The sequence below is a fragment of the Monodon monoceros genome, unplaced genomic scaffold (assembly GCF_005190385.1).
Source record: "Monodon monoceros isolate NGI ecotype Baffin Bay Population unplaced genomic scaffold, NGI_Narwhal_1 Super_Scaffold_5, whole genome shotgun sequence".
NCBI lineage: Eukaryota > Metazoa > Chordata > Mammalia > Artiodactyla > Monodontidae > Monodon > Monodon monoceros.
In genome coordinates this window covers 68,285,929-68,574,286 of record NW_021703782.1, presented here as the reverse complement: position 1 = coordinate 68,574,286, position 288,358 = coordinate 68,285,929, and the positions used below count along the sequence as shown (strand labels likewise).

The 288,358-nt window shown below is 38.6% G+C and overlaps 2 protein-coding genes and 1 long non-coding RNA gene across 6 annotated transcripts in view; 2 read left to right on the top strand and 1 right to left on the bottom strand.

The window, feature by feature from the left end:
- The window catches only part of TRPM6 (transient receptor potential cation channel subfamily M member 6), a 201,695-nt gene extending 156,674 nt beyond the window's left edge, over nt 1–45,021 (top strand). For 2 of the 3 annotated variants that reach the window (XM_029202947.1, XM_029202944.1), the window contains 15 exons: nt 1–45; nt 7,522–8,654; nt 8,800–8,912; nt 12,904–13,027; nt 16,143–16,234; nt 17,559–17,617; nt 19,451–19,476; nt 22,413–22,463; nt 24,384–24,449; nt 26,653–26,936; nt 28,793–28,875; nt 29,634–29,839; nt 36,623–36,674; nt 41,184–41,290; nt 43,840–45,021. The exon at nt 1–45 is cut by the window's left edge and continues 88 nt beyond it. In XM_029202947.1, coding sequence (XP_029058780.1) covers nt 1–45; nt 7,522–8,654; nt 8,800–8,912; nt 12,904–13,027; nt 16,143–16,234; nt 17,559–17,617; nt 19,451–19,476; nt 22,413–22,463; nt 24,384–24,449; nt 26,653–26,936; nt 28,793–28,875; nt 29,634–29,839; nt 36,623–36,674; nt 41,184–41,290; nt 43,840–43,973 — 2,575 coding nt within the window. In that variant the 3' untranslated portion in view covers nt 43,974–45,021. Of the gene's footprint in view, nt 46–7,521; nt 8,655–8,799; nt 8,913–12,903; nt 13,028–16,142; nt 16,235–17,558; nt 17,618–19,450; nt 19,477–22,412; nt 22,464–24,383; nt 24,450–26,652; nt 26,937–28,792; nt 28,876–29,633; nt 29,840–36,622; nt 36,675–39,415; nt 39,464–41,183; nt 41,291–43,839 lie in introns of those variants that run through there. The other variant, XM_029202945.1, reaches the window with a different exon arrangement.
- A 33,046-nt stretch (nt 45,022–78,067) lies between these two features.
- On the bottom strand, nt 78,068–259,904 carry RORB (RAR related orphan receptor B). Of its 2 annotated transcripts, none has more exons than XM_029203888.1 (10): nt 259,264–259,904; nt 128,204–128,289; nt 123,855–123,996; nt 115,196–115,597; nt 98,664–98,785; nt 96,904–97,036; nt 94,076–94,183; nt 92,448–92,558; nt 89,377–89,489; nt 78,068–78,995 (listed from the first exon to the last, which is right to left on the bottom strand). In XM_029203888.1, exons 1-10 carry the CDS (start codon nt 259,268–259,270, stop codon nt 78,840–78,842), a joined length of 1,380 nt encoding a protein of 459 aa, XP_029059721.1. In that variant the 5' UTR covers nt 259,271–259,904; the 3' UTR covers nt 78,068–78,839. The 2 variants fall into 2 exon arrangements, with proteins under 2 accessions (XP_029059721.1, XP_029059720.1); XM_029203887.1 differs by lacking the exon at nt 259,264–259,904 and adding an exon at nt 140,682–140,768 and having other exon boundaries at nt 78,259–78,995.
- Nucleotides 89,709–97,720, top strand: LOC114884720. Its single transcript, XR_003790885.1, has 3 exons — nt 89,709–90,248; nt 90,868–90,970; nt 97,475–97,720. It is a non-coding gene; the product is annotated as an uncharacterized LOC114884720 (long non-coding RNA).
- Nucleotides 259,905–288,358: the final 28,454 nt, after the last annotated feature.

Below are 288,358 nucleotides of genomic sequence, written 5' to 3'. Positions count from 1 at the left end.
TCTGAATTGTAGTTGTGAGGAACGAATCCGAGTGACGTCAGAAAGGTACAAGTTATATATGTATTTTCACCCTCTAAACTGCTACCTAAACCTGATTCTTCTAGAATGTCTGAAAAAAGTAGAAAGGTCTACTTTTAAAACCCAGAGGTTTTGATTTTCTAAAATTTCCTCTAGTATCGTATAATATTCATGCAATCAGTGCCCATTTATTGAGCATCTACTATGTTCCAGGCAGTCTTCTAAGTTAGTAAAGATAAATGGTGAATAAGAGAGCAGGGGCCCTTCCTTCATAGCATTCACATTCTAGTGCGTGCATGTGGAGGGGTGGGGGTGGAGTGAAGGACAAAAAAGATATATGTAATTTAATGTTATACGGTAAAAGAACAATGAAGGGGGAAAAAAGTAGTATAAGGGAATAGAGATGGATCATGGTGAAGGGTCTGCTGGAGTTGGGGGTTGGGTTGGACCGCTTTGGGAGCCTGGTGCAGGAAGGTCGCTCTGAGGCAGCTGAGGAGGAGAGACTTCAGGGAGGTGGAATGGAGCAGCAAACGTGGATGCAGGTGAGTCCAGGAGCAGCAGGGTGCTGGTTGCACTGGGAATCATGGAGTCATAGTCTCGGGGTGCCTGACTAGCACTTGTGCAGTGGAGTTGAGGGCAGATTCACTGAAGCGTGTGGAGGGTGAATAGAAGTAGAAGACAGTGATTAGAGGCAGATTTTCTAAGAAGTGTTTCTCTGAAGGGAGGTAAAGAGGGGTATGGGGACATGGTGCGGTTCTTTTGTTTCATGTGGAGATAATGAAAGTAATATATTTGTTACTGGAAAAGATCTACGAGCAAGGGAGAAGCTGCAGGAGCCGGAGGGAGGAGGTGATTTGCTGAGTGAAGTCCTCAGGAAGGGCAGTTAACGGTGGGGGCCAGGAGAGAATATGGAGAGTGCTCCAGAGGATGCAGCCAGGCTGCGGGAATGCAGTTCTCACGGCAGTCATCAGCTGAGGGTGTCTGTGGGTGTGTGTGATTTGGGGGGGCCGTTCAGAGGCTTGAGGAAAGGGGAGGCGTGTTGGAGAAAGTGGACAAATGCAGAAGCTCGTAGGTCAAAGCTGCTGTACATGTGCCACTAATCACAGGTACACAGCACTGGATCAAAATATGGACTGCATGTGATTGTATGCATTTTAAAAATTTAGAAATAATTGACATACTCTATTAGTTTCAAGTATACAACATAATGATTCGATATTTGTATATTGTGAAATGATCACCACAGTGAGTCTCGTTAACGACCATCACCATACAATTTTTTTTCTTGTGATGAAGTGTTCAAGGTCTACTCTCTTAGCAATGTTCAAATGTACAATACAGTATTATTAACTAAGTCCCCGTGATTATATGCATTTTTTAAAACGCAGCATTGCTTTCTTAATTGGAAGAAAATTGGCAGAAGTTAAATGTGTTCTCTTACTTTTGAATACACACGGACCTGACTATAAAATGTTATACCTAATTATGCATATATATTTTCTGATGTCCAAATAGATAGATAGTGAATCCTTAAATATGGCTTTATTTGAAATTGAATCACCTTAAGAACTTTCTAAATGGTCACCTTGGGCATATGACTTATTTCTGAACTTTTAAAATTAATACCATATTTATGTAAATATATTTTAGGTAGCTGATTGAATTTCAGATCAAATTTTAATATTGAGGAAAAAATTGAGTATCAAATAACAATTTGTGAACCCACAACATTCTATTTTACTTAAATAATATCTTTAGGCCAAAACTCTGTGAGCTTCCTTCTTTCCCTTTCCCCTTTCCACACGTTCTGCCTCCTTTGTAGCTATGCTCATTGAGTCCTGCGGACCAGCTTGGTTCTGCTTTGTATATGTACCCAGATAGGAGTTTACAGAGCCGGCATGAAGTCCTGCTTCTAGCTAAGTGTACTTGGGCAAGTTTACTCTGGGCCTTGTTTTCTTCTCTGTAAAATGGACACAAAAATAGACCTACCTTTTAGAGTCGTTGTGAGGATTCCATGGGATAATATAGATGAACTGTGTGGCAGTGTGCTAATGGATAGTAAGGGAGTAGTGAAAGTTATCTATTATTATGTAAAATTAGGCTCCAGTTTTGTAAGTATAATTTCTTCTAAAATACATATTCCCTTCCAAACCTTAAGAAAAGGGATGTAAATAGATAAGATGGGTCAAGATAGGCACCTCCGCCCCCCAGTATTATGTACTGGAACAAGGTCATGGAGAGCCCTTCACTTTACACTATAAACTAAGGAAAAATTTTAGGTGGTCAAACAGATTTACCTTCTAGGTTGTTAGCATATGGATTTGAGGAGTCAGAATTGGAACTAGGGAGACCGCTCGAGAGATTGATACAGCAGACAGATGATACCCAAGGACTAGCCAAATTGGTGGTGGCATTGAAAGAAGTCCATTTGGTCTGCTGTAACAAAATACCGTAGACTGAGTGCCTTATAAGCAGCAGAAAGTTACTGCTCACAGTTCTGGAGGCTGGAAGACTGAGATTAGGGTGCAGGGATGGTCAGGTGAAGGCCCTCTTTGGGATACAAACTTCTCACTGTGTCCTTACATGGTGGAAGGGGCTAAGGAGCTCTGTTGGGGTCTCTTTTATGAAAAGTAGAGTACTGATCCCATTCGTGAGGGCTCCACTGTTATGACCTAATCACCTCCCAAAGGCCCCACCTACTAATACCATCACTGTTGAGGGTTAGGATTTCAACGTGAATTTCAGGTGGGGACACAAACATTTAGGCCATAGCAAAGAGGATAAAGGCATATTTAGAAAGGACAATTCAAGAGGTGAGTTAAGGATTGGCTGTGGCAGTAAGGGAGAGGATGAAGTCCAGGATGACTCATATCTGTAGCAGGGTAATTAGGTGAAAGGTGGCACTAAAAGATAAAGAGTACAAAATGCATGGCAGGGAGGGTGGGGGAAAGCAATGAGGTTTAGATTTTGTTGAGCCTGAGATTCTGGTGGTGCTTTTATCCAGAGATGCCTGGAAGGCTTTACATACGTGAATCTGAAGCCCTAGGGCAAAATTTGAACTGGACAAGGAAATTTGGGAGTCATCTGCCTATTTTAGGAAAATAAAATTATGACAGAGGAAGCGCTCCTGCTCAGGAAGCAAGTGGAGTGAGGAGACTCAGTGGGTTGAGGGTCTCGCCCTGAGAGGTGTCAGCACCTGTATAATGGACCGAGGAAGAGGAACTAATGGAGAAGACTAAAAAGAATTGATCAGAAGAGTATAATGAAAACCAGGAGAAGGTAGTATCAGGAGTCAAGTGAATACAGAATGAAAACTGGAGAACCAGACATTAAAAAAAGTAATTCAATAATAATAATTAGTAATAATAATACTAATAGTAAACTGAGCACCAGTGATCATCATGTGCTATCACATTTATCTTGAATTGTTTCCTTGGGATTTGAGTGGAGAAGGATTAGATGGTAGATGGTTATGTAGCTTCTGAAAAATATTCTAGATGCTTTCAAGGGCTCTAGTATTTGATTATGAAGCCCTAATTTAACTTCAAAACACAGTCGATCAATTTTCCTTCTTGATAGAGCTATCTCACCAGCCCTCTTTTTACATGGTTGTCCTTGTTGAGGTCATTCTGGGGAGCTTGTAAATGAAGTATGGGAGAGAGGGAAGAATATTTTCCAGTGGTAACTCGGCAGTAGTTTGAAGAGGGAGCGAAAGGAAGTTAGGAAGATATTTGCATGTTTGCCTACCTCTGAAGAAGAGATTACCTATATCTTTACAGAGTTAAGTGAATTGTAAAAGTGGAAGGAGAACATATTAAGGCTGTTTCATATCTTACTTTCTCTATTTGGAACGCCAGCTACTTTCTGTCCCTAGTAACGTAAGCCAGTGTTTTTCCTCTCTATGTTCTGTGGAGTAAGATGTTAACTAGGTATTTTTCCATATTAAGCATGTTTGGGCACGTCATATTTGGGAAATACTACATTTAAAAAAAGTTTAAACACTTTATCATAATGGGCATCGCGACTCAGTAGAGTTAGAGTTTGAGCTCTTCCTATAATCATTTTGCCATGAAACCTTACTGAGAAACCTTTGTGAACAACTCCCAGCATGGAAAATGTGGGTGCAATTCATTTACCCCTTCACGGGACTCTAGGACCCCAATAGAACTTTGCCTGGATCCCTGCTGAGTTGCTGAGAGGTGCTGGAGTGCAATGGTTAATGCCATTGAATATGGAGTCACACTCTCTGGCTTTGAAGCCTCACCCTGTCATTGACCATGTGACTGGCCATGTGACATCTTCTCATGAAGGGATAGTAGGGTGGTCATGTGGATTAAATAAAATAATGTAAAATGCCTGGCACATAATGAGTGCTCAGTGAATATTATGATTATCATGATGATTTTGATTATACTTGCTATAATTTCATTTTACAATATCTGGTCCGGAGACCCACAATGAAATAATAACCATACTGGTTTTCCCACCACCCTCAAACCTTGCACAAAGGAACTAAAATTACGAGAATTTCTTTTACATGTCAGAATGACTAAAAGACTAGATTAAATTAATGTAGATGGTGGCTGAGGAATATAATTAAAATATATTTCACAGGGCACTGAGCTTTAGAAAAGAAGTGCCTTTGAAACCAAGAGGACCTGATTTGAGAGTGACCCGGTTATTTGTCTAAGTCTCTATTGTAGCAATGTTACCTGTGCTGTGAATAGTTGCTGGTGTCTATTGTATCCCTTCCACGTGAGTGCTGCTAATGGAACTTAATGAGTCTCCATTACTGCTGTTTGGACTGTACAGTTTTTGAATTAGTTGAAACACTGCACTAGATGGAGAGGCTCTAATTAAGCATATTTGGAAGGGAATATGCATATATTTTGTTCTCTTTTCTTCATCATCCTTGCCAATTCTAGTTTTATAGGTTCCAGAAGATCAAGAAGCCTTTACTAAGGCTCTGCTGAGTTATAGAAGTTGAAGCAAGAAAGAGAGGGTTCCACCCACATAGGTGATAATCAAAATTATACCATCCTCTTTATTCTTTAACTCCTATCTACAAAGCTTCCAGGAAGAAGTGGAAGATTTCTCAATCCATGTGACTTGAGATATATTCTAGAGAGGGGATGTCTAACACTGTTTTGGGAAGTGCTTGCTACAGCTGAGTGCTAAGCTCTTCATGGTATAATTACTGCTTTTCCCAGCCCTCAAATAAGACTGGGGGCAATTTGTTATTTCTGCATACGGTCATGTCAGCCATGAAACTGTTGGTTTCCTCCCTTGCAATTTTTCACTTTATTCCTGTTTATCAAAGATTTTCATTATGGCGAAATTGGAAAGTATACTGCTTCCTCCAAATAAAAGAATGAAACAGGGAGAAAAGAAAGAAAAAAATGTCACAAGCTAGAGTCCACTGTGAAAAATTTGGTCTTTTTCCATTTAGTCTTCCATATATTTTTAGTTAAAATTATACAGGTTTGCATTTTGTCCCCCTACCCACCTTACACATCAAACACATTTCTCCAAGTAATTAAATATTCCTTGTAAACATATTTTAATTTTTACCGTTTCTTGACTTACAAAGTTTTTATCACAAATTTAAAAGTATATAATGCAGAACACAACAGACCTCCACATCCCCACCCCTGCTGTCAGAAATAGACAAAGAAAATGACTATTAACAATGTAAGTATGATTTTTACTGGCTGCTTAATATTCTATCTCACCTGTCTGCATTAGCATAGTAAAATTCCTGCCTCTTTATTTGTCTTGGCTATTTGAACGTTCCAATGTTGCATCCCTGCCAACCTTGAGTCACTAAATCTCTTTTTAAAAATTTGCTAGGTTAAAAAAATGTCACAGTGTAGACGAACTCACTGTTGTCTTATTTTTATTGATAATTTCTCTGCTTACCTAATGAGATTGGATATTTTACCATGTTTCATTATCTTTTGTGAATTATCTATTCATGTCCTTTGGGGTCTTTATATTTGTTTTCCTCAACAATTTGTAAAAACTTTTGACCACTTAGGGGATACAAACACCTCACTGTATTTGTTAGAATAATTTCCTGTTTATTTTTTGTTTTCAAATTTTGTGTTTTATTTTCATGTGTATGAGTTTCATTTTATGTAACCACAAAATATGTATTTTGTAATTTATTTTATTGATTGTTAAGCTTAGATAACTGTATTAATTTCCTAGGGCTGCCATAATAAAGTAAACTGGGTGTTTACTGGGTGTCTTACAACAACAGAAAACTGGGTGTCTTACAACAACAGAAATTTGTTATCTCACAGTTCTGGAGGCTAGAAGTCCGAAATTACGATGTTGGCAGGTCCATGTTTTCTCTGATGGCTCTAGGGAAGAAATCTTTCCTCGCCTCTTCTAGCTTCTGGTGTTTGCTGACACTCCTTGGTGTTCCTTGGCTTGTAGATGCATCACTCCAGTCATAAGGTGGTCTTCTCCCTGTGTATCGTCACACTGTCTTCCCTCTATGTCCAAATTTCCCTTTTTTATAAGGATATGAGTTGTATAGGCTTATGGCACACCTTAATGATCTTATTTTAACTTGATTACCTCTGTAAAGACCCTACTTTCAAATAAAGTCACATTCTAGGAGTACTGGGGGTTAGGATTTCAACATACCTTTTGGGGCGGTGGGGAGGACACAAAACAAAACCTATCCCCATACAGAGGTATTTACAGAGATATATACAGATATATTTTCTTTGTTCTTTCTAATTCTCTAAATGAAATCAATTGTTACATTTAATTTGACTCTACTTGCAATTTACTTTTGTACTTGCATAGCTGAAGGTGCCTTGTGTTGCTTTTACATGAATCCATGGCTAGACATCATAATTTTGGGTTAAAGTATTCAAAGTCATTTAAAAACTTGCCTCGGGCTTTCTCTGAATGTAGGTCTCTTAAAATGGGTTTTGTTTGAAAGTTGGGATGCCTGGTTGTACTGTAGACTTGGAATATTATTCTAAAAGATCTGTAATTTTTTTTCTAATTATGTATTTGATTATTGATTCTGTTCCTATCATTCTAGTTTCTTCCTCAGGATTTCCTTTCTCTACCAAAGTAGCACAGTGCTGGACAATAAGAGATATTAAAATGTTTGTCTTGTAAATTAATGAATATATTAATGAATACAAATGGGCTGATTGATGAGATGATTGAAGGGATAACTAGCAGGAAGCTGGAAATGTGGCTCTGAAATATTGGAGAGAAATAAGGGGTAGAAATACAATTTGTAATTTTCCTTATTAAGGTGATAGTGGGAATTACAGGAGTGGGTGAGGTCACCTGGGATGAGAGTATGTGTTGGATAGAGAAGAAGGCAGGAGACAGACCTAACTTTGGGAAGCGGCTTAGGCTGAGGAGCCACCTAAGGATGGAAGCAGGACAGGAAGAGTAAGGCAAGTTCCCACTTACTGTGTTTATTGGCTTACTGTGCTTATTGGTTTTCTCCCTCCCTTTTTCCCTTAGGGTTACAGAAATGTGCTTCCAACTGAAAGAAATGAATGAAAAGGTATCTTTCATAAGGGACTCCTTATTGTCTTTGGACAGCCAGGTGGGACACCTGCAGGACCTCTCTGCCCTTACAGTGGATACCTTAAAAGTCCTTTCTGCTGTTGACAGCTTACAAGAGGATGAGGCCCTCCTGGCCAACAGAAAGCATTCTACTTGCAGAAAACTTCCCCACAGCTGGAGCAATGTCATCCGTGCAGAGGTTCTAGGCAGCCTGGAGATCTCTGGAAAGAAGAAATACCAGTGTTATAGCATGCCCCCTTCTTTGCTGCGGAGCCTGGCCAGAGGCTGGCATCCCCCACGAGTGCAGACAGGGCCCTTTCTTGAGATTACAGACAGAAAGTTTTCAAATGTAAGAGATGACCAGGAAGAGCAAGAAACAGAAAATAGTGTAGTTGCTTCTGGGGTGTCCCTGAACAGGCAAGCACACCCAAAGTATGGCCAGTTTCTCCTGGTCCCTTCTCATCTAGAGCAAGTTCCTTATTCTGCAGAAACCAACTTGCCTCTGTCCAGACCATCTTTGGAAGCAGGTACAGATGTGCTGGCAACTGAACATGTCACCCAGAGTGCGGTCCCTGTTCATCTGACGTGGCAGACCCCGGTTGTCTCAGCCCAGGGCTCAGTGGTGGAAACCAAGGAGCAGTATGAGTCACTTGCTCAGTTACCAGCCAGACAAGACAAGGAGGAGCAAGTGCTACCCACATTGATTTGCACACCTGCACCCATTAAAGTGACCTCCCTCCCTTCCCACGTCAAGAGCATGCAAACTGGAGGTGGATATGTGAACTGGGCATTTTCAGAAGGCGACGAAACTGGTGTGTTTAGCACCGAGAAACAATGGCAAACCTGCTTGGCCTCCACTTGTAACTGTGACTCCAAACAGAGTGAACAATGTCAGAGGCAGATCCGGGACAGATCCCTATCTGATAACTCAACAAGATTGGCCCAGAGGGATTGCTCAGAGGTGGGACCATGGCTTCAGCAAAACACATCCCTTCGGATCAGTCCCCTTCGTAGAGACAGGCCCTTCATTAGGAGTCAGAGTTTGAGATTGCACAAAGAGGAGAAGTTGAAGATCTGTAAGATTAAAAGTAAGAAGTAAACATATTTATAACCAGTATTAAATTCTTGCATTGCTACCATTCTCATTCTCCCCATTCTGTCAGTCCTTTCTGTGAAACAAAATGGTTCCGCCTACCATCTTACACTTTCTCATGTAAATCATTTCCCTTACAGATCTTTCAAAATCCTCAGAGATAGGACAGTCAAAATGGATCAAAGCAAAAATGCTAACCAAGGATAGGAAATTGTCAAAGAAAAAGAAGAAAACACAAGGACTACAGGTGCCAGTAAGTGTCTTTTGTGTTTTTGGCAACTGAGGTAGTATCCTAACTTAGCTTGGTTTTTCTCTATTCTAAAGTGCCACGTACACAAAATAGCATTGTCCTGGAAGGAATGAAGATGCAAATTTAAGAGTCAGCAAATTGGATTTGCCACAATTCATTCGTCAACTCATATGCTGAAAGACATTTGTGTTATTTTCAGTTTTTGGCTACTCCAAACAAAGCTGTTATGAACATTTGTGTACAAGTCTTTGTGTGGACATATGTTTTAATTTCTCTTTGGTAAATATTTAGGAGTGGAATGCTAGAGTCTTATAGTAAGTATCTGTTTAATTTTAGAAGAAACATACATCCCCACCAGCTTATGAGTAGTAGTTTGAGAGTTCCAGTGGTCCACATCCTCACCAATCCTTAGTATGCTCAGTCTTTTTAATTTTAGCATATTAGTGGGTGTGTAGTGGTATCTCACAGTTGTTTCGTTTGCATTTCCGTAGTGACTAGTGCTGCTAGGTATCTTTTCATGTGCTTATATTCCATCTGTATATCTTTTTTGGTGACATATCCATTCAAATCTTTTGTTCATTTAAAAAATTGGGTTGTGGGACTTCCCTGGTGGTGCAGTGGTTAAGAATCTGCCTGGCAGTGCAGGGGACACGGGTGCGATCCCTGGTCTGGGAAGATCCTGCACGCTGCGGAGCAGCTAAGCCCGTTCACTACAACTACTGAGCTTGTGCTCTAGAGCCCACAAGCCACAACTACTGAGCCTGCGCACACAACTACTGAAGCCTGCGAGCCCTAGAACCCATGCGCTGCAACTACTGAAGGCCATGCGCTCTAGGGCCCACGTGCTGCAAGTACTGAGTCCATGTGCTGCAACTACTGAAGCCCACGTGCCTAGAGCCTGTGCTCTGCAACAAGAAACCACCACAGTGAGAAGCCTGTGCACTGCAACGAAGAGTAGCCCCCGCTCGCAACAGAGAAAGCCCGCGCACAGCAACAAAGACCCAACACAGGCATAAATAAATAAATAAATAAATAAATAAATAAATAAATAAATAAAATTGGGTTGTTTGTCTTGTTAGGTTGCAAGAGTTTTTTTTTTTTTTTAATTTTTATTTCTTATTCTAGATATAAGCCCGTTTTGGGATATATGTTTTGCAAATATTTCCTCTCAGTTGGTGGCTTGCCTTTTATTTTTCATAAATGTCCTTGAAAACATAGGACACTTTTATTTTGATGAAGTCCAATATTTGATTTTTTTCTTTCATGTCTATGCTTTTCATATCATATTTAAGAAATTTTGCCAAACCCAGGATCACTAAAAGTTTCTCTTACGTTTTCTCTTAGGAATTTTATATTTAGGTCTATATTTAGATTAAGTTCTGATTATTTGTTGGTGGTATATAGAAATATAATTTTTAAAATATTGATTTTGGGGCTTCCCTGGTGGCGCAGTGGTTGAGAGTCTGCCTGCCGAAGCAGGGTACATGGGTTCATGACCTGGTCCGGGAAGATCCCACATGCCGCGGAGCAGCTGGGCCTGTGAGCCATGGATGTTGAGCCTGTGTGTCCAGAGCCTGTGCTCCACAACGCGAGAGGCCACAACAGTGAGAGGCCCACGTACCGAGAAAAAAAAAAAAATTGATTTTGTATCCTACAACCTTGCTAAACTTACTTATTTGTTTGAGTAGGGTTTTTTTTTTGTTACTTCTTTAGAATGTTCTATGTAAATGATCATGTTATCTACAAATGAAAATACTATTACTTTTTCCTTTCAAATCAGGATGTATTTTATTCCTTTTTCTTGCCCAGTTACATTGGCTAGTACCTCTAGTACAGTACTGAATAGAAGTGGTGAAAGCAGGTAGCCTTTCCTTGTTTCTTCTCTTTAGGCGGAAAGTATTTAGTCTTTTAGCAGTAAGTATGATGTTAGCTGTAGGATTTTTATGTGGATGTCCTTTATCAGGTTGAAGAATTTGCCTTCTATTCTTACTTTTCTGAGAATTTTTATAATTAATAGATATGACATTTGTCAAATGCTTTTTCTGTGTCAACCTATATGGTCAGATGTTTTTTCATTTTTATTATGTTAATATGATGAATTATATTAATTAATTGTACAATGTTAGAAGTAATGTTTAGAATATTAAATCAGCCTTGCTGGGATGAACCACAACTGGTCATGATGTATTATCTTTTTTAGATGCTGTATTCATTTTGCTAACATCTTGATACAATTTTATTGCATCTTTTTTCTTGAGAAATATTTATCTTTAGATCTCTCTTCTTGTAATATCTTTGTCTGGTTTTGGTATCAGGGTGATGCTGGGCTTATTGACTGAGTTGGGAAGTGTTTCTTCTTCATTTTTCTGGGTGAGTTTGTATAGATATTATTTAAATCTTACTTATTTGGTAGAATCAACAGTGAAACCTTCTTTGTGGGAAAGTTTTAACTACAGATTCAATTTCTGTAATAGATATAGGGCTATTCAGGTTATGTGATTCTTCTTGAGTGTGCTTTGTGTCTTTTGAGGAACCTGTCCATTTAAGGTTTTAAATTTATTGGCATAAAGTTTTTTATAATATTATCTTATTATCCTTTTATTGTCTGAGAGATCTGTAGTGACCTCACTTCTCTCTAATATTTTATATTTGTGTTTTCTCTTTTTGTTTTATGATTAGTCTGGCTACAGGTTTATCTGCTTTATTGATCTTTTCACAGAACCAGCTCTTGGTTCATTGATTTTTCTTTGAATTCTATTTCATTGATTTCTGATCCTTATTATCTTTGTTCTGTTTACCTTGGGTTTAATTAGCTCCTTTTTTGTTTTTGTTTTCTTTGCTAGTTTGTTAAGGTAGAAGCCTTGGTCGTTGATTTGAGACTTTCTTCTTTTCTAGTATAGGCATTTAGTGCTATAAAATTCCTTCTAATCATTGTTCTAGCTATATCCTACAGATTCTGATATGTTATGTTTTCATTTGCATTCAGTAAATCTTTTTGTTTATTGTTAGGAAGCCTTAGATCTGAGTTGACAATTCTGCAGGACTTCACTTTTCATGATCTTAATGCCCTGCTTCATTTTTCTGTTCTACATGTATTTTTCCATATAATAACATGTGTGCATTTTTCAAAGCACCTCAACTCTTTAGAATGAGAAGCAGAAGCAAAAAGATAAATATTGAATCAATTATGTAACATCACCTTTTGGAGGAGAGACTTAGCTTTGATAAAGACTCTTCTTTCAGGGAAAATGCCACGAATTGCTGGGACCCCATAAAATATGAATTTAAATAGAGTTATTTTGGAAATAGTTAAAATGGCCAGAGTTAAACTAGAAATTATAACTGAGCTCAAGTACTATAACTTGCATTTGTTTGTTGTCCTGTAGGTTGTCAATTTATCTCATTTCTTATCTGCCCCTGGGAAGAACATAAGGCAGCCATTATTATTGGCTTTCTATTATTTTAAGGATGAAGGGAATGGAGCTCATAGACATTACATGATTTTCCCAGTTCATATAGCTTCTATGTGACAGAGCTAGAATTCTGACAAGTTCTTTTGGATCCAACCCTTACGTTTTTGTTGTTTTGCTCTCTGCCAGTAGTTCTCAAACTGTGGTCTCCCATCAGCTTTAGCACCACCTGGAAACATACTAGACATACAAATTCTCCCTCCTCCCGAAGACCTACTGAATCACAGATCCTGAGGGTGGGACCCAGTGATCTGTGGTTTAACACAGTCCTGGGTGATTCTGATGCACACTCAAGTTTAAAAACTGCTCCCCACCCTGGTTCTCAATCATGACTGCAGATAGAAAAGGCACATGGATGCTTGGGTCCTGCCAGCATGAGTGATGGAAGTTCAAAGCTTCAAGGTGATTTTAATGTGCAGCCAATGTTAACAACCACTCCTCTTTAACATAGTACCTCTATTAATGTGATTCAAAACGTATTCAGATTAATGTCACTGTGTTCCAACGAGTGTTTTTCTCTCCAGGTCATAACAGTCAACACCTGCTCTCAAAGTGACCAACTAAACCCAGAGCCAGGAGAAAATAAGATCTCAGAAGAACAGAATTGCAGCAAGAACTGGATTCCAGTGTCCAAATTTAGTCAGATAAGTATGTAACAGTCTACACTCTTGAATCCCAAAAAATCTGGTAGTGTTTTCTCAGGGTATGATCTTTAGACCAGTGGCGGTCCCTGCTGTTCTTTCAAGTGGGAGATGAGAGAATGACCACACTCTCTTAGGAAAATAGCTCTTTTCTGCTTTTAGTTTTTATGAAGGGGATGCAATTTCCATTTGTTTAATGGAATAGTTTTCAGAATTTAGAAAAGAAAAATTAAAATTTAGATAGTCTCATATTCAGAGCTGTTGAATCTGGATCAGAGAGTATTCATTTAGTCTGATTTATGGGTGGGGTTGTCTAATTTTACAAATTCTTTAAAGTTCAAGTGACATTGGTATGAGCCTTTACACAGAATTCAGTGGATTGAGTTGTAGTTGGTTATTTACTACTGCTTACATATAGTGTTTGTTCCATTGGCAAATATCCCTTAAGCTTAATCGTAACGATGTTTGTAGAGGATAGAAGACAGATCAATGAGCTAGGAACGAAGACTGTGAGCTAGGCATAGAATGTGAAATAAGCCTGGATATATGAGGGCAGATTATGAATTGAGAGCAATGAACTGAACATTGAACTTCTTGCATTTGATAATAAGAGAACTTTACTCATTTTTAAACAGAGGGGACTATGTGATTAAGGAGTCATAAATATTTTAAATTATTTGAAATACTAAACTTAAGGTACAAATAGATATTGTATTGAAATCTATGTTACTATGCTTCTTTAAAACTTTGTTTGCTCTATGGTCACTGGTTTTCAACCAAGGGGTGATTCTGCCTCCACAACCAACAATGTCTGAAGACGTTGTAAGACTTTTTTGTTGTCACAACTGAAGGAGGGGCAGTTGCTCTTGGCATCATTTTTACATAAATTATTTATGTTTTTTAAAAATATATAAAAGATATGGTTGATATAATATTGTATTATTTTTAGGTGTACAGTGTAATGGTTTGATATATGTATGTGTTGAAAATGATTACCACAATAAGTTAACGTCCATCGTATAGTTACAATTATTTTTTCTTGTGATGAGAACTTTTAAGATCTATTGTCTTAGCAACTTTCAAATATACAATACAGTATTGTTAACTACAGTCACCATGCTGCACATTACCTCCCCAGGTATTTATTTATTTTATAGCTGGAGTTTGTACCTTTTGACCATCTTCACTCATCTCTCTCACCCTCCCATCCCCCAAATTATTTAAGTTCTTTCCAAAAATGTTCAAACTGAGAAAGATGGTTGTGGCAGGAGGGTTCTGGCAAAGAATCTCATTTAAATCTGATGATCAGAAAGGAAGAGAAGGTTTAGGGAGTTAGGCTGACTCCAGGTGCCTGGCTTGAACCACATTCTGGGTTGAGAATTTTAGTTTTTAAAAACTTGTCTGAGTTAAGAATTAATTAAAAAAGAATTAAAAAAAATAAAATTTTGAGGGTGGGGAGGTGCCCTGTCAGGTAGATCTTTCTAAAGACAAAAAGTAAAGTTCTGAGGAAATCAACTATGAAAAGGAAATAATTTTTTAAAAAAAGGAAAGCATAGTTTGTTTAATTTTAATACTGTGCTATCATTGAAATCATATTTATCATAATTTTATGATGTTACAAAAAATATACATGAAATTTTTTGATTTTTCTTTTCCAGTAGGTTTTTTGCATTTCCTGTATACTTTTTTTTTTCAGCATAAAACAGTAGGAAAAAAAATAAATGGTTATTTCTTACATTTAGACAGGAACTCTTTTTTTTTTTCCACATTTTTATTGGAGTATAATTGCTTTACAATGTTGTGTTAGTTTCTGCTGTACAACAAAGTGAATCAGCTATATACCTATATCCTCATATCCCCTCCCTCTTTTGTTTTTTTTTTTTTTTTTTTTACGGTACGCGGGCCTCTCACTGTCGTGGCCTCTCGCGTTGCAGAGCACAGGCTCCGGACGCACAGGCTCAGCAGCCATGGCTCACGGGCCCAGCCGCTCCGCGGCATGTGGGATCCTCCCGGACCGGGGCACGAACCCGTGTCCCCTGCATCGGCAGGCGGACTCCCAACCACTGCGCCACCAGGGAAGCCCTCCCCTCCCTCTTGAGCCTCTCTCTCACCCTCCCTATCCCGCTCCTCTAGGTAGTCACAAAGTATCCAGTTGATCTGCCTGTGCTATGCAGCAGCTTCCCACTAGCCATCCATTTTACATTTGGTAGCGTACATATGTCAATGCTACTCTCTCACTTCATCCCAGCTTCCCCTTCCCCTGCTGTGTCCTCAAGTCTGTTCTCTACATCTGCATCTTTATTCCTGCCCTGCCACTAGGTTCATCAGTACCGTTTTTTTAGATTACATATATATGCGTTAGGGTCAGTTTCGTTCCTTTTCATGGTGGAGTAATATTCCATTGTATATGTGTGCCACATCTTCTTTATCCATTCATCTGCTGATGGACATTTAGGTTGCTTCCATGTCCTTAGCCAGGGACTCTTAATAAGTATTCTCAGAATTAATCCAACCAAATATTTATTAAATTATTATTGGGCACCTGCTATGTGCCAGTGACTCTGTAAGTACCAGATATAAAAAATAACAGTAATGATCCTTGTCAAGATTTTTTTAAGAAAAGGATAAAAATTAAAAACTATTGGCTGGCATTCTTTTCTATCTTTCTTTTGTTTTTGTTTTGTTTTCTTTTTTAAGTAGCCTATTGTAATGCCTGATGCAGTTGTTAAGGAAGAATTCCTAACAATTTGGACCTCAAATTTCATGTATTTTTAATAAAGCATGGATGATAGGGTGCAAGGGAAGGTAAGTGTGCAAAAATTACTAAAGGTGTTTAATAGGAGGGCAGGTTATGGATAACTTAATTCTTTGATAGAGAAGTATAAATTGTTATAAATGTAAAGGTAACTATTGAAGAATAGAAATAGGGTGTATAGCTTTCAGCCACTTGAGTAAAGCTCAAAAAGGACAAAGGAATCTTGGTAAAACTTGCTAAAAAGAGAAAGAAAACCCTATATTCCAATTTAGATGAATGCACGGTGTTCAGATCTTTTATTTGGAACTGTGATTCAAGTGTAACATGTTTTCACGTATTCTCTATTTTTTGCCTTCCTTTTAACAAGGTCTAGAATCTTACATATATCAGAAAATGAAAAGTAGAGAAACTGAACGGCATTCTGTACACGTCAGTGATCATGTAAGGCAGTCTCAAGAGGTAAAAACATTTTATTTGATATTTTAAAAGCTCAGTTTCTCACCCTTTGTCCCCCCACTTTATTCTTTCCTTGTCATTCGCCTTTATGCAGTTTATCCACCTAGTAATTTATCCTGGGTATTTTTATCATGAAATAGAAAGAATTTAGGAATTTTTGAAACTGTTTTCGCATATATAAAAGTTGCCATGTGGAAGAAAATAAGATATTTTCAATACACTTTTAAGAGGTAGAGCTAACATCAACATATAGACTCTACTGGGAGACAGATTTCAGCCTGATTTGAGAAGGAATTTTTAGCAGTTGGAGCTTTCCAAGGATGGAATGGTTTATTTCTCGAAGTAGTAAGTGCCTCACTTAGTGTGGTTAATTAAACAGGCAAAGCAAACATCTTTGCAGATGTGTTGGAGGGGATTTGGACATTGCAGGAAAGGACTTTCAGTGTTTCTCTACCACTGATTTTGCAGTCTGTTTTTCTTAACCATTTGCAAATATGGGCCTGTTTTATTGCCATCCACCATGAGGGAAGCGTGATCTAGTTAGAGTAGCCCCCCAAATCTAATCTTGGTCTTGGTTTGAATATTACCTCTATGACCTTGGGAACTATATGAATGTATACTAACAACCTCAGATGTTCTTGTAGGGATGCAATCTGTGAAAGTAAAATATAAGACTACTTGAAGGTAATTGGAGGCAGGGACCTGTCTGCCTTGTCAAATCCTGGCTCTGTCACTTCCTAGGTTTCAAAGCTGTATACATCAATTAACCTGTGAGTTTCATTACCTGTATCTCTAAAATGGGGTTAATGCCATCCTTACGAGACTGATAGTGGATAACAAAAATAACACCAATGAAAATGCCCAGAGTAATGCTTGGAGTATAGAAATTGAATGAGATATATTCAAGGTAACATTCTAAATAATCATCAACTGAAACAATAATCTGACGATAGGATATAATAATGTAATGGTCAATGTTTCCTGTCAACTTTGACCTTCTTTTCTTCTTTCATGTCATTAACTGATGTTATATGTTCACTCTCATTTTTGTAAAAACCGTTATGTATTACATTTTCTCTTTGATGTCCCCATAAAAGTAATCCTTTCTGTTAAGGTCAGTCATCACACTGAGTTACTCATATATTGTGCTAACATTATGCATCTTTCTAGCTTGAGTCTTGCATGTTTAGTAAGAGAAATATTGAGCCTAGAGGGAAGGAAAAAAAGAACTATACCCTCCAAGGAGTGTGTTCTGCAAATGTATTACTGGAAGCTTGGGGTGGGAGAGAGTTGGGTGAACATGTAATGACCTTTCCCTTCTGCCCAGGATCTAAGCAAAAACTCTTTGTGGAATTCAAGGAGCACCAAGGTCAATAGGAACTCTCAGTGAGTATTTCTAAATGTCTGCCTTTAAGCATCTTTGGCTTTTATTTCTTTTTAACTGGATTGGGAATAAAGGTTTAATTGGGTCAGAAAAGGAGAAAAAAAAAGTGTGTGTCCAATGACAGTATTTTTCTTGTGTTAGCAAGAATGAAAATTATTTATTCTCCTAGTTTCTGGCAACAAGATCTCACCTTAGTGCCTTTTAAGAATATAATGATACATGTACTACTGTAGCAAATTAACCATTTGTCTTTTTTTTTAATTTAATTTAATTTTTGGCTGGTTTGGGTCTTCGTTGCTGCATGCGGGCTTTCTCTAGTTGCAGCGAGCAGGGGCTACTCTTCGTTGTGGTGCATGGGCTTCTCATTGCGGTGGCTTCTCTTGTTGTGGAGCACGGGCTCTAGGCGCACGGGCTTCAGTAGTTGTGGCGCACTGGCTTAGTTGCTCCGTGGCCTGTGAGATCTTCCCAGACCTGGGATCGAACCTGTGTCCCCTGCATTGGCAGGAGGATTCTTAACCACTGCACCACCAGGGAAGTCCCTAACCATTTGTCTTTTTAGTGTCAGAAAAACACACATGAAATAATGAGTATCATATATTTTCTGATAGGTAAGAGTGAAATTTGCATTAAAAAGTAGGAATAAATTTGTCTTGACTGAAAATAAAAAGACTTAGAATGAAGAATAAATAATTTTTTTAGTTTTTTTTTCAAAATTTTCCTTTTAGTTTATAAGATGGATCTTTTTGGTTTCTCCTTAACATCCTAAGTGTTTGTCAAAGCAGTAACAAGTTGAGAAGGATTGAGACAGAGAGAAAGGAAGACAGGGCTAGAGAGAGGAGATAGAGAACTCACCTTTTTATAGACTTGAGGTTCCTCCTAGACTTTTATTTATTCAGAGAAAATTTGAAAACCAACCAAGCAAAGATTATTCTGTTTGTAGTGTTTTATGGACTTTTCCAGTTACGTCATCAAATTAACCATTCTTAGAGTTATAGGAGCAGAATTCAAAAGCATCTGTACTCTACAAAGGGCCCGTTAATGCCAGGCAGAGGGAATATGGCGGTCAGTTTGCAGTCAGCTCTGTTTGAGATGGCCTTTTCTCTGGAGCTCTCAAGGTCTCTCTGTGCAAGCCTGCCTCTAGCCTTAACGTGCACATGAGTTTCTTCTCCCAAAAGTTCTGTAGTTTGTGCTCATGCAGAGTAGTGGGTTATTGCAGATGAAATTAAACAATAACTGTAATTGTACTTGCTTCCCCAAGGACCTTAAATACTAGGCATATTCTTCGAATGTATTTATTCCGACTTGCCCATGGCCACTTGTGCACTTGAGCAGGGCATGTAACAATTTAAAGAGAGCTAATTTCAGCCTGTGAACATTTAGGGGCCATGTGGGCTAATGAAACTGATTTGTTGGCTTGTCCAGAGATATTCACAGACTCTTTTGTAGGCATCTGCTTTGCATAGTTCAGGAAGCCTTTAGTTTAATTGATCCAGAACAACACAAACACAGTTAAATCTTATATATGTTGTGTGATCACATAACTAATTAAAAACAAAAAACAACAACTGCTTTTCAGTTACCTTAGGGCCTACTCAGTAAATTAATTACATGTATATCTGGTGCTCATTCTTCTATGAAAACAATTGTAGGGTTGTAAACTGTTTCTCTAAAGGTAGGGGTCAAATGTAACTGATACTCTTCCTTCAAAGTAATATATACACATGTATATACATATATACTTATAGATTGTATTATTACTGTTTCACACACTTTTCATTTCTTTGATCATTGAAAATTTTGAAGCATTATCTAAACAACTTTAATTTTTCAAACAGGTTGAGAAGTTCAAATGGAGTTAACAGTAAGTTTTTTGTTTTGTTTTTTTTAAATTTATTTTTGGCTACGTTGGGTCTTCGTTGCTGCGCTTGGGCTTTCTCTAGTTGCGGCGAGCAGGGGCTACTATTCATGGCAGTGCATGGGCTTCTCATTGCGGTGGCTTCTCTTGTTGCGGAGCACAGGCTCTAGGCGTGTGGGCTCAGGAGCTGTGGCTCACGGGCTCTAGAGAGCAGGCTCAGTAGTTGTGGCGCACGGACCTAGCTGCTCTGCGGCATGTGGGATCCTCCCGGACCAGGGCTCGAACCCATGTCCCCTGCATTGGCAGGTGGATTCTTAACCACTGCACCACCAGGAAAGCCCAACAGTAAGTTTTTATATTTTTATTTTTTCATCTTATCAGTGGTGGGGTTTACTCTCCTGCTGTCTCAGACTTTTATAGTTCTTGAAATCCTGATTTTTGTTTACTACACAAAGTAGCAAGTTCGGTAGAAAAGTAGAAGGTTGAATGTCTTTCTCCAGATAAATCAGGAGATCTTACCTGATCTTACCTGTTACCTGTTTTTGACTGTGATTTTCTAGTTTTCTCTGTGAGTGAGGGTATAGCCACTGAGCTCATTTAGACTGTTCAACAACTCTTACTGTCATCCTTTATCACATTGCTATTTAAGAACCATTCATAAGATTGTTTGTGGATCTCCTTTCCTATATGTCTTCAGTGGGACTCCATGCCCCAAGTGGCTAAGTGGAACCAAGCCTACTTTGGTGAGACACCTCCCTGGTGAAGCCACTCTCATTAGCTACTTTCAAATTTCATCACAAACTGTACCTTTCCATCTTCCTGACCCCTCAATACAGACTGGGCACCTTCATCACTTATGTGAAACCTTCAGTGCCTTCCCATTACCTATAGGATGGGCTACAAATCCCTTACTCTTTCTCAATGCTCTTGAGAGTCTGGCCCCAGTCCAAATTTCCAGGCTCATGAATGAGCCCTTTTATGCAATATTTCTTCCATGAAGAATGTGACCACCTACCTATTACCCTCTCCACGTGGTGTCCAGAAGGCATTTTCAAATGTGGAACAAAATGTTCCACCTCCCTTCTCTGCCATCTCAGGAAATGACAACTTTATTCTTCCTGTTGCTGAGGCCAAAGTCTTGCAATCCTACTTGACTCCCATTTTCTCACATCCCCACAGCCAACCCATCAGTAAGTCTTTCAAAATATATTGAGAAGCTGATCACTTTGCTACCCCCACATATCACTTTTCACCTCTTCCCTGGCTTACAGGATGGCCTCCAAACTGTTGCTCTATTTCCAGAGAGCAGCTGGAATAACACTTTTAAACTCAAAGTCATATTGAGTCACTCTTCTGTTCAAATGGTGTTCCAGCTCACTCTGTAAAAGCAAAGTCCAAACACCGTCTACAAGGCCCTGTTGATCTGCTCCCCCTCCTTCAACTCTGGCCACTCTCTCCTCAACACAGCAAGTATGGTCCTGCCTCAGGATGTTTGCACTTGCCATTACTTCTGCCTGGAATACTCTTCATTTATCCTTATGACTCACCCCCTCTCTTCCTTCGGGTCTTTGCTCACATTTCACCCTATCAGAGAGGTCTTTCCTAACCAACCTATATAATATAGAAGAGTAATCTCCCTGTCATCCACGATTCCTAACTCTCTCAATATATATATAATATACTATAATACTATATATTTACTTATTTATTTCCTTTTTCCCTTTCCTACAATGTAGGCTTTATCTGTTTTCATTACTGCTCTTTCTGTCGAGGATAGACTAATACCTGGCACATAGTAGGTCAGTAAATATATGCTGAATGAATGTGAACAAGATCTCACAGCTCCTTAAGTGGTGAAGCCAGGATTGAAACTCAGTTTTGTCAGACTCAGATGCCCATACTCTATTTCACATTGTTTGTCTATGAAGATTCCCTAAGCCTCTATGTACACCTCTATTGTATTACTTAGCAAACTGTATTGTGATTATAGTTTACATGTATTTCATATTTGTTTTTCACTAAGGTGGGGGAGCCACATCTTATTCACATCTCTCATGCCTAGCACGACCCTTAGTGGGAGCTAAAAACTTTTTTTTTGTTTTTAATTATTGAATCGAACTTAGAAAGGCACAGTCTTTCTTGATGATCTTACCTTTTACCCAGCACCCCCAAAGGGAGGGAGTTTCTTCCCTTCCTTATCCAGCAACAAGAAGCCAGAGACATCTGTGAAATTGGGCTCCTTATGCCGCTTCCTCTACAAGGTATAAAGTAGTTCCCACCATGAGACTAAAGTTCTCAACTTTAATTTTGGTTTTATGAAGTGGCAAAACTGTTGCAAAGGATTTCTCTTGCGACTTGTAATTTAGGACTTGAGCAGGTAGAAGAGAACCAGTTAAACTTGCAAGGGGTGTTCCCGACACACAGTCCGTCTGTAACCAAACAAATCCCTTGCTCTCACATTCTCTGCCTCCTTCTTTGTTTCTCTTATATTCCTCTTAATGTGTTTTCACCATCTTGTTGTCATTTTAAGTCAGTGAAGTAGTGTGCTAATAACTTGGTATTAATAATGTCTTTATGTGGGTACTGCATCTTGGTAGGGAGCTCAGAGAATTGTGCTTCTGGGATGTCGTGCAATGTGATGGGCAGCCGAGTGTGTTCTGCAACACAGAGGTGTAATTGGTTCAAAGGAAATACATCTTTGAGGCTAATATTACCTGTCTTTCTTCAATTCCCTATATAAATATGTTTGGAGACATTGCATTGATGATTGTCAGGATACCATGCACAATAATGTGGTTAAAGAATATTAGGCAATCTCTTTCGAAAACCGAGAAGCCATTCTGATTAACCCGTTCAATAATAACTTTGAAGGCAATATATTCACAAGCATGTATTTACCTCCAGCCAAGTAATTAAGATGCCAATCTTCTCTGTAATTTCAGAAATCTCAACCTCCTTAAAAAGCCCTCAAGAGTCTCACCATCATTATTCAGGTAGGATGCCTGTGTACATAGACATGTCAACGGAGCTAAACGTCTGTGATTCTGCATTTGGAAACAGAAACACTGGTGAATTTGTGGTGTTGATATGGCTCCAACTTGAAAGGTTGTTGTTTACTCTGATGAGAGGACATTCAGATTTCTTAACTTGGGAAAACAAGGTTTTAGGATTTAAAAAAAAATGTGTGTATTGGTAAGTTCCAAATTGTAAGGAGGAAAGACGACCTTGAGATCTGAAAATTCCTTACGAGGTCAAAAGCCAGAGATCTTTGTATTTTGGACTGGGGAGGAGACAGGCCTGAGACTAGTCCTCTGAGGAAGGGTTTTGCACCCTCACTGGGCCCTCAGTGAGGGTAACCACTCAATGAATGCCAACCCCACAGGGTAAACTCAACAAAGACACCTTAAGGGATGTTATTAAACAAGATGTCAAGGGTCTTGACTCTCTTAAGCAACATCACTTCACAGTGATTCAGTTGTCTTTCTTTCAAAGTGGGAATAATCGTACTTGCCCTTCCTGAGGAAAAATCTGCCAAAGGGCTAGTTGAGAATAAAGAGGGAAACACTTTGAAATGCAAAGCAGTATATCAACCAACTGGACTCGTGCCATTGGGTGGTCTTTTGGGCATCATTGCTCTCAGTATTGGATTAGATAACACATGGGCAAGCTTTTTATATAATCTGAAGCTCAGTACAAGAGTACAAATGTATTGGTGTGATAATTTTCGTTATTATTATATCAAGGTCATGTGCTCAGGGTCCAATAATAGGCTACCTTATCCTGAATTCTCCTCTGTAGTGAATAGTGTTTCTGTGGATTTCAGACTCCACATTCCAGGCTCTTGTAACTGGGTCTTTCAGCTCAGCAGTAATCCGTTATTTTGACTCCAGCTGTCAACTGAAGAAAGCATCTGGTGAGGAACACTGTAACTCACATCGACTCTGATTTGTTAAGATACAGCTCTTGACAGGAAAATGCAGATCACTTGCTTCTAATTAAAACTGGTCTTCAGCTCTCTCTGGGAAAAGAAGATGAACTCTGCAAAATCAACAGTAGATGTCCCCACAGTCCGCTGTGCGTTAGATTTGATCTGGAAAAGAAAAACCAGAAAGACCACAGATTAAAATGCTCTTTAAAAGCAAGTTCCACATCTGAATGGATTAGTATGGTATTTGGTATTCAGGAGAGTGGAGGTAATAGCGCTACCTCAGAACATATTATATAATCTCATATAATCTATTCCTAAGACTGGGATATCCTTCCTGTTTAAGGCATAGTTTATTTTAAATACTGTATTATAGATAATATATATTTTTTAATTTATTTATTTTTGGTTGTGTTGGGTCTTCGTTTCTGTGTGAGGACTTTCTCTAGTTGTGGCGCGCGGGCCTCTCACTGTCGCGGCCTCTCCTGTTGCGGAGCACAGGCCCCAGACGCGCAGGATCAGTAGTTGTGACTCATGGGCCTAGTTGCTCCGCGGCATGTGGGATCTTCCCAGACCAGGACTCGAACCCATGTCCTCTGCATTGGCAGGCAGATTCTCAACCACTGCGCCCCCAGGGAAGCGCCAAGGTTTTTGTTTTTTTTTTGATGTGGACTATTTTTAAAGTCTTTATTGAATTTGTTACAATATTGCTTCTGTTTTCTGTTTTGGTTTTTTGGCCCCGAGGCATGTGGGATCTTAGTTCCCAGACCAGGGATTGAACCTGCACCCCCTGCATTGGAAGGCGAAGTCTTAACCACTGGACTTCCAGGGAAGTCCCTATAGACAATATTTTTGATAAAAGAAAAAATAAAGGGTCTTTGAAATAAAATATTTTAGCATAATACGAGTATATTGATGTGGGGGAGGCTTTCTGTAAATTCAGCCCACTGATGCATACTTAAACTAGTAAATCTGCTTTTGTTTGCAGCCATTGAAAGGAACAATTTAATGAGGCTTTCTCAGACCATACCATTTACACCAATCCAACTGTTTGGTGAGTGCCATTTCTACCTTCTTGAGGTTGTGCCAGGGCAAAGGCATAACATCTGAGTGAATCATAGGAGAAACCATTTTGCATAATTTTAGCTGCAAATTTTCTTTTGCCCATGGTTGCAGTTTAGTTATATTAATTTCCTAAAATGGAAAGTCTTGTTAACTGCCCGGCTGGTATCTAGAGTCAAAATCTGATATACTATGGGGATGGGACCTATAATGAGCAGCAGTTGGGGAAAAAGTAATAATATTACACCTGGCATTCACTGATTTAAGGCTGGAAGTAAGTAGAAAAGAAAAGAACCAACCAACCATACGTAATAAATACAGAAGAAAGCATTAAACGTCAATACAGTAGAAGCTAATAGACATCTAAAGAGAAATGCTTTGTATATCGCTTTTTATTTGTTTGTTTTGTTTGTTTTGTTTCATGTAAACTAATTGCTCTTAACTCAGAGAGCAAATGTAATTTTTAAAGGCTGGAATAGTAAGGAAAAACAAGCTCGCAATAGCCAAGGCTACCGGCGTTTCTCTGTCCTGCCTATTGACAAAATAACAAGGGTCGCCACACTGCCCCAGATCTTGCTTCTCCTCAAACCCTTCACATGGGGACAGATGAGGTGGCTTCTGATCGTCGATGCAAATGCCTTCTCCTTCCACTTGGCTCCATAGCTGGTTTTACAACTCGGTAGCTCTGTTTCAGATCCTCTCGGTAATTAGAACTCTAAAGTGGCATTTATCTGGGCACCAGGAATACATATTTCAAAGCATGTTACTAAGCATTACCTAGACGTATTCTTTGGTAAGCAATTAAATGCAAGAGTGAGCGAATAGATTCTTTTCTTGGTAAACCAGTACAGTGTTTATAAGAAAAGCCATTTGAAGCTGAGGCGTAAGGAGAAAATTAAATACGGGCTGGACAGAAGTTGTATAGAATATGTCACTTCTGTTAGGAAGCATTGCACAATATATTAGTTGGAGTCTAGGTTGAATAAGAATGGCTCCCTGTTCAACAGCCTAAAAGTGGAAGCTGTAGAGCAGTTACAGAACATTTGTGTGTAAAATCTTTGAAGTGGGATTGGGTTTGTCTCCGAGGGTCTACTTCACATTAGCCAGGTTAACATATCTAATCTTTACAACAACCCAATGAAGAGAATGTTATTGTCACTTCCATTTTACTGATGAGGAAAGTGAAGCTTTAAGTAACTTGTCCAAAGGCACAAAGGAAGGAGGGAAAGGTTCTGGGGTGTGACTTTGTTTCTAACTTTAACTGGGTTAAAACATGCGTTCTCAGTGGGGTAATATCACCCCCAAGAGAGCAAAAGCATCTTTTTATTTTTATGTGTAAAGCACATACACACGCACACAGAGTACATAAACATAAACAGTATATCTTTGGTATTACAATGTCAGGGAAGGGGCAATTAGGAAAAAAAGTCTAAATTTTAGCTCCTAAGGGGGATGACAGGGTTAAACTATCTCTTTAAAAGTATGCTAACACATATATATGGAATCTAAACAAAAAAAAAAGAAAAGAAAATGGTCAGAAGAACCTAGGGGCAAGACAGGAATAAAGATGCAGACCTACTAGAGAATGGACTTGAGGACACGGGGAGGGGGAAGGGTAAGCTGGGACAAAGTGAGAGAGTGGCATGGACATATATACACTACCAAACGTAAGATAGATAGCTAGTGGGAAGCAGCCGCATAGCACAGGGAGATCAGCTCGGTGCTTTGTGACCACCTAGAGGGGTGGGATAGGGAGGGTGGGAGGGAGGGAGACGCAAGAGGGAAGAGATATGGGGACACATGTATATGTATAACTGATTTACTTTGTTATAAAGCAGAAACTGACACACCAGTGTAAAGCAATTATACTCTAATAAAGATGTTTAAAAAAAAAGTTCTTGGCTTTAACAGAAGCATAGCCTTGCCACTCTGATTTTATTTTTGTCTAGTTATAATTTATAATAAGAACAACTTAATATTTATGTGACATCTGATGCTTTGTTCATTCTCCCCCTCCCTGTTTACTGGACTGTAACATGGCCAGATGTCTGTACTTGCCTCTGAACAGGTGAAATTCCCATTCCCCTCTGATCCTTTGAGAAACTGAACTGATTCTGAGTTGATATTTAGGACGCCGTTCATGTCACAGACATGGATCTCACTGAACCCCTCCCCTGCACTTCTCTTTGCCTCAGGAGAAGAAATAACTGTCTACAGGCTGGAGGAGAGTTCCCCTTTGAATCTGGATAAAAGCATGTCTTCTTGGTCCCAGCGAGGGAGATCTGCAATGATCCAGGTGTTGTCCCAAGAGGAGATGGATGGTGGCCTCCGCAAAGCCATGAAAGTCATTAGTACCTGGTCTGAGGATGACGTCCTCAAGCCGGGGCACGTTTTCATTGTGAAGTCCTTTCTTCCTGAGGTTGTGCAGGCATGGCGCAAAATCTTCCAGGAGAGTACTGTGCTTCATCTTTGCCTCAGGGTAAGTCAGAGACCCAGAGCCCAGATGGACAGGTGGTCGAAGAAAGGGGATCTGGCTCTATCCTGGTCAAAGGCCATTATGTTTTTGTTTTTTTGGTGAATACTTCCTTTATGTATAATATTCATATATCACAGAACATTGATTAGGAAATGTCAAATACCATTGATATGATTAGGGTAGACATACACACATATTGATGTATATACACACATATATATGTATATGTTTATATACATATGTATGTATATATTCACACACATTCATCTATAAAGCCAACATTTTACCTGATGTGAAAACAGAGGCACACCCATCAAGGTCAGAACAAAGTGAGAATGCCCACCATCTCCACCACTATTCAACACATTACTGGAGGTATTAACCAACTCAATTAGACAAGAGAAAACAAAAGTATAAAAACTGGAACAGAAAAAGAATGAAAACTAACTCTGTTTGCAGATGATATGATAGTAATGCTAGAAAACCTGAAGAACTAGTGATAAAAACAACTCAAGCAATAAAAGAAATCAGGAAGGTGGCAAGGTTAATAAAATTAACACACCAAAATTAATAACTTTCATATAAGCAAATAATAACTAGTAGAAGATATTTTGGAAAAGAAAACCCTGTTTACAATAGCAAGAAATTGAAAATGCTTAGAAATAAGTGGAATGTGAAATATTTAAAATCTATATGAGGAAAAATCACTCCTGAAAGATATAAAACTAAATTTGTACAAAGAGAAAGACAATCCTTAATCTTGATTAGGATGTTCCAACATCATCAAAATATAAGTTCTCTTAAAGTTAATTTATAAATTTAATATTATCCCAATAAAGATTAGCAGATACAAACTACTATATATAAAATAGATAAACAAAGTCCTACTGTATAGCACAGGGAATTATATTCAATATCCTATAATAAGCCATAAAGGAAAAGAATATTAAAAAGGATATATATATGTGTATAATTGAATCTCTTTGCTATACACCTGAAACTAACACAATGTTGTAAATCAACTATACTTCAATTTTTAAAAATCCCAATAAACTCTTTTTTTTTTTTTCTGGAGCTAGACACCTACTTAGAAAGAAAGGGAAAAAATAAAACATACGTACATGTATCTGCTTACTCTCGCAAAAGGAAACATAGGAAGGTTAAACCAGAAAGCAGTGAAATAGATTGCCTAAAGGGGTGTGGAGGTGGAAGGCAGGAGGGAAGAGGAGATTAAGACGGAAAAAACAGGGGAAAGAGGACAATTCTCTGAGTATGCCTTTTTAATTTTTTTAATATCTTTATTGGAGTATAATTGCTATACAATGTTGTGTTAGTTTCTGCTGTACAACAAAGCGAATCAGCTGTACATATACATATATCCCCCATCTCCTCCCTCTTGAGCCTCCCTCCCACCCTCCCTATCCCACCCCTCTAGGTCATCACAAAACATCGAGCTGATCTCCCTGTGCTATGTGGCTGCTTCCCACTAGCTATCTGTTTTACATTTGGTAGTGTCTATATGTCCATGCCACTCTCTCACTTCGTCCCAGCTTCCCCTTCCCCCACTTTGTCCGTAGGTCCGTTCTCTACATCTGCCTCTTTATTCCTGCCCTGCCACTAGGTTCATCAGTACTGTTGTTTTAGATGAAGGCCATTATCTTCAACCCAAAGGATAGCCTATTCTTTTTTGGAGGCGGTGGTATATTGTTATTTTTGGCTTTAGCTCTTGGAGTGCGTAGTGGTGGAAGCTGAATAAGGCTGAAAATCACACTTGGGTGGCCTCTAGTAATTCTGTGATCATTAATTAGTAGGCATCTGACAGCAAACCAATATTTTTATCAATGTTCCCTATTTTGCAGGAAATTCAACAACAAAGAGCTGCTCAAAAACTGATCTATACCTTCAACCAAGTGAAACCACAAACCATTCCCTACACTCCAAGGTGAGGAAATATTTGGCACCCTGGCCCTTCATCTTATGTAGGAATTTCTGTCAATTTCTTCTCACCCCTGTTAGTCACGAGAAATACCAGACCCACGGGGAAGTTCCCCATGACCTTAACTTTGGTTTCTTCCTTACGTAGTTCTCAGAGACAGTAAAAAGAGAATTAGACATCCTAGGTATGTTTTGGCTTAAATTGCTGAATTTATGTGAGTAGAAAAGAGAAGATCAAGCAGAGGCCGTGACTAACCTCTCAATTACGAAAGCAGGCAGATCCCGGGTGTAGTTACTAATGTCCAGAAACATTATGGTAGAAAAACACTTCTATTTTAAGCATAGTTTCTTCTGTTATCTTACAGAAATTAGGAACCTTAAAGGAGTGAACTCTTTTTACTTTCACTTGAGTGTTTCCATACACTTGTATTTATTTAGCGAGACAGATCATAGTTTGGTGCTGAGGACTTACAGTAAAGTTTTACTGTCTCATTTACAAGGAACTTCATAGAGCAAGACAAGAAAAGTTGAATCCAGTACTCTTTATAAAAGAGTTCCTCAGAAAGAAGGGAGGTGGGTAAACGTGGGGAAAACTCCCAATCTTTGCATTCCATTCTTTCAGTAGAAAGGCAAAGGCATGTGCATTGAGGCTGCTGGGACTAGAGTTAGGTCATCTCCCCTGGTGCTCTCTGTTCAGTAATATAAGTCCCACCTTTGCTGCCTTTCGGGGAATCAATGGCCTCTTCCCACCCTCCCTCGCCATAGGTTCCTGGAAGTTTTCTTAATCTACTGCCATTCAGCCAAGCAGTGGTTGACCATTGAGAAGTACATGACTGGGGAGTTCCGGAAGTACAACAACAACAACGGTGATGAAATTGCCCCCAGCAGCACCTTGGAGGAGCTGATGTTGGCTTTCTCTCACTGGACCTATGAGTATACTCGGGGAGAGCTGCTGGTTTTAGATCTGCAAGGTGATTGATAGCTGAGGATTTGATACAACAAGCATGAGGCAAAGTTCAGGAAACAGTGACCAGGGATTGCTTTCTCAATGTCATTGTCACCTACATTTTTTTTTTTTTTTTTGCGGTACGCGGGCCTCTCACTGTTGTGGCCTCTCCCGTTACGGAGCACAGGCTCCGGACGCGCAGGCTCAGCGGCCATGGCTCACGGGCCCAGCCGCTCCGCGGCATGTGGGATCTTCCCGGACCGGGGCACGAACCTGCGTCCCCTGCATCGGCAGGCGGACTCTCAATGACTGCGCCACCAGGGAAGCCCCTGTCACTTACATTTGACCCCAGCTCTTTCTTTACTCAAAGCCATAGTTAAGGCCTTTCAGTGGAGACATTCCTTGGCAGTATGTACCTTTTTTTTTTTTTTTAAACAGGAGATGGTATCTGTTTTCTGAATTTATTTATTGTTTGTGGAACTGTTCTAAGTGGGAGGAGCCAGAGAGGTGTCCCGAGAGATCATGCAAGAACCAGGACGGGTAACGTATGCTCCATCTAGCTTTGAAGGGAGGTGGCACCATTTACTTCAGAGACGTAGTACAGGGATGACCGTGAGCACCTACTGTGCGGTTTCTCACCTATAGATCAAGAGGAAAATATAGGCAGATGATTAGCTGCCCAGAATTCGAAGTCACCTACGATGTTAAACAGGCAACGAGTTTTATACCCAACTTTCCAGTTTTATGACCTTTCTTTGAACTTATGTTCACAATAACACTTAGGCATGCATTTATACACACAGGAAAGTTTAAATTCTGGTCATTTCTCATGATTTTGAGCTCAGTATTTTAGCAGTTTATAGTTTAGCTTGTTCTCTTTGCTGTGTACCTTGATATAAGAGTTCACAAAAGTATAAACTCAGTCTGTGAAAGGCAACTTAGTGCACTCTTATTTAATGGAAGCCTTTGATCAATGCATCTTTCTACTCTCAACACCTCACATGTGACTTATAATCCTGCAGCAGGAAACAGAGTATCTCTAGCAGGCTTTCCTTGCAGGGACAGAACGAAATATGTATTAAGGTCAAAGTTTAGTCCCTGGGCTCACTGACTGGGGCTTTGGTTTTAAATAAGGGATTTAGCCCAGGCACTTTCATAGAAGTTATCTCATTTAATCCCAGAAGCAGCACCTTGAGGTAGATATTATGGGGACTTTAGGCCCAGAAAGTTTAAATAACTTGCCCAAGGTTGCACAGCGGCTTAAGCGGAAGCCAAGATGCAGACTTAAGCTGGTTTGACCATCCATGTTCTTTCCTTTTCACTGTTCTGTCTTTTATTTCTCTATAAGTTTCATAGCCATAGGACATTACCATGTTCTGGTTCATTTAAAATGATAGGGCCTTTTCCTTGTCCTCTCTGACTTTCCCATCTCTCCACACCTGGGATTCTGTGCTGAAAGCCAGGCTTGGAGGATGGAGACAGTCGAGATGAACAGGCAATCCTGGGACATCGTGAGCAATGTACACTAAGACTGCAAACCCATTTTGATTGAAATTTCTGTCACATGCTCAAGGGTGTGTGTATATATATATATACACTTTTCAAACTACACATAAGTCCTTCTGTCCTTTCAGATCTATGCTGTTCACAAGGTGTGAATTATATTTCTAACCCTCAAACACAATATTTCAGGAAGCAATATAAACAAAGTTAAAACAGTCAAGATGATTCAGCTTTTAAACCAGCAAGTACAGTATGATCCATGTAAACCCAGCACACTGATGCCCAAGGCTGCTTTTGTAGCTCATGTTGGGGAAAGGTTGATTGTTTTCATCTATACTTGAGTGTCTGTGCTTTGAGTTTTGGGTAGAGATGTTTAAAAAGTAAAAAACAAACAAAAAAACAAAGAAAAACTTCAAGGAATTAATGATGACTCTTCAGTGTGTTTTTGTTTAATGATGTTTATATTTGGGGATTTTTATGTCTCTTAGTAAATCCAAAGTGACATTAAACAGAACAAACACTGCATTAATAGTCTTGGGGGAAAAAAGGAATTAACTTTATTTTTTTACTGGGCAATTATGTGAATTGCAGAAATAGACCACTCCAAATAAACGATGTGAAAACATTGACCTTCAAAGGAGGGAAGAGTGGACATCATAGAATGAACATGAAGAAATTGAGATACTTATCGGAGAGTTTTGCCAATTGGTTAGCCCTGAATTTATGGAAGAACAAGAATCCTATAATAGTAGTTACAAGCAGTTATATTACTACTGCTACTAGCTAACATTTACTAAATAGTTATTTTGTGTCAGTCACTCCGTTAGAGGCTTATGTGCATTAATATGTTTAATCCAAGCCAGGTTGGAAAGGAAAAATGGGAGAATATAATGTATTCTTAAAATATCATAATAGTTTTCAGTTCAGTTATGTTTTACATTTAATTGATTAGTATTTTTAGTCTTTGGAGCGATGATGTGCGTTGTCTGGGTGGCAGGGAGTGGAGACTGAAAGACGAATTAGCTGCAGTTAGGAGAGGCCCTGTAGTCAGGGTCCTGGGGGCTGACTCCTGGCTCCACCGTGAATTAGCTGCATGACCAGGGGCAACCACCTTGAGTCCCACTTCCCTCATTTGTAATAATAATGGTAAATAATGTTAGGCACTTAACTCAGAGGGCTGTTAAGGGGCTGAAATTAAGCAAGTTCCTGACACAGTGAATGTTAGTTACTGTTGTTAGTATTAGTCTCTGTGTGGCTTGTTAAAATGGAAGTTAATCTTCAGTTGTGGGTAGTCTACTCTTAGCTGTGTGGTCCTGGTGATACTTGAGGGAGATCCCAGCTTTGGCCTCTGTAGAGTGAAGCCCTGATCTGCTTGCTGTGCTTCCTATTGCTTTGAGGGAAAGAAGGAATGAGAAACACCCCGGCAGTTTATTCTTTCAGTTTCTTCTTTTCTTCTCTTTACTTTCTTCCAAGGGAGTGCCAATCATTAACCCAGGAGCTACCACATCAGGCCAGGAAGCTGAACTCTAGGGAGAGGCTTGACTAATCCCTGATCACATGTAATTATACTGTAGTCTTCCAGTCTCCTTCCATTTAAAAATCTGACACGTGAGAGCCTGAATCGTCATCATTATATGTGAAATCCAATATTTAGTTTCCAGCAATAGGAATGAAAAACAATTGTATGTCAAATTACAGTGGTCTGTGGCGTGTTGTTTTTTTTAAGCTCACTATTTTTTTTTCAATTAACTTTTGGAGATATTAATTTTTTATTCAACAAAGCAGTTTCCGGGATAAGTCAGCATTAGCATCAGCATCTGCTGCTACAAGGAAGGTGACTTCTTTCCATCGACGTAGAAGTTCACTGATGCATCTCACGGTGACTGGAATCAGAACGTAGGTCTCTGAGTTTCTCATAAGGGCGTGCTATGTATTGCCTGTACATGGGCATTTACTCTGTTAATGCCAGTAAAGAGATAGCACTGGAATTTTTAGATCTTAAAATGTCTTATTGTCTTTCATGCTTTCCAAATATCTACGTACGTGGGTAGGATGGGCACCTATGTTAAAGTTTGCCAATTGGGTGACTCCTGTATAGCCCGGAGAGGCTGGGGTGGTAGTAGTGGGTGTGGTGGTGCAGCATGATTGGTTCTCTGAACCGCTTTCTTTTTTTAACTCATTGGAATGCCCCTTCTGCCATTCAAGGGTCCCAAAAGATGTTTTTAGTAGTTAAGCTTTGAGCTGTCAGATTGGGTTTAGGGATATAAAGGTTTGTAGAAACTCTTTACCCTCAGTCTTATAGGAGGTTCTCTTCATTAGGAAATAGTACTTTAGGAAAGTGAGATAATCAGAACATGATTTTACCAGTGGTAAGAAAATAGAATTTTACTTCACAAGAGCTCTTGATAGAATAAAGACAATAAAAATAGCAGTTGACATGTTTCAGCTTCTTCTGGATCAGACCTTTTGCTAAGCAGTTTGTATATGCTAGTTCATGTAATCCTCTCAGTAACCGTATAGGATAAGGCCCGTGATTATCCACACTTTCAGGTGATACAGTTGAGACTCAGAGAGATTAAAGAAAGTGTCCAGATTACACAACTAGGGAGTGATGGGGCTGTGAGTGGGACCCAGATCCTTTGACTTCTGCCTATTTAACAGGCTACAAGACTGAAAGTAAATGGGAGCTGATGTAATTTTGATAGACTTTTTTTTCCCCTATAAAACCTCCTATTCCACAATTCTTTAGGTATTGTGCATATTTCAGCTTAAATTTACAGTTTACTCAGACGTCAGCCTAAAGCTTTCATCACTGCTGGGAATTGTATGCATAAAGTCATGTCTGAGCTTAAATGTGTGGAGGATTTGTAGCTTTTAGTCTCTCTATTGGTGGTACATGGGCTGTCTGTTTGTTGTTTATTTACTACATAGTTAAACATAGTTGTTCTGTTTATTTGCTACATGTTTGCTGTATAGTTAGGGTCTTGTTAGGCTGTTCCTTTTTATATCTGTAATGAGAAAAGCATAAAGAGCCCAGCCTATTCATATGACTTTTTCTTTAAAAAGCAAAGCACATTTTGCATACTGCCCCTTGAGCCTGTGTTTCAGACTTATTTTTCCTTTCTCTATTCAAAATCAGTGTACAAAGAGATTCTAAGCCAAGCGTTCTGAAAGGGGCTCTGGGTAGAATTCAGAAGATCTGATGAAAAAACAAATTAAAATTATACCTAGGGGCTTCCCTGGTGGCGCAGTGGTTAGAAATCCGCCTGCCAATGCAGGGGACACGGGTTCGAGCCCAGGTCCGGGAAGATCCCACATGCCGCGGAGAAACTAAGCCCGTGAGCCACAACTACTGAGCCCATGTGCCACAACTACTGCAGCCCGCGTGCCTAGAGCCTGTGCTCTGCAACAAAGAGAAGCCACCGCAGTGAGAAGCCCGCACACCGCAACAAAGAGTAGCCCCCACTCGCCGCAACTAGAGAAAGCCTGTGCACAGCAACGAAGACCCAATGCAGCCAATAAATAAATACATTTATTAAAAAATAAAATTACACCTTTATTTCATTAACCTATAGCTGAAATTCATCATTTCCTTCAGTTATAACGGAGACGACAGATCACAGTGGCATTAGCAGTACCCGTGACTGTTTGCAATAGCAGTTACAGGTATTAACATAGCACATTGCAGTGTTGGCAGATATGTCAAAATACTGGTTGTACTTATTCCTTGTTGGATGTTATAGTGTTATTAGACTTGTGCTTGATCCTGTTATTTAACATACTAATAAAGAAGCACGTGTATTGCAGTACAATTTAAAAAATATTTTGATCACTGTATTTCAGTATCATTGCTTTCCTTTGTAATCTTATGTATTCAAACTATACATTTAAAAACATTATTTTGAGAAGGGGGTACCTTAGCTTCATCAGACTGCCAAAAGGGTCATGACCCAAAAAAGGTTTAAAACCCCCTACTTAAGTTATTTTCCTAAGGAAGTCAGTTTCTCAGGGGAATGGTCTATAAACTATAAGGATTACCTTTTCTTGTGAAAGGTTTAACATATGGTAAAACATACAGAACATAGTAAAAATCTTTCTTTTTTAAAGTAGTGGTTAGAAAATGTGTTGTTTTTTTTTAACAAATAGAAATATACAATAATGTTATACATTTTATTTGATTTTTAAATAAATTTCCCACAAGGTTGGTCTCTTCCAAGGCAAGAGGACCAGTGCTGACTAGAGGACGATCTCAGACATTGTCGGCTTATGCCCACATGGTGCATTCACCTGTCTGACTGGCTCACCTGTGAAATGCTGCCTTTGGAAGTCAGTCTCACCACCATTCGCATTTTATAACAGATTCACTTTGGTGTTGATCCCTGTTTTGATAAATGTTAGTTTTATATGACACGTTATCCTTTTATGCATTGGTGCCATTTTTTAAGAAGTAAAATTTATTGAAGGATCACGTACATTCAGGAAATTACACACAGCATGAGCGTACATCTTAAAGAATTTCCACAACTGAACATGTGTGTGTAACCAGCACCCAGATCAAGCATGTGGGGTGTTTGTATTCTTCTGTTTATAAACGCTATATATATATATATATATATATATATATACATGGCATTTGATATGTGTCGTTGATGGAGCGGAGGTGGTACCTGCAGAACCACACAGCACCTTGCACCTTTCTGAGCACTGATGGACTCCATCTAAGGAGACCACGGGCTAGGGGGAAGGACACACGCTTTGGCTTAGCTTCAATCCTGTTATGACCTCTTGTGGTCTGTACAACCTCTGACAAGCTGCTTAATCTCTTTGAACATCAATGTACTCATTGGTAAAATGAGGCTGTGAGGATGCTAGTACTTTTCTTTCACGATTGCCAAGAATTAGAAAAAATAAAATTAGAAAAAATAAAATTAGAATGTCTAGTATGTACAAGTGGTAAATGAATGATGGATGCTATTATCAGGAACTGTGAACACAACACAAAAACACTTTTTTTGTAGCCTAGTGGTTTATTGCAGCATAATAGAGGGGGTTGCGGGAGACAGGGCATCAACTAAAGTTTTCAAACTTGCCTGGACAATTTAGTAGAGTTAATTCACATAATGTTGAGTTTACTGCAGGGTGGGTATCTAGTTAGTAGTAGAGTTAATTCACATGATGTTGAGTTTACTACAGGGTGGAAAGAAGGTAGGTATAAGAAAGAATTTTAAATTTGGTTATTATTTTCTTGAATTTCTGAGAAAATGAAATTCCCCATTTGGTAAATGAATTTTCTTTTTCTTTGGAGGTGTTGGAGAAAATTTGACAGATCCATCTGTTATAAAACCTGAAGAAAAACAGTAAGTTAATTTATCATTTAGAAAATTGCATTTAACACATTGTACATGGTTTCTTAAAAATAATTTTTAAACATTTCTATATCTTGCCTAGATCCTAGAAAGGTTTTGATGTCCCTTTTATCTATATCTGTATCTATATCTATATCTAAGAATATCTACATCCAAATACAATACAATAAAATACAATAAGATTTAAAATACAATAAGATTTTAAAGAATGCATAGATTAGGAAATAGGGGCAAAAAGAAAATAAGGAAATAAAATAAGATTAAATCTGGAGTTGTTAGTACACAAAAATGGAAACTATGTATAAAGACCAATGCAGTGGGCAGAACTTTCTTGCAAATTTGCCTCTGAGTTTTCTAGTGGCCCAGACAAAAGAGAAATATGGGTAAATTCAGCCTCCTTAGGCTTTGACATGAAAACAATTAATGTCATAGGAGAAGCACAGTTTCCTTTGTTGTCATCACAGTGGAGTCATTGCATCTTATCATGGGCACTGTCTTCCATTACATGCCTATAAAACGAAAGCTGAGGGCATGAAGTGTGGTATTCAGTAACAGCAAATCTATGAGAGGACAAAACGGTGGGGCTTAAATATGGAGCCATCAGATTGTTAATTCAGGACTGAAGTGTAAATTATATAGAAGAATGAGTCATCTGCCTATCCTTTGAATTCCCATGGGCATTTTATCCCATAAGCAGGCTTTTGGGAAGACTTGGCAGTAGAGGAGGTGGTATTCTTCTGTTAAAGGTGGAGTAAAAAGAAGAGATGGTGATGATTAAGGGAGGATCAACATGGCAGATGACAGTGGTTTTCAAACATGAGCTTTCATCATAGTCACCAGGAGAGCTTGTTAAAACACAGATTGCTGCCCCCTACCCCCAGCCTTTGATTACCCCGGTTTCTGATTCAGTGGGTTTGGGATGGGTCCAAATAATGTAACAAGTTCCCAGATGATTCTAATTCTGCTGGCCTAGTGCCCACACTTTGAGAAATGCTAGCATACAAAATTCTAATTTCTTAGTTGTCCTAAGTGTCTATACTTGGCCCCTGGGTTGTAAAACACACACACACACACACACACACACACACACACACACACACATATAATTATGTAAGTGGGCAATTCATATATGATGAAATCTGAAACTTTTACTTCCCTCCTATTGGACGCATATTGTAAATATTCACTGCTTTAATGCTCTGTTCTTTTACTGAACAATTTAATCTAAATATGGTACCATTTGTAGGCGTCTATGCAAAGAGGTATATCTAAAAGTGTATTAGCTACCCTGTGAACTAAGAGAGATAGAGAAGATAAAGGTGAGCCATGTTGCTCCTGTGAATCCAAATCTCATGATATTTGACCATGGAGTTCATGTTGTAACCCTTAGGGTACAGATAAAGGCTTTGTTATTTTTCACTTTAGCAGAGTTGAAGTGTTTTTGGCTAAAAATACATATTATTTCTTCAGCAGCCCAGTGTGCCCAAGGGTTTTTAGTAGGAACCTGTATTACAAGTACTTCCTTTATAATTTGGCAGTGAAAATTTTTTTGCATATAAAATGGATCAAGTTGATGTATACTCTATCATTTATTAAATTTTGACCTTGGTATATATATGTAATATGACCTGAATATTTCCAACTTTTAGGATTCTAAGAAGATTATATTATTCCTCTTGACAGTTGAGTATTTAACTGCATTCTATAGGCCAGTGGGTCTCAATTTCTATTAGGGTCACCTAGGGAACTTAAAAAAAAAAATGCTGCTCAGAATTAGCATCAAGTCAGAATCTCAGAGTATAGGACCCTGATGTCTGTATTTTTCAAAAATTCCCCATGTGATTCTAATGGACAGTCAGGGTTGGGAGCCTCTGTCTTATGTCAAACTTTATTTTTTATGACTTGAGGATGTCATAAACTTTGGAAGCTGATAGATTGGTATCACTGTAGCCTGCCTGGTTTTGTGGGGTCACCTAATTTTGGGTGCAGTTGGTCTTCATGGTGAAGATAATAAGTATTATTTTCTCACAATGTGGTGAATTACATCAATCAGTTCAATGAGCCTCACATTTTGGGATGCCATCTATTTGTTAAACTTTTGCTACGCAAAGCATGGGCCATGAACAAATAGCATTAGCATCACCTGGGAGATTGTTAGAACACAGACTCTCAAGACCCTCCCTAGACTTCCTGAATAGAATCTCAATTTTCATAAGATCTTCAGGTGTTTTGGTATAAATTAAAGTTTGAGAAGCAAGTGCTTTCACATGTTGTTTTATTCGTAACAACAACCTTGGAAGGAAGTGTCTTCAATCCCAGTTCACAAATGAGAAAACTGAAGCTCAGTGGAGATGGCAACTAGCCTATGAGGAGAAGGGGGTCAATGAAAGGGAATGATCCTCTACCAAAAGGAAAGATGTTTTGTGGTGCAAATTCTGATATTGTCTCTAATGCCTTTTGTCTCTTAACTTTCCCCAACCTTTTGCACATGAAGACAAAGTCATCAGACCTGCTCCCCCAAATGCTTTCTGGCCACTTAACTCGGTTCCTCAGGTCACTGACCTTCAGTGGAGGCTGCCTCAGTGTTATTGGTAGTTTGGGATTGCACCTTTGTTTTCACTTACTGCCTTGATGGTTTTGGGCATTTGACAAGTATGAAATGATAATGATGATGATGAGATGTTCTTTAGTAAATCTCTGTGTACATGGCACTAATTAGCATTTCCTTGAAGGTGGAACCAAGCTGTCTCCTGCTCTCCTGTGCTGTGAAAAATCTGGAAAACGGTTGTATATTTTTTCAAACGTTGTTATCTGAGACTGCAAGGCTGTAGGCATGGCGTATGAATGTCCCTACAACCCTTCTTCACTCTCCCCTGCACAGGGAGTGGTCGAATGCCTGATACATACATATTATAGTAATTTTGATTCTTTTGTCTTAACTTTAACAAAGCTCATAGAGGGAAACAATTTTGCTTACAGTTTTTATATGAGAATCAATGTTACATTTCTAAGTTGGGAACTTTCATGCTTTACTGGGGGGAAGGAAATGGCAGCGTGGAATGCAAAGGAGTGAAATATTCCAGTAGGGTCATGCCAGAGAGACGATAAAAGGAATTCTTCAGTTTTAATGACTAAAATAACGCCTTCATTTTTCACTTTATCAGCATCATAGAGTTCCAGTACTAAATATTGCGTGCTTCTATTTCTTTGCCATATTTGGTTTCACCTTATAGAAGTGGTTCCTTACCAGATGGATTGAAAGAGGAATAGTTAACAGAGGCAGCTTATGCAGCCTGGTAAATACCACCAGAGCCGTATTTTGTAAGGGTGATTGAGTGACCAGGAAAGTTAATCCTGGGTGTCTGTTCACGTTGTCTTCCCAAGAGATTTCCTCCACCTACTCGCCTCAGAGCAAAGAGGCAATCTGAGATGAAACTGACATCAGCCCTCATTCTGAGCTTGGCACATCTTCAGAGCAGCTACTGTTATTCTGCCAAAAGGAAGTGGAAATTGAGATAAATGTTTCAATACTCAGATGGAAAAGTCCATTTTTACACCACATCCCTTTTGAAAAACCGCATTCCTTAGAAGCGAAATTTATTGTTTCCTTTTGTGATAGTTTGCTTTTCTTTTTTCTTAAGACGTGGTATTTAAGAGCAGTAATTGAGTTCAGATTTTAAAATGTGCTGTTTCCCACTCTGCATGTCATTAAAATAAAATATTAGCTTTCATAAAGTTTCTTTGGAAGTGTTTCTGGTGTGCTCTATTCCTTGGTGTGTAGAGTGTCAGCCGAAGAATAATGGTTGTGAATGATCAAATAATGGATGAACGTTGATCCTAAAATCTGCTAAGGATCTATTATAATTATAGAGTGTTAAAAATGTGCCTAAAATATACTGATTTACTTCCACAAAATCATCATCTCCTAGTTGTCTTATCTTTTCACAAAGAGCCCAGCTATGGCAGTTTGCAGGGTAGAAGTAGCTATCAAAAGAGCCATGAATACTGGGTTTCGGGTTTTGTCGGGCTTTTGTGTTTGAGGACATTGGTTATTTTCAGAAAAGTATGTGGGTTTGAAACAATGCATATCAATTTTTTCAGAAGGGGTGTTCCAATACCAAGTTTATTTTACTTTATACTTACCTTTCGGGTATTCTAGTAGACCAGTTGGTAATGAATGTCATTCTCTCACCTCATATGCATTAAAAAGGGTCTCACTGTATTTTGTTTTAATGTGGTACATAGAAAATTCACTTTTCTATCAGATTAGCGTGGAAATGAGTTTCACAGTAGGTCTTGGAGTTGGGTACAAAGATTGAAGTGCATTTGAATTTTAAATTTGCAAACCTAACATTGTTGCTTCCCCAAAGTGCTCTGTTCTTTGTTGGCTCCTTCAAGTTTACTGGGTTACTATGGGATACTGTTCGGTATCTCAGAGAATCCTAGTTGAGCTCCTTTTTGTGAGCTGTGATCTAATTGATATTCTGATATTTCCTCTAGATCAAGAGGAATGGTGTTTGGACCAGCCAATTTAGGGGAAGATGCAATTAGAAACTTCATTGCAAAACATCATTGCAACTCCTGCTGCCGGAAGCTCAAACTCCCGGGTATGCCCCCAAACGATTCTATTTTTCTCTAAGTAAATCTCTCATTGAACAACATCCATTGTAACCTGGGATAGAGTAGGAAATCTTAATCACATTTTTATCTCATTCGCAGTTGAGGCCTGACTTTCTGACTGCAAATTTTTCAAGTCTCTAAAGGGATTAAAAGGACAGGGATTTACTTCAGGTTCTGCCAAAATGTGATAAAACAACATTGGGCCCAATACTTGTCACAGTCTCTCCAAGGGAAAAGTTCCTCCTACTTAATTGGGGCAAAATTGGACAGAGGCAGGTCTCTGTTCCCTGCCCCGCCCCCTCCCCTTTGGGTCTTGAGTGGTGCCCACAGAGTTTCTATTCTATTCTTATTTACTCATTGGACACTTGAGAGGGTGTGGCATGGAGGGAAACAACAGCTATCAATTAAAGTAGTGCTTTTCACTATAAAAACCTGCCACTTTCAACATACATCACAAGGTATATTTTAAAAATCTGATTAGATAATATGGCACACTTTCTCTGAAACTAATAGAGTCAGCACAGAAAAATATTTCTAACATAAAAGTAAGCGACTGGAGGTTTGTGTCCCCCAGATTGGCAGCCCCAGCTCTGCTGCATTTTTTCCTTTTATCTCAGAAGGGATGCTTTATGTCTGTCTCAGCTTGCTCACTAATTTTCTAAGGTTGCGCCACACTTGTCCTTAGAATGGAATTTCACGTCTTTTAAGCTGAGTAGCCCTTCCAGCCTTATCATAAATGATCAAAACCTGAATTGGAAATCAGTAATATCCATTGTAACCTGGGATGGAGTAGGTGTAAATTTACAACAAAGAAAGGCACTTTCTAATCTTGTTGGAGTTAGAGGTAGGAGTTGCCCTTGTGGGCACGAGGTAGCAGAAGACTGGGGTGTGGAGCAGATTCCAGTTCCTGTGGGAAATAGCTTATTAGCCAGGGGTGGTGGCGGTGGGGACATCAGACTGGAGCAGTACAGACAGGAGGGGTCTCGATGTCTTCTTGGAGCTGCCCAGGACTCCTTCTCACAAACCACCCAGAAGAACTGGGCAAAGAGATCAGTCCATAGCACATTGGCCAAGCTGCCCACTGGCCTCCTCTGGTCAGAAGGAGCCCAGGAAGGAGAGGGGGCTGGGCTGAGTGGCATCCAGGCCCCCAGGTAAGGGCCCTGTGGGAGGCAGGAGCTGACACATATCTCCATCCCGTGATTGCAGGCTGGAGTCCAGCCCATTAACTCAGCATCCTCAGGCGCTGACCTCTTCCCAGGACTGATTCATTGTTTCCTGGGCAGGGCAGCTTCTCATTCTTGATCAGGGACTGTATCTGGTCAGCCAGGAGAAAGGGGGCCTTGAGGCATAACTCACTGCTTCCATCCAGTTAGCTCTTCCGTATGGTTAAGATTTCCTCCCTCCCTCACTTCCTTTCTTCCTTTCGTTCTTTCCCTACCACGGTGGCTTTTGAGTAATTCAGTAATTCCTCCATTTCTGGACCTAATCCTTGCTTCCTTTCTAAACCTTAGTTAACACATTTAAATGGAGATTAAAAAAATATCCTCATTTACTTGAACATTTGGTAATTTGAATTTTAAAAAGTTTCGCTCGGAAAACAGGATTGGGGTGATTTTTCTTTTTGTTTATGTTTTACTTTTTTTTTCTTTTCTTTTCTTTTTTTTTTTTTTTTAACAGAGGCAGTTCAGGATAGTATAAAAGCATGGGATTCATAGGTTGAGCTCACATCCCAGAAATGCTTTTTGCTAGTTTTGTGACCTTGGCCCTCATTCTCATCTGTAAGCTGGGGATAATAGCACCTATCTCATAAATTTGGCATGAGGGTTGAAGTGATGTAATTACTGTTGGTTAGTATTAAACTATAATATGTATTAGTTTTATGTCCAGATAATCCCCATTTAACATTAAAAAATAATACAAGGAATGCATGTTTAAGGTTAACAAATTTAATCAACACAGCATACAACGGTTTACAAACATTTAAAGGTCACTCTCCTCCATAAGTTTCTCCCCAAGGGTTACCTTTATTAATGATTTCTTTTGATAATTTCCCTGTGAAATTAAAGGAGGAGGCTTCAGGAAGCATAAGATCTGATAATTGGATGAAGTCTTTATAGGTGCAGCCAATCCTGAGGTGCAGCTTTGTTGCAGAAAACTGACCATTGATATCCCGAGTCCACCATTTTGGCTGCACTCTCTGGCTCTGCCATCATTCAACAACTGAAAATGCCGTTTCCAGTTTGGCCTCACTTAACTCTGGACAGGTCATGTCTTATAGGGCACCGTGTATTCAGTCAAGCAACCAAAGCTTGCCTCCCCTGCCCCAATAAACACAGCCTTGGGGAGTTAGAGTCACACATGTGCATGGTGGGGTGTAGTCTGGACATGGTTGAGGGTTTGAGTTTCACATATCAGTGGCCCAAGGGAGCAGAGTCCTCTCTGAGCACTTGGCCTAAAGTCCTGAAGTCCAATCTATCTGTGTGAATATTATGTTCATAAGGATTCTCTATAACTGTCTTAATTGTCTTCCTTGCAGATTTAAAAAGAAATGACTATTCCCCCGGAAGGATAAATTCCGCCTTTGGACTTGAAATCAAAACTGAACCAGCTGAAGAGACTCCAGCAGAGGAAGAGGGTAATAATTCTCCAGAAGACCTTACACGATTGTAAGAAAGGGAGAAGTAAGAAGATGACAGCCCTTGCCCTCCCTTCTATGAACTCTATGGTAACATAGATTGATTGATGTAACACTGGTTATGTCAGAGCCTCTGCCGGGATGGCCTTACCCTGAGGGCCTCCTGGGACATGCCTTCTGAGCCTCATGTCTCCCCAAGGACCTCACTGGTATATGATGAATGGCTTCTCCTAGATATTGACCTGTGTGCAGGGTGCTTTGCGTGTGTTCGTCATCCTCAAGTTGCACAAGAAGACAGATGACTCAGCCAGGAATGCTGCTCTTCATACCTCATTCCTTGTGCAGAATGCTGGGCACTAAAGAACCAGGCAGATAAATTTAATTTATTTTCTTACTATGTGTGCAGACTGTAACCTCCACTACTATTCATCACCTCACCCACATATTGTATTTATGTATATATGTACATTAAAAAGTCACTTGACTCCCTCCTCTCCTTTCCAGCAGCATAGGGCTTTGAAGAGCGACACAAAGGAAAACAACGGAGTAAGGGTGTATTTGCACAGGCTGGAGCACGTTCTGGTACAAACTAACCAGTAAAATGTTAGCATCCTGGTGAAATCTAGATGGGTTTCAATATTGTCAGTGAATCATATGATAACCAGGCATTTCAGGTTTCTCTGGAAGAGAGGAAAGGGAAATCTAAAACAAACGCCCCTGCATCCTTTTTTTTTTTTTTTTAAGGGAACAAGGATATATAAAACTAGAAATTATTAAGAAATGTTTTCCCTTCCCTTACGCTCAGGGACACTATTGGTTAGAGAGTTGACTAAGCCAACCTCTAAAGTATTACTCCCTTTTTCAAAGCTGGGTATATAATGTTACAAGCTAAATTACTTTATGTCAGGTCCTATGAGGAAAGATGGGGTTTTTGAATGAAAACATGTTTCACAGGTAATCGCCTGGTTGAAATACAGAGTTCTGGTGGCTTTAACGAGTGCTGGAGTGTATATTTTAAGTATGGCCTGAGCACATGTAATCGGTTTCAGTGGCCTGAAGAAAGGGTCCCTGGAAGCCACACTGTACAGCAGTGGTCCCAACCCTTTTTGGCACGAGGGACTGGTTTCGTGGAAGACAGGTTTTCTACGGGCCGATTGCGGGGGGTGGGGGATGGGGGGGATGGTTCAGGCAGTAATGCCAGTGATGGCGAGCGGAAGATGAAACTTTGCTCACTTGCTGCTCACTTCTTCCCGTGCGGCCCGGTTCCTGACAGGCCGCAGACCGTTACTGGTCCGTGGCCCCGGGGGTCGGGGACCCCTGCTGTACAGCATATTTGGGGGATCGGTCATCCCTCTTTCGCACTTATCAGGGTCACCCTACCTCAGAACAAGCACAAACTGTTCACACAAGGAGGAGTTGGAGGGCTGGGAATCTTCTCCCCACTCTTCCTGAATCTCCTTTCCTCATTATAAAGCGTTCGAATCTACCAGCAACAGACCTCCTGGATTTGAAATTTTCAACTTATCTTTCTCGTTAGCCCTTACATTAGCTGGCTTGCTTTTTAAATCAACACTCCTGCCTTCTGAGGTTATACTTTGGGGAAATGTTGCCCAGGGATAGGGGGATGGAAAGCCAAGGATTTGATTTGCCAAAGATAGTGTCTGGCTCTTGTGAGATGCGCAAGGGCTGATTTAGAGCCTTTTTACTTTGGTCTTTGGGGTGGTGGGAGGTGGGAAACTTGGGTGATTTCTTGATTGGCAATGAGGATAAAATGTTAATGCTTTTTTCAGAGCTTAACTGCTTTATCCTATTCTGCAAATCAATAAGGGATCTCTTTATGCTCACTTCAGAGCCGTGTTCAACTATTGGAAGGAGGCAATTTGCCTATCCAAGCCAAACTAAAAGCATTAATTCATTGGTCAAATATTTGTTACCTGGAATGGAACTTGAAAAAACACATTTTGATTTTAATTTTCTGTGTTATGATTTTCTCACTCTCTTTTTAAGAAAAATCACCCGAATAACATTTTAAAAAGGTGAACCAGCTGCTGGGCAAAGGTCACTGTGGGATAGCTTGCATGCAGATACCAATGTGACAATCATGACTTTGATTCATGACCACAAATGAATGAATTCATCCATTTGGTTAATTTTATTCAACAGATATTTATTAAGTGCCTTCCCTGTGGTGTGTAAGTAATGAGGGTGCAATGAACATAACATTTCTTTGCCCTCAGAAAGTGTTATATCTCATGTTTCTTTCTTTTTTGGTTGTTGTTACAAGTTTGGATTTCTGGTGAGTGCTAAAAAATTTGACTTCTGGGCAAATGTTGAATCCAGAGATGTATTCCATACCCTATCTGCCAGTGGGCAGTAGGTTCAGACTGGAATAAGAGAATTAGGGCAAATAAAAGGACATAGATGGGGCTGGTTTTAGGAACCACTGAGGAAAAATGGATTGCATAATCCTTGTATGAGCCCTTAGCCAATCTCACAGATGGAAATCTGAACCTGGGGACCAGAGAAGCAGCCAGGTTCCGGGGAGTCCTTCCTGAAGGCATCCTGTGCATGGGTATTCCCCTCCATGGGGCTGTACATTCCTGGAGTGACTTTTGCCCCATGACATCTTAAAACTTCTAACAACTCTGGGGAATGAGATCAGATATAGTTTTGGGTGTTCCTCACCCTGTTATTTTCTGTAGCTTTGCAAAACAAGTACCGGGTGACTAAAACTTCCCTACCAACCATTTAATCAAAAATTGAAAAAAAAAAAATTTTGTTGTTACTGTTTTAGTTGAGATGGATCACTCAGTTTCTAGAAGTCATGACACAGATGCTCCTGCCATGGCTTGTTACCCTTCTCCATCAGTCACCGGCATCTAGCACGAAGTGTGGCACATGATAAGCTTTCAACATTATTTGTTGAAAGAAATAATAAAACCCTCACATGATAATGGATTTCATTCACTAGTTAATAAATCAGATTTGCATTTTTAATCTAGAAGGGAATGATTACCAATTCCTTAAGACCCAACACAATTCTTTTGATCTCTCTCTGTTTTAATTTTCCAGGAAATAGCTTTTAACAACCTACACCTTGTCTGTTGAATTCTCAACCAGTTCTTGCCCTTATCGTTGTGGCGATAATACCAAAGTACTGTCCTTCTTACTGGTGACTATTGAAATGAGATGATAACTTCCCAGAAACTGCCTAGAAATAATCATCACTTTATTACCCTTTGAAAAGAAGATTGATAGAAAAGTCATTTGAAAGATGGTTCATTACCATGCCCTAGTACGATTTCTTTACTCACATCTCTCCAAAGCATGAGAAAGGGAGGATTATTCTCTGAGGTCGGAATTTGAAGGCTGTGTGTTTGCCTCTTTGAAGTCTTGGTATTTAATTTTCTGTAGTCATTTCTTGGGCAATTTTCTAAGAAACTAGTTGAAGCTAATTTATCATAAGTTAAAGTCAAATGACAGAAAAGATTTTTTTCTCCCTTAGCAGCATTTTATTCCACAGAGGTTAGCTTCTGAAGGAAAATGAGACTTAAATAGCATTTCAGATCTCCAGCCACATGGATGGGTACACAGAATAGAAAGGGTTCTGGAAACCACACTGATTTTTTTATTTAGCATAGTTATTATTTTGTGATTTTTCTTCCTGGACCTTGATATACAGGTAATGAAATGCTCTCCTAAAAATAATTAGTTAAGTTGCTTAATTTTTCAAAAAGAAACTTTCAGTCCTCAAGAGATAACAACCCTTGGTCTCTATCATTGGCCGATTTGGTTTAACTTTATATAATTCTTTTAACCTTTGTCTTAAACCCTAACTCTGCAATGAGATGAGGTAACTTGCCTTACCTTTTCAAACAAAGGCAAACGATAATGAGAGAGCATTTATAAGGTCCTTTGAGAATCTTATTTGAAAGGCTTCTCGTGAGCATGGGATCCAGTTCAATAAGTAATAAGGGGTTTTCATTTTTCATATTATGTGACCATTATTTCATGTTTACAGAGGATGCTCAGTGAACTTGTTTCAGTATAAACACAAAAGTGGTTTCTGCTGTTTCTCTCTTTCCAAGGGGAAAAATCTCATTGCCCCCTTTTTGTTTTGAAACTTAATTAAAGTAGTTCAAAATCAGGATGTTCACCATTTTACAGTGTCTCCTACTTATTTTGTTTATTGATGGATTTAGGTTTACACAGCTAACATCTTTTGCCACCTTCTGCCCAAAGAAAGCCTTCCAGGATAGGTAAAGTCCAAATCTGACACCATCATTGGTGATATTTTTAGGAATGAAAAAAGAGCAGGTTTAGAATCTTGATATTTGCAAAGGTTGATGTTTTACAAAAAATTTAATTAATGCTGATTTAGATTTTGTCAGTGTAGTGCTGTTTAATAATAAGAAAATTCTGCCTATGGCTTGCCAGTGTCTTTTAGTAGCTAACTTCCTTTAGAATTCTCGTCTTCCCCTAGTGGTTTTCGTTTGTTTGTTTTCATTTTGAACCTTTAGAAATTCCACCTGCTATATTAGTCAGAAAGTCCTTACAATTGTTATGGTAGAAACCCTTTGGCTAATGACTGTCCAAATGTGGACATAATAATTGCCTTTCACTGGAGGGATTTGGGGGAATCATCATTGGTGTCATGTGATTGCACTTTGGCTTCTAATGAATCTTTTTCTGTTTATCATATTGGTCACCAGCAAGAAGTCACAGAACCTCAGGATGCTTTGGTAACCAAAAGAAATCCTTGGTGTGTCTTATGGGCTGAATCGTGTTGAAATCCTAACCCCCACTACCTCGGAATATGATTGTATTTGGAAATAAGGTATTTACAGAGGTAATTAAGTTTTAATCAGGTCATTAGGGTGGGCCCCGATTCAATATTACTGATATCCTTATAAGAAGAGGAGATTAGGACACAGACACACTGAAAGTGATGATCATGTGAAGACCGAGAGAATGCAGCCACCTCCAAGCCAAGGAGAGAGGCCTCGCAAGAAACCAGACACACTGACATCTTGGACTCCCAGCTTCCAGAACTGGAGGAAAGAAATTTCTCTTGTTTAAGTCACCCAGTCTATGCTGCTTTGTTATGGCAGTCCCAGAAAACTGTTACAGTGTGTTGCCATGGAATTCCCTACTTGCCCCTGGAATTTTGTAGAAAGGGACTTGGGGAGCAGAGATGCTGGCAACAATGGAGAGAAGGAGGAGGAATGACCGTTGGTTGCATGTATCTGCTGTGGGAGAGGACAGAGAATATCACGGATGGTGGCAGGACTGGTGAATTATTTTATTGAGAGAGTAGAGAGTGATGTGTTCTGGAGATCACCTGAGTGTTACAGAGGAAAACAAACATGGGCCGGGCTTCATGACATGGGGTGTTTGCCTACTGCTAAAGGGCTTCTGGGGATTGGAAGAGAGGTATGGTGATGATGTACAGTGCAGTCCTTAGTTTTGTACAACTTCCGTATATATCCTATTTAAGAAATACTCATTGAGCTTTACCATGTGTTATGTCCTGACCCTAAGGTTAGACCTATGAGATAAGATCCATTTCTGTCTTCAAGGCTCTCCAAAACAAATAAGGAGTCTACAGTATACTGATTTGTCATTGCCCAGCAATGATAATGATTATAATGATAACTTTTAAATATTATTATTATTATAGGCAATGTGTGTTGAGCACTCATTATGTTCTAGGCATTGTGCTAAATGCCCATTCCAAAGATTTGAAAAGGCTGCTTATACGTTAGGCAACTTAATTAAATCAGCTACCCAGGGAGGAGCCAGGATTTAAAGATCCATCAAATCAATGACATAGATGGCTAGGCAATACTAACCAGCACACTTAGAATTACTAGAGCGTGAATCCCTATGATGGTTTGAAACACAGATTTGGAAGTCAGACCTAACTTAGGCCACTGGATGAGAAAATCCAAACTGGCATTTGTGGAATGTTACCTTGTGTCCTCTCTGTACATGTCACTGTCAAGGAAATCTTTGCTGCACAGTAAATAGCCATTCATAGAGTGTGAGTCCATGGTAGAGGCACTTCCTCTTGTCATCATCAGAAGGTAAGTGCAAGATGATGAGTGGGTTCTTTTGGGTCTGGCACTGTGTCTACCAATGAATTTTTCTGTTTCCACTTGCATTTCTGTCCTCCTTTTATGTCTTCCTAAAAAATTAGATATTTGTTGGTCAATACAGCAGCTAACTATTTGATAGCATCTAGTGACATTCCAGTTTATCAATTTATAGTGAGAAATAGAATCTATGCAAACGACAAAACCTTTATCAGTCTGACCATCACACTGTGTCCCTGGAGGCCTTGGAAGCTGGATTATAATCAAAGGGTTGCATGAAGTGCGTGGAATCAGAACAGAGTTAGATAAATCACATATTTAATGGTGTCAGGCTAAGACATCCTGTTTCATCCCATCTTCTCCAGAGGTATGGGCCTTCCAGTGGGAGTGGAATACCCAAAGTGTGCAATATTCCAGACTGATTCCAAAGAACTGAAAGTGACCAGCCTTGAGAAATACGGATGATAATGAGAACTATTTTTCTCACGTCTTCCCTCCCTCCCTCTCTTCCTTGCTTCCTTCCATGCTTCCTTGCTTCCTTTCTTCTCTCTTCATTTTCCTTTCTCTGACTTCCTATTTCTGTTACATCTTTTTATACTACACTAGCTGCAAATATGAACCAAGAAACATCATTAATTTTACCTAAGTGAGGTACCTATTTTTCCAGAAATGTAGAATTAGAAAAAAAAAAAGAGAGAGAGAGAACTAAAAGGATAGATGAAAATAATGAGATTTAAAGAGATTGTGTTTCACTCAAAGTTAATATAACGATATTGTCTGAGGAGAGACTAGAACTCAGGCCTTCTAAGTAATCACCATTTTTCTTAATAATGACTGAATTTGAGTTAAGGCAAATAATGTTCTCTTGTTGTATTAAACTTCTCCTCTGTTTTCTTAAAAAATATTCGGATGTTTCTGTGTGTGAATAAGTTTTTAACTAGGAAATCTTTATAAGGCTGTCATATGGGTCAAATAAGATTTACTTGTCTATGCTTTTCAAAGAGGATAATTCATTAGATATCTGATTTTAGAATTCTAGTTGCAAAATGATATTGCAAATTAATGACTAATGATTTTAATATTTCACTTTGCTTATTTGTATGTGTGTATATAATATGTGTGTTTGTATAAGCAGAAAGTAGCTATTTGAATACCAGGCTTGGGCGACTGTTGAGATTTCAGTGAAAAGACTCTGTAAGACTTGGATTTCAATGAGTCTTTCAGATATTTCATTTTATTTAGGATGATTTGTGATTATTTCCTGTTGTCATGAAAGGCCACTTAGGCCTGTGGCATGCCTTGAATTGTCCCAGAAGGGGCTTCATGGAATAGTAGAAAGTTCTCTAAACCCTGAAACCAGGTGGACTTAGGTTTGAACTGAAGCTCTGCCACTGAATAATTTGTTACCTTGGGCAACTTGATTAACCTCTCTCAACCCAGCTTATCGTATGAATATGGTACGATGGTCTGTTAATAGACCGACTTATCTTTCTTCTTGCTATTCTCCATCCCAAGAAAGTAGGTGGATGCCCTTGCCTCAGGACCGTAATGGCTTACTGCATAAGTTGCAGGTCCCAATATGACAGCCTCTCACCAAGACATCTGGAAAATTGATGGGGGCTAGAACTTGGAGCTCGTGAGGCAGAGGAAGCCTACCCTGAGAAGAGAAGAGAGACTCACTCCTGGAGTCAGGGAAGATGATGGTGTTTTGTGTAAGAGGCGTAGGGCTTGTGAAGGGCCAGTTCATGGATATCAGGACTGACTAAGAGCTATGGCCTGAGAAGTCACAGGGAACAATACATGTCCATGCTAGTCATGGATCAAATGGAGCCACCTGCCTGTGAATGGATCCCGTGGGCCTGTGGGCCTGATGGCCAAGGTTAGAAGCCCTTCTCTGTTTTTCAAGCACCCAGTGAACTGCTTTTGTTCTTACACGTTTTGGAATCCCGAAATATGAATGAGACTAACTCTTTTATCCTTTTGCAGAGAGCGGACCTCTCTCTAGATTTAGGAAAATAAGGTAATATGCCATTTCTTGTGCCTAAATGTTGTAGAGCAAATTCATCTGTGTAACCTAATGTGTACCAAGCAGGAGTAGTCTGAGAATTAGAGATAATGTACATGGAACACTTAGTACAGTGTCTGGCACACAATAGTCATGCTGGGAAGTTGTTAATCATTATTATTGAAGATATTCTTATTTTATCGCCAAAACAGTTTCCCACCCAGGATTGGTGGAGCTGGAGATGCTTCTCTCTTTTTAAAAAATAGGCTTTTTTAAATGACCAATTTTAGGTTCACAGCAAAACTGAACAAAAGGTACAGAGATTACCCTTATACTATCTGCCCCCACACATGCATAACCTCCCCCATCTGCTTCTCTTTTCAAACAAAAGGCTAATAGTTCATGACATTGATCCTAGAATGCTAGTATTGAAATGGTTCTGTATTAGGGGAGGCTGGGCAACAACAGTAAATAGGCACAAAAATGTGATGACTTGACACAATAGACATTTATTTCTCACTTAACATTCCAGGACAGACTGTGGCGAGTGGTTGAGTTCTCTGTTCCACACAGTCTTTCTGGGACCCAGGCTGACAAGTGGTTCTATCATCTTTAACAGACGGGCACCAAGGGGAAAATGACGTGAAAGGGAAGAAAATGACATGAAAGGGAAGAGCACATGGGAGGTTTTATGGGTCAGCCCTAGAAGTGGCACACATCCTTTTGTTCACATCCCATCAGCTAGAACTCAGTCACACAGTCCTGCCTACCTGCAAAAGAGGCTAGCAACTGCAGTGTAGCAGTGCGTCCAAGAAAAAGAGAGAAAGGGGTTTGATGGACAGCTAACAAAATGTGTCAAATTGAGGATTATTTATTCTGGTCCAATTTTTCACTTGATTGAGTGTGGCTCTGGAAGGTGGGTGTTCTTTGGTAGGGCTTTGGAGAGTGGGGTTTTTTCTTTCTACAGAAATGTTTAATACAAAGTTCTCCTTGTTTAGGTCATGGAACACTTTTGACTAACACTCCATATCTTCTTGCACCAGGCATCTTCACAGTATCATCAGGTATATTCCTTTTTGTTTTCCTATAATTTACTTATAATGGCAAAATCTACTGGACACAAAAAGTAAAATCTACTTGGAATGAGAGTTGGCTTTATTGAGCACTGTTAGTTTAGTGACAGCTATAAAATATGTCCATTGTGACTTTCCTCTCACTGCTTGACCTCCATCCATTTCCCTTCTCACCGTCCCTCTAAGCGGCATCACGTGAAATCAAAAATTTCTTGCCCTCATTTCTAAATTGCATACAACCAGCTAGCAGGCATATAAGCAGTGAGGTAAGAGTAGAAATTTACATAAGGAGCCTATTAATATACTATACAAATGAGGGTCCTGTGGAGAATGTTAATTAATTTCCTACACTGAATGGCCATGATCACGGTAAATTTTCACTGTGGCAAGAGCTAAGATGGAGGTGGAAAACTTGGATATACATAAGAGATGGGAAATTAACTAAATTTTATGAAGAGAGTTAATTATCATATACTTTTCCCACAAAGTAGAAGAACTTAAGCATTGCTCTGACTTTAAAGCTTGGATTCATAAGCTTGAAAATGATTTTTAAGAGTCATCTTGGACCATTTCTTGAAGGGCAGTGGGTGGGGAATTGAAACATTTTCATGAAACATTTCACTTTATCAAATTTTAAAATTGAGGACATTTTTAGAGTACTATTGTGAAAATTTATGATCTGTTCATTTCTCAGTCCCCTAGAGCCATGGCTGACAGAGCATAGGTGGACTAGACAGAACATGTGATTTTGGGGTAAATCCCCAGTGTCTGCTCCATTACTTTACTGGTTCAGTCATTGATTTATTGACTTAACTAAGACTCACTAAGTGCCTAGTGTTTGCCATGATTAGGAAGGTGGGTACTCACAGGTCTGTGAGAAGGCAGACATGTAAAACAACCTCACTGCACCAGAAGCTAAACTTGGGGCATTTGCAAAATGCTTTTGAATTCCAGTGAAAGAGGGACTCCCTTTCTCAAGAGGGAAGGGAAGGCTTCACAGAGAATGACACAGAGTTTACCTGGTGGAGGGAACAGCAGCTGGGAGAGATGTTTGGGGAATGGTGAATAGTTGTATAGCTAGTCTCTAGGTATTGGGATACCTAGAAACTAGGTACATATTGGGATATAGTAGGAGGTAGCATGAGATAAAGCTGAGAAAGATGGGTAAATTTGATAAAAGCCTTTCATGTAATTTTAGCAAATGAGTTTTATTATGCAGGCTAGGGAAGTTAGGAAATGCTTTGAACATAATCAATTCCGGGTTAATTAATTAATTCAGCAGACATTTATTAATCATCCACTGAGTATAACCTGCTTGGCCTTAGAACTGACTGTGATGTAGACACTGCCCACAGGAACTTAAGAGTTCAGTGAGTGATTACAATCAGTAGAATTGGCTCTAAGGGTTTTTTGGGAAGGGCTCTAACTGTTCATACCTTCCAGATTCACTTCATATCACCAATAATATCATTATTACCTGTGATATGGCTGATGGAAGTTTTCTCAATCTGAAAGGTAAAGGTTCTAGCAGGGAAATAGCACTTTGCTGACCAGATAGAGTTTCTCAAAATGCCATGGGCTCTCGGCCCTCCTCTCATTGGGGTCATCAGACACAGACTCTCTCTAGGAGCTGGAGGCATCTCCTCAGGCTTGCAGTCTAAGCTTTCTTTATCAAGGCAAGACAAGACCAAGAGTTTCCCTAAAGGAGTGAAAAGAGATGCAGTGAACTGTTCTTAATTTTAGCATCACCTTTCCTAACCATGGACATTTCAAAATGTCCTGATACCGTCTTCCAGTAGTTTTTCTTTTTCCTGCCAAAATTAACTGATTGACTATATCAAACATTTGTGGACCATGTGCCCGATCCCTGTGTCTCTGACTCCTGCCCCTGCCAAAGCAATTCCTAAACCATGAGTAAAATTTTAAGTTGTGTATCTCTGACTGATATACCTTTGACTCCAGCAAAGAAAGTATTTCATTGGGTTTTGGTGAATTCGCTGAAAACTCTGTTGCTCTCTGGGCAAGGGACGGTTCTGTTGGTCACGGAGGATGACCCAGAGTTTACCTGGTGAAGGGAACACAGCCATTGCCTACCTGGGAAGGCTGCTGTGGTCCTCTGTTCTGTGAGGAAAAAGGCCAGATAAGGTCAGGCAATACCTACAGCCCTTGTCCAGCTCTTCTGGCACAGAAAGCTTCCATGCCTTCTCATCTTATTTTGGGCCTCACTCAGATGCGGTAACCTCCTGTTGGTCCAGCCAGATCAAGACATTCCCCCCAGTCTCCATCCTGAGCCTCCCAGCCTCAGCTAGGCTCTGAACTCCTGGTCCCAGAGAGCAGGATGGATTAGTGCTCAAGGCTCCCACGCTGACTCTATCAAAGCTTTCCTCCACACATCTCCATTATGTGAATGGCTCTGTTAACCAAACCTATTATCATTCCCCCTTGGTTTTCAAGTTGAGAAAGGGAAAGCAACTTCTTTAATGGCCCACAGATTGATGATTAACATTTTACATGTCCCTGCTGCTAAGTAAAAGAACGGCTTTGTGGACAGTGAAAACGCCTAGGAGAAGGAAGCGGGAGTCAACTTGGTTTATTAAGTTGTGCTGCTTCATTAATCACAATCTTTTTTTATGGCAGTGCTTAAAGGCCCATCCATTGTACTTCTCGGGAATGGGGTAGATCAAAAACAAGTGCTTTTAGTGCACCTTTGACATCTGGCATAGCAGCCGGCTATCTGCGATATTGCTCTCAAGCAGTGTGGGGAACTGCATTTACTGTGACTGTGCTGGCCCTTCTGATTTAAGCTACTGCAGAGGGCAATGAATTACCTTAAAGGAGCTCCAGTGCAGAACTCCAAGTTTTATGCCGGACCCCTGCCAGCTTCCCCACTTTATGAGTATGAACAATCGGACAATTGAACTGATTTGACTTTGCCGCTCCTGGAGTTTCATTGCCTCGAACCTGGGGATGTAATGATGGCAATGCCATGCTAAATGCTGCTCTGACTAGCAGCAGTACCCCTGCCCGTTCAAGTAGGGCACCCATTCTTGTTAGCTGAAAACTGCTCTGATTTGCAGCAAGGGGGAAAATAGATCCTATGCAATCAGATTAACTCAACTCAATGTTATTTTCATTTAACACTGTGGAACCAGGCAGTGTCCCATTTTTTTTTAATGGTAAACTCATTAAAAGGCAGGGTTCTTTTGCAAGGAGTCTTATAGCACTGGTGAGGAAGGCACCTGCCAAGTCCTAATACAGATTGCAGACACACATATTTGTATAAGCTTACATATAAAATACACATATACTCCTACTCCACAGACAGTCTCGAGCTCAGCTAGTATCATCAATATACAAAAGGGCATCTGGTCCCGTCAAAATGACGTGAAATTGAGTTATTCATAATGTTTAAAACTCATGTCAGTACATACTCATTTTAGCTCTTTGTGTGAAACAGAAGACAAGTGCTAAGGTGTAGTTATTGTATACTTTCTGTGTTGGAGGACATATTCACTTTTGGGATTTATTATATGTAAAATAAATTTCCTCTAACATCCTTTGAAAATCGTGTTACTGTATTTGGAAGGACAATCCAATGTTCACTGTAAAAAATTCAAAAAGTGCAGTGAAGAACCCAAAATACATGCCACACACCATCTTACCACTTAGAGATCCCTATTATTAAAACTTTATCCAGACATCTCTCTTTGCAAGTGTACACTGATTGATTGCTTCATTCATTCATTTTGTATCTATAAGCAAATCTGTGTTGTTAAGACAGTATGTGAAGTGTGATCCCATTTATATGAAAGGAAAACACACACACACACACACACACACACACACACACACACACACACTTAAACAAAAACTCCCTGGAGTATCAGTTCCTTATGTCCACATGCTTGTTTGGCATTGACCGGTAGACTTGAAGTCTAGCAGACATCTTAGTTGATTTAATACCTGAGCACCTGATGTCCCCCCAAATCTACTTCTCCCACAATCTCTCCCATCTCAGTTAATGCAGTACAAACTTTTGGTTGCTAAGGCCCCCAGTTTTGGAGCCATCCTTGATTGTTCTTGTTTCTTTCACCCCATATCCAATGTATTCACAAATCCTCTCAGCTCTACCTACAAAATATATTCAGAACAGGATCACATCTCACCATCTTTAGTACCATTGTTGCTCGCCTGGATCATTGCAGTAACCTTCATATTGGTCCTCCTGACTCCTGCATGCAATTTGGATGAAAATCTACATTTTAGGATTGTCATATGCTTTTATGTTTTTCAAAACTATGGTGACAGTGAGGTATTTTGGAAAGAGCAGGTATTTAAATCTAGATAGTCCTTGGTTTGCATTATAGTTGTGATGGCTACTAGCTGTGTGGCCTTAGAAAATTCATTCTTTCTTTCTGAGTCTCTTGGTTTCTTCATCTGTAAAGTGGGCTAATGGCGTCTACATCCTGGGTCTCTCATGCAGATGAAGAGAATTCACACTAAGTAACTAGCAACAGTCTGGTACACAGTATGTGCTCTGTAACTGTTCATTTTCGTGTTTCCTCTCATCCATTCATCTGGGATAATGTCAAACTCCTTCCTGTGGCATATAAGGCCTCTACAGTTGTGACCCATCTTCTTTAAGCTAGACACCTCTACCTCCTCACTAAGTGTCCCATGCTTCAGCTACAGTAAATAGCCAGTCTTTCCCAAACCCACCCTCCTTACCTCCTCCAACAAACACATATTTAAGACACCCAGATGGCCTCCCTGGTGCCTGTCTGCATCTTTCACATTGATAGAAGATTGACGTCATGTATGCAAATCTGACAATATTATTAACGTCATTCTTCCACGGGAGGGTTTCCATGGCACATATAATAATGTCCAAACTTCCAAATGTGGCGTACACGTGCCCTCTACCTCTCCAGATGTAGGTCATGGTATTCTTTGCCTTATATTTCATCTTGCCTTTTGCTGTGCTGCCACTTGTGCTTGGAGTCTTTTTACCCCACTTTCTCTTTGATGACTAAATCTTATTTAGCCTCTTAAAAATGCTAATATTCCTTTATTGATGTATAATTTATGTGTAGTCAAATGCACAAATATTAATCATACAGACTGATAAATTTTGACAAATACATATACACATACAAACATCATCTAGATCATGATAGAGAACATTTCCATCATCCCAGAAAGTTTTCTCATGCTTCTTTCCAGTCATTCTCCAGCCATTACCAAGATACTGATTTCTATAACTGTAGATTATCTTTTGCCTGTTCTTGAATTTTTTATAAATGGAATCACCCTTTTGTGTCTGACTTGTTTTGCTTAACATGTGTTTGAGATTTATCCATGTGATTGTGTGTATAAGGATTTCATTCTTTTTATTACTAGACATGAATGGTGTATGTAGTGGTATCTCATAGTTTTAATTTGTATTTCCCTGGTGCCTAATAATGTTAGATATCTTAGGAAAAAAAGGAAAAAGAAGAAATAGGATAAATTATATTAGAAACTGTCAGAGAGATTCACACATGGTAAAGATAAGCATCGTTTTGTGAAACTTTTTTTCAGTTATTTGTATGAGCATGCACGCGAGAGTGTGTGTGTATTGGTAGCAGTATCACCTGTGAAGAGAGTTTGAAAAGGGTTTGAAAGCAATTGATTTAAACTTCAATTAATGGAGGCGCTCACTGAGCACAGTGAAGGATGGAAAACGAATTGAGGTAGTGGGTGAGCAAACAAAATAAACATCATGACTTTCTTTGGGAAACTTTACCGACTTCCCCAAATAAGACTGAATTAGATGCCTCATCTCTAATTTTATTTTGCTAACGTTTTGTCGTTACTGAATATTTTGACTCATAAGGATTGCACTTCTTTTTATTTGTGTTTTCCCTAAATATCTACTTCCATTCTTCTTCTATTTTTAAGCCCATCTTTGGTGGTGGTGGGGATGTTTTAAAAAACTCAGTTTGTGGTCACTCTTGATGGGGGAATTTAAACTCGTTATATTTATTGCCACAAAAATTTGTTATGTTGAATGATTTCTATAATTTTATATTTTCTTTCTATGTCATTCGATATAGCTGTCTTTTGTTCCTATTTATCTTGAGCCAGAATTTGTTAGCTAGATATTCTTGTATTTCATCTTACATCTTTTTGTTTTTTAACATCTTTATTGGAGTATAATTGCTTTACAATGTTGTGTTAGTTGCTGCTGTATAACAAAGTGAACCAGCTATACATATACATATACATATATCCCCATATCCCCTCCCTCTTGCGTCTCCCTCCCATCCTCCTTATCCCACCCCTCTAGGTGGTCACAAAGCACCGAGCTGATCTCCCTGTGCTATGTGGCTGCTTCCCACTCGCTAGCTATTTTACATTTGATGGTGTATATAGGTCAGTGCAGGGGACGCGGGTTCGTGCCCCAGTCTGGGAGGATCCCACATGCCACGGAGTGGCTGGGCCCATGAGCCATGGCCACTGAGCCTGTGCTCCGCAATGGGAGAGGCCACAACAGTGAGAGGCCTGTGTACCACACACACACAAAAAAAATGTGACCATATGTATGTGGATTTTCCTCTGGGTTTTCTGTCCTGTTCCATTGATATATATTTCTGTTTTTGTGCCACTACCATACTGTCTTGATTACTGTAGCTTTGTAGTATAGTCTGAAGTCCAGGAGCCTGATTCCTCCAGCTCCATTTTTCTTTCTCAAGATTGCTTTGGCTATTCGGGGTCTTTTGTGTTTCCATACAGATTGTGAAAATTTTTGTTCTAGTTCTGTGAAAAATGCCATTGATAGTTGGATCAGGATTGCATTGAATCTGTAGATTGCTTTGGGTAGTATAGTCATTTTCACAATGTTGATTCTTCCAATCCAAGAACATGGTATATCTCTCCATCTGTTTGTATAATCTTTAATTTCTTGCATCAGTGTCTTATAGTTTTCTGCATACAGGTCTTTTGTCTCCTTAGGTAGCAGATGACATGATAGTATACGTAGAGAATCCTAAATACCAGAAAACTACTAGAGCTAATCAATGAATTTGGTAAAGTAGCAGGATACAAAATTAATGAACAGAAATCTCTAATGCTGCATTCCTATACACTAATGATGAAAAATCTGAAAGAGAAATTAAGGAAACACTCCCATTTACTATTGCAACAAAAAGAATAAAATACCTAGGAATAAACATCTTACATCTTTTATCTAGCATTTTCACTTGTCTGGAAGACTCTTTATCTCTCCTTCAATTCTGTAGGACAACTTTGCTGGCTAGAATTTTTTGGTAGGCAGTTTTTCCTTTCAGCACTTTGAATACATCACGCCACTCCCCTTCTGGCTTGCAAAATTTCTGCTGAAAAATATTCTGATAGTCTTATGAGGGGTTCCCTTGTATATAACAAGTTGCTTTTCTTTTGCTGCTTTTGAGATTCCTTGTCTTTAATTTTTAACAATGTAATTACAATGTGTCTCAGAGTGGGTCTCTTTGGATTCATATTATTTGGAACTCTGAGATTCCTGGATCTAGATGTCTGTTTATTTTCCTGAATAAGTTTTCTACTCCTTTCTCTCTTTTCTTTCTGGGTTCCTATAATGTGTATATTGATCAAATTTATGGTCCCATAAATCCTTTAAGCTATCTTCACTCTTTTTTTTTTTTTTCTCTTCTGAGTGGATGAATTTCAATGTCCTGTCTTTGAGTTTCCTGATCCTTTCTTCAGCTTGAACTGTTGTTGAACCCCTCTATTGAATTTTTCAGTTTGATTATTGTATTCTTCAACTCTGTGATTTCTGTTTGGTACTGGGGGTTTTTTTGGCCTTGCTATGTGGCTTGTGGGAATCCTACTTCCCCGACCAGGGATCCAATCCGGGCCCTCAGCAGTTGAAAGTGCGAAGTCCTAACCACTAGATCACCAGGGAATTCCCTCTGTTTGGTACTTTAAAAATATTTTCTCTTCAATGAAATTCTCACTTTGTTCATGTATTGTTCTTCTGACCTCTGAGCATCTTAATGACCATTATTTTGAACTATGTATCAGGTTAACCACTTATCTCTATTTCATTAAGGTCTGTTTCTGGAATTTTATCTTGTTATTTATATTCCTCTCTTTCTTCATTTTCTTCTGTATTTGTTTCTATGCATTACATAAAGCAGCCACCTCTCCCAGTCTTTTTGTTTGTTTTTATTTATTTATTTATTTTTATATAGCAGGTTCTTATTAGTTATTTATTTTATACGTATTGGTGTATACATGTCAATCCCAACCTCCCAGTTCATCCCACCACCACCCACCCCCTGCTTCTCCCCTTGGTGTCCATACGTTTGTTCTCTACATCTGTGTCTCTATTTCTGCCCTGCAAACTGGTTCATCTGTACCATTTTTCTAGGTTCCACATATATGCGTTAATATATGATACTTGTTTTTCTCTTTCTGACTTACTTCACTCTGTATGACGGTCTCTAGGTCCATCCACATCTCTACAAATGACCCAATTTCGTTCCTTTTTATGGCTGAATAACATTCCATTGTACGTATGTACCACATCTTCTTTATCCATTCGTCTGTCGCTGGGCATTTAGGTTGCTTCCATGACCTGGCTATTGTAAATAGTGTTGCAGTGAACATTGGGGTGTTCACTGTGTCTTTTTGAATTATGATTTTCTCTGATTATATGCCCTCTCCCAGTCTTGAAAGAAAGATCTCATGTAGGAGATGAACCTTGTCAATCAGCCTGGCCTGAGCGCTTAGCTGCCTCTCAAAGCTTTGTGAGTGTCCAAGCCACCTTCTTTGTTCTTGGTTCCTCCCAGTAGTTGAGGGTGTGCCAAGACCTGTCAGTGTCCTACGGGGGAGGTTGGCAGTCAGCACCTACATGCAAGTTGATTGGCAGCTGGGCCCTCAGGTAGCATCTGGGAAGTATGAAGTTGAGCACATTCCAGAGAGAAACCGGGAGGTGTTCAGTTTTGCCTGTGCCCTCTGTACTTGGCTTGGGTGTATAGCTGTGTGTGGGGGGTGATTCTGCATCTGTTAAGAACTGCTTCTTTGTTTTCTACCATCCTGTGGGATTCTTAAATGCAAGCCCTGTTGGCTATCAGAGGCAGAAGATCCAGGGGCCCATCTCTTGAATGGCAGCTGCAAAAACTGGAGCACAGGTGTGAGTTCAAGCTCCTTCCAGGAAGATACTGGTGACTTGTGGTGGGCTAGAGGAGAAAGTGGAGGAGGCATCCTCTGGATTCCCTGGTCTCCAGGGAGGATGATGGCCAGCCCCAGTTTTGATGTGGGTATTTTCTCATTTGCCCGATGTGTAGGTGTTGCTCAGCTAGTTTATGGATTTATCTTAGAGGGAATTGCTCCACATGTAACTGTACATTTGGTATGTCCATGGGAGGAAGGGAGTTCAGTAGCCTCCTATACCACCATCTTTGACCAGAACTGCAAGTGATATGTTTTTATGAGTCTTTTCTACTTCACTAGAGGCCAGGGAAGGGGACAGGCAGGACAGGCTGGTGTTCCAGGTGTCTTGGGCCAAGGGGCTGCTTCTGCTGCCCTGAGGCTCCTGCCCTGCCAGCTATCTAACATTTTTAGATGCCTTCCGTGGAAGTTTGATTTGACTCAAAGCTAAACATTCTTTTAAATATTTTATTAGTGGTTACATTAAAGCTCTTTTTAAAGAACATTCTTAAGCCTATATATCTAATCATCATATCAAAATCAAAACAATTAATTTCGATTCTGCTTTATAGGCAATGAGTTTAGTATTTTTGCTTTAAAGATGTATTCTCTGCATTTTAATCATCATTTATTATTTCTCGGGTTCTGCATTGTATCATTTGAAACAAAAACTCTGTTTTTTTAGTGTTAATTTTGTAATAGTAAGTGATTATTTAAATTTATCAGTTAACTTTTGTAATTATGTTTAAAGGTTTATGAAAAGCAGTATAGTTTTTTTAAGGAACCTCCATACTGTTCTCCATAGTGGCTGTATCAATTTACATTCCCACCAACAGTGCAAGAGGGTTCCCTTTTCCCCACACCCTCTCCAGCGTTTATTGTTTCTAGATTTTTTGATGATGGCCATTCTGACCGGTGTGAGATGATATCTCATTGTACTTTTGATTTTCATTTCTCTAATGATTAATGATGTTGAGCATTCTTTCATGTGTTTGTTGGCAATCTGTATATCTTCTTTGGAGAAATGTCTATTTAGGTCTTCTGCCCATTTTTGGATTGCAATGCCACTACTGGGCATATACCCTGAGAAAACCATAATTCAAAAAGAGTCATGTACCAAAATTTTCATTGCAGCTCTATTTACAATAGCCAGGACATGGAAGCAACCTAAGTGTCCATCAACAGATGAATGGATAAAGAAGATGTGGCACATATATACAATGGAATATTACTCAGCCATAAAAAGAAACGAAATTGAGTTATTTGTAGTGAGGTGGATGGACCTAGAGTCTGTCATACAGAGTGAAGTTAAGTCAGAAAGAGAAAAACAAATACCATATGCTAACACATATATATGGAATCTAAGAAAAAACAACAACAACAAAAGATGTCATGAAGAACCTAGGGGTTAGATGGGAATAAAGACACAGACCTACTAGAGAATGGACTTGAGGATATGGGGAGGGGGAAGGGTAAGCTGTGACAAAGTGAGAGAGTGGCATGGACATATATACACTACCAAACGTAAAATAGATAGCTAGTGGGAAGTAGCCACATAGCACAGGGAGATTAGCTAGGTGGTTTGTGACCACCTAGAGGGGTGGGGTACAGAGGGTGGGAGGGAGGGAGACACAAGAGGGAAGTGATATGGGAACATATGTATATGTATAACTGATTCACTTTGTTATAAAGCAGAAACTAACACACCATTGTAAAGCAATTATACTCCAAAAAAGATGTTTAAAAAATAAAAATAAAAAGCAGTGTAGTGTAAAGGCTAAGAGTGTGAAATTTGGAGCCAGAATGCCTGGGTTCAAATTCTGGTGCCACCTCTTGTTGGCTGTACAGTTTTGAGCAGGAAAGTGAACTTCTCTACGTCTCATCTTCCTCACTGGAAATGGGGAATAATAATAGTAGTAACTTCATTTTCACAAAAAGATTTAAATGAACTACTATAAGCACCCAGGAGAGTGCCTAGCATATAGTAAGCACTATTAACTCTTACTGTTTTCTTTTTTTGTGTTTGGCTCATCTTTCATTGTTTTGGTAAACGTCTTAGAAAAGTCTCTTCTTTATCCAGCAAAGGTATATAGATACTATTCTCTTGTAATTTTGCATATTTGAATATGATTTTTTTGCGTCTTCACATAGGAACAAGAAATTGGTGGAGTGTAGGATTCTTGGATAATAAATTTAAAATTTTTTCCCTGAACGCTGGTAAATAGCATTTTATTGTCCTCTAGCACTGATGGTTGCAAAAGTCAATGTAATTTCTGTGTCTCGAAGGTGCATTGTTTTATCTTCTTGGATTAATTAATCAATTCAGTAAATATTTATTGTGCTGATTCTAGGTATAAGATACAGTTCTTTGCTTTATTGGATTATTGTCTTCTCCCCACCCCTACCCCAATTAGGTTGTCAGCTTCATAAGGTTTGGTTCACATGTGTCCCAGTGGTCATTTTGGTCAAACACGAAGCTGAGCAGATGCTTCCTTTGTTGTCTTGGCAAGAGTCTCCAGACTGGGAAATCTGAGGGGCACATTTAATTCCAGCTGAAGGCAGGATTATGAGTTGATGATTTACTGTGAGACCCAAGCTTTACTATAGGCACCATTCAGAATGAGAAGCTTGGGGATTTGCATTCATCAGACGTAAGAACCAGGAGCCAGGAGGTGAATTATAGACCAAAGCTGTTTCACCAGCTGGTGAGACCTTGCAATTCAGTTCCATTGCAGGTAAAGCTGTGCTCATTAACAAAGGGCAGTCAGGTAAGCTAGTATAGAGCTTGCCAGGGCCTTTGCCTACAAGGGCACTACCTCCCCACAAGGCAGGGGGAGGCTTGGAGGAAGTACCCTCTGGTTCCTCCTAGGTTGAGTTCCATGGATCATTTCCCAGTTAGGGACGTGGAGAGCCTCAGAAAGTCTCTTGCTTCATGCTCATCACATGTGTTCAGGTGTCAGAGCTCCTGGGAGTCATGTTGCTCCTTACAGAGAAAGAATACATTATTATCAGATACTAAGATTAGTCATAAAATAATTTAATAAGCAAATTTTCTTTTAAATATTATTTCGTCAGTTATTAAGTTCCAGTATAAACTTACTATTGGGTAGGGCTTTCTTGTTTTATGAGATCTAGATTAAGCACACAATTCCATGCTCCATCTAACATGTAGCTAAAGAAATCTAAGCATCATCTGAATATTTCTGTGAGTTTCTGGGTATTTGAATCCTCAAGGTCCCATAAACCATTTTGAGGTTGACTTTACTGAAAATGAGGAGTCTGTGGGTGGGGGGGGGTCATGGTGGAGGTGGTGGTGCCATATTGTTCACCAAGCAGAAAACAATCTAAAACCATACATTTACCATCCCTGTTCTTAAAATCCTGCCACTGAGACTTTCTCATGGATCCTTTGGCCCATCTGTACCTAAGTTTCATGATCTCATTGGCTCCTTTCTTGGTGTCTTCTCCCCTTGTTTCCCCATATACTTCCTTCCTCTTGGAGAGCCTTCGGAACTTTGAATTCTTCTCCAAAACTTGTAAATCCAAAACTCTTACGTGTCAATAAAATGGAGAGTTTTCTACTTAACAGAAATTGTCTTCCAGAGCAGGTAGTTGCGATTATAATAAATAACATATTTTTTCCTAGTACATCAATGTAGATGAGTGGCAACCAGTCCCAATGTTTAAAAAAGACTTATAAGGAAAACCCAGCTTGTGGATGACCAGTTCTATGAGGGCATAGTCATAGCAACACCGAGTTAAAGATATGCTTTTCAGAAAGCTTTTCAGGCAGGATTCCAGAGCCTTCATAACTAGCCTACTTTTACCCTTTCTCCATTGATCTTTCATCATTGTTCACCATGTACTCAGTCATCGAAGGAGCCAGGCTGGTAAAATATGAGTAAAGAGCAAAACTGGAGAAAACATGTCCTAAAAGGAACAATTTCTCCATATGAGAATGTGGGAATATTATTGCCAGATCTTCTATTTTTTTTAAATGAAAGAATCTGGAGAGTCCAATTTTATATGGAATTTCCTAATTAAGTATAAGCCAAACAAAACATGTCTGAGGGTAATATTTGGAATGCAGCTGCCAGTTGCTCCATATTCTAGCCTTCTCTCTCTCTCTCTCCCCCCCCCTCTCTCTCTTTGTATATGCTTCTTCCACTACTAGAAATACTCTTTATTAGGAAGAACATCTTGTCATCCTTCAGGGCTCATTTCAAATGGCACTGTTTCTCTAAGTTTCCCCATTTTGCTCCCACAGCTATTTCCAAGTAGATTTAATTGCACCCCCTTTACAGGTACCAGAATCCTCTCTCTAAACACCTCTTGTGATGTGTGTCACTGCCTTTGTTTGCTGGTCTGCCACCCTTGCTACACTATGAAAAACCTCAGGGACAGGGACTATGTTAGCCATCTTTTTATCCTTTGGATCTGGTATAATACTTAGCACATAAGTATTAATGTTTGTTGAATGGATGAGGGAAAGAGACGTGATTTTGGGGTGTGCGGCCTGAGCTCAGCTCTCCTTTCTGCTTTCCCTCTCAGATTTTTCTTTTACACTTGATCACAATCCCTTGCCTTTAGAAATTGTTATCCCTGACCTTTGGGGACAAACAGAAAAGTAGCTAATACAATCTTTGTGAAAAACTAATGAAAAAAACTAGTGTGAAAAAATTTACTGGTTGTTTTAAGCAAACATCTGGGCTCTTTCTTTGAAGAGTCTATTTTTAAAATGTGTTTTACTGCACAGTCAATTGAGGGCAGTTGGGCGAGCAGGTGAAGGTGTGAGTGAGGTAAAAGCTGGAAGTTGGATGGAACTGTCTAGATAGCATCTGGGACTCCTCTCTGGAATGGGAATTAGAAAGAGCAATCTGACTGCTACCTTGAACCTGTCCAGATAAGAGCTTTAAATTTTGCTAAGGAATACAAGAATATTTCCCACAGAATGGTGCCATTTAGCTACCTGAGAGTTGAGTCTCCACAAGTTCACATAAAATTACTTTTAAGAATTTAATTCCTAATTTCAGGGAGGAACAGTGCTTTGGAAAGGAGAATTTAGAGAGACCTCCCCTTTTTTATTATCCTGAAACAATTAGTTTTAACTTAAAAAATCAATAAAGATGAAGATTTTCTTTCAGTTGGATGATGTAGAATTAAGATGTGTGCCAAAATGTTATTTGGGGGGAGGGAATTATTTTAATAGCTAATCTTTTTTTATGAATTTTTCTTCCAAAAACTAGAAACACCTAGGGCTCAATGGCTTTAAGCACCAGACACCCCTCCCCTCCCCCCCAAAAAAAAATCAAGTTTCTACACATGTCATGTTTTTATCTAATAATCTGTCTGGTTGTGCACAGGGAATTTCACTGCATAATGAACAAGAATTCCCTGACCAGTGATGTGGATGTGGGATTTGAAGTTTCTGCAGACTGAAGGTCGCCAGAGTTACTATTTATTTGGGGAAAGTCGTTCCCGACTTTGCTTTCCCCGCTAACCTACCCCTAACACTTAATCAGCTCCATCCCACCTTAAAATGTTTTATCTTTCCAAAGGGGAAAGGGCACATGGCATTTTACCTGAACGTGTTAGAGAACTGCAGGGCTTTAGGTTTGTTTGTAAAGTGTGGCAAGGATGGGAAGTACGCAGAAAGAAGTTGTTAACAAATTCTCAGTGATACTACATGGTAGCTTGGTATGGATCATAGCTCCAGTAAAACTTCCCTGCCATTTGGCAAATCCCTTCTGCTGCTACTTGGAGCTATAAAGTGATTATTAATTCTATTCTCCATCCTCCTGGTTAAATATTTTTAGCTGGCTATGAGAACGTGTTGTAAATTCTCTTATTTCATGTTTAATACATAAGTGGGTCATTGGACCCTGGGAGAAGTGCATGGAAGGATGAAGGTATGTTTGGGATTGCAGCCGCATTTGAATCCCAGAATTCCCACTTAATCCATTTACCTCTCAGATGCCTCTTACAGCTTTCTTCAAATGACTTTCTCTCTTCTCTGTGCCCTGTTATTTTCTGATGCTACTTTGACCCCTTTTCTTTGCATTAGGAACAAATTGTGTGACTTGTCTTCATAAATACAGATGTTCGAGGAATACCTTCATTTTCCTGAAATCAATTTAGTGTCATCATCTCATTGAATAGGTGGGAAATTACAAAATATCACTGGAATGCACACTATATAAGAGGAGGAGGTGTGTCTATTTGTGCATTCCTTTTTCTCTAATTGGGAACTGTCAGTAACAAACCTGCTTCACCATACCTGCACCATCATCATCATAGTGGTAGTAGTAGTAGTTGTAATAGTAATAGGAATAATAGTTAAAACCCCTACATTTTAAAACATAAGTGTCTGTAAAAGCCATGTTCTAAATGCAGATATGACTGACATCACTGATATATGCAGGATGATGTGTTATTGGTTGTTCCGATGAGGTTCTTCAAGTGAACAACACTTGTCTTTATGAGCGGATTACATTGTGGGGAATGTCTGGGTAACAGATAATTTTCGATGTGCAAAAAAGAAGCCTGGGAGTGAGGAGTGAACGATGTATCTGTTTTATTTAAGGTGTTGATGTGCCAAAATAGGTCTAGACATACACTTGCTCTGCTTAGTCTTAATGAGCAGAGCTAGCTATAATTGGGGATAAAAGATAAGAGAAGGAAGATTTTTGTCTCACCATTAAGAAATTAATAAAATAATTAACATTGTAAAAAAGAAAACAAAAAACACCAGAATGGGCTATGATGGGTGATAATGAGTTCAAGAGTAGAATTAAATAGAGAATAAGTGACCACCTGTATGAACACCGTGTAATTTTTTTTGTAGCTAGTGTAACAGTTGTCATAAAGTTTATCTTTTCTAGTTATTTGTATTAGTTTTCACCCTTTTGTATACCCATCTTTCTTGGACCTGGAGCATAGACTCTGTAAGGGCAGAGTCTATATCTGTCCCACTTCACAACTGTATTCCCAGTACATAGTGTCTGGCATATATTAGTGGAAATAAGTATCTGTTGATAAATGTTTGTTGCAGTATCTGATAGGAAATCAGATTAGAGATTTTCTTGGACTCCTTTCACATTTGTGTCAGGACTGCTAAGTGTTTCCCAACCTGGTTTCCCTTTCCCACGGGCACGCAAGTGGACTACATTTCCCATAACCTTTACTGTTATGTGGTTCTGTGGGATTAATTCCGACTCATGGAATGTGGGTAGGCCTGGCCCATCCAAACCTACTGTGTAATCCTGCAAGCTCTCTCTTGTTTCCCTCATCTCTGGCCACATGCAAAGTATCCAGTGACTAAGATGACATTTGGCCCACTGTTACGACTGCGGCAACAGGAACACATGGTCACAGATATAATGGGTTCCATCTCTTAAAAAGTAGTACCTTCTCTAAAATTTCTTACTTGTGCAGTGATATAGCTCAAGAATTAATCAGGTCTCCAGATCTCTTCTTTTTGACTGAGACTTTGTCATCTGATGTAACCAGACTGGGAGATTTGAGAGGGACACGGCAAGTCCAGGCTTTTTAGCCACTCAGGCTCCTTCTCTTATTGCTTTTGGTTAAATCTTTGGAGAAAGGAAGGGAAAGAGCATTTTTCCAATGCCCTTTGCCAGTGGGCTACCATTTCCCCTCTCATTTCTTACGGTAAAAAGCATGTCTATATCTGGTGCCTCTGCTGGAGGATGATTTGCTCAAGGGCAAAACCAGTAAGATGACAGGGAATAGATAGTAGGGAAGCTAAAATTACAAAAGGAGAATGGACCCCAATACATAGTTGCCACATTTGTTGAATGCTTGCACTGTGCCATGCCCTACTCCACGAACTTGGGAGATTTAAGATATGTGAGGCATAGCCATCAAGAATTCTGTAGTCTCTCAGAATAATCTTTATTCAACCACTTAAGCTTAGCAAGTTCAAGTTTGGAAAACAGAGAAAACTTTTATAGTATGGTGGCTTGGTAATCTGAGGCACCTTCCTACCAAGATGGCATTAGAGGGTTTGCTTCACTTCTACCTCATCTTTATTTTGGTCAAGGAGCTGCTGCCACTGGAGTATGAGGCTAAACCCTGGCTACTCCTTTGATACCTGAAATGCCTCATGCACATGAGCCTAGTGTGAATTATGTGAACATGTTACCAGTTCTTACTCTTAAATAAAGAAGAGGATCTATGAATGAAACAAGGCTTTGTGCACAAAAAGGGCTTAATTCGTAATTTTGGTAGCACTATCAAAGGTTAATAATTGTCATCTTATATGGTTCAACCTAAATGTAAAAAATGGTAAATTTCATCTTGAGTTTCAGTGCTGCTTAAATCTAGGTTTCTGAAAAAAGTTTAGATGATTTTATAGTAAAGAGTTCTATGACCTTTTGGTGACAATTGACATGAGCCTGGGATAGGTTGTGTTGATGTACTTGATGTCTCTGGTCACTTGAAGACCATCTTAGAGACCAAGGGACACAAGTGGTGCTCTAACAGAAACATCAGTGCAGTTCTGTTTCAGGTCCACAGGGGATCTGGATGTTTTGAGCTGAGAAGTTGCTTGAAATGTATGTACTGCAAGGGTTTCTACTGGTTCCAAAGACTAAAGTTGGGAGAGACTCTACAGAAAGCTTTCTGATGCTCATCCTGTCATATGGGCCAGTGGTTTTAGTTTTAAAATCATTAAATCTTGCTTTAAACTACTTTTCTTAGAACATCTCAGCTCTAGGGACCCCAACCTGCAACAACTACCAAGCACCTGAAAAATTGCCATCACCTCTTAGAACTTTTTTTAAAAACATCACTGTGAGTCTGTGATTATCTTCAGTTGCTTCTGACTACAGCTCAAATAAGACTCAGACCATTCATATGTTGGTGAGCATTGATTTTGGTGTTGGAGCAGCTTGGTGATGATTTGTTTTAAAAAAAGGCAGATCTAGAGACTTAATCATGAACTATTATCTGAAAACTTTCATGTATTTCAAACCTGCTGTAACTTTTACTTCAACAGCAGAGGAGCTGCTTATGATCCTGCTAGCAGGGGCTTTGTTTTGTGGAAGTCCTAGGAAAGGAGGGCTATTAGCTTTATTTTACTTATTATCTTTGAGAGTGTTGCTCTCATTTTAATTGCAACTTGGTAAGCTCTTTGGCTAGAATGAAGCCTGGGTCTTTTCTCAGTGAGCATTTCTAACTCAGGCCAAGTCCATGAGGACACAAGAATTTCCAGAAAAAAATTACCCAGTATTTACTAGAAAAAGGGCAACTCTGTAAGTTGGAACCCACGGAATAATGTTTTCAAAGCCAAATCTATCTTCTTCACAGCCTCCTTGTTTCCTGTGTAAGAAAAAGAAAACGAGGCAAGACTTTTTCTTTTCCTTCTTTTAATTTTGTTCAGCATTAAAGGAGGGAACTTCATAAACATTGATTGTCATTTACAGAAAACATTCAGAAATCATGTGTGCATTATCAGGGAATGCTAACAGTATTCAACTAATAATTTACAGGACATAAAATAAGGACAAAAACCTATTACATTCTAAAGTAATATAAAACTCTGTTTTTAATTGTTAGGGAGTGCTGTTTTATTCTAGCATATTTATAATAAAAAAAACTCAATGCTTACTTCCTAAATGACTCAGGCTGCAGTTTTACTCACGTACACAGAAATTAGGCCTTACATGTTAAACAAGGAGAGAGAGATCAGAAAATTGTAGATTTTAAAACTATATATGTCACTGGGTTTATTTGTAGTTTGCCTTTTGCCTCTATAGGCCAATAATAATACATGTAATAATGTAATTAAGCTCCAGAAAAATCAAAGACTATAGGAGGCATTATTCCTTTAAAAAAGAATAATTATTATGCTTTTTAGAGTGCATACTTTTATTTTACATACGTCTGGCAATGCACCTGGTGCGCGTTGCCAGCAATGACGTGCATGCTAGTAAGAGACACAAGCTGCACATTCAAGGTGCAGTAGTGGTCGGTAGGTACAGCTAAGCCCCAAACAGCACATGGTTTCAACGCTGGAGGATGCAGCGCTGCTCTCCACTTTACACGCATAAGCTGGAGCTAAGGTAAAAACATTAAATCTCTGAATGTTGGAAGTATATGAAAATCATTTCTCTCAACCCTAAAAGCAAGGAATCATTGTCAGGGATTTCAAAAATACTGGAAAGTCTCATTTAAATCTAGATATCTTTTTTTTAAATTATAAATTGGTCATCATAAAATACTAGCCTTTTAAACTCGTATTTGGGATGCAGGAAAAGCATCAGGTTCATCAGACTTGCTCCTGCCTGTGTTGTTACAGCTCATGACACCTTCAATTCTCCTCCCTCTCAGTCTCTTCCCAACCCTCCCCCAGGTTCTTGACAACATTTATTTGGTAAAGGTCAGTTATGGCTTCAGCGAATGAGTGGTCTGACCTTGGGGTTATTAATACGAAATAAATGTGTACAAAAATATTTTGTTCATCAGAAAGCAGAGTTTGTTTTCCTTAAGCTATTCCATGCAGAAAGGATATGGACTAAGCCATTTGCTACGAGGAAAGAGGACTTAGGCAACGTTTTTTTTTAAACTTTCCTTTTTCATGTTGTCTAGTTCGGATAGAGTTTGCAGGTCTTAGGCCATTCTTTGGAGCAGATTTAATTGACAGCCCTGTCCCTTTATCAGCTGTCTTATAAAAAGAAGTGTACACTTAACACCAATGACCAGTCAAGATGCTTAAACTGTTACAACCAGTTTCTGAGAAGTACGTAACACGCAGAAAGGAAGCAAGTACATATTCGCTCTTTGTTGGTTTTTCCCCCTCTAAAAAAATTGTTACAAAGTCTTATGCTTAAACAGAGACATAGAAAAATCAGTGTATTCACTGTCTCTTGTTATTTACAGAAAAAATTACAGAGACAGCATACATTGTATTAGACCTTCCACAAGCATATATTAAAAGTAATTACATTTGAAAAAATATTTTTATTTTTCCTCTACATTTCTACAATACATACTCAGTTTTCTATAGGTGTAGTTTTCATTCCTGTGTGTGTGTGTTAATCAGATGAAGCAGACAGTACTGTGCTTGGAGATGGGATCTGGAGCTTCTCAGACATACCTAGTGTGTGTCTGCATCTGGTCGTGACCCAGGCGGGCAAATGCCCTCCAGCCGCTGCCCAAAGAGCATGGTTTAATAGAAGGATCATGCTGCCCAGCAGGGATGCACATTCCCTGGCTTCCCTCAGCTGGGCTTATTCAATGCCGGTAAACTTGTGCTTTATTTTTGGCCATAAGAACAATCACTGAGCTGCTCTGTCTGATCCACTGGAGGTTGTGCTTACAGTCATGCAGGAGGCAAAGATTACTATGGCCGGTTCACTTTGGAGGAATTTCAGCAGCTTGGGAAAAAAGTGCACCAACAGACAACCCCCATCCACTGCAAAGGGGTCCATGGTCCCGCACTTCATAACAATGGAGGACTATGCTATTGTGATTATTGAATGAATTCTTTAGCTACAACCAAGGGAAAAGTAAGAACTCGTAGATAATGAAGCCACACATCTAAAGAAACACACTGAGACTCAAAAGCATAAAAATTGTGCATTGGACTTTCAGAAGAAAAGTGGCAAGAAATCTGACCACCTGGCTCTATGAAGCTGGGAGTTTGGGCAAAACGGAAGTGTCTTTTATAAGCCATCATTAAATTATTTTCATTTTTAGACTGTTTGCCATTTTTAAAGCTGACCTCTTACTATATATTCTAGCAGTGATAGTCAAATATGAAAACGAAATTGAGAATCAGAAGAGCAAGATCTCCTGACCCCTAACCCCCGACTGATATCATCCAGAGTTGTATCTGGACAGACTTGCTCCAGCCAAACAGGCCCCTAGACTGGATTTTGCTTTAAACCAGGGGTTGCAAATCGTGGACCGCCTTCTGCCCAGAGACATATTTGTTTGGTCTGCACTAAGCTCTGAATCAACTGACATTTACAACTCAAGAGACTGCATAAGATTTAGAAACTTTAGCAATACTTCAGCTTTAACTGACTGTTGGATGCCCCTTTTCATTGGGGCATTTCCTTGCTAGCTTGCCACCGGTCTGCTAGTGGCAAGCTCATTTGCATCAACTCCCTGGCCCTTTTAGACTTTGGAATTTTTAACCTTTGCTTTAAATGAACATGTACCTCTGGTGTCCTGAGACACTCCCCTACTACCAACCCCAAATGGTTGTCAACTCTTGTCTAAAGACCCACGTGGTTTCCCATATCAGGTTGCTGCTTGCACTAGTAGTTGGGAACAGAAAATCAAATACCACTTCACCTAAAGCAGATGGTGAGCCTTTCTCTCTGTTTAGAGGGACTTTGTACAAAGTTTGACTACAGATGCACACTTCAAAGTTATTGCTGTTCTCTTGAATGGTGGTTCTGTCTGGGCACAGACATCCTTGCCTGAATTTCCTGTCAATCGTCATAACCCACTGGAAACTAAAGTTTACAGAGAAAAAAGAATCGTGAAAAAGTTATTTCTTCTAATTTCCAATAGCAGTAGAATTCTTCCTTGCTTCTATAATAAATGGAAACAAAGAACATGGAACAAAACTGACATCATTTGCAGCTGACTGATGTTTTTGAAAAAAGCTGTTAAGTTGCGTCCTTGGGACACAAGAATTGCTTTTGCAGTCAAGTCTGGTACCCATGGGACTGTAGAAAGTGAGCCTGAGTTGACTATCCATGTGCGAGGTTTCCTCCAAGCAGTTGAGCTTGACTGCTATGAAGTTATGTGTTGAACAGGCAGCTACGATAGGAAATGAACTGATGCCTCCCTGGCACCTACTGTTAATATCCAGAGTCTCTTAGATTCTATCAGAGAAGTCTACCCAAGAGACCACTATATTCTCTGTTTTCACCTACTCAGTGGTCCTTTAGTCCAGAGCCCTGAAGACACTATTAAAACAAGGGAAATCCAGAAAGGGTATGTTTGTCGAATACATCTCCACCCTCAGCTTTCAGTCTTTGGGGATAAAAGAGCTGCAGAAAAAGGAATACAAAGAGGACCTGAGTCATGGAGAGTTGGGGCAGATGTGAGATGTTAAGCCAGATGTGGAATCCCTTATTCTCCTATATTGCCTCCAAAATTTGCCTTTCTTTTTACAGACCACAGGTCACCTCCGTTGTCAGGTTCATCGAATGCTACTGAGATGGCTTGCTCAGGACTTGTATAGGAAGCTTGGGTTCTCTGGGAGATACATATTCCTATAGATGGGGAAGCTGGATCATTTGGCTCTCAGCAGATTTTAGAAAATGAGACTAAATTATTCCTACTCATGAGCAACTTTTCAGCAAGTCCAAATAGTGAAAGTAAATTCAGCTTACAACATGAAGTTACTGCTCGTTGGTCTGAAAGCCTTGTCAGAGAGGTTCTCTCACTGGCATATTTAATTTATGCCATTTACATTTTGTTGTCATTTTCCTGTTTTTTTTTTTTCCTTCCTTCTTGGTGTACTTTTTTTTTCTTCTTTTTTTTTTTTTTTAAAAAAAACAAAACATCCCTGAGTGAATACAGTGCAACATCTGCATCGAGCAGTGATTGTCATTTACGAAGTTTGAAGTGAAAAGTACAGATCCTGGGTCCTTTCTTCCAGTGCACATTTTATCATGAATGTGTTGCAACCACTCATGAGTCTTCATGGGGCAGGGACAAAGACTGCGTGTGGTAAAGAAAGTTGTTCTTAACTGAAATTTCAAAATACCTTGAGATGCAGTCACAGGAGATGTTCAAAGGGCAGCTTTTAAAGGTGCTTTGTTACCACTGAAAACATGACTTGGCTCTCTTTCAAGGGACAGATTTGGCAACTGTGGCGAAAAATGGAAATCTCTTTTCTCAACTGTTTCCACTATTTTGTTCTGGTTCAGTTGCTAGCTGTTTCCTGTCCCCTAGCTTCAAAAGGTTCATGCCGTCCCAGTGAAATGCTTGCACTAGTGGAAACGACACAAATTCAAATCCAGTACCTCCTGAGGCAAATGTGGGGAACAATCTTTTTCCTATATCACCCATGGGACAGGGGAGGAGAAATTCTCAGCCACTTCATCAATTGAGCCAATTTAAATCCTCTAAGGTAAACTGGAGGAAACAAATGGTTCCCTTTGCAACTGAGCAGGAATTACAGGCTGACAATTGGAAACACTAAGCCAACAGAACAATGAAAACAAAGTTTGACATAAGTTCAAAGCTCAAAGGGAAACACCAAGTAGACACATTAAGCATCGCCTATCACAAGCCAATCATAAAACATACATTGCATTTGGAAACGGTTTGGTTTAATTGAGTGCCTTCCATTACCCTGTTTTCCTAGCAATCAGTAAAGTAATCTTTCCATTAGAAGGAAATATGACTCTTGGAATTAATTCTTTATACAAAGAGCTAGCAGGAGTGACATTTACACCAAAAAGAATTGAGTCCCTGTAGCAGCATAATAAGCAGTCTACAGCTGTCTTCTTAGACACTGAAGGTAATTTGGTTCAATGTAGTTAAATTAATTGAATATAATGGTAGTTGAGAAAGAGATTCATTATTTTAAAGCCTTTCTGTTTTTCCCTATTGGTTAGGAATTCATCAATCATGATGTGGGCAAAGACTCTGTTTTCTAAAAGCAAAGACTAACACTACTGTTTGATCATCAGTTTGCAGTTGTGTGGCATCATGGAGATGGCTCTCAACCATCTAACTTCAGGAAAGCATAAGAGATAAAAAAAAAAAAAATCAAAGTTTCCACTGATGGAAACTTCACAAAGCAGGTGTGCATTTGTGTGTGTGTGTGTTGGACAAGGAGAAAAGGGCAGGTCTTCATGAGTTGATGGCCAGGCTACACTTATAGGAGATCATAATTTTCATTGTCTTATACACTAAGCTCTTCTCTAGCTCCCTTTTAAAAAATCTTATTTTGGATCAAATGAGACCAAAGGCATAAGGCCTCCAGAACACAGGCAGAACAAACTCCCTGGAATTTATGCTTTTCTGGTGATCGCTTTGATTGGTCAGCAAGTGGAGAAGTGAGGAAGTACTAGGAAATCCAAATTGTCTAATCGTGATCTCATCTCTTGCATTCTGTACTTTTAAAAGTTGCTAAAAAAATAATCCCCGGCTAGATGGATGATGCAATTTCAAACAGCACAGGAAACAGTTTTGGCTTTGAGGTGTATTAGTTCTGTAGAATAACCCAGATCTTTTATTCTAATCTATCAAGGTTTTGCTATATTTTTATAATACAGCATTTTGGAGTTGAAAAAATTAGAGACCCCAGACTAGAGGGACGTAGAAAGTCCTGCCTCCCCCTTTATTGCTGCATTTTCTAACAAACTTATTCAAGAGAATGAACATAAAGAACTACTTCTTTACTTTGTATATTCTCTTTCTTCCTCTTCTTTGAAAAAAAAAAAATGGTTAGAGAGAAAAATGTTTACATGAAATGGCATTAGGACCCTGGGCTCTGACCTACTCTTTTCCTCTAATTTTATTAGCAAAAATTGCTGGTGGTCATAATCTACAGACTGTATTTCTCTGTTAAAGATACAAAAAGCACCAAAATGAAGGTTCTTTCACAACTTGAAATCCAAAGAAAAAAAAACTGTTTTATGTGTCCTGGTGGAAATATCTATTGTTTGGTCAAAAAAGCCCTGGACTCCACAATGTTATCTGTGGCCTAATTCTTAAAACAGGAAAATGGCTCCAAATACTTATTTTTTTTTTCCAATATGTACCATCTTGACAAGGCTTTGATGTCATTGATCGAAACAGAGTTTTTATACAGAGGTCATGCATTATATTTATTCCTTTGTAGACATTTCTGAATTGGTACCATTCTGCTATTAACTATAGATGAAAACTCTGGCTGGGAAAACAAAATCCTGATTGTCTAACATAAAGGTAACATATAACACAAGGTAAATAACATAATAGTGCCTGACTGAACCTCCTTTGCTAGTAGGTATGGTATTTTAAGCCACAGTGCATGTGCATGTATAAGTAATAGTCATATATAATATTCTCAGATATTATATACTCATTACATACATGCACAGTGCTTTCCAAGACAGCTACAAATTTATACATGCATCAACTATCTAAAAACATAGAAATCGTTAAGCCTATTAAGTGGAATTTTCTTAAATTATATTTGAACAATCAACAGGAAAAGTAATCATGTAAAGTACTGCTCTGTTCTCGTATATATCTACAATAAAATTCTATAAACAGTTGTCTCCCCAAACATACCTGAATAAAATTAAAAAAAAGATAACACCCAGTGTCCTATATTTGTATATTTATGGTCATTTCAAAAACAAACAAACAAATAAAAGAGCCCCACTCAGGTGCATATTTACATTCTTCAAACTGTAGCGGTGAAAAATAATTGTATTAAGTGCAGGACATTCCTAATGTTGCAGTAGTGACATTTTCCTTAAGTCTTCATGAACACATTGCTTTTGTCTTAATGGTGCTGCATTCCATGACTATGAGACAGTTCGCTCGTCACCTTCACTTGCAGACGGTGGCACAGTCAGGATTAAAGAGCTCCTTGTATAACGGAGGAAAGAGTGTATTCACTATGTCTGGATGCGATTGCTTAAATACCTGCAGTTTCTCCCCGTGCAAGTTGCAAACTGCCGTGATGGTTGGTATCTTGGCTATTAACTGCAGAGTGGAGAGACAGGGAAGGAGACAAAGGGGGAAGCTCATTAGTGCTCTGTCTCCTGAATCAGTGTCCTTCCTGGCCTCAGATGAAGGGAACTGGCTTTGGAAAAAGATGTTCAAAAAGAAAGAAGGCTCACTTTCAGCTTCTCCTTTAGAACAAAACAAAACAAAACACCTCCCTCCCTGACTCTCTAACGAGAAAATAAAGAGAAGGAAAGAAAGCAGGACCAAGCTTCCTAATTCACTGTTCTTATATAAAGTAGGTATGGGAGGTAGTTTAGTTTAATCGTTAGGAGGGGTGCTCTCTCGGCAGGCTGACTGAGTCGGAATCCTGGTTCTAAAATAGCTAAATGGCCGTGTGGCTGTGCCATCCTCTATGTCTCAGTTTTCTCATTTGTAAAATGGGCTTACTCATAGCACGTACTTCATTGCGTTGTTGTGTAAACTGAGTGAGGAAATTTGTATGAAAGTGTTAAGAATACTGTAGGCATGAAATACAATTGTTAGCTAATATTATTATCTATCATTTCCCATAGATTTTTTATGATGTGAATATCAGAATTTTTAGTTTTGGAAGGTGACAGTGTTAGGAAGGTGTAACCTAAATCATATGAGGTGTAATTCACAACGATGTGGACGGCTTTTCTGTCAAGGTCACTAGCTTGCCGGTAGCTCTCTAATCCTTTCCCACCGTAATGAGTAAAATGAAACCTATATTTAGTCAAGGGAGAATTTGGGAAGTCACTGGCACTCAGCTTCCTTAAGGAGGTGTTTCAAAAACTCATGGGAGAATATCCACTTATAATTGTTAGGTTTTGATATATAAGTATCATGTAGAATGTAATTTTTTGAGTTTAAATACCCAGAACACAGTGTTTTAATAATTTAAAATATCCACAGTTTGTTAAATGCTATTAGGTCTTAGGTTCTGAACAATTCTAGCTTTTGACACACTTATAATTTTGGAACACTTAGAATCCATCATTTAGTGTCAAAATTGCTTAAAACCAAATGTCATTGTGATCAAATTACTGTGGGAATAAGAAATGTTCTCATATAGATAATACTTTTACAAACGATAAGCTTGATAGTTCATACAGCTGACCAAGGGTACACTTGAAAGTGATGATAAAATTAAGTAAAACCCATCTAATCACCAATTAGGCTCACTGTGCTCCCTACCCTATTCAATAATAAGAAACCATTTCAGCCTTTGAAGTAAAGGAGGAAATAGATAATTAGTTACTTTGTGGCTTTTCAAAATCAGAAATTTCCACTCTTTTATTAACTTTCCTTTTAACAACTAATGACTATATAACCACACTATAAGCAACTTCAAAAATAGCATAAGGATTAGACTTGTTGACATATTCATTAAAGGGATCTAGAACACATAAGTCTGGGGTTCAGACTTTCTAGTTCCACTGCTATTTAATGATAGGGATAGAAATGAAAACAAAATCATGAAATCTTTATAGAATGGATGTTAAATTTTAGACTGAGAATCAAGACTTTCTCTCCAACATTATGAGGTATTTAAACTGGTAGCAGACACTTCTACTAGACACCAGAATTCACAAAACAGTACTGTTGTTGCTTATAAACTATGGGAGAAGACAGATGAATAAAGTGACCACACAGTCGAAAGCAGACCGAAAAACTGGTGAGTGCCATGGAGGAATGATGCTAGGGCAAGTGGTAGATAACAGAATGCTCTGACTGCTTCAAGGCAGGCACTTCTGAGAAAGGACCATTTCAGCTGGGCTCTGAAGGGAGAGGGAGAGCTAACTAGACGCTGGGGCTGGGGGTACATAATATGTTCCAGGATCATCGGTGCTATTAGAACTGAAGGAAGTTCATTGTCGCTGGAGCCGTGGGTGAGCATGTTCAAGGATAAAGCTGGGCAGGCTGCTTGGTCACATTACGCTAGGTCTCATAGTCTCTGCTAAGGTCTTTCGTAGGGTTTTGAGAAAAATTATCAGAATCCCATTCTGAAAGATTCTCTTTGAGTCCAGGGTGGAAAGCCGTGTCTTTTCTATATTTTCATAGGTAAAGAGTGTACAAGTGTCCACTTTAACTAGAGTCCCTTGGGAAATTACTCAAGCTTTCTTAACCAGCTGGTTCGCACAGAAGGAGACTGCAACAATCTCGGAACACTTCTTGCACATTACAGTTCTCCCTGAAATAGCTACTGAGTGCAGAGACTTTGAAAGCGTCCTGTAATCATTGGCAGTTGAACTGATGGTGTGTGGAGCCTAAAACACCCAGACGCAGCTCTGTAATGCTTGTCAGTCTTTGGAGTGCACAGAACTATTGGAGTGCTTCCTAAAAATGCAGATTACGGGATCCCCTCCTAGGGATTCTGTTTCACGAAATCTAGGTGTGGGGCTCAGATTTCATGTTGGAAACAAATATCCTGAGGATGCGGGTGCACTGGGTCCATAGAACAGACTTTGAGAAACACTGTTTAAGAGGTTCGAATCTCATAAATTTACAACTGTTTTTCAAAGTAAATTCTTTGATGAGTAAATTCTTTATCATATTAGAAATAGTCCCGGTAACGGGGTGTCAAGTTAGCTTCTTTTCAGGAGGCCGATAAAAAAGTTATCATAGGCTTCCCTGGTGGCGCAGTGGTTGAAAGTCCGCCTGCTGATGCAGGGGACACGGGTTTGTGCCCCGGTCTGGGAAGATCCCACATGCCGCGGAGCGGCTGGGCCCGTGAGCCATGGCCACTGAGCCTGCGCGTATCATATCAAGAGAGGGAAGGTTTCATTTGCTTGGTTCTGTTAGTTTGGTGAGAGACAAATAATGAAATTTCCTGAGTTCCCTATGAGACACAAATACTATATAAAGAGAATTAGTCTAGTGATAAAAATATGGGCTTTCAAGCCTGTCTGGGTCTGACTCCCAGACTTGCTATTTACAGCTGTGTGATCTTGGGCAAGTCACTTAACCTCTCAGCTTCCTTATCTGTCATATGTCAATTATGATAGTCCCTATCTCAGAGGGTTGTTGTAAGGGTTAAATGAGTCAACACTATCTATGGAGTGCCTGGCCCATCCTGGCAATATCTGTGTTAGATGTCATGTGTCATTCCCACATAATGCTTCCCTCAAGGAGAGAAACAGTCAAGGTCCTGCTTGTTCAGCCAAATAACATGGAGGGCAAGAAACCAGCTTAGCCGCTAACCAAGCACCCAAAATTGAGTCTCTGTGTATTGTGGGTTAATGCATGGGGAAAATCAGCCATTTACTTTTATTGAAATGAAAAGCAACATCATTATCGATTTTCATTTTCTTGTAACAATTAAAGTAAGTTGCTCATTTAGTAAACTGTGATTCATAAAGTAGAATTCTATGTATTACAATTCTTAAAGCAGTTTTCTGCTCCTTTAGAGAATGGGTGGTCGAAAAATTAAATGTATGAGGATGGCCAAAATCATTCCATAGTTCATTTATTGGAAATATTTAACCACGGGTTTGGTTTGGGAAAGTAAATATGGACTCCTGCTTCCTTCCTTCCCAAAACTAGGTTTAAGGAAGTCTGGTTCAGGATCTAGTTCCCTCTTTTAGGGGATTTCAGTCCTGTCCCTGTTGCTCATCTGTAGAATGGGTTGAATGGTGACAAATGCTTTTTCTTATAGAGCATTGGGACCACTTGAGCAAAGAACACCGAAAAAGACAGAAGAGCTTCGCCAACCTCTGTGCTCTCAGGAGGGGCTGATTTCAAGGCATCCAATTAGCTGTGGGAATAGAAGTGCTGACAGGGGCATCCAGCACTCTGGAGGCACCATGGGCCAGGAGGCCATGAGGAAGCAGCGGCAGCACTTGTCAGAGCCCAGAAGGGCCTCTTGGAGGAAGCATCAGGCAGTCACTTACTGCTCATTAATATTATGTACTGCAGGTGGAGGACCCCCAGGTCAAAGGGAGCTCACCTCAGCAGCAGTTAATGGCTCAACAACTTTTTAAACAGCTGGGGTGGTGATCCAGAAGCACTTGGAGATGGAGTGGGTAGTCGATTTCAAATCATCATGAAATTTCTTCATGTTTAAATAATCTCCATAGCAGGAGTAGACAGACGGTCTATAAAAAGGCATTTTCACACTCATCTCTCTCTTATGATAAGCATTTCTTGCAAGAAGGAAGCTTTAGCTTATACCTACAGGGGTCTTACAAGACTAAAAAGCAGCTGTTGGAGAAGAGATAATAATCCTATGCTTCTTTCCAGAGGGTGGTTTTATGAGAAAATCCACAATTTTATAGCTGGTACATTTGATGTTGGAAGAATGGAACATGCAGAGGTGAAAACTAAGGATTGTGTTCATGTGGGCTTCCAGGCCATCAAGATGCCCTCCAACCTGAAGCAGGAAGTGAACAATGGCTTGATCAAAGTGGAAGAAACTTCAGAAGCACTGATAGAGACAGGACACATTAAGTGAGGTTACATACATCTATTTCTCTTGTCCACTCACTTCTTTGTTTGTTTTTGGCTGTGCGGCATGCGGGATTTTAGCTCCCCGACCAGGGGTCGAACCCGTGACCCCTGCAGTGGAAGCACAGAGTCCTAACCACTGGACCGCCAGGAAATTCCCCACTCACTTCTTTTTTGGGTTTTTGTTCAGCTAAACCTAGACACTTGGCCTAGATTTCTAATACTGAATTGGAGATATCTGTTCAGGTCACAGCCCTCTCTCACCATCTTTACTCCATGCTGGCATCCACGCTGTATGGCATGTTTTCTCAGGGAATGGCTGACTAAAGTGGAAGTGGACATTTGGTTTAACTGGGGTTGGAATTTGGAATCAGACGGGGAGCCAGCAAGTTACTTTCTAAATGTAGCATAAACTATGAGTGACCTAAGGAGCTAAGAGCTACCCATATTTCAGGGAAGCAGAGAAAACTGGTGTTCAGAGAGGGAGAAGAATAAAGTAGATACATAAAGAGAGATAAACTTGTGAGATGGAGAATTCTGAAGGCTTCCTAATTCCTTGTCCTAGTGTTTCCTGAATGGGGGCTGAATTTTTTACCTTAGATGAGATTTCTCTCCATTAGTTTATTTTATTATTTTCTTTTTGCTTTACCTGGTGTGAGTTGGTTCCTGTTATGTGTAACCCAAGAGTCCTAGCTAATACATCGACTTGCAACTTGATGAGTGAGGAGAAACATCAAAACCTCTCTTCTTATTATAGACCATTAGTCCGATGGACAACCCTTGAAATTTCTGGGTGTTGGACCTGTAGTGTATGCCAGCAAACTATAAATGGCTAAAATGGATTGCAATAATCTGGTCTCTCACAGGAATCCCGCAAGGAAACTGCTTGCTAAAGGGCCAAGACCATGTGTTATTTGCCTTTCCCTTCTTTGCATCTGGCATACAGTACATACTCAATATACATGTAGGTTGAAGTAGAAAACTATTCCATGAGAAAGCTATGTTTCTTGAGTATCGATTTGGAATTTAAACACTTGGATGATCTATTGAACCGTTTTTTATGATTTTGACTCTTGCATTATTTTACAGTGTATATACCATGTGAGGAAACCTGAGCAGGGCTCCGGGAGTGCCAAGTTTTACAAGGGCAGTGGTTACACGGGTATGTTAACTTTGTGATGATTCACTGAACTAAACACGATTTAAGAACTTCCAGCATGTATGTTATACTTTAAGAAAGTATAGAAAATTTAAATATAAAACAAATTCCTAACCAAATATGAAGGGGAACAAGGAGGCTCAGACCACATGGCCACATCATCTGAACTAGGACCCCTTAAGTCCTGACTGGACAGACTGTGTTGTTTAAGATTAAACTGATGAATCCCTAGCCCCACCTACTAGGAATTCTAATGTGACACCTAGTGTCCTGAACGAAGAATAAGCAGGCTTCAGGCATAAACATCCCATCATTAATCATGACACAGTCTCTTTAGATTTCAGTGAGCAAACAATGAAAATCAATGTAAATGACCCTTGGCAGTTTTCACTAATCTCTCAATCAGTGCTTGTGCTCCATAGACCCTATCTATGAGTCAACATGGCTGGTTTTTTTTTTTTTTTCCTAAATCTGTATCTTAATAGCACTAGTAAAGTGAGAGTGACCAGGAGTGATTTCTTTCAGGTAATATTTCAATTATTAACGTGTAAAATAGGCCTGTGTAAGCCTTCCCTCTTCTAAGCTTTTTTTTTTTTTGGCGTTATGCGGGCCCCTCACTGCTGTGGCCCCTCCCGTTGCGGAGCACAGGCTCCGGACGCGCCAGGCTCAGCGGCCATGGCTCACGAGCCCAGCTGCTCCGCGGCATGTGGGATCTTCCCGGACCAGGGCACAAACCCATGTGCCCTGCATCGGCAGGCGGACTCTCAACCACTGCGCCACCAGGGAAGCCCCCTCTTCTAAGCTTTTATTTAGTAACCTGGTACTGTTACAGTAGAAAGACAAATTCCCCTTGTTGATGATGCGGTTTTGTTATTGTTATGCTAGAAACGGAAAGCCTGATGGGAATGCTGACCCCTGGATGCAGGCTTTATAAACAGTGTATGCTTCACAGCTTTGGGATTGGAATATCACCCTAAATTCAATTACCATAGAACTAATTGAATCTGCAAGACTTGTAGAAATCCGTCTATTTATTCACTTAGAGTAGCGGCAGAACATCTAAAGAGTCCTTAAAACTGTTGCACGGGACAGAGCAATGGAAGGCAGAAGACATCAGAAGGAACCTTTGTTTTTCTCTTTTAGAGTCAAAGAATATTATACTGAAGGGAACTTAACGACCAGCCAGTCCCACCCTCCTCATTTCAGAGACAAGAAAACTGAAGCCCAGAAAACAGATGGGCTGCCTCCCCCAGTCATATGGCTTAAAAATATATATGTATACATGCATATACATATACACATACATTCTATACATATTACATGTATATGTATTTTTTTCCACGAGCTTTAGTGAAAGTGACCAGTGTGACCTCATTTCTTCACTTCTCAAATCCAGGATCCAGCCAAATCTAACTATTATTCATAGCCTGCGTATACCTTATACTTTCTTACGTCTATATCATTGCCCCCATCTCTTGGAATGTCATACTCCACCTCCCTAAACCCCTAACTTCCATCTTTTGAAATAGTTACCATTCATCAGTTGATTAGCTCAAATATACCCATTTCTTGGATAAACATTTCCCTGCCGAAACAAAATTTCTTCTGTCCACAGCAACTACAACAGCACTTACATACTATCTGTGATGAACCATGCAGCTTGCTTATAGTTGATCTCATTTAGTCCTTAAAATAACCATGTGACATTGATACTATCTTTTATCACATTTTACAAATGAGGAAACTGAGGCACAGAGAGGTTAAGTCCCTTGTCCAAGGTGACTAAGCGGCCAGTGGTTCTGATGGTTTATTATAAATATGCTACATGTTATTATTATGGTCATGAGGAGAGGAAACTAGACTCTTTAATAGGGTTTTTGTTGTTTTTTTTTTTACCCCAAACAAACAAACAAACTGATTAACATATAGGGGTTGAGACCTTCCTTCTAGTTAATGGATAAGAATTCCTGAATTTCAAATCTTCCCTAGGTCCAGGTTTGGTCAAAAGTATAAGGCATTGCTATTTGAACTTTTAATTTCAGGAAGTGGGCATGCAGAAAGTGTATGGGAGACAGTTTTTTTAGGATGAAATCTAATGACTATGTCTGAACCCTGCACCTCACCTAAGTCTGCTCCACCTGTTCAGGGTGAAACTGGTCGGTGGCATAAACAGTCTTTGCACACTGCACAGAAGGCAGATCTACCCCACCTACTGGGGATGTAACCTGAACCGCTGGACTTGAATACAACAGTTGGGTATGTGCACATTTTTCTAGAGATAAGTTTCATGATGTTTGCCAGATTCCCCAGAGGGGTCACTGTTTTAGAGGTGTTGTAGAGGCAGAAGAGCTCCATGACGATGAAGGAAAAGAAGAAATTTCTGAAAAGATGAGAAGAATCTGTGGGAGGGTAGAATAGTTTTTCTTAGGTTTAAATAAAGCTATTTATTCCTTCTGGGGAGTGTGGGTTTGATGAGAGGGTGTCCCTATATGTCAATGGCACCATTGTCCTTAAAGTATTAAAGCAGTCAGAACTCAGGAGACTTGTCTCACCCTCTTCCCTTCCCCAGGACACAACAGTTGAATCTGAGACTTAGACAAATGGAGTGACTTATGCAAAACCACACGGTCCAGAGCTGGGATAAATGAGAATCCAGTTCTCATTCCTTTTCATGGTCCCTCCACATTAGTTCACAGAACATCCTATCAAAATGATGACTGTTACAGCGAAGGGTCCCCACAAAAACTCAATATCCACACTTGATCAGTGGAAGCAATGCTTTGTCATCTGGCTCCAGTGAATTTTATGTAAGAAATAATCCTCTCTAATGCTTTCTCTGATTCCCAGCTTTGCAACATTCTCTTTCTATAAGAAAAGAATTGAATGGATGTTAACTAGACTTACTGTGGTGTTCATTTCACAATATATACAAATATTGAATCATTATGCTGTACACCTAAGGCTAATATAATGTTGTATGTTAATTATACTTAAAAAAACCTTAAAATAATTGTATACTTTTCCCACTAAGGATGGAGAAAAGAGAGTTAAGCTGACTTCACTTGGTGTTTTAATTTTTTTTCTTGCTATTAAATATCTTTCATCTTCAATTTCTCTGTCTCCTTTTACCCCAAATACCTCAGACTACCACCAGGATACCAGGTGGTAGAAAATGGTATAAGCATGAGGGTTGCTCTCTTGGGAAGTAATAATCACCATGTCACAGTGTGTTAGAATTTATGCAGTGGAAATATTTCATTTGAACCTACACATCTCTATAGCAGTAAGAAATTATGATCTTCATTTTAGAGATGATGAAACCACGGTTTTCTGACAAGAAGATGATCCCCTTAAGCAGAATAGCAACAACTTTTGTCTAACTCTGGATTTTATTAAGTTCTTAATTTTAGGGTGGTAAATATGGGGACCAAAGTCTTTGGGATATCCCAAATGCAGGAAATATCCTCCCTGCCCACATTAACTAACCAGATGTATTTATGCATATATGCTATGGAGCCATTACAGAGACAGATGCGTATATCCACATTACTGTCTTTTCTGCCCAGTGTATCTGAAGTTTTGCTTGTATGTAGAAGTTTTGCTCTTACCTGGGAGAAAACTGAGGTGTGAAGAGCAGGAGATTTGTCCTTGCCCACATGATAAGTGAAAAGTTGCACCAAAAAGAACTATCACTCTACAGTGTAGAAATGTTCTTCCTAGTGATGTGTTAATTTTAACAAAATGTTACCATAATGAAGCAGCATATTTAACTCATGGAGGTTTTTTATAGCAGTACTCTGTATGTGCAAAGTAAAATCTGATAGTATCTCTAACAGAGTCTTCCCCCCTTTTTTAAAATAAAGAACTTCAAGAGCAGAGTGGGAGGGTTTTAATGATAAAAATATAAAGAGTAGGATTCCTATCATCTTTAACTAAGGATAGGCTCCATTTCCTAGTTGTTTAACCTCTAAAAAAATTCCAATTCTTAAGAAATTTAAGATACTTTAGAATCTAAAATAACACTGAATATCATTAGAAAATTCCTTTATCCTCTTCTGATCATTTTACTTTGGTAAACAACTTTTCTCAGTATTCTTCTTAAAGATCACTATTTTTAATTAAGTTGAATCACAAAATGGATAGCATGGTACATGCATTTTGCCCCTGAGATACTTGATTTTGAAAGAATCCTAGAGTAGAGTTGAAGAGATTAGAGTAGAAGGGAAATTTACAAGACATCAGTCTAATCTTTGATTCTGGGTAGGACTGTCATTTACAACATACCTGAAAGGAAACCAGGCAGTATCTATAAGAATACGACCAATGATTAGGGACCTCACTCCTTCACACAGTGGTCTACCCTCTGTTCCCCAATTCTCATCACTTTATAGTTCTTCCTCATTTTGAATAAAAATCTACCCATTCTTTTGCCTGGACCTGACTCCCAAGTGACACAAAGTCTCCTCTTTCTTCATATATGATTTTTGAGGACTTGTTTCCTTGCTTCAGGCTTTTGTTCTTCCAAACAAAAGATTTGTCTTTGATTTGTCCTTTGATTTGTCTTCCTCTACCTGTGGTTCAGATCCATTCGTATCGTCCTTCCCTACGAAAGTCATTGTCCTTTCAATCTATTATAATTTCCCAGTCTCCCTTTTAAAATGTGCGCCTCAAAATTTATGCAACCTTTGGTAATCTTCAGAAATTGCTGCTGCTGAGAAATGTCCCCTGCTTTATGACTAGGCCTCTTCAGCTCACCGGGCTCTTTCAGTGACATTGGGTCTGAGGACCTACCTTTGCCAAGGTCTCATCATCCAGGTGATTCTTCTGAATCACATGTTGAAGTGCAAAATAAATTTTTTCCTGAAGCTTCTGGACCTTCCTTGGTTCTATCAGCCAGGCTCGGTCTGACAAAGGGAAAGAATGGGTAAGGAGCGGACAGAACGTAAGCTTTGTTGTATTTCACCTACATACATATAAGTGCTGAGTACCAGACCCATTTCAAATTAGTTCCAAATTGCTTCTGAAGACATGTCATTATTTTTCTAAAACAAATATTTTATAAGCAATTCTATGATGACAGTAATGTATAATACATTGACATACAGAATCAGGGTGGAGGTAAAGACACAATGGTTCAGAGAAACTCCATGTGTCTTATTGTCTGTGACAATTTACATCTCTTACTCTTTCTCTGGACATACGCTTAGATTTTCTTTCAAAGTTTACGTTAATGATTTGTGAAGAAATGAATTATAGAAGTGAAGAAAACCTATTGTAAAGGAGTGTTTTTGGAATTCAGAATCTCCCTTCCCTTTTATAAGCTAAGTTATAATTTATATAGCATCAACATGAATCAATTAAAAAATTTAATCCTGAGTCCTCTTTTTCTATATTGAATTTAATAGATAGGATAATCCCTCCTTTCCTTTAGCCTTTCCCACTTTCCTTTCTTTTTTCTTTCCTCCCTCCCTCCCTCTCTTTTGTTCCCTGCTTCCGTCCTTCCTTTCTTCCTAGACGCTTTATACCATGGTGACAAAATTCAGCCCAGTGTCAACGCCTAAGGTTGAAACTTCAATGAAGAGACACCTAGAGTCTCCAAATTCTGAACAAATACTCATGGAAAAGAACTTGGACATGATCCTTCTGAACACAGTTCAGGTCAGGTGAGAAACTCGATTCTGTAATCCTAGACAGGGCCAGGACAAGTCTAGCCAACAGTTAAGCAAACCCTTACGTAAGTGAGCACAAAAACCTTCAGTGACAATTGTCAATCAGAATACATTAAGTTCCCCTGCCTCTCCCTTCCCTAAACTATCTGGAGCTGAATAGACAGTAACTATTATGGCAAGAACTTGGGCGGAAGGGTGGGGTCTGGCATGCGATGGAGCCTACACAGGCTGGAATACTGTCTTTCCTCCCTTTTTGAATATGGCACTAGGCCAGGGTGGCAAACAAGGTATCTTGGAGTTGCAGAAGCCTCTGAGTGTGGGTCTGTGACCGGGGCTGGAAGATTCCCCACTGGGTAGAATAAGCTAAATAACATGCTTCCAAACTCCGTGGAGTTTGATGGCTTTAGCATTTCTTCCTAGAAAAAGGCTCATAGTTCAGCTGATTTCTAACTCATAAGCAGCAGGCTTGCCTTCCAACTGGGGCAGTTATCTTCATGGATTGTTTAGATTTGATATGCCATGTCTTAAATATTTGCTGCTGGGAATTTACTGACTTGTCACACGCATACCTACGAGGACAGTGACTTTTGTAATGCTTCCTTTGATTAAGCAGGAACCAGAGTGAAACCAGCTCCCTCATCATGGACTCAAAGGCTTAGAACTGATCTTCACCTGAACTATAATCAATGGGAGCAATCAAATGCAATGAGAAAACGGTAGGAGGAAGATTATTTGGCAAGTGGTTGCTACCAGAAATAAATATTGCTTGTCACTTCTTCCATTTATCTTTGTGTTGCCAAGTCTGGGAAACTTTCTAGGGTTTAAAAAAAAAAAAAGAAAAGAAAAAGGAAAAAGCCTGGAGGAACAGCTTGATTTTAGACAGAGCCACAAAAGAAACTGTTAGTAATGATATGCCAGTTGATAACTAATTTCCATTTTTGATAAAGTAGTTAAATAAAAAACAGAAGCAGATTTAAAAAATCCCCATAAAATAAGTAAATAAAGCCTAACAGATACAAAGTGTAAAGGCCGTATTATGGGTAGACATAGCTAGAGTGACATGTCAACAGGGCCCATCACAGGGAAGATTAATTTCTTCCAGCCTCACTGAAAAATATGTTAGGTATAAGAAAAGATCAAGTCTCTAGAGATAAACGGGTTATAGAAGGAATGAGTCTCTTGACCATAAAAATGACCAGGAATGTGTCTTTCTTTTCATAGAGAACTGTCAATAAAACTGCTATTCCTTGACCCCAAATCTAACTGAACAGATGACTGAATGAGCAACTCTGACTTTTCATTCTGGTTGAGCCATGCATTTATTAGGATTCCATACATTTTCAAGCCAGCATATACTTTTAAAAAGAATTTTAATGGCTATAGTGCTATTTGATCTATAAATGTCATACCATACCTTCTTTGAAAACTATTTGCTGTTTACTGCATTTCAGAGCTAGATGAGGTGTTTATTATTATGAAGCTCAACCCTCTTACTTTACAGGTGAGGAAACTGAGGCTCTGAGGGGTCAAGTGTTTAAGGTCACACACATACCTGGTGACAGAGCCTGTCCTAGAATGTCTACCACCACATCGGAGATTCTTCCTTTACCAGTCTTTAGTAAGAGCCATTTTTTTCCTCTGCTGTCCTTACCTCCTTTTAAAGCTTCTAATATTGCATAAAAAAAGAAGAGGCATTTGCCTGAAGTGAGAACGCCAACATTAATTTGGATAGAAAAACCGACGAAAGAGATATTTAAAGAGGAGAAAATGTATGTTTTACTTTTTTTTAGTCTCTATGCTGGCTTGTTCATTCAGGTATATTTCTACTAAGTCTCGCCTAACTGGACATTTTTGTCTATGTCCTTTATTCTTAAAATCAAAATAGAACTTAGTTATAACTCAGGCCATTATTTGTCTTCATTTATCTGTTAAGAAATGATCATGCTTTTCTGAATCTGGAGTCACCCTTACCACACATCCTACTCTTGCATTTGGGACAAAACTGATATTTAAATTAACCTGAGGCTACTTTTCTTTGAATTGTCCAAAAATATCACAAGCTTGCTAAAGAAAATATAGTTCTTTTAAAGTTTCTTCAGAGCACCTTGGCTTAGGTAGATGCAATTCATGTTAAAGATAGCAAAACAGTTTTTTTTTTTTTTTTAAAAAGGTAAGGACCTCAGACCTCCCTACCTGGAGATATCAGAACAGCAGATGAGAACAAAGCAATCTCTTCTTCAGTCAGCTGCAAGGAACACAAATTCTTTGCAAAGTCAAATGCTTCATTCACTAGGTCATCAGAACCTATAAAAGAAGGCAAATTAAATGAAAATACTTGAACAGAATGGGACAATAGTAAGAAAAGTCCCATGATCAAGAAGTTATTCAAGGATTTGCATACTAGGCACACAGAAAAAATATCTCTAAGTTCCTGACCATAACAAATGATTTAGTGGTAATTATAGAATGAGAAAATTGGGCAACATCTTGACCAGGTAATGAAAGTCAACATTACCAATGAGGGGCAGATAGAAATGGTTTGCACCCATTGTAATACCCAACTGGGAATATATAACCCCAATCTAATCTTGTAAGTTTGAAATTAGCTCCAACTAAAAAATTTTAAATTAGTGATTTGGGGATCCTTTAGCACAGACATAGCATTCATAGAAAACCTAAAACATGTATAATGGGCCATGGGCTGTCAGTCTTAGTGGCACTTATAGGATGTCACTGGCAATGTAGGATGTCCAGGGGCCTCAAGCTAAGCGAATGGAGATGAAGTGACTTTCAATTTGGTAATTTCCTGGAAATTCGATTGAGAAGCAAACATTCATTTATGTTTACCTTCTAATGAATGACTCGCAGGTCAGTTGCTTAGCCATTGTGAATTCTGGCAAAATAATGCTTCATCCCTACACGGATCCTTGGTAAATGTTTATTTTATGAAGCTGGAAATATACCCAAGTTGCTTGCCAAGGTTTTCCCTCCTTTCTTGAAAATCTAGCCTTGGAGATGCCATGGATGTATATCAGCTGCGGGAGGGAAACACTGCCGGCCCCGATGGATTTGCCATTGGCTACCATATCAACTGACAGCACAAAAGGTGAAAGGGCAGTGGCCTTCTTTGATGTCCGTGGGCAGGATATGGAACAAATGGCACTGTCAATTGTTAAAACCTTTCCTGGCACCAGCCCATCTTTGCTAACGTTCTTATCCATGCCGTGCACTGATGACTGGATGTGAATGACACACTTGCAGAGACTGGCTCTGTCCTGCCCTCCCACAAGAATGGTCTGGGGATCATTTTGGGCTGGTTGGCAGCCACGCTATCTGTGCTCCCAGAACTTCATGAATTAACAGGGAGAAAGTCACTACCCTGGGTTCGAAACAAATGAAAGAGCTCATCTTTTAAGCATCCTAACTAATGATTATAAATTTGCATGAGACACGTAAGAGGTCACCCATGGACCACCAGTGGTCTACATAACATTCTTTGTGAAGCAGTAAGCTAGAAGGTAAAAGAAAAGCTGATCCTACAAAGAATGCCTAGAATGCATCCCAGTTCTTTACAATCAGTTTTTGTTGATTTCTGAATGAAGCATGTTCGTGTCAACAGGGTCCACGTTTCTTTCCTTCCTTTTACATTTGGAGGCACAACTGTAAAATCAGAGGAGTTAGGTGAAACACTGGAGGCTCCCCTAGTCCAGCCCTTATTGAATAATGAGATACTAAGTCATGTTAGAGAATCAAGGCATTTCTTTTAGTGGAGAAACTGGTGGTAGTTAATAGAATTGTGTCATCATCAAAGGTGAACTCACCTAAGGCCTTGAACATTTGCATTCCTCCATATTTTCCTTCAAACAGAACAGTGTTGTTTAATGGGTTGAAGGCACGGCACATTCTCACTAAAACCACTTCCAAGCAACCTATGAGAAAAAAATTTCAAATGTGTATATATATATAAAGAGGTTACTACTGCATATAGGTCAAGAGACTTTAAAAAACTTTAAAACACACACATAGACACATAGACACACACATTCAGAAACACCTCAAGATTCCTTCCCAAGTAAAAAAGAACTATGTTAGAAATAAAGCTCTCTTGAAGTCTATGTGAGGGATTAAAGATAAAATACACTTTAAAGGTGACTAAAATGAAGGGCAAAAACATTTTCTTCAGAAGCATACATTTTCCCCCCTGTTTTTGACTGATAATGAAGTTAGTTTCAACTCTTGAATTCACCGGTGATCATAAGTGGCCCAGAAAGGAGATTTGCAGCAGGCAAGTTCAGTCTGTTAACTTTTGTAGAAGTTTTGCTGTTGGGGAAACCTGTTCTCTGCTTCAGTTTTTAACACACTCCGTGTATATTTCTGCATACGATGACTTCAATAGGGACACCTTCAGGATGTTTCTTGAGGGTACCATTTATGTCCTGGTATCTTTGAAATGAGGGTTTCTTGGTCAAATAAGTTTTGGCAAAAGGCTGAACATTATCCACTCCAGGGAGTTATAAGCAACATTCACAGGTCAAAGGCTGTTGAAGTCCCAACATGAAGGAGTTTGTTCAACCCTGATGGACCTAACATTTCTGAGTTCTCTGTTAGCCCAGTGGTGCCAGGACCTTCGTCTGCAGCCATAGGCAACTGTGGTTATTGTATTCACTGTTATATCTCCATCACCTAGAAGAGTCCCTGGCACATAGTGGGTGCTTAATAAATATTTATTAAATGAATTAGTTCACTACCTTTGTTTTGCCCTCTGAACATTTACTGACATCCTGAGCAAGTACTGCAAAGTTTCTCCACATTTTGGAGAAATGGGCTTTTGCCCCACAGTGTGTTGGAAGATGACACCCAGGCTCAGAAGTCAGAAATTTGCATGAGAACATCATATAGATGGTTTGGCTACACCCATGTTGTACCCAACTGTACCCCTGGTGCCTTTCTTAATGCTGCCATGTATATTTATGTCTGTGTTTTATTTCTTTGTTCTGCTGATGTATCTGCTTTCCCTCATATGTCACCTTAGCATAGAGGCTTACGCATAAGAAGGAATCTGCAAATATTAATTGAAATAATGCTTTTCTGAGAAAAACAATAATAGGTACCATTTATTCACTATCTACAATATGGAAGGCACGTCCCTTGACCCCTTACATTCTTCTACATTCCATGTCTCCTACCCTTAAACCCAGGTGGGCCTACATGACTGCCTTGACTAACAGGTGCAGTGGAAGTAACCCTATGGGACTTCTGAAGCTAAGTCAGAAAAATGCTACACACTTCTGCCTTGCTCTCTTGAAATGCTAACTTTCGAAACCTAGCCACCATGCTGTGAGAACGTCCAAGCAGTCTGTGCAGGGTAGGAACTGAGGCCCCCCTGAGCCCAAAGCCTTGTCTGAACTCCGGGCTGTCAACCAGCACGAACTGCCAGCCGTGAACACGAGCCAGTGCACAAGTGGGTCCTCCTGCCCGCAGTCAGGCTGCCTCAGGGAACACCACAAGCCGTCCCTTGCTAAGCCCTGCTCAACCTGTAGCTTTGGAAGCAAAATAAATGATTATCGTTGTGTGAACTAAGTTTTGGGATTGTTTTTATCCAGCAACTAATACAGCAGGTTCATGTTTGAGTCAAGATTTGCACCAACCTTAATCATTTGGTAACGAAGCAGCAGCAACTTAGAATAATTCTTTTGTTTGGCTCAAGTTCAAAAGGCAGCTTTTCTCCACACCTCTTTTTGTACAGTAGAGACTAACACAACATTGTAAAGCAACTATACTCCAGTAAAAATTAATTAAAAAAAAATAAGCCAGCTTTGCCAGATACTGGCTACGTGGTATTGAACACAGCCCTTCACTTCCCTGAATCTTTGCTTCCTCTTCTATACGATGGAAATAATTACTGAGCACACGAGATTAAAAGAGATGTCACAGGTAAACATAAACATATATATATATATGTTATTGCATATATATAAATTATGTTATTATTATTTGCTATAGCCCAGGACCATGAAGGTTCACATGAACACCATAGTGGTTCTTATTTTCTATTTTCAAAGGGGGCCAAAAAAGACAAATACATTTTTTTTCCTGTTTGGATAATGGCAGCTGCAAAGTCAATCATGTGCAAAGTTTCCTGAGTTGCTTCCTAAGTGACAGTGTGTGTGTGTCAGAGAGTGTGAGGGAGAAGTGGGAGGAAGGATTAGAGCAGAGTGAGTTTCTCCCGGTGTATTCTGGCTGCAGGCTATCCTCATTAAAATGACTGGAAATGACCACAGAGGCAGAGCTCAGCTAGCCTGGATTTTTTTCCCCCCCAACAGAAGGCAAGTAGTACATTTTAGAGCCAGCTCAGCAATTCAGCCACCTTGACACCCTAATTACTAGCACTGCCTGTCAAGCTGGGTATCTCAACCTCCACAATTAATAGCTCCACTTTCAATAAGCAAAATTGTATTTGACTTCAAAGGGGAACTGAATGACTATCAGGGCATTTTTATTATTGAGAGTTTCCTTTGGGAGTTGGCTGACAGCGTGGGTGGTAAAAATGAGCTACACGTTGGATGGAGGATTTTCTAGAACTATCAGCAAGCTAAGGGTCAACCACCTCCGGGTCTAAAATAGGCCCCCCATGAATTTTCTTGCTTACCTGACTTCAGAAGTAGGATTTGATCATTTTGACAGAGTTCCATGAAGCCTGTTATTCGCTTTGCAAACTCTACCACATATTGGATGGCGTGAGTGATCTGGATGGCACATTGCTGCCACAGTGCTTCCCTGGACTTCAAGAGAGAAAACACAGAATGTACATGGAGCAAAGAACAACTTGGAGACTCAGTGAAATACTCAAGGTTGCCCTAACTGGCGCTTACCTGTCACTTGGGGTCCATGGTAGGAATTTACCCACCTTTAGAAGAGAGGCAATATTTTCTAAGATATTGCTTTGACCTCTTTGAACCTTGATACACCACAATTATCAAAGTAATGAGGCTAAAATAATGGAAATATTGCAATAGTACAAAAAGATAGGCATTTATAGTTTCTTTATTATTTTGCCTCCTCCTCACCTAAACAAACTCAAGCTCTTTAGTCTATTTTGTAAAGTCAAACTCTTACACTGAGGAATAGCAATTTCATTCACAGGCTTCCAAAAAATTATTTCCACGTGTACCTGACAGACACTAAGTCTGTAATATTTTTATGTTGTGTTCTTTTCCCAGAACTTATGGAGACTGCTTTTTGGTACAAAAAAAATTCAAGGGGGCTTCCCTGGTGGCGCAGTGGTTGAGAGTCCGCCTGCCGATGCAGGGGACGCGGGTTCGTGCCCCGGTCCAGGAAGATCAGACATGCCGCGGAGCGGCTGGGGCCGTGAGCCATGGCCGCCGAGCCTGCGCATCCGGAGCCTGCGCGTCCGGAGCCTGTGCTCCGCAACGGGAGAGGCCACAGCAGTGAGAGGCCTGTGTACCGCAAAAAAAAAAAAAAAAAAAAAAAAATTCAAGGGAAAAGACATCAAATCAAATCACTATCTTAAGTAATATAGAACTCCGGAAATGTATTTTGATCCTTGGGTTATTTTCTTTGGAATGGGAAACATAAATCCAAGTTATGTGTTAATTCTGTTTTTTATTGACCATAACAATACCTATGCTTTTGTCTCCTTATTTATATAAAAGTGGTAAGATTTAATTATTCCACTGGAGAAAAATCAGTATGTTGTAGTCATATATTTATATATAGACACATTTATATATTTTATTAAAATTTCATTTACCAGTAGGTTTTGTGATTATGGATCTCAATCCTGTAGAAAATTAATGTGAGTCAAAACAACAACAACAAAAACAGCAACAAATTTCTTCTCTTAAAACCTTCTCTAATGGACACAAAAATAATCAAAATAATAATAATAACAGTAAAAATGTAGGGTGAGTTGTCCCTTTTTCCTCTGGTCCTTTTTAAACATGTAGGGCAAGAAGAAACATTCAGAATGCTTTGTTGCATATCTTTGTAGTGTAAGTTTGCAGCTATTATTCCTGCTATGACTTTTTCAATTGCTCCTATTCCTTGCCTGGCTGCAAGAAACCGCTATGAGATGTCCTAAAATCACCTGATGTGGGCACAGTCTCCCCAGTCACTCAAATAGGGCAGTGGTTTTCAATCGGGGTCGTTTTGCCCCCCCAGGGAACATTTGGCAACATCTGGAGACATTTGGGTTGTCACAACTACGGGTGAGGGGATGCTACTGGCACCTAGTGGGTAGAGACCAAGGATGATGCTAAACATCCTACAATGTGCAGGACAATCCTTACAGCAAAGAATTGTCCAGTCTGAAATGTCAACAGTGCAGAGGTTGAAAAAGCCAGAAACAGAGAAATCACAGAAAAACTTTCCTGTAGTTTCCCAGAGTACCTTGCTTTGATACGCTTTAATTTCTTCATATGTGTGGATCTGCCATGCCAGCTGGTGTAGCTCCTCCATGGTGTATTGACATGTCTCCAGATGGGACTTAATGATGTTCTGTGCAATTCGATCTATGAGAAAGAATATCAGTTTGAGGGTTTGTGAATAAAATCCCACTCTGCAGAAAGAAACCTGCTGTTAATGTGTTTCCTGTAGGAATGCCTTTTGTAGATACTCCAATTGTATGAGCATGTCTTTAACATTACTATCTATTTAAAAATCTCCAGACAAACTCTTTACTGCTTTTTTTCACTTTTCAGTCTTTTTATCAAAATTAACTGCCTTTTCCTCCTCATTTTGGTCACAAAACTGGGGTCTTAAAGTTGTAAAGTGTTCAAATAGATATTTATTTTTAAAATAAATACAAATTACCATGTACCATGTTTCTTGATTTTTGGCCTGAAAGTCCACTCACAGTCTTGTAACACTTGTCACACTGTAACAGTCAGTGTAAACTCCAAAAACTTTAAAATATTTGGAAAATCACTAGATCCCCAGTGTTTATCTCAGAAAGGAGGAATTGAAATATAAATGTTTTGCTTATATTTTAAAAAGGGAGGATTAAACAATAATCTAAAAAAATAGTTTTCTATAGAGGAAAGAGAAGAGAATGGGGGCACAGGGATAGAAGCCAGACTTCTCTGATGGTATTATTTTTGTAGATGTTACTTTGGAACCACGTAGATATCTTCCATAAATAATGTGAGAGGGAGATGAAATGATATGGACTCATGAGGTGATAATTTTGAAGCTGGGTCATGAGGGCCCTTATATTCTTCTTTCAAATTTTTCATAAGATAAAATTTTTCCCTGAAAAAGTTAAAAAAGTGGAAATGGTTTTATTCATAAAAAAAGTATAAATACAATCAATTTTGGGGGGCCATTTATTCCAAATGGGTTGTATTTAGTATTGTATCTTAAATATCGATTATTTTGGGTTTCGAGGTATGGAAGTTGAGTAATAGAACCAGACATAAGAGCTCTCCTTAACAACCTGCAGGGAGTCCCCCGAAGTTGGATAGAGCTGGCAGAAGGTCCCCTCATAATCCCCCCTCTGCTATTTGAACATGTGAAGGTGACATCTTGGAATTCTGTACTTAGGAATTCTGTAAGTGGGATATGAGTAGAATGAAGATGACCAAATTTTCTGCCTGGTAACTGTTCTTGGCTCATATAGAAATGGAGTTTTTCTTGTGTTTCAGGTGGTGCCATTTTAAATGCAATTTCTGTTCTTTCTAAATAGCAATATTTCATTTCTCCAGGATAATTCTCAAAGCAGTACTCAGGTACCGTTTTCTTTTTTTACCTTGCTAAGCTTCTGATATATATGGAGTGAAATAAATTGAGTTTTAGTAACATAGAGAATAAAAAATGTAAGCTTAAGCTTCTAATGCACCTTCGAAATAAAAAAATCTCGTATATCCATTGCCTGGAACATTATAAACACTGAGTAAATGGTAGTCACGATTGTCATTATTAGGACATTCTACATAGTTTTTCATCAGGGAAGGAATCTGACCACCCAGTGGAGCTGAAACGGAGCTATTTAATTTTGGAATCAGTGCTACTGAAGGAAGATATTTCGATATTTATTAAAGTTGTTCAATCAGAACTATAAACTGATGGATGTAGAAGATGCTACAAAATGCTAACTTATGATTATGGCTATGCTCTATTGGATTCAGCATTGAGCATTTCTAGACTTTCATTGCTTATCATGCTATAAAAATCCTTTCTTTAAAAAATCCTATATTCAAAAATTTATTGAACGTCCTCCTATGTTGTAAAAAAGGGCAGGAAATATTCTATACATCATATTAAAATAGATTGGTATGTCATGGTTCATCATTTTTCAATTTCATTTGGGCAGTCTAATTACTTAGACTCTTAAAAGAACATATCTATTCCTCAGTAGGTATATAATGAAAACATAAGATTTTTATGGCTCTATAGTTTTCAAACATTTATCTTCTTGGTGTAGTCTGTTTTCATTTTCAAAGATATACCGATTTGTCAGTAATTTACAGGCTTCAGGGTTTATAAGCAAAATTATAATTGCACTCAAAATTGCACTATGAAAAACTTTTTATCTGTTCCTTTACAATATCTCCTGAGAATTGCTGGCCAAGGTTTAAGAATTCCCTGGCCTTCTGCCACCAAAGTTTAGGGTTCTTTGGGGTATGAGGAGTGGGCATAATAAACATGTGGGCAGATTAAGCAAAATTGAAAGTTAAATCCACATGGATGCTTTAGGACTCTGCTCAGATGGCCATTCCTCGAGAAGGTTTCCCTGCTTCCCAGTGTCCCACGTAGAAGGGCCAGCTGCCATTACACTTTAATTCCACCCCCCAGCTGAACCTTTATTCCAGTCAGACTCCCACTGTGCTTATTTGAATGGATGTTTCTATACCCTTCAAGATTGTGAGTTCTTCAAGAGATGGACTGCAGAACCCAGCACAGTGCCTTCATATATTCATTCACATGTTCACAAATACTTTTTGAGAAGCTATTATATACCAAGTTAAGGTACAGAGTTTAAAAAAGGACATTTTCTTTTTTTAACAGGATCTTATAATAATATCATGTCATATCATGACGTAACAAATGCCCTGAGTTATTGTGGAAGCCCAAAGAAGAAAGTAACTAACTCAGTCAGAGGGAGGCAGAAAACTATCCACAGAGAAGATACCTGTTGACCTGGGCCTGAGCAGGAATTTGTCACATGAAGAGAAAGACAGACATCAGGTGGAGGGGATAATGGAAAGGCACAGAGAGAAAACTAGCTCTGAGCTAGATAACTGCTGACATTAAACTGTACATCTTTACAATCCTTACCTTTTACAAACAATTTCCCTTTGAGGAAAAAAGTGAGATTCAGAAAGAGTGAGTGACTTTAGACCCATTTTTACAGAGCTAACAAATGGCGTTGAAATCAGCTCTGTCTTTCCCAGCAAAAAGTCTGTAGTGTTTGCAATACAGAGTGCATTGAAGAGATGGGGACAAAGAGACTAGGGATAGACACTGTGACTGGAGATGGAACAGCTGCATAAGCATGGCCATGGAGTTTGGATTTTACCTTGTAGGCGATTAAGAGCTAGTGGAAGCCGTGAAGCAGGAGAGTGACATGGTCAGTTTTTTGTTTTAAAAGGGTGATACTGGCCATGGCAAAGAAGATGAGATGGCATTAAGGAGTAAGTGAGATTAATCAGGCTGTTGTGAAAAATACAGACAAGATATGAGGAGCTTCTAGAACAGGTGAGAATGACAGAGTCAGAGTGGAGGGGCTAGATTCAGGACAATTCTAAAGGAGGATGCATAGGACCAGCAGGGTGTGTGTGTGTGTGTGTGTGTGTGTGTGTGTGTGTGTGTGTGTGTGTGTGTGTGTGTGTGTGTGTGTGTGTGTGTGTGTGTGTGTGTGTGAATTAAATATAGTAGGTACTCAGCCAATGTTGAGTTAGTAAAGATAATGTTGAAAATATCCATCCATCCATTCGTCCCCTCGTTTTCTGCTTTATTTGACAAAGGATTTTAGAAAGCTAAGACTGACCCTTTGTTTGATGATCTTAAAGCCTAAGCACTCATGATGGCTTTAACATTAAACATGGGCAATTATTTCCCATACCCTTGTGGTGAGAAGTAAAAGGCAAATCTCTTTTTGACATAAGACATATATCAATGAAAGCTAAGACACAGCCGCAGCAGTAGCAGGAGCGATCCTTCTCCACTTCCTTTCACGGGTCTGCAGTGCAAAGGTGAGCCACGTGCAAAAACCGGCTTGACCCTCTCAAGGCTCAGGCCGGGGGTGGGGGTGGGGTCAATAAACCACACGGTAAAGCTAGACTTGGTCCCCCTCGGGAGCGAGGCCTGAAGGCTCATTCTGTCGATTAGAAAGATGCATGAACATCAGAGGAGATGGTCTGCTTGGACTGAGAGTCTGCAGTTGTGAAAAGGGGAGAAGGATTTAAAAAGAAGGGACAAAAGGGAGAGACAATGAATACAGTATGCAGAGTTCCTGCTGGGAGCCAAAGGAACTTTCAAGAGTCCTTGCCTGGAAAAATAGAAAAGGTAATAGTAAACGCTGTCATCTCTAGGGACCAACCACATGAGAAAGTCCAGACAAAAAGACTGAGGTAAAAGAGCAGGGGATCTGGAATCTTTCTGGGCAATCGCACACCCTTCATCCGTTTCCCTGATTTGGATTGCTGTTGCTTCTCAGAGCCCAGTTTCGGATCCTTTAACCAGCTTGGGCTGCAGAAAGCACATGTTGAAGAAGGAGTCAGCATGCACTGTGCTGGGATAATGGGTGCAACAGAAATATGACTGAATAATGACTGAATGATGGGAGATTCTACCACCTTCAGAGGTGACGCCCATGGACTCTACACTCTCCTTTTCCTGAGACCAGGGATGAGGCTAGAGATTTCTTAAGTGGACCTGAAAATGCAGCTGTTATCTTCTCAGTAGTTAAGATTCCGTATGTATCAGTGAGACAGAGCTTTGTCCATTTCACTAAGAGTATGTGGGCTGTTTGATAGTTAATAAAACAACAACAAGGAATGAGAAGAACAATTTTATATGCTCAGTCCAGTCATTCCTTTTCAGTCATGATGAGGGGAAATGTAAACACTGATGCTGGCAAGGGAAAACTGGGTGTGTAATTATAGGTTAAGAGTAAGTCCATGATCCTCATTTTCTACTTGTTAATTTCATGAAAAATATCCTGCTCTCACTTTGTCTTGCATCTCTTTTTTTCCCCATAAAATTGCTGTTTTATTTTTAGACTTTGACCCTTATACTATTCTTGAAGGAAGGCTTATTGGAGCCCAAGACTTATAACTAATTAATAGAATTTGTAACTTCATGTATTAAGTAACTTTATGAGATAGAAATGACAACATGTGATTCAAATGAAAGAATAATCCTAGAAATCTTTAAAATAATTGATATAGAGATATGTTTTCGGCATAGGTTGTGGTGATGGTTTCATGAGTGTATACTTATCTCCAAACCCATTAAGTTGTAGACATTAAATACAGACAGATTTTTGTATGTCGATTATATCTCAATAAAGAGGTTTAAAAAATAATTGATATAGGCAAATATACTTTATCATTTTTGATGAAAAATATTGAAAAATATTGTTAAAATTGTTACACTTCCCTAGAAGCTTTAGGGGTGGTCTTAAATCCACTTATGACAGGCAATAAGAAGAGAGAAATTAAATTTTTAAAGGGAAAACTAGAATAAAATTGATGGTAATTCTCAATAGTGTGTGCAAAAATTGTAGAACCCTGGGGCTGGAACTAACCTCCTTCCTTCATTTCCAAATGGACTGTATCTAAATAATTCCAGAAATTAGTTGGGTCTCCTGTCTCTCTCTGCAACTTTGGCTCCCTCCCCACACTGTGATTCATCAATCATCACTGTGATCTGTGGAATAAATCAAAGAAGCAGGAAGGAAGTCCCTCCTTAAGGTATTTACAGGTGGTTGAGATGTGCATGATATGTGTAAATATTAATAATATTTTGTGTAAATTAATTGTGTAAAAATAATATTTTGAAGTAATATTAAAGAAATATATGAAAAATAAATTTTGTTAAGTATTAATTCATATAGAAAAGCAAAGTCTGGAAAGAAGTCATCTAAATTGCCTAGTACTATGTAGAAAAAGGCTACATCTGCTTATTTTGGTGAAAAGTAAGTAAACTGACAAGTAAGGTGACAATTTCTTGTTTATAACTGTAATGTTATAAAATGTGGACCAGCTTGCAGCTACTAAAATAGCAAGTGACCTTCTGCAGCTCTGATTTCAACCACTCAGCGGGTTTTTTCCACCAAAGGGGCTTATTTTAGCTCTCACTAGACATTTCAGCAAATGGCGCTCTCCAAAGGCTACAGTGTCTCAGACACGGATTGCACGGGTGGTTTCATTAGAATCCCACATCCTGGGAGCGGGGAAAGTTGAGTATATCTTTAAAAACTGCTGCTTTCAGTGTTATTACCAAGAGCACCCGTGGCCCAACTGTATCAAGGCGAGAAAGCTGAGACTCAAAGCTATATATAGCACTAGAGGGGGCTGCATCTGAAGTCCCTAATTCTTTCTCCTCCCCCTCCTTTTTTTTTTTTTTTCTTCACGAGAAAGGACGGTTTCTTCTTGGTGAACTATACCCCCTATTCATTTTCCTCCATAAGGGATTTTTTTTTTTAAACTTGGAAGTATTCTTCTTATAATACTATATCTCAGCCTCAATCAAAATGATTAATGAATTTTTAATTTATCACTTGCCTTAAGGATCTAGAGAACTGCTCAATTCTCTGTTTAGTTTATACTACTAGTGTGAAAGGGAAATTCTTAGGGGATTCGCTTTGAATTAATGGCAGGATATCTCTATGGACTTGCTCAAGGCAAGTTTTAAGTGCCTGCATTAGGTTTTCAGAATATCAAGATTCCTCAGAATCCACACTCTGAGGCAGTAACTCTAATACATTAGAACAATTGGTTTAAAGGTGAAACATTTAACCAAGCGTGCATTTTGTCTTTTTGACAACACACTATCAGTTTTATACGTTTTTGGTCCTTAAATAGAACAAGTCTGCTGGTTAGTGTGTAACAGATGACTGTCAGAGAGGACAATGTTACTTTCGAGACCTTTCTGATTTCTCTAATCTCTATTTAGAGATGATGATTTTGGGGGCATAAATAGAATTGTGCTACCAGCATAAAAACATCAATATTTAAGCTTAAAACAGCCATCTATTAGTTATCCATAGCCTCAATAGGGAGGTAATATTTTCAGCATTTAAGTTCTTCAAATTTTTTAAAAAAGAATTTAGGGGCATAAATAACCCATAACTTATTTGTTGGCTCAGTTTCAATGTCCAACCACTCATTACTCTTTTACCAGTGAATTAGGAAAGCTTCTGGTGTCCTTTTCAAACAAATTCTATTGCCAATTATTACATCAGAGAATGGCATAACTGAGTTTTACTTCATGTAGATCTGAACCAAAATGTTGTTAAAGTGCTTCAGAAAAATATATTAACAAAATATAAGATTGTTACTAACTATAAAAATGATGAAAATGTGATAAAACACAATAAAATATGAACACAGAGAAAAACAGTGAAAAAAATCAGATTAATACTACAAGTAATAATATCTGGGAAAGGACTGAATGAACAGATTAATAAATAAAATGGTTAAAATTTTATCAAATTTCAGGAAGTTCAGGTGAGAGTACTGTAATAGGAAGTAAGAAAACTGAAACTAAAGCAGAAAGAAAAACTGAAAGAATCCATAGGGCATTTGTATTTAAGCAGAGTATATCCAAAGGAAAAAACATCATACACAGCAAAACAAATTAACTATCTACGAGGGTGCCTTCTTAATAATTTAATAATGGAAAGCTGTCTTGGATCACAAGTGTTTTGTTTCATTGCAATAGTGCATGTCTAGTTTTGGGGAAATTACAATTCCCTTTCTTCAAACTAGCTAAGAAAATTAAGAATATAGTATAAAAACATTACCTTTTGAAGCTAACTTTCATAGTAAAAGACCTCCTACACAGAACAATCAGAAAAGATCGACATACTTCAACGCCCTAGAATTGGTGAGTTTTAAGGAAAGCAGCTTGTAGGGTGGAGGAAGCCAATATGAATCCATTGAGCCTTTTATTTCACGCCCTTTGGGAAGTCACTTAACATTTTAAAGTCTTAGTTTCTTTGGGTTTGATTTTCTATCCATAGAAAGATTTGGCAGCAGTGATATTTTCTAAGGGCTGTGTAAAAGCATGGCGACTTGAGTCTAAGGGGCTAAATAGGAATTTCTCTTTCTTTTGACTCACAAGGGAGAAGTCTTGCAGAGTTACAGAAGGTGGGAGTACAGTTCACAGTCTTAAAAGTACTTGAAGTGTCTTAGAACAAACAAAAACAAGATAATCTAGAGCCCATGAAAATATTTCCCTACTCTCTTTTAAGAAGTACACCTCCTTGGGCTTCCCTGGTGGCGCAGTGGTTGAGAGTCCGCCTGCCGATGCAGGGGACAGGGGTTCGTGCCCCGGTCGGGGAAGATCCCACATGCCGTGGAGCTGCTGGGGCCGTGAGCCATGGCCGCTGAGCCTGCGCGTCCGGAGCCTGTGCTCCGTAACGGGAGAGGCCACAACAGTGAGAGGCCCGCGTACCGCAAAAAATAAATAAATAAATAAAATAAAATAAAAAGTACACCTCCACACATTACTCAAAGGACACTTAGCGGGTCACAGATGATGAAAACCTAATTACGGAAATTGCTCACGGCCATCATTAGGACTGACCTTTACTATTTGGATTTTGTTGACATATGGATTGACTGTTAATTTAAACAGAAGCAATCCCTCCCCAACCTTACCCCCCTTTGGAAATGTAGCCAATATAATTCTGACCTTTAGGAAGAACTAATTCAGGAGAAATCTTTGGAGGCAATTTTTACATTTTCAAACATTTAATCTAAATTTTTAAAAGTAATGATTGCTTAAATAATACCTTTAATTGACTAATGCTTTAAAATAAGTGTTTTCTAAATAGTCTAGCACCAAATGTTCCTGGAGCAAACCTGTCTGAAAACCAAACAGCAGTTCCACAATAGTCTGCATAAATAGGGCTCAGATTTAAATAATAAATTTCTTCTCAGTAGTAAGGGTATATCGTCATATATCCTTATCTATAGCTTACATCCTAAAATAAAATAAACAAAAAGTCTTGCCAGCTAGAAACATTTCCAACAGGTTTCCCCACATTTGTAAATATCACAGAAATAAATCCTGTACTGGTTGGCAGAGAGAGCCTGTTAAGTTGGTTGTATACCATGGTAATGAAAACCAAAGTGTATCAAGCTCCATCAACGTGGCCATCAATTGACATTTCTGTGTCCCATAGCCTATGTGGCATTTTAACCCCACCCAGCTCTTCCCAAAATAGGTGCTTGAAAATGTGGCTAAAGCAGTACCTATTCACCCCAGGCAGGGGAAAAGTGATTCAGAGCTCTTTCTAAGAGTTAAGTGTCAAGCTTGCAATGCGGGAAATACTAGTCAACAGTGGGGCTGTTTCAGAGATTGTCTTATAAGCATAAACATTCCTTCCTTCAATAAGTCATAGGTAGAACCTCATGAAATCTCCTTCCCTCTTCCTTACTGCAGAATATTTCATGTCTACTATGGCTTTTGAAACTGAGTGCATAAATTGGAATTGGTTTTCCAATAGCTTCCCAATAGCAGTTTTTTTTTTTTTTTTTGGTTGGTGGATTTTAGAATCTTCTTAGGAAGTTCTGAATTCTGAGTCAAAAATTAATCCCAAACTAGTATCTCCAGGGGAAGTCTACTGAGGAAGATCAGTTTTGCATAATTTCAACTCAAAATAGAAAAGGTGATTTAAAAGATTTACCTAATCCAGTGAATGCTAGCACATAAGGAAAGCTGTACTGACAGAGGTACAAGCATATAGTGGTTAATCTGCATACAGGTACTATAAATAGATATGCAGGTTTATAAGTACTTCAGCTGAGCATATATGTGTGTATTACTTATAGTGTAAATCATGTTTATATATGTTTAGAGCCTTGCTGGTCACAAAGTACTTTTGTATACATTATGCCATTTATTCCAGTTGTGGAGAATCATTGCACTGAGCACGACAGTAGAGTGACTACAACATATTACTAGGTGAGTTAAGACATCTTTTTCAGGTTGTTAAAGGATATCTAGAAAGATACAGATTTGAATGACTCTAGGGAAGAACTATAGTGTCCTCTGTCCCAGGATGCTCCAGAATAATTCATGGCCATGGACTAGTTAATACTATAGTTGTGACCATGGTAAAGATCTTTTTTTTTTTTTGAGATAGACGACAGGATTCTGGAAATAAGCAGCCTCTTGGGATGTAGTCTATGGAAAGCAGAGAACAAGGGAGTATGAAAATTTCAGAGGAGTCAAGTAAATCCCTCTCAAGTGATCAAGGTGATGTGGGTAGGCCTGGGGCTCAGTCAAGACCATATCTTTATTGTTTTGTCCCCCTTTTTCTTTCAAGAGGGGTTTGGGGAGGTGGTCAGGTTGAAGTGGGCCAGAGAGGACAGGTCGATTTGCCCTGAAGTATCCATACAGCGGCTCACTCTTTACTTTGTACATGAACTAGGGATGGTTTGAGATTGGCCACCAGCCTCTCATTGATCAGCTCCTGGCTGTCCTTGATGTTCATTTTTTTTTTTTTTTAGGAGTGTGGATGAAGAGAAGAGGCTGGTGCACACTTCTGATGTGACTGTGGTTATTAACTTTATAGTTGACAGGTCATTCCACCCCATGGAAATTCCCGAGTGTGGTCCTACTCCTTGAGACAGCTGTTTCGGCATCGGTCAGGATTGCCTAGTTGCCTCTAAGTCCCCTCCCCTCCTCTCCACTACCCTACCCTTCTCCTTGGGAAGTGGCTGGAACAAAGGGAATATTTGTGCACATGGCCAAAGCTCCCACCAGGAGTTGGGAGAACCATAATCCTTCAAAGTCACTGAGCCCATCTGCCTTATTTTTCAGATGAAGAGACAGAGCTCCAGAAAGCTGAACTAATTTTGAACAAGTTCACATGGCTAGTATGTGAACTCGCCATCAGGAGTCCCAATTTCAATGTCCCTTCCCTAAACTGCCTGCATAGGACCTGTGTTTGGGTGAAGGTGACAGGGGTGTCAGATGACAATGGAAGTTCACAAGATGTCTTCCCTCAAGGCAAGAAAGAAAGAACTAAGACACTGGATTTCCATGTCCCTTACTGCTTGAATGCTTTTTCTCATTAGTTTAGTCTACTTTCGTTCATTTTAATGACTTACTAGGTACTTGCTCCTAAATTGAATGCCTACCTGTATTTGATAAAGGTGCCACCAGAGGACATAGGAAATACATAGCTGGAGTTAAATTCTATTCTCTGTACCATTTCTGAATGAGTAGTTGAATATGCTTAATAGGTTTAGGCAGTTGTAAAATATTTACCTGTAAAAGCCTATATCATTGAAGCTGCTGTCTTATGACCATAGCACCTGCTTGGGGTTCTTAAAAAAATAACAACTGAAACACCAGCAACTTTTACAGAATTTCCCCCAATAAAACATCACTAGAAATACCTTCTATGTGTCCATGTAGCTTTGATGAAAAAAATAGTACATTACAGGGATTAGGTCACCTTTAGGCCAATCCCTTTTTGTAATCTCCTCTATTAATACTCAGCTTCTGTAATAGATGAATTTGCTTAAAAAAAAAAGAGGTTTATTTCTATTTTTGATGTTTAAAATTCCAGGCTCCATAAATAGACCACAAAAGGAATATGAAAGTAAATCTACATTGAAGATTACACAGGAGGGATCAATGAATTCATTGATTTCATTGTCTTTATCTGGAGAGAAAATTACTGAACAGCAAACTCAGATAATGTTTGTAAAAGGCAATCTATCCCCTTAGCACTGAAACTAATTTGATGGATTTTTTCCCTGTTTTTAAAAGCATGTTGTTTGGCTGTTTGAATTGTCTTGTTGTCTGGTACCTCATGGATACACTGTCAATCATCTTTGAGCTTAAATGAGCTTTCATTAAGAGTATTAGTCCTGCAGAATCCTCCAACCCATCTGAGGGCTATAGTGGGGGAGCAAAAACACGACCTTCCATTTTCTCTCTCTGCTTCTTTGCCAATCTTCCTATAGCCAGCTTCCTTTCCCTGCCACCAACCACTGCAAAATTTTATTTGCAAAGATATAACACCTCCACCATGCCAGCTTGAAGTAAAATTCCTGCTAAACCCAGTTAAACCTGATGCCAAATATTAATTTGCAGCTTACTTTTGCCCTTCTCTTATTTTATGGTGTTTTGTCCTATGGGATTTTGAGAAACCCAAGCATATTATTCTGGAAATGTTTCATGCTTTCCTCCTTGCTTACCCACATTTTCTTTTCAAGTCCCAAGACTATGGGAATAAAACATTCCTGAAAAGAGCTGTGGCACAGAGTAAGCAATACCCCCCATCTTCTTCACCTGCAGGAGAGTTTGTGGTATCGTCATGCTCGGGATTTAGAATACATGGCGTTGAACTGCAGTTATTTATTTTCGTGCCTGCCTCCTAGACGGTGAGGACAGGAACCGTGTTCTCCTTGCCTTGAGTGCCTGGCACACACTACCAAACGTAAAATAGCCAGCTAGTGGGAAGCAGCCGCATAGCACAGGGAGGTCAGCTCGGTGCTTTGTGACTACCTAGAGGGGTGGGATAGGGAGGGTGGGAGGGAGACGCAAGAGGGAGGAGATATGGGGATATATGTATACGTATAGCTGATTCACTTTGTTACAAAGCAGAAACTAACACACCATTGTAAAGCAATTATACTCCAATAAACATGTTAAAAAAAAAAAAAAGAATATGCTTTTGAAAGAATGCCTGGAAGTGTAGAGTAGCAGAATGAGCTACATAAGAACTTAAGCTTTACCACATAACTAACTCTATGCCTGGGAAAATCACTCCCTCTTCCTGACCCTTAATTTCTTCATCTGCGCAATGGGATGATTTCTTCACTTCTCACCTGAAGGCACTGGTAGGAGGCTTAAATTGGCTAATGTGCATGAAGGCATTTTCTGTTTCTGTCTATCCATAAGGTATTATTATTAGGGTTCCTGAACCTAGAAGTCTGTAGTTCCTTTGGTGCACTTTTAGAAAGACAATGGTTTTTCAGGAGGAATATTCCTGACTCATAACAATCAACTAATTGACTTTTTGGGATCTGCATGCTGTTGCTAGTATTGTTTTATGGTTCTTAAACATGCATTTTTATTAAAATTTCAAAACTGTATTCTGTATGGGCTAATCCAAAAACTGTGTTTTTTTTTTAATCTGCTTTTACAATGGCCCAATCAGAATCATGACCTGGTTGTACAATTTCATTGTTCCCTCAGAAACGAGAGGAAGCAGATCAGTACTTCTAGCAGCCAAGAGTGATGTTAAAAAATTCTCTCGTGTGATATAGCCTCAATTCACGCAGTCAGAATGTGGCTAAAATCACATTTTCTTTTTTAGACGGTTTTATTTTATTTTTTGGTCACACAGTGTGGCTTGCGGGATCTTAGTTCCCTGACCAGGGATTGAACCTGGGCTCTGGCAGAGAAAGCACCAAGTGCTAACCACTGACTGCCAGGGAATTCCCCACATTTTCTATATTTGTCAGCACAGGCTTCTTTCTATGACAACTTGTCACCCGCCAGATTAGTATAGATCCTTGTTAATCAACTCAAGTCAAAATGTCAGCGTGCACCCTCTCTAAGCTCCTTTGTAGCGCCCAGTAGGACGTCAGGTAGGCAGCAAACACCAAGCAAGTCTTGTTGTGGGAATGCCATTAACTTGGGAGGGGCTCCCTTTGTTTGATGGGAAGAAAGATAGTTAAAATAGTTTTTAACTATTTTAACTAATATAGTTTTGATGTTACTTTGACCTGGGTTCACATGCTTACTTTGCTTTTAACAAGTTTTATAACTTCTGAGCCTCAATGTTTTCATCTGTAAAATGGATATACGAATAATTACATAACAGGCATAATAGGGTTGTTATAAGAGTTGAATATTGCTAGGCACCATTAGGGGCTCAATAACAGGTAATTAGGTAATGACCAAGAATGTTATTAAGTAATAATGAGATTAATACCATTATAAGATCAATTATATTGATAATAATAATAATGATGAGGCTTATGCATGACAGAAGCTGTTCTAAGAATTTTCAAATATTAACTCATTTACTCCACACACACAGGTAGGGATTATTATTATCTCAGGTTTACAACTGAGACTCAGGTTGGGTAAACTGCCTGAGGGAAAAGGAACAATGAGGTTTTGAATTCAGGCAGTCTGACTCCAGAACCAAAGTTCTTAACTGCTGTACTACACCACTGATGCCCTCCTGCCCAATTAGACTGTTATGGACTCAGTGCTTTAGTGAAATGAGTGGCAGTTTTTTGGATCGTGCAGGAAAGCATAGTGCATCACATTGTTGTGGCTCTTATAAGTACCTCCATTCGACACTCGAAGGAGTTTGTGTCCACTAGATGGCATTGCCGTTTTAACGAAATGGGAACCAAGGCAATACCTAGGCTCAGGAGCCTGCTAAATTTGAGAGCACTAGGAGAACAACCTAATTGCATCCCTAAAAGTCTGATGGAAGAAATCTCGAAAATTTAAGGCAGATCTAGAGATCTCTAAAGACTAATAGTATCTTGAAATAAGTAAGAAAAATAAATGCTGGTTCATTTTGGGGTCAGTGTCTGTGTAGAAAATCTGGATGAATTTGGAGTTTCTCTAGTTCATAGAGGAATAGACTCAAGGCCAGGAGGAGAATGACCTGGGTAGGGTTACTTGAACTTCCTGTTTCTGGCTGTAGTCTTCTCTCTGTAATACCTCCTACTGATTCTAAATCACAAAGAAATTGTGATTTCTGCATTCTTAGAAGTCTTTCCTTTTTGGGTATGGATCAGATCATCCAACAATTGTTTTTGTTGCAGTATGTTTTAAACGTGTTCCCAATCAATAGCAAACTCAGGAACTTAGATACTAAGTAGGATAAAAGCAAAAAATGGTGCCTATTTCCTTTTCCTTTTAACATGTCCTTTTGGAAAGACCTAGTGACTCCACTTAAACAGATTGTCCCCTATTGATTGACAATGCAGTTTGTGAATATTAAGCCCATAGCAAGTAGCAGGATAATGGATAAGCACAAGGACTCCAGAATCAGACAGCCTGGAATGGAAGTTGCCTCTATCATTTAGTAACCAAAGGACCCTGGGCAGGTCATGAGACATCTCTGAGCCTCTGTCTCCACATCTGTAAAATGGGAGTGATAGTCTTACTTATCATATAAGATGCTTGTGAAAATTAAATGTGTGTGAAGTGCCTGCGACACAGTCACAGGTTAAGGAGAGCAACATAATGAATATTTTTGTTATTAGAGCTGATGTGTAGTTTTCTACGTCTCTCAGTTGTGGATGTCGTCACAGGTGCTATGTCAACCACTTCTTTACTCCCTGCCACAGGCTGAATTGCTAAGAGAGAAAAATAGCGTTTCAGGTTTTATAACTGTGTCACGTCACTTCTTCCTCAACCAGATGGTAGAAGTAGCCAAGATACATATGGCGTGTCCTTCGTTATGTGTTCACATCAACTTTATTTAAAACACTCGTAGGCTTTAGGCTCCTACTCACAGTTTAGACAGAGAAGGTGATTGAACACGTGGTGGGCAAGTGAGAACAGCTCAGAGTTACTGAGCACTTGCGGAGTGCCAAACATGGCTCTGTTTTACAAGTATTGACTCATTTAATTCTTACAACAACGGTGTGATCTGTGAGCTAACATTTTTTGAGAAAAAAAAAACCCCAAAAAACAAGATGAGCAAACCAGGATTGAGAGACTTGCTTCAGCTCAAATAACAGGCGACGGATCCAGGATTTGAATTCAGGTAGCCTGGTTCTTAACCACTCTTTTCTGCCACCTCTCAGGGCAAGATGGCAGTCTCAAAGACTCCCGAGCTCCACACCGCTTTCCCTGTGCACTAAGTACTGCGTGAAGCCTGCTGTAGCCACTGCCTGCTAGCTCCTCCGGGCTACTGTTAACACACAGCTCTGTTACCCAGGAGGGTAATGTGTTAAACCTACATCCATATTTTTATGGCAATTAGTTAATAAAATCAACTGATTAGACGGTTAACAGACTCCTAAGCCTAACAGGGTAAAACAAAGCGGCGACAGGTCAGAAGAGAGAGTGCACTCTTGAAGACCACTCCTTAAGAAGGATGTTGCAGAAGCAGGAGGGTCTGCAACCGAAGCAACTGTGCCTGGGACTTGCCCTGCTCAGAGGGGCTTATTTGTTGCCCTTCTGTAATATTCCAGACTACACTTATTTTATTGCCAGTAATTCAGACTCTATTCCCACGTAGAATTCTTGAATTCAGATTTACAAGAGGCTTAGAGGTCTTCTGGTCTACCCCTCTGCCTTTACACAGAAGGAAACTGAGGTTTGTCCCCAGTTATCTTAGATGGAGAGTTGGAGCCCTGTTCATTCAGTTACTACATACTGCTTCTATATCCCTTAGCTATTTCACTTTTAATAGCATCACTTTGAACACTTGCGGAAATTTTCTTGTTTATACCAATAACATTTTTCCTTCAGTGATGAACCCAAATTCAACAGATAGCATCTGTTCCTTACAGATAACATCTTTCTATTTATGATTTTTTTCTTTCTTCCTTTGCTTGAAATAAACTTTTATGGGCCATGGGAACAGTGACAGTTATTAGACTATATTTTAAAATCAATTAGTTTCCTCACTAGAAGCCATAAATGCAAGTAATTCAACTTAGACCTAAGAAAATGATCTTACTAAACAGGACCAAGGCGATTTCAAAGTAGAATTTCCAAAAATGAGCCATAAGGAGATTTCCACTTACCGATTTCAGTCATGGTTATCCCTGGTGCTAACTGCCCGTTGTTGAAAGAACTATAGGTAAACAAGTTGGGTACGGATGTGAGGTCATAGATAGGTTCTTGCTTTATCTGTTTGATTCCAGTCACGTCAAGTCCTGACTGATCAGGGGACGGCTGGCCGGAATCCACGTTGTAATAACCCTCGGACTTGGGCAGGTCCATGACGTGTCCGTTGGCGTAAGTGCCACTGGCCTCGTTGCTCAGGTTGCTGAGGCCATTGCTGATGCTGCTGCTGTACACCCTGGCGAGGGCTTCCGCCTCCCCACTCTGCTGCTGCCGCTGCTCCTGCAGCCGCTGCTGGTGCTTCTGCACCTCAGCATACAGGCTGTCCCTCTGCTTCTTGGACATCCTCCCAAACTTCACAGCTGGGTGGGAGACAAAAGCAGAAAACAGCACTTGAGGTTCTCACTCGCATTAACCACCTCAAGTCCAAGGGCTCATGGATGGCTGTCCCCTCAACATAAAATGCACCAAGTCCCAGTACCAAAGCCCAAGAGTCCATTCGCTTGCACTCCACATTTGATAAAAGGTTATATTCACGGGTGTCTGTACTGGTTTATGTGCATAGTGAGAACTAAATCTAAGCTAGGAAGAAAGGTACAAACTTATAGATGTATTTCTCATTGACACGAAGTTAGAAGGCATATTTCCTCGTTCTTTCTTACTTGCGGGGAAAAAAAAGAATTCACGAAAACCCAAAACTACCACATAGTACCTATTCAAATGTAGACCAACACTCATTATTAGCTTCCCTCCTGAGCATTACAGTTTCTAGATTGCCAGATAGGACCCTACTATTTCACTATTTTCTAAACAGCACGTTGGGTAAGACCAAGGATGTGAAGCAGGGTGAGAAACACAATTTCAAGGAAACCACATCATTTGCCTTCGATTGGATTTGGGGATCAAATGAAAACAATCTTTGGAAAATAGCAATTTTGTGAATACGATACCCAGCAAGTGAGACAACGGTAACCCTTCCTTTCTTATTCTACCGTCCCCAAGTTTTATACTGCCCCTCTCTTCTGGAAAAATCCTTAACCATCCTGAGGAAGAAGGAGAAAGAGGCTCTGTCAGTGGTCACAGAGTAGTACAAAGATGCTTTGATCTGAATTCATTGTTTCTTATAGAGCTTAACCTCCTGAACTGTTGTGGATCGAGACATTTTTCCTCACATGCTGTCAACTCCCGTTTAAGGCTGTGAACATCCGGAGTCGAGGGGCCACCTTATCTGAATCATCAAGCATGATGTCGTTCGGCTCATGTTAATGGTAGGGACTATGGTAAACTTAGAGGTTCCCTTTTGAGATTCTGCTTTCTTTTCTTTTGTGACACTGTTCCCGTCACTGGCTGGTGGTGGGAGCTCAGAGAATGTGGGAAGAAGAGAATGGAGAGTAGAAATAGGTCCAATTTCTGGATTCAGTCAGTAGAGTTGATGAGAATAACTTCTGAGAATGACTAAATGGTGAAGTGCTTAAGAACTCTCCAGCACCAAGGGGCCACAGAAGAGACTCCTGTTGTGAAACAGCTGCCGTTTTACCCCCCAATATTCCTCCAATATTCATTTTCTCTTTCCAGTGGTTATAGAGCTACCAAAGTTTATCTGAGCATAGGCTGTTCGGAATGGAGACCACATTTCCCAACCTCCCTCACTGCCAGGTGTGTCTCTGTGATGAAGTTCTGGATAACAGGGAGTAAATGGAAGCGCTGCATGCAGGTGTGTCCTGAGGCTCGCCATTCTCCTCCTTTCTGCCTGCTGGATTGTGGATGTGAGGGATGGATTTAGAGCAGCCCAAACTCTTCCTATCTCCTTAATCTTGGAAAACCTGTGTTCTGGCTTTCTGACACTGCCTAAGTAGGAAAACCAAGTGGCAATTATCCACTAATTTTTCTGAATAAAGACAAGTAATCGGGTTAATCCAGACCAAACTCCCCATGCCACCTCAGTTGTCATTTTTATAGGTATTTTTTTAATGATTTTGTTCCTCTATTTCTTTCTTTTTTTTTTTTTTAACATCTTTATTGGAGTATAATTACTTTACAAGGGTGTGTCAGTTTCTGCTTTATAACAAAGTGAATCAGCTATACATATACATATATACCCATATCTCTTCCCTCTTGCGTCTCCCTCCTGCCCTCCCTATCCCACCCCTCTAGGTGGACACAAAGCACCGAGCTGATCTCCCTGTGCTATGTGGCTATGGATAAAGAAGATGTGGCACATATATAGAATGGAATATAACTCAGCTATAAAAAGAAATGAAATTGAGTTATTTGTAGTGAGGTGGATGGACCTAGAGTCTGTCATACAGAGTGAAGTAAGTCAGAAAGAGAAAAACAAATACCTATGCTAACACATATGTATGGAATTTATAGGGTTTTGAATCACTGTGTTTAACTTTGTAGAGACAGGGCATTAAATTCTGTTTCTCAGAGACAAATATATTTGCTTCCTAACTGTAGTGGTATTTTCAGCTTGTCCATGGACAGAATTCTGTAGTTGCTTTTAGAGAAAGCTTTCTATCTTTATCGTTCCAAATAATTTACTCTATATCATTCTCTAGGGGGAAAAAAACCCTTTTAGTATACGAAAAGAATAAATCATGGTAAGTTTTGATTCAGAAAAAACTTTTTCCCCCCAAGAAATGTCACATGCTTCTCCATTCGCTCACCCCCTGTCCTTTGCATTCCTGTAGATTCGGAACAGCTCTTTGTGACAGAGATAGAGAGGTGAATCCAAAATTTATGTCTACTGCTGTAGGTTAAGATTTTTGTTTTGGCTGGAGTAGACCTACTTTCTGACTTACTTTAGTAGAATAGTTTTGCATTTATTCATTTAAAATTTATAGGGAGAAAAAATTAAGAACGAGGAACTCTTCTGACATGGAGACAGAAATGTAGTGGCTCTTTTTAAACCTTTTTCCAAACCTAAACCTTGCTTTAGATTTCTATACACTTTAGGTGAAATACACATTGTAGTAGGTTGACTGCGTTAGTAACCCTGATGCTTCTTGCCTATTTGCCTGCTCTACCCCATGTAAATTTGCAGTGCCCTTTCATTCTGTGCAGGCATCCTGCTCCATCCCCTTGCCTCAGGGTCATATGATCTGCTCTGGAGCAATGGGATATTGACATATGTGACACAAACGGAGGCTTAAAAAGTGCTTGTGTGATTGAGTGCCCCACCATGAAAAGGACATGCCTACACTAGTTTGCTGAAGGATAAGATATGTGAAACAGAGCAGAACCATCTCAGGCAAGGCCAACTACAAACAGGAGAGCTGTAGAACTGACCTGTAGCTGACAGCAGATACGGAAACGAGCCCAGTCAAGACCCTATACTGAACAATTTTAGGTTCAGAATTCTGCTGTTAACCATAAGACCTCACAATCAAAGCTAACAGTGTCAAATAAGTATGCTGCCAAGCTCTTTGCCCTGTAAACACCCGAAAACCCACTCAATGGTGAATAGTTATGCCTCTTCCAAAAAAAATTGACTTATCAAGTCACTGAGCAATTTAAATATTTTCAAAGAAAAAACTTAAAGCTCCACAACATTTTGGAATTATCAGGCTTCATCCTAAATCAAGGACTTTGCCGACAATGACTATAATACTATTTTAGAATCAATTTTCCATTCATTTCAGAAACACCGATGAGCCAGTGTTTCAGTTTTATGCCCCTTCCTGTAATAAAAGTGGTGACATATTTGGGAAAAAATTATAGTACTTGGCAAAATAAAGTTACTGAACTTTCCTGATATAAAAATAATTTCTTGTCATTATTTGTAAATACATTTATTGTATTCATGGGCCTATGTTTTCAATTTCATTTGTTTATTATACAGCAGGTTCTTATTACTTATCTATTTTACACATATTAGTGTATATATGTCAATCCCAATCTCCCAATTCATCCCACCCCCCACCCCCGCTTTCCCCCCCTTGGTGTCCACACGTTTGTTCTCTACATCTGTGTCTCTATTTCTACCTTGCAAACCGGTTCATCTGTACCATTTTTCTAGATTCCACATATATGCGTTAATATATGATAGTTGTTTTTCTCTTTCTGACTTAACTTCACTCTGTATGACAGTCTCTAGGTCCATCCACGTCTCTACAAATGACTTCATGGGCCTATTTTAACAAAGGCTATATTTCTATTATATTTTCAAGTATTTGCATTCTTCTTACCACTACCCATTAATCAGAATGGCACATAGTTTACGTGTTTGACCCTCTCAAACTTGAATTATTCTGTTAATGAGATTCACTTGAGTATGGAGACAGCCTCTTGTTAAACTGCTAGCTCTCAAAGAAACTAGCACAATTTGTATACATTGCAAGTGCTTTATAAATATTCAGTGATGATAGTATTTGCTCATGGTATGCTCTCAACCCTCATTTTGATCCCACACTAGCAAAGAACCATTTTACGCAAAAGTATTGGAAATCTTTTCATATCTATTTGAATTGTGGGATTCTAAATGGAATGGAAGTTTTTGGAGTAACTATACAACAAAGATGATGCTTCTTCAAAGATTTCTGCTTCCTACCACATGACAACTAGACACATGTTTTTGGTATCAAGAGGAACCCCCTTGTAGAACTATCATCTATGACTTTCCATAGGCCTTTTGGAAATTATTTTATCTTACTATCTTTGGCTGTGAAATGCTTTATGTTTATATCTCACTACTTATCAAGGAAACTAGTCTTAATTTAACTTTAAAATTTCAAGGCTATGCCTTTTTATAGTGCTTTAAGATTTGTAGAAAAAAATCGGATTCAGTCTACCCAACCCTATTCATAATTTTAAAACATTCTCTCTTCCCCTTCACTTATCCAACAGAACTTCCTGTGATTATGGAATGTTCCCTGCACTTTCCAATATGGTAGCCACAAGGCACATGTGGCTTTGAGCACTTGAAATATAGCTAGTGTGACTGAAGAACTAAACTTTAAATTTTATTTAATTGTAATAAATCTAAACTTAAATTTAAATAGCAACACGTGGATACCATACTGGACCATGCCATTCTGGATAACAAGAAGCTAAATCTGTGACACCTGCCCGTGTAGGGCAGCTTCCATTTTTTCATAGAGGCATGTCACTTAGGAGGACACATACTTCATTATTGCAAGGTGAGTATAATGCTTTTTCTTTGGGGTGCAATATCTTCCTATTGATGCCAAAATATTTTCTGTTTTTTTTTTTTTGGTAGTGCTAATACACCTCACACTGAAGATTCCGGCAACAAACATTTGTGAAGGGTCCAGTTAAAAAAAAGAAATAAATACAATGGTGGAGAAGATTCAGTGCACATACGTATGCCATCACTTCACACACACGTATACATGCAATACCTTCACCTTTTTATACACATAAACACATGTGTATGAATTCCAAGTGGATTTGACTTTTGATTCTTTGCCAATGCTAAATTCGAACAAATTTGTTACTGCTGAGTTTGTTGTCTACTCATTCTCTCCCATGACTAATACGCCACTATAGAAGCTGAAATTCAGGAGAGAATGAAAGTCCAGCGGAGTCAACAGTTATATCAAGCCATCTACTAGCAGTCATATTGTTTTAGTGACCAGGTATGGTGAAGTAAATATTCTTGGAGCCAGGCATAACTGACAGAAAACAAATGCAAATATTAAAACGAAGATGCTACTTTATGTCTGAGGGAAGCTGGGTGGTGTGTATATAGAAGTTAGGTGTGAGGGCATCTTACCTTGGCTACTGGTACTACTGCTAAAGCACTTTGAAAATATCTGCTTCGTCAGTAGAAGGTAGGTACAATAAATTAGTGGCAGGACACATACTACCTCTTACTCTGGAGCCCTTACTAGACATAGCTAGTTAACCATAACCTCAGGGCTTCATAATCCTTTGATACCACATACTAGGCATTACTTATCAATAGGAGATAAAACCTGTTTAGCTTCCCAGGTATTACTGTGACTTATTTAGTTTAAAGTACCCTATATATTCAAGGCTTATAACAAACTTCCTCTATATAAACAGTAAAGAAGAATTTGTTTTCCCATCGACAGAATCATGTTTTTCTTCTGCTGAAGCCTCTTCTCCTCATTCCCAGCTACTACTATCACACCTGAGCATTTCTCCTCGCCATTAATCTGACACAAGCCATGCTTAGGGGGCATTTTGAAAGATATCCCTGGAAGCCTCAAGATTGCCTCTGGACCTAAAATTAAGATGGATCATTATCCTTAATCCTCAGCATCCTTAGATACTATCTTGCTTTTTCTTGCACAGAAGTTTATGCTGTAGTAAATTTCTTCCCCCTTGAGAATAGACTGCGGCTCTATCCATAAACGATCCCCACGTCCCCACCCCCGCCCCTACAATATATTTCTTTTATGTCATGCGATTCAGACAACCTCTTAGATTTTGTGGGCTGACGTCACTGAATCTGCCTTGGACCATATGCCCATCCCTTGCTCATGATTCTGTTCACCAGCACAGACCCACATGATCTCTCTTTCCAAATAGATACTTCCTTTTATTGTAGGAAGAAGCAACAAAGGCAAATACTCAATGGCTTAGTCTCTCTGTAGAATTATTAATGAAACTTTTCAGATACTGTCAATTATTATGCTGACTCCATATTACAGAAATGAAGTGCAAAATTATCAACTCGAATTCCCACAGAACTTCACTAAAGAAATTCTGAAAACCATTTAACCTCCACCCTCCACTTTCTTCACTTTAGTTATGTGCAAGTACACAGGGCTACAAATTTACCCTACAAGTAAATGTATGTGATTAGCAAATCTAGAAAAACAAAACAAACAAAATCAGCTAATATATAGAAAAGTTTTGGAAACCTACATCTTGTAGCTTTAGAAGCTACCTATAAACTGGAAGGCTCAACGTCAGATTCTTTTTATTTTGGGGGTTAAATATATCTCATTGGTATACTTTTGTGCAAGACAAGTTTATGTGGGTTGGAAATTAGAGAAATGGTAAACAAAAATTCAAGATGCAACTATCTGGAGAACGCAAGCTAAGAAGTAAACAGTGTATATGTTTAGATCCCATCTATGCAGAGTTAAATTTATCCAAATGACTAAAAGGCCCACATTTAATTCAATAACTCATAAAATCCCTTTATACCAAGAGATAGTGCATGCCAATTATCTATATTTCTTTAAAATCTAGAAGTATTTCTTTTTTTCTTTCTTTTTTGGTCCACACTGCCTTGAACTTCATTCCAGGGAGTGTGACCAGAGACACAGAATCCACAGTGATTCACGTAAAGAGAATGAGTATCAGGGGCTTTGTCTGTGTCTCAGGCTCTAGGTAAAAGAGAATTCCATGATTCATTCAACAAACACTTAGGTGCCTGCTTTTAACCAGACCCTGAGGGTACAGTGGCAACAAGACAGAAATGGCCCCAGGACACAGGGCTGCTCATAACCCAGTACAGGAGTGCTACGGCCAACGTCAGTGGGGAAAGACTTCGTTTAGATGAAAACTTAAAAATGGACACAAAGCTAGATGAAATTCTTTGTGTGAGTTTATTTGTCCTCTTTCATTAATCTAAGAAGTTCAGTTGGGGTGCCAAGCCACCCATTTGGATTGGGCGTGAAGGTGGAGTACACACTTGAGTCTATTCTGAAAATGACACCATCTACAGAACCCTTCTAAGACGTGCAGCTCTGCTACAGCCTTTCTGATCTTCATCATGCCTCTGAATAGTCCACATCCATTAATGGAGCTTCTGGGCTTCCTACAGAAGCAAGGTCTGTTCCTTAGCATCTCCACATACCAAGCAACTTGTGCACCAGTCAGACTTACCCAGTGACCAAGTGGTCCAGGTCTGCCTGGGACTTTCCAGTTTTAGCTCAGAAAATCTCACATCCCAGGAAGTCCCTCATTCACAGGCAAACTTGGACAAGTGGTAACCTTTAGATCTAGGACTACGTGGCTTTCACCTAACCTAGTTAGCACAGGTTGCTCCGTGAGCTACAGAAAAGCCTTTCCTTTCTTCCTATGTTATAGGCAATACTATATATTTATTTGCTCTTACTTTTCCTCTTAATACACTGCCAGCAAGTGGTTTTCTTTTCTTCTTATCCCTTTGTCTAGAATTCTTCCAGCAGCTTAAACAGACTCCAGCAAAGCATCCATTTGATGCATCCATAAGATTCAAGCCATTTCTGTTTAATCATGTCACTGCCCTAGAGTGACATATACGTGTTAGCCTGTATATTATTTATACTTTCTGGCTCTGAAATTGTTTTTAATGGAAAATTCTTTTTCAGTTATCCAGCCTTGTAATTAAATAATTTTGAATGAAAAAAAGAAAAGCATACATTTGAAAGCCTTCTTTTTTCTTTTACATCTTTACTGGAGTATAATTGCTTTACAATGCTGTGTTAGTTTCTGCTCTATAACAAAGTGAATCAGCTATATGTATACATATATCCTCATATCTCCTCCCTCTTGCATCTCCCTCCCGCCCTCCCTATCCCACCCCTCTAGGTGGTCACAAAGCACTGAGCTGATCTCCCCGTGCTATGCGGCTGCTTCCCACTAGCTCTCTGTTTTGAAAGCCTTTAAGTAAGAAGTAGGAAGGCGAAGCCTTACCATCTCTCGACATTCCTAGGGCAAGACACTTCTGCAGTCGGCAGTGTTGGCAACGGTTTCTGTTGGTTCTGTCAATTAAACAGTTTCTCTGCCTCGGGCAGGAGTAAGAGGCATTGTTCTGCTGGCTCCTTCTAAAGAATCCCTAGAGGGAGAAAGAGAATGGGAGGGAGATATATTTATAAGAAGCGGCCATTAACAGAGATGATAGCTACATTTTCTACAGTGAACGTCGTTAACTGAGTTCACTTTTTAAACTTCTTTGGCTACCTCTCCTTGGACTGCTTACAGATGTTTCTACTGGGGAAAATTTGGACTCTCTGTAGAGATATGAAGGTATCATCCATTCATTCATTCATTCATTCAATCAATGTGTACTAAAGACATCCGTGCTGTTTTATGCACAGTAAAAGAGAGTTCCTGCCCCCAGAGAGCAGTGGGAAGGGAGTGGCAGAAGGGAGTGTCACGTAGGACAGAACTTCATGGGGACAATAACACAGGAGTGTGTCAAGTGCTGTGGGAGTGAGGATCTCTGGGTACTGAGTAGTGTGGGTTCAATATGCGCCACTATCTTCCTAGTTTCTAAGATGCATTTTTATCCATTTGGAAATTTTTTGTATTTGGCCAGAATGTATCTGGAAGGTTGTTTTTCTAAGCAGTGATGTACCTTAGAGTCAACCACATCTTTGAATAAAGGAAATATGGTATAAAAACTGCTCAGCAGAAAACAGACAATAAGTAAAAGCTGAATGAATGCTCTCTGCTTGGACTCAGGCTGTAGCGATCTAGGAGGTCTTCATGCAAGTACATTTAGGTCCTTCTGGTACAAAACGAACTGCCTTGGACCATACATCACCCTTATAACTAAACCCACAGCTAAGTCTATTATTTTTTTAATTCTTTGGATACCACCCACCTTAGTTCTCTTACCAAAAATCCTACTGGGGTAAATAAACATTTTCTCCAGAGATATGAAAGTATCCTTCACCCATTCATTCACCTATTTAATTAGTTTCCCTCATCACTCCTTGTCCTTGAATTACAATAAAGCAAAAGTGCAAAGTGCTACAAACAAAGCAGTGATCTACAAATAGATTTACCAAGAGAAATTTTAGGAAAAGATATCTTGTACTATCATCTCTCGGAAGGAGGAAGCCTAGAAAATGTCCAGGGTGGTCATGCAATGCCCATCTCGCTGAGAGGCCTGGAAGAGGTCACTTGACTTCTGTCAAACAGTTTCCTCAACTATCAATGGGAGGATAGTGCAGGGCTGGGACTAGGGTGAGACTGGTGAGGCAATCACCTTGGTCACACATTTAAGGGTTGCCAAAAGATGTGGTACTCAGGATAAACATTTTAACACTGATTTTACATGTTACAAATCAACATTAATGCAAACTCCCCAAAAGTTTACATAAAAACAGAATTAAAATTATCAATTTTCCTTTTGCCTCAGGCTTCCATATGGCTTGGCAAGGCACTGTAACAGAGAGCTTGGCCAACCTTATGAAAAGCCTCAGGAAAGGATGAGTGGCCAAGTACCTCCTTAGAGAGGAGTGCCAATTGGTTTTGTGGTTGTAATCCTCAAGCCATTCAACAAGAGCTAGTTTTGCCCCCACAGATCCATGCGTATTATTTATTTAATGAACCAGTGGTGGCAAAATAAGATATCCAATTGGCCAGTTTGCATGAACTCATGGAGCCCTTAAACAAGAGATCACATCTAAGCCCCCAGAGGTTGAAATTATGTACTTCATATACTGTGAAAGCTGTCAGAAGGCATAACCTCAGCTCATCAGTCTTGATTGAAGATGACTTGGAATTTACATTTTACAAAAGAATTGTGTGGTTTTTACCTATGAATACTCTTAAGTGCCACTTAGCAAAGGAGTTGACAGAAGAGACTTTTTTGAAGTCACAGCTACAGCCCTAATTTAAGGCCAATTTGACATTAATTGTGAGACATTTCTTGCTTATCTGTTGCTCATTACTGCAAATGAGGTTTCTGGCATGAAAAAGAGATTTCGTTTTAAATTTTTATTGGATGAAAAGAAACCTGAATAAGTGCACAAGCGGAAATGATGTTATTTAAAATAGGTGGTTTATGTGGATCTGAAAACAGTATTATGAAAATTCAGAGGTTGATACTAAATGTGCTGACATTGATATCTTATTCTGAGCAGAATTTCTTGAGTTTGCTATTTGGAGAAAAATGTAGCATATTTACAAATGTGGGTTTTTCCATGAAATAAAAAAAAGTTGTGTGGTGTACAGTATCATTTTGACTAAAACCTCAGAATATGCTTCAAAATGACAGCATAAGTTCTTTGATCCTAGATTCCCTCTTTAAATAGAAAAGATGACAGGAGCCTAAATACTCGTTCTTGGCTATTGACCTGTTGGAATATATTTGTTCAGTAGTTAAATCTTTTTTGGAAATCACTGCTTAAAATGTCTAGTTCCTTAACATGACCATAGCCTCATATTTTGAAAGCAGACATTTTCTAAATACAGCTTTATACAATGAAACACAAAACATTTCCACTTTGACATTGAGCTACAAAACATTTTTTCATGGGTACTGTGTAAACTAGACCAGAGCTCTTAAAATTGCATAATAAACCAACACGGTGGAAGTGATTTCACTGGAGATGTGTCTGCTTCCAAAATTATTAGTATTTAGGGGAATTCCCTGATGGTCCAGTTGTTAAGACTCTGTGTTTCCACTGCAGGGGGCATGGGTTCAATCCCCGGTTGGGGGAATAAATCCTGCACGCCACGTGGCATGGCCAAAAAAATAAGTTAAGAAAAAGATAACAAAATTATTAGTGTTTATGAAGAAAACTGTTTGTCTATCTGCCCAGAGGAAGTAATAACTTATTCTAGAAGGGTAAAAAACCGCTGATTCGTAATTTTGCTTTAATGTGTCTTGTGATAAGTTGAAAAAATTGCATTAAGGTGAATAACATGCAATTCTTAAGTATAGGTCTGCAGAAGAACAGAATACAAGGCACATCTCATGATGTTCAAAGATGGATTACTGCTAATCACCTCTAAAGCCAGTCAGTATGTTGAGGGGTTAGGACATTTCATGTTACTCTGTCCCCTCTGCATCCCTCCCCTACTTTATTCTCATTTAGTCCTTTTTCTTTTCTTCCCTCCAGTTACAATTCCAGGAATCATAATTTTTGAGACTATTATGAAGACACTGCCAATTTTTCACATAGCATGACTATTTGAGTTACAGTACGTTTTGTTTCATTTATATCTGAATGTCTTATAAGATTAAAGTTGGTTGTTAGAATTTTTGATTGTGCCGCATCTCCTTCAGTTTACTGACCTTAAATTAATGATTCACTCTGCTTGCATCTTTGATCAAAAATATAATTGCTTTTGCCAATAACTTTGCCAGTCTTTCACTTTCCCCTCCTGGACTACGGCTGCATTTCATTTGTTCTGGTTACATACTGCCCTTTAAAATTGCAGAACTGTTTTCATTTCTCCCTTGATATTTAGTCTCTCACCCTTTCTTTCCTTCTAAGGATTAAATTTAAACATTTACTCTTAAGTTTCAAACTTCTCTTATTTCAGATTAAGTCTATGTTAACTGCTACTCCTCCAGCTTTGTGTTTTAAAAATCACCTTGCTCATAGGAATTAGTTTGTCTTTGGAAGAACTGGTTGGATTTGTTGTGGAGGAGAACACTAGACTGAGAATGAAAAACAGAGAAAGAAACACGCTTTTGGCCATGTTCTCTCACTAACTAGATTAGTGACATTGGCCATATGACATAACCTTGTTTAGCCCTCAGGACCTCATTGATGAAGTTGGGGCAGATGAGTTTTAACTGATTAGAGATTATCTGCTCCACTTTGAACATTCCATGCTTCCAGTTTTCTTTTATTTTTCTGGAACATGAGAATAAAGGATGGTCACATGCATATTGCAACTGCTATCTCGACGGCTTTCTCAAGCAGATAAATAAATACATGGCCATTAGCTTATAATCTTTATTTTAACCTTTCATATTGATATAAACGTGATGTGGACACAAAACTGTTAAAACAGCAAATCAGTATTTATATCTCTGTAAATGTGAATAACTGAAGCTTTTAAATGTTAATCCGTTTTGAAGCACCTGCTAATGAGTTAGACAATGACAAAAATGTAAAAGGCCAAAGAACAGAAAATCAGCCCACCCACCCACCAAGCAAGAATTCCTGAGTGTCGGCAGCAGGCACAAGAATCCTTCAGCAGGCCTTTCAAAAGGTGTCACCTCTTGCACTGTGAAGTACACAGATGCCTGAGGCAAACGCGGATGCTGTTGGCAGTACTGAGTTAAAGTCCCATACCTTGCAGCCTTCACACGTGATGACTCCGTAGTGGATCCCAGAGGATTTATCGCCACAAATTTTGCATGGTATCACTTCAATTTGTGCTGAAAGGGGAAAACAGACATTTTTGAGCTTACGGAGTTGTTTTCTTTTCGCCCTCCGATCTCCCTTCCCACCTCTCCCCGCCATGGCTCAGTGTTTGAAGACACTAGGATGGGGGTGGGGCTGTGAGATCACCCATTTCTATTTGAACGGCCCCCAGCTGCTTCTTCTAAGTAAAGGGCATCCATGTACCATTGTTTGTTTTGTTTTCCTCAAACTAAAAAATATAACCAGGGACCAGAAGCTTTCTAAACTTTTGCTTTCACTGTTTTCTCCTTTTTTTGAACTTGACCTTCATGTAGTGTGACTTAAAAAATCCCTTGAACCTGTGGCTTTGGTTTTCTTATTTTGCACTTCAAACATTAAGTCACTGAGAATGATCACATTGCCTTATTTCAATATTATTTTACATAAGTAAATAAGGGAAACTGGAAGGGGCGGAGGTGACTTTATACATTAAGTGGTTGGATGATTACTTGTGAAAATGCCAATGATGAATCAGTTCAATATTTATTAAGCATCTATATATCCACTAAAATAATAAAGGTTGTTGACACAAGATAAGATATACTAATGACACTAATAATTTAATCAATAAAACAAAATGAATACATGGCGATATCAGGGGAAAAAATAATAAAGCATATGGGTACTATTACTTCAATAGGAACTGAAATAATTTCATTGGAGATGAAGACATTCTGATTTTGAAGGTTGTGTAGGAAGTACAAGGCAAAAGGCATTTCTGCAAGCAGAATGGAATGAAGGAGGCCGCGAATGATTGTGGCTTGTGATCACTGAGACAAGCAACTTGGTTCTAATGGAAACTTGGGCCATATGGTTGGATAGAGGGAATGATGTCAGATTATCAAGCTCTTGGGAGTTAGGCAGAGGAATTTTCACCTGACATCACTGGCCATAAGGAATCAAAGAAGTGAATGAAGAAATGATGAAAATGATGGTTTGGGTACTTTAGAAAGGTGAGTTTGGCAGGTTAACCAGACACAAATGGAAGACTAACTAAAAGACTATTCCTAACCTGGGTGTTAGGAGCTGAAGGCGTGAATTACATCGGTGGCAGGATAAATGGACAGGAAGAAGCAAACAGAAAGACAGCTCAATGGAAGAAGTGAGAAGATAGAAGAAAGAAAGGATACAGAGGTGGAAATTGATGAAGAATCAAAGGTGACTTCTAGCTTCCTAGCCTTGGGTGTAAGATTAAATAGTAGGTTTGACATACATGGTTGGTTGGTAAGCTAATTCCTTTGTGGAATATGGCGAGGCACGGGATTTCCATTTTGCATGTGTGCAATTTGGTGTCACGTCTTGTAGACACCCGTGTATAGAATCTCTTGGAATGATGATTTTAAGCCATAAGCTTTGAGGTTATGGATGAATCCATGATATAAACTTTATTTAGAATGTAGTAATTCCTACGTCACTGATAGTATTCTCAGTGTTGTTAAAATTATACACAGTAGGAAGATCTGCTATTCCTTCTCCCAATTTAAAATAATTATGCAAAATATGCTTCAAAATGCTTTATACATCAATCTGCCACTTGGATGCTTTTCTACAGTTTCTCACGCTTGAATATACAAAACAAATAAATGCAAGACATAACCCTCTTTTTATTGTTTTCATTAAAAAAATAATACTTAGCTTTAGGGGAGCACATTAAATTTTGTTTAAATTAAATATTTTGCAGTAAGTTCAAATCATCTTTATAAGCAAAAAATTCAGTTATGCCCCTATTTTTCATATGAGAAAACTGAGGATACAGGTGGTTAATGACGCCTTTGAGGTGACTCGGGAAATGATGACGGGAAATTAGCTGATTTTCCTGAGATTTCATTCAGTAACCGTTTCTCTGCTTCTCACAAAGATAAAATACAAATACAATTTTGAATTCCTATATTATTCCAATAGCACCAGTTAAAGAGATAATGATAAAAATATCAGGAGAAGAGACAAATTCAACTAAAATACTTATTAGACTAAGTGTTTCTATTTGCTTCTGATTTTATATATGAACTAGGATTTGTCTTCAAAATTGTGGGATATGAAAAAAATGTGAGATTTGATGTCACTCTATTCTGTTCTGTCCCCCTGGATTCTAGTACCTAACCTGTTAATGATTGGGCCCATGACCAAGAAAAAAATCTCTGATCTTGTCTTCTGGTTTGTAAACCTTAGCTGACAAACTTCATAGAGGTGTGAGGATTAAATGAGATATTTTATGTGGAAGTACCCTGCAAAGAGTAAAGAGCTACAAAATGTCAATCTTCATCATCACCATCAAAAACATCACTATTTCTGATGTTTTTGGACAAAAAATATGACAAGACAAGCCACATTATTATTCCTTTATTAAAAAAATCTAATCATTAAAAAACCCAAACAAACGGCACTATAAGCTTTTTGTACCAGGTTTTGTCTTTTTTTTTTTTTTTTCCAGTGTAACCTTTCCAACTGTGGATTTTTTACAATGATTGCAAAATTGACTAAAAATCCCAGGTATCCATTGTACAGTTGTTAGGTTTATATGATATTAAGTCAGAGGTGCTCTTTGCATAAATTACTCCCCAGGGAGTAACTTACACATGGGGAGAATCTGCTTCAATAAGTTCTTAATTATAAAATGATCTAAGTCTAAAGGAAATGAAAATAGAGGTAATTTGCCCCCTGGGGTGTGAGAAGATGTTCTGGAAAGCCACAAAGGTTATCTTACACAACTTCGGAAATACAAATGGGATAAGAAATGATTCGATAGAGCATCTGCATATTTATACATATTTATAATTCTAGCTCAACATGTAATCCTGAAGAACCATAAACATTTTAACGGTATCTTTAAAGAGAAAGAAGTCACTTAAAAGTGTGTATGTGTAAGCCTGTTGTGTGGGAAGGGGTTATCAGTTTGGAAAATCTATGACCATTTTTACCTACTATGGCAGAATAGATCATCTGAGGTTTATTGTAGGTGAATATAAATTTAAATAATTTAAAGTACGAACCCTTTTCCTTTTCTCTCATTTAAAATAAACTGCTTCTGAGCTACAGATTCACAGTTCACACTATGTATTTTATAAAGCACATCTTCAAGGCAGGGTATTTCAGACACTAATTACGACAACACATCACATTATTGCTCCAACGTTTGCCATTTCTAAATGTCTTGCCATTACACCAGTCATTGTTTCCTGTGCGATTGTCTTTCGGTGACTGTAGATCTAGAGACAAGCTATTTATTGTGGTTTCAAACTGAACATCTAGGGAGGATTTGGTGGCTTGGACCTCACCAGCTGTGACAATGAAGGTGATAGAGGCTGAGGAGGGAGTTCAACTTCCATACTTTTGCTGGACTCATAGATTAATTCAACAATAGCCTCTGTGAGACGAATTTAAATGGGCTGCAGTGCCCTGAGAGATGGCTTGAGATGTGCTCAGTGAGCATTTACCCCTAAAGGTTTTCAATTTCTTATATCGTCCTTTCTCTTACATTTTTCTATTGGTAAGCCTTTGTGGAGACTGTAGTTAATTTTTATTTACCAATTAAATCTTTTTGTTTATAAAAGCAATCATATATTGTTTATTTGGAAATGATATTCTTATAGCATCAAAGAGTGTCAGGGAAGATTTAAAATAATTTGATGTTTTACTTCATATTAGAATAATTCATGAAGCACAACTAACTTAATATCCCCTGATTTGTCAGGCAGGTCCTATTCAACGATTGCAGAGTAGTAATCCAAATTTGTCTCCCTCTTTGAAGATGGCAGTTCTCACCCTGGAGTACTCCTGAAGGCCCTTCCTTGCTGAGGGGCCCTTAACACAGCATCACACAAAGCCACCATGCTTTTCATTCTCCCTGCTTCTCAAAATATACACATCTTTAGTTCTACTCCTTCAGAAGCCCCAGCTGTGACACCAGGTATCAAGGTTAAATAAACTAATCCGGGCTAATGCGTTAAATAGAAAATGAATCACTTTGATTCATCAAAATACCTTAACTGTTAAAAGCATCCGTAAGGAATGGTAGTAATAATGGACCTTTTACGTACTTTCTGGTTGGTGGAAACATTTTTTACTGTGTGAGCTCCTATGGCTCTCCTTTCTTGACATTCCAACTCTTATACCTCAACCCGGCCATTTTTATATTCTGGCCATTTTAAATCCATTGAGGACAGAGTCCAGGTAATACTTGTTTTAAAATATTTTCTATGGAGCCTGAAAGAGAATTCTTATAACTCCTTAAAGCAATAGTCCTAATTTTTTTCTCTTTCAGTAAAACCAAAAGATTTGACACTCCCTTTTATGAAAGAGGCTTTAAGTAATACTGATTTTCCATATTTGGGGTGAGGAGAAGAAATCAAAATCTCAAGACTGGAGTGGATATGTATTTTGAAAAAGGCCCCCTGGTGATCCTGATATGATAAAAGGCTCCCATTGAGAATTAAATGAATCAAATTATTAACAAGGAATTCTCTGTAGCACGTAAGCCACCTGCAAAGGAAATAAGATCCTGGGATAAGGCCAGAATCTGAAAATACTAAGGAGTGACCAGTAGTTCTCTCTATATTTCCTGGCTTTTGTTTGGGGGCTATACTTGCAGCATCTTTTGTTTTCTTAAGGGAAATATGAAGCATCTACCCATAACCAGGATAACTCCCATTCCTGGACACTGGGTTTGCCTGCCAGTTCCTCCTTCCCAGAATTTTAGTTATGCTAAAAGTGGGCAGTGCGGGAAGAACTCTTAATGTCTGAGTGAAGCACAATTTGCATATGTAAAAGTTTCCAATACAGATGACTATTTTGGTTAAAAATCTTTTTGCAGATGGTCTCAGTAGCCCAAGTTGTATCTCCTACATAGATTGTATCTCATGTATCATTTGTGGCAAATCTGAATTAAAATCCCTGTTTGTACTCTTTTCCTCTCTCATTGGCAGATTAAGTTATCTACCTCTATTAGGTACAAAACTTTATGATATCACATAGCAACAGCCCCAAAAGATGAAGCAGGTATTCCTGAAATCTGGTTCCACTGTAACTTTGATTTATCAGAAAATAGCTCCAAGATTGGGGTGGGATGAAAGTGTGGAAAAATGAGACCCTCAGGAAAAAAGTAAAAGTCTTTGAGCCTTTGCCCTTGTACCATGTTATGTGGTTAATTTGAAAAGATTCCAGATATTGGATCAGGTTTGTGTTCTCGTTTATCTCATCAGGGCACAGAGTATCTTAATCCCAGCATCCTGCTTAAATACCAAATATAGTGCATGAAATTCAGTGTAATCTAATTCCTACTGGAATGCCCTCACATCTATCAGTATTTGGGGTCACTCTTTCTTCTCAAGCTCTTCTCTGTAGTATTCAGGGTGGTGGTCTGTGTGAACTTTCCGTTCTATTCAGTTGATAGACAGCTTCTGAATGATCTAAAGATACCACTTATTTTTATATCACTATAATTCCCTACACTGTATATCATTGGAAACTACAGTAAGAAAAAAAAATTACTATCATAAGAGAATGGCAAAAAATGATTTTTTCCAAAGGCATAATTTGTAGGATTATCATGAAGGGAGTTGATTTATCTTTTGCATATTAGCATTTACCCCTAAAGAGTTGCTTGCTTACTCTGACTCCCCAGAAGAGTGAAACAACAGAGAATGAGACCAACAAAGACCAACAGAGAACAATGACAGAAATTAGTATTGTCATTAGTAGCATTACTGATAATAAGTTAAATATCCCCCTTGGAAGCAAAGCAAATCACTTTTGTAAGTCGTGGTGGTTTTAAACTCATAATTTTTGAATTAATTCCCATTAAGTACATCTTGTCCTGTCAAAGTGTTAATTATAATGAGATAATGTGTGTGTAGGACCTGACATCATTCAGGTTGAAAGCAGTTAATGTCTCCCATGACCGCTCACAGTGTGGTCTGTAGACCAGTTGCATCGGCAGGACCTGTGAGCATGTTAGAAATGCAGACTATCAAGACTTGCCCAAGCCAACTGCATCAGAATTTGCTTTGTAACAAGCTCCCAGGGCAGTATTCAAATTTGATAAGAAATGTTCTATGATGTCCAGGTAATTACAGTTTTAGCTACTATGAGAATTGATGGAATTTTAAATTTCGCTGGCATTACGGGAAATAAAAAACTTTACAGGATTCTGGAAAAGCAGATTCTGCTATTGTATTTTAGGCATTTCTCTTTTGTTCAAAAGGCAGTAAGACAATTGAAGGGTTAGTTATAAAAAAACTCTGGTCATTAATTGCCAAGGCAGAAGAAAGAGAAGCCAGGGTATTCCCAGAAACATCTTGCGTTACTGTAATGAACATCCAGTGTACCGGTTTCCTTTGCAGATTTAATGGTTGTCAGCTGTGCCTACATCTTCTTCATGTTACAACACTGCATGGCAGTGTGTCCCCCCTCTTCTGTGGACTCCCTCTTGGGGTTCTGGATGCTAGCTCACTCTCTGGATCCTCAGTGTGAAAAAGCCTCTCTTGAGAAGATTAAAAAACAGTTTTTCTGTTTTAGAAATGGAATTGCACCAAGTTTTTTTCTTTTGTTAAATCTAAGAAGGTCAAACAGTGTTTGAAACAGAAGTGAACTCATTTCAGCTAGCCATGGTAATTCTGGAAATGAAACATTTGGAATGCTGCCCCATCTCACGGAAGCCGATTAGTTAACATAGAGTTCAATAGTCATGATGGATACTCATCACATTCCTCTCCTCTATCATAGTGCTGTCTTGAGATCTGCTACTCAAAGTGTGGTCCCTGACCAGCAGCACTGACATGGCTTGGGTGCTTGATAGAAATGTGGGCACTTAGGTCCTACCCGAGACCAACATAATCAGAACCTGCACTGTAAGAGAACCTCTGTGATGCAGAGTAAAATTTGAGAAGTTCTGGAAGAGAGAAAGGGAAGACCTTCTACAATTTAACTCTCAGGGTATCTGCCCTCAAGCTCCAACTCTCTGTGAAGACAACTTTGTATAAGAAAAAAAGACATGCATCCTCTTTGATAGCTAATTCTTCCAGTTATAAAAAGAAGAAAACAGCAGTCTTGTGCTGCAGTGAAAAAACTTGTCTCTCTTTAGTTCCTTAATTTGTTTCTGAACCCCTTTCTCTAGTCTCCATTTAGCTGAAAACTTCAATAGGAAATTCAAGTTTATGCAGCACCACCTTCACCGAAGGAGGGCAGGGATGGAGAAACTCCACACACCAGGTCACACAGATGATCCAGAGTGACCAGGCAGAGTTAATTCTCTGGAGAAAAAATCAAAAAAGCAAAAAAGCCTCTTTTTAGAAGATGAAAGAATACAGCTTTTCTATGTTAAAAATCTAATTGCATTAAGAGAATGAAGAGACAAGTCACAGACTGAGAGAAAATATTGTAAAACACATATCTGATAAAGCACTTCTATGCAAAATATTCAAAGAGCTCTTAGACTTCAAAAACTGGGCAAAAGATCAAAACTGACACCTCACCAGAGAAGATATACGGACAGAAAATAAGTATATGAAAAGATGCTCAATGTCATATTATATTAGGGAATTTACAAATTAAAACAACACACTTGTTAGAATGACTGAAATCTAAAAAAAACTGACAATACCAAATGCTGGCGAGGATGCAGAACAAAGGGAATTCGTTGCTGGTGGGAATGCAAAATAGTACAGCCCCTTTGGAAGACAGTTTAGCAGTTTCTTACACAGCCACATGGTGTTACCATATGACTCGGCAATTGTGCTGCTACGTATTTACCAAGTGAGCTGAAAACTTATGTCTACACAAAAACCTGCAAATGGATGTTTATGGCAAGTTTATTCATAATCACCCCAAACTGGAAACAAACAAGACATCCTTCAATAAGTGAGTGGCTAAACCAACTATGGCACATCCAGACAATGGGATATTATTCAGTGCTGAAAAGAAATGGGCTATCAAGCCATGACAAGATATGGAGGAACCTTATATATATGTTGCTAAGTGAAAGAAGACAGTCTGAACAGTCTACACACGGTATGATTCCAACTATAGCGCAGTCTGGAAACGGCAAAACTCTGGAGTCAGTAAAAAAAAAAACAAAACAGTGGTTGTCCCAGGTTTGGGGGATAAATAGGTGAAACACAGAGAATTGTTAGGGTAGTGAAACTGTGCTGTATGATGCTGTAATGATGGATACATGTCTATGCATTTGTCGAAACTCATAGAAATCCACAGAGCAGTACCACACAAAGAGTGAACCTTAATGTAAACTATGGACTATAGTAAATAATAATGTGTCAGTATCGGTTCACTAATTAATTGGTTCATTAATATATCACACTAATGCAAGCTATTAATAATAGAGGAAATTGTATGTGAGAGGGTGGGTGGATATATGGAACTCTGCTCAATTATTCTGTAAATCTAACACTGTACTAAAAATTCTATTAACTATTAGAAATAATTGAATTACTCAAAGTGCTTCTTTTGATGGAGGTAGTGAAAATCCTCTGAGACAGCCCCAGCAAAGGCAATTGAGCAAGCATTTGTTTCTTTTAGGCCACAGATATATGCAAAACCAAGTTTCTGTCTCCAAAGTGAATACAATGATTGTACAACCCCACACAGGTATACATAACGTCGACACAGGGCAGACTGAGATGAATGCTAAACTAAACCTGGAAGAAGTACATTGATTTCAACTAGGGAAAGCTGGCAAGATTTGATGGATGAGGTGGCTTTTGAGCTGGGTCTTAGAAAGTAAACAGGGTAGTTAATGGGGTTAAATGAAAAATAGTAGCAGAATTCTTTTACAGTTATCAAACAATCATGCTTTTATCTGTAGTCACATATGTCATATTGAACCATATGAATTTGCCACTCTTTTGTGCAAGGAGATAGTCAACGTTGGTGATTCAACCCAGTTTCACTGTTCACTGTGCTCTAAGAAGTGGTTCCTATATTACATTCTTTTCAAGAATACTTGAAAAGGCCAATTAACAGGGACATGGTTGAGAAATATAAAAATAAAGCCACTAAATTATATATTTGAAGGTAAACAATTCAAAGGTTGAAACAGGAAAACTAATTAACACCCCCCCATCCCCCATACACACCAAGAAAACCCTAAGCAACTGAAGTGTGGGGTGGAAAGGACACAGTACTATTTCTCACTCTTTCCATTGATAGATGTGGTAGAGACCATTCCTGAAGTTCTCAGAAGTTTTTCAGAGAACTTGAAAATAAGAAAAAAAAAAAAGTCTCTTCCTGCTTAGTGGTAAAGAAAGACCAAATCTCTTGAAGTGTGTTAAAAAAGAGACAAACCAAGACTACAGGGGCAAAGGTGAGGACATAGTCTAAAATACAGTGATCAGAATCCAATTTCAATGCCTTCGTTCTTGAAAAGAGAAACCTTGTGAAAAAAATGTGGCATCTCATCTTTGCATGAGATACTTGGTGGATTCTTGTCCCACATGAGGACAACGTCCATATAAGATCAGAATGTTGGCACCATATTAACATTTTTCTTCCTAATGTAATAAGAGCTTGATTTAACTGGCTCATAATGTCCTACAGTCTGCTTGGATGGTCAAAAACTGAACAGTATTATAGTTTATCCCTCTTACATATTTACAAACACTAGTGTTTTTTTTTTTTAAAAAAAACATGCCCTTAGCCATGGATGCAGCAAATAACTACATAAACAAACTTTAGAACATAGGTGAGATATTTACACCAGTTTTGTGTGTGTCAGAGAGAGAGAGAGAGAGAGAGAGAGAGAGAGAGAATGAAATGGAAAGAGAACAGTCACTACCATTAGCCCCAAAGACTTTCTTTGCCATCAGAGGGTTGACGGAGGGAAAAATTCATTTGAATGGGCACTCCAACATGACATGAGGGATCTTTCACTTATGGGAGAACACCTGGATACCAGGATCATTCTATAAGAACTCAGATTTTAGGAACTCATTTTTTGGGTTAACTGCAAGAGATTTGATTTTGTTTTTAACATAGACAATGCTACAATAGAAAAATATATTGTAAGTTTCTGCATTGAGAATTACAGTTCTATATCATTTATGTTCTAGCAAACTTGCAACTCAGTCTCCATTGTTTCTGAATTGAATTTTGAAAAGAAATTATAGCATTGAAAAAACAATCGTAATTTTTATTTCATCTCTAGAGACAAGAACAAGTTCAGAGGTTGGAGAGAGACACGTTTGGGTTTAGTTCATCCTTACATAGACAGCCTTTTTCAAAAAAGGAGACACTTAGAATTTAAACGAATGTATTCTCACCTGTATGCAGCACCAGAAATTATTTTAGGGGTAAAATAACTTGGGATGTCACTCCAGTAAGCCCCTTCTTATAACTTCACCCTATTCCAAACATCACACAGGCCCTATATCAAGGTAGGCAAAGGCTTAGCCACTCAACAAATATAGAATTATGAGTGCCTAGCTCCCTTGAAGACTAAAGTGCCTTTCTGCTGATACTGCACACTTTCCCTAAAGAGATTACCAGCATAATCCTAAATATTATAGGACCCAAGCTATCTTATTTTTGAGCTCATCAGATCCATCATGCTGCACGTAATCCCTAACAGCTTTATTCAGTGTTTACGTAAGCTGGTGAGGGAGTTCTGTGAACAACGATGACCAGGTACTAAGAACAGATACCCTGATTTTCAAATTTCATTTTCACAAGTTTCATTTGAACTGTTTTTCTACAAGCAGCAAATTCATAATCATTGCTTGATAGTTTATAACAACACTTGCATGGAGATGTTTATGGCTGCTCCATTCGTTAGCTGTGTTTCTTATACATGAATTTCTACCAAAGGCATTTTGATGCTACCAGGTGGTCTAAATTGGTAGGAAAAAGTGGAGCTTTTCTGAGTATTTTCTTTAGAGGCTTGAATTACTTCAAAGCAGCAGAAATATTTATTTTGGGGGAACTAATAGAGGAAAAAGACTGGTGAAAACCAGTTGCTAAGCACAACACTAAAATTTCTACCGTAGTAACTTGAAAAAAAGCTGCAGCTTTAATCTGGAATATTCCTTTTAATTCCACTAAAATTTAAGAGGAAAGTAAAATATCTGGTTGTCTTTAAAATGTAAAGGCACATTTGTTCATACAGTTCATTTAAAAAATGAGGTGTGTGTGTGTATGCGCACACACACGTATAAGCTCCTAAAATTAAAGTGTTCTATGTAACTTTACAATAGAAGACAAATTCATGTTTGTTTGTTTTTTTTTAACACCAAATCAAGGGAGAAAGGAACATTTAAGTTTACCTGTCAGCCTGTGCTAATTGTAATTCAGACCCAAAGAGGATTAAGTACATAGACATTAATACGTCCAGTGTTATTAATTTCTAAACAACAATACAACAATATCCTGAGTAAATCTGTCAATAGGAAGGATAAATCGTTGTTTAAAGATTCCATTGATGTCAGAACTGCAATCTGCTGGTAATGGCTTATTTCATGAATAAAGTCTTTAAATATATATATTCTGGAATCAGTGAATAATTGCCTTGAAACAATAGCTACTCTTTTCTAAAAATACAGGCACTAGGAAGCTCTAGCATTGTGGAAAAATGTACTTCTGAGTTAATATAATATTTTAGGAGTTTTAATTTGCTTAGTAACTTTTTTTGAACAATTTTTAGGCTTATATGATTTGAAACGAACAATTACATCAATTTACATGTTAATATTTCCAACTGTTGTTCTAGTACTAACAAAAAAAATGGCAACAAATCATGTACCATCTTGACCTGAAATATTTTTAAAGTGAATGCTCAAAAATCTCTCTATGCTATGAGATAATGTGTGTTTAGGGAACTATGTACTACTTTACTGACAAAAAATTTAGAAGAATAACTCAAACATAATTCACCTGTTAATAATCATTCAACCAAATAGAATTTTTTTTGAAAAACAGATTTCTTACATATGAGAAAGTACCTGCCATAATATATTGATAAACCAATTTAAAAAAAAAATTAAAATATTAGAAAAGTAAAATGATCTTAACAATAGTAATGACAATGGCTAAAATCAAAGCGACAAAATTGTGACATGGATGTTCACACTGTTAACCTCATGTTAGTGTAATGGGCAGATGACCACATGAATTCAGTCTCAAAACTTATGTGTTTGGTAATTTGCTCTAGGATATAATAATATTTATATATAAATATGTTCTCCAGTGTAAAATAAAGCCTGAGTGACTTATTTATTACATACATGCTCAAGTCAGAAAATATTTTATTGTTCCCGCACTTAGCCATCACTTTATTTTGCCGAGAGCTTATAAACGCTTACTGTCTTGCCTGAAGGATAGTTCGTACAGCTAAGTGTCAGAAGAAAGAAGAAAATGCAAAACTCACCAGTGGCCTCAGCTTTGGTTTTGAGCTCATCCTCACACATTTTCACGTAGCAATTAAAAGTCTAATCGAAAAATATTGCACTTTTCATTAGAGGTCTAACGCGACTGTCCCTATGTTACCCTACAATGAGAATCCCAACAGACTGCATTAATGAGATTAAATGAAAGAGGAGTTAAAGCCATCACCTGTTCCGTTTCATTAAGTGAGGGTGAAGGACTGCCCAGGCGAGGAAGGCAGGAGGGAGAACACTGGTTTTTCTTTTCTTTCTTTTTTTTTTTTTTTGCGGTACGCGGGCCTCTCACTGTTGTGGCCTCTCGCGTTGCGGAGCACAGGCTCCAGACGCGCAGGCTCAGCGGCCATGGCTCACGGGTCCAGCTGCTCCGCGGCATGTGGGATCTTCCCGGACCAGGGCACGAACCCGTGTCCCCTGCATCGGCAGGCGGACTCTCAACCACTGCGCCACCAGGGAAGCCCTGGTTTTTCTTTTTGATACAAAGGAATGCAGCACTTGCTAGATCACAATCAGCAGTTTTAAAACGTCATTTTCTCCCACCAGAAGTGTATAGATACCTACAATTTCTGCACTTCACTTCTCCTTTGTTTTCATCCCTTTGGAAACAGATCCAATAGGCATATGCCACGTAGCTGAAGTTATTTCTGATTATCAAAGTATAACATAAATTTCCGTCATATTAACTTGCTCCAATTGTTTTGGACCCTCCAGTTGTTTGGGAGGAAGGATGGCATAAAGGTATTCCATATTTCTGTTTTCCCAGATATCGCATTGTAGTTGTCTATGCCCATGAGTATTTTACAGGCAGAGAAAATATACACCCCTTACAGCAGAGGTGGCAACAAAGCCTGGGAACCAGTTTGGGGACTTCATTCTCCCAGCATGCCTCAGTACTCCCACTTGTAAAATAAGAACGATAAAGACACAGACAGAATTTCTTTATACTTTTTATTTTTTATTTTTTTAACTTTTCTTTTTGGCTGCGCATGGGCTTTCTCTAGTTGTGGCGAGCGGGCTCTAGGTGCACAGGCTTCAGTAGCTGCAGCATGCAGGCTCAGTAGTTGCGGCACGCAGGACCTAGAGTCCGTGGGCTTCCATAGTTGTGGTGCATGGGCTCAGTAGTTGTGGCTTGCGGGCTCTAGAGCACAGGCTCAGTAGTTGTAGCGCACGGGCTTAGTTGCTCCGCGGCATGTGGGATCTTCCCGGACCAGGGATCGAACCCGTGTTCCCTGCATTGGCAGGAGGATTCTTAATGACTGCGCCACCAGGGAAGTCCCCAGACAGAATTTCTGATCTTCAAGCCTTGTCACAAGGAAGGATAAATATATGAGTTTGTAAAAATTGCTTTGACTTCCACAGAAAAGTGCATGATCTTTACTTGAGAGCAATATGCTCACATGAGTGTCAGCTTTATGTAACTTCCACTTAGAGTTAGTAAATTGTTTCAGTGATGAATCTCAAACCTTTCTTCACCCCTCACCTCCCCCTACCACTTTCGACAGCTCTCATTTTTTTTCCCTAATCACTTGTCACAAATGGTTTCTTGATCTCCTTCCCTTCTGTTCCTCTTTTCATTTAAGTATCTTGGCTTTTTCCTGGCCCATACTGTATGGGAAGAAAGGCAAGGGGTGGAGAGGTGCTTAGAGGAGGCTGGGTAAACCCCTTAAATATTATTGTCAGTATAGTAGAGCTGAGCCCAGTGGTTCTCAGCTCTGGATGCCCACTGGAATGATCTGGAGAATTAAAAAATATTGAGGCCTAGAGATTTCTCTCTTACTTCCCGTTGATTTGTTTAGAGCAGGGCCAAGGCATGTGGAGTTTTTAAACGTTGCCAACATGATTCCAATGGGCAGCTGGGACTGAAGACCCCTGAAATGTTTCTCAGAATCACCAGAGCCATAGATTCCTGACCCCCACCAACTACTGAGTCAGAATCTTCTGAGGAGAGCTTGAAGTGAGAAGCTAGAGTAATAAGCACTCAGGTATTTGCTATAATTAGATAAATTTGGGAAAAACTCAAGGACAGAAGCTTGGAGTTTGAATTAGATTTGAATTAGAACACCTGGTTTGGGATTCTTGGGTAAGTTACTAAACTTTCTCTGTGCCTCAGGTTACATATCTCTAACATAAGATCATAACGTCTGCCCACTTGAGTTGTATAAGGAGGAAATGTGAAATCCCTTAGCACCGTGTCTGGTACATATTGGAAATTCAGCAAATATACTTGAAAATGAATCTTCTTGTCTTTGCTTATCTCCGAGACATGCATTTTGGCTGTTGACTCTGGTTATTATTTGTTCATTTAGCCAATACACATTAATTAATTAATAATTAATATTATTTGTACTAGACACTGGGAAACAAATAAGATGGAGTTCGCACTCCAGTGTGTATTTAAAACCTATGAATTTAGCGTCTTCCCTGGCGGTCCAGTGGTTAAGACTCCGCGCTCCCAGTGGAGCAGGCACGGGTTTGATCCCCGGTGGGAAACTAAGATCCCACATGCCACACGGTGTGGCCAAAAAAAAAAAAAGAGAAAGGAAAGAACAACAACAAAAAACAACCTTGGATTTAATCCTATTTAAATTCTTCCATTATAATTGTCATTTTCTATATAATAGCAGGAATAATACTTTTAGAAGACCTGTTGGTAATGAGGATAGGTAAGAAAGCTATTTAAAACCATTTTTTTTAAAGTCAGAAAGTAAACAGACTTGGGGGATACCAAATGTTTCATGTGTTACCATTTGAATGGGGAGGCTGAATTGTTCTCTGTGAACTACTTAAAGGTTAGTAAACGCTACCTTGCGTGGAACGAAATTTACAGGCACAATTCGTATGATGCTGGAAGCCACATCCTGGGTTAGAAACTTATACCTCCTCATGCCTCCTGAGCCTTGAAAAAAAATCCAGCTCCTGCTCTGGCGAGCCAGGAAATTGGTACCAAAGAACGCTGAAACAGACTCAATGGCACCTTGATGCACAGAGCATGCCCGTGCCCCACAAACAAAGGGCAGGATTGGAGACAGAAGCATGTGCACGAGGGGGGAATCCAGCCTGAATATGGGGTGTATGGTCAGGAAGGAAAGGAAGAAATGGTTGGAATTTACCTAGAGTTATAGTGTTATCACAACGCTCTCCTTATCAAAAACTTTCCAGCCCTCCAGGGTCCACAAGACAAACCCATTCTCCTCTTTGGTCTGGCTTTTTGCAGCCTGGGTCAGCCCTGTCTTCAGGTACTTACCCTATGATCCAGGGCCAAATCCATCCATCTACCTTGAAAGTCGGCCCCAAATTCCTCACTTCTCTGCCTTTTCCATGATGCTCCTCTCTCCTCCTCGACCCTGCTGAGGGCCTCTCTCTACTGTGCTCCAACTACCCACATCTGACCTATTCTTGAAGACTCAGCTCAATGCCCATCACCTCTGCAAAGCATCCCCTGCCCACTCCAATCATGGTGATTACCCTAGGCTCCTGTGTCTCTGCCGCTCATTTGGTCCTGGTGTTCTTCATTAATCCTGTTTATATGTTCACCTTTCACCTTGACTGTAAGCTCCTTAGGGATAAAACCCTCTCTTTGTGTTTCTCTCAACGTCTCGTAGAGATTCAATAAAATGTATGGAGTCGGTTAGTGGGTGAGTGTATTGCTGCTGACTGACTGTGGCACTGGGGGACCAGATATAATTCTCACCGCCTACTCCCACCATTGCCTTTAACTCATGTTTCACTTTGATAGCTCATCTTTGGGGCATGTTGACTTATTTGCTTGCTGCTACTTAGCAGAGATGAAAGCAGGTTAAGAAAAAAATCTCTTACCTCTTTTTGCCCTTTATTTAATCATAATTGGTTCTTAGTGTAGGAACAAGGAGGTTGGACCAAAAAACTTCTCTTGATTTCCTGTTCTCCTCTAATCTGCTACCTTTCCCTTCATCCCCTATGTCAGGCATTTAATTACCACTTTGGAGTTTTCTCCCATTGGTTTAGGTCCCTTCTTTGTCCTGTTTGGATTTCTTTTTCTCTGGTTAGGAGTATTATCACTGGAGGCAAGAGGGTGTTGATCTCTCCCCCTGGATGGCTCTCCCTTCACCCCACTCCACTGTAGGCAGCAACTATTATACACTTGTCATACCAATGTGGTACTTAGACTGTCCCTGGTATGAAAAGACATTAAGCTAGTGGGACAGAAAAGTACTTTAAAAAAAAATCCCCTAAGATTCAGGGGAAAAATGAGAGATGAAGCTTCTTAAACAAAAGATGTGTCATAAAAGAGAGAGAGCTTGATTTTATAAAAAACTGTCCCTCTTTAGCACTGGCGTTCTCAAATTAGTTCCCCAGAACATCAGGATTAGCAGCATCACCTGGGAACTTGTTAGAAATGCAAATTCTCAGACCCCACCCAAGACGTATTGACTCAGAACCTCTGATGTGGGTGTGTGGGAGGGGGTCCAGCCATCTGTGTCCTCACGGCCCTACAGGTGGCTCTGATCACACTCGTGTTTCAGAGCCACTGGTTTACAGCGTGGGTTTTCCAATCAGGAGGAGCTAGAGTTAACTGGCAGCTCTGTCACACACTGGTGGTGTGCTCTGGACAGGTTATTTAATATTCTGATGCCTCAGTTTCATCATTTGTAAAAATGGCCATAAGAACATCTACCTGATAGAAGTATTGAAGAATTTAAAGTATGCTAATTCCTGTAAAGTATTCAGCTCTGTCCTAGGCACAAAATAAGCACTCAGTGACTGTGGGCCATTACTGTATTACTTTAGTGGAGACTAGAAAGTGTTCCATACTTTAAATATCTCTGCTATTTTTCTTTATACGTTTCTCAAAACAACTTGGCTGCATGTTAAAAATCATTTGAGGAACTTTAAAAAAAATCTGATTCCCAGGAGATTTACTGCAGACCAATTTAGTAGGAAGTTTTGGATGTGAGACGAGACATTTTTATTTTATAGAAGATGCCAAGATAATTTTGATGTAATTTAGATAACATAATGCTGTTATATATTAAAATCAACATTGCCATGAAAAAGTGGTGTAAGATTAAATACAGGTAAGAATTAATCATCAGTAATGTCAGATGTCATATTCATTATTTCCATGACTCTGCCCCAATTCAATGGCAGAAAAGTACAAAGAAATGCTGAAGGTAGGTCCTACAGCAGGGTTCCCAACCTTGCCATTATTGACATTTGGGGCTGGATAATTTCTTTTTCTGGGAGCTGTTCTGTGCACTGTAAACATCCTTGGCCTCTATCCGCTAGAAGCCAGTATCACCCTATAGCTGTGACAACCAGAAAGGCTTCCAAGTATTGCCAACTATCTCCTGGGGACAAAATAGCCCCCAGTTGACAACTGTAGTTGTTTTAGAGTTTCAGTGTCTGGATACAAATCTAGGCTTTACTATTTAACAGCTATCTGATTAGAGCAAGGTATTTAACCCCTCTGAGTCTCGGTTTACACTCCTGCGAAATGGAGGTAATAATAGTATCCACCTCGTGAGTTCTGTTATGCTGTTTGAAAAAGAAAAGAGAAAATGCATAGAAAGCACCGAGAACAGTATCTGAAGCATGGTAAATGCTATGGACTGAATGTTCGTGTCTTCCCAAATTCATATGTTGAGATCCTGTCTCTCAATATGATGGTATTAAGAGGTGGGGTCTTTGGGGGTGATTAAGTTATGAGGATGGAGCCCTCATCAATGGGATTAGTGCCATTATAAAAAATTCCCAGAGAGTTCTTTCACTCTCTTTTCACCATGTGAGGATACTATGGGAAGTTGGCAGTCTGGAACATGGAAGAGGGAACCCAATCTGATCTTAGACTTCCAGCTTCTAGAACTTCTAGAGAAACAAATTTCCGTTGTTTATCATCCACCTGGTCAATCAGTCTATGGTACTTTGTTACAGCAGCTGAACAGAGTAAAACAATACATATTCAGTAAGTATCAGCTATCATGTGTATATATATATAGTCTTATCTTGATTCCAAACCACTCGGAAAACTCTTCTGCTAAAGTCTTTGCATAGAATTTGTGTATCCATTCATCAGTTTATCCTCTGAGTAATGAATCAGAATGACTAAATACTCATATACATCTTAGGGTCTACAGTGGGTGTAGAGGCAGAGGAGCAGGGTGTGTCGGAATCATCAGAACAGGGTTCTATTTCCACCCTTTTCTAGTGATGCACTTTTAGGGAGTGGCTTAATCTCTCAGCACCACTGTTTCCTCATTTATAAAGCAGGGAAAATAATTACTATTTCATGTATTTGTTGTAAAAATTATATTAGATAACATATGGGAGAGCATATAAGCCAGCATCTTGGTATACAGAAGGCACTTAATAAACATTTAATTCCCTTAAAATCACAGCTGGTGAGAGCATAGTAGGAAGCAAGGTGGAATCCCTATCTTCATGGCTGTGGACTTTGAATGGCATCATTTTATCTAAATTCATGAGCAGTGAAAAGGGTTTCTCCAGTCATGTTAACATTTTGTTCTGTAAAAATTGCATTTGCTTCAGGTTTCTGAGGGGTACTTAGTAAAATTAAATATATATTTTAATCTTTAATTTTGGTTTTTTTTTTTGGCCTTGCTGTGGCATGTAGGATCTTGTTTCCCCAAACAGGGATCGAACCCGCACCCCCTGCAGTGGAAGCACGGAGTCTTAACCACTGGACTGCCAGGAAAGTCCCTAAATATATATTTTCATTTAGTCAAAACTATACATTCTTCAGAAGGCTGAACGAATTAATCTACTGATGGTTTTGTAAATGCATCATTTATGCTATTGCTCAACAGCAAAATTGTAAACATCCTTGGCCTCTACCCATTAGATGCCACCATCACCCCCTAATTGTGACAACCAAAAAGGTTTCCAGATATTGTCAAATATTCCCTGGGGGATACTTATCTTGTATAATCCATTTAAGAAACTTTAGCCATTTAATATTGGTGCAGTACAGAGTAGTAATTAGTGCCTTAATCAGTAGCTAAATTATTCTGCTAACTAAGCTTGCAAACATTTTAACTTTGGTTCAAACCCATATTATAAAAACCATTTACATTTCCAAGCATTTTCTCCTCAGTGCTCTTACTTATTTTCCATTCAAGGGAAGGTTATATAGACAATATAACCTTGAGACTAGCAATACTCTTATTGGATGACATTAGTAATAGAACCCCAAATTCAAATGGCAGAAATCCTGAGCCCTGGTTGCACATTTACTAATACATTCCTAAGCTTCCTTCCAACACATCAGGTTTTAAACGTTAAGAAAATTAAAACCAAAACTTCCCAGTATCAAGTAAAATTAGATTCCTTTCATTACATGGTTATTATATTGACAAAATATGTAAGGTAGACTCTGGGGAACAAGTAATTATATTCATTAAAAATGCGGAATATTTTTCAAAAGACTTTATATTTTTAAATTAGTTTTAAGTTTACAACAAAATTGAGAGGAAGCTAGAAATTTTCCATATACAGCCTGCTCACACATATGTGTAGCCTCTCCCATTATCAACACCACTCACCAGAATGGTACATTTTTTTTTTTTTTTAACAAGGATGAACCTATATTGACACACCACAATCACCCAAAGTCCATAGTTTACGTTAGGGTTCACTCTTCGTGTCGTATGTTCTATAGGTTTGCACAAATGCGTAATGACAGGTACTTATCATTATAATCTCATACAGAATATTTTCACTGCCCTAAAATCCTCTGTGCTCTGTGTATTCATCTCCCACACTTCCACTTCTCTCAGCAACCACTAATCTTTTTATTGTCTCCATTATCTTGCCTTTAATATTTTTTACATTAAGCAAACAATATCTAGTTCAATAGAAATCAAAGCTATTTAAGAGGTGAGATCTGAACATTAGGAAAGGCTGAAATCCAATTCCTTCTTGAATCTTGATGTTCGTTTATTCAGCAAATATGTTTGTTGAGTGCACAAACTATTCTAGTAACTTAGTTAAATACCTTACTTTATGGAACTTCCAGTACGAAAGCTCACTACGCAGGAAGAGTAAGAGATTTCCCTCGTTCTCATTTAGCATCTGTTTGGTTACATTCAATGATGGGAGGTTCAGCACTTTGCAAGACAGCCAATTTCACTATTGCATTCTCCTCCTGATCAATCGATTATGATTTCCTCCATATCTGTGGTATGCCCACAAGCCTTGCTGAAATAAAAATAGGATGTCTGTGTTGTTCCATTGGAGTTATCAGTATATTATACACTATCAAAAAGTGCTATGAGGTTAGTTTGTCACTGTTTATTATCTGATGTGCACAAGATGACTGCCAGTGACACAACCTTACCTCCCTGGTCCCATGACTCTAGTCTATAATTTGTTCTAAGGTCTTGCTGTTAGAAATATGCATATATATATTTATATACATACGTATATTTATCTAGTATATTTATCTAGTATAAATACTTGTCTATATATAATTTATATTTCTCTGCCTGCTTTTCAATGTGGGGTATTTTACTTATTTCTAATCTTCTGGAAGCTTTCCAGTTCACCAGGAATCATCAAAGAAGAAACACATCTGTTATCTGCAATATATCATTCATCTGGACACTTTCGCAATTACTTAAAGTGGCAAGCTTCACCTTGTACCCCCTATTCAGTGGTGAACTTCAATTCTGCCTTAATGACTCTTGTTCTACCTTATGGTATGAAAGTATTTCTCCTGAGTGGTGGAAGCACCAGTCTTAAAAATATGCAAAGAAATCGATACCATAAGAATGTTTCCCAAGGTATCTTAACTTGGAAGTTTACTTCCGATAAGCTCCCTCATAAGCCTATATATGATGAAGACTACTGTTATCTGGTGCCATGGGAGACAGCAGTAATTTTGCATGGTGCTGAATATGCAACACCACATGATGAACTTTGATTGTTTTAATCCAGGGCACAAGGCTATAGGATGCTGCACCTGAGACCCACATCACTCTATACTCCCACGTGAGCTTCACCCATGCTAGCTCAGAGTCTTCTAGCAAAACCATTCCCACCACTCAAAAGTTTTGTCTTCCTCCATTGTGGTCATCAAGTAAAAAGAATAATTTCTTCCTTTTATAACCATCAGTGATTTTTAACCCTAGATCTCTAGGTTCTGTCATTCATTGCTATGACTTAGACTCTATTCTGTACACAGGCACCAACAACATATACCAATTTACATAAGAACCAGGCAATTCTGTCAGAAAGAATTCACATATAGTCATTAATGCTAATCCAACTCAGTTTTGCTCCAAAGTCAGCAACAGAGTTGAGTTTCTCATCTTGTATCTTCTAAGGCACATCTTTACCAAGAGACAACTTAACTACCAGAGACAGTCAATTAACTTAAAAATGTGGAAAGTCAAAAATGGTAGCATTATCTCTGTGTGCAGTCCAAGTTTGCATTAGTAGAAAGAAATTTGTCCCTGACGTATCTTACAAGGTTCTTTTCCCTCACTCACCCTGGGACATCTTACGGCACCGTATAGCCAACCAAAATCATGAATATTTTACTGCACAGAGTGAGAAACAAATGAAGAATGTAAAACCACATATACAGATCATGCAGCCAAACTAAGTGTGGATTTAGCATCCTTGAAGAACAAAAATCTTTCATTTCTAACTCAAAATTGAAAACAGGCGTTTACTCTGATCAAAAGTTAAAAGCAGAGAAGCAACCAAAGTAAACGCAACAAGCCATTCATTGTTTTCATTTTTGGGATCCTCCAGGGTCCATAGAATTAAACAGTTATAACAGCTAGCACGGATTGAGAACTTCATGTGTGCCAGGCACCACGTTAAGAGCTTTCAATACATCATTTATTGATCACAACAACTCTGGGAGGTAGGTGTTAATATTCTCGAGTTAACTGGTTAAGAAACGGAGGCACAACTGGGAGGAGGAATGGAACCTCGCAGTGGTGGCCTCAGTAAGAGCAGCATCGGCATCATCTCTGACTTCCCTGTCCTTGTTAGATATTCAAATTCTCTGGCCCACCTCAGATCTACTGAGGTGTGGTCCAGAGACTCTGAGAGTGAACATTATACCAATCTGTGTTTTAAGAAGCCCTCCAGGGCTTCCCTGGTGGCGCAGTGGTTGAGAGTCCGCCTGCCGATGCAGGGGACACGGGTTCGTGCCCCGGTCCGGGAGGATCCCACATGCCGCGGAGCAGCTGGGCCCGTGAGCCATGGCCGCTGAGCCTGCGCGTCTGGAGAGGCCCGCGTACCGCCAAAAAAAAAAAAAAAAAAAGCCCTCCAGTTGATTCTAATGACTGCTAAAGCCTGAGAATAAAGGCTTAGATCACCTAGTTTAATAATGGTGGATCCACATCTGTTTTGGCATTTAAGCCCATCCTCTAAATGACATACACATTATGTAGGCTTGTTCACAATGGTGAGTGATACTTAGGAGCACTTCAAGAAAGCCGTGCTTTTTACTGTCATATTAAGTTTTGCTTGTTTTGTCTATTTGAAGAAGTCCTGAAGGCCTATGTTTCCAGACCTGGTAGTTTCAGCACACGATCACTGCAAATCAGTGATGAACTGCATATTACACAAGCCTTTCCCTCTCATTTCTAAGGAGCTGACTGACACTGGGTTATCTCCTTGCTAGGGGCATTCCGGTGATCGCCATGGTGGACATACCGCCTATACCGTGGAAAATAGAGCATGTCACTGTTGTTGGGATTAAATTTCCTTAGAATGTTTTTTAGGGGTGAGACTTGGTCCACAGGAGGTCACTGACCAGTAGTACCATAAGATTTTGGTTCTAAAGCCTATCTACAATCCTCTTAATCCTCATGACATTTGATTACCTGTGATAAATCTGTGTGTCTGAATGAGAAAAGAACTGTCACTGATTTTCTCTTTCTGCCTTTTCATCATGACATTAGGCTGGGTTGGCATTTCATCATTACTATTTTTACTCAGTATCATTAGTACTTTTGCTGTGCTTCATGCTGACTGTTACTTCAGGAGTGAATGAAAGATTTAAACTCCAGTCTCCCTGAAGAAAGAAAAAAGGAACAAAGAGAAATGCATGTTTATGATGATCTCTCCCTTTGCTTCCTAGGATTAAAGGGTTACTGTATAAAACTTGGAGGTTTACCCTATTTTGTCAGAACAAAGGGTAAAATACTGAATGTGGATACAATTTAGCGAATGTAGTAGCATCTGCCCTTCCATCTTATTTATATTTTGTTTTTTTATCCTTAATACTTATCAGGTGTTCAAACTGCTATCTTAAGCACTGTTAAGTGGTAAATTAAAGTTATTTTCAAACTGCTTGAAAAGCATTATCAAAATATTGCTGCTATGGAGGTCAACAAAACCCGGGGAATTTTCAGTAATAAATGTCATATCAAAGACTTAAAACACTTCTTTTGTTACCCTATTTGAGCAATTTTTTTTTCTTGGGCTGAGATAAAATTGCCAAGTAGAAATAATTGCTACTTCGCACCACCACACTTACTAATAGATAATAACTGGATGATCTGAAGGAATCAACATTGAATTATTGTCGTATGGTTGAAAATTAAGAACTGTATCCCATGGGCTGAAGAAGTTTTCAGATGAGTATGGTATGAATGCTGCGGGAATATTTCAATAAATAAAGGACAATAATATATATCTTTGACTCTGTGACAGAAATGCGTAGAGACTGAATAACCCAATTTGTCTATGCCCTTGCAGCTAATGGGTCCAAGAATAGTTAATGCTTGGAATCTAAAAATTATCTTTTGTTTGCTAAAGGCAGTTGATGGGTGATGTGTTGGAGTAGCAGCCGCCTTGGGTAGGTTTCAGAAAAGTGCTTATTCTGATTTTCTGAAGAGAGATGAAATGACTTTGCTGAGAAGTTTATATTGCTTAGGGTATGAAAAAGACAGAATGATTAGGATACATTAAAACAGGAAAGGATTCAAATAATATTTACTCACAAAATGAATCAATGTGAAAATGAAAACACAGCTAATCATTGGATGTGTCCTGCCTTACTGGAGATTCTAGATCATAAGTTCAGAAAATAACAATAGGGCATTTTTTAAGAAAGGATCTTATGTAAATTATAGGAATATGAGAAAAACAAAATAACATTTTGTTCTTAAGCTCCCACTCCACGTATAGGAAAATAATACCAGCATGCTCTGCAGTTCATATGCAAACGAATAAACTCTTTGCAGTGGAATGAATGTTTGTGTCTCCCTAAAATTCATATGTTGAAATCCTAACCCCTGATGTGATAGTATTAGGAGGTGGGGTCTTCAGGAGGTAATTAGGTCTTGAGAGTGGAGCCCTCCTGAGTGAGATTAGTGCCCTTATAAGAAGAGACCAGAGGGCTAGCTAGCTCTTTTTTTCTACCCCGTGAAGATACAGTGAGAAGCTGGCAGTCCGCAGCCCAGAAGAGCACCCTCACCCAATAATGCTGGTGCCTTGATCTCAAAGTCCCAGCCTCGAGAACTGTGAGAAATAAATTTCTGTTGTTTTTAAACCACTCAGGGTATGGTATTTTGTTATAGTAGCCCAAATGGACTAGGACACTCCTCTCTCCCCTTCCATTTAGCATAATGGTTGAAACAGCAGTACTCAACGTTTTTTTATTGTAGCACACATCAGCAAGGCAAAGACCTCGCAGTGCTCTCACCTGACCTGTTCCCACTTTCTAGTGGATTTCCAATTATCTGTGTGATTACATATTGTGATGGTTGATTTCATGTGTCAACTTCCCTGGGCTAAAAGATGCCCAGACAGCCGGTAAAACATTGTGTCTGAGTGTGTTTTTGAGGGTGTTTCTGGAAGATTAGCATTTGATTTAGTAGACTAAGTAAATAGGATATGCTATCACCAATGTGAGCAGGAATCATCCAATCTGTTGGGAGCCTGAATAGAACAAAAGGCAAGTAAGGGCAAATACCCTCTCTCTTCTTGAGCTGGGACATTCATCTTCTCCCACCTCTCACAGCAGAGCTCTTGGTTTTTAGGCTTTGGATTCCAGGACTTACACCACTGGCCCTCCAGTTCTCAGGCCTTCGGCCTCAGAGTGGGAGTTATGCCATTGACTGCCCTGGTTCTCCGGCCTTTGGCCTTGGACTGAATTATACCACAGGCTTGCCTGATTCTCCAGCTTACAGATGGCACACTGTGGGACTTCTCAGACTCCATGACAGTGTGAGCCAATTCCTATAATAAATCTCCTCTTTATATATCCAATTGGTCCTGTGTCTCTGGAGAACCCTGACTAATATACATAAAGTAGCAAATTTACCATCTGATCTTAGTCTGAAATCTTATGAAAATATAGAATAATAAACTAGAGCCATCTGTAAACTACATAATAACATGTTAATTTTAGTTGCTGAATATCAACACTTTAATAACTCCTTGTAACCCACCAAGTAAGTTACTAGCGAACTTTGTCCTTAGTCTTATGTAAAAATGAAACTGTGTGGAATTGTCATTTGCCTATTACAAGCACTGTAAAAAAGGGCATGTCATGTTTATTTCAAGGCTGATCTGGAGGAATTGATGGCCCTCTCAGTGGACTGAGCATCACACTTTGAGAAATACTGGTTTGTGGCATGGGCTTTAGACCTGTACTCATGCTCTAGTCCACTTAAGAGATGCATACTTGGTCAAGATGATACACCTGTCTGCATCTAAGTTTCCCCATATATCAAACGAGTGTGATGATTCCTCATAGTGTTGCTGAAAGAATAAAATGAAATTCCGTTGTATGGTAATTGGCCCATGCTTGGCACATAAAAAGTGGTCAGCAAATGGTGGTCATTATGAAGCATGACAACTGCCTATCGCATAGCTGAGGTTGCTGCCCCTGAGCCAGAAAAGAGCCACAAACCCAGGCATGCTGTGTACCTGCATTGTCCTCATTACTAGAGGTTGAGAGTCCTCCCAGAGACCCACATATATGTTTTGGGGCTCAGTACTGAAACTCTTATGACTTGGCACATATGTCAAGAAGAGCTGTCCCACAGAGCATGCATTCTTACTTGCACAAGGGACCTCATCTCCCAAGCTAGTTCTCACTTATTCCCTATGATTCTGTGACAGGGGAAATTACACCTACCAATTAATTCAGCAATAAATTCTTATCAAATGCACACTCACTGCCCGGGCCACTGCTCATTTACACTCATAGTTATCCAGCTAACAAGTTGCCTGTTATTTCGGGAGATCATTATAAACATTGTCATTTTTATACTAATTATAACAGCAATAATAATCATAAATAATAATACTTTATATGACACATTTTTATGTACATTACCATGCACAGTTTAAAATTTGAAAATGTTCACCATTTATAAATGAAACCAATTTACATAGTGAAGAATTTCTTAATAAAACAGAAGGAAAGGTATTAAATAACCAGATACAAGGAAAGGAATTGCTGGCTAAACACTGGGGTTTTTCAGGGAAAAAAAAAAAGGTGCTATGTAATTCAAGCATCATTAATTTTTTTTCCACCCTGCATGTCTGGTTCAGTTCAGAAAAAATGGCTTAGAGACATAACAGTCTGCTAGTAAGGTCAGTCGCAAAGGATAGACCACCACTTGGCATGATCTGTATCCTGTCATCATTAGTGCTTTAGAACCAAATGCTGCATCAAACCTTTCTTAAGCACCACTCCACAAATTCTCTTCGCACCACAAGAACTTCCACCTGTGCTGTTTTTATTTAATATAATATGCAGTGCCAAAAGGCATCATTCATACATCTTTAAAAAATAGCCTTTGAAACAATACAAAATTCATTCATTTAGGCAGCTCTTTGAAAAATTATTGAGTGCTTAATATGTGCTGGATCCAGAAACTCGATAAATAGTTTATATAACAAGTTTTACATTTTATGATTTTTATCTGAGGAAAAAGTACAAAATCTCAACCAAAAAGCCATAGTGTAAGACATTTTAGTCTGTCTGGGGGGACAGTGGGTGAAGGCTGCTCTCCAGGGCTTGTGAAGCTTCCTCTAAGCACATGGAGGGTAGTGGTGCTGATGGAGGGCCAGGATGGAAGTTGGATGCCCTGTGATGGGCTAGCTGGACCTCTGGCCTCAGCATGATAGAGAGCGGGAATAGTTGGTGCTGGGGTGGCCAGCAGACAGTTCTGCTGACCATGAGCTAAGTTCAAGATCTAGTCTTGCTTTTAAGACGAGAATATGGTTCTTCCTTGTCACTGTGCCAAGACTGGAGGGTTACTTTGCTTGTTCTGCACATTTATACCAGAAGTATAGTATTCTAGTGGCTATAGTCTAGGCTGAGAGAGAAGAAAACTAATTCATTCCCATTCACCCACCAAACTATAACAGGTTATTAGGAGTTTGGAGGGAAAGTGCCTGCATAACTACAATTCCTTTCTTCTTTTGCTCTTAATCAGAATGTTTCTAAAGACAGGTGGGCAAATAGGATTGCTAGCAATGTCACATGGTATTAAGACCTTCTTCTACAATGAAAATTTTGGAAATCTCATAGGAAGCTTTATTGTAAGAACTGAGATACTTGGAGTTGAGTGCTACTTTCTTTTAAAGGTACAAATTTAGTATGAGTGCCCTCAAGGGAAAACAAACATTTTATCCACATATGTTAGAACTTGTATATGTATAAAATATCTCTGGCATGATAAACAAGAAACTGGTAATATAATACTGTTTATCTCTAAGGAGATGATTAGAGGTGAGAAGGGGACATTTAACTGAATACTTTTTGAACCATTAAAGTATTGTATATGTATTATTCAAATATTCTCTATGCAAAATTAAATTAAATTTTTAAAAAAAGTTGTTAAAATTTTCCCAAAGAAACATTACTTTTAGCGGATATGTAACACTTCCTCAAGTGGTTTGCCTTAATATATTCAATTTCATCATAAGTGTATATTTAAGTTGTTTCTAACATTCTTTTCTCTATTATAAAATGCACATCTGTTTACTTCTCTTAGATTCCTACAAAAGATATAGCTAAGAAAAAGGGTGTAATTATTTTAAAGGTTCTTCGAGACACTGACATGTTATGAGCATGCCTATCTCATTATACTCTTTCTGACACTGATTATTATTATTTTCTCAAAATAGCAAAAGCTAAGTAAAAAATGGCCTCTTGATACCTCTATGTTATAATACAATAACATACTTAAACCACATTGGCTTCTACCTGCCACTTAACATGAATTTTTAGCCCTTATTTGTTTTGTATCTGCAGAATGAAAATTACCAAAAGCATTACTCTAAGAAAATTATAATTTTGAAGGGAAATCTGCTCAACCCTAGGTAGAAATAGTCTTTAGGGTTTCCCGTGATTTTGGTAAAATCTGCACTATTTTAATTCTGTACTGGATGGACGATAGAGTTACGGTCAATGCAGAAGATATTTTATATAAAATAGGATTTGTACTTCAATATAAGACTTCAGGCTTCCCTAGTGGTGCAGTGGTTAAGAATCCACCTGCCAATGCAGGGGACACGGGTTCAAGCCCTGGTTCGGGAAGATCCCATATGCTGCAGAGCAGCTAAGCCCGTGTGCCACAACTACCGAGCCTGCGCTCTAGAGCCCATGAGCCACAACTGCTGAGCCTGCATGCCACAACTACTGAAGCCCACGCACCTAGAGCCCATGCTCTGCAACAAAAGAAGCCACCGCAATGAGAAGCCCGCGAACTGCAATGCAGAGTAGTCCCCGCTCGCAGCAACTAGAGAAAGCCCGTACGCAGCAACGAAGACCCAACACAGCCAATAAATAAATAAATAAATACATAAATTTATATTAAAAATGATTTCAATTTATTAATGTTTCTAGTTCTGAAATTCATCTTGAAAATCTTTTACTATCTTGATATCTGACTCTATTTCAGTAAGAAAACTGTACCAAAGCCAGCATAAGACCCTCAACTCGGTTCACTTCATATTGCACCAAATGACAGGTCTGGGACCAGCGGTGGCTCAGAGGATTACCTGAAATGGTGACTACAGATGACAGGCCATGTGGCCCATTAGTGATCCGAGGGATACCCACTGCCCTCAGAAGGGACTTTGTGAAGGTTTCTACATCCTAAGTTTCAGCACTGTGGCCAAAGCATCTCAGTGGTGAAATTAAGGTTTCCTTTTATTCACTTTGAATATGACCTTCACCTATAGATGAACAGACAGTTGTTCTCATAATTTGACTAAAGACAACAAGTCTGAAACTATCTCATTTCTGATCTGCCCTGAATCTGAAATTTCCCCTTTGATCATTTACTCCTTTAAGACATTGCTATCTTTAAGGAATTACTTTTAAGAATAAAACCATCTCTAGGGGACCACTGCTCTTCTGAATGTGAGTTAGTTGTTCAGAGGTCAGAAGTTTAGCAAGCTGTAATAAGTGAAGGAGACATGGGATGCGTAAGTTTTAATGGAGAAGGGGAGAGGGATATGTCTAGAGCTGCCCTGAGTGCCATTACTGGAAAGCAGTCTTTTTGAAGCAGTGGCAAAGTGTTGGCTATCTTAGGAGATGACATAAGACCAGGCAGAAGATGGCAGGATAAGAAGGGAAGTTAGAAATTTGCTAAAGAAAATGCTCAACGCCTCCACAATTTGTCTGGGGCTGGTCCTTGTCCTTAGCTGGTTCAAAACAGTTCTATAGCTAGCTGTTTCTAAAATAGCTTGGGTTTCTGGGGTGTTTGAAGTTTACCCCATGGTCTGGCTCAGTCGTTAGGACCCAAGATGAAGATCGGATATGATGCAGAGCCAGAGCATGGAGACAGAGTCCTGGCTCTGCTACAACTCAGCCTAATGACCTTGGGCATGTCACTGAATCTTAATCCTCAGCATAGTTAGTTATAGTACTTATAAAACAATTGGCAGTGAATTGTTACTTAAGTGAAATCATATATTTTAAAGTGTATTAAAAATGCTAAAATCCTCTGGAACTACAGAATGAGTATTATTGTTAGTTTCACTATTATTATTAATAATTTGCTAAGATTTTGCAAACTTCAGGGGCAGAGGGAAAGAGATGGAAGATAGGTTCATAATGTTAGACAATGGGTTGTTTTTATTTTTTATTTCAATTGTGGTGACATATACATAACATATTATTTTTAATAAATTTATTGATTTATTTTTGGCTGCATTGGGTCTGTGTTGCTGCACACGGGCTTTCTCTAGTTGTGGTGAGTGAGGGCTACTCTTCGTTGCGGTGCACGGGCTTTTCAATGCACTGCGGTGGCTTCTCTTGTTGTGGAGCATGGGCTCTAGGCATGCAGGCTTCAGTAGTTGTGGCACGCGGGCTCAGTAGTTGTGGCTCATGGGCTCTAGAGCACAGGCTCAGTAGTTGTGATGCACGGGCTTAGTTGCTCCGTGGCATGTGGGATCTTCCCGGACCAGGGATCGAACTCATGTCCCCTGCACTGGCAGGCGGATTCTTACCCACTGTGCCACCAGGGAAGTCCCAATAACATATTATTTTTAAGTGTAAAATTCTGTGGCATTAAGTACATTTACCTTGTTCTGGAACCATCACCACCATTCATCTCTAGAACTTTTTCTTTTTCCCACACTGAAGCTCTGTACCCATTAAACACTAACTCCCCATTCCTCCCTCCCTCTAGTCTCTGGAAATCATTCTCTTTATCTCCATAAATTTTACCCAGCAATCCCACTACTGGTGATATACCCTGAGAAAACCATAATTCAAAAAGAGACATGTATTACAATGTTCATTGCAACACTATTTACAATAGCCAGGACATGGAACCAACCTAAATGTCCATCGACAGATGAATGGATAAAGAAGATATGGCACGTATATACAATAGAATATTACTCAGCCATAAAAAGAAATGAAATTGAGTTATTTGTAGTGAGGTAGATGGACCTAGAGTCTGTCAGACAGAGTGAAGTAAGTCAGAAAGAGAAAAACAAATACCCTATGCTAACACATATATGTGGAATCTAAAAAAAATAAATAAATGGTACTGATGAACCTAGTGGCAGGGCAGGAATAAAGACGTAGACATAGAGAATGGACTTGAGGGCACGGTGGGGAAGGGGGAAGCTGGGGCGAAGTGAGAGGAGCATCGACATATATACACTACCGAACGTAAAATAGATAGCTAGTGGGAAGCAGCCGCATAGCACAGGGAGACCAGCTTGGGGCTTTGCGATGACCTAGAGGGGTGGGATAGGGAGGGTGGGAGGGAGGCTCAAGAGGGAGGGGATATGCGGATATATGTATGCATATGGCTGATTTGCTTTGTTGTACAACAGAAACTAACACAGTATTGTGAAGCAATTAGACTCCAATAAAGATCTATTTAAAACAATTGACAACCTTATACAAGTAGAATCATACACCATTTGTCCTTTTGTGACTGGCTTATTTCACTCAGCAAAACGTTTTCAAGATCCATTCATGCTGTAGCATGTGTCAGAATTTCCTTCTTTTTTTATTTTTATTTTTTTCTGTATGCGGGCCTCTCACTGTTGTGGTCTCTCCCATTGTGGAGCACAGGCTCCGGACGTGCAGGCTCAGCGGCCATGGCTCACGGGTCCAGCCGCTCCGCGGCCTGTGGGATCCTCCCGGACCGGGGCACGAACCCGTGTCCCCTGCATCGGCAGGCGGACTCTCAATCACTGCGCCACCAGGGAAGCCCTCCTTCTTTTTTTAAAGTTGAATATATTCCACTGTATGTATATACCACACTTTGTTTATCCATTCATCCATAGATGGACACTTGCATTGTTTCCACATTTTGGCTACTGTGAATAATGCTACAATGAACATGGGGTATATTGTTTTAATTTTTAAAAATTTCATTTGTACATGGCAAAAGCAAATCCATGTTTTTGACCTTGGAGGCCATTTAATAAATAGTTGGCATTTCAATTCATGGCATTTTTGTGTCTGATAGAAAGGATGCTTAGAGTTGGGAGGGAGGCCAGCGCTTTGCTATATACAACAAAAACAAGCCTGTTCTCACTTGGTTTTGCAGGGATATGTTGAAGAAGTGCAGCCCAGTTAGAAAGTATATCGTATTGGTATGCGGGCCTGACATGTAGTCCTCTGTGGCTTAAGGAGATTCAATCATCATCTTTTTCTCTGAACTGCAGATGGAGAGTGGGCTGTCATTGCATTCAAAGGGAGATATTTGGCAGGTTTGCCCAATGTTGGAGGACAAGCAGAGAAGAAAGATTATCTCCTAGCAGTTAGTCTTCCAAGAACCACAGATTTTGGAGCCTTACAGGGCTTTCGGAGATCACTAACCTACCACACTCTCCTCTAACCCAGGATCCCAATTGATTGATAGGCAATTAATAGTCCAGGAGACTGAAGTTAAGTTCTAAATCAGCACAGTCCAGTAAAAATATAATGCAGACCACACGTGTGACTTAACGTTTTTCTAGTAGCCCCATTGAAAAAGTAACAAGAAACAGGTGAAAACTACTTCAATAAATGTTGTATTTAACCTAATACGTCCCCAATATTATCATACGTAATCAACATAAAAATTACTAATGAGATAGTTAACCTTTTTATCCATAGTAAATCTTTGAACGCCTACGTGTCAATTTGGATGTCAAATTTTCAATGGTTCAAGTAAAATATAGTCCTGCCAAAACTATATAGCTGTGATTAATGGAAAAATATTTTACACTGCTTTAATATTTAAACTTAAATTATAATGAATAAAAATTAAATATTCTGTTTGTTAGGTTCGTAATTCTAGTGCTTACCAGCCACATGCAGTGGCTACTGTATTGGACAGTGCAGTTCTAGGTAATACTTTTCCATTATAGAATCAGGCTTGATATTTGTAGTTCTGTAATTAACCTGGTACCTGGCATATAGGAGGTACTCAGTAAATGTGTGTTGACTAAACTGAGACAGATTTGAGTACTCTAATTTATTAGTCAAGTACATTTTGCATGCCAGTTACCCTCCTGGTATTACTCCTACTTCTTTTTTTTTTTGCGGTACGCGGGCCTCTCACTGTTGTGGCCTCTCACGTTGCGGAGCACAGGCTCCGGACGTGCAGGCTCAGCGGCCATGGCTCACGGGCCCAGCCGCTCCGTGGCATGTGGGATCTTCCCGGACCAGGGCACGAACCCGTGTCCCCCGCATCGGCAGGCGGACTCTCAACCACTGCGCCACCAAGGAAGCCCTACTCCTACTTCTTATAGACCAGTGGTTTTCAAAAGTGTGGACCCATGACTGGAGCATCTGTCATCACCTGGAACTTGTTAGAAATGCAAATCTGAGGGACCCTTCGTAGATCTATTGAGTCAGAAACCCTGGGGGTAAGGCCCAGCAAACTGCATTTTAACAAGCTCTCCAAGTGATTCTGACGCATGCTGAAGTTTGAAAACTAACGCTATGGGGTCTAAAGGAATCCCATTTTCCTCAGCTTTTCCTTGGGTTGGGGGGGATGCTAAGAGGGCAAGAGTTTCTAATTTTACTTTGTGACCGCCTGGAGGGGTGGGATAGGGAGGGTGGGAGGAAGGGAGATGCAAGAGGGAAGAGATATGGGAACATATGAATATGTATAACTGATTCACTTTGTTATAAAGCAGAAACTAACACACCATTGTAAAGCAATTATACCCCAATAAACATGTTTTAAAAAAAAAGAGTTTCTAATTTTATAGTGCTGTCCAGTAGAACGTTCTGTGACAATGGAAATATTCTATATCCGTACCGTACAATATGGGCTTGAAATGTGATTAATGCAAATAAGGAATTAAGTTTTAAATTCTCTTTAGTTACCTTACCTTTAAATGCACACAGCCACATGTGGTTATCTCACACGCCTCTCTTACAAACAGGCATGGGGCTCTGTAACTGTGCAGGGACTGTTGATCCGACTCTGGAGCGAGCTCAGTGTTAACCTGGAGGTAGAATCTGATAGGCGACAGTCCTGTCTTCTCCAGGGCTACTCTCTCAGAACAGAGAGGAGACGGATTCACTGAACCGCTGTGTGCTTTAAGCCCAGGATTAGGGTAATTGAAACAACCTGTAGCCTACTGCCTGCTCAAGACCCAGGGACTTACTTTTCCAGGTCAGAAGTAGAACCATGAATTCTGACAAGCAGGCCATGACACACAATAATCATATTTTGCAATTAACAACTGCACAAGCTGTTCTCTTGCTTTGGCCCCTGAGTTATCATTACTGACAGTCTATTAATTTTTTTAATGGTGCAGGCTATCTGGCTGTGCTTATCGTGACCTTTTTGGTTTGTTAGTTCTCTTTTCTGAAAAATGCTTTCTGGAACTGACAAATGTCTCTACTTTTGTCCTGGATCCTTTCTCTTTCCACAGTTCTTGAGCAAATTACTATGATTTCCTTGTACTTTAAAAGTACAGAGGTTTTCCATAATGACACAGAGAAAAAGAAAATGACTGGGTTTCAAGGTACGAGGTGGAAAAACTCAGTGTCATGACTCGTATTACGTAATATGAGAGTGGATAAGAAGAAAAGTGACTTGCATTTTTTGTTCTGGTCATTACACCTTACTTAAAGCAACTCAGAACCCATGTTTCCCTGGACATGAATCATCTTTGATCATGTGATTGAAATGGGCTCTGTGGAGGTGGGATGTGGCACCTGATGAAATTTACCTGGCAAAACAGAGGGACAGCACAGCCCAGTGGTCCCCATCAGAACATGCTTTGTAATTTAGGTGCACCAAGAACGTAAGTGTGACCTTAAAACAACCCCAGGTGCTAAACCTGATCCCCATCTGCTTACTCTTCCCATAGAGAGGAGACTTACTTTGTACGTAGTTGTAAATGCTAGGACTTTATATAATGACCATGCCATTTTTATTTGTAAGTGGAACCAAAAAACAACATATTATGCACAGAGGGTACCACATAAACTGGTAAACTGGCAAAAAAAAATTCTGACTTTGATGAAAGGAAAGTGGTATAAAGCTGTTTTCAATATGTCTACCTGAAACCTTTCCAAACAATATTCCCTCTCTACCTCATCCATCTAACGCTTTAATTGACAGACAGTAAAGTCTGCTGGGAAAATAATGGTCTCTTAAATACCTGAGAATGAAAAGCAAATTAAGTTAGCACAGTGTAAAAGGCAAGTAATTACATAATGTCAATCCCGTTTTATACTGTTTAATCTTAAACAGCATATAAAGAAAGAGTATGTTTAGAAGAGAAAAAATAAAACTACCTCTTTAGATGACTAATGCCCTGCTTATTTTGGTGAGCAATGAATGGGCTTCAGGGCAGCTTTTTCAAATGAGAGGCTGCCTGCACCCAAGGCTTCTCTTTCTCCAGCCTGTCCTCATTTGCACCAACCCATGACAGGGTGACCATCAGTATGAGCCAGGGATTGTTTTTTGGTTCACAGGTGTGTTTCTAAATAGGAAAACAGCCTGACTACATATGGAACAGAACAGAGTCCCAGAGAACCTTGTGTTGCTGGGAGAATGACCCAGCTGGTGAAGGTTCCTCAGCCTCTGGCTGTACCCAAGGCTGGCTTTGTGGCTTTAGGCTGGTTTTTATTCTTAGTACCTGGGTTTTATCAGCTACCAAAAAGGAACAGTCTCAGAGACTGGTGTGTAGAATAACCAATAGCAATGACAGGGAAGCCTCATAAATAAAAGGGCAGGACATCCTGGTATTGAGAAGGATGAAGGGAAGCTGAGAGGCTAAGTGGCACTTGGGGGATCGATGGACCAGTTTCCCTCAATCTCCAAGTCCTCCATCCCTCTCTCCCTTTCTTCCTTATTTCTTTTCTTCCTTCCTCCCTCCCTGTTTCTTGCCTTTTCTTCCTTTCTTTCCAAATGGAAATGCTAGTATTTTGTACATATGTGTGTGTATGTGTGCATGTTCGTGTTCTTTGCAAAAACTTCACAGAATGCAGAGACGTAAAGAAGAAAGTAAAGATGCAAGTAATTCTATTTCGCAGAGAAAAAACACTATTAAATACTTAGTGCATTTTTTATGGACTTTTTCCTGACATTTTCCCAGTTCTCTGTTTCTCTAGTATGTGGGTATAACAACATGATATTATATGTGTGTGTGTGTGTATATATATATATTTGTATTAAATACACCAAATCAATATACATACTATGTGTTGATTGTATATATAATTTCCATGATACTTTACACTCAGAGGGCTTCCCTGGTGGTGCAGTGGTTGAGAGTCTGCCTGCCAATGCAGAGGACACAGGTTCGATCCCTGGTCCGGGAAGATCCCACATGCTGCGGAGTGGCTGGGCCCGTGAGCCATGGCCGCTGAGCCTGCACGTCCGGAGCCTGTGCTCCGCAACGGGAGAGGCCACAACAGTGAGAGGCCTGCGTACCGCAAAAAATATATATATATATACACTCAGATATCCCTATTTTTTTTCTGTGAGAATTAATAGTTTCATATTTTGTTCACCTCAAGTAGATTTTCCCCTAGATTATCTCTATTTTTGAATATTCCTTAAGGAGCAGACAAATAAGGGTCATGGTCCTTTTGTTTGTAGATTCTTGGCGGCTTAATTGAAATAACACTCAAGAACTTAGAAATAAGGGTTGAAATATCAGAAGAGTGTGCTGACAGCTCTGGATCCTCAGATGTGACGGGCAAATGCTATGTGATGTACACAAATGTACAACTGGTGTAAAAGTCTCATTCATGCAAAAGGTAGAGAGTGGAAATTAGGGTCCATCAGACACAATGTTCCTTACTTCAATGTATTGTTATTACACCAAGTAAATTTTATCCTTTTAAAAACATACTAAAGCCTCACATATCCAGAATTTTATAGCTTGAGCCTTTGCAAATTCCCCTAAAGTGCTGGGTTACTCTTTCAAGCACCATGATTTTTCTACTGGAGACTCTTTGCATGGAGAACTTTCTAAAATATGTTACATAATTTTCATTTTCCTTTCTTTCTTTTTTTTTTCCTGCCGTGCCGCACGTCTTGTGGGATCTTAGTTCCCCAACCAGGGATTAAACCCAGGCCCTCGGCAGTGAGAGCGTGGAGTCCTAACCACTGAACCGCCAGGGAATTTCCTTCATTTTTCTTTAAAATAGTGTTCTGAACATGATGTAACTTTCTGTGAAGACTCAGCTTCCTTTTAAGGGTCCATTGCACTGGTGGAACATTTCAAGGCCCAGGTCTTACAAGGTGCATGGAAATGTTGTATCTACACAAAAATGGCTCCAGAGGGCTGTGCTTTCTGAGCTCTGTGTCTTCTATTTAATACGTCTCTATTGCTCTTTTGGCTGGATCAGTGCATTTTCCTGTAGGAACAGCATTGACTGCCCTGTCCCTTCACTCCTTCTGTGGAGGACTTGGAAATCAGATAAACAAACTTGCTGGAATTGTGTGTACAGTAGAATAAAATAGATAAATAAAAATAGGCTCAGAATTAGGCTTATCCTGGTTCTACATGGAAGAATTATGAGCTTTAGTAATAAACTTGGTCACCTATTTTGATTATTTGGAGGTTCTTTTAATTAAAAAAAATTGAGTCATAGTTATGTGCCTAAAACATGCAATCTATAAACATGTGTTGGATTGGATTAAGCTAAATTTCTGATGTATATCAGGGAAAATGACATTGCCAGATAGTTGAGTTATGGATGGACAAAGGGCTATACTTGGTCACTGTAAGAAGCTGGGTGGACCTTTAAAGGTACCAGAGATAGAAAACTGCTGTGACTGTCGTCAGTTCAAGAAACAGCCTATAGACACAAGGGAAACCTTCCTCAGGTTCAGCAAGCACCTCACAGACTTGTCACTACAGCATCCCCCAGTTTCCTCTCTCTCTTCACCCCTGAATTGTGTATTTTGGAACATCCTTGATAGTCTTGCAGTGCCTCCCGTCATCCCTTGCAGGTTTCGAGACATGTTCCTGACCATTACTATCCAGCCTTGGTCTGGTTTCTCAGATTACAAACAGGTAGTATCTTCTTTCCCCCTTGGGGCCCTCCCCTTTCACACTTTCACTAGCCCTTAAGTCACCTATCCCTAGGAAATTTGTTCAGGCAATGAGTAGTGAAAGAAGAACGTTTTCTAGACACCCTTGGTTGTTTCTTACTCTCCAATTCTACAAATTCTACTGTAATGTCACAGGGATACTCCAAAGATCCTGGGGGTTGGAGGTGGCTACAGTGTGGGGACCTCCTAGGACAGGGCTTCCTAAGCTGTAATGTTCACACAAATCACGTTTTAAAATGCAGATTCTGGTTCAGTAGGTCTGGGATGGGGCTTGAGAGTCTGCATTTCTAATCACTTCTACTCTAGGTACTATACTCTCTCTAGCAAGAAAATGAATCCTCGCCCTATCATTCCTCAAGTTTTGCATTCCTACTCTTTATTTTCCAGGGATGTGTGAACGCTGAAGCAGGAGATGGAAGGGTCCAGGGAAAGTGAATATATGGCTATGGTCACTTTCTGAACTATCAAAATCTGGGCCATTGTAGATAGTAATCCACTTCTTATTTTCCAAAACCAAACAGAAGACAAACCTAAAAAATGATACACTGTCAAAAGAAAAAAATCGACTATCATCTTACATCTCACACACACACACACACACACACACACACACACACACACACACCCTCTCTAAGCATTAGAAATGATGAGAAATGTATTTGCTTAAATACAGGAGTTAGGGTCTCTTCTACATTAATAAATGAAATGTACTTAATCTATCTACTGGAATTCTGTGATGTAAACAATTTAATATGAATACATTTGGCTTCCAGCTGTCAGTGAATTTTGGTAAATCCAGCTTTGAGAAAAACATGCTTTATATGAAAAACACTTTAAAATTCCATGAGAGCAGCTATTTATTATCTCAACCATCACACTTTTGGGCAGTAAAATGAATAATCAGACTAGCCGTCAAGAATTTATGATCTAAGTCCATTTAGTATCAGCAATCCACATTAAATTAGAATTTTAGGGCTTGATTTTACATTATTTGCCATAAACCTGAAGTTTCATTTTCTTTGTAACTAGAGTGTGTATAATTTTTGTGTTCTCTTAAAACATTTTTAAAGCTAAGGGACTTCTTCATCTTAAAGAGAAAATTAATAAGAAGGGCGTGGGGACTTCCCTGGTGGTCCAGTGGTCAAGACTCCATGCTCCCAATGCAGGGGGCCCAGGTTCGATCCTTGGTCAGGGAACTAGATCCCACATGCATGCCGCAACAAAGGAGCCCGCCTGTCGCAACTAAGGAGCTGGCGAGTTGCCACTAAGGAGCCCGCCTGCCGCAACTAAGACCTGGCACAACCAAATAAAATAAAATAAATAAATAAATATTAAAACAAAAAGAAGGGCATGACGTTTTGTCTGTTCAATAAACATTGACACACAATGGAAAGCCATTTATTCACATGCCTACAATATCATGGTCCCAGCTGAAGATTGGGACCATTTTTTTTATGGTAGATATTTTTTTTTATTGGAGTATATTTGCTTTACAATATTGTGTTAGTTTACACTGTACAGCAAGGTGAATCAGCTATACGTATACATATATCCCCCTTTTTGGATTTCCTTCTCATTTAGCTCACCAAAGAGCATTGAGTAGAGTTCCCTGTGCTATACAGTAGGTTCTCATTAGTTATCTATTTTACACACAGTATCAATAGCGTATATATGTCAATCCCAATCTCCCGATTCATCCTCCCCACCTTTCCCTTTTGGTATCCATACGTTTGTTCTCTACGTCTGTGTCTCTTATTTATGCTTTGTAAATAAGATCGTCCCAGGTGAAGATTGGGCCATTTTTTAAAGGCAATATAAGGGTAGTTGAATTTTAGAAGTTCAGTCTACATTAAAGTCCATTTTACCAGAACTGGATACAGCTAGAAATTTCAGTGCTTTCTAGTGTTTGGTGGAAGGTGTCTTAATTGTTTCCCTGTTTCACTGCCATTCAGTTGGCTTTGGAATTTCCTTTAAAATACCCAAATCTTGGGCTTCCCTGGTGGCGCAGTGGTTGAGAGTCCGTCTGCTGATGCAGGGGACGCGGGTTCGTGCCCCGGTCCGGGAAGGTCCCACATGCCGCAGAGCGGCTGGGCCCGTGAGCCGTGGCCGCTGAGCCTGCGCGTCCGGAGCCTGTGCTCCGCAACGTGAGAGGCCACAACAGTGAGAGGCCCGCGTACCGCAAAAAATAAAATAAAATAAAATAAAATACCCAAATCTCTCCAAATAGGAAGCTTTCTAAAGTGAAATTACAAGTAACTCCTGAAGAGCAATACTGTACTCTCCAAAATATCCTTTGGTGTCTTGTGAGGGACAGAATACAGAGCTGGATGGGCCAGAGGTCTCACACAACATGACAGCAAACCACAGACAGAGCTTACTGTGTGCCAACTCAGTATGATTAGCATTTACAGGTGAGGAGATAGAAGATTATGGAGGCTAAGAAAATTTCCCAGAGTCACGTAACATGTAAGTGGTAGAATCAGGACTTGAACTAAGATCTAGCTGAGGTTCAAGCATTACAACTCCTAGACTAGTAGCAAATACTGTTATACGTAACTGATAAAATAATTAATATTACATTTTAGAAGGACTCGTAATTGATCCAAAAGTAATCAGTTGTCAACAAACGTAGTTGAGTGCCTACTATGTGCCAGAGAGAAACCTAGGCGCTGAGGATAGAGTGGTGAATAAAAGAGATGTTTGTTCCAGTCCAGCAGGGACTCCTAGTACTAGGACTCCTTAGTACTCTTAGAACTAGTACTAGTGCTAGTACTACTACTTCTACTACTATCACTGCTACCACTACTTGGAGCTTACCGTGTCCCAGGCAGGATCTTAAGTGCTCTCACTTTATTGCCTCGTTGAGGCAGGTAATACTGTCAGCTTCAAGTTACAGATGAGGAAGCCGAGGTACAGAAATATTAGGTAACTTGCCCAAGATCAAGTAAGTGGAGGAGGTGGAATTTGAATCTAGGCAGTCTGACACCGAAGTCCATGTTCTTAGCCACCATAGAAACCCAATCGTTATAATGAATGAATGAAGAGCAAGTGTGCAAAATACAGCCAAGAAGAACAGGGAGTGCATACCTGGAGACCCACTCTGGTCTGTGGGCTAGAAAATACTTGCAGAGAGTGCCCGCTCAGCAGGTCCCTGAGAGAGGAGAGAGTGGGATATGTAGGAGGGCGTGTGAGAAGCCCCTCTGATGCCCTTGTCCTATGGCTTCTTCTTTTCCTTTAAAATTTGGTTTCATGGATGTGGAGATATAGAAGGAAAGCATGGGAAAGAAAACTAATATTTACTGAGTAGTAGGCACTTTGCTAGATGCAGTCCATACAACAAATGATTTTTAATTCTCACAAATGTCCTGTGTGATAGGTCTTGACACCATTTTAAGAATAAAGAAATTGAGGCTCACAAAGTGATTGTCCAAAGTCCCATAGCCAGTAAGTGACAAAATGAGGTTTTGTTTGTTTTTTTTTTTTTTGCGGTACGCAGGCCTCTCACTGTTGTGGCCTCTCCCGTTGTGGAGCACAGGCTCCGGACGTGCAGGCTCAGCGGCCATGGCTCACGGGCCCAGCCGCTTCACGGCATGTGGGATCTTCCCGGACCGGGGCACGAACCCGTGTCCCCTGCATCGGCAGGTGGACTCTCAACCGCTGTGCCACCAGGGAAGCCCCAAATTAGGTTTTGAATCCAGTCCTCATCTGGGCTTTATTACTGAGTGTGGGACCCTGTTTGAAGAGAAAATTATAAGTCATGGGGTAAGAGGGGACCTGTGTAGTTATGTTCCAGTAATGGAAGAAACAGTAGAGAGACACAAAAACCCAGTTAAAATTAGGATCACAAATTCATCTGACTACTAAAATCCCCCACTTCCTTAATTTCAATTTCTGCCCTTCCTGTCTATTTGCAAAATTACTAAATCCTTATATTGAATCTAACTGTGGACAAATGATTCCAAGGAATATTCTGACCTCAAACATGGATAATTTTTAAAAGGGATGTTTTTTTAAGATGCTCTATAATGAGATGTCCAATGAGTCCTGCCTGAACTACTCTGTGAATGTTAACACTGTATTTCATTTTAAAGAAAAATTATATGTAGAATAATTCATTTGCCAAGCAGGCACATAATGCCTTCATTTCATTCTGGGTTCCTTGTTTAGAAAAAAAAAATCTCATCTAATGGTCAGTGCCAAATCCAAAGGAAAACAAGAAGAAATAAGAAACGTTAACAGTGAAAGCAGGCCAGAGAAATATACAACTGTTTTCCTCAGAGGATTAAAAGATATCTTGCTTTGAATCACTCTGTACCCATACAACAAGGTAATACATGTACTTTAGCTGACTAAACAAGATTCCATTGATAGCTTAAAAGCTCTGAGTGTTCTTATGTAATGAATATACTATTTCATGTACTAATGGCCCAAAAAGAATGAGAAATGTTTTTTATCTTTCCTTCAGAAGAAAAGTTAACTGAATGATGAATTAAGAGTATAATACCCTTGTTCTAAATCAAAGAATGTCCAACCATAATGAATGATGATCTATAATAATATTACATTGTTTATAATGCACTCATTAGGATTAGAGGTGAACTCATTTCCACCACTAGCCTTGGATCTTAAAAGAATTATTTTATGTGTAGATAAAAAGTGGGTATTGAGTTCTTTTGAGGTAAATATCAAAATTTATTAACATGAGTTTGCCAAGGTCAATATTTTCCTTATAGAGCAATATATCTATATGTTTACTGAAGCATGGCATCAATTTTTGTACTGTTATACATATCTGGATGCCTTACAGTTGTAGAATATCAGAGTCAGGAGGAAGCTTAGCCCAAATCCCTCATTTTCCAGGTGAAGAAATTGACTCTTACTGAAAGGGAGGAATTTGTCCTAATTATCTCACTCACCCCACATCATGCTGGTGAAAAAGCATGCCTACTTAGATCTAGTCCCATATTTTTGTCACTGTATCCTCCTGCTTTCCTTGAATATTTTGAAAGTTGTCTTCTAAATCCAAAGAAGCCTTATTTTCAATAAAATTTCTACGAGCAACATAGAATCCTGTAACTTAAGAGCCCTGCGTGAAAGGGGAGAAATGATAAGAACTAGTGACAACTTATGCAGAATTATACTAGAATAATTTTTCAAAAGAAAAGGCCCAGTGATTGAACAGAATTATAATGTTAGCAGCAATGGTACCCAAAGTTTCACATCTCTCTATATCCACACATTTGGGGAGTGTCTCCCACAATGACTCTAGTCTTGCCCATGTCACTTGCTTTGGCCAATGGGACAAGAGCAAATCTGACAGAAGCAGAGGCTTGACATGTGTTGGGACTTGCTCTCTATTGCTGAATTTTCGAACCCTAAGACCACAGGTGAAGGAGCCCGGGCTAGCCTATACTGGAGGAAGAGTCATGACAGCTGAGGCCCCTTTGACCGCCCATCTTCCCAAATGCCAGACATGTAAGGCTCTCCAGAACCAGTCATTCCCAGTTGAATTGTCAGCTGACTTTAGAGATCAGCTAAACTGGCTCAGACAAAAACAACCACCCAGCTGACCCACGGAATGGGCAGTAAGGCTAACTGACATACTCAGTTATCTATTATGATGGAGTTAAAGCATATATGACTGAAAAGCACAGAAAGCAACAATAACACATAAAGTAGGCAAGTGGCTCATTCCAAGTTCATCCATGTAGTCTGGCAATTCTTGAATCATTCCAAAAATGAAAACCATTCAAATTCTCTCATTTTCAGAGGTGATAGAAGTTCTCATATAACAGTAACTTTTAATATAGAATTTGGTCTATCCCACTGGGAAGTGGTCAGGAGAGAGCTGATATGAGTTTTATCTGATTTGGGCATTAAAGCTCTGACCAGTGTAAACCCAAATCCTGAAACCACCCATTCAGAGCACCGTGAATCAACCGAGGCTAAACTCCTTCAACGATTTGATCTTTATTAATTTAAAAGTATTCCTATCATTTATCACACCACTGTCAGCTTAGATGAAGTTGTTGATAAGTTTATTGATGGGGAATGCGAAACCCAAAGTTAAACAATCTGCTCCTCAAGGTATTAGCAGCTAATGTTGGTACAAAGAAAATGGACACATTGGTTAGAAGCCCACTGGATGCTAGATAAGACTTTTAATACAGAGCAATAGATAAAGAAACAGAATAATGCATCTTCACTGACGTAGGTAGGAGAGGGTTATGTTGTTAATTCCATGATTAATCCAAAGTTAAAAATTTTGTTTATTCTGACCAATCTCCTGTGTGACGTTAGGACACATTATTAGAGTTTCTCTCACAATCTCTGCTCTAAATTTGAGTACGTCGCAGAACATAAATAAAAACGTTTGCCAGATGCAGATAAAAGATTCCAAATTTGTCCATGTGGAGTGGTATAACACAGAAGCAGGAATAATTATTTCTAAAATAAAATATTAGGAAAATGCAAACGTATCACACAAACACACACACTCATACACATACAATTTTATTTTCCCTGAATCACTAATACAAATAAAAATAAGTGAAATATATTTCTCTACAATATAAATTATCTTGTTAGTTCTAGAATTTCATATGCCATTGGCATCTGTGTATCACTGACACTTTGGTAAATTACAGACCTCTTCCGTGGTAATATCCTCTGTGAAAAAGTGTGCTGTGTCTGTAGGGCGGGGAGGGAATGAGGATTTTTAGGGCAGTGAAAATACTCTGTATGGCATTATAGTGATGAATACATGTCATTATACATTTGTCCAAACTCATAGAGTGTACAACACCAAGAGTGAACCCTAAGGTAATCTATGGACTTTGGGTGATTATGATGTGTCAATGTAGGTTCTTCCTTGGTAAAACATGTAACATTCTGGGGAGTGATGCTGGTAACGGGGGAGGCTAGGCATGTGTGTGGGAAGAGGGTGTTTGGGAAATCTCTGTACCTTCCTTTCAATTTTATTATAAACCTAAAAGTGTTCTAAAAATAGTTTTTTTTTAAATAAAGAGTAATGTGTAGATTTTTTTTTTGAAAGTCGAGTGCTCACAAACTTCCATAGAGTGATAATATGCACAAACCTAAAAGTATTAGTTGAAAGCTGAACGTGAATAGCTTCTTAAGGGGGTGGGGCTGGAAGAAGAAAGCACTAACTGACGGTATAGTACTCATGAGGCGATTCTTCATAGTCTCATGGTTAGGACAAGCAAAGGGTAGTCTATAGCTGTCAGCGGCATTCCCTCTAACACTTAGAGTTCAGAGAGAGCAAAGAGGCTTACCAACATTACTGAAAGGCAAGAGATCTTCAGTGTGATGAACCCCAAATGCTTTATGATCTGGTTGAAAAAATCCTAGAGCAGACACTTGCTTATAGTCTTTATAAAAGCTCTGTATAGAATATGGTTATTCAACCTTTGGAGAATGCCATTCACTTTTGTATTTTCATATATTACTCTTTTGGTTCCTGGTATTTTTTGAGATTAGGCTAAGGAGAGTGGTTTCCAAAATCTGGAATAAAAAGACATGCTTAGGGTAGGCAGGTTTTCAGATCCATCCTAAGTTGTACTTTTGGAATCTGTTGATAGGGAGGATTCACAGCTACAATGCACTGAATAAAGCATCTACATTTATCTGTACAAGATAATATTTATTCAGTCTTCAGGTAACACTTTGTGCATATACAGGTTGGGTGACTGCCATTCTTACCCTGAGGATCTCTGATTGGGCCATTGCATTAGTACTGAGATTGAAAGGGGAATAGGAACCTAGTCCACCAGAGCCCTGGGTGTATCGTCATTTTCAACATGAAACACTTTATGTATGGCTGTTTCATATGCAACAACCTAGCTTCATATCCATTGATAGCCAGTCCCAGTGAAAGCAGCTTTCTGGCGATCTCACTTTGAAGACAGCCCCCAGGCTAATTCTGCTTCTGCTTCCCTTTTGCTTAAACCTCCATTATTTTGAAGGTCTGTGACAACAGTCACTGAAGAGAGAATTAGAACTGCTGCAGAGCACGTGTCTCCATTACCAAGGAACAATGACTTTAAACAGAATAAACTAATGTCTAGCTGAGCGTGTCCTTAATGGCTTCTGTCCTCTGTGATACTGAGCTGACATGAAGAACAGTAGACTCTTGAATCAATAGACAACCTTTCCAATGCAATGAATGGCACCGTGAAAGTCCCAGGCTGCTCTCTTTAGATCCTAGCACACTATGCTTCCCGGAGAAATAATAAGAAATCAACATTTAAGTGAGTGCTTACTATATGCCAGTCATTGTACCAAGTAAGTCATTGTTTCATTTATTATCTCATTGAATCCTCACAATAACCCTTGAAGTGGTTATATTTCCCTAAACCTATTTTGCATGAGGACTCTGAGGCATAGAGAAGAGAAATATCTTGCCTAAGATCACATAGCCAGTACAACCCCAGGCAGACTGACTCCAGAGAAACTCTCCACCACTCCATCATACTGTCTATAGGGCTGCTGAAATGACACAGCAGTATTTTTTTAAAAGTAAGACAAAACTTATATAAATAGTAAGATTGCACAGAAGATGGGAATAAACTTCTGTATGATTCACTACACTGAGCCTACCAGTAATAGCTCATTTAATGCTATTAGTGGTTTATAACTCTTCGCCTGCCCAGCCAGAGTCTCAAGGTTGGAGAGAGTATTTATGGCCATCGAGACTGGCACAAAGAGGGACAGCACAAGCTAAGTCCTCCAAAACGCCTCCTCACCATCATAAGAGTCCTCACAGGTAAGTTTCAATTTGAATCAGCTCTCCACAAAGACAACATTTGCAATGCCATCAAACTTGAGCAGTGCCATCAAAGTTCTCAACCCGTTTCCTAGTGAGTTTATTTTCTGGCTGGGCAAATGCTAAATTCTGCCTCACTGAAGGAAGTGACATCTTTAACTTGTAGACTGCTCACCAGAACTAACATAGAACATATTTCGATTCGGCCATCAGAGTCTCAAAAAGCAGAGAGGTTTAGAGCTAAACAGTATTTGCTCCTTAGATGTTATACCTCAGCCATAGGCCAGTGTCCTCACATCCAGGAAGGATGAAGCTGGTTTGTGGTTTGAATTGCTTGTCTTCTGTAACTGACAGATCATTAACCTGGGGGTAAATTTTGGAATTCTATTTGACTAGACAAAACAATTATTTGGCAGATAAGTGATTATCTGTAGAATTAGTAAATCGAATAAAATAGATAATAAATATTTGGAAATATAAGCAATTCCAGGACTCTGTACAGAAAACATGAATAGATCCACAGAGACTGTCAGGATGTTCGGGGAAGACAGTTGGGGCATGTGCAGCTTTGGGAATTGCCTGCATGGGTGCAAGCTAGTTCTTTAGTCCATAAGCTGCTTTATTAGCCATCTACTGAGGCAACAGTAAATTTCTAAAGAGAAACATTGGCACGAGCCCTAGATGCACATCTATGGATTGGAAAGTAGGTTTGTGTCTGTTCTTGAAGTGGTAAGCCTTGCAGACTTTTGGGGAAAGAGGATGGGTAGAGGGAGCTAGAGATGCATTCTCTACCCCTCATTTGTGCACATTAGGGCCCAGCCATGTGTCACACAGCTGCTTATGCATGAATAGAGCCCTTAGGACATACAAACCCAGGCAGAGATATAAGCAAGAGAGCCATAGTAGTACAAGGTCTTGAGTCTTCTCTTGAAGATATAGCAGCTCTCATTTTTCTATAATTTCAAAGCAAATGTTGACACCTACTAAATGAGTGGTTCTTTCTTTTTTTCCCCCAAAGATGAACTACTCAGGTCCTACAACTGTTTATACTGTATTGTGTATATAAGGACCTCAGGAGATTACAAGCTCAAGTACCGTCTGAGGCTTGGGTAGGTAACACACATGGTTAAAGGGAGATGAGCACAAGACAGTAGGGCGTGGTGGGGACTGTGGTGAACTAGTAAGCACATGCTCTGTCCAAAGGAGCAGCTGCTGCTGACTGTTGCTGGGTAGGACTATAGACACAAGAGGCAACCCAGGATTCTGTGTGATACCTTCTAATTTTTGAATGTTGGTAACTGATTCAGGTTTTTTAAAACCACTATAGGGGTGAAACAAAACAATATTGTTGGGGGTATCTGTCAAGCAGGCTGCCAATTTGTAACCTTTGTAGGGTTCTCTTCAATTTAATAATTTGCTCACATTTTCAAGCGGCACTGGCATTCCTTACCTGCCATTATTAGGGCATGGGCTCTGAGCCATTTTTCTAATATCAGTGACAACTTCCACTGGTCCATTTACCCTTTTGGCTAAGTTCTTTTTTGTACACATAACAAAACCCAGCTGGAAACTGATTTTAGAAAACAAGTAGGGAGTAAATTAACCCAGATGGCTAACAGGCTCACAATTTTAACCCTAAATCCTGGTCGTATTAATGTCATGGCCTAACAACCTAAGCAAACCAGTCATAAACTTTTCCCATTCTACTTAAAATGTAATGCTATTTTGGGTGTTACTTCTTCGGACGGAATGCTATATTTCATCCGTGCTGGGAAGTTCAAGGGGAGATATAAATAGACACTGAATAGATGATAGAATATTTATATTGTCACCACAAATCCAAGGAATCTGATTTTTTTCTTTGAACTGATTGCTATGGGTGAGAATTCTTTGTTTCACTTCATGAGTACAGACTTTAAGAACTAAAATAACAATGCTATTTTTTAAAATGTAAAATAACAATCTACACATGTGTAAAGTGTATAGCAGGCGTCTTTGAGTCTTTAAAGCTTTAGAGAAATACTGGCATAAAATATATAATCAAATAGTCCATCAGAGGAATGTCCCATGTTCTAATGCGTACCAGTAGCCATGAATTCAGTATCAAATGATGTTTGTCTCTCAGGGGCATCACTTCATTCAGAGAATTTCGCTGCGAGTTACACAGACAGGGGCCTTTGAATAGATGAATAGAGATGCACTTTAAGGGAAAGTGGGGGCTTCCCTGGTGGCGCAGTGGTTGAGAGTCTGCCTGCCGATGCAGGGGACACGGGTTCGTGCCCCGGTCCGGGAAGATCCCGCATGCCGTGGAGCGGCTGGGCCCGTGAGCCATGGCCGCTGAGCCTGCGTGTCCGGAGCCTGTGCTCCACAATGGGAGAGGCCACAACAGTGAGAGGCCCGCGTACCGCAAAAAAAAAAAAAAAAAAAGGGAGAGTGGAATATTTGAAGAGTAGTATGTGAGCTCATATTGTATTGTTAATGCCTCTTGCTCCTTTGCACTTTGGCTTGAGGTCTGCAAACTTTTCCCTTTCAAGTAGATGGAGATATTTCTTGTCATTCTGGTGACGTTGTAAAGGCAATCAATTTATTGCCGGCAAACCTCACTTGCTAATAGGAACCTTCCTTTGATCTTAAGTTCCTGGGATAAGAGATAAGAAAACAAAACAAATCTGGTTTCCCTAGTAAATCACCTCTTCTCAGCTCTATCTTGAAACTAGTCTTAGTTTTATTAATCAGCTGATGGAGTGGAGCACATAGAAAATGTTTGTTTACAGCTCAAGAAAGAGTGGACCTCCTGGATCCTATTGCATTGTCCCCGCCTTTGGCCATGATCCATTTTTTTTTTGATTGAAGTATAGTTGATTTATATGGCATGGTAACATTTTAAATGTCTGAGACTGCATAAGCCTTTACTCTGGATCTTTAAGAAGGAATGAGCTGAAGTTCTTAAGATGCTGGTGAATTTTCATGAGGGAAGACAGAAGCTAATAATACATCCTTACTTCCACTTAGGGGCCCAGAGGAGTTATGTAGGTTCTCTGGGGTTCTGTGCTACCAAGGTCAGGGACTTGAGCCTTTAGGCTAGAGGGAAGGAGTGAGATGTTCAGCTACCTGAACATCTGGCTCCTTTCCACAGCCTGATGGAGCAAAACTTCATTCACATCTGGAGAGTCAATGGAGTATTTGATTCTGAAAGAGCCATGACTTTCCCTACTTATCTGTGGACTTACTAAAGGAATTTTCCTCTCTACTAATTTTGCTGTCATAGAAGTTCCCATTATGCAGTCAAAGTAACTGAGGCATGATTTATTTCAGTGACTTCCCCAAGGTAATGTGATATCATTATAAATCACTGGTACCTAGAGTGTTCTTGCCACCTTCCTGAGCTGATTCTGGGAACCGTCTGGGACCAGCAGTTTCCTTGGCTCCCCAGAGGATATAACCAGCTGCTTGATTTACCATCCTTGATGGATACATTTTGGTGGCTTTAATTCCTTTCTTGGAAAAATAGTATATTCCTTAAAAATTATTATAGAATTCTTTTGGAGGAGCAGCAGTAACAGGTAAGACAAGTGACATTCCCTTTCTAATCTCCCCATAGCCACCATGCATTAGACTTCAGTGCTGGTTTTACACTGTTTTCTAGGCAATAATTCTTGGAAAGATGATTCTGGATCCCAACCAAGGGGCAAGATCAGTGAAATAAGTCAGAAAAAGACAAATACCGTATGATCTCACTTACATATGGAATCTAAAAAAGCCGAGCTCATAGGAGCAGAGTAGAATGGTGGCTGTCAGTGGCTGGGGAGTTGGAGACATGCAGGAGATGTTGCTCAAAGGGTACAAACTTCTAGTTCTAAGATGCATAAGTTCTGGGGATGTAATGCACAGCGTGATGGCTATAATTAATAATACTGTATCGTATACTCGAAAGTTGCTAACAGAATAGATCTTAAACAGTCTCACCATAACAACAACAAAATAGTAATTATGTGAGGTAAAGGATGTGTTAACTAACCTTATTGTAATAATTTTACAATTTATATGTGTACGAAATCACCACACTGTACACCTTAAACCTGCACAATGGTATGTGTCACTTATATCTCAAAACTGGGAGGAAAAAGGAGCAAGATCACCAGAATAATTTCACTTTTTTGAATATTCATGCAAATCTTGGCAACACGTGACACTGGCTTAGCAAATTAGCATAGAAAAACTTCACGTGTATTTCATGCATTTTTTGGAGACTCTTTTGTGTCACAGGGAAGTTTATCTTAAATTGATGATTTCCTTATCCCTTCGGTTACACTCTTGTTGAGGCTTACTACATCTGTGCCATTTCCAAATTTCACTTCCTAAATAAAAGCCTTTTAAGGTTATTCTGAAATGCCTTCCAATGTTCCACGGGCAAATGAGTCTACCCAAAGGGACTGCCAACGGACAGAAGCGAGCCAGGGCTGACTGACACAAGTTGAAATCAAAATCTAGCATTTTCAAATTCTTACAGGTGGTGTCTTATAAAATACTCTTTTCCACTTCAGTGAATGTGACATGTTAGGAAAAGTGCTTCTCAAGTTCAGGATTGCAATTTACATTCTCAGGCAAACGAATCTACTTTTCTATCTCCCATTTACCATCAACATTCTAATCTTGTGCCTTAATTCAACTCTTGTACATGGCCACATTATAGCTTTTAATAAGAAAAGAAGTGGCCCACCCCTCAGAGTTCAGTTAGCTGTGCTGTGATTTAGGGAGGGAAGCCCTTGGAAATTCAACCCTTTAACAATGCTAAAAGATGCTGGCAGCAGCCTAAAACAGACAAACCAAAGGAAGAAAGAAACTAGAGAAGAAAAAAGGTAAAGAATACTCTGCCATGTGTAAATCATTATTTTAATGTTTAAATAAATAAACAGTAGTTTTGCTAGTGCTCAACATTTTACAGCTATTTAGTTTTAAGTTCCATGCTTGATTTGCTAAAAGTCAAAATTGAAAATTCCTTATAAAACTAAAGTATTATGTACTAAATGTAAATTGTTGTTTCTTAATCTAGTGAGGAAATAGTGGAATAAACATTAGAAAAATTACAAAAAGATAACTTGATCAGCTAAAAATATTCATATTCTATATAACATGTATATATTTATATAAAGAAAATGAACACAGTGTATAAACTGGCTTGTTGGGAAGAGGTATTCATCTTCTCATATATATAAAATCAAGGTCAGGGATTGCTCTGTTTTCACATGCAGATAATCACTGACTGCTGAGCTGAAGCTGGGCAGGGCAGGCAGAAGGAAAGGGAGGAGGACATGCTCAAACACAACATCAACTGGCCCGGGACCTGACTGGCGATCAGAACTTGTGCAAATGAGTTAGGTGGCCTTATAGGAAAGAGAGAACCCCAGTTGTGATTTTAACCATAATACTGTTCACATGGAAATAGTGTAGAAGGACTAAGGGCTTGTCCCATTTCAGCTAAGTCAATGGTATATGGCATTAATATGGTATCTTTAAGAGAATCTACTACTTTAAGTAAACTTTTAATATTCAAAATTAAATCTTTTTACTGCACTTTATGGCACAAACAATTTTAAGAATCCATTCGCAAGACACCTGTATCACCTGATTCTCATAACCGGCTTACTTCCCGGTGTCCTTCATGCCCTGGACCTGAACATACTTCACTGAACCACATAATGTGGCGAAAGGATCATCCCCAAAGAATACGTTCAGTTTGGGTCTTAATTGTACTCTCTGTAAACTGTTACTGTTCTCTTTCTCTTGTGAGCATCTGATGGCCTATTTATAACCTACACTTTTCCTGTTTTTCCTAGAACCCCTATTTTTATCTTATGATCTTGGTGGTCACGGGAATCAAAGCTAAACATTTAGAAAGAGAATTGCTCTTGGCTGACCCCTACTGGCCTAGACTTTCAGTACAGAAAAAACAACAAGTGTATTTTTAAAAAATGCCCCCGGAAGGAAGGCAGAGTATTTGGTTCCAATTTTATCTTCATCACTTGTAGATGTATTGATCTTAAACAAGCCATATATCCTCCCAGGTCCTGAATTTCCTTATCTGTATGATGGGAGAGTGGGTATGGATTAATACCTTCTCTGGCCAGGCCAGATAATATTTTGGGATTTCTAAGATTCTTTGGAGTCTGGGGAGCTGTGGAGCCATCCTCAAGGAGGGTTACTAGGTTCCCTTTAGTCCAGGGACCAAATTGAAGAGGAATAAATTATTTCCTGTCGCTATAAATTAATTAATCAGCTACCAAGTGACAGGCACTTGATGCAGGTTCTCATTCAGTTCTCACAGCAAACCTACAGTGTTATGACTCTCATTTTACAGAGTTGGAAACTGGCGACCAGCAAGGCTAAATAACTGGAAAGTAGGAGAGCTGGAACTTAAACCAGGTTGTCTGGTTAATGAGTCTGCTCAATTTCACTTCGTATCCAGAACGGGTTATCACCCTCTAATAACTTCCCCTGAGGAAGTGTTTGCTCTTGGTTCTCTAAAACAGAAACAAACTACTCTGCCTATTGACTTGCATGTTCACGTGAAGACTCACGCCCTGTGAAGCCTGCTATTACTCTATAAAGCAAATGTAGGATGAGGAGAAAAAAAAAAACCCAGGAGGTTTCCTAAAAGCAGGCTGATGGTCACCCTGCATCTAAGCTCCCGATTCTAATTTAAGGCAGTAATAATTTTGAAGGCAAGGGAAAAGACACAAATCCATTTAAAAAGGAGATGGGACTCTTCTACAGAACCATTGTGACATTAGTGAAGAAACTAAATCCAGTTGATGGAGTCAATTGTACAGGAAAAAAAACTGAAGAACACAGAAACAAACCAGCAAAATTCAATTATTTCAGTACGTAACATACACAGACCACAGAGACACACATACACGTAGCCTTTCTTGTAACATGTATGCACCAGAAACGTCTGTGGCACTAGCCTGGGAGGTGGTACGATGTGGTTGATAAGAGCATAGATTCTGCACCTAGACCACCTGGACACAGAAACTGACTTCTCGCATTATAGGCTATGTGACCAGAGACGATCACATTAGTGAGACTAATCACATAGCTTTAGTGTGCCTCAGTTTCCCCAGGGGTTGGTTATGAGTATTAAGACATATAAAGCACTTGCTAGTACAAGGCATGTAGTAAGCACTAGTTAAATGTTAGCTATTATTATTATATACGAATGTTCTTATTAAAAGGCTTTTGGAACCCTACCAGTATGAAACTAAAAACAGGCTTTCAAAAAAACATTTCCTCAGCCTGTCAATTGCTTCCACTGGCAGGTTCAAAAAAATAGACACTGATTAAAATTTTCAATTTAAAGTGAAGCTACACAGACAGATGGGCAGTTTTCCAAAACGAAATCCAGAGGTTTCCTTGCTAGACTTAAAAAAATATGTTTGTATTATAATATGGTGACACATACAAGGACAATTCCATTTTCTCCCTCCTACTGAGCTTTCTTTTGTCCACTATGAAATCTTGAATTCCCTGTAAGTCCCTTTCTGCTTAAGCTTGGCTAATGCTCTGGTCTGCCACTGTTGCCCTTATCCCCACTTCTATGATGTTTCCATACTTCAGGGCGGGCCACAGACTGGCTGTCATACAACTGGGAATTCCTGTGAGGCTCGCCAAGTTAATGGTGATTAGCTGTTACAGACAGGAGCCGAGACCGGTGTAGATGGTCCCAAACAATGGAGTCTAACATGCATCCACAAGAGCTTTCATCTTGAGAACATAACCTCTTGGGAGATATAACCAGAAGTCTCAAGGTAATTGCATTTTACTGGAATCAAACTTAACAAGTATTTTATAATTAAAGATCATGCTGGTTTCCTTTACTATCACCTGCAACTTAATCACATACTTGAAGCTTCCCACAAATCGTGAGGCTGTTTAATATTTATCAAACATCCACAATTACCTTTACATTTTGTTTCTCTGGAAACACACTCCTTTGGTTTCGCTTTTAGGGACCTTGAAGTAGACCATTATTTCATTAAGAATGGAGGCAGAGAAATCATATTATTATTAATAACACAAGCTTACATTTCACAGTGTCTTTTCATTTACAAAGTGCTTTCACATACATTATCTCATTTGATTCTCACAAAAGTCTGTGTCCAATTTGTCCTTCCTACTCTGTGGAATATAATATTCCCTATACCGTTCTGAAGGGAGACTGCTCTTTATGCCTCCCCCTTCTGACTTTTAATGTGTGCAAAACTTCAGGCTGCACATCCCAAATTTTAAGAGAGGAAACTGTGTAACTTTTTTTCTGTGTCAACTGCCTTGTGAGCTGGGGCAGTCAGATCTTTAAAACCTGGGCCTTTTGGAACAGTTAGCCTATTCCTGGGTGAATGTCCAGACATGTACAACGGGTTTGGAAGCCTGGAACAGTGAATAAAGTTACCATTGATGGCACATTTTGCAAGCCATCTGTAAGAGCACAGACTTTGGTGTCAGGCAGATGGATTCAAATCATCCTGGCTCTACTACTTATGATACTACCCTGTGGACTTTGAAAAAGTTTCTCACCTTCTCTGGTTAAGGCAGTAGCAGTGCTAAGCAAGTGCCATGTGAATATACAATCCGTTCAAGGTAAAGGAGTGTGCCTGCTAAGAAAACAGCCCGACAAGTCCTTCAACTGCCTCTTCCAGGGGGACGTGTCCACTGAGAAATTCTAGAACTGCCACTGAGCCTCGGGATCGTTAGTAAAATGAGGGGAATAATACCTATTTTACAGGGTAATTTTAAAGAGCGAACAAGGTGATTGTTTTAGAGTAGAGGCATAAAGAAGGTGATCTTGCAGTTGTTATTAAGAGAGAGGCACTTCTGCACCAGTCCAGATATTTGAGGTGTCCACACCATTTTCCATAGGGTTCAGTCAACTTCCACAAGGATCAGGACACAGAGTAATTTGAATTTGTTTCAGTTCTTTACTTGGTATTCCTTCTGAACAAATACTCCTTTGCCCCCCAACTCGTGCCAGGCTTCAGTCCTGGATGAGCTTAATACTAAGCGTGATTGGCACCAGTATATGAGGGGAATTCTCCCTAACATGAAAACTCCTTTCTAGAGCACTGCTCCCTATCTTTTTCTTTGTTTATAATCCCAAAAGTCACTAGAATTGGAAGATTTCTTCTTTTCTTGATAATGTCAGAATCACCTCACTGTAGGCTTGGATTCTCAACTGTATGGCTACTTTGGGGCTTTTTTGTGGTGTTTCCAAGTTCCAGTTTTACATGATAAGTTTATCTATCAGTGTAGACGATCCAGGAAGGCTTAAGCTTTTGCCCAATTCTGACTTTGTAAGGCTTTGTTCTTTTACAATAATCTGGTTGCACTATCACGTGGACCATGCTATATGCCTAAAGACTAAACAAACATGGATGTTCTCACCAGAGACCATGCTTTATTGTATTTCCTTTTTGGAGCTCTTTAATGCTACTTTATGCAGTTGTTATTAACAGTATATTTAAATGAATAGAAAAAACGATATTAGCAGAAAATATCTATGAGATAAAAGGGAGAAGATAATTTGAGGTTAAACATTCAAGGAAACCACCTTGAAGTATTAAAATGAGATAACAATACGGCAGGATATTGGCTTCTTCTCTCATAAACTCATTCTCTACATTAAGATCATACTTTATTTATTCAACATTGTGTTTACAGAGGACTCCTAAACCTGGCTCAATGCTAGGACCGTTTGCTGATAGCAAAGCAGGAGGTGTATACCGCCTGCCCCCTTCTGGGGGAGGGGAGGTGTATACCGCCTGCCCCCTTCTGGGGGAGGGGGTACGTATGAAATGAGCTTGCCAGACGATCAGGGAAGAAACAATGGGGAGGCAGTCAATCAAAGCCATGGCTATCTAGAATGGACATCGTCTTCGTCTTGCTGGGGTGGTGCAGGTATCATAATGGCTCCTCTGTTCCTTTAAAATGCTGCTCAGATAATGGCCTGGCCTCCCACGCATTCCGAGAGGGTGCCTCTAGCTTTACTGAAACCCTATCCTGACCACAGACCTTATTTCCCCTTGCAGCTTTGATACCCTGTCCAGCCAACTTATCCTCTAGGGACGCAGTCGCTGTTTCTTTCGATTCGCGCCACAGTGGTTTTCGAAATTGCTTTGAGAGCACCTGAGGACAGATGTCCCCCTGCCCTCCCTAACCCTTCCCTCTCATCACACACAGATAGTGTCAGGGGGTTCATTAGTGAAGTTCTCTAACATTCATCTATGGAGACAAGCTGACAGTTAGCTGTGGTGCTGAAAAGCCACCAAAAGGAGTTGGAAACTCGACTGTAACCTGGAAAATTTTTGCCAAGTGCTTTGTCCTTGCTACTTTCTGAGGTGGTGTGAGTCATTAGCAAGCCCATGCTAATTGAATTTGATTTAATGTCAACACTGTCACAGTCACATACAGTGCACCAATAAAATCCCAACCCTGTTTGCTGCAATCATTAGGCCCAGTTTTTCTCACAACAAAAGCTCAGCCTTTGGTTGAAGGTTGTCACATGAAGCTCAGAGAATACAGTGTTTTCCTGGCCTTCCGTGGAATAAATTCAAGCGCGGAAGTCATCATTTAGAGTGGAACCAAAATTGAATGGGAAAATCCACTTGTACAAATGACACTCACAAGTGGCTGACTGGCCCCTCGTCGGTGTCTGACGTGGGACCCCTTTAAAACAGTTACAGATCACGCTTGAATTCTTTACAAGATGTACCAGTTAATTAAATGTCCAAAATGGCACTACATACTCTCTTCAAAAAAGTAAGACCAATAGAGTTAAGCTGTGGAAAAAGCACATTTAAAAACTTGCCAATCTTTTCAGCAACCGAAATACATGTGAAACTTTCGTTACATTTATTTCACGTTATATGTTTTACAGGTTGGGAAAATGGGGCTTCTGACTGAATTACCAAAATAATTTAATACCAGAGAGGTGAGATCTTGGTAACCTACAATCAAAAGTTTCTGAAGCGTGAAAATTACTCCTTCGAATTCAGCTACAATTTGCTAATTTTTGAATAGTCATTTGATAAGCAGTTTCCTCACATTCTAGAAGTTCTTGTCCTTTGTGCCACGTACATGAATGGGAAAATTGAGAATGTATTTTAGAAAGTGGCACTGGAACTTTTTTGAACTTAACATTGTCATGTCACACCTGGATGAGAAAACATATGAGGTAATTAAGTGAAACCTACTGAGAAAAAAGAGGATTTCAGCTGAATTTAGCTAATTAGTCCCAAGATTGGCCCCAAGTGCAGAAGGAAAAATATTCCAAGGGGTTTTTCCTTACTGGTTTTAATTTAGCTCCGGGCAATGGCAGTGTGATTCTGTTGGTTTTGTATCTCATTGCCCTCAAGATCACCCTTTTTTCCTCCTGTGACCTGCGCTTAAAGGGTGATACCATCGCCTCATCAATTGCCAATGCCACTAGTTCAATAACCGGCTATCACTGTAGGGCATCTTTCTTGATGAGCAGCAACTACACGTCTTGGCTCTCTCCAAAAATAGCCTGCATTGCAGTCCCTGGCACATCCTAGATTTCCTCAGTCATCTAGGCTCAGGAAAAAGACTTTTCATCCCTGTGCTTTCTTTAAGACACTTTTGTAGTCAACTAAAGATTGCATTTCCCGCGACTTTGGTCTTGAGACACAACTGACATTAACACTTTCTTTAATACCGGCGCTCATCACTCCCATTTTCCTTTAAAACCGGCGACAATCACCTGTATAAGTAAATATTATCTGTGCTTCCCCATCCCGTTGAATTTAGCGGCTTGAATTTTAAAAAGAGAGAGAGAGAGAGAGAGAGAAAGGGAGTTTTTCATTTAGGATCGTATAGCACAATAAGAGTTCCTCCAGGGAACCTGCTTTCATTGAACCCTGGCAAAAGTTGCAAATTGATACCTCTGATGGAGATATGGTAGAACTTAGAGATCCTTCCCCAGGTAGGGAGAGAAGGATCCCCAGAGGGCTCTGTATTGTGCAACATACTGGTAGGTGGGAACCAGGTAAGAGCCACAGGTGGGAGGGAGAGGTACAGAGCTGGGGACGACTGTGAATGTTGACTAAAGGAACCATCACTTCTTAGCTCTGCTGGAGGAAGATGGCTCAGTGAGTACTTACTACACCTGTGCGACAGAGGGCTGGGCTTCAGCCTTGCCCTTCCTCCAGGAGAACAGAGGGCTACAACAATGTCTGCAACCTCCCTCCCGTTGCATCAAACTACAGGAGCATGACACTGAAAGGTAGAGACCAGCACTCTCATTTAAGGAATTTTTAAGTTCAAAGTTTAAACTAAAATCACTTTTTTTCCATTATGAACTGAAAAGGGAATTATGACAAAACACTTCTAAACTTTGGGAGATGATAGGTGCTCTACACAAACAATAATATTCAATTAAAATATCATAGGTAATTTAAGCAAAAAAAGATACAAATTTAGTTTTCTAATGCTTTTAATAATGGTGGCATTTTTTTCAAGTAAAAATGTGAGACAGTGAATAAAGAATTCTACCCTTTTTTTAAGAGAACAACTATTCCTCCACTCTAGTAATTAAAAATGTCAGTTTTTTTTTAATGGAAAGGAGCAAATGCCGTAGTAAAGAAATACTGCCCCAGTGTACTCTGCACGTGGTACTGTAACTCATCAGTTCTCACAATTATTTGCATACCACGTTATTCTAAAAGAAGTGCATAATCTAAGAGACAGATTATTAGTCATGATATAGGTGAAGTACTTTGTTTCAAATTTCATTTAGGCTATATATATTTAAAGTCTTTTATTTTGCTGAAAAGTAGTTTTTTCCAGCTCTACTGAAGTTTAACTGATGAATAAAATTGTAAAGTGTACAACATGAAATTTGCTAAGTAATTTAACTGTTTTTAGGAAATTCTAATTTTGCTGTCGATACCAAGATCAACCACACGATGTCACCAGTAACTACAGTACTGTACTGACTTGCCTTGGGGAAGAACTTTAATGCATGCATTTCCCTATAGGTTAAATTATTTTCTATTTTGTTCATGAATTTTCTTTCTATCCATCAATCTAAAAAAATTTATTATTACTTTATTATTATATTATTATTTATTATTCATTTATACCTACAGTATGATTTCCAGCATGTACACATTTCTAAGTTTATTTTTAAAATATTAGTAAAAAATTTAAAATATTCTTTCCAAAGATCCATTTACTTATTAACCTTCACATATGTTATGGTGATGTAATTCGAAGGGAGAATAAGAGTTAAGCAAAGAATATATATTGAACACTATTTATTAACACTTTGGTGAGTTACAGAAATAGGCACATTTACAACACACACACAATACATGGGCTATGTATAGTACACTGTAGACCCAATTAATACTGCCTTCTATAAATCTGTTATGTGAAAGTTAGAAAGGATAGGATACTCTTGCCCCTCAAAATTGTACCAGTCATATTTAATGTTTATTACATAAATACTCTTTTTTGGCAAAACACCAGGTTAAAAGTGTTTTAAATGTTAAAACAACATTTAAAACAACATAAAATAACATTTCACCTCTGTTCATGAAGACAAGTCAGTCTTTTTTACCTCCAGTTCTTTTCACAAACGTATTCTGAATATACGAGGTTAAAAAAATAAACATATTGTGTTGGTAAGACCAACTTTTTCCTTGAAATACTTTATCATAATATTATGATTAATTATGCAAATATGCTGGAGGCTTTTTTATGGGCATATCAGCCAAATTCAAATACATTAATGATGACAAATACATATTCATTTCCACATTCAGCACATATAGGCCTGTATGCAGAATTCTATTAATTTAACAAATAATGGCATGTAATGACACATTAAGAAGTGAGAAAGTGTGGAGCAAAGCTATTTGACAGAAGCTCATGTAGAAATTCTTTTTATTAGAAATAACCCTAATTTCTAAGGAATTATATTTATTTTGTTGATTATTTGCTATGTCATTACCAAAAAATATTCCAGGGAAGAAAGGATTTTAGTGTATAAGATTGACATAGTATTTATTATTACCTAAAAAATACCAACTGAAGTTTTATATTATTGGAATGTATACGCCGCTGCCTTTTAAGGTGTGGGGGAGAGGGAGGGAGAATAAAAAAAGATAATCAAATACTTTAATGAGATCTGAGAAAGGAATAAAAATTTCAAATGTTTCCAAATATTTGGCAGAGAAGACATATAGCTGAATTTTTGATCAAATATGCTGGAGGTTTGGCTTTATTTATATGCATCCAAAAAAAGAGAAATATGCATTTGTATTATAGTTGTCAAAGAGCTATATTTGTGCAAAATGTAGTATATAGTTTTCTTTTTTATCTGTTTCCTGAGGTATTTAAAAATTATTTATAAACAAAAATGTCAACATTTCTTAATTTTGTACATCATTTTTGAGGCCTGCAGGTTGTTTCCAGGATGAGTGGAGGCTCACAAAAACAGCACACGTTTTACCATTGAGGTAAAGTATCTGTGGTGACTGGTCTCTCCATGCTATTTCAATGCAACACATCAAATTTATGAAATAATCTTATCCCCAGACACCATAAGCTATAGGTAGTTATTGCCTTTTTTTTTTCTGTGCAATAAACACTCTCCAATTGGCCCTATTTTTAAAACTATCATAATAAACTGCAGCAAAATCAGCACCAAAATTTCTAATAAACCTTGACTATGACTACTCCATATACACATTCCTAACACCTTCGAATACAGTCCTTTTAACAACAAAGTAAAAAAATTAATTTCATATACTTATAAAAACTAAGAAAAATAAATATGAACTTTATAAGCCAATGCTTGAAATAATGGCAAATATGTCATTGTATTCATTAATAAAACCAAGAAAAACTGGACAATAATAATAATTTCACTTTATTGTGGTCCATTAAATTTCTTTCCACTTGTGTGTTGTGACTGAAGTAGATTTATGTGTGCTTTATTCATACAATAACATCTCAGTAGTTTATATTCATTCTAAGAATGTCTTCAGCTAACAAAAATCTTTAACATTGGTACATCCAATAGAATGTCTCTAGCTGGGGGTATATCTCTGATGTGTTCTTAGAAGAGTATTTCTTTTTTTCACTATTTGGTAAAAGATGAGGGGTTTTCATAGCTGGAGAACTGCAATACTATAAATATCCAGAGGAAACTGCAAATTATTTACATATATATTTAGATCTAGAAATATGATTTTAGATATAGATTTTAGGTGTTCATGCACTCTAGGTGAAAATGCTAATTCAAATCACTCTAACATTTTAAACACAACTTTCCAGTTGCTGTTTTTTTTTTTAAATAAGTGATTGCTACTCATAGTCATATTTATTTTGCTAATTTTTACCATTATTAAGTGATGTCTCTCTAGCCCCAATGTAATGACCTAAAAACAAAATCACAATAATTTTGTTGGGTTCCTATTTGCAGAAAATTTACATAAATACATGCTACAGGCCAATATGGAAACAGAATACTTTTCGCCTGAATCAAGCAGCTTTGGGCAGTGCTGTCCAGTGCTGAATTTTATTTTATTTTGTTTTATTCAGCAAAACTGCAGACTTTTAATATGTGAAAAGTGTCATATGAGTTTGGAATAGCTGGACTCTATTTGGAGTATTGAGAGCAAGAAGAAATGGAAAATACTTAATGGAAATTATGTGTTAGATTATTAAACAGGAGAATTTGTACCTTTAAAGTATAGATTTATGGTTAATGAACGCATAGAAAGCTTCTGCGTTGTTAAGACCCTGGGTTGTAAAAATAAAATTACACTAAGCTTAAAAGCTTTATGACAAGTCATCTGACAGTTCTTGATATTTGTTCTGTAATTGGCCAAAATGTGTTTTCTTTCATGACACTCCATTCCAAAAGAAGCACAGATACTTGCAATACGTTTGAATAAAAGCACCCATTCACTCAAGGACAGGGATATGCTGTTTCAGAGTATTGAAAATAGGACTGCTGAGTCTTTATATTTTATGAGAGGTGTTGTTTTCTTTAAGACTGGCAGCAAACTTTCAGAAAGAGGGGGAGTTATGGTACTGAATTAAATTGGATATGTGTCACTGCTTTGGAAAAGATGGTACACATCAAAACTATTTTCTGTGGAGACCTTCATCATCATTTACCCCCCACATTTCTCATGTTCCTGTTCCTGAGAGCCAACATATTAGGGAAATCTACTTTTCATTCCTTGCTATTACCTGCTCTGACTTCTTCCCCTTTTAACCTCTTGGTTATGACAGCTCAGTTACTAAGAAAATGTTAGGGTCCAATTCAATTTTGTTTCAGACTAATCTCTGCTTTGGAACCTACCCAGCTTTCCTGGGACTTGAGGGTCTCCTCAAATAAAGGAAATCCCTTGTCCCAAATGAGGCAGGTAAGTAACAGCTTTTGGAAAACCAAAAGTAACCCACAGACTCACCCCTTCAAGCAGAAACTTCTGGATTATTTTGGGTTCCACATAGAAAGATAATTCATATCAAGTGACAACATCAATATGGATGAATTACTGAAATACTAATGACTTCTCTGATTTCATTGGGGTTGTTAACCTTATATCTTCCCCACTTCCTCCAGTTAACTTAGGAAGCCTTAAAGACTTATAGAAGATGAAGATTTGAGGGGGGGTTACAAGGAACGATGGTAGAGATATAAAACTGTTGATAGTATAGAGAAGATAACAAAACTAATATTACTAATAAAATAATGGAAAATGACGTAAAATGTTCTTAAAACATGACAAGGAATGCACATGCCTAGCAACAGCTGTATGAAGTAGGATTATTTTGAGATTCTAACTTAAAAAGCTTAGATTTCATAAAGGTGGGAAAAGTTGAAGAGTCATAAAAGCTTTTGATGAAAGACATTAATGAAGAGAATATTTTGGTTAATGCATTTCCCTGGTCTTGAATTTTACCATTTCCTCACTCTTCAATGTTTGAAGTGATAGGGGTTGGTAAAGGACAGAAAAGAAGGGATGCAGATTTACCCCTGGGTAGGATACTACTCCACCTTCCTCAACAGATAAATACACAGATGGCTACGGTCTTTCATTAATGCTTATCAGTGCTTGAGAGCAAGATTACGACACATGAAGTATTTTTACAGAACTTTTTTAACAGGGAATTTTAGGATTGGAGATCATCAGAACATTTTATTCAAAGAGCACTTGTTAGTAATCAGGGAACTTTCATTCAAATTAAGCAATTCTGATATTCGTGTAAGAGAACATCATGTAGGGACTGTGACTTATGTCTAAGTATAAAGGATAAAACTAGGAGACCTCCCAGATAGAATGTCTGTAGGTCAATCATATATAACCCAAAAGAGGCTTATTTGGCCAACATGCAAGCAGAGAAGCTCAAATGCAAATTGTGAAAGGGCTTCCCTGGTGGCGCAGTGATTAAGAATCAGCCTGCCAATGCAGGGGACACGGGTTCGAGCCCTGGTCCTGGAAGATCCCACATGCCGCCGAGCAACTAAGCCTGTGCGCCACAACTACTGAGCCTGCGCTCTAGAACCTGTGAGCCACAACTACCGAAGCCTGCACCTAGAGCCTGTGCTCTGCAACAAGAGAACGCACCGCAACGAGAAGCCCGTGCACCGCAACTAGAGAAAGCCCGCGTGCAGCAATGAAGACCCAACGCAGCCAAAAATAAAATAAATTTATATTAAAAAAAACACTGCAACAAAATATTTGAGTTTTCAACAATGAGAATAAATTTTAAAAATATGAAAAAGACGATGCTTTTTAAGGAGTCATGTTTAAAGATATTAAGACAAGTTTTCACATGCCACTTATTGAAGAAATGTAATCTTCATCTTACTTGACTTCACATTCTCTAAATTTAACTGTTTAGAAGTCATGTGAATGCCCACAAAGTGGAGTGTCTTAAAATAAACAAAATCACACTGATCTCGGAGATACAGATTGCTTATGATGACGTCTGATGCTGATATCAGCCTGCTAAAGTGAAAACTGGGCAATGAACAGTGACCAAATTCATCATTTATGTGATTTTAATCAACACTTTGATTTTGTTGTGGATATGTCTCAACAATTCATTCGTCTCCCACCCAAGGTTGCTAAATGTTAAACCAAAGAAGGAACAGTTAAGGGAAACCTGTTGGTTTTCTCGAGTACTTCTCAAGCAGTAATTTTATTTGTACAACTTTTTTTTTTTTTTTTTTTTCGGTACGCGGGCCTCTCACTGTTGTGGCCTCTCCTGTTGTGGAGCACAGGCTCTGGAGGCGCAGGCCCAGCGGCCATGGCTCACGGGCCCAGCCGCTCCGCGGCACGTGGGATCTTCCCGGACCGGGGCACGAACCTGTGTCTCCTGCATCGGCAGGCGGACTCCCAACCACTGTGCCACCAGGGAAGCCCTATACAACTTCTTGAATAAATGGATTTTGCAGGGGAAGCTCTCTTCTGAGTGAATATATTGTAGTGTCTTTGCAAATGGTGGGTGTTTTCAGCTGAGAGTTATGCTGATATCTGGTATTTATGTCATTAGGTCCTGGATACCTGATTCAAGTAACACAAAATAGGAACCACTATGGAAAGAGATTTATCAGTAACAGGAAATTTTAAAGAGTTGTTTTATTTTCTTGCCCTGTATCTGGTAAGTGCCCATTACATTAAAGATACATGCTTTATGAGAATCACCACTGCTTGAAGATGCTAGTGAACCAATGTTAACACACTGAGAAGATCTAAGTAGAAAGATGTCCTGAATGTTTGCTGCCAGCCAGAAAGCCACCAATCCAAGCCTAAGCTCCTGGTATCTTTACACTCTTAAAAAAAAAAAGGTGGGCTTCCGTGGTGGTGCAGTGGTTGCGAGTCCGCCTGCCGATGCAAGGGACACGGGGTCGTGCCCCGGTCCGGGAAGATCCCACGTGCCGCGGAGCGGCTGGGCCCGTAAGCCATGGCCGCTGAGCCTGCGCGTCCGGAGCCTGTGCTCCGCAACGGGAGAGGCCACAACAGTGAGAGGCCCGGGTACCACAAAAAAAAAAAAAAAAAAAAAAAAGGCACTAGAACTGAGATTGAGGTCCTTTTAATCGCCACATATCGGTGCTTTGTCTCACCCAATTTTTAAAAATCTTCTTTCCATTTCTAAGTCCTCCTATTGAGTCCTGGTGGATGCTATTTTTTAAAGAGAAATGATACATAAAAACCATGTTTACATTCATTCTATCTGCCTTTCACCAACCAAATATCTACTGACTGTTAAAAGAACTGTAGTCAACTATACAAAGTAATGACAACAGAAATGCAAAATGGCAAGGAAAACAGAGAAAACAAGAGACAAACCAATCTAAAAGAGTTCAGTTCTTTTCAGTAGTATCCCTAAATGAGAGAAAATGGTGGGCTTGCAAGTTATAGCTATTTATGATTTGTGCAACTCAGAAGTAGTAATATGGTAGATGCGAGAAAGACACACTACATGAGAAAATGGTTTCTTTGGAAAACAATTCTAATAAAGAGGCACAGGCAATGTCACTGAACACGAGGCATAAACACAGATTATTATGCTTCATTTATTTTGCTCTAAGTTAACTAATTGCGGCTAACTTCATAGCCCTACACCTATCATATAGCATGATAATCACCTTTGCAACTACACCGTGAAGGAGAGGGACAGATGCTAGGATGCTGACTTTACAGAGACTCAGAGGGGCTAAGCATTTGGCCTGAGATGACACGGCCAGAAAGAGGTTATGCTAGCAATTGAGTACAGGTTTTCTGATTCATAGATTAGAATTCTTTGTATTTTATTGCACAGAACATGATGCATTGTAGCTTTATGGTCTGTGTTGATTATGAGGAAGAATGAGAAATAGGAGTTTTAAATTCTGGAGTGGCTATTCTCTATTTGCCTATCAGATCCATTTCTCTGCTTGTCTTTGCCTTGTTTGGGACACAGCAGGGCTGGCATTTATGAACTACATCACCAGTCTTCCTCATCTTCTGTCTTCTCCTTGTATTCAGCCATTGGGAGGCACCTTGCTCTGGCACGGCTTTGGCAGTGTCTCTCTTCCTCTACGATGACTGCTTTTCTCAAGTGCCTCCCACTCCACTCCAATCCCCACAAGTTCTAGCCGTAGCTCATAAAAGACTCCCCCAGGGGCATAACCACTTCCTCTCTTGCTAGTTGTAAATGCCTCTGAACCCCTTGCTGGTTTCGTTAACCCTGCCCTTGCCTGTGTACATTGTCTCTTCATTACTTCAAGACACATCACTGTCAAAAATGCATGACTTCAATCTAATCATGAGGAAACATCTGACAAAACCAAATTGAGGGACCTTCTACGAAATAGCTGGCCTTTACACTTCAAAATGTCAATGCCGCGAAAGAAAAAAATAGCAGATTGGGGGAAATATTCACGATTAAAGGAGACTAAAGAGACATGACAACTAAATGCACTGTGTGAGATCCTGGATGGGACTCCAGAGGAGATTTTTATTTTTTTTTGCCATAAGAACATTACTGGGAAAATAGGTGAAATATAAATAAGGTCTGTGCATTAGGTTATGGTAATCTATCATCGTTAATTTCTTGATTTTGATGAGTTTACTGTGGTTATATGAGATAATGTACTTATTGTTAGTAAATGCACATTGAAATATTTAGGGAAGTAGAGGAACATTATGTTTTCACCTGACTTTCAAATGGAATAGGGAAAATCAGTAATGCATATGTATATATATACATATATATATATACACAGAGAGAGAGAGAGAGAGAGAAAAAGAGAGAGAGAGAGAGAGAGGATAGAAAAGCAAATGTGATGAAGTGTTCATTGGGAAATCTGGATGAAGTGTACATTAGGAGTATTTTGTACTATTCTTGCAACTTTTCTGTAAATCAGAATTTTTTTCAAAATAAAAAATAACTTTTAAAATCAGGTTTCATTTCAAGAATTCTAGCTGAGTGTACATTCTCATTCCTTCCAGGACCCTCACTGATAAGGATTCTAATTTCCATGTTAACTGCTGTCTACTGAGAAATGATGATCCCACCATTCAACCTTTCATTGCTTCAGAGCCACATGAGCATCATGGTGAAGGGGTGGTGAGAAGAAAAGATGGCCACCTAGCTCATCAGGTCTAAGAGGGGGTAAACCAGCAGGAGAGTGGTCGAGTTACTTCCCAAAGCATTCAGAGCCCTATCTCTGCTCTCAGATAGGATTCACAAACAAATGGAAGTCTCAAAATTTCTTGATATTCATGGCATAAAGTGTATCATGTGATGTCACGTATTACGCACATAAAAATTTATTCACACACACACATAAAAGATTGCAGGGGTCACAGCACAGCATAATGAAGTCTTTCGCTTAAGTTCCTACTCCACTGGATCTAACTCTGAGATACCAAGAGTAATATTTTAGCAAATCCTTATAGATAAGATATGGAGTCATATCTAACATATAATTGGGTGTACAACAGGATTGCAGATTAGAATATGAAACAGTTTGGGTACAGTAGGTTTCACTGGCTCAAGGATAGCACAGTCAAGATTACTAGTGATTTGGAAGACATCGCCTTAAGCAAATGATCCAGGAGAATATAAGCAGCAATATGACATATTGACATCATGCACCAGCCTCTGGTATAATAAACTGATGATGACACAATATCACTTTTGTGATATTCTGGCCAAAAATGCATATCATCAATCTATTGATGAAGAAGCATCAGTAAACCCAAGTTGAGTGACATTCTACATAATACCTGACCAGCAATCATCAAAAGTGTTAAGGTCACAAACGACAAGAAAGACTAAGAGACTATCACAGAATAGAAGCACATCAACAAGATGAAATGTGGGATTCTGGATAGGATCCTGCAAGAGAAAAAGGACAATAGAGGAAAAGTCTGTGAAATTTGAATAAGGTCTGTAATGTAGTTAATAGTATTGTATCAATGTTAATTTCCTGGTTTTGATCACAATACTGTACTTATATAAATTGTTAACATTAGAGGAAGTTGGGTAAAGGGTGTATGTGAACTTTCTGTATTATTTTTGCACCTTTCTGTAAGTCTAAAATGATTTCAAAATAGAAAAGAAAATAGTACCAGGAATTCATTCTTCTTAATAAAACTATTACAATTCTATCTTGAGTGTTTCCAATTTTGTGCACAAACATGGCACGTTAAGTCTAAAATATTATTTTATACCAGACATAAAAGGTTTCAGATTTTAAACTCATACTCATTTAGTTGGTTGTTACAGACAGAAGTCAAAGCATGATTCTTTAGGCTCATAGTATTCATGTGAAAATAAGATATTTACTTTTAGTACCTCTCAAGGGAATGTGGTACTTTATTCACTGTTTCACCTGATATTTCATTCCTCTTTTTGATTGCCATTTAGAACAAGAGATAGAAAGACATACAATGCTGGGAGGGGTAATTTGAGCAAAAATAGTCTATTTCTCACATTTCTGGAAAAGACTCAATGAAGGCATCCCAGGCAGTTGGAGATTTCCACTTCCGTAATTTGATTCTAGTGTTTCTTCTTCTGATTCCATCCGTCGGAAGTATGTAGAAGAGCATGGTTTATTCTCTTATACAAGAATGGAAAGGAAATTGCATCTATTGTAGGCAACATCATCTCTAATTTGACTCAGGGGCTGATGTATAATAGCTTCATATATCTGCTCCACAGGTTGAAAGCTAAGACCGTTGCCTCATACTGGATTTCAGGCCTAATCCTGATAACAGATGTATTTTCAGACAGCATCATGGCAAACGGTGCACATTTCCATGGCTCTGAGAGGATCATGTAAGAGAAACTGAAGACTGCATGTAGGAAGGAATCATTTATGTGTGTTACTTTTGATTTTTAGTGGGGCAAGTAATTTAAAAATTATAGGTGAGTTTTGGTAATCATTGATACCATCTTAGCAATATTGAAACATATTTAGGTTAAATTCACATATTATTAGACACATTTCAAAAATATGACCAAGATCTTTTGAATCTACTTTAAGATTTACATATATATATATACATATATATATATATATATTCTTAAATCTATGAATAAACAATCCTAATCATAATTTCCCCCCTAATATTTTCAGTTCAATAAACTGCTTTGGAGTTGACTGTGATCAAGGCATAGCAATTGTTAATATTGTTAATATGTGGAGCCACAGTGTTTTTTGACATGCTTTGTATAGGATAACATTCTTATGTTGCTAGAAAATTTAAGGGATTGTGTCACAATCCTTTACACTGTACCTTGGATTCTGAGTGCTTTCATTACCATACTCACAAGTACACAATAGATTAACAATATCTTGCACTTGAAGTTGGTAGAATTTGAACTTGGTAGACTAGCCTGTAAGGGAAATAGCCAAAGGATACTTCTAGAGATAGATTTTTACTCTTAAATGACACACCATGAGGTTCCCATATGTCAGTGAAGAATAGTGAATAGAAATGGGTGAACTATAGAGGAAACGAATGCTCCAATTCTCTTAACATTTTTCAAATACTTTTGCTATAATTTTCTTTGAGATACGTGAATTTCGAGAAGGATTCACTCCATAGGACAATCCAATATTAATACATTCAAATGGGATTTTGTGAATGGTTTGCAGTGTGGTTGTATGTAATTTACATGGAATTCTTAAATCTTTCCTTAGTGTCCCTGAAAGACCCAACTTAGCCGCTTTCTGTACAATCTTGAACAATGCCTCTAAAGAAGCAGGTCTTGGTTTCCTCATAAACAAGGTAAGATAATAGTATTACAACCACTTTATGGAAATGTTATGAATATTTCAATATTGCTATCAAGGTGCATTAATCTCTTTAGTGGGAAAATGACACAGAAAACCAGAATATTACTATTATTATCCCATCTAGCCTGAGCAAACTTTAGCCCAAAGGTCCTGTCTTTGTATATATAACTCCAATCTGAAAGATCTAGATTTGTTTTTAAATTTTAACAACTTTCTACTCTATCAATAATGTGCAAAGTCAAAGGTGAAACTGTGGCTATACTAAAAATAAAAAAAAATAACTCACAGAGAGAAAAGGAGCCAAGGAAAGATGGTGGCCAAGGATATTGGGAATGGGTTTCATGGGCCACAGGTAGGTGGGCTGGCACCCAGTGACTCCACACAATACCAGCATCATTTTCACATTCTGGCAGGAGCAGCTTTGAAGTGTCTGCCTATCATTAATTTCTGCACCTTGGATCTGGGGAACCCATGTCTGAAGACTTATGCTGTCTCTTTCAGGGTTTTAGAAGCTACTACTTGGTGTTCTGGTATAGAAGGTAAATAAAATGGTTTGTTCAAAATATACAGATATACAGAAAATATGGTTTATAGAGATCCTGTGTCTTGTGTTTTTCAACATAGTAGTAATTTCATATATTCTGACCCACTAGCCCATGGTGGTTATCAAATCCCATGCCCTGAATTTGGAAAATATGACTACCAAATATTACATTTTAAAGTTGACAACCATGCTCCAATTCAAGAAGGTGAAGTCTTAATTAAATGGGTCAGTCACACTCTCCCCAAAATTTTCTTTTAATAATTGTTACTAATAATGACCACTTACATGTGTCTGCTTTTAGTGAACTTCCTCCAAGGGGACAGCAGACAAGTGCTCAGATCCTTTCTGGAGCTAAAGTCTCAGAATAACTGGCAAGTAACAAGTCTTTGTTTTCTAGTGGAGTACAGTTGACACATAGCATTATATTAGTTTCAGGTGCATAACACAATGCATAACATAACTGGAAGTTTGTACCTTTTGACCCCTTTCACCCATTTTGCCTGCCTCCACACCCTACCTCTGGCCACCATCACTCTGTCCGCTGTACCTATGAGTTTGTTTTTTTGTCTGTTTGTTTCATTTTGCTTTAGATTCCACATATAAGTGAGATCATATGGTATTTGTCTGTCTCTATCTTTCTAGAGCTCAACTCCCTGGATAACTGGCAAGTACCAGTCTTAAGCCTTACGTAAAACTACATTACAACTCAAACTTGCACAGCTCCTGAAGAGAAGTGTGGCTTGCAGATTCTAGTTACTTTTCAGCACTACGTTCTTACCTACTTCAATTGTATTGCCATGGTATTTTCACAGTCTATCTCCCTCAGTAGACTGGGAACCCTGGAGGTCATGTATGCCTATCCATTTACTCCATACGAGAGTGTACTGAGGGAGGGAATGAAGGCAGCTTATGATAAAAAGTGAATCTTCTTATCCATGCTGAATAGCACTTCCCAGCTCTCACAGTCACCTGCCCCTGCTTAGGCTCAACTGGATATCCTTTGAATCTGTATGTAGGCACACAAACTGGATGCAGCTACCTGAGGAGCGGCCACAAAAGAAAAGGTAGCTTTGTGGGATGTTATAATTCAAAGGGAATATAACATTAATCAAGATGTCCACATTATATGAAAAATAAACTAGTTAAAAATAGCAATTATGTAAATATTAAGAAAAATATGTGCCCCTTGATAAAAGAGTAGAAGCATGTCTGATCATCTGCCAACAATGGTTTGCTCTGGAGGGTGAAACTAGGTGAAGATAGGTCATTTTTATTTTGTTTGAGTTTTAATATTTTTAAAACTTTGTATAATGGTTATCACATATTAAGTTCTAGAAACTTAAAGTTTATAGGAAAGTATAACATGGACCAATAAATGTTCCTAATATGAGTAATCTGAAAGATATCAAGCACGGTGTTTTCTTCTTGTTGATAAATCGACACCAAAACTAAAAATACGAAGCAAGAGCGAATTCTGGTCTCTATGCGTCTGTGTTGCAATTTGTACACTAAAGCTACTTGAGTCGTGAGGGATGTCACAAAGAGTTCTCTTGCATTACCATAATTAAGGACAAAGTTCTAGAAGGCTGTCTTAACAATGATAGTGGGACCTTCTATCAAAGCACAATCCTTTCCTTAGTACAAATCACATATATCGGGTGTATTCATATATCTGAAAACATTAGTGTATATTAGATGGGATGTTTTCAACGGCAAGTTACAGAAACCTTGTCTTAAATTGGCTGAAACAGTTAAAAATTTAACTAAGTCACTTAAAACATCCAAAGGCAGGCCAAGTGCAAGGCACAATACCATTAGGATTGAGGCTGTTCTCTTGGCATTGGCCTCCTCTGTGTGGAAGGCTTGTTTCTCAAGTTGGTGATCCGAATGGTTTCAAGATGGCTGCCAGCAGCAACTGGGGCCACGTGCCTCCTTACTCATGTCTGGGGAAGGACAAGAGAACCTCTCCCCCATGTATGGGATAAAAGTCCTTCCTATCAGTTTATTTGGGCCAGTAATGATGTTAGAGAGTGCCCTGTGATGATTGGCTTAAGCCTAGTTTCTGGGGCCAAACTCGGGCAAAGGGGAGGGGTTTGTTTGATTGATTTAGACTCTGGATGCGAATAAGATCAACTATGCTTGAGTCTTCTGTACTAATGGGGTAAGAGTTTGTCCCTAGGGGGGAAAAAAGGAGAGTAGGCCGGGGTTCTAGCAGACAGAAGAAAAGGGGGCAATGGGTAGGTAAGGAACAGTATCTGCTACATGGTAGTATAGTCATGGTAGAAAAAAAAAATCAAGATATGAGTCAGAACTCCCCAAAATCCATTCCAGGTTTTGGCATTAACAAACCATCTGACTGGAAGAAAGTCACAGAATTTCTGGGTTTCAGCTACTGTAGCAATAGCAATCTGTTGCAAAAATATTTCTACGGCCCCATTCAGCTCCATTATCAGATTGTTACTCATTCTGATTCCCTCCCTTCCCCCATCCTGGCCGCATGCTCTCCACCACACAAAGCACCCACTACAGCATATAGGTAAATACTTTTAACGGAATGACTTTCCTGGTGATTTTTTTTCCATTTATCTCATGGCAGATCAGCCAATTGCTATGACCCAGCAAAGCAAAACAGTGTGTGGTGCAATTATCTGGGAAATATAAGACCATCTATGCCATCAGATAATGCAGGGAAGGGTGGGCTTTGTTTCCTGAACAACCTGCCTGGTCACCGTGATGTTCCCCAAATCCTCAAATAAATGGACAGGCCTCCACTTTTCTTAGGCTACATAACTCCAGCTCTTTGTGAATCAGGATCAAACTCCTTGCTGTGGAGATAAGATCATTTATGCCACATTTTAAAAGCAAGAGTTCCTTTTGAAAGGCTCATTTTACTCTTTTAGTGCTATATGACACTCTTTTAATAACCCAGAGGGTCCTAAGACCTACAGCAGAGGCCCTTGTGTTTCTACAATAGCATATACCAATAAAATAAGTATAAGATATAAGTGAATTGAATTCATATAATGCTTCTGTCTTCCCACAAATAGTTTCAGGAACTTACAGAAATCATTTCAACAAAAGCCTTCACATTGATGACTCTACATATATGTTTAAATTTCTAAGAATAATTAGTTTTTATCTGTATAAAAATTACAAGGGCAGAAAGTAATAAGACCACCAATTTGTAATGGAAAACCTGATCTCAATGAAAGTGAATTAAAAACTTGCAAATACACACAAATAGAGAGCCATTGACATTTTATGACTCAACTAATAAAAAAAAAATCACCGAATACATTAAAAAAATGCAAACACACAATGCCTAAATTGTGGAATCAGGTGTAAGAGCTTGTGTGGTGACTTCTCTTGAGAAATTTCTGCTGGGCTTACAGATGCTAATACCTTCTTATTTTCCCACGCTGACATCATATGCAAACTACCATGTCAAGAACACATTTGCAGAATACATAAGTAGTGGAATGAAACATTATTAGTTCTTATTTGCAGTTGCTGCCAACCCCTGAGTCCAAGCTCTAATTGGAATTACAGTGAATTTGAAAGCTGTGTCCACTCCAGGACCTGAATAACATACACAGAGCTGCCATCCAAGATCCAAATTCTTTCAAAATACATACTTCTAGAAACTCAAAATTAAATAACAACCCCCTGCTTCATGACTTGACAGACACAGAGTTTTAAAGAAATTTTAACAGTTGTGAGTTCGTCTTTGCTAAATCATGTGTGGATCTTTTTAAGCAATAACAGATTTAAAATGGAAACGTATAATATACTTGTATTTATTAAGGTTTTATTTCTCTTCGATCAAAAGTAATTTTTAAAAAGCCGTTGGTTTCTGGATTCGTCTCCATGAGCAAGCTCCCACTTTAAACGTTTCCTGATTACTGGCTGCTTCTCAGGCTAATAAAAGCCGCTAAATCACTGCTAGGACAAAGGTCCCCACTGTGGTGTATAAAAAAGAAGATTTACAGTCATATGCTATGCTGAACAGCCTTGTCAGGGCAACACAGTGCCCTGCGTCTGTGACAGGCTAAAACAAACCACACGCCAGATCTGATTTCAAACTTACATAAGAGGCCAGCGAGGCTGTAGCCTCAGTGCTTAGGAGAATAAACTGGATTGGGAAGAGGCCATGAGGGAGGATGAGTGGGGACCAAGCTGTACAATTAGCATGTGCCTAGTTTTAATGACTGATTTCCTCAGATAGCCAATTCCCAATGTCAATTTGCTCCTTTGCCCACTTTTCTGTGAAACTCCGTCTTTGCTCACCTCTTTTGCACACAGACACACTCGCTATCACACCTGCCACAAACACCACCCGACCACTGGGGTAACTGTATCGTATTTGGCTATATTAACGACTATAGAAAGGAGATGCCAGGTAAAGTTCTAGGATGACAAGATCTCTTTTTAGTGGGGACTGAATTCGTAATACCATCTTACTAGCAAAGAAAGCAGGGGGTACACTGCTATGGCCTTGTGCTACCAAATAGTCACTGGTCATCTGAATTTTCAGGCTAGTATTTCAACTATCTTTCCACTTCTACTGGGACCTTTGTATTAATTCATTCCTCAACAAACAAACAAACAGAAAGCTTGTATTGAAGCTATGATCAGATAAATGCTTGTGAAAACAGAGAGTGGATTACTATTCTTTTTTTTTTTTTTTAAAGTTATTCAAATTGCATCTGGAAGAGGCTGGACTTCAGGTAGCTCTACACTCCCTTCTAAGGTTTAGCCGAGGCTAAACAGGGCTGGCTGTGCCTGCTCATTATTTATGCAGCTTCCAAACAACAAATGCCTGCAACTGTCCAAAAAGAAATGAAAGAGCCCAGGTGCTTCAGTGAAACATACCTTTCCCTGATGTAGGATAGGAGGACACACACAAAAAGCAATGACGATTGGGCCCAACCTGAGCTTCTTGGGTTGCAACTGTAGAGAAAGGAAGGAAGTCCAGTTCAAAATGCAAATGCACCGCACGAGGCGTCAGGAGGCCCAGGTTCTAGTGCTGGTTTAGATGCTAACAAGCTGGGTCATCTCGAGCAAATCACTTAACTTCTCTGGTTCTCACTTGCCTCACTTTTGCAATAAAGAATTTGATCCAGATCAGCAGTTCTCAAACTTAAGCACAGGTCAAGATGGATAACCTACAGGTCTTACATTAAGCACAAATTGCTGGGCCTTATCTCCAAGGTTTCTGATTCAGCAAGTCTCGGGGTGGGGGGGGTGTGCCTGGGAATTTGCATTTCTAACAATTTCCCAGGTGATGCCAATGTTTTGGGACAGAGAACCACTCTTGAGAACTACTGAACTAGATGATTCCAAAGGATCTGCAAGTTCTGAAGGGCTGCACATCATTTTACGGTAGCTCTAAGCAGTTGCATGTTGTTTGTGCCTGGGTCAAGAGAACTAAGGAGTGGTCATAACTCAGCCTCCTGTGCTTTTAGTAGAAAATCACAAGATTCCAGTTTTCATTGAAATCATTTGCTTGATAATTAAAACAGAAGGTGATGACAAGTGTCCCCTTGAAAGTGCAAGATGAATGTTTTAAAAAAATTGGCAATGTATCTATCATAGCTGTACAAATTGACTTGCAAAGACACAGCTGGAAACTCGTTTGTTGATAAATTCATGTTGATAGACTCTGTGCTCTCTCTTTTTATCTATTTCTTGCATTTAAAATCATGTCTGTTACAGACATTTCAACATAGTGATTATAGTTAATAATACTGCATTATATACTTAGAAGTTGCTAAGAGAGTAGATCTTAAATATTCTCACCATGGAAAAATAGTGATTAAGTGATGTGATGCAGGTGCTAGCTAGTGCTATAGTGGTAATCATTTTATGACACAGAAGTGTATCAAATCAACATGTTGATTTGTATGATGTTGCACAATTGTGCACAAACTTGCCCAGTGTCAATTATATCTCAATAAAGCTGGAAAAGATAAAGATAATAAAATAATAATAAAATAAAATCATGTTCGGTACATAAATTTGATAATCACTGTTGAATGGGACTCTAGTTCTTGGTAAATAAGTGCTGGTCTGTGTAGTTGCTGGTAAATCATATGACGTTAATTCTGGTTCTAGATCTCTTATTGACAAAATGTGACCATAGAGAAGTCATTTCACTACTCTGGGTCTCAAAATTCTCATCTGTCAAATAAGAACATTCTTGCCTAGAATGAACAATATTTGTTTATGATTCTGGATTTCCACATATGTAAGTACATGAAATGTAGATCTGTTTCAGAACCGAAATATAAATGAAAAAAGAGACAAACTACGTAAGTTCCATCTGGTAGCTGTAGATTCAGGGATAAAAAAATAATTGTTTAAGCCATTTTCTCTCACCAGGGCTACCCAAAATTGCTTCTGCTTCTGCTCCCTACCCCTCTGTAAAATCCTCCAACAGCTTCTTGCTTCTCTCAGAATAAAGTCCAAATTCCGTATTCAGGTTCCTACCCTTCACCAACTCCATCTGCTTTAGATCGTGTTCCCATGGCTTCCTAAACTCTACGGTGACCTTCTTTCCGATCCTTGAACTTGCCAAGTTGGTTTCCTCCTCAGGGCCTTTGTACCAACAGCACCTTCTGTCTGAAATGCTCTCTGGGTTGAGTCCTTCCTTTGATTCAGATCTTTGGAGAGACTGTCCATGACTGCACAATCATATCATCTCACGTCAACTGTACAGCACTTGTTACTGGCTATTTTTCTTGTTGGATATTTATATCTTCATTATCTGTGTCTGTAACCATCTCCTCTGGAAAATGTAAGTTCTGTGATGGTGGGAATCCTCTCTCTATAATGGTCACCCTCTCCTTAGTGCCTAGCGGGGTGCATGGTGCATGACAGATGCTCAATATATTCATGGATAAATGATATTAGAAACATGATATAGGAGAAATTCTTTTGCTCTGTATAGAAACGTGAGCCTACATTAACCTAGCTAAACATGTGTATTGAATATACTACCTGCTAGGCACTTTTCTAAGTGCCTTATTTATTAATACATCATCATATTTCACATTTTACAAATGAGGAAATTGAAGCAGAGAGAAGTTAACTGACTTGCTTAAAGTCAGAAAGCCAGTAAGTACATGGTCAGGATTCAGACCCAGGTTGTCTGTTTTCAGAATAAGTACTCTTAACCATTACGATATGGGTAGTAAGATGAGGCTCTTAAGATAAGTTCCTCCCTCACCGCCCCCCCCTCAAATCCATGCCAAATGACTAACCCATTTATGCTTAATCACTTCCACTGATGAGATTCTCACTACTTCAGAATCAGCCCATACTGAAAGCACTGATTTCTGCCTTATTCTGTGATCCCAAATTTCTCCCAATGTTTCCTCCAGCCCTTGGTCCCAGTTCTACTGCTTGAGGCCTATAGAACAAGCTTAATCTCTCTTCCACATGGCAATCCTTCAAGTTTTGGAAGCTACTTAGCATTGCCTCCACAAATCTTTTTTTTGCTAATCTGACCATCCCTTGTTCTTTCAATGGCCTCCTGCATAGTGGGACTTTGGCCCTTTTACTACACTGGTTGCTCTTCTAGTTTATATCCTCTAAAAATTTGGTCCCAGCATTGAATACACTATTTTCCTTATGGTCTGGTCAACATAAAAGAGTGAACGAAGTTTCTCCATCATTATTAATAATTCCATTAATGAATGTTATTAACAGAATTTATAAATGGAGATAAACAGAAAAAATAATTTCATTGATAGCCAAAACACTTAGTGATTCCAACTTTTATTTGAAAATTTTAATTCACTTGAAATTTCTATTTTGTAATGTGGCAAATTCTCTTTTCTTTATTGTGTAACTTTGTGTTAAGACTATACTTTAGTTTTTAAGTAAAATTAATTTCTCAAGCAAGTTAGTCATTGAAAAGTGGCTCACATGACAAGATTTCCTCTTCTAAAATAGTGTTGCCTCAAACTATGGGTCACTATTCTATCAGAGGGTTGTAAAATCTTCTCGGTGGATCATATGTTTTGTCTCAAGTTAAAAACTTGTTATGAGGAATGTCAAAAATATAGAATAGTGGACAAAAATAACATAATGAACCAACATGTGCATACCACCCAGCTTCAACAATTATCATTTTATGGCCAATCTCATCTCATTTTATACCTCACCTAATCTCTCTCCTCCTGAATTACTGTGAAACAAATTCCATGCATCATATAATTTCATCTAAAAATAAGAAAATATAAGCACTCTTTATTTATACAACTACAAAGTTATTATCAAATCTAAAAATAAATGCCCCAGTGTCATCACAGTCATTAGTCAAATTTCCAATGTTCTCACAAATATATTCTCTGTACAACCAACATTTAAAAAATTGAAAATAAAATATCAGAGTACAGCACACATAGTAAAGGTAAGCACTATTTTATGACACTTCAGTTTCATCTGTTTGCATAGTTGTGTGTGTGTGTGTGTGTGTGTATACTGGGTCATGAGGAAAAATTTTTTAAGAGTTGGTCCTGGTCAAAAAAGTTTAAAAAGGCAGCTCTAGATATGTAGCAACATTATTTACCAATATGCTAAAATCTCTTACTGAGCATAGTTCTTACACATGCTTATCTTGCAGGAATGAGCCCTGGACTCTGCTGTTCACTTGCTTTGTAATTGTGGACAAATTGTTGCACATTAGTTACCTCATCTGGAAAATAAGTGGGTGGAACTAGCTCAAGTTTTCCAAATTGTGATGCTCAGAACAATGGCTCCACTGGGTGTAGTATAAAGGTTTGGAAAATGCCATATACCATTCCCTCAACTTGAAGATTCATAACGCATATTAGCATTTAAGAAGACCCACAAGAACAGAATCCTATTCTTTTAATATTTAAACCTGTTTTTTTCTCAGGACTTTTTTTTTTTTTCCATGACACTAATCAATGTCCTTGGGTTACCTAGTAAAGCCCCTTCCGGTTCTAATGTTCTACATAATTCTGTTGCCTAACCTTATGTGATACTGAAAAGTTAATGTTCCTATACAGGAAAGGCATTGCTTTCATTGGAGAAAGATACCTGTGAAGAAAACAAACTGCATAGCCCTGAACTTGGTTGTGAGATTTATACCTCAAAGAGACAATTGCTTTCTTCCAGAGTTGCACCACGGATTATCCTGTGGATTGAGACAGTAATCAGGGCTTGGGGACATCCAACTGATGATGATTGTTGCTGTGTGCCCTGGAGCGTCCAACAGACAGCCTGCCCACACTGCCATGCTGTCGCTGCTCCCAGAGTCTGCTGCTAACTCCAATTGTCAGGCTTGTGCTTCATCCAAAGTTTGTTCTGTAACAACCCTGTCAGGTTTACTGCATCCAGGCTGGCTTGTTTGCCTGCTCTGGCTTCCCAGAGATTCCATTCTGGAAAACAGTACTTTAATGTGCCTTTAACAGTATTCTATCTTCCTAGGCTACAACTGGGCCACCCCGTGGCCAGTCTGTACTTCAAGAAACAGAAAAAGAGAAAAAGTTTAATTTTAAATGTATTTTGAATAACAGCCAAGTTCTGCGCACGACAAACTCTTCGGTAGTTCTATCAAATCAATTAAAAAATATTCATGTTGTGAAAAGCACTCCACAGTAAACTTTTGAAAATCAAACAACAGGTAACCACTAACACTTTTTTTCAGGACAAACTTTTTGTGTTGCAATTCCTCTGAGAGATATTTATATACACCATGGATACTCCTAAGAGTAAACCAAACTAAATTATCTACTCTAAGTCTCTAATTACATTGTATACTTTTAGATGTGGAAAGTTTCAACAATGTGAAAATAAATTTAATTTGCCTCAGTGGGCATGCTTTATCTCTAGATCAGCATTGTACAACAGAATTGTATACAAGCCACGCATGTAATTCAAATTTTTCTAGTAGTCACATTTAAAAAAAAGGAGAAGGAAACAGGTGAAATTTGAATAATATATTTAATTTCACCCAACATAGCCAAAATAGCATCATTTTAACATGCAAGCAATGTGAAATTTATTAATGAATTTATTTATGAGATAATTTACATTTTTGGGGTAGTCTTCAAAATCCATGTGCATCTTAGACGTGTAGAACATGTCAATTTGTACCAGCCACATTTAAGTGCTCAACAGCCACGTGTGGGAGTGGCTGCCATGTTGGACAGTGCAGCTCTAAATGTTCATAGAAGAGATAACGTCTAACAGGTATTTATTCTTTAGGCTGCCCTTTAGATTTTGCTGTTTATGACCAGCATATGGGATTGCCCTGACAATTGCTTTCTTCCAGAGTAGTTATATAAGAAGAGAAGAGAAAACAATTTGAAGTGACAGCCTTTTCTATCAAATGCACTATCAAGTGGTAATTGAAAGGTGGAAGGGACCAAAGTTAGCATTGCCCAATTAAGAGGAAACTGCAGAGAGCTAGAAATAAAAACTACTTCTCTTCCATTAGAAACTAGTAGAAAAGTAGTTCTCAACCCTGGCTAGGCAAAAAGACCACTGGTGGAGCTTTCAAAATTTACAGTTACCCAAGCCCTACCCCTGATCTGGAGTGGTTAGGGCTGGAAAAGGGTATATTTCTCAAAAGTGAGTTCTGTTCTTTACTGCCATCTAGATGGGTCATTCTAAGTACTTTTCTTTTTATCATGTTTTAAAAGCATATATTTTTTTTCTACTTGGAAAAAATACTCAAGATCAAAAACAAATTCTACCTTTAAAACATCAAAGGAATTAACAGTGGGAAGATATAAAATATTTCAAAATACTTAAGAAAATATTGATAACTGTGTTTTTTGAATTGGCGGTTATATAACAAATCGGTGAAATTACTTAGTGTGGCCAGAAGGGAAGGGTACTAGAAACAGCACATGCTCTTACAGTGGAGGATCAGACAAACAGTCTTAAAGGATGCGGATGAGAATGTGAACATGCACAACTTCAAAAGTCTTTAAATACTGAAGCCATTTAGTCCAGTATTCCCATTTTGGTGTAGTCAAAGATTTAAAGAATTTGAGATTTAAATAAAGGACTGATGTAGCACTATAAACAACAGATTTTATTTGAAAGAACATGAATATTTAATAATGGTGCAATTACTAAACAAATATGATGTCTCTATTATCCATAGTACGGGCTATGATGCAAGTTTACGAAAAATAACTAAGATCATGGAAAAAATCCTTAGAATATTTTAAATGGAAAAGTAGGATAGTGAATAGGATACTAAATTTGTTTACAGTATAATCTCAAGTTTAAAAAAACAAAGTATATAACATATGCATAGAAAAGAAGGCTGGAAGAAATTGCACCAATATAAAATTCACCAAGGTGTTCATTAATTTTTGTTAATTTTTTCTTCGAATGTTTCTGCATTGTCCACATTCTCTGCAATGACTAGGTATTACTTTTAAAGTTGACATTACTTTCAGGGTAGCTGCCACGTGCCGCTCCAGGGAGCAGGGGGCCACAGTGTCAATGGCAGCCCCAGAGTGGTGCAGTGCGCCGTTTGTATAGCTGTAAGCAGCAGCTCAGATTATGTTGTAAATCCACTTATTCTAAAAAAAATAAAGTGCAAAATAGGAAACACTAAAAAGAATTAATCTGGACAAAAAATACTGAATTCCGTGGGATAAAGGAAATCTTTTCTAACCAGAAAGCTCATTTCCAGTATATGGTTTCCCTGTGTTATCCTGGAATTACATATTTTTTACACTTCTCAGCCAACAGAAATTGCTGTTTCAGTGAAGCTGAAGTTGTGAAAATACTTTCTAGATATAAAAAGACAAAACTAACCTGTTATCTTCATAAAGGTAATACCATTTAGTGCAAAAAGTAACGTCTGGGAGTAGAGGAGGTGATGGCAAGAAAAGTCACAATAACAACAGCTAACTCATACACAACAGCTGATTGCCCCCTCCTCCAACCCTCTCTACCATGGTCATCCCATTATTGTTAATGCTATTGCCCTGGGTGTTCACGCTAAGTAAATAAGGAGTCATCCTTGCCTGATCTCTCACAGCCTACATGCAATCCACCAGCAATTCTCTTGGTTCTTTCTTTAAAAAGTATATTGGACACTCAACATTAAAAAAAAATTAAGCCATTTTCAAAGCTACATTTTTGGTCCAAGTCACTCTACTTTGTAACCTGGATTATTAAACTAGCCTGCTAGCTGGTCCCCCTGCTTCCTTACTTGCCTTCTTTCAGCCTATTCTCAGCATCCAGAGGGATGCTTTTAAAATGTAGGTCAGATCATATCAACTCTCTGCACCACCCTGGAATGGATTCCCATTTTACACAAGATAAAACTAAGTCCTGTACAATGGTGTACAAAGTCCTATGTAATCCTGGATTATAGGAATCACTGCCTCTCCTCCCCCTATTAATTCTTCGACCTTATCTCCTTGCTCACTGCTGTTCATTTAACACATCAGGTGTTCTCTCACCTCAGGGCTTTTGCTATTCTTTCTGCTGGGATGTTTTTCAGCAGATATCCACATCCCTCGCTCCCTCACCAACTGGAGATCTTGGCACAAATTTCACCATTTCAGTGAGGCCTCCCTGACCATCCTATTTAAAATCACAAGCCTCTAGGGTCTACTATGAGAATTTCCCACATCAGCTGTGACAAACCTTTTCTAATCTTGGTTCTTCCCTCCTAATCTTATCTCCTTCACTGTCAGCAGAGGATCTTTTGTCCTTTGTTAACTGACAGGTTTGTGTTTAAAAAATGATTAAAGAAGACAATTTAGGTGATACAAACAAACTTTACTTAATACTTCATGAAGCGGATGGTTTCCATTTGGTCTCCATTTGCAAGATGGGGCAGAAGGCAGGAGGCTTTTATAGGATAAAGAACAAGGAAGAGAAAAATAGAAAATATCTGATTGGCTGAGGCCTCAGAGTCAACCTCGTTTGGGGTGAGAAGGAAGAAGGAACTAAGTATAGAGCCCAGAGTGTTTGGGATTAGCTGACTGGATATACTGAGTTTTTGGTTAAGGCAAACATTTACAGGGTCATGAAAGTTATCAGGGTTTTGGATTGCTGACCTGGTACCCCTGGCATGAGCGGGCTCCATCTTGGGTCTAGAAATTTATTTCAACATTTGTAATTATTAAAGCTTAGCTAACCTATCTTCTTGCCTCTGTTACCTCTAAATCTTAATATGCCTCACCTACCCTTCTTCTTTCTATTCTTCTTTCTTCCAAGGAAGATAAAAACTTCTTATTTAAAGCCATGCTCTATGCCCATGCTCAAATTCCATCTCTTCCTCCCTTCCTCTGGGCCATGTCTCACAGGGATCTCCTCTCATACGTATTTTCTTATGGTTTTCATCCTTTCTACCAACATACACACATACATAGATCTCTCCTCTTAAAATAAACCAAGACTATCCAACAAATTTTAATCCTGATATTCTTCTTTGCTTACTCTCATTGTCAAAATTCTCAGAACATAGCCTTTTCCTCTATTTTTATCACCACTAATTCACTCATAAGAGATTTAGGTCCAATCCTAAACCATCTGAATCTGAATCTGAATCTCTAGGTGTGGGTTCTGATTACATGCATTAAACGAAAACAACAACCACCATCAACAAATCCACAGGTGATTCAAATGCACAGCTGGGCTGAGAACCACTGTCTCAGCTCCTAGCGGTTTGTCTGTTGTGTCTCAGAATACTTTCCCTCCAGGCTTGTCAGTGATTAACCTTCTAATCACTAAAGGCAGTAGTTTTTTCTCAGCTCTCTTCTTCCCTGAAACTTGCATCAATTTATGATGCCACTGATTATGCCCTCTTTCTAACCACTCCCCCACTTTTTTTTCACTTGCTTCTGTGACAGACCACTACACTATTTCTTTTCTTTCTTGCTGCATCCTTTGTTAGCACCTCTTCCTCCTGCCTCCTAAATGAAGACAATCCTGCACGGTTCCTACCTCGGCCTTCATCTCCTATCTCACTATATCCTTTATCAGAAATAGCTGCTTCAGCAACTTCAACAATGACTGCCCTGAATATGATTCCTCAGACTCGCATAGCTCGCCTTCTAGGTGTAAACCCAACTTTCTACCATTTTCTCACTGTAACATCAAATCTACCATATCTAAAATCAAACCCATTGTTGTTCTCCATAGTCCCAGTTTGAAACTTATAAGTCATTTTTAAACTCCAATAATCAGAGGCCAAAGGCCACATTTTCTCCTTCTGCCATGTCTTTGTGTCTTTTTTTTTCCTATAAGTAGGAAAATTCTCATTACTACCATTCTCCTAGATTAATACAACAACCTGTAAATATCTTTCTGTTCCTAGTTCCTCTCTCTTTTTTTTAATGTCTTTACATTCTCTTAGATGAATATGTCTGAAACAAAATATTGAATCTGCCATCTCCCTGATTTAAAGCTCTACCGATAATCTATTTATCATTGGTTCATGCTAATGATAATATACATATAACCCCTGAAAAAAAATGATTTTCAGGTAAAATACAAGTAACTAAATTCTAATTTCCATATTGCAGGTTGTTTATTCTCACGTTCATTGTAAATCTCCAAAAAGGATGTATGAAGTGTTTCAAAACACTTGAGCTGGGAACTTTCTTCTCTTTAGAGGAACTGCCCAGCTTAACCAGACTATTTTTCTACAACTTCTCATCCACCTTCTCATCTCTCTGCCTTTACCCTAGCTTGTTCCTCTTCTTAAGGGTACTTTACCTCTTTCTCTGATTTTCAAAGGGTTTTCTCAGACATTATCATTTTACAAAACCTCTCCTGATCACCTAAATTGGAGAATTGGATTTGTCTATCTATTGGAACAGAGAATGACTTAGTCATGATCATGTTAGATATATTGACTGTGAACATTGACTTGGGTTGTTTCAAAGAGTCCACTGGGCTAGATTCCCTTTTTGTATAAAATAATGGAGAGATTGGATGGGTGCAAAAGTCACTACAGTATTACTCCTAGTAGAAGGAGAAGAGGAGAATTCACATTTTGTGGAGTACATCACAATTTCCAAAGAATTTTTAGTACATTTCCACATTTAAGTGTCACAATCTCCTGTACGGCTAATCCCAGTTTCAAGATGAAGTGAATAAGTTTCTGAGGGGTGAAATGCTGCCCACCCTCCACTCTCCCCATTGCATACAACTAGTTAGTGGCCATGCTGAATGCAACTTCTAAAGATCTGTTTTCAAAGTTTATATTTATTCCTCTGAATGATGGGGAACTTGCTGTGACGTCTGCCATCCTTCTGCAGACTGGGGTGGACTCAGCTGATGGAGCTGGCTGGGTGGGGGGAGCCTTCCACCCTCGGGACCCCTGTGCACATTGAAGAGAGAGGCATCTCTGTACCTGTTCCTGCCAAGATGTGCATGGTAAAAAAAACCCAGGGGAGGGCTGATGGTGATATGGCCCCAAGTCAAGGACTTCCATGAGCTACTGTATTGCATGAGAGCTTGTTGAGGCAGAGGCTGGAGGGAGCAGAGTAAGCACGGAGGGAGGTGGGAGAAGAGGCTTGGGCCCTGAAGATGAGTGGTAATTTACCCCAGAACTAGGCCTCAAAGTCAGGACCACTCCCACAGTGTCTGTATTTATTTACTTATTTAGACCCACAGTATGCAAATTAGAAAATTATAATGCAATCAAGGGAGCACATCTCTTCCCCCATCTTTCGCTTTAACAATTTACAGGACTGAAACTGAAGAACAGTCTTTATGTGTGTCTGTGTGTGTATGTGTGAAGAAAAAAGGGCTTGCTGTACAGGTGTGGGCCTTTTCAGCCTCCCTCACGTGACCAGATAGCAATCAACATCAATAGCTGTGTCCTCAAATCAGAAGGATAATGATAGAGAATGGAGCAAATAGAGGCACCGAGGTAAATGGCAAGCCTGAGAGTGTTTGGAGGAGGCGGGGGCAGAGGCCTAGTAATGAAGACAAAATAAGAAAAGTGAAAAGGTATTGTGTCCGCTGACAGTACATTTCACTGGCTCTTCTCCACCAAAGAGAGACACTAGCACAATATCCTGAAAGATTCCATCCAATTTAAGCCCTAGGTCAAGGGATTGGCAACAAAATCCTCTAGCAGTTTGAGTCTAGCTTCAAGGTGCTCTATTCAATTGCAAGCTCACATCACATCCTAGTTTATACATATAGATGAAACTAGGCTTCATATTATATGCATTTAGCTGAGACTGTGTTTCTCAGTAATTTCCTTTCATGCTCTGATGAAGTGATATTAATTTTCTTTGCATTACTACAAAGGAAAACATCTCCCAACTCTCTTTTAAAGATCATTGATAGAGGATTATATTAGCTTTTTAAAAAATTAATTAATTAATTTTTTAACATCTTTATTGAAGTATAATTGCTTTACAAGCGATTAGGGAGACACTATCTACAGACTCGATTTGTTTTTATTTGAACATATATACATTATTTCAACAGTTCCAACTCCTTTGGCTTGCTCTTCCATCAATGTAAGGTTTTTATTTTTTAATTAAAATTCCTTGGACTTCTGAATCAATATATTTTTTATCTCTACAAGTTTTTTTTTTCAAATATGCTCAGTCTTATTTATTTTCTCTCATTGATTACTCACATATTATATATCACTTTTTATTTTCTGAAATATAGTTAACACACTGATTTTATATTTTGGATCTTATAATTCCGATATCTGAAGTCTCCGTGAATATAGTTTTTCTGTCTAGTGTTTCTGTCAGGGTATCTTATTTCCTTCAGCGTTTTGGTTATTTTTGATTTTTAACTTACATTCCTTAGAACTTTGTGTGAATTCTTTGAGGTCTGGACTGAAGTTTCATTTTCCAGAGAGGATTTCATTTGCTTCTATTAGGTACCTGAGGGTACTACTAATTATTTAAAATACATTTTTGGATTAGATTGGGTTTCCCTTCAACCCCCATGTAAGCAGTATAAATTTGGGCTGCAAATCCACACGAGGACTATTTTATGGTTATTAATTCTCAAGAAAGATATTTTTGCCTCTAATGTCAAGGTTGAGGCATTCCTGGCTCTTCCTAATTTTATGTGGGGGTCTCATTAGACTCCCCATTTGGGGAAGGTCCTAAGATCATGATACTGTCTTTTGAACTCCCCACCTACCCCCTTAGAGGCATCAAAATGGAAGCCTATGAAGGGTGGCAAATGGCTTGGGGATGAAAGACAACTTACATGCTTCCTTCCCTCTCTTGTTCTTGATTAGGTATGTTTGTAAGTTTATTGAAGGGAAAGCATATTTTTCCACACAAAACTTTATATTTAAACTTCAAAAATCTCTCTGACAATTTAAACACACTCCAAAATTATAACAACCCCTTTCCTAGAACACCTCCAAAATGATATATTTGTGAGGTTGTTCATTGAGCATTGTTTGTAAAAGCAAAAGACTGGAAGCATCTCAAATGATCAATGAAGGAATAACTGAACCAAGTATGGTACATCTATTCAATGGAATACTATGCAGCTGTAAAAACGAACAGATAAGTGATCTGGTAGTATAGAGAAAGTTCTCTGTACTAATCACAAAATACCTTAAGATATATTAAGTGAAAAAAAGCTAAGTTACAAAATAGTGTATATTACATTCTACCTTTTGTACAGTAAAGGAGGAAATTACTAATATATTTTCTTATTTGCTGTATGTATTGACTTATTTACTTAACAAACATGCACCTAACACTTTCATTTGTCAGGAACTCTTCTAGGTATTTTTAAGAATATCAAACCAATTCATCCTCATTTAAGACCCTTTAGGCAGATACTACTAACCCCACTTTTGCAGATGAAGAAATGGAAACATAGAGAGGTTAAATAACATGCCCAATATCACATAGCTAGGAAATAGAAGGGTACACAATAGCCGCAGATGATAAGCTGGAGGAGGCAGGATGGGGCACAGTGGGAACAGGCACGGCAGAGGTAGGATAAAGAGGTCTCAGTGGGTATCCTCTTACATTTTTTTCAAACTGTGTTGATGAATTATATATTCAAACAAACAATGATATAATTTTTAAAAGTATCCAACATTTTTAGTTGTTTACAGTGGAAGGTATTTAGTTGCCATATTGCTGGAAGAAGAAGTTCCAAGGGTAGTTTGTAAATTCTTTTTATTCCAGCCTTCCCTTTCTGACACCCAGATGAAAAAAATCTTCGTATTTAAATAAAACACTCTTTCCTTTACCATTTTATTTTTTTTAAGATTTTTCTTTTTTTTTGATGTGGATCGTTTTTAAAGTCTTTATTGAATTTGTTACAATATTGCCTCTGTTTTATGTTTTGTTTTTTTGGCCGAGAGGCACGTGGGATCTTAGATCCCTGACCAGGGATCGAACCTGCATCCCCTGCATTGGAAGGGGAAGTCTTAACCACTGGACCACCAGGGAAGTCCCTCCTTTACCGTTTTAAATTAGAAAACGATGATTGCTTTTGTGTCTGGGAGATGATTTAAGGGCTGAAACAAGAAGCAAAGTTACTTTGTTTTTGTTAAAAACTTTTTTTTTTTTTGAGGGGTCGGGTGGATAGATGATCTGATTATTTAACCAGAAAACTTAAGATTTTTCTGGCATTGTGCTTGAAATGGTATATTATTTTAACCCACACATGGAATTCATGGTGAAAGGTGGCTCCATCCCACTACCCCTGGTTTCCTTTACCCTGCTTTATTTTATTCCTTTACCCTGCTTTATTTTAGTTCATTGCATTTATCAATAAACGCCATTTGTATTATTTTTGTTGTCATGTTTATTTGTTCACGGTCTGTCTCCCTTACTGAACTAATGAATAACATGCTTTGCGAGAGTGAGGACCTTGACTGGCTTATTGATGCTGTAGCCCAGTACACTTAGAAACAGTGGCTCCCTTTCAATAAATATTTATTGAAGTTATTAATAGAAAGTCCCAGTTTAAGCTCTCTATATAAATATATACATTCAAAGTAAGCAGGGTTTTGTTTTGTTTTTTGTTTTTACATTGTTTTCTGTTTATTTTATTCTCATCCAAACCACAACCAATCTTGGAATGCTGCGCATTCGTTTTCATGGCATTATGGAGTTAGTTTCTCTAAGGACATTGCATTTCAAGGGGTGTTACAAAGAGAAACCAGCAACCTCTAAATGAAATCTAATGCAAAACTAGAACTTTAAGAATCAATGGATGTGGGCTTCCCTGGTGGCGCAGTGGTTGAGAGTCCGCCTCCCGATGCAGGGGACACGGGTTCGTGCCCCGGTCCGGGAAGATCCCACATGCCGCGGAGCGGCTGGGCCCGTGAGCCATGGCCACTGAGCCTGCGCGTCCGGAGCCTGTGGTCCGCAACGGGAGAGGCCACAGCAGGGAGAGGCCCATGTACCGCAAAAAAAAAAAAAAAAAAAAAAAGAATAAATGTATGTGGTTATCTGTGATGTTTGCTTAAATTTTTCTGCTGTAGGTCTTAATTGATTGCGTGCTTTCATAGATACTGACAACATATGAAACGTATTCCTGGATACCATTCTACAGAATTTGTTGTACAATTTGACTTGATCTTTCTCATCTCACAGGAAAAGTAATTTTAGTTCAGTATTTACTTTTATATTTCTATATAATCATGAGTCGGGGACGAGAGTGTAGCTCAGAATTTTATTTTTGTGTTTTATTGCAATACAATCCATTAGTAAAGACAGTTCAGGAATAAAAACAATAGCAGCCACCATCATCTTCGTTGAGGTGGTTATTATTATCTCTGCTTTATAGATTAAGGAGTTGGGGATCAGGGTTGGGTAAATTGTCCAAGGTCATCAGTCAAGCTGGGATTCAAACGCAGTTTGACTGACTCCAAAGTCCATACTCTTAATCACAACTGGATTACTTCCCTTTTCCTATTTAACTTTTCCTTTTAACCCTGCTTATTTTTTATGTTTGCATCCTTGTCTTCTATTGTAAGCTACTCAAAAATTATTTTATTAAGTACATTGCACATAATAAATACATACATACATTTATAAGTGCCTCCGAAAGTCCTATTTTATTTGCATACTAATTGAATAATTAATTATTAATAAATAATTGAAGTACACAGTATTTATAATAGTATTGCTGAAGCCAAACACTAACAGAGGAAGCACTTTCACAATAAATTATACCAAATAGATGGTCTCTTGAAAGTGTTTTCCCTGCTTTCCAAATCCTAGAGTTTTGTTTTCTTTTATTCATCTTTAATTTTTTAATTGAGAGGGTGAACACTGGGCAAATGCAGATAAATTTCTCCAGTGATAACATTTCTTTTCATTAATTAAAATTATCCAAGTGTTCTTCTTGAGAACAAGAATATTGTGTGTTTCACTAGTTAACAAAAATCTTATTATTTCCATGTCTGTACTGCTAAAACTCATCAAATGACTTTTAAAACTTCAAATGGCATGAAACTAGTCAGCAGTGAAGGTCTTTGAAAATGTTTCATTTTGAGCTAATGAATAAAATGCTTACTTTTGAAGAAGGATGAATAAAGTTAAAATGTCATTCTTGTTTTTAAGAAAACAAACACCTGCTTGAAGATTTCTTATATTTAACCAGAGTCAAGGGTTTCATGTGGAGGAAACAAATTAGCCTTTTCGAGTTTCAGGAGACTCTATGGGGACATTCTTTTGCGTAGACAAAAGTAAGAGGAAAAAAAATAAACCCTTTAAGAACTAGAAAGCCATGTGCAGAAAAAAGTCTGTGATTTCAGAGGCTTAAAACATTAATGCTTCATTTGCCTCTGTTTACTACATAAGTAAGAGAATGTACAGTCTTTATTCTTCATATCCCCTAAGCAAAAACAGACTTTTGTGCCAGGAAGCATGCGGAAGAGGTAATGATGAAGGAGGCATTGCGGTGTTCTAGAAAACAATAGAATAGATTAGGAGAATAAAGATCTGCATTCTTCTTTCACCTCTGTTCCTAACTGGTTCTATAGCTTAAGTCATTTAACCTCCTGGGGCTCAGTTTCCTTATTTGTAAAATGGGTCTTTTACCTGTCTTGTATCTCCCAATGCTTCTGGGAATCAATTCAAATAAGTAAACTGTATGTACAAAGGATAGAAGTTCAATATCAATATAACAGAGAATTCTTCCTTATGTGGGTCATGGGGATGTTCACACATTTTAGGAAAGCTTAAAAATTCTTCTTTTTCTATGCAAGTTAAAAGCTTTTTGAATGGCAGATATTAAACTGCCACCTTTATCACTGTCTTACCAGGTGACCTTGGGCTAGTTAGTGAGCTGATATTTCCTCTTTGTAGTTTTTACATCTTAAGAATTTCAGGTTTTTTTTCTTTTTCATGCTATGGGAACAATTTTATAAATGACTCCAGCTACACAATCCGTTTTTGGAATCTTGAAGTTACTGATGTAGTCTTATTACTACTGCAGGATGATCAGAGTGAGCAACTGGATTGAAATGACAGTCAACTGGATTTGCTACAGAAAGTGAGAGAAAGGGAGATTTTGAGTTGTTTACAATCTTAACTGACCAAACATTTGAACAAATCGTATTTTAATGTACCCCAAAGAGGTGAAGGATTTCAGGTTATGTATTTTCAAGAACTTAGATGAACTCAAAGCATTAGTCTGCTAACATAGTGTCCTCTCTGTATATTATCCTATAGAAATATGTCAGAGTTAAAATAATTTCCCTAATCGCCTCTTCCTCTTTTACCTCCTCTTACTTTTCTCCCCCTCCTCCTTCATCATCATCACCATCATCAAATACTGAATTCCTACTCAGTTTCAATGTAGTGTCTTAGTTCCTTTTAAGCACAGTAACTATAACAGCTGACTCCCCCCTTTTTCTAAACCTAAAGACAAGGTGTTATTTTAACCATCTAAACTGGAATAAACCTGAATAAGGTCTTGTCTTCTCTTAGTGGAAGTAAATTTAATGGAAGAATTTAATACTTTATGTAAGCAGAGAAATTTGTTATATTTTATGAGACTGTGCAGTAAATTTATTTTTTAGACATAGTTTTCTTTTTTTGCTTCCTTTTGAGATAATCAACAACAATCCTAAAATCTTACAGTATTTATTTATCAAGTCATTTGTTTTTAGATTTAGTTGCTTATAAATGACTAATGTTAAAATACATTTAATCCGTGCACCTCCTATCTATAAATTCCAACATACACACATTATTAATAGATTTCTTTTATTAGCAAGTTACTGCCTTCTGAATTTGGACAGCTCAGGAGAATGATTTCCACCTCATCCTTTGAAACATTTCCGACACAGCCAGGCATTTAATTTTGCGAATATGTTTACCATAAAACAACAAAGGGCATTTCTCTAAAATCCATGTAAATACGAAAGCCACTTTTCAAAGTTCATTAGTGGAGAGATAAAAGTAGGAGGTTTTGATTTCATGAGAGTAAACAGAAGCCTCTGGTGAGTACATTTCACTGGAAATAGGAGGGCAAAGACTGGAAATTTTATCCCAAGATTTTTTCATCTGTCATCCTAACCACAGCACTGGAATCCCAGCAACATGAACACAGATCCTCATTAGCCAGAGGCTCCCTTGATTTAGCCACTCTGAGTAACTTAGAAACAGGTGGGAAAAGAAATCTGGGTAGTCTTCAGCCAACAGACAATGTAAATCCCTCTTCTGCAGCACAAAGATTTGTTTTTTCATCTCCTTTCTCTATGTATTTTAATAAAGTGAAGAGAACAATATGTCTGTTTTTGTAAGATGTACACACACGCACACATACTTCTATGTTGCTTTGGGAAAGACTGCCGTTTTTGTGTAAAATAACTGCATGTTTCACCTTGTTCTCCAGGGCTCCGAATTGCCAATCTTGTGATGCACTGTCGCAACTTATGCGTGACTGACTGGTTACAGAGCCTGCTGATCTATATGGAGAGGTGAGAATTTGTCACCGTGTATAAGCAGAAAGATCAGTCAGATACAGTGATAGATCTGTTCTTTGCCTGGATTCGTCTGCTGCTATATTAGGGTAGCTCGGCAGCTGCCAAATCCAATTGTGAGCCTGGTTTTGTGGTTGAAAAAACCGAAAAAGAAGAAATGATGTCCTGACATAGCCACCATGGGGTACAGTAACAGCAGAGTGAAAATATTATTGTCATCATTACATCAAAATCTTCTCTGACTCCATATTCACCCCAGGGGGTGCAGCAGCTACTTCAGCATCTTTTCTCAGGCACCACAGGGAGAGTTCATATAGTGGGGCTTTGGGGTTCAAGTTAGCATCTGGGGTAGAAGTGGGTGGACAGGGCCACACAGAACTCATTCTGACTTTTTCCAGGCCTGCTAATTAGAATTAGCATTTGTGATTAAAAATTAAGCCAGCACTCTGGTGCCAAGGGCAAAATATGGTCAAATGACCCTTACACAAGCTGTAATAGTGTGCTATGAAAATATGACAGATTTTGCAAAACTCATTAATGATGTTAAAGACAATGTGCTCATTAGATTGGAGGGTATAAAATGTGCACAGTAGCTTATCTGCCTTTGTGTTCATTCACTCAGCTGTGTTCATTACTATTCATGTGGATTAAAGAGAGGAAAAAGAAATAAGATCAAAGAAATAACATCAAGCCATTCTCAATCATATTTAACTGGTGCCCTTTGACAATCAACCTCTATTCAGCATTCCAAATCTGAGGGAAACTTCTTTCTTAGAATGCTCTTCACTCCCTAAGAGAGTGCTCAAAGGCATGTTGTTTATTCTTTATCCCTTTATGAACCTGGCCATTTTAACAACAGGGGAAGAAAACAGCAAACACAGGAAAGGAATACTTATGAAATAGAAGGAGGAACTTCAACAGGAAAGTCACATTTAAATTCAGTCTGCAGGAGAACACCCAGAGGAGAAATGAATAATTTTGTCAACAGATCAGTAATGAGGGTGCCATAGTTGCCACTGACTTTTTGGATGGATTGGTGTTCTATCCACTACAGGACAAAACAATGAGTCAATGGCAAAGCATCCATCTTTAATGGGCACTCTGCCAAACTCATTGGGCAACATTTTTTTTCAAGAATGTTATCACCTTCTAATTTTTTTAGTAAGAAAACAAAAATCAGTATTCTTAAAAGTCTGAAAGTTTGGCCGCAATGCACACATCAAAATTTTTTAAAACATTTCTCCAAGTTCCTCCTAATTGAAGAATCATAACCACTGTAGCTCATGGATATAATAACAAAGCCAATCTTGTAAGAGCTGGTGCCATTACCTTCCCGACTGACGTTCAGCCCTGCAATCAATTTAAATAAGCTTGACAGGCCCATGCAGATTAAATGAATTGTTTGAAAGTTAGGGGGTGGATTTTTTTAAAAAAATAAAACAACAAAATAATAAGGACCAGAGCTTGTTAACCCTTGGAGAACTGTGCTGTGATGAAAACAGGGATGCTGAAAGGACTCCACTAACATCTTATTGCCATTAGCACTATTCCAGGTGGAGGTGTTGCTGTCACAGTCACTGTTAGTAATTTTTCAGGACATTTTACAGAACATTTCAAAAGTGCAGATCTCATCATATTCCCAGAGTGTGAACAGCTGAATAAGGACTCCTGTAGAACGATAAAGAAGAGTCCTGCAAAATTTTGCATAAATATGAGGAAAACCACAAGAACAAGATTTTGACAACGACTGGATCCTATCAGAGGAAAGCATCTATCATTTTGCCTCACGGGGAAATTGCATTTGTGAGATAATTCTATAAAGTTGATTAGAAAGACTCTGAACAACATGTGTGCAGAGCAGAGGTACCAAACTCAAATGGCTAGGCAGGTAGTGCAATAAGTGAGGCAAGTGCAGAGGGCCCCAGGAATAGAGTGAACGTCCATCTAAGGAGGGAAGCCACTCCTCCGTTCCAGTGGTCACCCTGTGAGAATGGTGGCCCAGAGCTCCTGACTTTTTAAAAGAGAAACTGGACACCTGGATTTTTCAGAAGTTTCCTGTTTTTAAAATAAGGACAGTTTATTCAAAATGTGCCCAAACCATAAACTAACAACAACAACAAACACCCAGTGAGATTCATCACACCAGCTGCCATTTGTATTTATGGAGTTTGTTATCATGCTATCCATGTTTATTGAGAGTCTCCTGAATATAAAGTTCAGTATTGATGCTCTGAAGGACACTGTATATCTTGAAGGCAAGAATTTTACTCTTAAAGAGTATGATGTGTACCTGGGGAACCAAGTAATGAAAGCAGCCCTCCAACAGTCCTAGAAAAGTACAGTATAACATTGCACTCTTCCTTCTAATTAGTAATAATGAGTTCATTAGACTTTTTGAGGAGTAAAGACCGAGAGGAGTGAATGAGACTGGAGAGAGAAAATAAAAACTAAGCTCAGAGTGATGTTTTGGGCAGAATATCAGACATGATCACCGAAAAAAAGGGAAAAAATGGGGGAGGGAGAAGAACTGGTTAGATTTTTGAGTGATCCTCACAGATATACATTTCTAGCTAATGTGACTGCTGTTGAAATAGGATTGCATTTACATTTGTTCATTTCCCTTATGTGCAGAAAAGCACAGGAAAGAATTACAGAAATATTCAGGTTTTTATTCTTAGAAACTAATATTGACTGTAGAGGTCATGGATAGCTGATCAAGGATAGGTAAGGCTGAAAGAAAATTTCTGATTGCAAACAATTCTGCAGCATTATATGTTCTTTTATTTTTATTCAGTGTGACAGTGTGTCAGCTTAGATGAAAAGGAACACTGAAGGTTTTTCATGGGCTTCAAACATCACATAGCATTAATTCCGATGAAAAACTTTCAAGACATGACTTTAAATGGCAATAATTTTGACACCGTGAATTTCAAGACGAATTCATCACCCCTTCCATATAAACTGCACCCCATGTGCAAGAGGACTTAGCAGTTTTTATAAAAAATTCCCATGCAAGGTTTATCATGTTTACATTCAAATTTTAGTGGGGAAGGGTGGAGAGAGAAAAGCATTTCTGAGTTATATTTATTTATCTTTCAAAAAAAGATACCATAAAAGATGTAGGGCTTGTTATTTCTTTTGTATATTAAAGAAGCCAAATAACAATGAAACTTGATCGTCATTCTATTTAAAGAAGGCAATTATGCAGTGGTTATACATATCTGTAGCTCAGATGTCTCAACCTAAGATGTCTGAGCCCTATATACTGATCTCATGACAGAACTGCATTTCACAGGAGGATAAAAATGGCATAAAACTACAATCTTGGTATTTCTGAAATGGGAACGCCATTCACTCAGGGAGAGACATTCAGTCTCCCCAGTACCTTCAGATCTTCACTTTATATTTGGATGTAATACGTAGGCAACTGGTAGCTTTGGGGACACTTTTGATTTGGCTGTGCATATGGCCCTAGTCTGAAGGTGGAGTCCTGCACCTATTAGAACTGGCAGCTTCAGGGTTATGGCTACATCTCAAAAAGCAGAAAGCTTGAAACTAGCATTTAACCTTGATCAGTCATTGTCACTTAAGTAATCGGTGAAATCCCAGTGTTGAGGCTGTCAGTTTATACCTTCAACAAAGTGTGAGCTCATTTACGATGACTGACAACTCTGATTCAAAGTAAACGTCCTGCCCAGCAAAGTGTTCCCATGTACTGGGAGTCTCTTCATGAGATAAATAGTGTCTTTAAGGGAGCGCTATTTTTATATTGCAGGAGAAATGTTGAGATTAACAGTAGAATAGTCTAGCACCTTATGAAACAACAAAGAAAAAGGAAAGGTTATAAATAAATTGACTTCTGGGTTAAGAATCACATTTAATAAATGGGGATGATAAGAAGGAAGGTGTCATTTAAAAATGTCTCAAGTATTCACTGGGAAATGAACAATTAGTCCATATTAGAAATAAAGCCATCTTGAGACCAGGAAGAAGGGCTGACGGCCTTAACGTCTTCCTACAGGGAGGAGTGAGATAAAGGAAAATGAATGATTTCAGGCCACAAGCCATCGGTGTTTCTGTCTGACTGTGATTGCCAGCATAAATAGCATGGTTTGACAATTTCTCCTCTGCTTGGTCCAGCGTCCCTGGATCTACATGATAAGAAAGAACAAATTTCCTCTTCAGGTGGCCATATGGCCAATTTTACCTGCAGAAAGCTATGAGATTTCATAGCAGCATCCACAACTTGGTTGGTGTTACCTTTAAAGATATGGGGTTCACTTTAATTGTTGGGGCTTTAGTTGGCTTCAAATTCAGGCTATATCTGGTGTGACAGTTTTGATTTTGCTAAACCCAAAGTAAAGATGGAGAATTTACAGTCAACTCTCAAAAGGAGTGAATAGAATCATGTTTTTTTCCCCAACTACTAAAATCTAATGAAGATAAGATTTTACTTCTATTTGGAAAATATTTTGGTTATGTGTATGACCTTTCATCATACTTGGGCTGGAATTTGGATATATCTTAGAGATTTGTAGAAACAGAAAGGGAAGATCAGTTTTCAGAAGAAACATGGAGTGCCTATAAGTTTGGGGTGAGAGACAGAATATTTACACTAAACTGTTGCCTAAGCATGCCATGAGTCTCATACACTTTCATTTGATACAGCTCTGAAGTGTTACTAAATTAAGATATACCAGTTTAATAATGAATCCTCATATTTAAAATAGAAACTAGGGAGTTAGCTTTCATTCCTCTAGGTAATCATGCTCTTTTACATACTGAAATGTAATAATAAAACTTACAGTATCTAACATTGAGTGCTCACTATGTACTAGGCACTATTCAAAACACTAAAAAATACTTCGTATTAGCTCTTTTAAATGCGTTTACTACTTTAATTCTCACAATAAGGCACTGAGCCAGGTGATATTATTATGCCCATTTTAAAGATGAGAAGTTGAGGCAAAGAAAGGCTTAACCGTCAAGGATTTAAATATTGGAGAAATATGCAGGGATTCTACAAGGAGCAGAGACAAAAGAGAGGTTTTGTTTTTTATGGTTAACCACTAAACTGTTAAATGTGATCTTAGTGTTATATTTTTTCTAGCTTTGTATTACCTATTCTCAGCTTATTTATTCCTTATTTATCTCTTTATTCTTCTGTTCAATCCTCTTGCCACTACAAACTACCCTTCTTTCCTTTTTTCCTCATTTTTCCAATAAGAAAAATCAACTTTCAGAAGTCCTTGGGTTACAATATTTCTTCCTTTTATGAAGAAAATAAATATTATCATGTAAAAGTCCATGATTTCAAATTCTATGACAGCATGAAGAATTTTTTCTTAATTATGAAATATATGATACTTGCAAAAATACTTCCTCCATTTCTTAACCATCTTCATGGATAGAAAACATGGCAATTCCCCTGGAAAAAGTAGTCACGTAAAGAGAATTCAGTCAACACTTTGATGAAAGAAGCTTCATGAATTTGAATACTGCTGATCTAAATCCTAGCTCCAACACACTAAGTAGGTAACCTTGGGAATGTTATTTAACTTCTCTTAGACTCATAGCCTCACCTAAAACATGGCAGTAATAACTGTATCCACTTCATCTGATTGTTGTGAGGATGAAAGGAGATAAATGTAAATCTCCTAGCAGAATGCCTGGGATAGAGTAGGCACACCACAAATGTTAGTATTCTCACCAGTGCAACAAAACCTAGAACAAAGCACACAGAACTAGTACCTAGTAGCTCTTAGATCAATGTGAATGCAGCATTACCTATGAAGAAGAAAATAATTTTAGTGATACTACATAAGAAGAACATATTACATTCAGAAGAAATAATTTTCAGTTTGTCCCTAAAAGGTATTGAAAGCCTAATTATACCCTCAGAGTATAAAACTGCTTCAGGTGTATCCACAGCCAATCCCTGTCTTGCTCTCTCATTTGTTCACAGTTTACAGGTGGAAAGAGTAACAAGACATTGGCCTGGCACACTAAATCCTGCACTGAAACATCTAGGGCTGCGGCTTCCCCACTACCAGACACACATCTGTGCAAGGTGAGATTAGGAGACACTTGAGACATTGATGCCTGAGGCCTGCATTACTAACCATAATAAACATTTTTCTTTTTTCAGTAAAACAAATATGAAGGGAGCAGCTGCACTAGGAGAATAGGATTTTCACAGTTACTTCTAGTAATAACTGTGCTTTAAAAGTGTTCTCAACACTTGGACAATAAGGGACAGAGCCCACTCCCTTTATGTAGATTACAGTTTTACTCAAGCAGGGTAATTTCCTGCTCACCTTTTCCTTCAAGGTCTCTCTGTTACTTGCCCCAACAGAAAAATGATCTCTTGTTTTATGTCACTGAAGTTTAGGGAAAAGGAAGTGACAGATTTGGAGTGTCTTTTAAAAGCAGATAGATAGTTTAAAAATATATTATAGCAAACTATATTTATGGTCATCTGTTGATAGTCTACATAGATCTCAGTCTTGGAAGAGTAGCTCTGAAACTCCATTTGGAAATCATGTGAAATTACGTCATCACTCACAACATGGTGTTAACAGCTATCTATCTTCAAGTGCATGAAGTCGACCAGTTACCCTATAAACATGCTGCTGGGGAGATATACACACAGAGAAATATTTTGGAAGAGTGAAAATATTCTTAGTCAAAGTCTGGCCTCGTTTGCAGTGACAAAATGGATTTGAAGGACAATTTCTAAACTCGTAAAAAATGCACATGATACGTTGTGCATTTGTATGAGTAGACTTGAACTCAGGCCTTGGAAATCTTAGACAAAGCTTGAGATTCTGCGGGCTCTGTTCTCTCTTCTGCAAAACCAGGGGGGAGGGGGTTGAACTAAATGACTGAGTTTGTGAATTCTAAAATCATTCTTGGCAATAATAAATGTGGCTATACTTTCATTATATAGACAGAAAAATAGTGATTCTCTGCAATTTCTTATGCTAGCACCTCTATCTCTCTTCCTTGCTTTATTTTTCTTTGTAGAAATTACTACCATCACAAATACTATAGATTTTACTTTAAAAAATTGTCTGTCTCTCTCTTCTGGAATGTAGGTTTCATTAGGGCAGGGATTTTTGCTCTCTTTTGTTCACTGCTGTATTCCCAGATCTTGGAACAATGACTGGCACATAATAGATGCTTAGTAAATACTTATGAAATGAATGAGTCTTACAACTGTTCATAATTTAGCACCTTGTTTTTCATAGTAGCATACTGTAATCAAAGTTACTCCTTGCCTTCTATCTAAAAAATGCTTGAGAATAAATTTCTAATTTAAAATTTGAATAATACTCAAAGTCCTTTCATACTGTATTACTAGCAACAAATAATGGTCAACTGCTATGCTTACGGTTTCTAGGTCCAAACTCTCCTGAGTTTTATGGTTAGCTTTAATTAATTAGAGTGTCTTTTCCAAATTGTGTTTTGTGAATAGCTGTAAATATGTCAACATGGAAATGGAATTTAGATCTTTAATCCCAGTCTTCCATTCAGTGAGGCTTACGTTTTTAAACTGCCTGGAAAGTCAGCCATTCCAAGCTCTGCTTGAGCGTGTCAATGAACGAGCCCAACACAACTCTCTTAGACCATTATTCCTTATTACGAACGGAAATTTGCTTTCTAGGCACTTCAGCTCATCAGCCCTGGTTCTACCAGAGTGTCACAGAATGTCTCCTCTCTAACATTTAATCTTTACTGTCTTTGTCTTTTATTTGAGGGTGGGGGTTGATTGGTATTTGTTGTTGTTTACTGTCCAGTTTGATTTTGGGGTTTTAAAGCATACATTTCTGAAATAAATATTCTGAAATATATATATTTGCCTGCTTTTTCTTCTGATCAGTCATGAATCTCCCATCTTCGTCCTAAGTGTCTCTTTTTTATTATAGCAATTCTGAAATTAATTATAATTACATAATTTAAAAAACAGAAATCATGGCAGCAAGACCACAGATCATAGCTGCCACCTCATTGCACATCTAAGAAAATATACCTTCCCCAAATTTCTGGCACAGACTTTAATTTTTGATAATCATCAGGAAACATGTATTGGATGTCTCACATGTGCATCCTCAGCTGTATGAAAAAGTCATGAGAAATTCTGAGAAACAAGTGTTGGAAGAAAAGGACCCATGGAATTGTGGCAGCCTTGGTCTGCAGAGGTGAGAAAGCAGATGCACCATGCAGAAGAAACTGGAGCTCCCTGCAGGGATCACCATGGCAGACTGTCCAACTGAGTCTGAATAAGTCTTTATGCTTTTTCTCTTTGGTTGCTTGAACTGAGAAATTAAAAGTAAGGTCTTTGTTTTCCTAAGGAGAAAGTGTGTGAGTTAACTAAAGTAATGAGTTGCAAGCCATAGTGAAGAATCATTTGGGGTCTTTGGTAAAGTGGATTGTTGTCAAGATACTGGGCCCCTAAGTTAGAGATTCTGATTCAGTAATCTGCACTTTAAATGAATTCCCTGGTAGTTCTGATGCAACCCAGGAGCTGAACACAACTGGAGTGAGTCCAAGAATTAGGCAAGTCTATGATAGTCCATTTTGGTTTTCTTATTGTGAAAATGAGTAGGTGTGAAGTTGTAAATTAGATAGGAGCAAACTCTACTTTTTCTTAAAGTCACTGTACCACATCTTGTATTTTCTTACTAGTTCTTTTGCAAATATTTTTCTTTTACTTTTGAAAATTCAGTGATCAACTACAATTTGTTTGCAGTTATTTTCTCAATGTCTCTCAGCCCTAGGTCTGTACTGGAATCACCTGGGATACCTTTAGTAAGAGATTCTAATTTCGTTGCAGATTTCAAGAAGCAAAGGTGATCATTCATCAGGAAGCTGCTAGAATGGGGACGGAAAGCAAAACAGTAGAATTCTATATTTATTATGAAAGCTGAAAACAAGTATTCTTCAAATTTGCTCACCTTGCCATGGGAACATACGAACTGAAATCAGGGTTCCCACATACCTGCTCACTTGCTGTGTTGAGAGTGAACATTCTAATGTGTGGGTATGGTATCCTCTTTTCCTTTTAAGAGGGACCCAGGAAGAAAATCCAGGCTGGTTTAATAAGATGTGAAATGCAAGATAGGAAGCTAAAGATTATTTGACCAATTATAAAGATAAATCTCTAGCCTTCTCTAAGAAAGAATAAAAATAAAATTCTATCACCCTATTAGCCGACTTTATTAACTAGAGTATACAGCTGTTTGGTTTCCTACTGATTTCTAAAAAGCGATCTCAGAAACACGACTTCTCCCTGCCTTGATGTTAAAATTCCTTTCATATGGCATGCAAGCCTTTAGCTAGTAATGAAAAAATCAATATAACCTCCAACTCTTGATAACTTCTACATTTTACTTACAAAGGATTTAATCAGTCACAGCAGGGATTATGGCACATAAGTACACTCTTTTTTCTCCACTCAGTGGACAAAAATGAAATATTGCTTGTTTTCTGAAAATCATGAGTTTATCTTTTGTGTTTATTTACCAGCATTTGGGATGTAGATCACTAAGTACACTCAGCTTCAAGTGAAATTAAATATAACTTAGTGAGTAATTTTTGAAAACCTTGTATACCTTTAGCTTTGCGCTACAGCAAATCCAAGGTAAAAAGTAATAATTTCTCTTTCTAAAAGTCTTCTTTATTATATGTAATCAGGACCAAAGATATATTTTCCGAGAAAAAATATTTTTGAGAGATCATTAGGTTTCTAGATGTGATCTTTTCAGGATATATAATACTATTTTTTTCTTTTCCACTGTTTGAATGTAAGATAAAGACAAATATTATAATTTTTTGAATTTGGCTTTCCATATTTGAGCTATGATGGTTGATCCAAGCTTCGATTACCAGACAAGGGAAGAATCAGTAGTGGTTAAAAGAAAGTATTTCCATTATGCAAGTAGAGATGAGACCACAGGAGTTGTTTGAGCAAACAGTAGAATAAATATTGAAACATCTTCTCCTATAAATTAGTTGAACGTTTTCATGCATGTATTCAAATCACCAGCTGATCTTACAGGAAGGAAATAAAAAGGTCAGCAAAAAACAAAGTTAATTAGTTTTTCATCAGAAGTCAAGACCTTTAAATTTCCTTCAAGATCTCTTAAGACTTAGTATCTAGGAGATGATAATGATATAGTTGTGGTATCAATTATTTCTAGCAAGTGTTTCCCCAATTTCGTTATCCACCACATCTAGTCAAACTCAATCCCTTTTCAGACATTGCTCTTGCTTGGGGTGAGTCTTAACTCTTCCTCCCTCTGAAGGAATCCCATCTTTCTTCAGGCCTTTCCAGACTCAAGGCAGATTAAGTTCCTTCCCCTATGACCTCTTAGCCCCATGTGTAAAACCTCACCATGGCATACCCACTGCAGTGTAATTACTGGCTGGCCGTATCTCTGACTCTCTGCATATAACATGATCTTTACTTTATTCCTCTTTCTCCCTGATAATCTAGCACAGGTCTTGGCATGTAATATTTGCTAAAAAATTTGTGGTCGACCCAATGAATGAAATCATGACAATAATTTCCATGCTGTCAATTGAAAACTCTGGTGTGTAGTACCATTGAGTTATTCTCAAGAGTTTTTCTTAGCTCAGGAATTAAAGACTGAGTATAAACCCAAGCAGCCTCAGTTACATAATCAACTCATCAAAATTTTCTGCCACACTAATACTGATTGTAGAAGGAAGATTCAACAGGAAACAAAAGATTACTTATTATTATTAAAAGAACTAAGTTTAAAAAGTGTTTGGTTTAACAGTCTCCTAGAAAGAGTCCAGTTGGAAAGCTAGTTTGGAAAACGTCACAGGTGATTTTTTGTTTTAACTTTTGATTATGGGGCACTAACAATAAGGCTGAAGATTTTATTTTGAGCACTCTGGCTAGAGTTTTCTAGTTGTGAAAGGTTTATATATGTAAAACAACACAGATGTGTGACAAACATACTTTGCATCTGACCCAGTTTATGAAAGTATGAGAGGGAGATATTGAGATCGTTTCTCCCTTAGTCCAATAGCACTTGTGATAAACTTTTGCCAAAGGTAGAGGTAGAAAAGACGAAAAGGACTATGACAAAAGAGAGAAAAGGTATCAATCCCAAGGGGGCAAGCTATGAGATGATGAAAAAACTGAGAAATGACAGGGAGCAAAAAGATATAAATATGTAAGAGAATGCAAAGGGAAAACGTAAGACTTTAGCAAATTAAAAGATTATTATAGAGAAGAAAATTTGAGAGAATCAAAGCTAACAACCTGAGTCAAACCTCAAGAAGTATCTACCAAATGCTTACTGCTTGTTAAACACCTGAACTTAAATGGTATCATCCCTACCCTATAAATCAGCATGATGTGCTAGGTTAATAAGGATTAGAGATAGAGCTGAAAGCCAGAAAAGAGGTACTCACATGAATTTTGCATTCTCCCTTTTTTTTAGGTTAATAGTGATTTTCAGTGAAGCCCCTATTCATCAAAACATTTCCCTCCATTCTTTCGTTTATTATCTGGGTACAGTGGAAAGCCAAACAATGACTTCAGCTTACAGGTTGTTCCTTGTGAAGAATAGCCTACACAGATTTTGATTTATGTCGCTTCTCTTTTTGGTAACCAGTTTAAAGAACTGGATATCAGCACCATCCTCTAGGGAAGCAAGTCACAGACAATGCACTGCATTAAATGATTTATCTTAGCAAAATCAAAGAATTAGGCTTTATCCTTACTGAGGCAAACACCTGTCCACTGCTGTATTACCAGCTTGTGATCAGCCCTTGAGTTAATAATGTGAAATAAATTTCTCAGCCTTTATTTGGCCTATGTACAGATAACTCAGAAAATAATGCAATAAAATCACTGTACAGAATCAGTTTGCTCAGTATTTCCTAGAGAGAATGTGAATTCTAAGTTCTATTTTTTAATGCTCGTAAAATTTTGATGTCATTTACTTTGGACCTAAAAATACTTCATCTCAATTATTATATTAATGATGTATCAAGTAACAGGCTCAGTTGAAATCAACATGCCCAGTGGAAATCAATAAGTTCAGCACAATGTAATTCTCGAAAGATTATCCATTTTTTAGAGAGCTGAAAATGTAAAATTGAAATTGAAGGCAAGCTGCTAAAATTCAGCAACTATAAATGTTCTCTGAAAAGAAAGTTATCTGTCCATCCATCCATCCATCCGTCTACCCATTTACCCATCTTCTGCTTTGTGGCAAAATGGTCTTAAGTGACTGCTCAATAAATTTTTATTGAATGTATCAGTGGTGTGACAACAGAAAACAAAAGCCAGACAGGAATAGAATCAAGGTCTGTTGCAGCCAGGAGCAGGAATTGGGAGATATAGGAGGTAATACACAAGAAGCATATTTATGAAAGATTGGAGCATTGCAGCAATGTCGCTTTACCATCCTTATAATTTCATAGTAAACCATCCAAAGGGGGTTAACTGTACTTTAATACTATTACAGATAGGGAAACGAGGTACAGTTCCATTTCCTAGGTGCATTTATTCAACATTTGTGTCAGATACTATATTCTGCAATAGGGATAAAACGGTGAAAAATCAGCCTTGTGACAATCCAAGATTAGGGATAAACTGTAGAAACCTGGCTCTCTTGGCTTACCCATGTTACTGGCTCAATAATTGGATGACATGATCATGAGGTTTCAGGAGATTCCTATGAAAAATTTCTAAAATAGACTATTGAAACCTGTGCTATTTAGTATGACAATATTGTCCATTAGTGAAACTTCAATTTGCTGTGAAGATTTCTTTTAAAGTTTCTGAAAAGGCTCACTTTTGTGTGTGTTTGGCATTTTTTTTGGAGTAAATTTTAAAATCTGAATTTAATTTTGCACAGCAGAGTAAATTATGACCCCCTGATTTATCCAACAGAAGGCCATGGGCTAATCCTTTTGGATTACAGTAAAGGAAAAGGAACACTTTAGTTAATTATAGAATGAGTTTGCATGATTTATCATCCCTAGATCTGTTATGGAAAACTTTCAAGGGATTCAATATACATGTGGTTATTTTTCTGGATGATACTGTTGTTGTTACAGCTGGACTTTACCATCTGAATCATCTTGGGCTTATGATCAGACCCCTAAATGAAACATTATTTTGAATAAATCATCTTCCCAGAATAAAAATAGGAGTTTCAGCTCAACCTTGGTGATTAATGCAGTGGTACAATCAAGTTTTTGTTAATGGCAGAATTTAGAAGCTGGGAAGTTTTTATGTTGATGTATTTTTCTAGCTGGTAGGAAATGCCACTTCATATGCAGTTGCCCAGTAAACTAAATATATGTTAGTCACATACAGGTCATTGCTTCCATTTAACACCTCAACCTGGTTAATTAAGCTGTTAAAGCACAGAATTTACCATATATTTTGTATTCATATACAACAAGCCTAAATGGTGTGGTGCTATAGTTAGTAAATAGACTAAAGAATGTGAAAGACTCTAGGGTCAGTGATCATGCTTTAGCTTGTCATCAGACAAGACGCAAGATCAACAGAACAGAGAGGTTCATAGTATGCAGAAAAGCAAGCCAGCCCTAGAAATATGAGCAACATATTAAATGGAATGTAGCTAGTTAGGACCAACTTTTTAAAGTGCAAATATTGTGTATGATTGCTGTCTGTCAGGTAATAATAATACTGCTAATTAAGTACCTGCTAGATTTGATATTTATTGACTCATTTAATTCTTGTTCCTAATCCAATCCAATAGAAGACTGAGTAGGTCTCAGTCTTCTGTTGGACAGGTGAGGAAATTGAGACTCAGAGGGGCAGAAAAATAATCCCAGTTGACTGGGAAAATAAGTAGGGCAGAAAGACTCTTAATTTCAAAGCTCAATGTTTACAATTTTTCTTTTTCTTTTTAAAATCAGTCTGCCTTCCAGTACTACACTGCTACAGCCATCCACAAAAGTAATTTGGGCTCTTTGCACTAATAACTTTATGTTTGTGCAGCAAAATTGCTTGTGAACGACAATTTATTAGACTCTGTGGCTGTAGTGGATGAGAAGGAATAACAATGTCTAGGTTCTGGTCTGATCCTCCCACTGATTGCCTGGTTAAGCGGCTGACTTTTTTTTTTCTACAGCATTGGAAAAAATGTCTTTCTTCATCTTCTGTGAAATGCTTAAGGGCAGGCTTTTTTTCCCCTCTCTCCCTCTTTCTAAGTCTCTGTGTGCTATGTGTGGCAGTTAATAATAAGTAGGCCTTTCGCTGTTGAAGGATAAGAAATAGGGTGCTATTGTACCTGCGTCTCAGAGGTATTTTAATTGATATGTAGTTAACAAAGGATGTGATGATGCTTTTGGAAATTTCTGAGAAACGTGAATCAAAAAATGATCAACGGGACAAACAGGCACAGCTTGTCGGGCATGTTTTTAATTTGCATTTATGTAACTTTCCTATTTCTGGGCATCCCTGTGAGGACACATTTAAAAAATTAAAAAGGAAAATTTACTTTTCCAAAATGTTTGCTGACCTTCACAGCACAGAAACCAATGAAGCCGAGCTTCCGAGACGGCGGACTGTGGGGAATCGTAAAGATGATTCGGGCAGCACACTGTTCCACGGGAGGCGCTCAGGCTTTCCACGAACAGAAAAGTCTAAGTCAGCATTTACTTAGAAAATTTCTTTTTAAAGAGTTACAGAGGCAGTCCAGAAGTATCAATATTCCCTGTACAAACTCATATCTTTGTTCTGTTCTCTTGCTCTTGTGCCGTCTCTCTCTTTTTGAATTTTCTATAAAAGCTAAATTAGGTCTCAAGGGTTCTGCACCACTAAGCAAGGATCTCTTCTAGTCCATTGTGATGGAAGTAAATGTACTCAGGAGGGAGATGTACTTGAAGGAAAGGCTAAAGTATCTCCCTTCATTGAATTCCCCCTTCTCCCACACAAGCTACCCACCCTGACTTCTCTAAATACTTCCCGCATGCGTGCACACACACACACACACGCACATGCACACACTCCAACTAGCCCTCAGCAAAACTGTGCAGTAGGTAGGATATTTATCTTAATTCAGCACAACTTTTCTGTGCTCACCCCATCTTGACTCCATCTAGAGGGGATGGAGAGATCGTTCAAGTTTTCAGGCCCTTGAGGTCTTTCCTTAAATCCCTATGAAAACCCATTCTTAGAAAAGGATTTGGTAAACTCATTTACCAGGATACCAGTGTTCTTGAGGCTAAATTTCTCAGTGGTATACACCTTATAATAGACTTCAAGAACAATCAGACTCTTCTTTTGTTATTTGTGACCCTTACCATACTGAATATTGTTATTACTGGTACAGTGTAAGATATGGGACCATGTAAAAATTCACTATAATTCTAATTAGCTGGAGACCAGGCATAGGATAGGAGACAGATCTGTTGGATTTCAGAATCACAAAGAACATCCCAATTCAGGATTCTGGATCACATGGTCCTGAAGTGGAATCCCATCATGCATACCTCATATGTGTTTGGTTTAGGGAAGGTTACTTAATCTATAAAAGCCCCTGATCCCTCAAGAAATAAAACAACTGAGAACCAACAATGATAACAATGTAACAAGGTATTATCCATGGATTTTAAAAGCTGGAGGGACCCTGGAGACACTCTTATTTAGACATGAGGAGGCAGGGCCCAAGAAGTGACTTACCAAGGGTGCACAGTCAGGGGCAGCAAACTGCCTCCTGGATAAATTCTAGAACTCTTTGCAAAAACTGAATCCCCAGAAGACAGGCTGTCTTTTGTGAGACAGCAAATTGTCATTGTGTTGGATACTGCTTGCACGTGGGTGTGAGCCATACGTTCTCAAATTAAGACAGGTTGCTTCACAGCTAGGTGCGGTGTATGATTATTGGTGGCCATTTAAAAAATGCATGTTTACAGTAGAAAGACATGTTTTCAAGTGATTTTGAACGATCATCCTCTCATTCCCAATGTTCTGGTAATGGTGCTGAGGAGAGACGTTTTGATACTGTGTAAGAGGAAGATGAACCAGATCACTTCCCCAGACCATTCACCTCGCTTTGGGTTGGCTAGGGTCAGGGGGGCATCTGAAGGTTGTGCACCCTAAGAAGGGCCTCTGAGACAGACAAGACAGACCAAGAGAAGGAAATCAGCTTGCAGCATCCTGTGGCCATAAGTGAGTGAGGGGGAGAAGGGAGAGCACAGCTGTTAAAACCTGGATTCAAATCCCACTCTTCCAGGTGCTAACTGGGTGACCTTGTTATTTAACCTCTCTATGCTCCATTTTCTTCACCTGTGAAATGAGGATTAAAAACTACTACTAATTTCAAGGACTTATTCTGATGAGCAAGTGAGGTAATTAGTATAAAGTGCTCACAACAGTTCCTGGCACATAGTAAAGGATCAGTAAGAATTGGCTATGATTATGATGATGAAGAAGAAATATAGATAAATGCCAGGGGAACATGAGCCTTATAACACACTTATAATACATGTTACACAATCACATACCTTAAAATAATGGTTTGGAAACTGCCCACTGTTTTTATGAGTACTAGGCTAACTTTTTTTTTTTTTTTTTTTGCAATTAAAAATGTCCAGAAAGAAAATATTTTTTTTCCAGATTCAAATATAAGTTCATCAAATGCCTTTCAAACATTACAGCTTATATCTATATCTATACATGTATGTATAAAACCTTGCATTCAGAAATAAGTTCTGCCTGAAAAAGCAGGTTTTGGACTGCTAACAAGGTGCTAATATCTGTACCATAACACGGTACTTTTCTGCCAACTGACTCAGTTTGTATTTAATTAGACCATAAGATGTTGGGCTGAGTATAGTACAAGTTACATAAGTTTCACAATTTAGATCTCTTGATGTCAGTAACTTCCAGTATGGCAGAAAACACCACTGAAATTATGACTCCCCTAATGGGAATCTTAAAAACGAAATGATGAGTACAAGCATTCATTTGTTTTAAGATGAAATAATGGAGAATTTGAGTTTTTTATTTTTTTAAGATTGTACATACATTTTGCAGGCATGTATTTGAAAGTAGATTCAGATGCAATTTTTCAGGAGTTTTTTTCTAATGGAAAGCACAATTTTTGCTGGGAAGAAGAGGAAAGATCCAACAATTTTAGATACTTGGTGGGATCTTTAAAGGTTGCATGTTAAGTATAACAAAATATCGGACTGCTCCCATTTAAAAAGTGGTGAGCTCCTTCATAAAGCCCCCCAAGAACAGATCAACCCTCCACGGCTATGAAAAAAGCACCATAGATATAATAACATTCAGTAAGATGGTATGTGGGGAAACATTGCAGTTTGTATCTGGTAATTGTTGTGTCTGTAAGTTTTTCAATGAGATCGTGCTAAACAAATATAAATAAACGTAAGGAAAAAACCCCATCAAACCATCATAACAATCTTTGAGTTTCTTCTCTGCAACTGGATGCAATGCTGTGCTCAGTTAATGTTTTGAAATCATGTTCACCAGGTGTATTAGGACCTCTTAGGTGAGAGTGAGGAAACTGACTATGAGGCAGGTTTTAGGGGGGCAACTGAGATATTAGCTAAGCCTGCTGACCCTGGCATATGCCAGACCAAGTCTCCAGACAGCCTCTCTGCTTTTTGCTTGACTTCTCTTTTTCTCCAGTGACCCCTGAATCATCAAAAGATACATTTGAAACAAGGATTCGTCACAGACTTGGGTTTTCCAAATGTTTAAACATGGATCCGCAACATTCTCAACTCATCTTAGTACAACAAAACTCTTCATTTGGTATTTCAGCATCTCTCAATTCTTTCCTCTATCTAACCAAATCTCTACTTCCTAATGAAAACTCTCTGGGAAGCCTGCTGTACTTGAAAAATTATACATATGCTATAGATGTTGATCTGAGATTCTCTGAGCCTCAGCTTTCTCATTTGCAAAACAGACATAACAGCACTTCACTATTTTGGTGACAATAAAAATTCAAGATAATAATAAACCACTCAATGAGGACTAAATACCAAGGCACTATGCTAAGTACTTTATAATGTTAACTTATGTAATTCAACCCTTACAATAACCCCAAGAGGTAGGTATTCATCTTCATTTTACAAAATAATGTGAGGCTCAGAGAAGTTAAGTAACTTGCCCAAGGCCACACAGTAAGTAGTAGAGGTTGGACTGGAACCTGATTGTCCCACTTTAATGCCTGGGATTGTAAATTGCACCCTGTGAGGTCAAGGACCTAAGGCAGCATCTGACACATAGTGAGAGTAGAGTAAATGTTAGTTTCTTCTCTTACACTGTTTCATTTGGGGTGGTAGACACACACAATTTGTGCCTTACAATTCTATCCCCAAGCTTTAGTCTACTCTGTCCTTATACCGGAAAAGCTTCTTGTGATTCCTTACTGATAAAATTCTATGCAATTTGAAGGTTCTGTTCAGTGACTTCCCATAAAGTTCATCCTAATCACTGTAACACTGACCTCACTTCTGAACTCATCTGGCTTTCACCTGTTACAGGGGTCCTTTGGCAATGCCATACTGTTGTATTCTTAGTTAACAACTCACATCTGCCCTTTTGAAACCTCAGGGGTTCACTTCTCAAGAAAAGAGACATCATTTTGCAGTGGTTAAGAACACAGGCTCAGGAGGTAGCCCGCTTGGGTCTGAATCTCAGTTTTGCCATTTACTAGATGTGTGACTTGGGCAAATACTTAGCCTTTCTATAGCTCAGTTTCCTCACCTATCAAAAGAGCCAAATAATAAACACTATTTTATTATAAAGTTGCTGTGAGGATTAACTAAGTTAATATTTGTTAGGAATTAGACAGGAACATGACACATAATAAGTGCTACATAGTATTTATTTTTTAAATAAATACACTTTCTTCATTGGATTGCCTCCAACAATTACATAATTCTCAGAATATACTAGATATGCAAAATATTGGTTTGTCAGTTAGTTAATTGGTCATTTTTTGAGTTACCTTTCCTCATCCATAATTAATTTGAAGTTTCAATTACCTGTTATTCATGGATAAAGTATTGAGTTTGGAGTTGGGGATTCAAAGATGCCTGACACCAAGGGGTTAAAATATAGAGAAAATAAATATATAAGGTGTTATACTTAAATATTAATTGATGATTCAATTTGGCAATGTGTATAAATAATGTACTACAGACTCATTCTATTAAAATGTGGCCAAGCTGCCTGGTACTGCATTGTATTTCAGCATATTTTTAATATACTATTATCTCCTTAAGGCTTGAATACTTTCACTCATTTAATCAACATTTATTGGATGTCAGATTTTGTGCTGGGTGATGGGAATACTAAGTTCAATAAGACATGGATCCTGTCCTCAGGGACTTGAGTCCAGAGTTGGGGTCAGCAAAACAACTGTCCACGAAAATCTAGCCCACCACCTGTTTTTGTAAATAAAGTTTCATTGGAACACAGCCACGATCATCCATTTATATACTGACTATGGCTGCTTTTGTGCCTCAATGTCAAAGATGAATAGTTGTGACAGAGATTGTGTGGGCCATGAAGTCTAAAATATTTACTATCTGGGGCTTTAAAGAAAAACTTTTCAGACCCCTGGTCTAGTAGAATGCACTGAAGTACCCCTTTTTTGAATAGGCTATTCTTTCTATCTCATGGTCATTGATTTTGAGGTTAGTGGTCATCCAGAACTTCTACAGAAAACTGGCACTTCAGAAACTTGGGTGGAATAAATAGTTGGTTACTGTCCAAAGACTCTCAGATATGATTGTGCCTAGTTATTTAAGAAAAAGTTAATGGAGAACAGGTTATTGTTCTTGGTTCATCTTAGAGTTTGAAACAGTTGTTGCCTAGGTACTCAATCTAATGAAGTTTCTAAGCAATTATGATACCAGGTTAATATGGACCTGAAAAAAAGCATGGCAGAGCACCATAGACTAGGAATCATAGGGTCTGGAGCATTCCCCTTCACCCTAGAATTACTATAAAAGTAGACTATATAGTACATACTATATCACTGCAAGGGATGTAATTTCTGAGTCGTTTTAGATTTTATATTTTAAAATGAAACTGATGAATTGCTCTTTAAATATATTAATGGAATCTAATAAATCTCAAAATGTTTTGATATCTGTATCATACATTTGAAAAGAAAATCATAAATAAGCTCTTCCTAGAAATTTTTCAATACATATTTTTCTTCTTAAATTCACACTTTCATTTCACTCTCCCCACAGAATTTTATTCTAATGTCAAAATTTTCATATTTGAAAATGTTTTATTAATCACCTGGTAATACTCCTCTGTAACAACAACACACACAAAATATATATATATATGTTTAAATTTCACATTTTTCCTCTATGAACACAAGTTCTGAGTTTTAACTTTCCTTCTGGATTGATTTACTGTTATCATTGTCGCTAAATCACAGTCAATAAAAATTACACAATTATATTACAAATTTTATATTTACTAAACATAAAATTAAATATTTAAAGGAAATTCATCTCTTAATAAGCCAGATGAGGCTTTTTTTCCCTTCCAATTATTTCTGGTAATTATGCTTGTCTATTATTTACTACTAGAATGTAATGGGGTTTAGAATCACTTCTATTCCTATTTTTGTTTCTAGAAATATGTGTTGAAAACGTATTCACATAAATATGTAGGTGGAAGTGGAAAAAATATTGCCAAAGCAGTTTAATCACTTATTTAAACTCCTGAAATCTATGCCTCAAATCACATAGCATTCTATCATCAAAAACTATCTTTAATGATCTATAACTGACAATTTAGTTAAGTCTTCCTTCAATTTTGTTGGAAGTAAAGAAGTAGAAACTACCTGACTTGTAAAAGGATGTTTTGCCCTTTCATTAGAATTATTCATTTTCTCAGCATCAAAATCAAACTTTCAAGTTGTTCCTTTGTTGTAGTGCAATACAAGTTTTGCCATCTTGGGAACCATGCACATAATACAATTTGAAATGAGTGAGAGCTCAGTCTTTCTTTTGTGGAATGGAAGTGAGATCACTGTGAAAGCAGAGGAAGAAAAGAGGAGCCAGCTTTCTCAGAGGATACAGTAGGAAAACTGAGGATCTTTAAAGTGATTCCAGTTAGAAAGCCTTCATGTGTTTCTCAATCAGCTCTATGGACATTTTGGCAGAATAATTCTTTGTTTTGGGGAGCTGTCCAGTACATTGTAGAATGTTTAGCAGCGTTCCTGACCTTTACCTACTGGAGGCCAGTAGCACCTCTTCAATTGTGACAACGAAAAACAGCCAAATATCTCCTGGGGGCAAAATTTCCACCTGTTTTGAACCACTGACCCAGGGGGATGAGTACACATGAAATGAGACTACCTTAGCAGGGTATATCATACTTGAATTCTGCCCTACAAGTACCAATGAGTTCCCAACAGTCTTAAAGGCAAATGGAGATTCTTCATCTATCTCTGAACATAGGAATATTTTTAAAATCTTCCCACAGCCCCACCAGTAGGTATGAATTCATCCTCCAGTGCTTATATTTTGAGACTTGAGTATATCTGTGTTGGTGTTCTTTAACATCTCTAGGGATTACAAAGCTCACCAGTGTTGTCAGGAGATAAATATGGGTTAGTTTAATGAAGGTAAAATGAAGGCAAGTTGATTAATTTTTCAATATGAGTATCCTGATCTTTCCTTCAACATTTAAAGTAATATATCTCTCACATTAATATGAGCCTTCAGAGACAAAAAAAGCAATGTTATACTATTCTTTATAAGAATTTAATAAGGCAGAACCCTTTGTTTCCCAATGATGGAGAATGGTTTTTAACTGCATATTATTATTATTATTTCCAGTACTTATTGTAAATTACAGCATATGGCTTTCAAGAAGACTAGACTCTAAGCTCTTCAGATGAAGGGACTGAATTCTAATCACCCTTGTATCTTCAACACTTAGGAGAGTGCCTGGTGCATAATAGGCCCTTGATAAATGTCTGGTGATGAATGAGTGAATAGTTGTACAAGTATTAAATAAGTTAATTTTCTCAGTGAGCCATTAAACTTTCAACCTTAACCCTATTATCATACGAGCTGACCTCAGGCAAATGCATGAGCTAAAATACAATGACTCGTAGATAAAGGACAGCCTTACTGCTATGCCAGAGTAACTGAGCATTCACTGTGACACTTATCTACAGACTAATCTACAGAGAATGTGTGGAAGTTTTTGAAAGTCCAGAAAAAGCAATAAGAAAATAATTACCTGATAATATCAAAAGGTAACTTTGGACATTTTAATACATTTGCTTTAATTTCTTTTTTATGCATTTTATATGATTTGGATCATATAGTATATGCAATTTTGCATTTTAACTTTTTATTTGTATTTAGGTTCAGTGATATCAGGGATGATGTCTTTCTTGCTCACCATGTTATCCCTAGAACCTAAAACACATTGTCGAATACATACAAACATTTAATACTAGTGAAGTATATTAAACACGGTGACTACATACTAGTATAAGAATAAGTACATACTAAATGAAAGTGTGCTGGTAAAGAGCATTACAACAGAAGTTTCCCTATATTGTTGAAAATATCATAATGAGGCTATAACAAATCTTTAGGTACAAGACTTTAGGAATAAATTATTTTGACACTTTATTTCCTTTGGGAAAATTCCCAGAAAGTGAATTACTGGGCCAAAGAGTATGATCATTTTAAGGGTTTAGGCTCAATGACTGTACCAATATAAACACCCACTATAGAATATGAGGGTGTCCAATTCATCACACCCTCTACAATTTGACAGGTGAAGATGCCACTAATATTGTTTTAATTCTTTAATAAGTGAAGTTGAGCTCTTTCTTTCCAATTGTTTGTTAGCCATTTATATTTCTTCTTTTTATAAAACAATTGTTTATGTTTTGTGGGGCTGTTTTTAAGGTGTTGAAACTGCATTTTTAAACTGTTAAAAAAGCACTCTGGTTTTGGGTTTTCTTTGGCTTAGCTACCAGGGCACATTCTTATTTATACCTGTCCTGCATTATCTCACAAGATGCTTTGTGCATCACCCAGACAGTGTCTACAGAAACTCGCTGAGAACTATAGAGCACTCAACACAGGCAAGACAGTATTATAAATTTTACCTGCGATTACATTTGTAAAGAGATGAGACTGCATCTGTCAGCTCCTCCCAGGTTTACAGAATTCCCTTTAAAAATGTTTTCAGAATATTCCTTAAGAGCAGTTACAGTGCAAAGACTGACGGAACTAATGAGTATAGAGAAATATTCCACTATTTCTAAAAGAGCAAGCACAGAAAGTATTTTACATGAGGTAAAACAAAGAGAATCACTTGAGATAAGCCTACAGTTTTTTCCAGTGTGATGTTATCAAACATACTAGATACTAGATGCAAGATGAAGACAACCCAGTGCAGACTCTGATGCAGTCCATTTTCTTTCTAATAGTATCTGTGGTCAAATTTAGTCGAGTTGTGGGAATCAGGACCATTATATAATAAGATCAATTTGAGTCCCGGAGAATAAACGGCAGGGTAGGGTTGGTGTTTCAAGCTATGTTTGTACAGCACAGCTTACACAAAAGAGGTCTGAAAAATCAGTAACAGTGGACTAATAAATATGCTTTTAAAGAAATGTGAATGAGCTTAATGTGAAAGCATAAAAATTAATCATATAAATGATAGCTCAATGTAAGGGATACTATGTTTCAGCCAAAATGCAAAACACATTAAATTGCAATATTGTTGCAGAGGAGCAGAACTCTACATTTATTCAGAATGAATGTCAAATTTAATTTTTTTTTTCTTTATATTGCTGGGCACAATTACACATGGCACTCTCTTAATGTTGTCAAGGTTTTTTCCTTAAGAAAATATTTCATGCTTGTACAAGACAGAGTTGGATAGGATGATAACAGGGCTTTGATATAAATGGTGTGCTGCTGAGACTTTCAATTCCAGCCAATCAATCAGACAAAATTAATTAAACTCAGATAAATGGTGGTATGCTTGGCTATTCAACCCATTACTGTGTTTGAAATGCTTATGGCCAAAGATAGATAACCCTCCTCTTTTTTTTTTTTTTTTTTTTTGCGGTATGCGGGCCTCTCACTGTTGTGGCCTCTCCCGTTGCGGAGCCGGGGCATGTGGGATCCTCCAGGATCGGGGCACGAACCCGTGTCCCCTGCATCGGCAGGCGGACTCTCAACCACTGCGCCCCAGGGAAGCCCAATAACCCTCCTCTTAACAAACATAAAAACCAGAGGAGAGAACTGACAAGCTGAGGGACAAATGAGTGAATTAACAAACTATTAGGCAAGTGCATGTTGATTATTGAATAAAGAGGAATTTCATATTTAGACATAAACAGTCTTTAGAGCTACCCATAAAGTTGTTTCTTTCCTTAAATTAGAGGCAGTTAGGTTAGGATCTTAGTGGAGGAAACATCTATAAATATGTAATTTCACTAAAAATATGAAATCTCTGTCAATTTATGAAATTTAAATTTCATAAATTTAAATTTATGAAATTAAATTTCAGAATCTTCAAGGCAGTAATTATGTTCACAAAAATTTTTACTATATATACTTTGACTTTGCTATTATTTTTACTGGACAGTTTCCATTCAGAATCTGTAGATGTTTCCATAATACTTATTTTAATTTTTCCTGAGATTGGTAAATGTCATGATCATTATTTTAGGAGTGAAAACTGTGGAGAACTACGGCTTGTCCAAGAGGATCCTCTGACTAGATGAAATATATAGTTTTACTATATTAATATGTATTCTTTATATGGCCAAAACACTCATGAGAGTTTGGGTACCAAGTTTTATCTTGAGGGCCAATACTGGTCAAATGGTAGTACAAGTTGCATCTGGACTTAGCAAGTATTAATGCCATAATTGATGAGCGATGTCGGCTGTGGGTACAGGGATGGTAAAAAATAGTACAGCACAGCCTAAGAGAGAAAGCACAGAGTAATGAAAATAGAACTGGACTCAGAGGCAAAAGCCCTTGATTGAAGTCAAACTCTGGTCTCAACTTCTTTTAACAAATAATTATGGACAAATCATATATTTTCACATTTAGAAAAAGGGGTATAATCAACACTGGACATTTCAGAAATTCAAATGAAACAAAGATTATCTAAGGAATTCTTTAGGAATTTTGTAAGAAAACCACTTTTGTTGTGCCTGAGACTGTTATCTTAGAGGGCATTGCTTCTTATACATTGTAAGTACTCAATAATCAGGATTTGTTGAATCATATTTAAACCTGATCCACTATTGGGAGTGTCACCAAAACTCGGTCATATTTTCTTATACTTTTTGGTCATTGTATTATGATAAAAGAAAGTCTATCTCTGACTCTAAATCAACACTCATGTCAACCATGTTAGGTAACTTTTCAGAAATCATTAATGAAATTTCGGTGGAAAAAATTTCAGAATTAATTTATTTCAATACAAAACAACACTTTCTAAAACCAATCAAATAAACTTTAATTTATTGTGACATGGGTGGCAACCAGAAATGACTTTTAGTGATATTAGTTAACAGAACAAAATAAAACAAAAACACAATTGGAAGGGTAGTAAGGCTACCTTATTAGCATTCTTATTATTGATATTTCTGAGCTGTCTTTGGAAAGATACTCCAAAAGCCCTGTTCCTTTGGTACTTAGCTTTTTTTTTTTTTCAGATAACAGGAATGAAAATATACATGCAAGGGTGAAAGTGCTTAGGATTGCCTTTTTAAAGTAGTCAGGTTTTAAAAGAAAAAAACCAGAATATTGGGCCATTTGTTTTAAATTTAATTTTAGAGCAAACTGATGAATAGTATAGGACCCTAAAAATTTCTAAATGAATTTATCCAAAATATTAAAACAATTACTATCAAGAAGCACTGCACCTTAATGATACGATGTATTTTTCCTGAACAAATGTTCCTCTTTTCAAATCAGACTGTGTGGCATTTGCTCATATTCAACAACTGTGGAAATTTGGAACAAGGTTTCTTCTTAAAAAGAAAAAAAGTCTAATCCCTTTGCTATGTGCCAGGAACAACTTATGTACAAGTTAACAGGAAATGCTGTATGTAATAATTTTATTATTTGACCCAACAATGATAAGGATAGCCAATCACTCATTAGAAACTGAACATGCCTGAGTTCTTTAAGCTTGCACATTACTGTTTGATTCTGGAATCTAGCAGCCAGCAGCTGCTGGATGGTAAACTATGACTGGAGTGTTCATTCTGGCTCAAGCTCTATAATGAAACTTTTACTTGGGCAACTTGGAATATGGGTTTTTATGCTAATCCAGTGTTACGGAACCCATATGAAGCACTTGTGCGATCCATTCCTTGGACACGTGAAATTAAACATATTTTAAATGTGGTTTGATAAATAGTTTCAATTATTTTCATTTCACTATTCAGGCAAATAAAAATAGTGCTACTGTTTGAATTTCATATCCTCAGAATCAATTATAGGCAAGAACACATTCTGATCCTATTTAACAAGACAGTCTTTAAATAGCCTTTTTAAGGGAAAGATCAAATAGTGGTTTAGTGTTTACTTAATAAACATATTTCCATAAAAGCCAGAGTAAAAAAATCTAGATTCATATTACATATGGCATTCAAGTAAACCACTGTTCTCCAAAGGTTCAATCTATATTTACCACCAAGAAAAGCACACTGGCCCAGGCATAACATGAAGTGGGTATATGTGTCCATTGTCATATAACATACGATGCCAGAGATGAGCACCAGAGGAACCACAGTAAGAAGTGAGGGAGGCAGATATAAGCTAAAATGTTCTTGGTTTTCAGAGTTCTCTAAAGGCTGCTTTTTCTTGATGTTGATTTTTGTGTTTTAACTAACTGCAGTTTCTGACCAATCTGATCATATCACTGTCCTTTTACACAACTGTCCTTTTATTACCACCTAAACTTACAGAAATTTGTTTTTAAGCTCAGATAAATGGTGTGACCCATCACATGACAGGCAAGATTTTATTCCAGAGTTAGGAATGGAATCACAGATTGTAATATCATTTCAATGCCATTTTTCAGAAAAATAACTCCCATTTCATACTTCTACTTGATACTAATCTTAGTTTTGTTTTTCTTTTGTTTTGTATTATATTCACCTTTTGAAATAGAAAGCACTGTCAACAAGTATACTTTTCAGTTTAACCTGATAACCTAACTCGGTCTGAAGCTGAGTACTGTATTGTGATGTCTAAATATAACGGTACAGATAAATTAAAATATTTTAAATATAAAAAAAAAAGAAGCGAGGGAGGGAGTATCCAGAAAACCAGTTGCCTTATTTAATAACTGTTCAGTCAAAGCTCCTAAAAGTTAGAGGGGCCGTTCTGTGCCCTCTCTTCCAACCTTTCACCTTTTTGGAAAAGCCTCAAAAAATGGGGTCAGTCAGCCACTTCTTGAATTCTTCCAGTTCCATGAAGTAAATAGATTAAGTACAGTAGCCATTATGTTATCAGGATATGTTGCAACAACAAAAAAGTACCATTCCTTAGTCTAATAAATTCCAATTGATAATCTGTACTTTAAAAAATTATCTATTTTTCAAGACTGAAAATGTATGACTATGTGGTCTTGCTCACTGTGTAGAAATTTGAAGATGAGGTTTATGCTAATGCGGAGGGTTATGATCAAGAGTGGCAATTTGGCTGCCTGGAAGTCTCAAATGGTGACATTCACCTTTGTGAATTCTCCCCAGTCTAGGGTCCGGTTTTCAGTTTTGTAGGCTCAGAAACTTGATCTCACCAGTGTTTCAGAGTAGATTAGACCTTAGTACGAGGATTCAAGTTAACTAAGCTCACAAGAGCTAATGTATAAGACCAGAAAGTCAAATTATCACTTCAAAGTGAAGAGCCTACTTGTGAATTGCAGTAGATACTTTTTTAAGCTTCATCAGTGATTTACCTATAGATAGATAGTGCTAGGACGGACATGGCCAATAGTTGTTTCTCACACTCACATTTCTGTTACTGCCTAGGAGTCCAGGATTTCTCCATCTTTAAATATGCTTAAGGGAGAGAATAACTCAAAAGTCAGCAAGACTATTATCTGTTGATTTTATAGTTTAATTTTCAGAGTTCAATCTTACATCCAAGTTCTTGAAATGGAAAAGTTTGAGGAATATCACTATTGCCCTCAGATACTGCCGACATGCCCTATTACTTCAATGGATTTTATTCTTCCTGATATCTAGTAATCTAAGATACTCTCTAGAGTAGATATCACTATTTTCAGGTAATGCCTTAAATGTTAAAGAAAATGAAGCTCAATATATATCAGCCATGTCCTTATTCCTTATTTTACAAAGATAAGAATTTCTCTTATAAAAACAAATGTATAAGAACATTGTATTTTTTTCCTAGTGATTCTTTTTTTGCAAGTTACATTCTTCCTCACTCTGATATTTGTCTAATTCTGTACATTTTCTTTTTGTAATTTAAGAATTACTTTAGAGTTTTCTTTTTTAAATTGTCACTTGTAAATTATTTTACTAGTAAGAGTTTTATTTGGGAACAATACTACTAGTTATTCTACATCAGGATATGATCTTTTTGGAACAGTTCTACTTCCATAAACTAAATTTCACCTAGCACCTACTATAAAAGGCAAGTGTGAAATACAAGAAACAATAATTTAATAAACCTCATTTATGATGAATAAATTAACCAAAAGACAGATTTCTATGCATCCTTAGAGGCCCATCTCAAACATCACTTCCCCTGTGAGAGCTACTCTGATGTTCTGATAGCATCCCTACTGTATTCTGTTCTGCTCTCACTTTGATCATAGCTTTGACCTCACCAGTTGTCTAATGTTTTATCAACTTGGGCATCCTTAGGGCTCAGTTTTGCGCCTCACTTTGACTAGATGCTCAATAAATCATGGATAAATGAATGTGAGTCACATACATTTCTATTAGTATATACGTGGCTGCAGAAGATGAAATCTTTGTGTCTGTCCCTTTTAAAATTAAAACTGAAAATTGAAATATTCAGGAAGATGGTCTTGTTCCCATTCTTGAGAGGATATCTTAATTTGGACTCCTAGAAATGAGATGATCAATGAGGTTGACAAAGTTTTCAGAACAGGGGAGAATCAAGCTTGGCTGGTTCCAAATAGGGAGAGAAATTTGTATTTAAAAATGATATTTAAAAAAACTAGTCAGAAGATTAAAATAAAATAATATTCTACTTTTTATTGCAGCCAGTAATACTCATTTATTCCATGCTAAGTAATGATTAAAAATGCCAAGGCCTTTTAAAAAAGCTTTTGCTGTTTCTTTTTTAAAGGATAACTTGGTGCCCAAATTCAGCGAGGACCTTTTGTACTTCTAATTCAATATTAGAATACTGTATATCTGCTATTGTCCCACGATTACAATATAATCCTAATAAAATGCAGGTAATGGTGTAACAGTCTTTAAAGAAGGACGGTTTATTGGACAGTCATATGAAAATTTTTAAAAATATAATTTAAAATTGACTTGTCACAACATTCACTGGGAAAAAAGCTTTACTATGAAATAAAAATCTATGTAAGTTTTCTTTAAGCATTCCAAATCTTTCATATGTCCCACGGTACCAGGATATTGGGTTTACATGAGTACAAAGCAATAAGCAGGATAGTAACAAAAAACATAATTCGGTAATCAACCAGATTATTTGTCCCCACCTCTGTCTATTTTTTTTTTTTTTGCTGATGTCTGTAATTCCTCTGAATTTGAGAAATATAACCCAGGGCCACATGATATGAAAACTAATCACACACAAAAAGTGACACCAATAAATACCCTTTTTAGTTAAGTCATTTACAAAGTCAGCATACCCACCCAGTTAATAAAATTTCACATGCAGAGGTGAACACGCTTAAGTCAAAGCAAATTACCTATGTTCTTTTATAAGAACAGGTTTTTGAACGAGTTTTTAGGTTCATGTTTTGGCAAAGGTAACATGTTTATTTTGACCTCTGTAGGAACATGCCTAAGCCAAGAACATCCCAATTGAATTTTAAAACAAAGTTTACCATAACGTTGTAATAATTATCATAAAGTAAATTCTATTTCTAATAGTTATAAAATAAGGACTAACCAAGAAAAATGCATATTACATTTAGTAGAAAACACTATGCCTTTAAAGAGTTATTTTTAAATGTTTTAAATGCTTGCTATGCAAGGTATTACACAATGTAGATAAAATATACTTTGAATATTATTTTTAACTCCCCAGATAACCATTAATGAAATCACACTTATTATTTGTTGCAGACAACAAATCTAGGACTTGAAATATTGATGGCCACATAGATATATTTTAAAGGTGAAGAGAGGAAGCCAAAATTCTAAGTGCTTTGCAATGCATAATAATTTTGTTTGTGACGCTATGATCTCAATATTTCCTTTCATAAGAACCCACTCCCCACTGCCATTAGTTAACCACATGGTTATTATATTTAGCTTGATTCTGTATAAATGCCGTTATAACACCTGTGGTTTCCCTCATTAAGAACTGAAATGGATGGGGTCAGGGGTTGAAAGGGCAGCATATGCGCTATGAAAGAACTAGTTAACATAGCCTATTATATTGGCGCACTGGTAAATCTCATTTCTATTCATCAGATGATTAGTTCAATCAATATTTATTCCTCTATGCTCCCTTTGTCTTTTGCTACAAAGGAGACATCCTTCAAATTCATGGCATAAGCCTTGTTATCTATGAATTTGTTGCCTAATTTGAGAGGGAATATTTTATTTACTTGGCAGTCCTAAATTCTTTGATTTCTTTTCCCTCTAATTATCATTAGGTAGTATAATGGAGTTTTGTGTAGATTATTTATAAATATTAAGAGTTTTTTTGTTTGTTTGTTTTAATGTGACTAAAGTACCACATGTATTCATTTATTCTTTTTGAAGGCTCTGGAAAGTTGCTTCTGTTTCTCTATATATGTTTGAATTTGGAAGTGTGGATTGAGAAAGCAAAGATAAGAATGATTTTCTCTCTCACATATTCATTCTTCTTCTCTGAGTGGGTGGTTATAGGCACATACATATACATATTGTGTATCAGTGTGTATCAACAGACGCCTCCAAAGACTGCTATTATCTGCTAGGGATTCTGTTAAGTCACAGATTCTAGTCAAAGTAAGATAAATATTTGCACGAAGCTGTAATTGGAAGATGATTACAACGTTACAGAAATAATACTTTATGTGTAGAGTGCTCATTTTATCAAAGGTCATTATGCACTACATTACAAAAGATTTATTTCATTTGTCTACTTAATTTCTGTTCTTTATGTAAGAATGGTTGGAATAGTAAAACTATATCTAGAATTTAAAAAACCTTATATTAATTATTAAGCAAAATTTCCACTCCTAATATTTACTTTTCTGTATATTTTAACATCACAATAAAATACTTTGTTAATGTCAATTACATAAAATTAATGGCAATATAATTTAAGGCCTGTTTTTGTCTTTATGGAAGAGACACAGAAGTGATTTAGTCTTAAGAAATTCTCATCATAATACTAGAATGATAAAAAAATATATAATTTAAGTCATCTCAATCACTAATAAATTTGCACTAATAACGTATGTGTTCATAATTTTTGATATGTTTTAATCGGGCTAAAATTTGATGGTTTTAACTTTGGCAATAATTTTCCTGTATCTTCATATACCTGTAAGGCTTAGATTTCTCCAAGGTACAGTGGCACTAATGTTACGGTTCACAATTTAAAACCTCACTTTATTTACAAATTCGCAGAACACCAGCAGACCCTCATATAAAGAATTTTAAAATTTAATAATTTACTAGAATATTTTTAACTCTGTATTAATTGAATGCTATAATATGTACTTTAAATAAGAGGTATGTTATTCATAGCAGTGAAAAAATCTAGTCAATGCCTTGTGATTCACACTTTTATTTCTTAACACTATTGTATCAAAAAGTATAAAAACTACATAAAGCTGAAAAAAAGTTTTACTTGTCTTTTTATCTAGGAAAACTGCCTGTATTGAATCATTTAAAAATCCTAGTGACAATTCTGCATATGCTACTTTTAGGGGGGAAAAAAAAAGTAGGAATTGTTACACAGCTGGAATGCCATGTTCACGAAGACCAACCCTGAAACTTAATACTTCCTTCATGCTGGAAAATTTTTGCTGCTGTAAAATTAGGTTTCATGAGTATGAAACATGTAAATTTAAAATACAGTGTATTTGTATTGCATACACACATGAATAGTTGCTTTTATGGTTGTAAATAGTTTAGTGTCTAACAAATTGTTACCAAATTAACTAAATGTGGACATTTCTTTTGATTGAATATAAAATAAATGTGTTAGTTATGTTAAACTTCACATAAACCCCTTTAATAATGATGCAAGACATCCTTTAAGATTTTTCTAAACAGTACAGCAAATTATACTGCTGTTGATGGAAAATCCAGGACTTGTGAGTTTTAAATGAACGCTACAAAGGAGTTTTAATCTTGTATCCCCCATGTTTATGAAGCCTGCTGCTCAAAGTTCTCCCTTTCTATTTCCACCCTGGTTTCCCAATTCCTGATGATCTGAAAATATAGAAAAGTTAAAAGCCTTAATGGTACTAATATGTATACCGGAAGTCCAGGATGTCACGCCCTTCTGTGTTAAAATACTTGTTACAAATTCCCTCAAGATGTTGAGCGTGGGGGAGGAGAGAGTCCCAAGATGTAACCACCTAAGAAAAACAATTTTCTGGCTATATATTTTTTCAACAATACTTGAAATATAGCTTTAGGATTTTTCTTTGAACTGTTTGAATGTTTACTTTTCTTGGATTATAAAGACAGCTTACTGATAATTACTTAATGAACAATTACTAATGACTACTGACAGAGAGGTCCTTCCACAAATGTTTTTTAGTTGTGGGAGGTGGAATGTTGGTTAGAAATATTTAATTGGAATTTTTGGAAGAAATTAAGATTGAGAACAGGTTCAGGAAATTTAAAGGCCTGGCCGTCAGGACGTTCAGAGCTCCAGACTTCCCAAGGTTTGCCATACCTCTGAGAGCAAGCCGCTTCTTTTCTAAAGTTAGCAGTTCATAAAAATTAGCTACCTGAAAATAATAGATGAAAACCGGACTTTAGAAAAGCCAAGCCCCATCCTTGTTTACAGCAAGGATAAAACCAGATTTCTAATCCGCCGGAGCCACAATCACCTATTGATTGCGACGACATCTGTGCCCCTGTTTTTGGAAGCAGGGTTTTCTGCGGAGGCAGGGTGAAAAATCCGACCATTTCGGTGCTCCTGTGTAATAAACAGCTAGCAGGCTTCCCAGGAAGGAGTCATGAAATCCACACCTCGGCTCACTTGTTTCTCACCTATGGACGGATCCAATTAAAAGTCCTCCCTTCCGCATTCATAAGTTATCCTTTTCAATAATGCAATCTACGAAGTAGCATCTCTAGACCTCATGTGGTAGGTACTCTGTAGCAGACAAAGGGTGAAAGGCTTTGTGCGCCACCAAATACACCCTTCTCCGCCCCAGGCCAGCCCCGACTAAGCCGTAGCGCTGGGGACCGACTCAGTGCAGCCGTGGGGTAGGACAATGACCTAAGGATCAGAGCCTCTTAACCCCTTTCTCACCCCAGAGCTTCCCTCGGGATAAAGTCTCTTAACTATCCTAGACCTGGCGGGGGCGGGGTGGAGGCCGGCGGTCGGGGGTGGGTTTACTGTGTTGGTCCCCAGGGCGACCACTCGATCCTGGACCAACTTTGCATTGTGCCAAGTGCCCTGACCCAGTAGAGTTGCCAAATGCAAACCGTGGAGCCGAGGCTGAATAACAGACTGGGACCACCCGGGGATGGGGGACGTGTTTGTGTGCGCGCGCGTGTGTGCGTGCGCGCGTGTGTGGTGTAGGGGGAAAGGGAGTGGGCGCACTGTAAAGCTGAGTTCAAAAACTGCCCCCTCCCCCGATATAGACTGCTTAGTAGCCCAGGCACAAGAGAAAGTTGATTCGTTTCCGCTCTCACTTCTCAAGTTCACACTCAAGTTCAACCCCTGACTCTCATAAGACGTCTGAGCAGCCTGGACCTTTTCTCCATCCTTATACAATCACCTCTGATGACGCGGAAGGGCACGGTCTGTAGGAAACGCGCAGAGATGGCAGAGGAGGGACAGTAAAGGGTCAAGAACGGAGAGCCCAGGAGGTAGAGAGGACTCCACCACCTTTTAAGGTTGATTTTTCTCCAGAGCGTTCCCCCGGGCCCCCTGAAAGCTGTCTTAAGTTAGAACCCTCTGGGGCTGTGGGGTGAGTTGGCGGGGGCGGGGGGGGGGAGTAAGCTTCCATTTCTTTCTCAAGGTAAGAGGCAGCACCTGGCGTCAAGCTTCTCGAGTCCCCGAAGTGGGCGCCTTGGCGAATCTGGACTGTCGCTGGCAAACTGCTCCTTCAGGAGCAGTGCGATCAAGCTACAACCCACTCTTGTCCCACACTCGTCTGTTTTCTACAATTTAAGGGGAGAGTGAGTGGCTTTTGGCCCCAGGCCCTAGTGCCGGGTTGGAACTGACGTGGCGCATGGTTTCAGACCTTCAGAACGTAAGAACTCAGCCACGGGAGGAATATTGATTGGAAAGGGAGAAGTAGGAGTTGGACGAACTGGCTACCCCAGAGAGGAGCAAGGGAAACTGAAAGGAGAGGATGGTGGTGAGACGGGACAGAAAAACAAAAACAAAGACTAGGGCGTCCTTAACTTAAAGGTTCTGCACTCGCCAATTACCCAAGTATAGTTTCCTGAAAGAATCTGGGCAGTGGAGCACGTGACCAATCCCCCAACCGGGACACTAAACTGGAACCAGCTCGCACTCACGGGGCCCCCACTACCAGTATGCGGGTCAATCAAGACCATTTCACCAGGACGTCTCTGTCCCTTAGCTTCAGCTACCTCCCTCCCACCCACCTCCATGGACGGCCTCTCTGTTCCTCTTCCCCCTTCCCTTTCTTGCCACGTCCCAGCGCCTAGCTGGCTAACCCAGTCTCTGCTCTAGCGTCCAGGCTCGGGATTCACTTCGAGCGGAGCAGGGGGAACATGCCCGATACCGCATCCCGACGCTCCTCAAGAGGTACTGGGAATGTGGATGGGAGGTGAACACAGCCGAGTGGAAGGCGATGAGTGTTTGCAGCCCAACTCTCCCAAGTTCTTCTTGGCCAGTCCACCTGTCACGCGGGCTCGGGGATGTAGGAAGGTCCGGAGCTGGCCGTTTCCACCTTTCTGTTGCCAGGACCCAGAGGGACAGAGGAGGAGGAGAGGAGAGCCCCCGCCCCCGCCCCACCGCAAGAAACGCAGAATGGCTAGAAAGAAACACTGGGGAGTGTGAGGCGGCGGGTGCTCCGAGGCTCGCACTTATCCCCATGGCACGCGGGCACCCGGCCCGCTCTCCGAGAGAAGAGTGAAGTTGTGGCCAAGCAGACAGTGGAGGAAAGCGGCTCTGGGCACAGCGCGCAGGAAATGTGAAGGTCCTGGCACCGCAGGGGAGGAGACGGATCAAGTGATTCCCTAAAGCAGGCCAGGCCATCCGCCCGGGCAACCCAAAGTGCAGCCGGAACAAGTGTGTTGCCCCTGTCCCCGGCGCGTCACCCCACCGCCGCCAGTTAGCCCAGGGGACCTGCCACCGCAGTCGCCGCTGGGGGTCCTGGCCCGAAGGTTCACCCAGCACTACCTCCCGCAGCGGCCCTTTGACAAAGGAGCCTTCCCCGCCGCGGGTAGCGCGGGCTTTTATCCTCTGGAACTTTCTCCGCACAACTTTTTCAGGGTGGCGCTCGTCCCTGGGCCGCGCGGGCTCGGGCACGCGGACCTGGCCAGGGCGCAGCTCCGGCGCGAGGTACGCGCGCAGGGGACGAACCCGGAATGTGTCTAGTCCCACGACACCGTCCCCTCTGCCTACCACTCCCACGAAGGGACACTGTCCGCTGACCTGGACGCCGGTGGGCCTCGTAACCTGAAGAGTGTGTGTACCCGCCTGGCCACCTGCCCGTGAGCCCCGCGCGCCTAACCCGGGCTGGCGACCGCCGCGCGCCCTGCGCTTCTAGCGGCTTCTGCCCAGAGGCATACTTCTCCCGGCTCTCCCTCCAACCGGCGTTCGCATCCGCACCCGAGAGTGACACCCCAAAATGGTACAGTACAACTCAAGGACTGGGAAGAAGCAACTAGCGTCGTCCCCCTCTCCAAAAAGCGCCCTCCCGTGTCCCTCCAGAACTCCTGAGAGGCATCAACACCTTCCCACAACTTTCTACGCCCAGGCCATTTGCAGCCCAACTGCGAACACGAACTCAGTAACTGCGCCCCGCCAACCTCTTTCCTCTTCGGCTGGGTGCGCTCCCCTCCCCCATCGCCCATCTGGCTGGAGTTGGCCGGACCGGGGAGACACGGTGCCTGCGGGCTCGCTTACCTCGCATGGTGTAGCCGCTCTCCCGCTCCGCGTAGTCATGAAGCTGCTCCCAGCCCGAACCCCGGAGAGCCCAAAAATCCCGCTCAGCACGAGTGAGGAAGGTAGTCGGCGAAGAGCTGCTCTGCCGAGAAAACCATCCCTTTACGTGGACGCCGTGGCCGGAGGGTGACGTTTGCTGCCGCCGCTGCTATGTTAACAGTTTTGATGATGGTGGTGGTGACTGTTTTGATGGTTGTTTGGTTGTTTGTTTGTTTTCAGGAGGGGTGAAAAAAATGTGCTGGCTGGCTGGTGCCTGGGTTTTGTTTTGCTTTTTTCTTTTTTCTTTCTCTCCAATGTACTTGCTTTTTAAAAATGCCACCGCCTCCGGCTCAGAAGGTTTCTTTTGTGATCACTTGGACTGAGGAGGAGGAGGAAGGGCAGCAGCAGGAGGAGGAGTTGGTGGTGGTTTTGTTAGTTACAAAGAAGAGGGAGAAGGAGCAAGGGGAAAAAAAGGAAACAGAAAGAAGAGGAAGAAAGGCGGTGTGGATGGCAGAGCATGTGCGTTTTCACATGACATCTGTGCCTGTTAGCGGATCCACAATGTGAATTTTCACTGTTCAGTTACAGGGAGGAAGGGAGCGAGAGAGAAAGAGAGAGGAGAGAGATGGAGAGAGAGAGCCGAGAAGGGGCTTATAGGCGAGGGCGGGTTTGGCTGGGACTTCCAGGCCCCGCCTCCTGTCAGCGCCGCCGCCAATCAGCGCCTGGCAGTTCTTGGAGGGGCTGGGACCACGGGGGACAGGCTTGAAGGCGAAGGGCGGGGGATTAGGACACTGGAGCCGAAGGCGGCCGGGGCTGGAACTGGGCATTAGAGACTGTCCGAACTGGGCGGAGGAGGAGGAGGAGAGGGACCGGTAGAGTCGGGCAGATCTGCAGGTGACATTCACTTCCCATTCCAGGAGGAGGGAGGGGGCACTGACGAGTCCTTGGAAGGGAGGGACGCGGGGCTCTCCGGGTCCCTGGTTGCTTCCCTCTCTCGCAAAACCTGCGGGCCCCGAATAGTTAGTTGTGAATTTATGTCAGCTCTCCGCAGAGTCCATTTTCGGAGAACTTCGCGTGGCTGGCGGGGCTTTCCCCGGGCGGGACGCTTCAGTTTTAGTGGCAGAATAATGCAAATCAACTTTCATCACTTTGAGCACAACTAAAATGCCGTCCCATGCAAGTAGCCGTCCTCTTCCTTTAAAACCATCTTTTAGATGCTTCCTGCCCCAGTCCTAAAAACAAAATAAACAAAACAATGAGATCTCTTTTGCTTTTAAAAATTATTTTACAAAGTTTTAATGCTTTCTTTTATCGAAGAAATTGATTTTATCAACATTTGGAGTTGCTAATAAACTGGCGTTGGGCCATACGACTCAGTGATAACAGCCCCAATGGCAGTGTGGCTACCTTAGTGATGCAAGGTAAAGGGCTGGCTGAGGCTACAAGGTATGATTGTGTGGTGCTATTGATGAAGTAAGTTTCAGGGCTTTAGCGGGGAGGAACTGTTTATTCTAGTTGCTACTAGAAGACATTTGTCTATTTAGAGGGGTCTGGCACTTAAACGTAGGTAGTTATTGTATTCCTGAGGTGAAAATTGTCATCTATGACCGTTTATTTGTATTGTGATAAAAATCTAAGGCATACATCAAAACTGTTCCTTTTCAAGTTTCCTCCTCTCATTGGACATACTACATAGATGATCACATTTACTTCCCATAGGGAACTTTGTAAATACTTTAACTGGTCACCCTAACAGACAGAGAGGTGAAAAATTTTGCCTAATCTACTCAGTCTTAAGGCATTGAGGCTTCTACTCTATAGCATACCTGTTGGCAGAGCAGGCCTCATCACTGTTTAGATACCTGAATAATTTGATTTTTATTGGTATTTATTTATATTACGTCATGTAACACAAAGTGCAATGTAGAATTGGCAATTATTTAGTTAATTAGATCACCCTACGCTGCCAAGTAGTCCCCCACAACCCCGATTAAATAAAAATGGATTACTTTCTGAATCTTCACTAGTGTTAAATTGACTTAGCCTTGTTGTATGCACTTCCATTTGCAAGCCAATGTGTAATTTAGGAAAATTTTAGTATTAAGAGTGAAAGTTGATTGAGTCTTTAATGAAATGAAATGAACAAAAGGAGGTTACTTTTCAGAATAGTTATTCCCTTATAAATATCTTTCCCCTAGATTTTGTAATTGACACAGTAGTTAACCTTTTAAGATAATATTTAAGCCTCCCTAGTTTTATCATTTTAATCAAGTAAAATATATTCATAACTACATTAAAGCTGAACTAAGTTATGCCTAATTTAGTTGCTTCATTAAAAATAACTGAATATAAAATAGTCAAGAAACAAATTGTGACTACATCATTTTAATTTTATGTGTTTCAAGCAGAGACACAGGAATATTGAAAATTCCAAAGCCTTTGTAAACATTATAATTATTATTGCTGTCATTATTTTAGATTTCTATGTCTCATTAAAGAGGAATTTCAAAGTTCAAGAATTTTAACTCTTTCATCTAGTCCTAAATTTCTAAACATTTACTGAACACTGAAATTTCCTTTTACTGCTATAATATCTGTAATTATTTTAAAAGATAGTCAAAATATATATTAAAAGTACTTTTTTCTCCTTCTACATATTTTTATATATCCTTTGCTTTGTGGGTTTAACCAAGCATACTTTTGCTTAGAACTATATCACATATTTATTAATCTCTCCTGAACACTTTTGAAAAAACTGTTAATTTGAAATAAAGACAATTATGTTACATTATTTTTTCAAAACTGTATGTATATTACATATATGGTCGTGCAAAGTATCTATTTTAGAGTGGAATAAATGTTGATCATCGGTTATAATGTGATGATCTGGGACATTTTGGATCTTCCTAAAAATTAAAAAACCTAGTCTTGAGTGTTTCTATTAACTTTCAAATTATTTCAACTGAATGGAACCTATTTATGTAAAATAAATATTCAGGATTTAAATTAAAGAAATCAGCATTTTTCAAGAAGTCACGAAATACTTATCTATAATCTTATGTTTCTGTAACCCATCTGCCAGCAAATATCCATATTTCAAGTGGCATAATAATAATATATTAATATAATATCCTTGATCACGTGAAGCTCAGTGTCAGTAATTTTATTTGAATAATTATGGAACTGTCTGGTTTCCTATAAGCTTGAAACTCTGCTTTTGGCTCTGGGCCTGAAGGATGTTCTTAGTTGACAGCTAAATTTTGATAAGTTTAAATGATAATCAGTAAGTCACATAGACTGTATTCAGTCTCAAGAATTGATATAGTTTCACTCAGGCTTGCCTGCTTACCTGCTTTCCCCACATATCACTACCCCTAAGGTTAGGCTGTATGCCCATGGAGTAATAATGACGAGAAATATCCTGACAGACCCAAAGGTTTAATATGAGCCAACCACTTAGGGTGACCGTGGCATTTAGGATTACACTATTTCAATCCTAAAATGCTTGGAACAAAATAGGAAGGAATGGTTCATTATATTCTGAGCTGGTCAGTCTATATATAGAGACTATTTTATTTTTGTTTTTTTAAAGGTTTATTATTTATTTATTTTTGGCTGCATCGGGTCTTAGCTGTGGCATGCAGGCTTCTCTCTAGTTGTGCCGTGCAGGTTTTCTCTTCTCTAGTTGTGGCACGCGGGCTCCAGGGCGCGTGGGCTCTCTAGTTGAGGCGTGAGTTCAGGAATTGTGGAGTGAGGGCTTAGTTCCCCCGCAGCATGTGGGATTTTAGTTCTCTGACAAGGGATAGAAGCCGCATCCCCTGCATTGTAAAGCGGATTCTTTACCACTGGACCACCAGGGAAGTTCCAAAACTCTTTTAAATAACTCTGAATCTTGGGGGGATATTGGCAACACTGATATTTAGAATGACTTAAAGATTGGGTGTTTTTAGCCCAGTTTAGAGAAGCTGTGTGGCTGTGAAAGTTGAAAGAGAGGTATAAAGCTGCCTTTAAATGTTGGAAAAGCCAGAAAAATATAAGAATTTTTAACGTTTGAACCTATTAAAAATGGAAAAGGTGAAGTACTGAGTTCCCTGTTGCTGAAGGAATCTGAGAAAAGACTGAATGAAAGACTGGTAAAGATGCTCAAGTATACAGACTTTTCTACTAGGCTGAAAGTTGTCCTGATTACCTCCAGTTTGTTCTGTAACTCTAGGTGTATTCACAGGTAGGCAGCAACCTCTGCCCCAGTAGCTGCAGCAGAGTTATGCTTCCCACTGAGAAGGTAGGCTCCTTGAGAGCAGGGGCCAGAATTTCCCTAAGGTTTGTAAGCGCTCCTGGTATTTTATAGGCGCTTGGTAATTACTGGTTGAATGAATCCTTTCTACTCTTTGTCCACTGGATGTGAACCAGAAATGTAGCAAAGACCTGAATAAGATCTCTTCTTTCTCAGTCTCTAGTGAATAGGAGAGAGAGAAGAAGAGGGAGAGAGGGGAAAGGTGAGAGATTTTTTTTTTTTCATTTTAAATTCTCCTAATTTGGGGAAGAAAAAAAACGATGTTTGAGTTTGGTTACATAATCATAAAAGCAAACAAAATCTAGTTATTTTCATATTTATTACTATTTTCAATTTTATTCCTAGATGGAGAGTCTTCATAATCTTTCAGTACTTTAAATTTTGCTTCATTTTTAAGTATGGATGCAAATTCAACAAGTTTTCAGAATGAAAAAAAAAAGAGCAAATATTAAAAATGTTTAGCTGGTTCTTTTCACAATAAATTGGAAAAAGTATTAAGGACCAAAACAAAATGAACCCCAATACGTGGGGTAAGAGGTAAGTTTAAAAAGGGACCAATATACAGGTCAGGTAAAAAAGCTAATATTTTTGGATGAGTCTCATGATCTATCAGGCTATCTAATTTCTATTTCTTTTTTTTTTTTTTTTTTTTGCGGTACGCGGGCCTCTCACCGTTGTGGCCTCTCCCGTTGCGGAGCTCAAGCTCCGGACGCGCAGGCTCAGCGGCCATAGCTCACGGGCCCAGCCGCTCCATGGCATGTGGGATCTTCCCGGACCGGGGCACGAACCCGCGTCCCCAGCATTGGCAGATGGACTCTCAACCACTGCGCCACCAGGGAAGCCCTACTCTAACATTTTACTAGTGGTTAACTGCAGGAATTTGAGAGAGAATGGGGATTATAACATTTTGTGTCATACATTTTGTACTGTGATTTATTTACAAGAAGCAGATAATACTCTGTGTGTGTGTGTGTGTGTGTGTGTGTGTGTGTGTGTAATGAAGAAGTTTTTTCAAGAGGACCAGAGGGGGGAAAAAGATGAGTACACGGAACTTCCTTTACCAAACTTGCTCTAAAGTCATTCCAATGAAAGAATATTTTGGCACAGAAACAGATACATAATGGAGCGTTATCAGAGCACGCAGAAATTGATTTAAGACTATGAGGACTTCATATAGAAACCAAGGTAGAATTTCAGTTCAGATTGAAAAATATGATGCATTTTAATGTGATGGATAATGCCAGATTTCTCAGATCATATACAAAAATACATTTCAAATGAATTAAAGATTTAAATGACATATATAAGCAAATACATAAAATAACAGAATTATATTTTTGTATATACTTATATAATGTTTTGTATGGGGCAAACTTTTCTAAATTAGGAAACTCAGCTGTTATAAGGAAAAAATTAGATGTTTTTTCCTATACACAAATTAAGAAAATGAGTAATTTAAATGACAAAAGACCCCCAAAACAAAGTGAAAATACATACAATAGGCTGGAAAGAATATTGCTGCACAAATGATTAATAGTCTTTATAAACAAATGTATAGAAACTTACAAATGGATATGAATTAGACAAAAAACTCAAAACTGGAGTTGATAGAGAATAAAGGGAAGCTGCTTAGCGGATTTTTTTTAACTTGATTTTCTTTGCTACAGGTGAACAATTTCTCTTTCATGTTTATATCTCAGTGCTGTTAGAAAGTCTGTTTCCAGATCACTTGACCATATTTAAAATGTCTTGTGTGTTTATTATGAATTAAAATGCAAATATAATATGTTATATAACTTCACCTTAGCTGCTGATGCACTGCAAAATTCATCTTCAATTTGCTACTACTCTCTATATTCCTGCTTTATCAATCCAAGCCACTGTCCCTCTCCTACCTAGATGGGTACCATGTTCTCAGAATTTGTCTCTTTACCTCCATTTGTGCCCCTTAATCCATCAATTTTCCATCTGGCATCTAGAGAGGACTTTTAAAAATGTAACTCAAACAATCAATATTCCCTTGGTAAGACGTTTTAGTGTCTTCCAATTGCATTTAGGAAATAACCCATACTTCTTTCTTTGGTTTAGAAAGAGGGTACATACATACATATTCTGGTTTGCCATGGCATCCTGCATAATTATCAGAAGTGCCCCCTTTCATTCTCAAAAGTGTTCCAGTCTGAGCAATATAAAATATAGTTACCCTAATCATAAAGCTCTGCTGGCTTAAAGGTTACATTCTCAGAGAAATCCTCCTTCATCGTATCACTTAAAAGAGCCCTCACTGATAATTCTTTATCAGAGCATCTCTTTGTGGTCTTCATAGCACATAGCAAATTTATGATTATTTCCTTTTCTTCTCTTATTATTATCTAATGAAGGAAGTACATTAATTTATATTTAATATTATTATTAGCCCCATGAAGCAGGGACTAAATCTCTGCTGTTTTTGTATTAGGTCATCAGGGCCTAGCACGTGCCTGACACCTAGCACATGCTTAAACGTTTGTTCAATGAACCGATCCTTAGACTAATTATTGGGATTTTTTTTTCAGGTTTTAATTTAAAATTTATTATAATGGGGTATGTGCAAAAGGAGGGAGTGAAGGGTGGGGAACATGCAGGGACACAGGAACACGATGACATGGCCAGGGCCACAACTTCTGTCGTGGGGGTAGGGATGAAAAGAAAAGGCCAGGGCTGGAGCTGGGGTGGAAGAGGGAAGGGGGAGACACTGTGGCTGCATTCCCCCCACCCCCAGGAAGCATGTCTAGTCCCTGAATCTCCCCCATTTACCCTGGCCTCCTAAGATACCATCTCTTGTCCTGCCTCTGGCCCTAGTGGCTCCTTCTTTTGCTCCCTTTGACTTGTTTTCCTCTGACAGATTCTCAAGCAGGATGATGTTTAGGGCCTGATCCCAAACCACCCCACCTTATGAAGGTACAACCTTTTCCTTCCCTGTTTCTGCCCCTTCTCAGATCTCACCTTTCCCCCTCTCTGGGACAGAATCTTTGATATCCCTCCTTCCTCTCCTCCCTCTCCCTGGAAAGAGAAATTTAAAAAGGACCAACTCCCCAGCAATGTAAATAATACTTTTTTTTTTTCTCTTTGAAAACTTGTTTGTTTCACACATTTGCTGTGATGCCTCCATGTTGCATTATGGCTGCATTTTAAAAATGCATGGAATATTAAGTTTTTCTTTTCAAGAAAATTGACATATATAGTGATGATTAAGGGTATCAATTCTGGAGTAAAATAAAACAACAATAAAAATAAACAAAAATTGTTTTCTGTTCCCAGATCTGCTGTTTTCAGTGTAAGTTGGTATTAACCTGCCTGAAACTCACTTGAAAGAAAAATATATAATAGGCCTATAAACAAACTCAAAAGAATAAAATGGGATATATTAACATAATGCTTCTCACATCATAATCATGCAAAAATCATCAACTACTGATACTTTTAAAAAAAATTTCCTTGTAGAAAAATTATTTCGTGAATTAGCAACAGTATATTTTTCAGTTCAGGTCAATTAGATTTTGTTTGCCCATAACACTTCCCAGCTATTTCTGAACAATCAATGAATGCACAAAATATAAACTAATTTAATATTTACCACATTATTTGTTATTTTCAATTTGATACTTCCCAACTGCTTTATGATACCTTTTTTTTCTCCTTCCTTATTTTGAATTAATAAATTCTGGAACATTTCATTTATTTTTCCTCTATTGGCATGCTTATTACACATCCTTTCACTATTCTTTTAGTAACTCCCACAAAGTGTAAACATGTGTTCTTGTATCATTAGAATGAATATAAGTTAGTTCTCTTACCACACTCCAGTCAATGCTGAGACTTTTGGACACTGAACTCTATTAACTGTCCTCAACCCTCCAGGTGCCATTAGTTATTATTGTCATGTATTTTAATTCTACATATATTTTAATACTCTTAAAATACTATTGTTATTTTGTATAGTCAGTATCCTTTCAGATTTGCCCCAAATTTAGCATACATAATTTTTTCCTGCATTGCTGTGTTTCCCTTTGGGATAATTTTCCTTCTGCCCGAAGAACTACTTTTAGCATGCCCTTTCATGTAGGCTGCTTGATGAATGTGCTTAGTCTTTGATGATCCAGAAATTTCTATGTTGCTTCACATTTGAAAGATATTTTCACTGGTTGCCAAATTTTTTTTCACACCATATTCATATCATTCCATTGTCTTCTGTCTTACATCTTTTCTGTTGAAGAGTTAGTTCTCAATCACATGGTTATTCCTTGAAAAACAATGTACCCTTCTTTTTGGATACTTTTGTGATTTTCTCTGTCTTTGGTTTTCAGCTTTTTTACTGTGATGTATGTAGGTGCGGTTTTCTTTTCAATACCCCAACTGGAGTTTGCAGCATCTCCTGAATCTATGGCTTGATATCTTTCATCAACTGGAAATTTTTTGACATTTATTCTTAAATATTGTTCTTGCCTCCTTCTGAAGGGAGATGATGCTATACATTTGTTAGAACTTTTTGTTGCATCCCATATGTCCTTTTCACTCTTAAATGTATTTTTCTATTCTTTTTGCCCTTCAGGCTTCCATTAGGGTATTTTATACTTACCTAACTTCTAGTTCACTAATTCTTTCCTCAGCTATATCTGGTCTTCACGTTTGTTGTTAAACCTATCTACTGAGTTCTTTGTTTCAGTAATTGTATTTTTTTCAGTCCTTGAGTTTCTATTTGGTTCTTTTTTATAGGTTCCTGTTATCTGGTAAAGTCCTGCATCTTGTCATCTGTTTTCCTGAAATATGAATATATAGTTACTTTAAAGTCCATGTCTGATAATTCCAGTATCTGGGTCATCTGTTAGCTTTATATATTGTTATTTACTCTCCAGAATTTTAAAATTGAAATTCTGGACACAGTCTGTAATTATACAGTTTCTGGGCAGTCTAAATGCTACTTTTTATGGTGGTATTTATCTTTCTCTGTTTCAGGAAAGGTTAGAATGGACAAAGAAAACAGAAGTGATGATAATTTTGAAGACTTGAGTTTGAAAAAAAATTTTGTTGAAAGGCATGTACACAGACCAAATGACTCAGGGCATTTTCCATTAAGATTAAAGAACTTCCTGTGTGTTTCCACTTCCCAAATATCAAAATTGTTACTGATATATTGCTGCATGTTTACAATATCACTAAAAACACTACTCTGTTTACAACTTACTCACCAAAGTCATACCATTTCTCAATACAAAATGCTGTTTTTAATCTCTTCTATTGCTCAAAGGAGTAGACGGGAATCTGCATTTTGCTTTTTAAGACATGAGATCTCATCCTTGGTACTTACTACCACATTTCTTTCCTTGAAATAAAGAATATGCAGCTAACTACAGCTACTTTAGGGACCAAGGTTACAATCACCACGCCCCTCCCTTAAAATGAATCCACATACATGCCATGGGATCTCCCAGTTTGAATGTCTGGCAGACCTGGGGCCTGACAGCATTCTGATAAATGATGCACATACATAATTTGAAAATCTAAAGTGCATGGCAGAGATCAGGAGATGTTTGTGTTAATGAAAGCATGATTTTCTGGATCAAAGCAGACAAGGGAGGCCTAATTCTCTCAGATGAGGAGGGCTGCAGAATCTGTTTAGTGAATGAAAAGAGAGGTTGATGCAAGATGAGCTCTTTAAATAAGGGCAAAGTACTTTATCAATCCAAACCAATTTTCGAAAAGTCCATCCTCCTCTCTGGAGGGATACTGGGAGTAAAGGCATGAAATCAATATGCTTTTTAAAAACTCGAGGAAAGTATATCTTAATTCCCAAGCGGTACGCTTACAACCTCAGTCAGCTGGTATGAAAATCTGGAAAAAAAATCTTTCTGTTTTATTTGAATGTAAATTTTGTTCACATCAACAGTCAGGACTTAGAGGAGAGAGAGGGAAAAATATATGAGTGTGAGATAGAAGGTGAAAATAAAGTGTGAGAAAAGAAATGAGAATTCAGTGATAAAAAAGTTTTGAGAGAATGGGGGAAGGTATACATGTGTCTTTAATAAAGTGATAACTAATAGTTATTCTGTATTTAGTGGGACATATTTCAGATTAGTCAGTCTGTGAAAAATAAGGAAAAGTTGGGCTGGAATAAAGATGGAGAACAGAAAAGGAAGAAGAAGGGAGGAAAGAATGGGAGGAGGGCAAGGGCAGTGGAAACTTTCATTGTTTGTTTGGCTGTGCTTATTGGCTTCTGTGAAGGGAAACTGATTACTTAGGACTGGAGTTGATTGCCTGGTTTCCTGAGGAGTAGTACCTGGGTTTTTGTTTGTTTGTTTGTATTTTGGCGATTCAGTACCAAAAATTTCCTCGCGATGGCACCCCTAAGTTACCAGTCCCTATCTTTGACCACTTTGATCTACCGTGGGAAAAGGGAGTGATGGGCTTTTCTGCTTACGTTTATATGCAACATGTAAATATGAAACTAATATTACAGGGCAATGTTCACAATCCCCCCAAAAAAGTTCCACAAAGGACTTTGTTTTTCTTTACTGCAAACTAAAACATAGCCATTAATTAAGTTGTTTTATGAGCTTTTTTTTTTTAGGTTTTGGTAAAGTTAATATTGTTCATTTGGAAATTACTTAAACTTAATAATAAAATTAGTACTATGAGACAGCTACTATCTTAAAAAAAGACAAAAAAAATTTCAAACACCAGTGAGTTTACAGAACTTATGAAACATTCAAGTGAAACTTTTTTTTTTCATTTGACAGGTTTGTTACCGCTCAGAGTGTAGTAGAAATAGAAAAAAAAAGTTGTTTTTTAGAAGAATTAATTTTTGCTGGTCACAAGTCTCAAAGCTCTATGTAATCAAGGTAGAGCAAAAAAGTATGGCATTGAACATAATTGGTTATGTCATATTTTAACACATGTGCAGGTGTGTCCCCAGAGAAGGCTAGGATGATTTCATGTATTTAAACTCAAGGTAAGTTGATAAACAGTTGTAGGTATTTGCTTAGAACTCTTGTATCTGCTATCTTTGTTTCTGGGTATACTGGAAGGATATAAATGAAATGGTAAGTGGAGGGGTTCAGGGCAACAAGCTATGTGTTCTTCTCCCCACTCCAAGGAGTGGGTTGCATTCATTTCCTGTCCCAACAGATTTAGAAATGGAAGAACAAGTGTCCAGCAGAGGGTGCAGTGCTGGAGTCAGGAGGGCTGGACCTGGTTTAGCAACCACCTTAAACCTACTGGTTAGATGGAGACAGAGAATCTGACTACACTGCGGTGATGATAATATTTAAAAGGTGCCAGCACCTTCCCTTACCTAGGGAGCTAACTGCAGACCACCAAATAAATACTTTAACTTCAAGCCCACTGAGCTCAAAATTAACTATACAAAACCAACCATACTCATCTGCCTTAACAGTTGTTATTTAATTAATTTTTAAAATTAAAGTAGAGCATGTATGAATGAAGAGCTATCAGGGAAATATCAATAAGATATTAATTCTTCATAATTGCCTTCAATCAAGGGTAGTTTATTACCTTATATCTCATATTTCTCACATGTTACCTGTCTCTAGAGTCAATTTTTTTTTTCCCTGATTCATTCTATGTTTGTTTCCTTTAAATGCTGCAATAGCTAGATCTTTAGCAACCTGCCTGCACATTGATATTTTTGCCTTGGTAGGCTACCTCTTGTGGGCAATAATAGATCCTTACATTAGCTCTCAGAAAGATCTACAGTCTCCAAAGAAGAATTTTTTTCCCCTAAAGGACTAAAGAACTTGGCAATGACAAAAGGATAGTAAATGGAAACATTAAGATACCTAAGGAAAAGGCAAAAAGGTTTTGATCCTGTGGACTTTGATGAGTGGGCAATCTCAGTGCCTGTAAGGATCCTGGACTTGATAGAAAAATGTGGATCATGTAGTCACAAATGAATGAGATGAAACTCTAGGGAGGAAAAAAGGAATTATTTTTAAAAAGCAGACATTATGGGCTTCCCTGGTGGCGCAGTGGTTGAGAGTCCGCCTGCCGATGCAGGGTTCACGGGTTCGTGCCCCGGCCCGGGAGGATCCCACATGCCGCGGAGCGGCTGGGCCCGTGAGCTATGGCCGCTGAGCCTGCGCGTCCGGAGCCTGTGCTCCGCAACGGGAGAGGCCACAACAGTGAGAGGCCCGAGTACGGAAAAAAAAAAAAAAAAAAAAAAAAAAAGCAGACATTATGAAGCCATTACTATATTTACAGGTTTTTTCATTCATTTAAAAATTCAATGAATATAGATTTAAGTAAAATCTGCCATTTCATTCACCAATGTATTTCAACAGAGATCAAACCTTGAGTAAATTCTATTACAAAGACAATAAAAATTGCTAAAATTCAAATGTTTACTTAACTAGGAATGTTTCTATAAAATATTCTAAGATATACATAAGCCTGCAAAATCATTGCTCTATATAATTTTGCTTTTAAATTTATAAGAATATTACAAAAATACTTTAAAATCAAAAAATTAAGCCAACTAAATAAAAAACAAAACTTGAATTTACTGAAAAGATGATTTCATGAACCACATTAAAATTATTGTTTTTAACAGACTATTTTTTATAGCAGTTTTAGGTTTACAGACAAATGAGCAGATAGTACAGAGTTCTCATATGTCTCTCTTCCCCCATTCTCATAACAGTTTCTCCTTTTAATAATATCTTGCATTTGTGTGGTAATTTTTTCTACAACTAATGAACCAATATTAATACATTATTATGAGCTAAAATCCATAGTTTACATTAGGGTTCCTCTTTGTGTTGTACACTCTATGGGTTTTAACAAATGTGTAATTACATGTATTCATTATTACAGAGCAGTTGCACTATCCTAAAAATCATACAGAATAGTTTCATTATCCTAAAAATCCCCTGGGCACCACCTATTCATTTCTCTCTCCCTTTCCCCCCACTCTGAATCCATGGCAACCACTGACCACTTTACTTTGAGAATTTGAAGAAATGTCCACAGCCACTCCAACCTTCAGCAACCACCACCCCGATCAGTCAGCAGGCATCAACATCGAGGCAAGACCCACCACCAGCAAAAAGATTATTATGATGTGCTGAAGGCTCAGACGATGGTCTGCATTTTTTAGCAATAAAGTATTTTTAAATTAAGGTATATACATTTTTTCCTAGACATAATGCTATTGCACATGTAGACTACAGAAAAGTATAAATGTAAGTTTTATATGCATTGGGAAACCAAAAACTTCATGTGACTCACTTGATCACAATATTCACTTTATTGCAGTGGTCAGGAACCGAACCTGCAGTATCTCCAAGGTATGCTGGATGTGAAAGCTCCCGATATTCAATTATGATGAGTCTTAATCTGTTTCTTGACACAACTCCTCTCACCCATTCCTCCCTGTTCATGGTTTACTGAAATTCTAATTGTCAAGGAAAGGCTATTCTGTGGTATATCAGCGTGACCAGGATTCTGTGGGTTGTAAGTATCACTCAAACACTCAAGAAAATAGCACTAGTTTGAGAAAAACAGAATTTAGTAGCTTATGGCCAGAATGAGTACAGTTGGGTTTAGGACCTCACATAATATCATTTCCATCTTTCAAATCTGCCTTATTATATGTTAACTTCCTTTTCAGGTACCCAGGAGGTGGTAAAGATAGTCACCAGATATTCTTGCCTATGTTCTACCACCTGAGCAAACTCAATGCAAATAGAGTATCTCTTCTAACAGTTTAGCAAAAGTCCCAGATCTGACACCAGCCGGCTTGGCTTGCATCATGTTCCCAACCTTGAATCAGTGATGTGGGTCTGGAGTAGGTCCTTGTAGAACTTCAAGGGGGTGAAGGAATTGTGGAATTACCACTGGAATTATGTGGGAGGAGAATTTCACCAAATGAAAACTGGGTTTGGCAGGCAAAATAGCACAAGCATATGTATATTATACATTCCTGTAGGGACTCCTTTTGCAGCCCTTTCTAAGGGACAATGCAGAACAGAAGGACAGTAAAACAATCTCAGCTATTTCCATTTGCTCTCCCCTGAGAGGAGGAAGAACTCCTGAACCAACTGCGGCTGCCACATGATTTATAGGGGAGCCACCCTTGTGGACAGAGAGTAGCTGTCACAGCCTGGTCCAATTCCACCTCATTTCCCTGAATTTCCACTTGGAACTCTATATAAGTAAGGATGGTGTTTATAAATCAAAGAAAGACCATTAACTGTGGATGAATTAAATAGGGAGGGTTTTTTTTGGTTTTTGTTTGTTTCACATTATAAGAATGCCAGAGGTAAGCCAGCCAGTACAGTGTCTCCATGATTCCATCAGGAACATAGGTGTCTTTTATCTGTTCCCAGGAATTATAGGATACTATATAGTTTTTGTCCTCATGCTTTTTCCCTGGGGACCTCAAGATATTTTTTCTACCTCCTACATTACATCAGGAACAAGTGGAAAGAAGAGGGCAAAAGGTGCATGCCAGCCCACTGTCCTCTCTGAGAGAGAGAAAAGGGGCCCTTGGCAGGGAGGAACTGGCCTGGCGCTATCAATGGGCCTTGGTGTTGCTAGGAGCTGGCCTGGCACTCACAGCTAGGCCTTGGCAACCAAAGGCACAGCACTAGAGATACCAGAATTATAGACAGGGTTGAAGAGAAAAGAAGTGAAAATAAAACCTCTGACTATTCACAAGTTGGGCTAGACGTGACCTTCCTCCACAGTGTACTACCCAAGTGGACCACTGTAAATATGGCTGAAAAAATTAAATTAACTCTGTCTGGATTATGTAAATAGTCTCAGAGAAAGCAAACTGAGAGAGCAAATGGCAAAACTGTGAAATACAGTTATATTTGCAAACATGAGAACCTAGTTTTGACATTTTCTTAAATAACCAAGATTTATTCTTTAAAAATCTAAATAACACAAGTGATACATAAACACATATGCATTATGAAAAATTCAAATAATTTAAAGTGTAGAGGGTAAAAATTACAACCCCCTTTCCCTTCCTCCACAATCCTCTCCTTTCACCAGCAGGAACCACTGCTAAAATATTAGTGCATTTATTAGAAAACACTTCACTTTACATTTATACTCATAAATTTTAGACGTGAGATCAAGATGGCACAGTAAGAGGACGTGGCGCTCACCTCTCCCATGAACACATCAAAAATACATCTACGTATGGAACAATTCTCATGGAAAACCAACTGGAAACTGGCAGAAGGATTCCTGTACAACCAAGGCTGTAAGAAAGTTACATACGTAATCGAGGAGGAAGGGAAGAAAAGCGATCAGGTTGGGACCTGTGCCCCGGGACGGGAATCAGAGGAAAAGAGAAATTACACAAGTGAGCACTCGACCTGGGCAGTAAGTGGGTTGAGCCACAGAGTGGGCATCCCAGTCCTGGGGTCCTAGGTGGAGGGGATAAGCACCCTTGGCTGCTTGGAGAACTGCTGGGACAGACAGAAAAGCTAGAGAAGCCTAGACTCCACTCATGAGGTGTACTCGGGTGCTGGCTTGCCACCAGGCAGGGCAGAGAGAGTCCTGCCCTAATGGCTGCTGCCTTGTTGTGTTCCCCATCCCTAGCCGAGCAAACACGCTGGCCCTGCTCACTCTATGCCACAGCCTGGCACTGGACATGGGGCAGCCAGCACCTGAGAAAAGACTTAATCTAGGGACAGAGGCAACCCAGGGGCCCAGGGTGTAGCCCAGGTGGAGCAGTGGCAACCATTGTTGGCGCTGACTCAAACAGCATCACAGAAGCAGCCCAGACTTCTGATGGCAGCACAGCTGCTGGAATTCCCACAACTCCCTCACTGTGCTCCCCAGGCCCAGCTAATTGAACACTCCAGCCCTGCCTACTCCATGCCACAGCCTAGCACTAGATCTGGGTGAAGATGCAACCATGGGCTGCTTCTGAGTGGAGCCACAGACACCTACATAGGCGGAGCATCAGATCTGTGTAAGCGCAGGAGTCCCGCTTGCTTCAGCACTCCCCTCCTTTGAGGCAAAGATCCCAGAGCAGGGAGGAGGAAAAACACACACTTAAAGAGAACAGACCCAGCTTGAGCCCATCCCTGGAGCCTGAGAGGGTGGTGACGGCCACTGAGCGGAGAGGAAGTCACGCCTCACACCCTGTGCAGGCTTTAGCCCTTCCATTACGAGCCACACCACTTACCAGGGTGATAGCTGCCAGCACACCTTGAAGAAGGATGTGTCTGGCATCCACATCAAATCCGGCTCTTCCATTGAAGGCACTGGGCACGCACGGTCTGCATAGTGATGCTCCCACATAAGAACACTCCTTCAAGACCACAGTAGATAACCGTTTCAAACAAATTCATAGAGACAGAGAAAGTTAAGTGAAATAAAAAGGCAGAGGAACTACTCTCAATTGAAAGAGCAAAAGAAAACCCCTGAGAAAATAATGAAACAGAAACACCAATCTACCAGATAAAGACTTCAAAACATTGGTAATAAAAATGCTAACCGAATTAGGGAAGAGAATTGATCCAAACACAAATCAGTTTAACAAGGAACTAGAAAATATAAAGAAGATCGAATCAAAAATACATAATTCAATATCTGAGATAAAAATCACTCTAGAAGCAATGAACAGCAGACTGTGACACAGAAGAATGCATACGTGACCTGGAAGATAGTATAATGGAAATCACCCAATCAGAACAGCAGACAGAAAGACTAAAGAAAAAAATATATATATATGAATGCAATGTACAAGATCTCTTGGATAACATCAAACATGCCACCATTCACATTATAGGGGTTCTGGAAGGAGAAGAGAGAGAAGGGTATCAAAAACGTATTTTAAGAAACTATGGCTAAAAACTTCCCAGACCTAAAGAAGGAAACAGATATCCAGGTACAGGAGCACAGAGGGTTCCAAACAAGATGAACCCAAACGATCCCACACCAAGACATATCATAATTAAAATGGCAAAAGTTAAAAATAAAGAGAAAATTCTAAAGGCAGCAAGAGAAAAACAGAGTCTTATACAAGGGAATCTCCATAAGGTTATCAGCTGATTTGTTTGCAGAAACTTTGCAGGCCATAAGAGAGTGGTATGATCTATTCAAAGTTCTGAAAGGGGAAAATCTGCAACCTAGGATACTCTACCCAGCAAGATAATCATTTAGAATAGAAGGAGAGAGAAAGAATTTCTCAGACAAGCAAAAACTAAAATAATTCATCAATACTAAACCTACCCTATAAGAAATGTTAAAGGATCTTCTCTAAATGGAAAAGAAGTAAGAATATACAGGAAAGGGAAAATCCCAACAGGAAAACCAAATATATAGTAAGGATTGACGATAACTTAATTAAGATCACTTAGATTAAAAGACAAAAAATTTAAAAGTAACTATAACTACAATAAACAGTAAAGGGATAAGCATGACGATGTAATATATGACATCAAAAACAAAATGTGGGGGAGGGGAGTAAAAAATGCAGATCTTTTAGAATGTGTTAGAACTTAAACAACTATCAGTTTAAATCAAGTTGATATTATTAGGGGTCAACATATATGAATCCCATGGTAACCACAAATCAAAAACCTGCATTAGATACACAACCAAACATAAAAAAGGAACTCAAGCACATTACAAAAGAAAATCATCAAACCACAATGGGAGAAACAAAAAGAAAAAGAAATAAACAGAGAAGAACTACAAAAACAACCGGAAAACAAGTAATAAAATGTCAATGAGTACATACTTATTAAAAGTCACTTTAAATGTCAGTGGACTAAATGTTCCATTCAAAAGACATAGGGTGACTGATTGGTCAATATGCTGCCTACAAGAAACTCACTTCGGGGCTAAAGACACATGCAGATTGAAAGTGAGGGGATGGAAAAAGATATTTCATGCAAATGGAAAAAAGAAAGTGGAGATAGCAATACTCATGTCAGACAAAATAGATTTTAAAACAAAGGCTATAACAAAAGACAAAGAAATTATGTAATGATATTAATTACATTACATTAATTATGTAATGATATTATGTAATGATAAAGGGATCAATACAAGAAGAGGATATTACATACTTTAACATATACGCACCCAAGAGAGGCGCACCTAAATATATAAAGGAAACACTAAGAGACATAAAGGCAGAAATTGACAATAATACATTAATAGCAGGAGACTTTAACATCCTATAGACATCAATGGACAGGTCATCCAGACAGAAAATAAATACAGCAACAGTGGCTTTAAATGAAACATAGACCCGTTGTACTTGATTGATATCTACAGGACATTACATCCCAAAACAGGAGAATACATATTCTTTTCAAGTGCACATGGAATGTTCTCGATCATGTACTAGGTCACAAGAAAAGCTTCAACAGATTAAAGAGGATAGAAGTTATATCAAGCATTTTTTTCTGACCACAATGGTATAAAACCAGAAATCAACTACAGAAGGAAAAACAGGAACAGAACAAACACGTGGAGATTAAACAACATGCTACTAAAAATCCAGTGAGTAAATGATTAAATCAAATAGGAAATCAGAAAATATCTCGAGACAAATGAAAATGGAAACACAACTTTCCAAAACCTATGGAATGCAACAAAAGCGAGTCTAAGAGGGAAGTCCATAGTGATACACACCTTCCTCAAGAAACAAGAAAAATCTCAAATAAACAACCCAACCTACCACCTAAAAATTTGAAAAAGAAGAAGAAAGCCCAAAGTCAGCAGAAGGAAGGATAATAAAGATCAGAGAGGAGATAAATACAATAGAGATAAAAAATAGAAAATAACAATGAAACCAAGAACTAGTCTTTTGGAAAGGTAAACAAAATTGATAAATCTTTAACCAGGCTCACCAAGAAGAAACGACAGAGGACCCAAATAAAATAAGAAGTGAAAGAGGAGAAATAACAACTGATACCGTAGAGATACCAAATATCATACTCATAAATTTTAGTTTTCTTTTATATATGTTTATATAAATGTGTCTGTGTATATATTATATTATATTACATTACATTATACACATATAATGTATATGATATTCTACAAATTGCTTTTTTTCCCATAGCAAGTAAAACTACTGGGTCTAAAGCTTAACATTTAACATTTGGGAGATATGGCCAGGCTCCAAAATATCCTTCTCCAATTTCGATTACCACAAATAATCTATGAAAGTATTTATTTCCCTTATCCTCACCAACCTAGAGTCATTCTTCAGTTTTTAGCACTTGTAATCCATTGTTGTTTTAATTTGCATTTCTTTGATTGCTACTGATGTTGGAGAACTTTCTATGTGTTTATGGGCTTTCAGGAATTCTTGTTCTATGTATCATTTATCTTTATCATTTCCTTGCTGACTTGTTGGGGCCCCTTTTATGGTATGGACATTAATCCTTTGTTACAAACAAATAAGTTGTAAACATTTTTTCTCTGTCTGCAGCTTATCATTTAATCTATTTTGGTGTCTTTTTGGTAAGAGATTTTATTTTTATGTAATGACTGTAAAAACATTTTCCTTTTAGCTTCTGGGTTTTGTGTCTTTTAATGAAGGTTTTCCTTATCCCCATGATTGTATGAATATTTTCTATTTTATTTTCATACTTTATAGTTGGACTTTGGCTTGGCTCAGAATCTGAACTCTTATTATTTGCTGTAGTGTAGGTAGGAATGTGATCTATCTTCCTAGGTGGTATATGGAGTCAAAATGTGTGGGTTCATTTTCCAGCTCTGCTATTTGCTTGTAGTTATAAATTACTAGACTCTCTGTGCCTGTTTCATCATCACAAAATGTGGATAACAATGTGACTACTTCATAGGATTGCGAGACAGATGAAATAAATTATTCCATGAAAAACACTTAGAATAATGCCTGGATTATTATAAGACTTTCTTAATATATGCTAGCACACCCCCCCCACCAAATCCCCCAAACACACAAAACCCCTCAAACAGTAACAAATCCAATCTCTTCTCTAGAGAATTGATACACCATATTTACTGTAATTTACATATGCAAATGAGTCTGTTTTTGGACTCTATTCTGTTTCACTGATCTCTTTGTGTCAATTCCCTCTGATCTGATTACTATGACTTTAAGGTATGTTTATCATAAGCTTTAAGATGTTATTATAAGCATACATTTGGATGATTGATTTTAATTAGAAGGAAGAGAGGTTATAATGAGGAATTTTGGAAAGAGCACTTCAAGTGAAAAATGGGGAGAACATATTGTCCATTCTCAAGCTGGGTGTAATGGACTATGTGTGAGCCCAATAGGCATTCTCCTCATTTCTGTGGAACATAATTTGATTTTTGGTGCATTGATGAGTGAAAGGAATATGCCCCTGTTTTGACAACTTGAGATTCATGCACCAGAAGGCTCTGATATAGTGAAGGGCATTCACAGAGTGGCAACAGAAAGGTGTGACCCTAAAGTAGAGTTACAGCCAATGGAAGAGAGTGGGGGAAAGGACTTGAGAGGGCTGTTTATGAGCCCAAGTGTATACAAAGAGTAACAAAAATAACAGTGGGGAACTTGGTTGGGAGAGGTAGATAGTGAAATCAGTTTTAATATTTACATGAACTTCTTGGTCCCCATTAGCTGGTGTATTCTAAAGATTTTAGCTTACTGTAATAACTAATCATTTACTACCAATGCTCCTTTTAATTTTCTTTTAACTGTCTGCTACAAGTTAAATATGAAGAAAGAAAAAACAGACTTTTAAAGGGAAGATACTGATAAAAATGATTCACCTAATGCTAAACAATAAGAATAGATTTTCGAAAGTGAAGAAGATCTGAAGCCAAAATGTACAAACTAAAGCAAAAATAGTCAGATAAAATGTAAAATGTATTTATTTGTCACAAATGATCTAGAGAATGAATTAGTGGAGGGAGAGTAATAAATATCATAATATTTGGAAATAATATCATAAAACTTGTGTTTTTTAAAAGTTACACTGTATATGCCATGATTTAATTTAGTTTCTCTTGAAAAAAATTTAATTCATCATTGCAGTACTATTTATGACTACTGAAACGGAAACATACTTTAGAGAGGCAGATACTTTCGGTTGAACTTTCCATGCTGGAAAAAAAAAAAAAGAGAAAAACAAACGACCTCAGGACATAATAATTATTATATTCAGGGAAAATTCCAATGACATTATTTCTGGAAGATCAATTTACCCCAATTACATCAAGCTCTAATTAAAATAAAACTAACCAAAGATTAATGAAAATTGTACCATTTGAATGGAGCGCTCTCATCTTTTGGGCTGCACCAAATTCCTTTGGTTTTCCTCCTACTTCAACTGCTCCTTTTTGGTGCTCTTTTGCTCTCTTTATGGTGCTGTTCTGCCCTTCAGCCAGAAGGGTCTATCCTTACCTTTCTTATCTCTCATTATTTGCTCTATGATAAATCTCACCTAATCTAATGGCTTAACCATGCAAATGACAACCAATTATTTACCTCCACTTTAAGCCCTCCTCTAAGTGCTTCCATTTCCAACTTCATTGGCACCTCAGCTTTCATATCCTATTGGTATCTCATATACCACTAGTCCAATCTGAATTGATCAATTCACCTTCATCTCTTTTCTTTTTCCTTAATTTCCTATCTATCTCCTTTGATGACACTGAATGCTGATTATCAACTACATTCAAAGCCACAGACTTTGACTCTCCCATTATTTTTCCACCGAAGCTAAAAGGTTGCCAAGTTCTCAGGTATCTACAGCCTGTGAATATGTTGCAGCCGCTCTTTCCTGTCTATTTCTTCTGTAACTACTGTAGTTTAGATCTCATTACCTCTTACTTGGAACACTGTACTAGTCATCTCACTCGGCATCTTTTATTTACTTTTGTTTAAAAATTTATCTGTCCTCCAATTAATTTGGTTACATGTCCTTGTTTTTTAAACAAGGTTTTAAGGTTTTACCTTAAAATATTCCCCATAGTTTTTGAATAAGGCCTGAAGACATTATTGGTCATCAGACTCTTTCATCAAGACATACCACTCCAAATCTATTTCCAATTGACTTTCTTTGGGTGCCATAGGATCTAGTCAAACTCTTCTACACATCCTTCCCGGTGCATTACAATGATTTCCTCCCCTGTTCCTTTTCTCTGTGTACTTTTTGTAGTGCTCGATATTTTTTCTTCCCATATCAAAATATCCAAATTATACTTATCCATAGAAGTCCATTTCTTACAAATCAAAACTACAATGAGGTACCACCTCACACCAGTCAGAATGGCCATCATTAAAAAGTCTAATAATAAATGTTGGAGAGGGTGTGAAGAAAAGGGAACCCTTTTACTCTGTTGGTGGGAATGTAAATTGGTGCAGCCACTATGGAAAACAGTATGGAGGTTCCTCAAAAAACTAAAAATAGAGATGCCATATGATCCAGCAATCCCACTCTTGGGCACATACACAGACAAAACTATAATTCAAAAAGAAACATGCACCCCTATGTTCATAGCAGCAATATGAATAGCCAAGACATGGAAACAACATAAATGTCCATAGACAGATGAATGGATAAAGAAGATGTGGTGTGTATATATATATATATATATATATATATATATACAATGGAATATTACTCAGCCATAGAAAGAAGGAAATAATGCTATTTGTAGCAACATGGATGGACCTAGAGATTAACATACTAAGCAAAGTAAGTCAGAAAGAGAAAAACAAATAACATATGATATCACTTATATGTGGAATCTAATATATGACACAAATGAACATATCTATGAAACAGAAACAGACTGATGGAGAACAGACTTGTGGTTGCCAAGGGGGTGGGGGCTGGGAGAGGGAAGGGTTGGGAGCTTGGGATCAGCAGATGAAAGTTAGTATACATAGGATGGATAAACAACAAGGTCCTACTGTATAGTACAGGGAACTATATTCAATATCCTGTGATAAACCAGATGTAAAAGAATATATATATGTATAACTGAGTCACTTTGTTGTACATCAGAAATTAACACAACATGGTAAATCAACTATACTTCATAAAATTTTTAAAAAGTCAATTTCTAATTTCTATTGAATTCAGCTAAAATATATTGAGCATTTATGCTAGATTCTATGCCAAGTATACTATCCCATTTAATTTTATAACAAGATATTACTATTCTTATATTCTTATTACACATTAATATTCTTCTTATTCATGTAAATGTGTCTCTTACAAAATTGAGGCATGAGTCATATTCATTTCATCTTCATATCTCTCATAGTTATTTGGGAAAGACAGATGTTCAATCAATATAGATACACACGTGAAATATATTAGTAACGTATTCACTGGTTCTGTTCCACTTATGTCTATCCTGCATTGTCATGAAGGATTTGAGACCTTACAATTTTTTTCAGTAAAATTCTAAAAAGGAAATAAGAGTAAAGAAAGGAAAAATAAAGTGAATTCATATGTATGTTTTGTTCACAGTAGCTGTGAGGTGTGGTCTAATAGAGTTTGTCAGAGGTGGGTCATGAATTTGGTGTCGAGACAAGGCAAAGAGAGCAATACAATCATTTATTTACAATACAACCATGGTTCTTGAGATGAAAATAAGTTATTGATAAGAAGCTGTTCTTACTGGCACAGGACTTGAAAGACATTTTTCTAAGATGTTTTCATAAGGGGGATTCTGTTTGATCTAGTAAGTAACATCTTCAATACCATGCTTAAAGAACAAGAGATGTGAGTTGCCTTAAAAACCAAACTTATCCTTGTTGCTACTCTTTCAAGAATGATAGGTAAGTTACCACAGAATAGAAATAACTGTACAAGAAATGGACTTATTTTAAGAGTGGTATAGAGGGTCATACATTATTCAGGTGACAACAGTATCGAGCTGTTTCACGTAAATTGTAGAGGGCATGATGATAGATTTCATGTGTCCTTTCTTCTTTCTCCTCTCTCTTTAAACAGAAAATGAAAGAGCAATTCAGTGTTGTGATGGGTTTCTTAAGATACTTGGAAGTTATTAGCTGCATAGGGCGTCCTTGTTACACCCCTTCTACACAATGGAAAAAATGACAAAATACTATCATAGTATGTTTATACATGTCTGTGATATCAAAACCATAATCACAGATATTGTGGCCAGAAATGACGGCAGACAGTAGCAATAATACATATATATGTATGTGTAGGTATGTGTACACATACACACGTGCACACATATACACATAAATATTTCAATATATTCAATGTTGCTTTGCAAAACAGGCTGTCATGAACTATTTAAGTTCAGCTTTTTTCTCTCTCAAGGCCTAATCCTTTTTGTCAGATAACTGTCACTTATAACGATTATTCTGCTTTTGAGGTGATTAGACATATTTCATTACTACAAATAAAGAAACTTCCTAACAAATTATTCTTTAAGAGTAAATAAGAAATTGTGTGTGCGGACCTCAAAAAACCCTTGAATTTCCTACCTGGTGTTTACTGTCAAAAAGCACAATGGGCTTTCACACAGGTTCTCATAAGAAAAAATTCTGTTTGTTCTATCACACTTTTTCCATTAATTTAAAAACCAGTGAAAGCTTAAAAACACTGGGAAGTGTGAAAATAACCCCCAATTTTGAGTTTTCAAAATGTTCTTGGGAAGCACATTTTGTAGATAGTTGCAAATGCTTTGTGAAAGAGCTTCAGAACTCCATGAGCTTGTAGGTTAAGTTTATACCATTTGAGGACAAAAATTTTTCTTATGCTGTCTCACCTCTTTGTTTAATAAGCCTCATCAACTTACGCCAGTGATGAAAAGTGATTGGTTCAGTTGAACAGCTCTATAATGCTTGTTAAATATCTGCTAAAGATTTGAAAATTAATCAAACATCTCCTAAAGTCATGAAAATTAACTAAACATCTCCTAAAAGATGGAAAATTAGCCAAGATTTAAAACAATGATACCTTTTGTAAGCATGGACTTTGTGAAACTTGTGTGTACTTATAAATTGCTGGTGGCATTGTTGATTGGCACAACTCATTGGGAAAGCATTGTGATATTACATAGCATATGCAATATGTATTATATATATTATGCCATTATGTATACGGCACACTGGAGCCACAAAAATTTCCATTTTCTTCAGTACAACAATTTCTTCTTTGGTGGCCAGCCCCTAGCCTTGGTTAGATGACAAATCTAATCCTCTGCTTACATTTCTCATAAGACTAAGTGCTAACTTGTCTCCTGAGACTTTAGGCTACTTGAATTTGTGTGTGTGTGTGTGTGTGTGTGTGTGTGTGTGTATGAATATGTTTATGTTTTGGATCATAGCTGTCTTTATTCAGTAGTTATTTTTTAGCAAACACTGTGACATGTACTTTACATATATTATCTCTTTTCATTTTTATAATAATTCTGTTTGGTAGATACTATTATACCAATTTAAGAGATGATAAAATTTGACCTAAAAAAATATTAGTTAAGTTAGCAACATCACGGCTAGAAAAATGATCAGCTGACAAAATGCTGAGATTACAACACATGTAACTCTGACTCTAAGGCATATGGCCTTAACTGTATGTCAAAATAATCAATGATTATTTTTTAAAACAGGCTGACCAGTATTTAAATCTCTTGGGTACAAATCTTACTTTCCCAGATGTGGATGAAAGAACACTTAGAGCTTTCATTCACAGTCTGAATCACATATAATGAAACTGTTGACACCCCATAGGAACCTTCTCTCTCCTTTTCCAGTTGTCTGTACATTTCCAAAAGCTTGTCTTTTTTCCCAAGACTCCAAAATAGGAAAGCATTATCATGTGTGTATTGCACCCTTTTTACTCAGAGTTCTATCTGGCAGCCATGCCCTGTACCCTATGCCCTTTGGCTATTCGATGGGATGGATAATTCTTTTGCTAAGTCTTCAGTCCTCAAGAAACTTTCTCTGCTCTTTGCTTGGTCTTAGTCTGCAGATCCTAACTAAGACTTGCCCCATAGTCAGTGTTCATGGAGTCTTTTGTCCCTACCTGAGACCACCTTTCTTTAAGACCAGAGGATTAAAGGGGCATCAGATAGATTCAAAGTAATGACATGAGACTGAGTGAGCATAAAAGTGGTCATTTTACTAAAGAAGTAAAGAAGGAGACCTTCAAGATGGCAGAGGTGTAAGATGTGGAGATCACCGTCCTCCCCGCAAATACATCAGAAATACATCTACATGTGGAACAACTCCTACAGAACACCTACTGAACTCTGGCAGAAGACCTCAGACTTCCCAAAAGGCAAGAAACTCCCCACATACCTGGGTAGGGCAAAAGAAAAAACAGAGACAAAAGAATTAGGATGGGACCTGCACCTCTGGGAGGGAGCTGTGAAGTTTCCATACACTAGGAAGCCCCTTCACTGGCGGAGACAGAGGGTGGCGGTGGGGAAGCTTCCGAGCCACGGAGGAGAGCACAACAGGGGTGCGGAGGGCAAAGCGGAGAGATACCCGCACAGAGGATAGGTGCCGACCAGCACTCACCAGCCCGAGATGCTTGTCTGCTCACCCACCGGGGCGGGCAGGGCTGGGAGCTGAGGCTCCGGCTTCGGTCGGAGCGCAGGGAGAGGACTGGGGTTGGCAGCGTGAACACAGCCTGTAGGAGGCTAGTGCGCCACAGCTAGCGGGAGGGAGTCCGGGAAAAAGTGTGGACTTGCCTAAGAGGCAAGAGACATTGTTTTGCAGTGCACGAGGAGAGGGGATTCAGAGCACCACCTAAACTAGCTCCAGAGACGGGTGCGAGCTGCAGCTATCAGCGCAGACCCCAGACATGGGCATGAGCTGCTTAGGCTGCTGCTGCAGCCACCAAGAAGCCTGTGTGCAAGCACAGGTCACCATCCACACCTCTCCTCCTGGGAGCCTGTGCAGCCTGCCACTGCCAGGGTCCCGTGATCCAGGGACAACTTTTCCGGGAGAACACACGGCGCACCTCAGGCTGTTGCAACATCACACTGGCCTCTGTCGCTGCAGGCTCGCCCTGCACAAGGAGGCAAAACCTATGGGTTGCAGCAAAAGCAGTTCTAAGAGGGAAGTTTATAGCAATACAATCCTACCTCAAGAAACATCTCAAGTAAACAACCTAACCTTACACCTAAAGGAATTAGAGAAAGATGAAAAAAAAAAAAAAAACACAAAAAAACATGCCAAAGTTAGCAGAAGGAAAGAAATCATAAAGATCAGATCAGAAATAATGGAAAAAGAAAGGAAGGAAACAATAGCTAAGATCAATAAAACTAAAAGCTGGTTCTTTGAGAAAATAAACAAAATTGATAAATAATTAGCCAGGCTCATCAAGAAAAAAAGGGAGAAGACTCAAATCAACAGAATTAGAAATGGAAAAGAAGTAACAACTGACACTGCAGAAATACAAAGGATCATGAGAGATTACTACAAGCAACTCTATGCCAATAAAATGGACAACCTGGAAGAAATGGACAAATTCTTAGAAAAGCACAACCTTCACAGACTGAACCAGGAAGAAATAGAAGATATAAACAGACCAGTCACAAGCACGAAAATTGAGACTGTGATTAAAATCTTCCAAAAAACAAATGCCCAGGACCAGATGTCTTCACAGGTGAATTCCATAAAATATTTAGAGAAGAGCTAACACCTATCCTTCTCAAACTCTTCCAAAATATAGCAGAGGGAGGAACATTCCCAAACTCATTCTACGAGGCCACCATCACCCTGATACCAAAACCAGACAAAGATGTCACAAAGAAAGAAAACTATAGGCCAATATCACTGATGAACATAGATGCAAAAATCCTCAATAAAATACTAGCAAACAGAATCCAACTGCACATTAAAAGGATCATACACCATGATCAAGTGGGGTTTATCCCAGGAATGCAAGGATTCATCAATATACACAAATCATTCAATGTGATAAACCATATTAAAATACTGAAGGAGAAAAATCATACGATCATCTCAATAGATGTGGAAAAGGCTTTCGCCAAAATTCAACACCCATTTATGATAAAAACCCTCCAGAAAGTAGGCATAGAGGGAACTTTCCTCAACATAATAAAGGCCATATATGACAAACACACAGCCAACATCATTCTCAGTGGTGAAAAAACTGAAACCATTTCCTCTAAGATCAGGAAAAAGAAAAGGTTGTCCACTCTCACCACTATTATTCAACATAGCTGTGGAAGTTTTAGCCACAGCAATCAGAGAAGAAAAGGAAATAAAAGGAATACAAATCGGAAAAGAAGAAGTAAAGCTGTCACTGTTTGCAGATGACATGATACTATACATAGAGAATCCTAAAGATGCTACCAGAAAACTACTAGAGCTAATCAATGAATTTGGTAAAGTAGCAGGATACAAAATTAATGCACAGAAATCTCTGGCATTCCTATATATTAATGATGAAAAATCTGAAAGTGAAATCAAGAAAACACTCCCATTTACCATTGCAACAAAAGGAATAAAATATCTAGGAATAAACCTACCTAAGGAGACAAAAGACCTGTATGCAGAAAATTATAAGACACTGATGAAAGAAATTAAAGATGATACAAATAGATGGAGAGATATACCATGTTCTTGGATGGGAAGAATCAACATTGTGAAAACGACTCTACTACCCAAAGCAATCTACAGATTCAATGCAATCCCTATCAAACTACCACTGGCATTTTTCACAGAACTAGAACAAAAAATTTCGCAATTTGTATGGAAACACAAAAGACCCCGAATAGCCAAAGCAATCTTGAGAACGA

Bases quoted from the DNA above. Each gene is read 5' to 3' on its own strand.
- RORB (XM_029203887.1), bottom strand. From the start codon at position 140,721: ATGTGTGAGGATGAGCTCAAAACCAAAGCTGAGGCCACTG. The intron at 123,997-128,203 runs GTATGGGACTTT...TTCTCCCTCTAG, and splicing joins TCACGTGTGAAGGCTGCAAG to GGATTCTTTAGAAGGAGCCA. The intron at 115,598-123,854 runs GTAAGGCTTCGC...TCTCCCACCCAG, and splicing joins CCTAGGAATGTCGAGAGATG to CTGTGAAGTTTGGGAGGATG.